The 288,358-nt window shown below is 34.0% G+C and overlaps 14 protein-coding genes, 9 long non-coding RNA genes and 2 other non-coding genes across 38 annotated transcripts in view; 7 read left to right on the forward strand and 18 right to left on the reverse strand.

Annotated features, from left to right (window-relative positions):
• Window positions 1-1,486: 1,486 nt before the first annotated feature.
• LOC135267144 (uncharacterized) lies at window positions 1,487-3,200 on the forward strand. 4 transcript variants are annotated; one of them, XR_010335466.1, is made up of 5 exons: window positions 1,487-1,749; window positions 1,802-1,995; window positions 2,046-2,333; window positions 2,395-2,755; window positions 2,820-3,200. XR_010335466.1 is itself a non-coding variant. In XM_064359000.1 (5 exons), the coding sequence occupies exons 3-5, from the start codon at window positions 1,939-1,941 to the stop codon at window positions 3,181-3,183; spliced, it is 1,131 nt and encodes a 376-aa protein (XP_064215070.1). In that variant the 5' UTR covers window positions 1,487-1,749; window positions 1,802-1,818; window positions 1,871-1,938; the 3' UTR covers window positions 3,184-3,200. The 4 variants fall into 4 exon arrangements, 2 of the variants coding, with proteins under 2 accessions (XP_064215070.1, XP_064215069.1); XR_010335467.1 differs by having other exon boundaries at window positions 2,046-2,153; XM_064359000.1 differs by having other exon boundaries at window positions 1,802-1,818; window positions 1,871-1,995; window positions 2,046-2,755.
• On the reverse strand, window positions 3,145-5,511 carry LOC135265241 (uncharacterized). 4 transcript variants are annotated; one of them, XM_064358998.1, is made up of 7 exons: window positions 5,292-5,511; window positions 4,856-5,233; window positions 4,671-4,803; window positions 4,418-4,609; window positions 3,721-4,364; window positions 3,581-3,657; window positions 3,145-3,525 (listed from the first exon to the last, which is right to left on the reverse strand). In XM_064358998.1, exons 2-7 carry the CDS (start codon window positions 5,193-5,195, stop codon window positions 3,508-3,510), a joined length of 1,404 nt encoding a protein of 467 aa, XP_064215068.1. In that variant the 5' UTR covers window positions 5,196-5,233; window positions 5,292-5,511; the 3' UTR covers window positions 3,145-3,507. The 4 variants fall into 4 exon arrangements, 2 of the variants coding, with proteins under 2 accessions (XP_064215068.1, XP_064215067.1); XM_064358997.1 differs by having other exon boundaries at window positions 3,145-3,657; XR_010335464.1 differs by having other exon boundaries at window positions 3,145-4,364; window positions 4,671-4,800; window positions 5,292-5,505.
• A 12,527-nt stretch (window positions 5,512-18,038) lies between these two features.
• Window positions 18,039-29,425, forward strand: sip1 (septin interacting protein 1). 2 transcript variants are annotated; one of them, XM_008194519.3, is made up of 10 exons: window positions 18,039-18,252; window positions 18,329-18,559; window positions 18,605-18,870; window positions 21,673-22,017; window positions 22,070-22,279; window positions 24,888-25,147; window positions 25,321-25,739; window positions 25,792-25,998; window positions 28,846-28,979; window positions 29,029-29,425. In XM_008194519.3, exons 1-10 carry the CDS (start codon window positions 18,150-18,152, stop codon window positions 29,275-29,277), a joined length of 2,424 nt encoding a protein of 807 aa, XP_008192741.2. In that variant the 5' UTR covers window positions 18,039-18,149; the 3' UTR covers window positions 29,278-29,425.
• Window positions 29,275-32,208, reverse strand: GlcAT-I (Glucuronyltransferase I). 2 transcript variants are annotated; one of them, XM_008194659.3, is made up of 6 exons: window positions 32,102-32,208; window positions 31,780-32,040; window positions 31,383-31,729; window positions 31,185-31,331; window positions 29,744-29,831; window positions 29,275-29,690 (listed from the first exon to the last, which is right to left on the reverse strand). In XM_008194659.3, exons 2-6 carry the CDS (start codon window positions 31,883-31,885, stop codon window positions 29,413-29,415), a joined length of 966 nt encoding a protein of 321 aa, XP_008192881.2. In that variant the 5' UTR covers window positions 31,886-32,040; window positions 32,102-32,208; the 3' UTR covers window positions 29,275-29,412. The 2 variants fall into 2 exon arrangements, with proteins under 2 accessions (XP_008192881.2, XP_064215152.1); XM_064359082.1 differs by having other exon boundaries at window positions 31,780-32,169.
• A 915-nt stretch (window positions 32,209-33,123) lies between these two features.
• On the forward strand, window positions 33,124-38,714 carry LOC663529 (double-stranded RNA-specific editase Adar). Of its 2 annotated transcripts, none has more exons than XM_015979542.2 (8): window positions 33,124-33,471; window positions 33,521-33,571; window positions 33,623-34,183; window positions 34,229-34,588; window positions 34,650-34,758; window positions 37,240-37,836; window positions 37,887-38,199; window positions 38,244-38,714. In XM_015979542.2, the coding sequence occupies exons 1-8, from the start codon at window positions 33,279-33,281 to the stop codon at window positions 38,337-38,339; spliced, it is 2,280 nt and encodes a 759-aa protein (XP_015835028.2). In that variant the 5' UTR covers window positions 33,124-33,278; the 3' UTR covers window positions 38,340-38,714. The 2 variants fall into 2 exon arrangements, with proteins under 2 accessions (XP_015835028.2, XP_015835027.2); XM_015979541.2 differs by having other exon boundaries at window positions 33,127-33,471; window positions 33,617-34,183.
• A 195-nt stretch (window positions 38,715-38,909) lies between these two features.
• LOC663545 (phenoloxidase-activating factor 2) lies at window positions 38,910-43,727 on the reverse strand. The gene is made up of 3 exons (XM_008194663.3): window positions 41,744-43,727; window positions 39,496-39,915; window positions 38,910-39,372 (listed from the first exon to the last, which is right to left on the reverse strand). The coding sequence occupies exons 1-3, from the start codon at window positions 41,992-41,994 to the stop codon at window positions 38,916-38,918; spliced, it is 1,128 nt and encodes a 375-aa protein (XP_008192885.2). The 5' UTR covers window positions 41,995-43,727; the 3' UTR covers window positions 38,910-38,915.
• A 10-nt stretch (window positions 43,728-43,737) lies between these two features.
• Ranbp21 lies at window positions 43,738-57,186 on the forward strand. The gene is made up of 11 exons (XM_969603.5): window positions 43,738-43,865; window positions 43,994-44,295; window positions 44,347-44,568; window positions 47,315-47,629; window positions 47,983-48,132; window positions 48,182-49,252; window positions 50,924-51,544; window positions 54,287-54,410; window positions 54,465-54,743; window positions 54,792-55,219; window positions 56,872-57,186. The coding sequence occupies exons 2-11, from the start codon at window positions 44,020-44,022 to the stop codon at window positions 56,998-57,000; spliced, it is 3,615 nt and encodes a 1,204-aa protein (XP_974696.2). The 5' UTR covers window positions 43,738-43,865; window positions 43,994-44,019; the 3' UTR covers window positions 57,001-57,186.
• Window positions 57,187-57,386: 200 nt separating this feature from the next.
• On the forward strand, window positions 57,387-60,899 carry LOC663583 (uncharacterized protein). 2 transcript variants are annotated; one of them, XR_001574866.2, is made up of 6 exons: window positions 57,387-57,555; window positions 57,606-57,881; window positions 60,028-60,421; window positions 60,475-60,588; window positions 60,630-60,726; window positions 60,774-60,899. XR_001574866.2 is itself a non-coding variant. In XM_969623.4 (6 exons), exons 1-6 carry the CDS (start codon window positions 57,449-57,451, stop codon window positions 60,864-60,866), a joined length of 1,068 nt encoding a protein of 355 aa, XP_974716.2. In that variant the 5' UTR covers window positions 57,388-57,448; the 3' UTR covers window positions 60,867-60,899. The 2 variants fall into 2 exon arrangements, 1 of the variants encoding a protein (XP_974716.2); XM_969623.4 differs by having other exon boundaries at window positions 57,388-57,555; window positions 60,643-60,726.
• Window positions 60,900-62,182: 1,283 nt separating this feature from the next.
• Window positions 62,183-106,351, forward strand: LOC103312882 (uncharacterized). Its single transcript, XR_010335404.1, has 4 exons — window positions 62,183-62,431; window positions 105,297-105,474; window positions 105,530-105,891; window positions 105,939-106,351. It is a non-coding gene; the product is annotated as an uncharacterized LOC103312882 (transcript).
• Window positions 75,734-79,584, reverse strand: LOC135267063 (uncharacterized). The gene is made up of 2 exons (XM_064358691.1): window positions 78,919-79,584; window positions 75,734-77,092 (listed from the first exon to the last, which is right to left on the reverse strand). Exon 2 carries the CDS (start codon window positions 77,041-77,043, stop codon window positions 75,766-75,768), a length of 1,278 nt encoding a protein of 425 aa, XP_064214761.1. The 5' UTR covers window positions 77,044-77,092; window positions 78,919-79,584; the 3' UTR covers window positions 75,734-75,765.
• On the reverse strand, window positions 92,794-93,775 carry LOC135267167 (uncharacterized). The gene is made up of 4 exons (XR_010335507.1): window positions 93,569-93,775; window positions 93,306-93,459; window positions 93,126-93,250; window positions 92,794-93,073 (listed from the first exon to the last, which is right to left on the reverse strand). It is a non-coding gene; the product is annotated as an uncharacterized LOC135267167 (long non-coding RNA).
• LOC135267171 (uncharacterized) lies at window positions 93,842-94,554 on the reverse strand. Its single transcript, XR_010335518.1, has 3 exons — window positions 94,265-94,554; window positions 93,979-94,206; window positions 93,842-93,925 (listed from the first exon to the last, which is right to left on the reverse strand). It is a non-coding gene; the product is annotated as an uncharacterized LOC135267171 (long non-coding RNA).
• A 4,445-nt stretch (window positions 106,352-110,796) lies between the features above and the next one.
• On the reverse strand, window positions 110,797-113,026 carry LOC135267145 (piggyBac transposable element-derived protein 4-like). 2 transcript variants are annotated; one of them, XM_064359002.1, is made up of 3 exons: window positions 112,816-113,026; window positions 112,459-112,663; window positions 110,797-112,400 (listed from the first exon to the last, which is right to left on the reverse strand). In XM_064359002.1, exons 2-3 carry the CDS (start codon window positions 112,652-112,654, stop codon window positions 110,812-110,814), a joined length of 1,785 nt encoding a protein of 594 aa, XP_064215072.1. In that variant the 5' UTR covers window positions 112,655-112,663; window positions 112,816-113,026; the 3' UTR covers window positions 110,797-110,811. The 2 variants fall into 2 exon arrangements, with proteins under 2 accessions (XP_064215072.1, XP_064215071.1); XM_064359001.1 differs by having other exon boundaries at window positions 112,459-113,026.
• A 6,713-nt stretch (window positions 113,027-119,739) lies between these two features.
• On the reverse strand, window positions 119,740-121,274 carry LOC135267112 (uncharacterized). Its single transcript, XR_010335405.1, has 2 exons — window positions 120,603-121,274; window positions 119,740-120,548 (listed from the first exon to the last, which is right to left on the reverse strand). It is a non-coding gene; the product is annotated as an uncharacterized LOC135267112 (long non-coding RNA).
• A 33,094-nt stretch (window positions 121,275-154,368) lies between these two features.
• On the reverse strand, window positions 154,369-163,727 carry LOC103312883 (piggyBac transposable element-derived protein 4). The gene is given in 5 exon segments (XM_064358909.1): window positions 154,369-154,796; window positions 155,097-155,741; window positions 155,928-156,135; window positions 163,219-163,319; window positions 163,718-163,727. Coding segments are annotated over 5 exon segments (1,392 nt in total).
• An 8,746-nt stretch (window positions 163,728-172,473) lies between these two features.
• Window positions 172,474-173,566, reverse strand: LOC135267051 (uncharacterized). The gene is made up of 2 exons (XR_010335293.1): window positions 173,380-173,566; window positions 172,474-173,319 (listed from the first exon to the last, which is right to left on the reverse strand). It is a non-coding gene; the product is annotated as an uncharacterized LOC135267051 (long non-coding RNA).
• A 3,376-nt stretch (window positions 173,567-176,942) lies between these two features.
• Window positions 176,943-177,914, reverse strand: LOC135267121 (uncharacterized). Its single transcript, XM_064358910.1, has one exon. The coding sequence runs from the start codon at window positions 177,912-177,914 to the stop codon at window positions 176,943-176,945; it is 972 nt and encodes a 323-aa protein (XP_064214980.1).
• Window positions 177,915-182,761: 4,847 nt separating this feature from the next.
• Window positions 182,762-185,214, reverse strand: LOC103314509 (uncharacterized). The gene is made up of 3 exons (XR_010335292.1): window positions 185,079-185,214; window positions 183,446-184,825; window positions 182,762-183,366 (listed from the first exon to the last, which is right to left on the reverse strand). It is a non-coding gene; the product is annotated as an uncharacterized LOC103314509 (long non-coding RNA).
• A 787-nt stretch (window positions 185,215-186,001) lies between these two features.
• LOC135267050 (uncharacterized) lies at window positions 186,002-187,019 on the reverse strand. The gene is made up of 2 exons (XR_010335290.1): window positions 186,731-187,019; window positions 186,002-186,583 (listed from the first exon to the last, which is right to left on the reverse strand). It is a non-coding gene; the product is annotated as an uncharacterized LOC135267050 (long non-coding RNA).
• A 16,921-nt stretch (window positions 187,020-203,940) lies between these two features.
• LOC103314969 (uncharacterized) lies at window positions 203,941-204,958 on the forward strand. Its single transcript, XR_010335291.1, has 2 exons — window positions 203,941-204,229; window positions 204,377-204,958. It is a non-coding gene; the product is annotated as an uncharacterized LOC103314969 (transcript).
• On the reverse strand, window positions 204,952-205,615 carry LOC135267052 (uncharacterized). The gene is made up of 2 exons (XR_010335294.1): window positions 205,386-205,615; window positions 204,952-205,334 (listed from the first exon to the last, which is right to left on the reverse strand). It is a non-coding gene; the product is annotated as an uncharacterized LOC135267052 (long non-coding RNA).
• Window positions 205,616-210,875: 5,260 nt separating this feature from the next.
• On the reverse strand, window positions 210,876-214,133 carry LOC135267122 (uncharacterized). The gene is made up of 2 exons (XM_064358911.1): window positions 212,294-214,133; window positions 210,876-211,162 (listed from the first exon to the last, which is right to left on the reverse strand). Exons 1-2 carry the CDS (start codon window positions 214,131-214,133, stop codon window positions 210,876-210,878), a joined length of 2,127 nt encoding a protein of 708 aa, XP_064214981.1.
• A 6,684-nt stretch (window positions 214,134-220,817) lies between these two features.
• On the reverse strand, window positions 220,818-224,366 carry LOC107398874 (uncharacterized). The gene is made up of 3 exons (XR_010335471.1): window positions 224,182-224,366; window positions 221,805-223,570; window positions 220,818-221,684 (listed from the first exon to the last, which is right to left on the reverse strand). It is a non-coding gene; the product is annotated as an uncharacterized LOC107398874 (long non-coding RNA).
• Window positions 224,367-237,020: 12,654 nt separating this feature from the next.
• Window positions 237,021-240,529, reverse strand: LOC135267123 (uncharacterized). Its single transcript, XM_064358912.1, has one exon. The coding sequence runs from the start codon at window positions 240,483-240,485 to the stop codon at window positions 237,021-237,023; it is 3,465 nt and encodes a 1,154-aa protein (XP_064214982.1). The 5' UTR covers window positions 240,486-240,529.
• A 45,733-nt stretch (window positions 240,530-286,262) lies between these two features.
• Window positions 286,263-288,358, reverse strand: part of LOC103314524 (uncharacterized) — a 3,113-nt gene continuing 1,017 nt past the window's right edge. Inside the window, exons 2-9 of one of the 3 annotated variants that reach the window (XR_010335425.1) lie at window positions 288,148-288,302; window positions 287,858-287,951; window positions 287,589-287,784; window positions 287,307-287,527; window positions 287,047-287,246; window positions 286,850-286,992; window positions 286,656-286,789; window positions 286,263-286,517 (exon numbers count right to left, since the gene is read on the reverse strand). This is a non-coding gene — a long non-coding RNA (uncharacterized LOC103314524). Of the gene's footprint in view, window positions 286,518-286,655; window positions 286,790-286,849; window positions 286,993-287,046; window positions 287,247-287,306; window positions 287,528-287,588; window positions 287,788-287,857; window positions 287,952-288,147; window positions 288,303-288,358 lie in introns of all 3 variants that reach the window. The other 2 variants (XR_010335424.1, XR_511688.3) reach the window with 2 other exon arrangements.

Consider the following 288,358-nt stretch of genomic DNA (forward strand, 5'->3'; position numbering starts at 1 on the left):
CTTCTATTGATAAAATTTCATTCAGATGGGAATTGTTACCCGCTTTTGTCGCTGCATGTAATAATGCTAGACGTGACACTAATTCATTTATGTCATCCCAGTAAACATATTCTACACGTTTATTAGTGAATAATCCTTCACCAATAAACGGAGATTTAGGAAATGAAGTAAACATTGGTTGCACAATTTGAGTATATTTTACACCTCTATGACCTTTTAGTTGTTTTGTGGGATCATTATTTTTTCTATGTGTATTAGAAATTTCAAGTATTTTTTTGTATGCTGACCGATCCTCTTTTGTAATTTGAGTGTATTTATCTTCAGGGTTTTTAAAAAATATTAGTCTGTATAAACCAGGAGTACCAGGAAATGATTCATTATCTAAAATTAAATCACCATTTTGACTGATTATTAATTCATGTTTACCCATAAATAGTTTATTCTCTTTTGAATTATATCTAGGACCAAATGTCTGATCACTGGTTTTCTCTAAAACTGCTTCTATTGCATTTCTCGCAACTGGAGGATATTGTTCTAAAAATTCATCTAAAATATGTCTGCTATTAATTAAATCATCCATAGTGTCAGATTTGGTTTCTTCATCTTCTTCTTTTATTTCTGGTAATGACTCATATATTTCTTCTGGTTGTCGCAGTGATGTACTAGGTTCATATGTTTCTTCAACTGGTAGTTCAAGTTCTTGTTTAATCTTTTCTTTTTTTGGTAGTTTAAGAAATTGTTTCCTTTGCTTTTGAATATGATGTTTTGGTCTTTTGTGTTGTTTTTGTTGTTGTTGCTGTGGTGGTGGAGATTGCTTCTCCAATTTTATTGAAATTTCTTCTAAAGGATTTATAACAGGCTGAAAAAGCTTTTTAATTGACTCATCCGCTTCACTGCTGTTTAACTTTATGGCTTTATACTTCTTTCGAATTGAATCAGCTGCTTTTAATATATGTCTTTTAAGGTTTTGATCTGGTTTGGTACCCATCATTACCGCTTAATGTTATAAACTAACCGAACAAATCAGAATTATTGTTTATATAACTTCTTATTCGACTGCTATTATAACGGGTCTCAAACTGATATTAACCGATCTCAAACCGATCAGGAACTGCTTTTTAACAGACATTAACCGGTCTGAAACCGATATTAACCGGTCTCTATCCGATAATAACCGCTCTGGAACCGGTATTAACCAATATCACACCGATACTAACCGGTCTGAGACCGATATTAACCGGTCTCTAACCGGTATCTAACCGATACTAACCGCTTTGGAACCGGTATTAACCGATATCGCACCGATACTAACCGCTGTGAAACTGATATTAACCGGTCTGGAAACGTTCGCGCTTGCGTCTGCGGCCGACTGACGCCATTTTCACACATGCGCAGTAGAGGGAGGTGGAGGTGGTTTTTGAACCGGCTATCTCTATCTACTGTTATTTATTAAAAGGCAGTTGCTTATTCTACAGAAACCTTGTTCCTTAATACGCGCTATCAGTCGTGACGTCACCTCCCCACTCTTATTACGGTAGGTCAGTTGCTCAAAGCTAAACAACCAGTCTTTTACATGTGGTGTAATACGTTTTTCGGTTTTTTGGTTGTGTTTGTGCGTTAATAACGTGTCAAATAGCTGCAGCGGGTGTAATTTGTGCCACTAGAGACTTTAATTTAATTTAGAAGTGACTTTTTGTGAAAATACGAACTTTATAAAAGAATACAGGGAACCACGTTGTCGGTGAGAAAGTGAGTAAGCTTTAATTATACTTTGAGAAACTATTATATTTATGCATTTTAGTGGCAGAAAAGCACATTGTTAAGTTTCACTTTATTGCGAAATTTTTTGGGGACGGTAATCGCTTTTTAGTTCGGGGAGAAAATGCTTTTACCAGCGGTCACGTCACCAAATTTAGGTTTGATGGCACAGTACAACCGATGAGAATTTCTGCAGAAGTTCTACCGAGCATGAAAAAGCTAAATTATACTGTGGAGGTTTGTATTTATTTAACTGTTAGACATTTCTTCTACAAAGTGTGTTTTAGATTTCATATGACCTAGAAGAAGGGGTTAAGACGGCACATTGTACCTGCCCAAGGGGCAACGTGGCTTGCCATCATATGGCTGCAGCATTATATTATGCTCATTATAATGTAAGTGCTACTGACATTGAGTGTCAGTGGAGTGCCCCATCAAAAACAACACCACAAACAGAAGTCATTAAGTTAGCTGATGTTTACAAGCCGAAATTATCAAACTATACGGCACTGTCTAGGTCCTCTACTGAGGACGAAATTATTCAGTTCCGTGCCGAAATAGGCGTCACGAATGTGGTGGGCTTCACTTGGCTCCTAAGACCAGAAGCAAGTGAAGAAGCCAGAAAAATTATTGCAGATATCGAAGAAATTCTACAAAGCTTAGAATACGTGCAGGCCATAGACAAACAAAAGTTTCTTTTGGAGAAGTGCAGAATAGATGAGGCACGCATTAAACTGGTTGAGGCGTGCACTCGGGGCCAACATGTTAACGAAAATTGGCATGTAGCAAGGAAACATCGTTTAACGGCCAGCAGGTTTGGCATGGTACTATCTGCTTGCAGTAGACGAAGATTCCCACCCTCTTTATTTAAAAATTTGGCGGAAGGCTATTCGCTTGACAGGGTTGCTGCTGTGCAGTGGGGTAAGACCCACGAGAAGACAGCGCTCAGAGAATTTGAAGAAGCGACGAATCTTAAAGTCCAAGAGACGGGATTTTGGTAGGTCGAAAATAATTAACACGTATAACTTAGATGAATAATGTAATATTACTTTTTTTTGTAGGTTGGAAGAATCAGGCTTTTTGGGAGCAAGTCCTGATGGATTAGTGGAAGAAGATGGGATTCTCGAAATTAAATGCCCATATAAATATAGGGACACTGACAGTTTGTCTGAAGCCCTGAAGGATAAAAAATATTTTTATTGGAGGGATGAAAATGAGGACATTAATCTTAACAGCAATCACAATTATTACCACCAAGTACAGGGGCAAATGCACATCACTGGTCGAAGTATCTGCTACTTTGTCGTGTGGACACCAAAGTGCACAGAGATATTTCAAATTGAAAAAGATCCGGGGTGGTCAGAAAATATCAATATTTTAAAAGAATTTTATCTTGACCAATATATTTCCTTTATTTCACAATAATAAACTGTATATAAATAGATGGTTTTTATTTTACATTATTTTAATCATCACAATCCTGAAACAATTCTGCTACCTCTTTAATTAATGGAAATTGGAGGTTTGTTAAAGCGGCAGTCGCTTTAAAAACAATATCTCCATAGTGGCACAAAGACTCTGGCAAAAAATTTAAAATATGATAACATTTTAATCGGCGTATTGCCCTTTCGACGTGTATTCTTGCACGTGCAATATTTTCGGTACACTTAACTTGCTCTGGTGTAAATTGGACATTTGATAAAAAAGGTGGAATATTCAAAGTGACCCCTGGTGGCAGAATATTTTGGATCAAAAATCCCTTATCGGCTAAAATCATATCTCCAGTTTTTAACATGTCGATTATTCCACAATTTAAAACAACTTTTTGATCAGAAGTTGATCCCACGTATAAATCACTTACAAATGTGATGACACCATTGGGTGCAACTCCAATTAGCCCTTTGAAAGTATTATGATGTTTGTAAGTACTATATGTTAATTTCTGTGTTGACATAGACTTACGTGATACCACAGTGAAAATTTCGGTACAATCTAGAACTGCTCTACAATTAGTAAAATTGCTAAAACATGTTGGCAAGCAAGATTTATTTTTTTCGCGCGAAGGCATTGTCGTCATAAACTGTTTATATAAAATTTCATATATTACATGGACAAATGTTAAAATAATATTAGAAACTGTGCTTTGGGCAACCCCAAAGCGTTGCGCCAAATCAAGTTGAGGGAAATTGAGTCGTAATTTTACTAGGGTTAAAAAGAGTTGGTCAATTCTAGTTAACTTTTGGACTGTCCATTTGTGGTAATATTTTATGTCCAACTTTTCGATTAAGTGAAACAATGCTTCGAAAATCTGGCTATTGGGAAGACCGGTATATAAAACAATGAGTTTGTCATTTCCTTGAACATTTTCATAGCAAAATCGTACTGTCAGATATTGTATTTTTGCTTTAAGTTCAGCATTTTCCTTTTTGAGAAAATACATTTCTGCTTCAAGAGCCGCATGTGACACCAAGGGTGCTTGCACACCCATAGATTCTAACGGAGCATCTTGAATTATATCTGCTGGTGCTGCAACTACGGCTGTAGACGTCGATGGCACTTCCTCTAAATTCATTGTCGATGGTACTGTTTCTTCCGGTATATCAACACTATTCAAATGATCAAATTGTAAATCAATTTAAAACTAGGATTCACTTTTTACCTTAATGATTCAGCGGAACTAGAACAAGAAGGGAGTCCTTGTTTTTTCATCTTTTTTTTTTCTGGAGATTCCACTTGAAAATAGGCTCTTTTTGCGATATTGTGCAAAAATAATTCAGGACCATTTTCCTTTCTTCCATCCCGAAAATGGCAGCTGCAAACGTAGGCTCCTGGTCCGGGTTCTACATCTCTTCTACATTTAACAATGAAACAAGCAATTAAAAATTAATATCAAAACATCTATTAAAAATTACCTCAACAATTTTTTCCATAGTGCTCGTTCTTTTCCCGACTTAGGAAAACTAAAAAAATGGCATTTATCGCGAGTACTATAGTGTTTGCAATCTGGAGCCCAACACATTCCCATAGTTGTGATGTAAAAACCTACTACACATGAACTATCAAAGTATCGCAACAAAATATTATTCACAAATCATACCTAATGATGTACCACAAAAATGAGATAATGTCTTGGAAAAACAGAATTTTAAAAATTCAAGAACACGAAGATATGGAGAACGATCGGAAAAAACACGATAACAAAAGACACTCACGAAAGAAGCACAGAACTCACAACCCGTACTACTTTCAACCATGTATGTGCCTGAACCCTCTACCCTCGTATACCTGCTATTCATCCCTCGTGATGGGGGAGGGGGACAGAAAACAACCCGTTTATTGGGGTTGCGCCGGTTGCACCCCATGAATTCGTCATTCAGAAGAAATCCAATGTCATTAGTGTGGCAAACCATTTTTCCCTCAGTTTTAAAAGGCCACATAATAATTTACATCAATATGATGTCCAAATTAAGAAAAACTGAATTTTGAAGTTTGAAAAAAGTTAGGTTAGAAAAGGATTTATGTGTTCAACTTACAGAAATATTAGCTCAGTTGCTAAAATCTTTAAGAAACGACATTGCATTTTTCATAGCTATCATTTCTCTGTAAAAGTAATGTTCCTACACTTCTAGCATTAAAGAAATACGAAAAACTTTTAAATGCCCATAAGAAAAGCATTGAAAATGGCGATTGTTTAGCTTTAAGGTGCTGACCTACCTCAAATGTCTACGTCACACTGATAGCGCGTATAACTTATCATTTTTCATTTGAAAAAAACGAGGCTTTTAAAACAACCAATATTTGTTAAATAGGTAATAAACAATCAGATTTAATAAATAAAAACTACTTTATCTTAATAAATAACATATAGTATATCAATTCAATTCGTACTTAATTTAATTAGCCCAGTCAGATTAAAAAAAATTCTAGTGTTGGAGTTTTTTTAAAGCTTCCTTTACACTTGGGTAAACATATATCAAAAGTCCCCGAGGTTGGGGAGCGAGCTCAAGAAGGGGGAGGGGGTTAAAGCAGCCTTTTTTTTGTTTTTTTGCTTTTATCTTGGAAAATGTTACTCCTATCAATTTTTATCTTCTTACTAAAATTAAAGCTGATAAAATTTGCTACAAAACGGTTAAATGCCTTTTTCTTGTAGGACTAACCACAAGCGAGTTATAGAGCTGGAAAGAAATAATCATTTAAAAAAAATGTGCTTCAAAAGAAAATGTGTTGTGATTTAAAAACCTGACGATAAACCAATTTTATTGAGTTCAACACTTTATTAGAAGAAAAAGGGGAAGTCATAGGAGTCACAGAAGTCTTCAGAATCGTCTTTGGATGCTGCATTTGCGTCTTCGTCTCAAACACTGAAAACTGAATTTACAGTCTTGTTCAGTAAAATATTAATAAATAGATGATTTAATATAGATGTTTAGAATAAATCTTATAATGAACTGTATGCATTGAGTTCAACAGTTCATTTCATCAAATCTTCTGGGTCTTCCCCACATGCGGAATTGTGGTCTTCAACTGAAGAGCCCGAGGGAAGAAAGTGTTTTTCTCCCTTAGTTGGGAGACGCTTTACACACACTATTTCCATATAAATACTTATGATATACTAATGTTTAGTTATACAGTGTCATGTGGACATCAAACTTCAAAAGCTCGTAGCTCGCTTGAGGTTGGTCCAACAACAATAAGATCAGGACCATTTTGTAGGAAATTTTATCAGCTTTAATTTTAGTAAAAAAATAACAATTGATAGGGGGGCCGTTACCGAGATATAAGCAAAAAAACAAAAATAGACAGCTTTAGCTTTATTTTCTTAAGTCATAGATACTAACCCTCTGCCTCACCTAAAATTATTTTCAAATATACAAGTTTCTGAAATGTGCTGTAAAACAAACTTTTTTGTATTTTTTGATGTAGCTTTTAAAACTAATGATTTTGACTTAAACTTTTATTGGTCAATTTTGCTTGGTTTTTGATAATGTATTTTAATTTTTTTAACAAAAACACTCTCATTTTAAAAATGTATTATCCAAAAACTACGATTTCTAGAATAGTGGAACTTTTACCACTTCAAAGTACAATGTTCAAACTTTAAGATTTTATTTTTTCTTAGCTCACTTCGACCAAGAAAATTAAAAAAACTAAGAAGTTTGTTAAAAGTTAAATAACTTAAAAATTTTAAATAGAACAACCTATTTTTTACTTTTGCATTTAAAAGACCTTTAAATTGTCTATCTAAGAACAATAACAATTAAGTGTTTCTTGCTGATTACTAAAAAATATTTAACTTTAAACATTAAAAAAATCATTAAAAATTATTAAGTTTTGTTTCAGTAGTCTAAAAGTAAAATTTTCAGATAATAATAACTTTAATATTTCACGTAGGTCATTATTCATTTTTTTACAGTAAAATAATTAAAATTTTAATAAATAAATAAATGGCGAATTTTAAAATTCCCGTATAAATTCCATCAAATGATTCACGGTGGAGTTGCTATGGTTATGGGATGGTTTACTATGGTAACGATAATGCTCATGAATAATCTGCATTGTTGCTGTAATTAAATTTTAAACTCAAATATCTTTTTAATTATTAACTTTCGGAATTTGAAACTTTATGGTTTTAGACAGAAAATTTAATAATCTTTGAGAAGCAAAAACAAAAAATAGGGCGTTCCATTTAACTTTTTCAAGTTATTCGACTTCTTAACAAACTTCTTAAATTATTTACGTTCCTCATTGCAATGCGCCAATCAATTGATACAGGATTTAAGTTTGAACTTTCCTCTTTAAAGTGGTGAAAGTCCGACTTTTCTAAGAGTGTTAGTTTCTGAGTTACACATTTTAAAAAAAAGTTTGTTTTGTTAAAAAAAATTAAAATATTTCAGAAACTAAACAAAATCAACCAATAAAAGTTTATGTAAAAATTATTAGTTTTAAAAGCTACATCTAAAAAACGTATGTTTGTATTGTAGCTCATTTTCGAAACATACTGTATATTTAACAATAATTGTAGGTGAGGCAGGGTATTAGTATCTTATTATTATTATCTATTAGGAAGAAAAAGTATTACTTTCTAATATTTAGAGGTGACTAATGGACTTTACCAAGTCACTGGGACACCCTGTATGATGCTTAGCATGTTCGAATTTAGTTGATTTAAACGGACTTAATCTAAAGTTTTGAAGACACTTCTTATAAAAAAAAATAAAGTAATCAAAACGATCATGTCCTACATTAGCAATTAATAGAAATAATTTTTAAAGCTAACAGTTAGCCTGTAAGGCCGCAACAATTTTGCAAAAGATTTCGTCTTTAATATTTTGAAAAAATTTAAACAACAAGAAACAAAAAACAGGAATCTTAGAACAAAAAAAGGTTTCTAACTCGGTTTCTTCTATTCAAGAGCAATATGAATTTCCTGATACACCAGGAAAAAAATTCTCCCATTTTAAAACTACAACTGTACTTTTATGATGTGAATATTTCTATGATATAAGAATAATAAGCATCCCTTTAGGAATACAAATTCAAGTATTTACTACGTTGAAGTGACACTTTTAAGTAAACGCTAATACTCATAAGTGTTTGTTTATAAGTAGATGCAAACTTTTTTGAATCTTACCCTTCGTTGCGAACAAAATGGACAAAAAATTGTTTATTTTCTCATTGTTCGGTTTAATCGGCTCCAAACTGGAAAATGTGCTTACACACACGACGTCCCAGTCCATTAATCTTTTACAAAGATTCGATAATGCTCGTGACCCCATATTTCATTTTCAGATAGTTTTTAATGAAAGTTTTTGTCACATATAATTGTGTTTCATTCCATTTCAGTTATTGCAACACCACCGCCTTTGTATCATTAACTCTCGATTCTCCTCCACAACCTGGCCTTTTGCCAAATGAAAGTCTTGCAAGTTGTTCACCATTTGAAACCTTGCAAGTCGTTCTAATTATGCTAAAACCTCACAATATTGTATCACTATTGCTCCAACGCTTCCTCCACACAAAGAAGAAAACATTTTTTCCGAGCTTTGCCTTGACGACACATGATCCAAGCAATTAAGGATAATTAATTAATATTTGTTGGAGCATCTAGGACAATAAATTTAATTATAACTGAGTCATGAGTTGGAGTTGTTTCTTTAATGATCCATTAGGGCCCAGCGTTGCAAACGTTCGATTCAGTTTGTTTGTGGGAACAAAGTCCATAAAATATCGACTGCAAAGGGCAAGGACCTTCGCTGCGGTCCTAACTTTTTATCTTGTAATAGCCAGAGATGTCGTTTATCAAAAATCCAAACAATCCAAACAAAGGGTTGCAAATATATCAATTGTATTTTGCAAAATGAAAAAACAGTCACAGTGGGAGGTTGTGACCACAGGCAACTTAAAGCGTGCTAATAACTGTACAAATCTCTCAGAAATGTGTTATTTTACAACTCGGAACTATTCAGTCATTTTTGTCAAAATTAATTAAACTGTAAGTTTTTCAACGAGTCTGAAGAGGCACGCTTTAAAAGGGAAAAAGTTTGAAACACTTAAATAATTAAGAAGAAAATTTAAAAGTTTCCCGAAATGTTTGTTCAATGATGCAGGGATAAGTTTGGTGTTAATGAAAAATTCATTGTTCGACTGATCCGGAAGTTATGATTGTAAAACCTGTTTTCACACAAATGCGATAAATGTGAAGTTAATAGCTTTATAATTCCTGAAATGTTTCGGCCAATTTCATTCCGAATAACAAAGTGTTTAGATTTAGGATTATGGCATTCTTCACTGACCAGAAATAAATATCATCCTGTATTTATCACACAATAACGGGATTAATGCTCAACGATGACAATTCTCAATTTCGCGGTATTATCACACAAAAAGTATTAAAATAATCGTTGATAAAAATATTGTTGTTGAGATATTAACGCTAGAGCAATATTTGCGTTCGTACAACATGAATTTTGCTGTAAATTTATTTGAACAGGAGGGGGCTATTTATTAGCGGCAAATAACATTTTATATTACTTCATTCCGATAACTTGATAATGAGATAAAGCGCTGCTTTCATTAAATATTCAATAATATCACCACTTAACTGATAGAAAACGGTTGTGATAAAACTGGCTATCGCTATGGTGACTTTTATCCCAATTTCAAAAATTATGTGGCTTGCATAGAATAAAATTATGTATCACATAAAATTTTTGTAACAAATCTTTTATACAGTGTATCAGAAATACGTGTATTAATTTTAACAGATAACAAAGCTCAACGAATAAAACATTTATCTATTTTTAATTCTTCAATAAATTTTGCAGATTTACTTAAATTAAAAAAACAATAACATATCAAACCGACTTGAGTACAAAAATAAAAATGCTGATAAAAATGGACAATTTAAACAATTTGAAATGAACTGAAAATTGTTACTACGAACATAAAAGTAAAAAAAAATATTATTAAACATTGACCGTTTTGTGGTAAAAATAATAAAAAAGAATTTTCAGTCATTCCACGAGTAATGCAATCTAACACCGAAAATTTTAAAATAATTTTAGTATGTAAAATTTCTTTCAAAACACACGATTCGTTTTATGTATTTTGTGACAGTTTTTTTGTTATACATTCAAAATGTTAGAGAAAAATCATTTTAATTGAATTAACTCATTGGGTTCTAAAATTTACACACATTGCGTTGTAGGCGATAACATAAAATACTACAACGTACTACAACTGTTGAATAATATTTGAAGTGTTTTACTAGTTTCTGGTAATTTAAAAGATGGAAATCGATAAGTAAATTGTTTTAATGTTACTTTTTTATATTAAAACTTTTACAGTCCCGTCCGGCCAAAAACCACCAAAAGACTTTTAATTTCCACTATCTAGTTTTGATATTGTTATTGTCTTTAATAATTAAAACCAGTCGGAATAAATTTTTTAGAGTTATTATCATACAAATCTTTTTTATCCCTTCCAACGTGTTCCGTTCCTTATGTGTAAACAGAAACTGATCAGAAGTCGTTACACAGTGCTTTCTTCTTCGGTTTCGTGGTTTCAATAATTTAACAAGTTCCACCTTTTACTTCAAAAATAATTGTTAGAATTAATGGTAGAATTTTATAATGATTATTCAACGATAAAAATGTGAAGTCATTTTTGTGTCCCGTCCGTCATCATTCATCAATACGTATTTCTTTTTTCTGTTCGTATTTCAAATTTTACAAATATAGCTCCATTTGTAAGTTGCTAATAGTTTGGCTGGTACTAAAGTTCCTATAAAGAAAAATTTACTTATACTGATACATACTGTTCATAAAAACTGAAAATAAAATCTAAAATTTTGGCAGTGTTTCGTCTGGTAAAATGGAATGGCTGTTTTGCAAAATGTTATATATACAAAAGATATTGTACTTGATGAGTTTTATTACGTATTACGTGGTAAAATTAATACACGTATTTCTGATACATTTCTAATACATATATAGATCGTTAATTTTATTTAAAACCATAACTGTAAATTTAATAACTGCGACAATAATAATATTATCTCATTCCGAAACACTAAACTCGTTAAAAAATATATTCAGTTACATATTAGTACCACTTCTTTTGTCATAGTTTTTTATAGTTGATAATTTATGTACAGATATAGAAATCAAATGAATTAAAGTAGCGTAAATGCAATAACCTAACACAAAAATATTGAATTTTGAAAAATAACAAAAACGATATAAAAGTCTCGATGTGATAGCAAAAAAACTGAAAGCAGATATACAATAGTTTCAACACGTATTTGCTGTTTCAAAACTATAAATACGCCAACGTCAGATTCTCTTTAAATTAGATGTTATAAATTATTCACACATTTCAAGGAAATAATAATTGATGCAATTCATATTTTCAATGAGAGATCTAATCATTAATTACTGTTTTACAATTTCATCAATCTTATTTAAGAAAATAATTTGATAATACGCAACGTTGGCCCTTTTATAATTTTGAAACCGCTAATATGTTAATGTCTTCATATTCAAACTAATTTTATTTACAGAAATAACTTACTAACACTTCGCGATTCAAGTAGTACCGAAGCAAATTTTAATAATTTTCACTTAAAAACATTTTATTTTTCGTTTTGATAGATCACAATGTTTAGGATTAGGCTCCTATTAATAATCTACTAGGAATATTTGCATTTACCTGAGGAAAATTGTTAAAATTATTTAAAATCTTCGTCTTGTAAATGTCTTCAAGTGACTAAAAACTAATCCACTGTCAACAATAAACAATTAGTAGAAGAGAAACTAAAAACGTTTATTAACTATTTACTAACGTCGTTAAACAAAATTAATACTAAATCTAGAGCACAACACATTTTGAATTCGTATTTGACAAGACCACAGAACATGACAGGTGCAAAATGGCGGAGCCATGGCGGAGCATTACAAGCGTGGGAACACTACCAACCTAACACTAAGCATTAAATACCCCGCTCATTCGTAGGTCTCAGTGATTTTATTGTCTTCAGGTTATTTAAAAAATTCAATTCAATTGCTGAAAAATTAATATATTGAATGCTGTATCTAATGATTTGTTTTTAATAAGAAACCCCTGTGGCGGTTAGAAAATATTTTTTTTATCAAAAAAAGTAATCAAATTATATTGCTCACTGCTGCTTCAGATATTTTGTAAAAAGTAGAAATCAATAATTTAAATCACTAATTTCGCAAAATATTCAGTTTCGTACGCAAAGAAAAATAGATTTAGCGAAAAAGCCAAAATATTTTTACTTCTCCCAATTTTAAAACCGGCTACTTCTAAACAGTTTAAATTTTTAATTCAGCAACAGTTAAATTACTTTCTGTGTTCAAATATTTGATTTTCGTTAGCTCGTCGGTCCCGTTTTGTTTAAAACACAAACTAAACTGGACGATAAGAAAGTTAACAAAGCTAAAGTTCTCAAAAAGGCACTAATAAAACGAATATTTAACAACCCGAAATGTAGAATTGTTTTCGTCTCCAAAACTATATCAATTAATAAAAATAAGACACCGGAAATTGCAGTCCATAAACAGGCAAGACAAACAATTTTAAGACTTTTGGAAAAGCAGCTGCATAAAAATTTTACGCTCATTTTCAATTATAATCTTTACGAGGGCTCGTATTTAATCGGATAACTCCCCCTTATTGGAGGTTTTATTGCGATTCCGACTGTTTAAAAGATGCTACTTTTCACCGATTTTTTCATGGTTTTTAACCCGAAGAAAATTCCTCTGGAGGCCTCTCAATCAGAGTAGAGTGGACCTGAATCCATCACGCTCCATTCTGACACTAACGACCATTATCAGGTTGTAGAGTGAATTATTGAAAGGAGAAATATAAAAGCGTTTGATCGACACGACTTCTCTGTGACTCGGATAAATATTCCATTACTTACCTTGACTTTTTTGCCGCGTTTTGCGGCGATAGCCCGTGATTTTCTCCGTATTCTATCCAGAGGGAACTCTTGCAAGGACACGACCACTAATTTTTACCCCGACACTTAATTTACTCGTCGTTATTGACTCGGCAAACTCTGAAAATCAACAGCTTTTAGACTAACCAGAAAACTGCTAATGGCAGTTTTAATTTGTTTAATCAAAACAAGTCTTTGACGAGAGTTATCTTCTCTCCAATGACTGCTGAATCGGTGAGTTAATTATTAAAGCCTGTAATTGTCATTGCGGTAATTTAGATGGGTTTACAGTGTTTAGCAGCAACTGGGGGCTGCTGTGACTAAAGGCTTTAAAGCTTTAAGGCCTGGTTGGATAAAGAAGGTAACTAAATCTGTTTATTACCAAAATTCTGTTATTTCACTATAATTTTCCTCCCTAAAGCTAACAAAATTTGGGCGGCAACGTACTGTGTCAATATAAAAGTGAATGAACCATAACATTACGGTGTCGCCCGTCTGCAACGAACGATAATAGTGACAAACAAAGAAAATACACCCAATTTTAACAAAACACTTGCATAGAATTTAACTAACTCCTTTTGTTAATTATTTAATTATCTTCACTTGCAAAATCCCTTCTGGGAATTTGGCGAAACTCGGAGTATAATCTTGCAAATAAAATTCGAAAACAATGTAAATTTAGACTCGTTTTTGTGATGAATAAATCTACCTTTAAATCTTTGTACACTTTACTCAACTCAATTAAACCTGAACTAGATTTTGTGTTTAGGCTCAAATTTTAGAAGAATGTTTGTTAATGAACTGTTTACTCAAAGATTGAGTCACGACAACGTCACATTCAAATTACATTTTTGCAAGAATAAAACCGGCGCCTCCACCATTTTTCTCAATTGGAAAAAATCCGATTGAGTTTTGTGGTTTGGATTTTGATCAATTTTACTTACAAATTGTTTAAATAAGAGTTGGTTTAAACACGCGCACTACCGCTCCTCGATGTGCAAACATGCATCCACGGACGACGGATGCCGGTTACTGACGCCGAGCGTCGCTGATAATCCTCTAGACGCCGAGCAAACGGCGCTTTAAGAGTCCAGACGCAAAGCGTCCATTACACCGGGTGTTATGTCCAACTAATGCGCTTCAATAAGAACTTTTTCTACCCTCATACTTTAATCATTATTGCTATAGAAATTTTTTGTTATTTTTCCCGTTCTTTTTCGCGCTTTTGCATAGATATTCATGTAGCAATTCCAGATTGCTCACGTTCGCGTCCCTAAGGTGGCGTATTTCTTGCAAATCGATACTAAATTTTGATAACTGATCGCAGTTTGCTCTTTTAGAATAAACAGTTGTTTGTTGAGTCACTTTTCCTGACTGTAATTATTCCCAACATTCATCTTTGTGCCAGTTCAATCCTACTTAATTATGCAGAAAGGGTTGTTTCTGAACGCATTCATTTCAGTCTTTGTTTCGTCCGATGGAGCCTTCATGGGTAACTAATTACGCTTCTTTCGTGTCGTCTTCTCTAAAGCTCTTATTTATGAGATAGTGTCGAGTGTGAGATTTGTATATTTTGCTCTCATTTATTCAGGTAGGTACTCAAACAAAACACGCGTGGGGAAAAATATTTTTTTTTTCATCATCAAATATGACGAAAAATTTAAAATCAAAAACCTAATATAAACAATAACTATGAAAATACAACAATAAGATAAGGTATAAAGCAGTGACTCAAACCAAAAAAGTTCTTTCCTACATAACCTACAAACATATTAATTTAGTTTTAATAATTACCTTAAATAAATAGACTGCATTTTCGGTACAAATTAAATACACAGTATTTTATTTAACCGAGAAGTATTTTTGATCCGTAAAAATAATAAATGTACACTAAAAATAATAAATGCAAAGTAAAAATATTAAATGCACAGTAAAAATAATAAATGCACAATAAAAATAATAATTGCACAGCAAAAATAATAAATGCGCAGTAAAAATAATAATTGCACAGTAAAAATAATAAATTCACAGTAAATAATAGCATCTCAAAATTAGAGAGTGTAGAATTTTACATTTCGAGTTTTAGGTTTTCGAGTTTAATCATTCAAGGAGTATGTTTCCTTCTAGTTCACTGGGGCGAAGCCCCAGCATGCAAGCTAGGTACTGAGCGTTTATTATTTAAACTGTGCTAACTCAAACTAGATACTGTGCTTATACGATTTTTTTACTTGGAAAAATTTTAATAAAATACTGTACGTGGTTTACTTGTCATTTAAATTTTTTACTGTGCAAAAATGAATTAAATACTGATTATTTATTATTTTTTACTGTTAAAAATCGAATTTATTAAGGATCGCTTTATTACTACCCATTTCAATTTCAAAAATCCGAAAACTAGAACCCTTCTTGTAAAACACTATTAGTGCAAAAGATGGCGTCGGTTTTGTTGGAAGAAATTTTGATAAAAATTTACATAAGATTCCAGTTTTAAACATTCAAAAAATGCAAAAACGTAAACTACAGATTACTATAGCTTAGGATACGAAACGACGTACTAATAAAATGTCCTCAACCACGATAGTTTCGATAATGTCGCAAGAGAGCGCAGTTGTTCCGTTCCAAGTTTTCAGAGCAAAGAATTTAAAAAATGTCGTTATTTAAATAACGGCAAACAAAAAAATAAAAACGTTGTGATTATTGTTTTAGATGCAAGAAAAATGTCATCTGATGGATAAGTTATCAAATAACTTTTTGGAAAAAAGATTTCCGTTATCAGGGTTTTGTTAAGTCTTTTAATTATAATAATAATAATAATAAATCATAATGATAATAATAATAATTATTATTATTATTATTTATTTATTTTCAACAGGTGAATCATCTAATTACATCTAAAATAAACGTGTTGTCTTAAAACTAAAACTAAAAAACTAAAAAGTAGAAACAATACAATAAGGGAAAAAATGCAAGAAAACTAACATTAAACTTTAAATTTTGCCTTCCTATTAAATTAAACATAAGCCCAAAAACTGAAAAACAAGATTTTTTTATGAAATTAAAAGAACAAAAATGAATACTGTTAATTTTGTTAAAACCTGGGTTAAAACTGTTGCACATTACATCCAACGCCGATTTTAAAAGAACATTAGTATGACAAAAAGGATAAAATAAACAATCATGGAATACCGTGAGTTAATGCTAAGAAAAATTATCTTATTTACTAAATTAATGAATTTTATCTTTCTATTCAGTAATTTATATAATAATGCAATAGTTAAGATAACTAAAGAATTCTAAAGAATTGACATTAAATATCCTTAGCAGCACTAGTTGCTCCATCCCGTTTCAGAGTAAGTTTCTGCCACTTTCATCAAGTTTCTCAGCGACATGTTGAGTGAGTTGTAACAAATTTTCTCTTTTCTCCATGAAATTTTCCTAAGCCGGTGTATTATTTGTTGATGTGTTGATATTTGAGTAAATTCTTCTGTACATCACTTCTGTCTTATTAAAGTTATGCATTAGCCTTGCAAAAAGCAAGGTGAAACTAATGAACCTACTTGCTAATTTAATCAAAAGCAATTTTGAAAAATTCCTCTTATAAGCAGGTTTATTTGGAATGCTTTAACATTGTAGAATATAAAGAAAAATAGACAATTAAATGAACGTCTTATTTTAAAGTCAGACAAATCAGTTAAAGTCGGTAATACAATACAGTTTATAGAAAGCCTTGTTAAAATTTAATTTGTTGTTAAAAGTTAACAACGCGAATCGACCAATCAAATTTGTTCAATTTGATCACATGAACAGTTAATCACGCATTTAATTGCAAATTAACTTAATGACGCTTCCATAAACCCATCCTATAAATATTAAATATTTTATAATAACTACAAGTTTTATTTTGGAGATATAGAAATATTTCAAAGTAGTTCTGGTAGTTCTAAACGAAAGTTAATAGGGCTTAATTTTACAGAAATTATTAAAGTATTGTTCATCTGCAAGAATTGCAAGCTAAAAGTAGAAGTTTTAAATTAAAAACTTAATACATAGGAATAAAGATGATCCAAACAGTTTATCCAAAAAAAATAAAAAAATACTATTACTAGTTTGTGTTTTTATCAAAACGCTACGAATACAGTGGAAAATATAAAAAAATGTAAAGAAAAATGTAAGGGTGTAGAGAATTAAATTTCCTATTTAAGTCCGCACATATTTTCAATGGGTAAATTAAGGTGTAAATTAATTTTCCCCACCTGACCAGTGGTAAAATGAAAAACCGTGCCTTCAGCATCTTTATTCTTTATACTTCTTTAGGGCCTAAGCGGTTAAAAATAGTGATATTGTCCCGACCATTAAAAAAAATAAATTCTCTATACTTTATTCCTAACAATTTTCTTGTACCTTTAACCATGTTCATTGTGTAATGAAAAAAATGGAAGAAAATGTGAAATAAATTCTTTTTCTTGTTTTTTGTATAAATTTTAGTCATCAGTTTTTCTCAATCTATTACGAATGTAAAGCCCTACATTTCCGCATTTTTTCCAAGTAATAAGTGATTTGGTTAAATTAAAATTAATTTAAAACGTTTTGGCGCTTGTATCTATGGCCGAATAACTCTGGAAGCGCCCTCATTTTTCTCTGTCGTACTATATTTTTTGGGTACAGAAAATCGTGCGATTTTCTATCTTGTTTTGTCTCCCGATATAAACTCCTCCGTAACGTAAACATTACAGCTTCATAAACGATTACAAACGTAACGTACCTTAATAATTGTTATTTAAATAATCGTAGTAGAATCCCACTTGTGGGGAGCTTTTTCTCGACAGAGGGCGCTATCGCAAAGCGACCTGACGCAAAACATAACCTCTGCTTTTTTGCCACCCGAAATCGATTAATTTGTTGTAAAAGTGTGAAAAAACGTGTGAAAATGTCGGACGACGAGATGGAAAAGTTCGAAATAACGGATTACGATTTAAACAATGAGTTTTACCGTGGTAGAAAAAAGTTAAGCAAACACCAGCAGATTTATGGTAACAACTTGACTCCACATCTACTATCTACCCATTTAGGTGGAACAAACCCAAATTAACGACTAGTTCCGTGTAGGTATATGGGCAGACGACAGTGATAATGACGAAGAAGAGCGACCTTCGTTTAAATCACGAAAACCTAAAAATTATTCCGCCCCGATTGGTTTTGTTGCGGGGGGTGTCCAACAAGCGGGTAAAAAACCCGAAAATGTTAAAAAAGAAGACGAAAGTGATGAGGAAAAACCAACGACGAGTTTTAAACTTAAGGATAGCTCAAGTGATTCAGAGGATGAACGTCCAAGGCCAGGTGGGGGCACAAAATATCAAACTTTTTCCAATTTGAATATTTCAGGGTTCGGTGGGGTCCAAGAAAGTGGGGACATTGCAGGCCTACGTAACAAAACTCACTCGCAACCTATGCAAGGGGTGGGAAATTGGGAAAAACACACAAAGGGGATTGGGGCAAAGCTTCTATTACAGATGGGTTTTCAACCGGGGAAGGGGCTAGGGAAAGACTTACAAGGGATTTCAGCCCCGGTGGAGGCCCACTTGAGGAAGGGCCGGGGGGCTATTGGGGCCTACGGGCCAGAAAAATCCGCAAGCATTCCAAAGAAAAAGGTAAACAAAAATAATAATTAATAAATTGTTTTTAACTTATTTTTACCCTAAAAGGGCCGATTTCATAAACACATTTAAATCTTGATTTAAATTTAATCGACTTTGTCATAAACTCTGTTTCACAAGGTCTTAGGGCCACTTTCATAAACGAATTTAAAGAAGCATTAAATTAAATGTTTAGTATGTAAAATATACCTATTCTTATCCTTTTATTCGATTTTTATGAACAATTATTTCTTTATCGTTTTTTAAAATCTTTACATTTGGAGATAAGTCTTCTATCACTTTGAATGGTCCATTGATGAAAATTGCACTTAACTTCTCACCTGTTTCGTTTTTTATTAACACTAAATCGTTGGATTAACACTTTTATCATAGTTTATTTTCCTAGATACGAGATTTTTATGAGCGTCATGCAGTTCTTTGCAGTTTATACTTCATTTTTAGCACATAACCATTAAAATTATACAAAGGCACAATCTCATTGGTTAAATGAGGTAAGTTATATTTTTTCCTAAAAACTAATTCAAAGGGAGTGTATTTAGTTTCGGAATAAACTGTTGTATTAAAAGGAAAACCCGAAATGGTATCCAGAAGTTATTAATTGGAACTTTTGTTTTTGGTTAAAATTATTAAAAATGCACCAAGATTTTTATGTTTTTTCTCGATAGCTCCTTAACTCATCATAATAAGCGTAGATTTCAAATGAGTTATGTTTAAAATTTTGCAAACTTTGGTTCTCGTACATGGTAAAAATTCAGTACCTTTATCTGTCCTATTAACTCGAAATGAAATTTTCTACAAAAGCTCTTGCAACAGTTAGTGTGTTTCGTCGGTAAAGCATACGCTTCCACAAATTTTGTAAGTTCGCACTAAATTGCTAAAACGTCGAATTAAAAATTAATGCCCCTTTAAGTTTAAAGCGTGGAGGGAGAAGATTCAAGATTCTCCCTGCATTGTTCAAATCCACAATTTTCGCCTATTAATACAGGGTGTATCAAAAATACGTGTGTGAATTTTACCACATAAAAAAACTCATCAAATAAAACAACTTTTCTATACAGGGTGTAACGAAAAGATGTTCACAACAGTGAACAGTGAACAGTTCACAACAGTGAACCATAGATTCCCTGTCTTAAAATAGAGCGATTTAGGCCAACTTATTTCTATACCAAGTTGCACCGTTTAAAAGTTAGAGGGCGTCAAATTAAAAAAAAATCGTTTTTTTTATTTTAGTAACTTAATTGGAATAATCGAGTTTCATGAAATTTGGTACAAGTAATTTGTCATCGAAAATTGTTGATGCTAATACTAACAGCATGTTTTGAAATAAATGCTCAATAAAAAAAGTATTTGCTTTATTTCATTCACTTTGTTTTGAAAAAAACCTCGACGTCAAAGCAAATACTTGCTAAAAAAGCTTTTACTTCCATTATTACTCAATACTCATACATTTTAGAGCACTTATTTAAACACATTATTTAAACAATTTCTGTTAAAAAACGGCAAAGAGGGGCCAAATTACAAAACAGTATAAAATACTCGTTTCATTTTCATAAGGCCTTGAAGCACTCATTTTTGAAAATTCGTGCTTAAAGACTGGTCTTATGAAACTTGTTTTTTAATATACTATTTCTTTATTTGATATTAATGTTGTCACCCTTTTCATTTCAAGCTGAAAAATTACGAAATTAGACTAGTAATTAAAGAAATGAAATTGACTTCATTTAGCTTATTTTGCTCGATTTTAAATTTTGGCCAAAATTGTTGTTAAACTTAAATTTTTGGCTAGATTTTGCTAGAAAATTTTCGGGTGCTTTTGCACATTTTCCATCCAAAAATGCAATTATTTCGCAAAATTTCGTTAAAGTATACCGTAAAATAACCAAGATTGGCCGAAAATTGTCTTATTGTTGTTTTTTGGGTTTAAGTATGTTTTTTGACGTCAAAACCTAGCTTTTTGGATTAATTTCGATAACACGAAAGTTGGACAAATTTATGTTATTTTTAACTTCATTTTGCAAGATTTTGATAAAGCTTTATTTGATTTGTTTCAAAACTTCAAAAATAAGCTGAAAAACTATCAACTTTGGTTGAGAAATGAGTGATTTTTATATTTTTGAAGTAAGTCAACAATTGTTTGAAGTTAATTCTGAGTTTTTTTTTTGAGAAACAGTGGAAAATCCTTAAATTTAATCGAATAAAACATTCATTTTTGCAGTTAAGGAATTATCTTTCAAAATTTCGTTAATAACAAACCAATAAAATTTCACCAAGTAAGACAGGAATTTGTGTGAATTCTGCGTTTTTCCAATTTTTAAACACGGTTTGCAGATATCAACTAAGTTCTTTAGAAAAATTTCTAGAAAAAGTGAAAATGTCAGTATTTCAATCAGCTTTCAATCACAGATTGTGCAACTTTTAACTTTACAACAATCAACAACCAATTTGGTCAGGTCAGGTCAGGTCAAAAGTAATGTTATTTCTGCTTTTCTTACGTATTGAGGCCCATTTTAAAGCTAAAATCGTAGGTTTTTACAAGATTTTGCTAAAAAAAAACCGAAAAAACATTCCTTTTTTACATTTTTTAAATATTTAATAATCCGCACTTTTCTTCATTAATTAATTCAATGGTATTCTAAACCAAATAAAATAAGAATCCGTGTTTTGTTGTTTGTTAGTTGTACGACAAAATTTTAGTCGCATATTGAAACTTAATTTCCATCAACCAATAATGAATTAAATTTGCAAACAAACTAACAAATTTATTTACCTTTTATTATTTATTAACATGATTTGTAGGAAGTCAAGGAGGAAATTGAAGATGAGGCCGACCACAAGTGGAAGAAAAACGATTCGTCAAAGAAAAAAACGCGCTATTATTACCGGAGCGTTGATGATGTGATAGAAAAGGGCAAAAGACCGGGGGCTTTCCGGACCACGATTGGAAGCGAGTTGAGCAAAGTCAAAGTGATCGATATGACGGGGCCCCAACAGAGGGTCTTAAGCGGGTATCACGCTTTAAGTGGGCTCAAAGCGCCCCCAGGTGTTGAACATTTCGAAGATGTTGTGCATAAAAAATGTTCCAATTTTACATTACCCGAAATTCAACATAATCTCGATGTTTTGGTTGATATGTGTGAACAGGTTTTTTGTGCAATTATTTATTTGTGTATTTTGTCTGATTATTTTTTTCTAGGATATTATTAGAATAGACAGAAATACGAGGTTTAATCAGGATAAAATTGTGGCTCTTAAACAGGAACAAGAAACTTTGAAAAGTCAAGTACAAAGGGAGAGTGAAGTTGTTGGTAGCTTGAAAGACGTCATTGAGATTGTCGATAAGTTGTTGAACCCCGATTTAGGGCTGTCTTTGCTGCAGGTCGCACAAATTTTTAAGAACTTATTGGTAAGGTTTTTTAAAAGGTTTTTTTTTACATACTTTTGTCCAAAAAATGTGTTTCATTGGTTTATTATTTAACAAGAGGCAGGTGAAATTTTTTGCCCTAAAATCAAAGAAAAGTGTACAAATTGTTTTGATTTTGGAAAAAAATTATGAAAATTAGTTTTTTATATTTTGAAGGTAAGTAAATGTAAATCGTATAGTAATCGACCTTATTGCAAAAATTTTTCAACTAAAATGTTTTTTTTTGACACCTACATTAAAATGCTTTACGATGAGCTGTTTTGCAAAAAAGTGCAATTAAAGTAGTTTTAGTGGAGCAATTCTTTTGAAAAACTAAGTCTTCGCATCAACAGACTATTTTTATCTAAGAGCGATAGTTTTTGACATAGGATCTTTTTATTATAAAATCGGAAATTCGTTCATTTTCTAAGTGACATGTCGCATATGCAAACACTTTTTAAACGACGATTACAACGAAACCACAAAAACTAGAACAAAAAGTCCGGCTCCAACGTAATCAGCGCGTCAACAATATTTTTTAAAATTAATTTAATTTAAGAATTTATGACTCGTAAGGCAATACTCTTAGTTGTTGCGTCTCATTTAGGGTTGTTTTTGCTGCAAATCACTCAAGTTTTCATTTTTTTTTTTGTAATAATGGATTTTTTCTCACTTCATAATAGGATTTTTTTTTATTACTTTTGTCCATAATAGATTGTTTTTGATAAGTTAAACTTTTCTGAAATCGCTTGTAAAGTGATAAAAATAGTCCATGAGAAGTATTGTAATTTTTTGATAAACTAAAAATGTTTCTGTTTCCGGAACCATAACACGCAACGCCTTCAGATTTTCACCGTTCTGTACATGCACAACATTAGACTGATGAATTTTTAACTTTTGTCCTGAGTCTCAAAGACTTCGAGAAATTTTCACTTTCAAAAGCCGATTACAACGATACTATTTATTACAACTAGAGCAAAAAGAGCGGTACCATCATAATTGGGTGTAGTAAAAAAGCCACAAAATGTTGTTAATTTCAAGGTTACATTTCACAAATCCAAACCTTCAGTGAAGACTGAAAACTTAAGTGACTTCAATGTCTCCTCCTTTCTTCTCTGATAAAGTGTTGGACCCAATAAATTTAGTTTATTGTCAGTTTTTCAAATCACAAGACATTTTCTTTTATAGCACATTTTTTTAAATGGTTAATTACTTTCAAACTTATAACTGCGCCATCAGAATTGTGCTGATCTGATGATTTTTTAAAAAGAAAAAAGCAATTTTCTCATTTCAGTGGCCGATTACAACCGCACTTATTATAGCTAGAGCACAAAGTTCGGCACCATCATAATTCCCGGAAAAAAGTTACAAAATTTCAATTTCAAGGTAATTTTTTACATGCCGCTAACAAACAATTTATAAAATCTAGAACAAAAAGTTCGGTACCAATGTAATCGGCGCATTACATGTTCCGTTTTTATTGTTACAAATTTAAAAGGGTGATAGAACATTCAATTTTATGACAAAAATTTTCCATAAAGAAGTATCCAAAAATACTTCGTAAGGGAGCTTTACCCCCTAAAAGGGGTGTTTCTTTTAGTGAGTTTTTCTCAATATTTCAGAAACTATTCTAGATTAAATTACAAAATTTGGTACAGTCAATAATCTTTATGCGCCTAATCAAAGTCGAAAATCAAACGTAAAAATTTTTAATCAGCGGCGTCCCAAACTGGGGGGTGTAGGGTAAAAACTACCCAAAGTATTTTGGCTTTAGTTTTTTGACACTTTCAGCGACAAAATCATAAATTCCATGGTTTTTCATACAAAAATGGTCTCTTGTGTTAGTAAAATTAATTTAAACGTTGTCTAACAGTAGAAAATCAGAGATGAACAGAGACTTTCGAGGTCAGAAACTGTCCTGAAGATGCCTCTTACAAGAACTGACAAAACGTCGATATTTTCTTACAAATTGATGCTGTTTAGCCTCAAAGGCCCCAATTTCAATTTGAAACTGGTTATCCTTCCTGATTTTCATGCGGTTTATGATCTGTAACATAAATTTTAAATCGATTTTACTCAAAAACGGTGAGTTGTATCGAAACAACACAAGAGATCATTTTTGTGAAAAAAACTATGGAATTTACGATTTTGTTGTCGAAAGAGTAAAAACCTAAAGCCAAAATTGATAGGGTATTTTTTACCCTACCCCCTCCAGTTTGGGATGCCCCTGATTAAAATTTTATACATTTAATCCTCGAATTCGATTAGGCGTGTAAAGATTATTATCCGTTCTAAATTTTGTAACTTTATTTCTAATGGTTTTTGAAATATTGAAAAAAACTCTCTAAAAGAAGCATCCCTTTCAGGGGATGTAGCTCCCTTAGGGAGTATTTTTCGATACATGTTTATAAAAAACTTTTCTCTTAAAATTAAATGTTCTATCATCTGTTTAAATTTGTAACAATAAAAACGGAACACCTGTAGGTTCCTTCGCTTAATTTAGCAGTTATTCTGAATTTTTTACGGCTTGCACCGACGTAATCGCCTTTTTTGGTTATTTCACGTCACCACTTTATGGCTGATTTTTTTAATTTTTTGGATACATTTTCAGGAGAACCACTACGAGGAGTTTGTGAGGTACGAATTGGGTGAATTGGCGCCTGGTTTGGTTGGTCCTCTTTTGACATCGGCCCTCGCCAGTTGGTCGCCACTGACCAATCCCAAGCAATACATGGAAATTTTTGCCCGTTGGAAGGACATTCTGGAGAAGCCCAGACAACGTGGGACACTAGAAGGTAATAATATGGGAATTCAGCCATATGATAGTCTCTTATGGCACACTTGGATGCCTGTAATGCGAATTTGTGTTAGGTAAGTTACTTTATTGTTTTCCGACACTCGTTGTCACTTTAGGAAGTTTCTAATGATAACACGAATTTTGTATTATGGTCGTGTGTGCTGTATATTCACCATACTTTGATTAAAAAAAGCAAAACAAGCACACTTGTCGGGAATAAATCTAAGTCGAATCGATTTCGTTACAGTGCTTGGAATCCAAAAGATTGTGATCCTCTGATAACGCTGATTGAAACCTGGATGCCGTTATTGCCGCAGTGGATATTGGACAACATTTACGACCAACTTATCATGCCTCGAATCCAGGCTGAAGTCAATATCTGGAATCCCCTGACAGACACAATCCCAATTCATGTCTGGATACATCCCTGGATACCTTTACTCGATACCAGACTTCAAGCTATTATTTATCCAATAATTCAGGAAAAACTCGGTGTGGCTTTAACAAACTGGCACCCGTCTGATAAATCAGCCAAGCCAATGTTAAAACCGTGGCAAAGAGTGCTACCAGATGGCGTCTTCGTTGCATTCCTGCTCAAACACATTGTACCAAAGCTACAGCTTTGTATGCAAAACTTAGTTATAAACCCACATCAACAACATTTAGGTTGGTGCCGTTCTGTTTTTAGCAACACAAAAAATTAACGAATTAATTTCAGACGCATGGTATTGGGTCATGGATTGGAGTGATATGTTATCAGTCGGGAACATGACACTCATTTTAGATAAATTTTTCTTCCCCAGATGGCGACAAACTCTAGCCATGTGGTTGAATCACAACCCGAATTATGCAGAAGTCACTGATTGGTACACGGGCTGGAAAAATATGCTTTCGGACGAGTTATTAGCACAACCCACCATTAAAGGTTCGATCATTTTTAATTAATTAAGGTAGTAAAACAAATGCAGGCGTTAAATGAATCCGCAAAGAGTTAAAATTGACAAAATCAATGTGGAAGTTGATACCTTTCTTCCCGGGTTGAGGCATTTTTCAATGTCAACAAGGTTTTACAAATGCAAATAAATCGAATTGGAGTTAAAGAGCGAAAGCTGTAAAGATGAAATTTAAAATTTTGTTCTGAGTGATCCTTGTATAGAGTCAACATTAAATTTATGTTGACCCGGTGTCCGAAGATTAAACAAGTAAGAAATTTTATTTTCAATAACTATATTACTTACTTTTTTGTATTTTCAACCATATCTCTGCATTTTCAGAAATATAACATATAACCCGGAACGCAAATTGATAATTGCTTATAATTTTTTACACTAGTAGTCGTACCCTTTTTAACAATTCAATTAGGATTTATCTGTATTTATAGTCTTTTATAATTGAAATGGACGCATTCGTTCCACTCAGGCCCTCCTAAATATACTTTAAAACAAATGCAATAAGCTATAACGTAAAGAAGGTAAAATTAAATTTTATAATTGTATTTTTTACTAAATCTAAAATTTGAATTCTTAAAGTTCAGTTTTTTCCTTGTTTTGTTTGTCAAGTTCATTTAAAATTGTACATAAAAAATACGTTCCAGTTAAAAGAAAAGTCAAATTAGTACTGCTTTAGTAAGATTCTCACCAAAGATTTGACAACCAATTAACAAACTTCAATGGGATCATCAAGGTAACACGTTTTTATTTAGACAGTAATTAGGTAATAGAATATCAACTCTTAAAGTTCCATACTTTGTCCCTGAACAGTCACTTCTTTCGTATAGTATTTTAACTTGGGGCCATTCTTCTTGTCGCCATCGATTGTTCTCATTACAGAGACGAATAATTCTAATAATTAACTTTTCGTTATCATTCGGAAAACCATACTTACAATACTCGTACTAGTAACAAGCTTATCATAAAAGACAGTAGTCTTAAATGAAACCAAACTGGACTAAGATACCATTGCACTAAATTTTATATGTTGACTAGTTTTTGTAATTTATTACCTTTATGTATTTTTACAAGGAAGCTTAAAGAGTTTTTAATTGTGAATTATCTGCTATATATTTTCAGTAAGCTGTAAGTTTTATTTTTAGTATGTTTCTTATTTTATTGACTTGTGTTACGAACTTATGACAGTTTTTAAACACCAACAAGACTACCTACGATAAGTCTTCGAGATGCTGTGCTACTTTTAACTATAGTTACTCCTTTTGTTGTAACTATACAGGCTGTAAATGAATATGAAATACATACATTAATTATTAATCAAAACCAATTTTCCCTAATAACTTTTCTTCAAAACCTTTTAGTTTTTTAATTTAAAATTGTTTTAAAGTCTTACACAATTTTCTTACACGCCACTGAACGCAATGTTATCTAGTCAACAAGATTACCGTTTCCAAGCAAGTTCATGAAAATGAATAAAATATATTATTACTTTTCTTTGTTGGAACATTTCATAAAAGGCTCTTCAATTTGTAAGAGGAAAGATGATTTTAAAAAATGCGATTTTGCAAAAATGGTACATAGAAAAAGTGTTTGTCTTGATGAGTTTTGCCACTCGTTAAAATTAATGTGCTTTCTTCGCTTACACCTTGTATTTAAGAAAGCTAAATCCAATTTGCCAATAAGGTAATAAAAGCATCTAATGGATACTTGAAACAAACTTTTGACAAAAATGAAGATTTCTGTTAACAGGGATTTGTTTTAAAGTTATACAGCCAAATTTTGTTCCAATGTGTAATGTGAAATTAATGTAACTACTACTGATAGTTTAATCAATGGCAATTATTTAAACACGAAAGATTACCTAGCATATCATTATTTTACCTAGTAAATTTTATATCAATACCAAGCATTTCTACCTAGCAAATGGTTATTATTTACCTAGCAGGTCATTAGTATCCATAATTAAAGGCCTGTTAGGACAAAATACATGTAGTTCTAAAATAAAAGCCAGATATTTTCCCAGTTTTCTACGGTACGCAGTGAGGTGGTCAAACTTAAGACCATATCCTTTTGAACTGAGAAAAAAACGCAGTGATATACTTATTTACTAACACTTACTAATAAAGAGCATTTATTGACAAAAAAGTGATTAGCAACTTTAGAGGGACTTATTAGATTGCATTACCATGGACAATAACAAATTAATCGTTTTAAACATCAAAATCCTGCCGGTGAGGATTAGTTCAGGTGGAATGCTTCGATTAAAACAAGTGGTTGTTGGTTTTTTGATTCTTTCATACTGATAGGCCATGTTACATATGTCTGTAAATTATTATTCGCAACTTTGCATATTTATTGAAATATTGAAATAAAATAAATGCTCTAGTACATGATAGTTTCTACAATGTTTACTTTTCAAATCTATAAACTAAATGGCTTTAATGTCTTCAATGCTGTGTTTTTCAGTAAGGACTAAATTCTCAGATATTTCCTTGCCGACACAAATCGTGATTCTACTACGTTACAGTGAATACCATTTACGACACACAATCGAAAATTCGTTTCGATAACCGAAATTTGCAAAAATGTATGATCAACAGTAAAAAAAGCCGCCTCAATCCACAGTAAAGGTTGCGTAATTTATTAATCTCTAACATTGCTAATTTAAACCATAATACTATTGAAATAAGAATAACTAAGGCAGATTTCGAAAAACGGTTTTGTTCAGTTTTTTCTAACACATTAATTTATTCAAATCAGACTTAACCTGATATGGTCCCAACGACCTAACAATACCTTTAAAAATGAAAACACTTTTCTTGCAGAAAATTTCCACACGGCGCTTGAGATTATGAACAGAGCGGTAAATATCGGCCAACAACCAGGAGCCAAGGAATCGATTTCGTACCTGAGTATGGAAAATAACGCACCGCCACCTCCACCACCTCCTCGAGTTGAGGTAATGATTAAACTTAGTTTTGGTGATTTTATTGTTTTTTTTTTTGCAGAGTTTCGCTGAGACTGTGAGGACAGTTTCAAAAATTCCCCCGCTTTACAAAGACCTAGTCGCGAAACGATGCGAAGAACGTGGGATTTTGTTTGTCCCTATACCGAACAAATATTACGAAGCGAAACAAGTGTATAGGATAGGGTCTAATGGACTTCAGTGTTACATTGATAGGAATGTGGTTTTTTCGTCACAAAATAACACAAACTGGGTTCCCACTTCATTGAACAGACTGTTAGACATGGCGTAATATTTTTTTGTTTACTTCAAGCTGTAAAAACTGACAGGAAGTACAATTGTCTATCACAGATTTGTATATTTTACGTTGGATGCTGCGCATAAAATAAAAACAAACGTTTAAAATGTATAAAGAGGTAATAAATTATTAAACTTCTAAACCTGGCACTATTCCATTTACAACCGGTTTTTCTGTCCTTGTATGCCACACATAAACTTTAGTACAATTATCAGCTAAAGGCTCCAACTGCTCTTTGGTCGTAAAATAACTAAGAAACTCGCTTTCTTGATAACCTTTTTCCATTTTATAGGAAAACACAGCGTCCGTCCTAGATAAAATTAAGTCTAGATTTATGGCAAAACCAGCCATGTCTATAGCAAAGGGCCTATCAGGCCTCCAACCACTTCTATACCCCATGACTTTCCCTGCAACAAGCAATTAACAAAAAAATTGAAATAAAACACATTAAGTGAAATACCAGTTTTTTTATCGAGGACTGGAGTCTCGGCGTTTAAGCCTCCAACAAGGCCAACAGGCCATACCCCAACCGTTTTTATTTTATTCATCTGAAAAGAAATAAATTACAAAAATTCAAATAGTATTGGGAAAACCTGATGAATTTGTCCGAACAAACCGTTTTGCTTTAGACCTTTTAGTTTTCGAGTTATGAAGTTTTTTGTGAAAAAATGTGTAAAATTTAGGCAAAAAAATTCAAAATTCAACTGCTGTAAAAAACTAGTATAGTACGTAAAATGAACTGCAGAATTCGGTGGAATAAACCATTTTGTTCTAGGACTTTGTCGCAAAAAAACCTCTTAAAAGTTTTACTTTTTTCATTTTCCAAGCAAAACTAAAGAACTAAGAGACAAAGTCTTATCTATAAATCTTAGACAAAAGGAACGTTTTTTTATTATCACAACCCTAGTGCAGATTCTAATACAATCGGGGTTATTTGCCAAAAAGTTGAAGTGTTTTGAAAGAAAAAACTTCTTGGTGAAAAATTGATAGATGTATTTAATACATATTTAATACATTTAATTATAAATGTCGAGAGATTTTAGGACTGACTATGACAAACGTAACAAATCGTAATATACCAAAAAACAGCACGTCCAGATTACTAATGGATTACGTAACTTTGAGTAACCCAAATGCTGAGAATTGGTTTTGATCACTTTTTGGAGAACTATAAAACTCAACACAAAAACGATACCCATGTTCGACTTTTAATCATAAAGTCATTTTACGTACACATAATGAGTTATTAGCAAATAACTTCAAATGTGAAAGGAATTACAACAGACTTGATGTTCTAACAAAAAAAAATTGTTATTAAATTCCGCATCGATTAGCATAAAAAACATTGTCGGAACCATCTTCGATTTTTAGTCATTAAATTTGTTATGAATTTTTTAGTGGAAAACTAAAATGTTTTTGTAAGCGAAACTGGAGATATTAGCTATTTCAAAACCGAATTATTTTGTTAAATCAGGTTGATAAAAATGTAAAATAGTTATTAATCGTTAGATATTTCATTGAAACTAAATTACATTAGCTATTATACAAAGTGTTTATAAATGAATGTAGGATCGTAGTAAGTATTAAAAGTTTGCTGCTTCTTTCAGCAAACAACGAACAATGTTAGTATATGAAGAAAATTGGTTTTATTAAATAATCAAATGTGGCAAATTCAAATTCCAGAACCACCTGAGATCCCACACTCTTTTATGATTTTACTTATAATTATAACCGTCGTCTAGGTTATAACTAACTTTTCGAGAAAATGCAACGTTGGCATTTCTATAGTTTCGAAACAACTAATAGATAATTTCAAGAGTAATTTCCATATTAGTTTTTGGATCGATGTGTATCGATCTGAGAACGCGTAACTCCTATAATATATAAATTATTATCTTTACCTCTTGAAAAACTCTGACGTTGTACGTGTTATCATCATCCATAAAATACACAACTCCTTTATCTTTCCCGAGCTTCAAATTTTCCCGTAACCACTTCAAAGCGGTGTTTCTTTGTTCCACGCCTCTATGACGCTTCCATCTCGGATCCTATAAATATCATGTATTTTTATTTACTGAAAAACTGCAACAATCAGCCACCTTATCTTTCAACTTCTCAAAAGGTGGCGTTTTTGCATTCAAATGAGTATAAATCAAGTCAGATTCAGTCAACAAGTTTCTCACTAGATCAGTTTTAAAATCTGAATCTTCAACCACAATCCAGTGCACATTTGGCACTAATTGCAACGTTTGTGATATTCTAGTGAGCTCGGCCTTTTGTACGTGCCTCCAATACGTGGGGGTTACGGCATAGATGACTGGATAATTTCGGAAATAGTTGGTCTTTTTGTGTATTTGTTCAAATATCATTAACTGTCTCTGAGTTAACTCGAGCTGGTCTTTATGGAGGTCGAGGGCTTGAGGAAGAGTTTTTAGATTACTAACGCCTAAAAATAGTGATGAGTACGCACTGATGATTCGTAGTGGAGCAAAATACTTGACTCTAGCACAGACAGCTTCCAAATTACAACAATTACACCTAAACCTACGAATAAATATGCGAACCGTTTGTATTTCATTTCACAATTTCCCACACGATCCATATGTCTTTACTTTTGCACTACCACTATTTTAAGTACCACATTACAATTTATTTTGGCCTTTTATTGGATAAATTGCACAGCAGATTTCAAACATCATTTTACGCTGACAGAATGACAGATGCGGTGATTCCGGTGACATTGTTGTTATGACCAGCCTTGAAGATAAAAACACCCACTTTCGATTTTTGATTTGTATTTAATTTGACAAATGATTACCGGCACAAAAAAGCCAAAACAGTTTTTAGAGTAAACCTAATTACGTCAAACCTTACATTATTCGGAGCATAGAATAAGAGAGGATTCTGAGCTACAATTTTTTTGTGTAATATTATGTATGTTTAGTTGCATAACTACAGCGCCAACGTGGTTTATGACATCACTTAATAGTAATAAGAAAAAACACCAATTTTATTATTCCATATAAACAACAATAGTTTAAAATTAAATTTTAAAATTCTAAAGTTTATCATCGTCAGTTAACATTTTGCCTGAGACTGGAAAAATTTCAAAATCGCTAACGCAAATAAACTATTAACGGTTTCATGACATCATAATCCAAAAATAGCAATCACATTTGGGGATTCCCATAACTTGAGGTGGGATTTTCTAAAAATTGGCGTATGAGCAGATGAAGTGAATTAGAATTGGCACAGCTTATCTGCTCTCTCATCGCAAAAACTAAAACTTGTGTTTATCCGTTAGAATCCACGTACATCGAAAAATTTTTTGTAAAAAAATAAGCTTCTAGCGTTATCTAGAAGAAAGATATAACACGCAATTTAACCGATTTCAAGTTTTTCAAAAAGTTCTACAGAAACGTCTTATTTATGATGAACGCAATTCTAAACAGAAAATTAAACTTCAGATTCGAAATCAGCAGAAAATTTTGGATAAGAATCAGTTTAGAAAAGTGTGTCCTCCAACCCGGATGGACAAATAAATTATTAACTATTGCGGGCTACTGATGGACCCTCTCCTGGCCAGTTAACGTAGAGTACCTACATAAAATATGCTTTAGAAAATAACTTGTGAACAGTTATCTTGGAAACAGAAGAAGTCTACCCCTGAAGTTTATTATTAAAGTATGTTGCTTAACGTCTACCCTAAGTATTATTATCAATTGTGTATTTATAGCTAATGATTTTTTTCTTGAAGTTTTTTCCGGTTTCTCCAAAGAAAAATTATTTGATCAAAAACCTCCAATTTTTAATACTATGTTGGCAGCAATGAAAATTGTGGGGAGAGACTTGCTATAAGTTACAAGATAATGAAAGTTTGGTCTAAGTCTTTATCTGCAACCGTTATCGTAATCAGTTACACGAGAACACAAAGGTTTTCATTTTTTATCGTAACAGAGTAATTCCCCTAAAATACGTTGTGTGGCTGTGAAAAAATGGAATCAAAAATAGTAAATATACTTGAGACGGTTTTGAGAGAAATTGACGAGATTAAGCAAAAACTGAATCAAGTGCAAAATCAATTGGAAGACCAACAATCTGTTGAGAAAGCTTTCGGAGCCCTTCATCGACACTTTGCAAAAAAATCCAAATCACAGAACGGAATCCCCGAAAATAATGAAAAAACAGGTAAATAATAAAATTATGATTGTTATTGATTGTCATGAAAAAAACTTAGAGACGCAAAATGGCATTTTACACGAAGAGATTGAAAATGAACAGAAAACAGGTATGCAATTCTTTTCCTCTTTTTGTTAAAATTATTTGGTCAAAGTTTTAGAAACTCCACAACAAAAAGAAGAAATTGAAAATATAATAGACTTGGCTTTAATCGAAAGTCGAAAAATTACGTTCGATGATTTGAAATCTTCATTAAAACACGAATTGGTCCATGAAACGCACTTTCCCTCAACTAGATTCAAAGTTTTGGTAAAAATAAATGGCAGAGTCTATTTCGGAGAAGGTGGCACTCTAGAGAAAGCCAAGGATAGTGCAACTAGATTATTTTTACAAACATTAGATTACAATTACTTCAAACACACAGTTAAGGTGTCTTCAACTGTGTTAATGAATGAGGAGTTTGCTAATGTTAATATAGACGCACAGTTAATCGAAAACTACCAAAATTGTTTGGAATATGTGGACTCAATGCTTAAATACACCCTTGTGGAAAAAACAGGACCTGACCACAAACCTACATTCAAAATGGCGGCGAAAGTGAATGAAAAAACTTATTTCGGTTTGGGTGGTTCCAAGGCAAAAGCCAGAATGAATGTTGTTGAGCAGGTTTTAGAAAATTTGAAAAATCAGTTAAATGAACACAAATCTAAATTGGAGGATGGTAAAAGTTAAAATCAAATCAAATTTGTTTTATTAATTTTTCCAGAACCTGAAAATATCTGGATTGATGTAATTTCATTAAAAAATAAACAAATTGTTCCAAACTATTTAAAACCACTTCTTAAATACAAACTGGTCCAAGATGCACCTAACAATTACCAAATGGCGGTCAAAGTGAATGAAAAAATCTACTACGGCCAAGGTGAATCAAAGACAAAAGCTCGGCATAATGTCACCGAGAAGGTTTTACGATTTTTATTGGACCAATCACATTGTCCCAAACCTTCGTTTTTACTTAACAAATTGCACCCCAACGCAACGTATCGATGCACACAACTCAAAAATGGCTCTCAGCTTGAATTTAAAGTCACTATCACAATTGGAAAGTCACTTTTTGTGGGAATTGGTATGCTATGAAGCTATACGATTTATTGTTGATGCACTCGGCTTCGACTCGTGTGTTACAGGTCCGAGCAAGAAATCCGCTAAGAAGGTGGCAGCGCTTTCGGCATTAAGTGGGATTCAGAACTGTTCAAAATCGCTCGGAAACGTGTCAAAACCCGACATTTTCCGAAAGTAAGTTAGTTTATACTATTTTTTCGCGTAGAACGCTTGAATTTTTTTACGATCAAAATTAGAAATCTTATTTGGTTTGATTGTTTTTTGAAAAACACAGTTAAAAACTTTCGCAAATCGTCGACAATTGGTAACTCTTTAGGAATTAAGAAAAATCTTTGAATTGGCTTCAACTTCTCCAAAAATTCTTCAAATAATTGACTTAAGTTGTGGAAAATAATAATTATAAAATAATTCATTGGTGACTTTACGTTTACGAATTTTCTTATTAAAAAAATCTCATTTGGTTAGATTTCTGAATTTTTAATTATTCCAGTTTTGAAATAGTGAAAAAGACAATTTTAGCTCTAAAGCCTTAAAAAAATATTACCATGACTTTAGGATGGTCCCAATTGTTTAATTTGTTTGTATTTCTTGCTCAGAAATAAGAAATTTTGTAATTTTAGAGAGAATTTCATACAATAAGCGCAAAATCAAACGCACAAACGTCAAAATAATGTTGTTTCGTTGTTTTCAATCTTTGGTGTTATTTTTTGTGTGTCCTGTGAGTTTATGCGAAATCAATGAATTTTTAATTGAAAAACCTTTTCAAAATGGTTGATGAGGTAACATTTTTGAATCTTCTGTGGTAATTTTTAGATAATTTAATTGAAATTTAATTTCGGGAAAGTTCTTAATGCTAAATTTTGATTGAAATTTTGCAAGAATAGAACTTTTGCAAAATAAATGAGTTCTTTACTCAAAAACAAAATGAAACTAATAAAAAATAAAAATAAGCAATAATTTTTTGGAGTCTAAAATGCTAAAATGCTTTAAAAAGTAGAATTTACTAAGTAGTATCTTAGATGGTAATTTTAAGGCTGATTTGAGCAGAAAAATGTCAGTTTTTTAATTAAAAAATGTATGTGCTTTGCTTTTGAAAAAGGCAAAGAAGAGTGTTGATGGGAATTTGGCAGAAAAAATATGGAACGAGTTAAATCTAGAAAAACTGCGTGGAAGAAAAGTCAGTTTTTAATTAATAACAATTTAATTAATATAAAAAAGCAAAATTTATTTTTGATTATACTAGGTACAGGGTGAATCTGCTAAAAGTCTTTATTATTATGTGTCAAAAATAATTAATCACACTGAAATCTGCGTTTGCTGTTAATTAGTTTATTAAAACGGCATTAAAACAAACAAAAAACCTTTAAGTATGTTGTTTTTGTTTTTTAGTTTTTTTTTGGTTTTTTAAGTTCTATTGAGCATATGCGAAGTTTTAAACACAAAAACATTCAAAAAGGGTTCAAACAAACAAAAATATATTGTCATTTGCGATTTTCTGTGGTAGACTTTTCGGTCTGTTTGTGCAAAATTTTGCGGGAAAAATCAGTTTGTAATTAAAATTGTTCGAAAAAGGCAAAAAAAATGGAGAAGTTTTTGCAAAAAAGTTGTTTCTCATCGCACTAGTCTAATGAGTTAAATCCAAATAAACTCTAAATTTCGCTAAATAAGTGAGTTTATTAATTAAAAACAAGATAAAACAAACAAAAAACATATGGTGCGTTATTACGTCGCACACTTCTAACGTTATTGTTAGTTTTTATCTAGTATGTTGCTATTCTGTTTATCTGCAAGTAGATCTCTGAAGTAAGACATCTAGTAGATGTGAACAAACGTAACAAACTTTGCAGCTTTCTTAAACAAATAGCCATTTATTTAAACCTAAAAAATTCAGAACTTTAATAGAGAGGACACTATTTTCGATGGTCCGCCGACATCACACCTCTTAATAAGCGCCACGGTGGATGGAAATCTACTGCTGTCCGGAAGAATATACTAATGAATCAGTCACCAATACAATGCAAATTGCAGATAAAATTTTAAATGCGATTCATCAAAATCTTTTTCAATAAATGGCTTTTCTTCAGTGTCGTAGGAAAAATAGTGTAAAACAACTCCCTAGAAATTGTGAGCTTTCTTACTCGGACAATATCACTCAATTTCAACACTCGTTATGTAACATACTGTTAATATTAACGTTATTAATATGCAACTTAATACACAGAGTGTATCAGAAACACGTGTGTTAATTTTAACGAGTAACAGAGCTCAACAAATAAAACATTTTTTCTATTTGTAATTTTTCAATAAAGGTTTCGCAAATTTAGTTAAAATTTGTAAAAGAAAACATATCGAAATATGTATCCGCCTATGGGTATAAAAATAAGAGTGCCGAACTATTTTCGTTGTGATAGAAACCGCCAACTTAAACAATTGAAAACAACAATGAAAATTGTTGCTATTTATATAAAACAATTATTAAACACTGACTGGCTAGTTTGCACAAAAGGAAGGAGAAAAACAGCGACAGTAATAAATAAGAATTTTACAAAATGTTATATAGAAAAGTTGTTGTACTTAATGAGTTTTATTACGTGGTAAAATTAACACATGTATTTCTGAGACACCCTGTATAATTCGTTTCCTATTTGCATTTAGATTAATCGAGGACAAAATTTGCTCATTGTTGGATGACAAACCCGAAAATTCCAATTACAAAGTCATCGCTGGGATTGTGATGACTCGAAACGAGACATTTTTAGATGTCGTCGCAGTTTCGGCAGGCACTAAATGCATCTCGCGGGCAAAAATCACCAAAAATGGTGTCAACCTGAACGATATGCATGCCGAGATTTTATCACGTCGGTGTTTGATTGGCTACTTTTATAACCAATTGGAATTAAGTGTTGCCAGCAAAGATTCAATTTTTGTTCCAAGTGGACAGAAATTCAAACTTAAGGATGGAATCGAATTCCACCTTTACATAAATATCGCACCGTGTGGTGACGCTCGAATTTTTTGTCCTCAAACAACCTCCAAACGAGTTTTGAGGCTCAAAGTGGAAGCGCGTGGAGGAACATATTCTATTAAAAACGAGTTTCTCCGAAATAATTTCATATTAATGTCTTGTTCGGATAAAATTTGCCGATGGAACGTTGTAGGGCTCCAGGGGGCGCTTTTGTCACAATTTTTGGACCCGGTTTACCTCAAGTCCATTGTTTTAGGAAATGTGATTCACGAATCGCATTTACAGAGGTGCCAATATCATAATTTTAAACATTTTTACCGACAAAAAAACATTTTAGAGCGGTTTATGGACGTGTCAAAGACACTCTTCCCAAACTCCCTTCTTCTTTTCGTCTAAATCTCCCTTCATTATTTTTCCTCCCTTCGACCGATCCTAGATTTACTTCCGGTCCAAGTTTTGCAATCACGTGGTCGAAAGATGAGCAAAATTGTGAAATAATTAATGCCAGGACAGGACAAACCGATTTTGGGCCCTCGAAATACTCAAAACGGGAGTTTTTTAAACGGTACGTTCATCTGTGTCGGAAAATTCCAGGACAAAGGAAAGGAAATGTATACAAGGAGGCGAAATCTGCATCGTTGGACTATAATGTAATAAAAATAATCAAGAATAAAACAATTAAAAAAAATTTTAGGTGGCCAAAAACTGTCTTAACACAGCGTTTGAGAAGGCGGGGCTGGGAAATTGGATTACGCATTCAATGGAACATGACATGTTTGCACTAAATTAATTTTATATATTTTTTATGCCAGTCGGTTTTTTTTCGAGCAATTCTTTTTATCTGTAATTTCATCTATTATCTATTATGTAATTAATTAATTATACCTCAAAAACTAGAGCTCTAAAATTATATTCTTTATTTAAAGAAACGCTAACTTGAGTTACCTATATCTCAAAAACTAAAGTTAATATAAGAAATCTGTTTGCAGTTTTGAAAACAGCGTCCAACAACAGCAAAAAAAATTGAAGCAACAGATATACTGTAAACTACAATAGTGTAATTTAACTCAGACATGTTCAAAGAGTTTCAAAGATTTTATTCAATTCATATTGTAAATTTTGTTCCAATTGCGACTCTTTTTGAATACATTTTTTTTAAACTGGATGGAATCACAACACATGGTTGAGTGTCCTACGCTCAAAAAAATTTTTTCTCTGTTTTATCGAGAACCACTTGGACCAATTAAACGTAAATCTCGGAAAATTTATGGTTACGGAGAGGTAGTTAAAACCAAATCACATTATAAAAAAATACTTCCAGTGTTTTTCCAATGTTTATTTTAATTATTATACAATTAAATAACAATCAGAACTGATACACACTAACATCCAAATTCTTCTTTTTAAGTTTCTCGTCGATCCATTGCCTAAAGAATGGCACATTTGTGTAAACCCCCGGAACTCCCAAAGCCCCACACCCAACCCCCCATGAAACCACCCCAATTTGGAAAAATCGTTCCGTTTCTTTCTCAATCGGACAAACTAAAGGACTTCCTCCATCTCCTTTACACGTATCCTTCCCTGCCTCCCCTCCAGCACAAACAAAACTTTTATCCAACTTAAACATCTCCCCTAATCGAGTTTTTCTCAAACCTTCTTCACATTTTTGCCTCGAAACCATCGGCAATTCAATTTTAGTCAAAACACCTTCCCTCCCGAAAGTCTCCTTCCTCCAACCGTTCACAATACATCGGTTTTCCTCGACCACAGCCGAAGCAGGGGGGAGACAAATGACGTCAATGTGGTCGTCCAAATAAACAGCGCTTTAGAACAAAATTAATAAAATATCTAGAGAACCTTGTTTTATTTAAACAATTGTCATTATTAATTAATTGATGAAATTAAGTCGATAATAACACGAAAAAATCTAAATTTTATATCTCTACCTTTTCAAAAAGAGTAGCGCAATGTCATTTGCCAAAGTTATGGGGTTATATTGCGCATGGATTGTCACCGAAGTGACATCTCGTTCCTGATGTGGTAACCTCTCGTTTTCATCGTGGGAATCCCACTCTCCTGCACGTATTTTCAATTTACGGGCATTTTTGAGGCAATGAGCCGCTGTCATAACTACTTTTGGGTGGATTAGAGAGCCGCTGCAAATGTACAACTCATTTGACAAGATGGCGACCACCCAGGGGAATTCCCCGAATTCGGCCGAACCGTCGCTCGGGTTTGTTCGAGAGTTCGGATTGCTGTAACCGCAACCTTTCGGCTTGAGCTCCGCTTCGGGGAAGAACGGTTCACTTAAATCCTCATCGTCGCAGCATTTTAGCAAATAGTGGGCACATTCGGATTTTTTTATTCTTTTGCATGGAAGAAATAATAAGATTAAAATTGTACAATAGTACAGACTGATCCAGATATACTAAGTCTGTTGGCAACACTGGATTTAAATTTTTGAGGATACCAAGGAAGGACGCTTCCAGTTAACGACAATTAAACAATCTTGTGGGGTTGTACGTCAAATAATTGTCAAGAAAAATCGAATTCGGTTGCAATGTTGCGAATTACGAGCACAAATATTTTCAAATCTGTTGCCAACATACTCAGTATTTCTGGATCAATTTTATCAAGTTTTATAAGGCTTGTTTAAGAAGCGATTATCGCATCATATTTTTTACAGTCGGAGGTCCTTTTAATAAGCTTTAAGTTTTGTAACAAAATAATATTCGTTTTCAATAAATTAATTTTTATAATTAATTATTAATTTTCAATATTTTAGTTATAACGATTGACAATAATTTATGATTTACAAAAACAGTGAAGCATCAAGTCGAGAAAACATTCGAAGGAATTATACAGCGTTCGTCAAGTTTTACACTCAGGCACTTTACACCTCTTAGAAGAGGGAAAAAAATATGAAATAAATATTTTCCACTGCACTGATATCCAATCTCGCTAGGTAAAAAAAACTTTCTATTAATTCATTTGACCAATAAAAAAGAAAAACCATTTGACCAAAAAATCACATTGGCTGTTTTTTACATCAATGGGGCGAAAATGGGAAATAAAATTATTCTGTAAGAATTTGACTTAAAAAAAATTGTTAGAATTTGATTAAAAGCAATTTTGATATTATTCATTGGGAATTTCAGTCTAATTTAGAGGGACAAGATTGAGTAGTAATAAATATCCGCTACAAAAGGACCCACTACCTACCCCAATAACAGTAATGATTGCAGAAATTTTACAACTAGCGGCACATCCCATCGGGCGGTTTTAAAGCCAGGACCGGAATAAGCACACTAACGTGTTAAAAATGTTTTTTTAAATAATTACATCTATGTTCAAATTGATGACTATTTTGGTCTAAGCACAAACGAATTCTTTGTTTACAATTCGCATGAACCCCTGCCGCAAGATTTAAAGATTAACATTCCATTTGCAGTAAACAAATAAAATAAATGGGAATCCGGGCCTGAAAAATTCTTACCAGTTGCTTCAACCTTCAGATCCAACAATGATTGCGTGCCAATTTTACGACAAATGCAATAAATTTTTGAAAACCACCATCCTCATGGAGATCTTTTGTGGAAGTGATGAATTTTACCAAATTTCATGACAAAAAAACTGCCTCAATATCAAAACGCAAATTAAAAATCAACGACATATTTCTTGGAAAATTTAATTAGGCACTTTGATGCACTACCTCAAAATACACCTACAGACAAAAATCGTTGACATTAGACTACAGTTAACTAAGCGAAAATGAAAAAACAAACCATTCAAGTAAACATTTTAAAAATTGGTCAAAACGTTCTTCTATACAATAAAATCGCATACGATTTTTTTTAGAATGTTATATAGATTTTAAAGAGGTATAAAGTGCCTGAGTGTAAAACTTGCCTCAGCTGGTACATATTTGTTGAAATTGAAATGAGGTGTCATTTTTTACGCGCGTGACTGTAGGTTACTAGGTTTAAGTGGAATCTGATTATGGACTTAAATTACATAATTAGAATTAATCACATAACAAAATTTGCTGATTTTAAGTGCAAAAACTTTTTTGTTTGAGTATACAAGAAAAACAGGCACAATCTAATCCAATGCGGTCCAAAGTTGAATTTAGATCGAATTGAATTTGATTCAGAATTATTTTAGGGTCCAGATTCGCATAAATTTTGTCCTTACCTTACATTTATTGATTCTGCACCATTATTTGTTACCTTCAATTCTTTCTTTCTATCACACAAATAATAAGGCACACATTCACATTCTTGTGCGATGGTGTAATTATCCGACATTCTAGGTGCTAATGTGGTCATTTGGTTGTTGTCTTCTTCCTCTTTATTTCCCCATAAATCATCAATTTCCTCATCTAGGTTTTGACAGGAAATTACATAAAATACGCTAAATAAAACGGTTAATAATTTTGATTTCATTCCGCAATAGAAATTTAGTTCAACACGACTAGATGCTCACAGTTAGAAAAGCTAAAATGCGACTGGTTTCTTAATGAAAATGGTATGGCTTGATGTCATTGTGTGCCGTAATGATGATTTGAGTGGTTTGTAAAAATTTAAAAACACTTTTATGGTCGTAACTTTCCCAAACAAAATATTTGTGTTCGTTGTTTTTTTTTCAACGCCGGTGTCAGAAAATTATTTTCTGAAAAATTTCGAACTGAGAAGTAAAATGTATTACGCGAAAAAATTTAATTTATTATATTATTTCTAATTTATTATACAAAATGCCTCATCCTCCATCATTTCACTTAAGTTTACATTTCCTCCTTATACAGTCTGTTAGGAAATGGTTTAGCAAAAAGTGAAGGTAGATAGAGAATGACAAAACGAATCTATTAAGTAACATTTTAATATATCGACAATGCATAGTTTTTCAAAAAAATCGTTTTAATCTTAAGGTTCCAAAGTTTGAGAACCGCTGAACAAGAATGATAAAAATTAGCGTGCACTTTAAAATTATTGATAAAACGGCAGAGGTAAATTAACTTCTTGCTCCATTTCGTAATTCTTTTATTTCAATTTGTGTTTTGTTAATAAATTTTACAAAATAAATACAAAAAGAATTTCATGCCAGAACTGGGGTTCCAACCTCCCACGCAAATCAACATGCTAGCCACAATCTTGAAAAATTCTTATTAATTATTATTATGTTTAAGGAAAAAATTAACTACCCTAAACCACACAGTGGCTCTCAACAGTCTCGACAGTTGGCCAACTTTTTTTTTCAAAAAACAAAAGTTGGTCAAACTGTAAACAAATTACAGTTATCAAAAACTAAAGTGTTACTTTTTTAAAAAACGCATTGTTCACTGTTTTCTTCATTGTTTTTTCAGTTTGTATGTGGCAGAGAAATGTTTACAGATAAAGGTAGAAATACTAAATACTGTATTAAAGTTATGGATAAAAAATAACGAATTTTAAATAAATGATATGCAACATTGTCTAACAATCGCGATCGCAATAAAATTAGATCAACAGTAAAAATGTGTTATTTTTAAACAGTTTTCTAAAAAATAGTACCCAGTGCTGGATACTGATGATCTTGATTTTCTGATAATTTTAAATTTTTCTAAATTCAAATATTAATAATAAATTAAAAAAATAATCATTCCTCATTGTGTTGGAGAACTATTATTTAGTGTGAACCAGAATAATAATAAAAAGTAAAGAAATAATCAAAATAAGTTTATAAATGTTATTTTAAGAATCGGTTTAAGATTTCTTTTCCGTAATCTACACATATTTTTCAACAACTTATCACAATGTTGGTGTTCCAGTGTTTGAGGACTCTGTAAAAACTAAAGTTAAAATGTTAAAAGTTCAAAAACAAATAATAGAATTTTTATTTTACAATTTGTATGCTATAAGCTTAATTCTGTAGGTTTATTATAAATTCAAAATTGTTAGACCTTTAAATTTTATAATCAAAGAATATTGGAGTTTGAACAATTTTTTTAGTTAAAATTTCGACAAAATCAGTAAACTATATACACTGTTGTAATGTTGGTTGCATAAACTTTAAATATAAACATATGAAAAAACATTCTTAATAAAAAAATAAAATGCTTCTCGGCCCTTATCTAATTCTTTACATTTATAGCGTAATTTTCAATATTAGTGAATTGGTGCTAAAAAACTGTAAATATTTTGGTTCAAGTTTGTGGAAAACTCCACCAGATGCCGCACACGCCGGCAATGGCCGGCAACCGTCAATGAGCAAATTATTAGTGAAACATCATTTGTTCGAAAATCGTGTCATGGACTAGAAATAACTCAAAAAAATCAACGTAAGTCTTAAAACCACTTAATTTTCGGTCTCGCCTTAATCACTTCTCACACAATCACCCGTTAAATCCCCCTTTTCCTTCCTCGAACCAAAAGCATGCTGTTTTGCACCATGTGATTGTTCTTGTAGTTTTTTCTCCGAATTTTTCGAAAACGATGGCTGGACCAGACGTTGCGGCTCTTGCTGCGGATTTAGCAAGAGCCGTTGAACTCACAATGAGCACCGGAGCTTCGCAAACCGACCGACTCAAAGCATACAACGCGTGCGAAAGCTTTAAAGAGACTTCACCTCTGTGTGCCGAAGCTGGGCTCTATTTGGCCGCAGGGACGCAACATTCCTTGATTTCGAGGCATTTCGGCTTGCAGTTGATGGAGCATACGGTCAAGTATCGCTGGACGCAAATTTCCCAACAGGAGAAGATCTTCATCAAGGTGCGATTGCTTCATATTGCATCAGATGGAGTTTAATGATTGTTGTTTCAGGAAAATGCAATGAAGTTGCTTGCTGCTGGAGGGATTAGTGACGAACCACACATGAAGGATGCTTTAAGTCGAGTTATTGTGGAAATGGTGAAGAGAGAATGGCCACAACAATGGCCAGGTTTGCTCTCAGAGCTGTCGGAAGCTTGTTCTTGTGGGGAGATTCAAACTGAATTGGTTTTGTTGGTGTTTCTACGATTAGTTGAGGATGTTGCTTTACTGCAGGTGAGTTGGGGTTTTGCGGCTAGGATTTTAGAAACTAAGTTGACAACATTGGAAAAACCGAGCCCACATGATTTTGGAGTCATAGTTTGTTTATAAATTTGTTTTATTTTATTTATACATTTTTCTACCAATTTTACCTATTAATTGTCGATTTTTTTTATAATCAACTATTTAAGAGCCGCCGGGTTGGCATTATCATAAATAGTAATTTTTTTGAATTAAGGTTGGTGTAATATTTTACCTGGCAAATTCAATTTCCAAATTTTTCAAGTTGTCTCTACTTTAAAACACGTACAACACATTTAGTTATTTTTTAGACCATCTTTAGACTAACGAATTAATGATTAACACTAACGTCCAATTTTCAAAAATGTCAAATCTGGTGTTCAAAATGTCAAATACGGAATACAGCCAATTTTAAAAGTGGTTGGACATGCACTGTTAGGGTGATATAGTCTGGTCTTTATCTGATATTTGACACTGACAGTATTTATATAAAAAAAATTAATTATAAATTGTTTGCGTGTTTGTATTGTTATATTTTTTTAAAATGCACAAGCGACCGTAGCGAGTGAAATGTTCGTTTCATTTTATAATAGATCTACTTTTGCATATTTAAATATTTAGTTATGGTCTGACCTTCGCAAAATTGTATTTTTTTGTGCATATTTTGTGCTGCTTCGTTTCTTTGTCGTTATTTACTTGATTTTCTTAATTAAAGATTAAATTATTGACCGTTAAATTGTATTATTAATTTGTCATAATTTCCAAATAAATCTAATAATTCAGTGTTGTCAACTGAATTTCCTAGTCACAGGTCACTTTAATCACAGTTTTGAAGGCCACACAGTTATCGATTCGGGCGACATCTACACCATCAAAGTGACAATATGTTGGCAAACTTAAAAATTAGTTACTTTTGAAAGCCATTTTTTAATTGTATTTACCTTGCTGTTTATTTTAAAAATCTTCGAAAGATTGTTTTGACAACAATAATTGTTACATTACTACGGTTGGAATTTTGATAAAAAAATGTAGTTTCGCAATTTTCATTCCTATTACCATGCTCACTAACATAATAATTATGCATTAACTGGTTGCTAAATTTTCTATGCAGTTTGAGCAAAAGTTTTTTGTTTGTGTTAATGTCGTGATAATTTTTTGTTTTATTTTTTCAATTGTAAGTTTTATTTGTTGTTATTCATATGCATAGAGGAAATACAAAAAAAAATGATAAAATAATTAATATTACATAATTATTATTAAAATATTAAAGTCGAACTTACGAGCGTAAACTACAAGACCTTAGCATAATTTACAAAAGTGTGTTTGAGAAAACGAAAAACTTTATTTTGCGGAACCTGAAAAGTTCAATGTGAAAAAGTTTGTTCGCGCGCAATAGGTTCCAGGTTTAATCCTTTCCATACAGAAAGGTTTTTGAAGAGCGGCAGCGCTATAAAAGTTTTATTTATGGTTTTTTACAAAAAAAAGATGGTTTTTAATTTATAACCTGATGCTTTTAATTTTTATTTCTAAATGTCACATTATTTTATGCTATATTTATATAAATTATTTTAAATATTACTTTTTTTGTTACAAACATGTGCATATTATTACTTTTACTAAAAATTATTGCAGAAAAATATTAAATTTGAAAAAAAAACATTAAATCTAGTTGTATCGTATCAAATAAGACAGCAACTATTATTGTTGTTCTAAAAAGCAACAAATAAAAACAATATTGCCAATATTTTATGAAATATACTTACAATTTGTAAAAGGATTTTCCTGCAACAAGATTATTTTTAACGTCAACATTTTTTATTAACACCATATTACAAAGAGTTTTTATTAACTTTTGTTATTTTTTTTAATTTAATATTTTTTTATATCGCAATTTTTGGTAAAAGTAAACATATTAGCATATTACACATGTTTGAATCAGAAGACTAATATCTTTCAAATTATGAAAAGCAAAATTTGGTTGTCAGTTTACAATAAGAAAGCTGAATATGGCTCGAAATAAGTTATGACATTTAGAAAAATGTTAAAAACAACAAGCTTGTACTATATTAATTATTTTTTGCACGAGTTGATAATAAATGGGAATAAATGAAGTCTCTAGGGGATTCCATATTAATTTGTGACTCTTATCTCGAACGAGAACCCCGGTCCCGGGAATTACTTTTGGGAGCCGCTTGAGGGGGAACAAAGACAATACGTGATGGATAACAAAACTATATTAATATAACAAAAGTGCAAAAAAGAGATTAATTCATACAAACAACACGGAATACTACAAATTGGTCAATAAGGGCTAAACATCCAATTCTCTAGGAATTTTTTACACCGATTTATCTAATTTGACAGGGTTAAGCATACTATCAAAAACAGTAATGTCGGTTGCTTTAAAAAAATAAAAAAGACATAATTTTACAAAAACCTGGATTTTTTTGAAAAATAACTGACAACAAAAATATTAATTTTATGCATTACCACGCATTACTTTAAACTTACTCTATGTTCTAGATATTATTATTAATATTATTACCAAATAATTTTGTACTTAAATTTTACCATCTTTCTTATTTTACTTAAAAATGGAAAATGTACTCTGAACTATTTAATGGAAAAATTTTAACTAAGGTTTAACGATTACATTAAACATTTTAGTCATTTTTTAACCAACTAAAAAATTAATGATGAGGTATTGTTCGTCTTTAATTTGTTTTTAATTCTTTTACAGACGCTGGAATCAAATCAGCGAAGAAAAGACATCTATCATGCCCTCACCGCCAATATGGCGGTCATCTTTGATTTTTTTCTTCGTCTAATCGAATTACACGTGAACCAATTTCGTATATGTGGTGAAACAAATAACACACCGAAATCTACCGCTCATGGTAGAGTCGTTCAAGTTGTTTTACTGACTTTGACTGGTTTTGTTGAATGGGTCTCTATGTCACACATTATGGCTCAAAATGGAAGACTCCTACACATTCTGTGTCTGTTATTGAACGACTTGGCGTTTCAGTATCCGGCGGCTGAATGTTTATCACAGGTTAGTACTATTTTTATAAAAAAAACCAAAAAATTTGCGTAAAATCTTCCGTCAAATAATGGTTATTATGACATCATCACATTTGATGACGTTGCGTGCTTTAAGATGTCCCTTAAAGCATCAAAATGGGGCAAATTACAAAAATATAAGACGAAGCCAATTATTTTCAAATTATGTTTGGGTTCCGGAATTTTTTTGAGCTTTTTTTTGTAATTTATTTACTTTTGGCCAATTTTTCTTACTTTCTTGTGGTTAATGACTTTTTTTTAATATTTTAATACCTAAAGTTTTATTGAATTCGCTGTGACACTCAGTTTATAAAATAATTTCAATTGCACCTACCTCTTTTTCAGATTGTAAATAGAAAAGGTAAAGTTGACGAACGAAAACCACTCTTGCTCCTCTTCAACGACGAACCAATCCAATGTTTAGTTTCGGCGTCAAAAAATCCCGGTGCCATTCTCGACGAACAACACTATTTATTTAAGAAGAAACTTGTACAGGTATGTAGCGCAAACTCTCGTTATGATGTTTGACTTATTCCAAATTTAGGTTTTAGGCGGTTTAACAACTCAACTTGTTGTCTTATGGGGTAAAGATTCTATTTCACGTCCCAACAACTTTTCGGCTTTTTTGGAAGCAATTCTTGCATTTAGTAGCCATCAAAGTCTCACATTATCACATATGGCCAACCCTCTGTGGAACAGTATGCTCAAACACGAACACATTTCACGTGATCCTGTTTTTCTCTCGTATATTCCTCAGTGGGTTCAATGTACGGCCCCAAAAATCGTCAAGTTCAATTATCCCGCATCGAAAGTGCAAAATACGGACACTGGAGGCGCTGCTGCGTATGCTAAAATTGATTTTGATAGTGAGGAGGAATTTTCAACTTATTTCTATCGATGTCGGAGCGATTTTCTTGATTCATTTCGTCAAGCCACCGTTGTGGCGCCACTTGTCACTTTTAATTACGTCGAACAGTGGCTTATGAAATGTTTGCAAGTTCCTAACGTCACTTCTGGGCTGGTTTTGTCCGATCCGCTGTTTCATGAATGGGAGGCTTTGTCCACCTTTCTGGAGAGTATTTTAAGTCGTGTTCTTCAGGCACAAGAACGGCCTTCAATAGCATCGGGTTTGAGATTATTACAATTATGTTTGGTTTATCAGCCTGTCGATCCGTTAATACTTTCGACTTTGTTGACTTGTATTTCGGCTCTATTTGTTTTTTTGAGTATGTCGACTGGTCAAATGGCACCGACGGCCAATTCGGTGGCGGCGTCCGGGGCGGCCCTTTTACCACAAGTTTTGGATAAGATTTTTTCGACTTTGGTGTATGCGCCCCCTGATGAACAGAGTAAAGATACAAGATCGAGGGCTGTGAAAAACGTACGAAGACATGCAGCTTCGCTGATGGTTAAAATCGGGAATAAATATCCGCTTTTGTTGTTGCCTGTTTTCGATCAGATTCGTGCAACTGTGGAGAATTTGTCGAGATCGGATAGTGTGGCTGGGTTGAGTACGTTGGAGAAAGTGACGTTGCAGGAGGCGCTGCTTTTGATTTCTAATCATTTTTGTGATTATGACCGGCAGAGTAATTTCGTGAGGGAGGTGCTAGCTGAGGTGAGTGGATTTCTCTGTGTTGTATTCGTAATTTGTTTGCAGCACTCTGTGCGCTTGTGCTATAAACAAGTTGCGAATGTTTGTTAATTTTTTTTGCACGATCGAGTTCTATTTGATTGTTTATCAATTATCACATCTGTTTCTAAGACAGTACGTGGTGTTTGCTAGTTGCTACGTCTAAGGCGTCGGTAAGTAATTTTCTAGACGCCTTGGAAGTAGCAACCGGTAAATGTAACCTGCTGTATTGACAATTATTTTGACATTATTTAATAAATCTTAAAAAAATCTAAGGATCGTCCAAAAAACGTCATAAGCATCAGGAACGTTAAGGAATATCGATCTCTGACAATAATTGTCTTCGATCGGTAAAATCTCTACCGTTCTTGATACTTAATATACTATTTTGTAATAACCTAATAACTCAGAAAAAGTTATACGACAATTTTTTTATAATTTTGTTTTTTTTGCTGTGTTGGCAAATGTAGTGTACTCGGATTATTAAATTTACCTTTTCCTACGACCGCCATGCTAAAATCTATTTACAAGGATGCTTGTAGCTGAGAAAAGAACACGTTTTTGTTGTTAAGACAAGACTCGAAGGAAAAGGAAAATGTCAGCGTGAAATGTTAAAATGTCAGTTTGAAAAGAAATTGCATCATGGGTTGCCTAACCAACAATTTATTGAATTAGTTTATTAAAGTGTAATTTTCTAAAGAGTCGTAGGCAAAACATTGTGTTTTACGCGTTAGAAAAGCTTTTTTCATACTCGTGTTAATGCACATTCGGCCTGGCGATCTCGTGCGCAAAACAAATAACTATTGTGTATCGTAAAAAAATCATCGTTTTTATGTGTCAAGTTTTCATCTATACATGTATTTATTAGCTGTTTCAAAACTATAAAATCGCTAACGTTACATTTTCTTTCAAAATGAGTTGTTTAGCTAATGTAATTTATGGTTTCAATGAGAGATCTAATGATTAATAACTCTTTAACAATTTAAAAAAAAATAATTCGGTAAAATGCGACATTGGCGTTTTTATAGTTTTGAAACGGTTAATAGCTGTTTTCGAAATATTTAGGTTTCTTTTGAAGATTTTTGGATTTTTACCTTTCATTTCAAAAATCGGTACACTTGTATTTTTTAAATATCTCGAGATCTTATCTGGAAATTTAAAATATCGTAAAAAATCATCGTTTTTATGTGAAGTTTCAAGTTTTTATCAGCTCTCCCTATACTTGAATTCAGAATTCAGATGTTTTCGAAATATTTACGAATTTTGAAATTTTTTGTATTTTTACTTTTTATTTCTATAATCGGTTTATTTGTTATTTTTGTTGAGTTTTCAAATTAAGAAAAAAAACAAACACTAGAGCTGTTGAGATGTTGGGCTACAAAAGACAGTTGGGGAGACCGGGAGAGCAGTGAAAAAAACACTCAAAGGAATACTATTATAGTTATTTATTGTATAAGTGTTTTAGAAAGCATTTTATTCCCACAAGACTTAAGTGGATAAAATGCGACTAATACACAAATGCAATACAAAGTTTTATCTACAATCACCAGATTAACGTGTTGAGTAGCAAAAGAAACATTATTTTAAAATTTTTGTCAACAAAAAATTTTAAGAAAGCAATGTTATTGTCCTAAACTGTTTAATTATTATTTTCAGGCGAACGCCCAATGGCGTCTTATCGTGGCGTCTGGCGCGTTCGAAAGCGCCTCGAAATTCATCTCATTTGTCGGTCTTGACACACCCCCTGTAGCCCCACACGCTGACAATCCTCACGGCCATAACCGCAGCAGTATCGTCTTCTGCATCAATCTTCTCTTAGGTGCCATTAAACGTTGCTCGTGGCCGGAAGATCCCGAACGTGCGACTCGTGGCGGTTTCGTTGTAGCTCTCACCGAATCGGGGAATCCTGTTTGTCGAAATCCAGCTGCTCCACACGTTGTACCTCTTCTACCAGACATTCTTTCCCTCATTCGCGTTTTCAACGAATTGTTTACGTGCGAAGCTCAGAATTTGATTCATGAGAGCTATAAAGGATGTCTCGGGATGCTCGAGACAGAGAAATCGAATCTTCTGGGTTTGATTGGACATTCGGTGGGTGATTTGGGCGAATTACAAGCGGTACAAAGTCCGATGGAGAGGATGCAGAGGTTTTTGTTTGGATTGCACGAGAGTTGTTATCATATGATTGGTTCGATGGGGCCTTCGTTGGGCAGGGATTTGTATACTTTGCCCGATATTGGTTTAGCAATAATTAACAGCGTCTTGGCATGTTTACAGGTGAGTTTTTAAATTTTTTTTATCAAATTTTTCTCCACGAATAAGTTGGCAACAATAAATTATTGACAGTTGACTAAAATTATTGTGAGTTAGTACAAAACATGTGGAAATAAAATTAACTAGACGCTCTCTGGTGATGACTTTTGAACTATGAAAACAGTAACGACTTTTTAGTAATTCCACATTTAATTGACATTTAATGAATTGTTTAAGAATTTTGCGTGTATAATGTTAATTACTTACATTAGAGAGAATCACTTTAAAAGTATGTGGTGGTAAATACTAGCTTTGACTTTGGTTCTGGTTTTTTTTGTGGTATAAAGTGTTTACTGTTGGAATTTGAAAGTGGATAAAAAGTGAAAAAGATTTAAATTTTGATTACAAAGTGTTACTAAACAGTTTTGTAATTAAAGTCTATAAGTAATGGATCACATCAAACACTGTTGGGCTCAAGAAACCAATAACTTAGTGAAGTGTCTGAATTTTTGGTTAGAATTTTTCCACTGAAAAAATCATAAAACACTTCGGTAAATTTACAAAACTACAATTAAGATTAACAACTGCTGATACATTTAAGCGTAAATTGTTCCAAAAGGTGGGCTTTTTAATGTCTTTGTAATAATTTTCCAATAAAGAAAGTGAACCAAACAGTCATTCATTATACTTGTTTTCTTCGTCATCTCTAATTTATCAACATTCGTTTCTTGCACCAAATATACAATAGTCATTCCGCATAGACAGTAATTATGAAGCTTCAAAATTCGTACAACGCTCAAAATATCCGAATAAACAAATTCCGCCATTTATGGTTACTATTTTCGACCTATCTCAGTGCCGCCCCCAACGGTAATTTTACTTCGGAATTGAAAAACAAATTGGAAATATTAAAAAAAATCTATTGGCAACATTGAATATTGAACAAGGCAAAAAATCCATTGCTATTTCTCGAATTAAACGGAATTGGACGATAGGATCTTCCGTTTTTTTCTTTTAAGAGTGTCGGGAATGATTCCTAAGTTAATTTACATTAACAGAAAAGCAAGCAATACAATTGTATCCAAAGATTTTTTACAAATACGAAGTGAAATGTGATGGTTTAATAAATGAAATGCAGAGTTAACTTCCAAGGCAGTAAGTAAATTAACCAAAAAAATCTCTTAAACGACGTTTCGGATTTTGCTTTGAAAAGTAAGAACTGATTCAATAAAAGACAACACAGTTTACTAGAACCAAAAAACGTGTGGAAAGCAGTGAAAAGGAAAAAAATATGAATGCAGGGAGATTCAAAAGTGTCAAATGGTAATAAAAGATGTTAGTTAATCATAAAAATTAAATTAGATTTAAGGTAGATTCAACTTCTTAAATTTGTTTTCTTTAGCAGTGGTATTAATTGTTGCTCTTTTGTTTCCCATGAAGTCAAATTTAATTTAGGGTCGAATTTCCGAGAGAAATATTGTAAGAGATTTTAGAACATGTTGGAATATTTACAAGTAAAAACTAAGATACTATGGTTTAATACAGATTCAAATTACATATCATTGTTTGAAGATGAGAAGGACCGTTCCCGAAACTTTACCTCATGAATAAATCGCAAATCTGTGTCTTACATTTTTAGTAATTCATAAATTTCACGAAAACTTTTACTGAAAAACATTATAAGTATAACGAGTGGATGAGCGTGATTTGTCCGGATTCACATATGTTCTTGAGTTTCCAAAAAAAATACAGCTTTTTTGGACAAAAAGCGTAAAACAAATTGATTTGTATTTTTTGTGGAATTGTAAAATTATTATCCTCAACAGTCGTTTTTTTAAATAATTATTTAACAGTGTAAATTATACCTAAAGTTGCAGAACGTTGTCAAAGGAGGCTACGAGGGCTCTGTTGACATAAATGATTTCATAACTTTGTAGCTCAATTTCGGCTTTAGTCCAATTTCAAGCCCATTCAGTTTAAATTTTTTGTTGTAACTTGTAAGTTTTTTGTAAAGTGTACTGTTTTCGCGTAAAATGATAAAATGTACTAAGATGCAGTCGATATCAGTCCAGATAGTTTTATTTTAACGTTTCTAGCAAAAAAAATATTTGTCAATTTATTTTTTAAAATAAAAAGAATTTAATTTAATTATTTTGAAATGATTCCTGGCCTTGTTAGTTGGTTCCACTTTAAAACAAATGAAGGGAGTTGGATCACCATACCTTCTAACATTACCGCTGAAATATTTGCACTTGTTTGCGAGAGCCTGTATAATAGTTGGTAATCGGTTTGAATCACAATAAAGAAATAGTTTTAGTTACCGGGATTTATTTAATTCCTTACTAAATTGAAGTTATTTATAAAATAACGTTGTAAACTTTAAAATGGGTTGTTTTCATCAATGTATACCTTTTTGTATCAAATTTTTTCGAATCTCATTTATAACTTTGTGATAATTTTTGGTGGCTTGTTAGTTTTTAAACATTTATTGTATACTTGATAACGATAAATTATCGTTCGCGGTGATCGAAAATCCGTAACTGATTCTGAACCGTACATTAGCTTTAAATAAATCTTGGACTAGTTCAGGATATAGTCTTAAATATCCTCCGAACAAAGCTATTATCTTTAGTCCTAATTTGTTACGAGAAAACTAAAATCTACCCAACGAGAGTCTTCTAAAAAACTTTAGTCATTGTTGCCAAATGAAGATTTCAATTGCCAACTTAATTGTTATATCTTACAATAATGTTGTTTCCATTTTAGTGTATCCCAGATTATCGAATGCGACCCATAATTCGTGTTTTCTTAAAACCCTTTATCTATTCTTGTCCTACGCCATTCTACGAAGCTGTACTTTTGCCCATCGTTGCACACATAGCACCTCTAAGTACGATCAAATAGTGTTATGTAGCAAATCAGAATTATACAACCAACGTTTTAGTGTTATCACGTTTACACGCAAAATGGTTACAAGTGAACGAATTTCGCAATCGCGAAGGACAAGAAGATAACGCTGACACTCAAGAAGTTCTTGAAGATATTTTAACACGAGCTCTAACTCGTGAATATTTGGACGTACTAAAGGTGGCTTTAGTAGGCGGTGGACTCACACCTGAAACAAATACTGAAAATATGGAAACTGAAGATCTGAGTATGGATTCCCCAACACCGCCTCCTCCAACACGATCGAATATGACCACGGAGGTTATATCTGATTTAGGTTTGTGACAATATAAATAATCAAATTTTGGCTAATTTCATGTTCAAGGTTTGGTACTCTTGCGTAGCGAGAAAACTTGTCAGTCGATTGTGTTGGCAGTACTGGGTGCGTTGTCATGGATTGACAGTAACGCATCGTTAAAAGCAACTTTTTTGACTGGACCTATAGTTAGACAATTGGTTTCTGATAGTTCTTTAAACGGAGAGATGGCAGCACATATAATGGCGTCCGTTTTGAACGCTTTGATGTTACATGGGCAACATGAAGCCAATCAAGGGTCTTTATTGACCTTAGGTGCACAAATGTATGAAATGTTACGGCCTACTTTTCTCGAAGTACTCGGTGTGATGCAACAAATTCCCGGAGTGAACCCAGTTGATTTGCAAAAGTTGGATGAAAGAATTTCAGGCAGTACAAGTAAAGGAAATAAGGTCGAGAAGGTGAAGAAGGATTTGTTTCGGAAAATAACGGGAAATGTAAGTTTTTCGTCTATTCTTTGCTCAAGGGCTCTCTGGTGTACGATATAGAATCACAACTTTTTTCCCAAATTAAAGCAACCTTGCAGAAATTTAATTTTCTTAGAAGAACATACTTTTTTGATCAGAAGAAATTCGGCACTGTGATTTTTTTTGAGTTTCAATAATTTTTTATAAAGTTACTTGGGGCTCAATTACTTGATAATCCACTGTTCAAAGATGGTTCTTTATCAAAAAGTCGACTATGGTCTTAAATTCAGTGTGCCGTTTCGTTCAGATAACTACCGTAGTTTTTAAGAAAAGTCATCGCGGTGTCATCGCTATCAAATTTTTGCTTATTTGTTTTATCATTTTTATGCATTTTTCGGCAATATTGTTTCAACTTTCAATTGTAGGGTGTGTCTTGATTTGTGTTTTAAATTCTGGTGCTTACTTAAGTAGTTAGTCTGAGCTGTCGTTTTTCTGTTTGAAGCGTTTTTGCTTCTTTTGAGGGATTTATCACTTTTGCCAGAATTCACTATTTTGTCACGTTTAAAATTTATAGGTGTCTTTTATAATAATAAATTTGTTCTGCTGTTCTGATAAATCTTGTTCTGGGTCATGTAAATAAAAATACTGAAAACTAACAAAAAATTACACAGTCGAATTCTTAGTCAAAATATCTTTTATTTGAGGTATCACAAAGGGCATGTTGCCATTTAAAATTTTGTAAGGGTTGTTTGTGTTACAAGGGGGGTTGGCGCTACAACTTTTATACATTAGGTGTCCCCCTTTTAATAAAAATTGACTTGTTTTGGAATCTTTTAATTTTTTGCTTATTTTCGTAGATACTTAGGGTGGCTCAATAGAAAAACAAAAACAAAAATGGTGTTTTTGAACTATGTTCACTTTTTGTTTTTGAGATTTTTTTAAAAGTGACCGAAAATGCTAAGGTTATTCGGAACGCATTTTTATTTTTATTTTTTTATTAGTCAAATAGTCAAATTAGTCAAATGCGAAATTTGATCGAAATTAATATATATTTTTTGTTTGTTTCATCCAGTTTAAGTTAAAAATCAATGAATTATTTAAAAATAGTGGTTTTGCTTTGAAAAATTACTAAAGACTTTTGGAAATATATTTTTTTCTTGTGTTTTAATATGTTTGTCAGTTGGGAATACAATTGTTTTGTAAAAATTTATTGAATACGGTTCGCAAAAAAATCATATTTAGCCAAAAATTGTTGATTTTTGTTTTACAATATCGCCAAACAAACAAAAAACTTGAAAATGGTGCCCTTAATTAAATCATTAGTTTTGGTTGAGATTTTTTGCTACAACCATCGAATAATGATCAAAGTAAGATAAGAGTTACATTATTTTTGCTCTTTTGGGATATATGCCGAACTTCTTTTTATTTGTTTTTTTAAAAACAAGTTTTTGTAGCAAAAATTTTTTTTTGAAATATATTACTAAATTTTTTATACTATTTGTTACTTTAATTTTTTACTAAATTGTGTCAATATTAATTAGTTTATGTGATTTTATTTAAAACGTATTTCTTTAAATGCTACAAGTGAATGTCGTGATATCGGAATTGACTACCAGAGAGCGCAAACAGTTCTAACTTGGGTTATAGAATTTGAGTTATATCGTAACTTGATTTTTTTTCAGTTGATTGGACGAAGTATGGGCCAGCTTTTTAAAAAAGAGGTCAAAATTCATGACCTACCCAGCTTAGCATTTTCGAAGAAACCTCAACCGAAAGAAGTGACACCTGACTTGCAAAATGTGTTTAGTTAATATTGCCTGAAATATTATCTAATTGTTATTTATTTAATTTATTGTACAACATTCCTTGTTGTTCAATTGGTCAAGACCAACTTTATCATGATCAATCAATGCATTCTTTTGTAATATATTGTTGTAATTTAATATTATTTACAATCTTATCTCTTGGTCTCTAATAAATAGTAATTTTTCAAACGATTTTTTCAATTTTTTTTGACATTGAAACAAACAAACCTCAAGCAGTGAAGCGGTTACCAGAAAACATTCCATAAAATCTAATTTAATTTAATTTATAAATTTACAATCTTTGTCGCTTATAGTTAGATAATCACTAATTTTTGGAATGGTTTTTACTACTGTTTTACTAAAATTTCTGTGCGCCATCTGTGAAGCGGTAGCATCAACATTCGTCGTTTGACAACTTAACCTCAAATAAAACGCGCCAAATATTTACGCAAAAATGCAGGCCTTTCTCAAGTCGGGAAAGTTAGATAATAGTGATAAATCAGTGCCTTCAAGCTCGAAAACATCAAAAAAGTCGAAAGCCGTCCCGTGGGTTGAAAAATAGTACGTAAAATTATTAGTATATTTGTTTGTTTGAAATAGGTTGTTTGCAGCCGTCCTAGGACAGTCTCGGACGTTGTGGAACAGAGCGAGGCTGTTTCAGTGTTACAGCAATGTATTTCAGGGGCGGATCTCCCAAACTTGTTGTTTTATGGTCCTCCTGGGACAGGCAAAACCAGCACAATTCTGGCAGCTGCAAGACAGCTTTTTGGTGACTATTACAGAGACAGAATTCTTGAACTGAATGCGTCCGATGAACGAGGAATTCAAGTTATTCGAGACAAGGTCAAGACTTTTGCACAACTAACTGCTAGCGGTACAAGGCCTGAGTAAGCTTTGCGAATTATTTTTTGTTAAAAACCTGGTCAACAGTGATGTGTACAGGGTGCTGCATTATGGATGTCCAAACAGGGGATCTCCGAAACTAAGAGATTTAGAGAAAAACGAGTGACGCATTTCCGGGTCCATTTTTTTTTAAATAATTTTGGTCAAAACCGCATCCTGTTATCGTCTTTTGTTTTCGACTTATAAACAAAAGTTCACATTTTAGTGAAATCTTAAAAAGTTCACATCTTTCTTATTATAAAAGATACACATTTGAAACAAAGACATTATGCAGGCACTTTTTACAGAGAATTTAATAATGCTATCAGCGATTTTTTAACCATTCGTTTAGCTGGAATAACATAAAGTTTTGTTTTTTTTAATAGGAATCATAGGCGGCTGGGATATTTTTCAAAAGCTTATTTTTTCTGATTAGATACGTCTAAATGTGTAATACATTATTTTTAAATATTTAAGAAAAACAAAACATTTTGCTTTTTCTCTATAGTAGGCCATGGAAAAATTTTGGATTTTCAATTAAAACTATGAGAACTGTATTACTCAACAAGTATTTATAATGTAATGATTTTTTAAATTCTAATTAATTTAAAAACAGCGTAATAAATAATTATTAGATCAAATATTTGTGATTAATAAAAATTATTTGTTTTTAGATTTAAAATGGCAAGCTTACATTGTCATTCTATTTTCTAATTAAACATGAAATATCGGAATAAAGAAAAATGTTATTAATTGTATGATTGCTTGTCAATAAAATTTTATTTTACAGAAAAATGTCAATCCAAACACCAAAATTAAATCCCATCTGCGGTAAAAAAAATACATAACATTAACAACGTCCCCCGACCAACATTGCACTTCACTAAATTATAAAAAAAGTGTCATCAAATGGTAGTGACACAAGGTTTTCACTTTTCTGCACTTTTTTATGTAATTAAAATCTGCGATAATCGTATATTTGTTCGATTGAAAATAACTTTAACATAGCTTATTTTGATAATTTACCTTTTATGTGAAATAGTTTTACCATGGCCAACTACTTTCAAATATTTTAAATATATTTTTTATCAAAAATATACCAGATATCAAACTATATTTATATTGTTTTCAGTTCAGAAAAAAATAAGCTTTTCGAAAATGTCATAGCAAACTATGATTCTCCTTTAAAAAAATACAACTTTATGTTATTAGTTATTACAGCTAAACGAATGATTAAAAAAAACGCTGATAACATTATTAAATTCTCTGTAAAAAAGTGCCGGCATAATGTCTTTGTTTATCTTTTATAAAAAGAAAGATATGAATTTTTTTAGATTCCGCTAAAATGTCAACTTTTGTTTATAAGTCGAAAACAAAAGACGATAGCGGGATGCGGTTTTGATGAAAATTATTTTCTCAAAAAACGGACCCGAGCTCGTTTTTCTCTAAACCTCTTAGTTTCGGAGATCGCCTATTCCGACATCCAAAATGCAGCAACCTGCACAATTCTTGGTTTTAATTCTTTTTGATGAAGAAGTATTAGCTCTTTCAAAACTATAAAAATGCTAACGTCACATTTTCTCTTAAAATTAGCTGTTATGATTGTAATGAATTATTCATGCACTTCAAAAAAATAATTGGTAATGTAATTTATAGTTTCAATGAGAGATCTAATGATTTATAACTATTTTACATTTTATCAATCTTATTTAATAAAATAATTCGTTAAAATGCGACGTTGTCATTTATAGTTTTGAAACAGCTGATATGTACCCCATTTCAGTTCATAGTTAAATTGCAACAGCGCATTTGAATTTTTCGGAGCGAGAAATAAAGCACAAACTGAGAGTTTCCGTAAAAGTAAATCCCACCAGAAACCTTCAATTTGTGCTCCATTTCACTCCAAAAAATTCAAATGCGCTGTTGCAACATTCTACTATGAACTGACATGGGATATAAAACAGAAATTTCGAATTAATTATAAAATCGTTTGAATTCAATAAAGAACAAACTTACCTGACAATGTTAATTTTGTCATTTTTAGTTGCGCAAATTTTAGTTGTTTCTTTTGGCTTGTTATATTTTTTTGCAATACCTTTTTGACCACACTTTTATTTGGAATAATGAATACTTATACAATGTTTTTTTAAGTGGTAAACCGTGCCCTCCGTTCAAAATCGTCATTTTGGATGAAGCGGACTCGATGACACACGCAGCTCAGGCTGCCTTACGTCGAACGATGGAAAAAGAGTCTCGATCAACCAGATTTTGTCTAATTTGTAACTACGTGTCACGGATTATCGAACCGTTGACATCACGATGTACGAAATTTCGATTTAAACCACTGAACGAAGCTATGATCCTTGAACGGTTGAGTTTCATATGTGGGAAAGAAAATGTCGAATGTAGCGATGAAACTTTAGCTACCTTGGTTGAGACAAGTGGGGGCGATATGAGGAGAGCCATTACTTCATTACAGAGTTGTGCGAAATTGAAAGGAAGTGGGGTTCCTATAAGTATTGATGACGTGTTGGAAGTGACCGGTGTATGTTCTCATTTTTTTTAATATTGTTTTTGGTTTAATAGAAATTGTAATAGGTTGTGCCAGAACGTTGGTTAAAGAAGTTTTTAGATGTTTGTAAAACCAAAGATCAAAACAAACTTCAAGCGTTTTTGAAAGAAATGATGTTTGAAGCATATGCCGCCTCACAGGTTAATCAGTGTTGCAACTTAATTTCACTCACTTTGATCAGAAATTTGTTTTAGATTTTGGAACAGCTCAATCAGTACATTGTTAATTTTGAGGGGTTCACTGACCAACAAAAGGCGATTATTGGTCAGAAACTGGGGGTAATTATCTATTCCGTGTTTTGCGTGAGATGTATTAAATTTTGTAGGTTGTGAGTTTTAAACTGCAAGATGGTGGTTCGGAATTTATTCAACTGTTGGATTTGGGGTGTTCTATAATTCGAGCATTTTGTAATGTGTAAGTCTCATTAAATTAAATTTTCCCAAAATACAAACGTTTTATTTCGAGTTGAAATTAAAAATTAGTTTGTTTTCAAAAATATAAGGTGGAACGCAAATTGCTAATTCTAAGCGATAATTTTTTGGGCACCGTCGCCTACTTATTAAAACGCTGCGAATATGGTTGAAGATACAAAAAAATGTAAGGAACGATGTTGTAGAGAATTAAATTTGCTACAAAAAAGTCGCTTGAGCATCTTTGAACGTCTTTTAAAGTCTAAACCGTTGTAGGTAAAGATATGGGCTCGCTGACTGTTTTAAAGAAATTTAATTCTCTACAACTTTTTTTTGGACATTTTTCTTGTATCTTTAACCGCATTTTGAAGCATATTGAAAAATACGGGAAAAAGCGCAAATTTTAAATTTCAAATAATTTTTTTCTCATGTTTCTCATGAAAATTTTTGTCCTCCGTTTTTCTCAGTCTGTTGAGAATGCAAAGCTTAATATTAAAATATTAATATTAAATAAAATATTTCGGCATATTTTTTTCAAGTAATTAGTGAATTGGTTGAATTTAAAACGATTTCACACCGAGTGACATCGAGACGGTATTACGCTCGAAGCGTTGTTTCTGCTAGTGCATTAATTTAAAACTCAATTTTCAAGCAAAATAATAAACTAAATCGTTTTTTTACATTTGGATGTAGTTCCTAGGTTAACGTATTATGTACCTCATAGACCATTTCTTATCTCGATTTAAATATTTGTACCCAAGTTATAACGGGGTAAACAGCGTAATAATCTTAATATTTTTATGGAAAAACTTAAGTTCAAATAGCATGAAAAAAATAGTGTTATATACACGACCCATACAAAAAATTATCAAAAAACATGTTACTATTTTTAAATAAAAAAATAAAACGACTAAAAATTGAACATTTTTTAAAATTTATGTATTAATGTTGCTAAGTTACCGTATTTTTTTCATGCCATTTTTTTAATAGAACAATAAATTAAATCGACTTTTAATCCGTTTAAACTCGGTTATAAATACTTAAAATAAGATACCAACTGACCTGTGAGGTAGTGACTGAATTTAGGAACAAGGTGCAGTTGTAAAGAAAGCAATTTGTTTATTACTTTTCGCGCGCTTACTTGAATAACTCCTCTTCAAACGTTCTGAGTATAGTTTTGATTCTGAACAACGTTGTCTTCAAACATCAAGGAGGCTATGGTCTTTCGTAAACTGTGGTATAAATTAGACAACCAAAAATACATACAATGGCTTCATGATCAGGTGCTGCCCTCTGTGTAGTCCGTTGATTCTTAATATTTTTCTTCAGCGCTCAGCAGGTTTAGTGGCATATATAATCAGCGGTTTTGTGTTTTGTGCTCAGCATAAAATACTAGAAGTGTCTTGAAAGACGAATTTGCAAATATGTAGTGTTGCTGAAACGTGATTTTCTTTTACGTAAACGTTTTGTTGTTAAAATACTGTGTGACCGGTTGGACCTGGAGATTTCAAGACTTCCTTTAGGTTTGATAGTTTGCACGTGGGTTCGACCGGCTATACCTTCCCCAGTTTAGGTAAGTACTTGAAGTTTCTGATTAATTTGATGCGTTTTTCATGTAAAAACTGTAAAAAAGTTGGTTATTTGACAAATATTCGAGCAGTTAAAGGGAAACGAACGTGTTACGGATTGAGGTTTTTAGTTATTAGGGGTTGTACTGGTTGTAGATATAGACTAAATTAAAATGCAAACCACATGTATCTCTATCAATAGTATTGTCAGGTAATTGTATTGACCACCATGTAACCGCATAAAAAAAGTATCTAAACTCAAAACAAACTCATGCGAATTTCTGGTCAAAAATACCTTTCATTTGGGGTACCAGAAAGGGGGTTGGTACAACAACTGTTAAAGGTACACTAAAAGATGACTCCCTGAAAATAAAAATTGATCTGTCTCAGGACCAGTGTGAGGAAATTTTATGGGCGAAGGTTAGTGCATAGGCGCGCGCTTGCAGTCAGATAAACCTTTAAATCGAAATGTTGTGGAACAGCTTGCATTGTTGATATAAGTTAGGAAAGAGTATTAAAAAATGTTTAGACAAAGAATTCTTTGTTTCAACCCTCGCGAAGGGGCTAAAAAGACGTTTTAGCTAAAAATTTGCAAACACCTAAAATTGGACACATTTTGCGTTTACATACTAATATCTTCCTTCTGGATAAAGCTAGAAACTCCGTTTTTTTTGCAAACAAATTTTCAATAAATGCAGATTTATACGTAGTTTAAGAAGGTTGAGTTTTGATAAAGGGAAACCAAAAAAATTACATTTTCTTGTAATCTTGCATAATTGTGTAGTGAAATTTTCGAGATGCGAGAAAGTTTTTTAATTTAAAAGATCGAGACGAAATAAAGCTAATACTTGAAATAAATTTTTGGTGCAAGAATCATTTCGTTATCTGTAAGACTCACCAAGTTATTGCAATTTAAAATTACTGCAAAATGCGCCTGAGGTGAAACCGAACCGTATTTCCCTCTGAAGCGTGTTCATCGCCTTTGATCATTTCGAGAGCTAAAAATCGTAATTCGTAAATAATTAAAAAATAATTAATGTCACTTATCTATTAATATTATTCCTTTACTTTTAACCGCCCTAACTCTCTGTTAATTTTAATAATATCTAAAAAGTCAAAAGAACATTTTTATCTCATGTACTTATTTAAAAAGCATAAAAGTGACCAAGTAGAACTAAATTGCGAAATTGTAATTCGTTTCAAAGTATTCTTTGGTGTGACATTAATATTTTTTTAATTATTTACCATTTTTAGTCCTTGAAATGTTTTCAACCACACGTTTCAAAGGGAAATACGCTGTGATTTCACCTCGAGCACATTTTGTAGATAACTAAATAATCCTTCTTTAAAGTCCTTTTTAAAAAAATATACAAATCGTAACGTTTCTGACGAATCAACCGGTAACATTAATTGTATAAACCCCTAGTAAACTACGCCAATGCACGCGCTATAACGGACCATTTCATCGATAAATATGAACATCGCGAGAGCGCTACGACGAGTCAGCTGATCGGTTGTGGCCTCATGGCCACCCCATAAAATTTCCTCACACTACTCAGGACACAGATTAAAAGGATCAGGATTTTCTATCACGTGATCGCAACCTCTTCCTTTCTGAAAAACCCAACTTAAACCGTACAACAAGTTTTCATCTTCTGAACAATAACTAATAAAAAATAGTTAGATTATAAAAAAGCGTAAAAATGCAAGGGTGGTATGACTTGTTCGAGTTAATTTAGAAGAATTGAAATTTTAGCACTTGCTTTTTCTGAGGCATCGTAACCTTTTTTTTACTTTAGCTACTTCTGGATTTTTGAAAAATTTTTTTTGCATTTCGCTTTCAAAAAGCCTCTAGATCAAATGCCCCGTTTTCGAAAAAATTCGACCTTGAATGACCTTGATCTAGACCTTTTTTAAATTGTGCCGATTGAAAATATGACCTTGAGAGAATTTTAATTGTGTTGCCATTTGGTCATACATAAAATGGGGTTGAATTATACACCTGATAGTTAAAAAATTTACACTAAAATTTCGTTAACACTCGCTAATAAATGATATTAACCCTAAATGCAACTATAAATGAGGCACGGCGCCTACAGATGATAGCCCGCAGGCTGGGGCTTCGCTCCAGCGAACTAAAAATAAACATACCCCACGAACGATTAAACTCGAAAATGTAGAACGCGAAACGTGGAATACTGATTTTTATGGAGCTGCGGCGCGTACAGGTCGTAGGGTACAGGCCAGCGAACTAAAAATGTACATACCCCACGAATGATTGAACTCGAAACGTGGAATAATGGTTTTCATTGAATCTTTATCAAATGTGCAGTATGAATTTCTTCACGACCCCATGAAATGTATGTCTAGTGAGACCACGAAGAGGCGGCAACGCTCTCACCGGGGAGGGAAAGGTCTAGGTATGTTATTATTGGTAGGTATGTTAGTAGGGAACACTAAAAAAGTATAATAAAAGATATGCCAAAGACCAAAATGAAATACAGTCTCAAAAACTGAAAATAATCGGTACAAATGGCTTGCCCCAAGTGTAAAATGTGGTAAAAAAAAATGAAAAAATTTAACAATGGGGAATTCCGGGGTAAAGCTGTGATGCCGCGGTCCAGAAATGATGTAGACGCTCTCGATGATCTGAGTAAGTCCACAGGAAAAGTGCTTCGGCCAAGTAGCCTTCGTAATGATCTTTGCTGCGGTCTGCCCGCGGCATTTTTCTTCGCACTTCCACCCTACATCTTTCGATGTTTTGAGTGTGTGCACCGGGTCAACGAAATTGAGGGAATGGTTGACTATGAGGTGGTAATAATGTTCTTGAGACAGACAATCATAAGCTGTCCAACAATCACTTATAATTGTCGTCCTAGGGAGAATTCTTTCCTTGATGATGGAAAGGAGAGTTTCTGATGTGCGATCTGGAATTGCCACAAAGAAAGCGTTTCGTTTCACACTCAATTCCGCCAAACACCCATTGGCCATCCAGGTATCGGCCCCTGTTGTATTTTCGCTTGCCAATTTCGGCTTCGTCAATCTCAACAGTTTTACCTTCACCACCAAGATCTTCAGAATGTTGAACAGACCAGAAAATGAAAACTTCCCTAATAAAAGAAAACCAGTCAACCAATGTTCGAGAACTAATTTCCATTTCATTTGAAATGAAACGACACCTTGGATTGTTTTGAAACAAAAACAAGTGCACCAGTTTTGCTACTTGTGGTAAAGTTAAATGAGAATGTTCGAAAAAGGTGTCTTTGAAAACCGAAGAAAAAAAATTGCATTTCCGTTTGCTTTTTTTTGAATTCTTGGCACCTGAAAACGAAATCGTGCATTTCCAAACGTGAGTTGCACTTGGGGCACTGAATGTGGCAAGGAAAAACATGGTGACGAATGAAAAAATTCAAAAGGCGTTGTTGGTCCGCCATGATGTTAAAAAATGTATCAACTTTTAAAGAACAAGTTATACAATGATTCGCATACTCATACTCACAAGCCGCTGCCTCTGTATCCATTTTTTTCGAATTGAAAACTGAAAATTGTAAATTTCTTAAATAACAAATAAAAACAATTGAACTGTCACAAAAACTACCTTCTTCACCATCAGCAAGTAAAATAGTGATCAGAGAATAGGGAAGGTAAGAAATGCAAAGTCCCTAGTTATTGGTTGGAAACAAATTTTTAGCGCTCCAAGCAGAAAAGTGGCAAACTAAAGCAATGGCGGGTGATTTAAATGAAAAAACAGACGCGTCTTTCTATTGATGTTTAAATTTTATATTTACTTAGAGTCAAACAGGAATGAAATTCGGTTTTACAAATCAGATAAATCATTCATTTATCTAATTTGTAAAAACCAAATCTTATTCCTGTTTGATTCCGTTAAGGAAATTTCTACACACATTACAATAAAAAACATTTTATATAATAAATAATGCAGTATATTTTTAAAAATATAACAAAAATAAAAATCAGTTTGCCGCTAATAAATAAAATAATTTATTAATAAAATAAAACTAAAAATTTACCCCTGAAAATAAAAAGTATATATTCTGAAAAATCAACAAAATAATGAATTCTTTAAAAATAAAACAACACTCTGAAAATACTATAAATATAAAACAAAATAAACACAACAACTATTCTATATCACAACAAAATTAATTAACTTAGCCTCTTCATCTTGGTGCGATGTCCGTCAGAGATGGTTTTGTCTTTGCCTGTCCCTGCAAAATTTAAAAATTAGAAAAGGTATGGCATTTTCTAAAATTAAATCATAGCAAGGATCTCTGTGCAATGACTTTCTGCAAAATCAAGATGTTGTTTAAATGAAATTTTAAATGTGTCTTCCAGATTTCTCTGAAAACCACTTGATGTTAAAAATTCATTTAAATAGTCATGCAAGTTTTGGACCAAAGACGTTACGACATCACTAGCATATGTTAATCGTTGGACGTCGTCCCTTTCTCGGAAAGAAGTAAGAATGTGGCGATTGGTAATCTCTCCAGAGTATAACGTACTCCTACAATGCTCACAATCAGGGACATTAATACTTTTTAACACCCAACCTGCAACATAGGCTAGAGCTTGCGTGTCTTCTTCTGGAAGATCACTAAGTTCTGAGGGGTTAAAAGATATTGCTTGTTCATGCTGTGGCATTTGTAGATCTTCTTCTTCCCGAGAAACAGAGGAATCATCTGCAAATTTCATCCAACGGTTGACATGTGTCGTTTTCACAGTTCTTGTCGACATTTGATGGTGTAACCAACTTGTTGATTACGACCGTTTGCAAAGCGGCAGTGAACTGATGACACGTCGGATTGGTGTTCGCAGAACCATGCTGACGAATTGATGAAAAAAGATTTTCCAAAGGGTCCTGATTCAGTCCTCGTAAATTCAAATAACTAAATCCGTCCACATCTTTCAGATTGTTCCAAAGGAAACGGACTGACTTAATCGTCGTTTGCCAACCTTTGACGAATGAATACCGCTTTGTTAGATCGGCTCCATTTTGTAAGGCAATCAGTTTCCATTGATCCAACTCTGTCAACAATTTCGACCAGAGCTCCAAATGAGGGGAATTTTGTGACAAAGCACATCGAAATGGCTTATTCCCAGACATTGCAAAATTTGACCCGTTCAAAGAGTCAAACATGTTGTCGACCTTCTGCACAAATTCAGCCGTATGAATGGCTTCAGACGGCAGAATATGTGCAAAAGAGACGAAGGTTTTGATAGCAGCAGCCACAGAGCTGCTAAGCTGTGCAGCGGCTACCTTCACCTTCATTTTCATGTAAGAGTCTTTGAAATTAAAATACTCCTTCTTTAATTTGGGCAACGATTTAAAAGTTTTTTGTTGGTCAAAATTGAAAACAGATTCAATGTGTTCGAATTTAGCATATTTGTGAGGAACAAATTGAATTTTGCATTTCAATAATGCATCTCGTGTATTTTTTAAAAGATGCGGCACGTCGAAAATTGTAACAATCGGCTGATTATTAATGAAGAAATAATATGAACCTTGCCTGGGATGTTGTTTGGCACAAAGCTGATTCGACGCGGAAACATTTGTAGTGCCCTGATCACAAACAGTAGCGACTACCGTTAAACCGATGTTCTGAAGTTGTGAACTTATTTCTTCAATAAAAAACTTTAGATTGTTCGCGCTAACTGTATTTGCCGTAAAGTAATAAGCAATTACTTGTTTCCACTGGAGTCTTAACCCTCGGATCATAAAAACAAGAGCATGGTTGGCTGCTTTGTTAGTGCGACCCAAGGAGCCCATGTCCTCGTAACCACTGATGTACTGTTTAGCTCGTTTATAATGAAATCCTTGACAAACCGACATCTCATCAAACAATAACGAACAATAACGATCTGCACGTTTCATTTTTGAGACCTGATTTTTCAGGTGTTCCAAAATACCTAGTGAGTGAAAATAAAAATTGTTTTTCTAATGTTATTTTCAATTTGCGCAAGAAAATAAAATAATAAATAAAATCATAGTATACGGTCATTGGGGCACTCAGAGGAATCGTTTGGCGTAAGTTTCAGCTTGAAAATCCAGAAGTAGTTAAAGTAAAAAATTACCATACCTTTTATTTGGGGTACTACGATTGTTAAAGGTACTGTAGTGAGACCGTGATTGATGATGGTTGATCGATGTTTAAATGATTTACAACTTATTTTAATTGATTTATTTAATTAATCTTGAATTTTACTTTTGTTTTCTTTTTTCGAAATGGTTTGGCTCGTCTAGTTAATTGATACGCTACATGATCATTTCACTTACCTACGTTGTGTTGTTTTGATGTACGAAGTCACTCTTATAATGATATCGTAATTTGATCTTAATTCTTATCAGAAAGGGTTCCGGATTTATCCGTAACGCAAGTCCGGATTCAAAGTAGTGTCAAAACGCATGGGAGAAGAAATTTAAACCACAAGTTTCCTCCAAAGTTATTTATTACAAGAATAATGAATATTCCGTTGGATGGATTACAATAATCAATGGTTATGAAAGTTTGATCAAATTTGGCCAATTGTTATTTGTTTTTGTATAGTAATGTCGTCAAAACATATCTCAGAGTCGTAACCACAATTCGTTTGAAATTCCAAGTAAATAGTTTCGAAGTTGCTGAGTGATACGAAAAAGTTTTATTGATATGATATGACGTTAATATTTAACATGAATTAATTTAATTCGATAATGTCCAAATAAATTAACCTACGTTTCAGATGATATTGTTCGAACTCATAGGATCTAGGCAATTGACAACGCGTTTCTAAATTACTTGTACCAAAGGCGGATTATAACATGCTCGCGGAATCTTTGATACGTGCATCGCATTGAATTTTGCGCCCTAGTGCCGAAATTCCGTCTCCGGTAAAAGTCAGGTGATCAACACCTAGAATGAATTTCGAATAAAACCCGGACATACAAGCTTTTACAAATCAATCTGAATAAATGTAGAAGTAATTTCTCTCTAAAGTTTTCCGTCCACGAGCTTTGACAAAGACTTGTGCAGAACTTTGCCATGTCGCGATATCAGTTTATTACAGATAATCACGGATGATTATGTCTGCTCGATCGTCCGTAGTAGCCTGCAAGTACGTGGAAGTACTTGCCGTTGGGACGGGAATTACAACGTCCATTCTAAGTACAACGGGCGGAAACTACGACCTGCCACCGCGTCTTAGACCTTGTTAAAGTTGGGGAAGAGCGTCCCCGGGGACTACGACTCTTCCCATGAAGATGGCCAACTCACGAGCCTGTAATTTCTGATCTGGACGCAAAAGAGAAACACTCTTTTGCTTTATCGCCTAACGCGTTGCGGAAGAGAAATCGTTCTACTCTAAACCTATCCTTAACTAGCAACAAATCCTTCTATTTCGTAATATTTTGGTGTATGCAACCTTAAATTATCTGTGTACAACAGTTTGAATAGCACCGTGGGTTTTGGATTTAGACTTTTGTTGTAGTTGAATATTTGTTTGATGCCGTTTCACTCAAATTTGTCGTAACAGATTTAGAAGTTAGAAGCAAAGAATATAAAGAACTTTTAATATTGTAATTTAAAGGTGGGATGGTTGAATTGAAAAATATGAAATTGGTTGTTGCGAGTTATTTTAAGTTGAAAATGATTTATTTAAAATTTATATAGCTGACGTAAGACGAAGCACAAGAATTTAAATAATTACTGGTCTTTTCGGCATTTCCGATGCTTAATAACTTGGTGGTTACGAGAGAATTTATGAAATGAATGATAATGATCACTATTTCGAAATGACTTAAATGATTTAATATTATAATATTAAATGAATAAAAAATTAATTAATCCTTTTGAGGGCCTACCTAGAAATTTTAATCCTCCTAACGCAGGGGGTTAGCTGCTTCCCAGGTGTTGTAGTTCGCAGCACTACCTAATCGAACGAACACTAAACTTGTCTCGTTTTTAACTTACTCACTAATCACTAACGCTATCACTTAATTCAAGAATTTAAATTAATTTAATTTAAAATTACGCTTAAATGCACTTAGTACAATTTAGACGCACTAAAAGGTAAACGAAGATGTTTTTTAAATTTATAAAAATTTAAAAGGATAACACGACAATCGACTACCTCGAAAGACCGTCAAAAATCGAATCCTTCCTAAAGTCAAGGGCTCATCTTGCGTAAGCTACACTAACTCGCTTACCCCACTACCCTTGTTAAGTAGTTTCCACATATGCGAAATTTTGCAAATTTGACTCTTATGATGTCTTGGCATTTGATCAAACCTTGTTTAACTTTCTAAATATTATTATTAATTAACAGCTGGGGTGTTTTCCGATTAACAATTTCATTATAATTAAACATTAAATTTGGTAATCGTCGATCTGAACTGAATACAATACAAGAACGCTATGGAATTTCCCCAAATATCCTGAAAGAGAAATTAAACTCCAAAATTGGTTGTTGTCAGGTCTGAAGTTGTTTTTGGGAACACAATGAAATGAATTTTGTGTAACAACAAATTTTGTTTGTTTTAAATAACACAGAAAATATAAGGAAGAACCCCGTGAGGAAACTGTAATTTTGGTCGTACTACCCCTTGTTAGATGTCGCCCCCAGTACTACACCGGTACTATTTTAACATTTCCGCGTTTTTCTCCAATTTCCTTAGGGATTTTCCTGTCTACTTTCCTCTTAGGATTATGTTAGTAACGGGCAGCAATCGTGTCATGCAATTTTTTTGCTTACAATAATTTAATTAAATAGAATGATTTATACATCCGAATTTCGACGGCTGCGCCTTAAATATTAGGGTTAAATTTTACATCAAAATGTTCAGAAAAATTTCGCGTGTTTTTCTAAACTACTGGTTTCGTGATCTGACGTTGATTTAACAAAGAAAACGTTAATTTCGCTGCAATTTCTTATAAGGAATGCACATGTGTGCTTGTAATTTGATATTCTTTTAAAAAGCTCTGTTCTGTAACGAATTTGTCAACACCCCCTATTCAAGCGGCACTTGACCAACGTCGTTTTGGCTATACTAATCTAGTTAACAGACATGAATTTCAATCGACCAATTCGTTCTTGAAGTTTTGCAACAATTTGTTAACAATTACGCCGAATAAAATAAATTATTCAATTTTATTTGATGACTGGAGTACACTGCATAAAGACTCAACTTTTTGGTACGAAACGTTACGGGAATTTTTGAATAGGATGAAATTTTGATTCTTTCTCGAGTTGTTTACTGATCATCAACGTGCCTTAAATTGGCTCATAAATTCCTTTCTTTTTGAAACGTGACTAGTTAATTTCTAAACAAAATTTTGGATTTAATTTTAGGTTTATCAATAAATTTTGGCTATTTTAAACGAAAGTAAATTAATTATGCTTTTGTGAGAACATCATTGGATTAGCTGGGCGACTGTGGTGCAGAGCCAGGCCGTCGCCAACCCCCATATCTTTGCATATCCACTTGTTAAAACACATGGCCTTTCGACCACCCAATTTGGCGATTTATAACGTTTTTAACAGTTCTTGGAAAGTTTCGTGGGAACGATAATTTTCTAAACATTTTAATGCTAACAAAGGAATAAATAAGTTAAATTAAAATTTGTTGCAACTTTTGAATTGAAGTTGAATTAATATTGTCAAAGAACTAAACGTTTAAACTGACTCCGAATATTTTGCGCTGGTTAATAAAATAAAATTTTAAATACCGCGATCATCACATTCGCCCCCTGTCTTGCGTTGCTTCGTAGATGCAGCGTAAGACACCGCGTGTAGGTTTGCTGTCCTCTGGTTGGTGGTCGGAATGGTGGAATCACCAGATGGTGGATGCGCCCATAATGTCAGAAACGCTCGAATTGGTAGATACGCCTCGAGATTGGCCCTCATGAACTTCTTGCGGTTTTATTTTAGTCGTCTCGTCGGTGGTAGAATTTCAAATTTGTCATGTTGTATACACCTTTAATTTCGTTCGTCACTGGGTCGGCGATTTGGTATGTGTTTGGATGAGGCTTGGCGATTATTTTGTACGGACCACTGTACAAAGGCATGAACTTGGCGAATTGGTGGGTTCTGGTATCGGAAGTCACTTTGTTCTTCAGTAGGACCCAATCTTCAATTTCCAGTACGGTAACTTCACCCTTTTGGTTTTTCTGCCGTAAGTTCGCATGATGTCTCAAGTATTCGCGAGCCTTTTCATGAATTTCTTCTCTCGTGAGTGGCGGACGTACAGGCAGTAAACCCGATGTGACTGCATCTAGTGGGTTTGGTGGTGTTCTGCCGTACAGGATTTCATATGGAGAAAATCCGGTACTGATGTGTGGCACGTAGTTCAAACAATCTTCGATGTTGCTCAAATGGTTGACCCAACTGGTGTGGTTTTCTCTACAATACGCTCGGAAAATTCTCCCCAGCTCCCGCATTACGCGCTCGCTAGGGTTCGATTCTGGGTGACGAATCGACGAGAGCGTTGGTTGAATGTCGGCAGCTCTCAAACTATTCTGCCAAGTGTTCGAAATAAATTGTGTCCCGTGGTCGCTTAACACACATTTGGGTTTGATGTACCCAGAGAAATCCTCTATGAGACGTTTGGCAGCGATTTTGGCGGTGGCTTTTCTCAGTGGGTAAAGTTTGAGAAACTTGCTGAAGACGTCAATGACCACAAATACATAGGACGCCCCCAATCGTCCTGTTGGTAAAGGCCCATAGAAATCGACGCAAACTAGGTCTCCAATGTGGTCGTAAAGGATTGGCGTTAATGGACCCTGATGTGGACGGTTGGAACTTTTTGTCTTCTGACAAAGGTCACAACTTCGTAGACGTTTCTTAATTGTACGATACATGTTCGGCCAGTAGTACTCGCGCTTCATGGAATTGTACACTTTGGTTGCCCCGAAATGGCCCAGGAGTTGGTGATGGTAATCCACGAGCTTAATTACCAAACTCTCAGGTATGGCCAGGCAAACGTCGTTTGAATTTTGAGATCTGTGAACTAACACATTATTTGTGAAATTATATTGGGACCAAACCCGTTGAGTTCTCGCATCTGGAGCAGCTGCACCGGATTGTTTGTTGGCAATTATTTGACTCAAAACAGGATCATCTGATTGGTGTTGTTTGAGATCGGACATCAGTTGGAGAATTTCAGGTGTGTTGTTGACTTCAAACATTGCAACTATTGGTTGTTCACGTGGATATTCATAACTGGCTTCACCGTCGGACGGGTATCGTGACAGGATGTCGGCAACTACATTATCCTTTCCTTTTACCAACTCGATTTCGTAGTCGTACTGTCCTAGTATCAAAGTCCATCGAGTTAGGCGTTCACTGAGCAAACGACAACGGCTCAGAAATTTCAAAGCTTGGTGGTCGGTTCGGATGATGATTTTTGTGACTTGGATGTAGATTCGAAATTTGTGTAAGGCAAAAATGACGCCGAGTAATTCCTTTTCTGTAGTCGTGTAGTTGAGTTCGGGTCCTTTCAAAGAGCGACTTGCAAAAGCGATCACACCTCGCGAACCGTCTTCCTGAATTTGATACAATTCCGCCCCCAATCCGTAACCAGAACTGTCAGTTTGGACGTAGAATATTTTATTCAGGTCGGGGTAACGTAACAACACAGCTTCGAGGAACAGATCTTTCACACGATCGAAAGCTTCTTGTTCATTTCGTCCCCATCTCCATTTTTCACCCTTTCGAAGTAGTTTGTTTAAGTCTTGTGTGGCTGCACTGTATCGAGCACAAAATTTTCGATAAAAATTACAAAGTCCCAGGAAGGCTCGAACGTGTTTAGTTTTCTGGGGAACCGGAAAATTTCGGATGGCGCTGATTTTTTCCGGGTCGGCTTTGATACCGTTGATTGTGAGAATGTGCCCCAGAAATTTCACTTCCTTTTGTATGAAATTGGATTTTTCGAGATTTATCGTCATTCTAGCTTGCTTCAATTTTTCGAAAACTTGTCGGAGATGTTCCAAATGTTCGTTTAGCGTTTCGGAAGCCACTAACAAATCGTCGATATAATTCACGACGAATTCGCGAACTTCTGTTCCTAACACTACGTCCATTGCACGACTGAATGAACCCACAGCAGTTTTTAACCCGAAAGGTAGGACTTGGTATGTGTAACTGCGACCGTTGTACAGAAAGGCGGTGTACTGTCTGCTTTCTGGCGAAAGTGGGATTTGCCAGTACGACGATCTCAAATCAATGGTGGACATGTAGCGAATTCCGTGAAATCGACGTAATAATTCGTCAGCAGCGGGTGGTGACTCACAATCGGCGATCATTTTGGAATTGATCATTCGGGCGTCGAGGCAAATTCTCACCGTTCCATCTTTCTTTTTCACTACCGTCATGGGACTTGCGTAAGGTGACGCCTCACGTTTTATTACCCCCAAGTCTAACATTTCCTGAATTGTGGCGTCGACGGCAGGACGTAGAGCAAAAGGTACTGGGTACGGTCGTTTCAAGAAGGGAGTCTTGTCGTGTAGTTTTATTTCGTGAGTGTATTTGTGTGTTAGCCCTGGACGCGAACTAAAGATACATCTGTACTCTTGCAGCAGGTGTATTAATTTCCGTTTCTCGGCCTCAGGAATTTTTAATGGGTCCACCTTGGCTTGTAGGGCACTGGGTGACTCTAAGTGTTGCTTTTTGTTACAAGTCGTGATCGGCGCCGAATGATTGACTTCGATGTGACCAACAAGATCTTCCACATAATCCTCCGGTTCCGGTGGTATCTCCGTGGTTTTTCTAAACGGAAAACTGTGGTGCTTCTCCCCGTTTCTCAAAAGGCTTTCGTTGTTATCGAAATCGATGACCGCGCGTTGTTCATTTAGCCAGTCTGCTCCCAAAATGGTTGGCTTGATTAAATTTTTAACGACAAGCGCCACGACGGGGTAGAGATGTTCGTCGATTTTGATTTCCAGGTAACACTGAATAACAACCTGGCAACTTCGCTGGCCGATGGCTCCACGAAGATGGATTGAGGTAACCGGTAATGTGGGCGGTTTGTTTCCGGTCTCGATCAACTTGGACCAAACTTCTTCGGAAATACAGCTGACTTCACTTCCGGTGTCCAAAAGCGCGGTGACTGATTGTTGTTGAGAGATTTGGATCTTAATCTCCGGCACGACCCTTTGTATGTTGTTGTTACCTGCGGCAGCGGATTTAATTATAGAAAAAACATTTAACTTAACCTGGGATGCTCGCGGTCGAGCATCGTTTTCCCCTTCTGTTGACTGTGACGAAGTTGAACGTTTACGTTTCTCTCCCGTCCTCAATTGTTGGTTCCTGCTGTCGCTTTGTGGGCCGTGCTGCTGGCCGGAGTACTTTAGGCCCCGTCCTGTACTCCGCCCCCGTTTCCCGAATTCTTGGAGTTTCGTGATGTTTCACCCTGCGCTCTCGAACTTGTGTTGTTGCGGTTGTCGTTGGGGTTGTTTTTGCGCCAGTGATTGTTGCTGTTGTTTCCGTTGTTATTGTGCCAACGGTTGTTGCTGGTGCTGGGTTGGTTGTTGCGCCATTGTTGTTCGTCACTTGAGCGTTTTGGGAAACCATTTCCACGATTTGCAGGAGCCGCAGGACGAGTTACTTCGTGGCGGTCAATGTTTGGCCGCGGGCGCTTTGGCTCGTTACGCCGCTGGTGGTCTGTTGCGCGGGGTCGTTCCCTGGGAGCGATGTTGGTTTTCTCTCCCGGATTTTGTCCCGGAATTTCTTGAGCTGCCAGGAATTCGGCGGCATCCGTGGTGGTACAGATTTTCTCTAATACCCACAACGACTGTATTCTTTCGGGGAAGTGACGCAGTAATTCATCCAGCAACACTTCCTCCGATAAAGGTGTTGTTAACATGTTCGCCATGTCGACGTAATAAGCAAAATGCGACAGCATCGTGCCCCTGGTTTCGTCATAGCGGCCTGTAGCGATTTGAAATCTGATGTCCCGTTGACGCTTGGCCGACCAGTAGGTCCGGAGAAAGTCCCGTCGAAAGTCCTCGTAACCACGCCACTTCTTCTGGAATATTCCCGTCCAATGTTTGGCATTGCCTTTCAAGCAATCCATGGCGACTCCCAAAAGACGCTGCGAGTCGAGCCCGAAAAAACGTCCATATTCTTCAATGGCTCGTAAGAATTTCACCGGATTTTGCCTTTTCAGGCCTTCGAAAGATGGTCGTTCAGGAGCTGGAAGTGGGCGATCCAGCAAGCTCCGGAGTACTCCGGAAATTGCGGCCACATTGTCTGTTGTGATTGGCATAGGTGGTGAGGCCATCACTGCTCCCGAAGTCGCTGATGTGGTCGAACTTCCCGGCTCTTGCACAAGAGGGCTCGCAAGAGGGGCTGGTTCCGGAGCTACCGGAATTTCCGGGTCGGGTTCTGGCGAAGTCGTCCCGTCGCTAGGTAGTGGAGTGACTTGCCAACCATCGACATCAGCGGCGGCGCTGGTACTTGGACGTACCTGAAGGATGGCTTGCGGTCTTTGAACCGCTGTCGACGTCGATGGCGCCGCGAAGTTTGGCACATTCCTTGGTTGTTGGGAGTTTAACCAACGAACGAACCACGTCGGCATTTCTTGCGGTGGGGCTCCGGCGTTTCCGGTGTTCCTGTTGTTTTCCATGTCGACAACCTTCAATCTCGGGTATCGAACGATCAAATAAATTGGAGTCCTAGAAATTTTAATAACACAGCAGTATCTTATTTACGGCAATTTTCCCCTCGGAAATGACACTTTATGACTTTGAATCCTGGTCACGGCACCAATAAAAATGTAGTGAGACCGTGATTGATGATGGTTGATCGATGTTTAAATGATTTACAACTTATTTTAATTGATTTATTTAATTAATCTTGAATTTTACTTTTGTTTTCTTTTTTCGAAATGGTTTGGCTCGTCTAGTTAATTGATACGCTACATGATCATTTCACTTACCTACGTTGTGTTGTTTTGATGTACGAAGTCACTCTTATAATGATATCGTAATTTGATCTTAATTCTTATCAGAAAGGGTTCCGGATTTATCCGTAACGCAAGTCCGGATTCAAAGTAGTGTCAAAACGCATGGGAGAAGAAATTTAAACCACAAGTTTCCTCCAAAGTTATTTATTACAAGAATAATGAATATTCCGTTGGATGGATTACAATAATCAATGGTTATGAAAGTTTGATCAAATTTGGCCAATTGTTATTTGTTTTTGTATAGTAATGTCGTCAAAACATATCTCAGAGTCGTAACCACAATTCGTTTGAAATTCCAAGTAAATAGTTTCGAAGTTGCTGAGTGATACGAAAAAGTTTTATTGATATGATATGACGTTAATATTTAACATGAATTAATTTAATTCGATAATGTCCAAATAAATTAACCTACGTTTCAGATGATATTGTTCGAACTCATAGGATCTAGGCAATTGACAACGCGTTTCTAAATTACTTGTACCAAAGGCGGATTATAACATGCTCGCGGAATCTTTGATACGTGCATCGCATTGAATTTTGCGCCCTAGTGCCGAAATTCCGTCTCCGGTAAAAGTCAGGTGATCAACACCTAGAATGAATTTCGAATAAAACCCGGACATACAAGCTTTTACAAATCAATCTGAATAAATGTAGAAGTAATTTCTCTCTAAAGTTTTCCGTCCACGAGCTTTGACAAAGACTTGTGCAGAACTTTGCCATGTCGCGATATCAGTTTATTACAGATAATCACGGATGATTATGTCTGCTCGATCGTCCGTAGTAGCCTGCAAGTACGTGGAAGTACTTGCCGTTGGGACGGGAATTACAACGTCCATTCTAAGTACAACGGGCGGAAACTACGACCTGCCACCGCGTCTTAGACCTTGTTAAAGTTGGGGAAGAGCGTCCCCGGGGACTACGACTCTTCCCATGAAGATGGCCAACTCACGAGCCTGTAATTTCTGATCTGGACGCAAAAGAGAAACACTCTTTTGCTTTATCGCCTAACGCGTTGCGGAAGAGAAATCGTTCTACTCTAAACCTATCCTTAACTAGCAACAAATCCTTCTATTTCGTAATATTTTGGTGTATGCAACCTTAAATTATCTGTGTACAACAGTTTGAATAGCACCGTGGGTTTTGGATTTAGACTTTTGTTGTAGTTGAATATTTGTTTGATGCCGTTTCACTCAAATTTGTCGTAACAGATTTAGAAGTTAGAAGCAAAGAATATAAAGAACTTTTAATATTGTAATTTAAAGGTGGGATGGTTGAATTGAAAAATATGAAATTGGTTGTTGCGAGTTATTTTAAGTTGAAAATGATTTATTTAAAATTTATATAGCTGACGTAAGACGAAGCACAAGAATTTAAATAATTACTGGTCTTTTCGGCATTTCCGATGCTTAATAACTTGGTGGTTACGAGAGAATTTATGAAATGAATGATAATGATCACTATTTCGAAATGACTTAAATGATTTAATATTATAATATTAAATGAATAAAAAATTAATTAATCCTTTTGAGGGCCTACCTAGAAATTTTAATCCTCCTAACGCAGGGGGTTAGCTGCTTCCCAGGTGTTGTAGTTCGCAGCACTACCTAATCGAACGAACACTAAACTTGTCTCGTTTTTAACTTACTCACTAATCACTAACGCTATCACTTAATTCAAGAATTTAAATTAATTTAATTTAAAATTACGCTTAAATGCACTTAGTACAATTTAGACGCACTAAAAGGTAAACGAAGATGTTTTTTAAATTTATAAAAATTTAAAAGGATAACACGACAATCGACTACCTCGAAAGACCGTCAAAAATCGAATCCTTCCTAAAGTCAAGGGCTCATCTTGCGTAAGCTACACTAACTCGCTTACCCCACTACCCTTGTTAAGTAGTTTCCACATATGCGAAATTTTGCAAATTTGACTCTTATGATGTCTTGGCATTTGATCAAACCTTGTTTAACTTTCTAAATATTATTATTAATTAACAGCTGGGGTGTTTTCCGATTAACAATTTCATTATAATTAAACATTAAATTTGGTAATCGTCGATCTGAACTGAATACAATACAAGAACGCTATGGAATTTCCCCAAATATCCTGAAAGAGAAATTAAACTCCAAAATTGGTTGTTGTCAGGTCTGAAGTTGTTTTTGGGAACACAATGAAATGAATTTTGTGTAACAACAAATTTTGTTTGTTTTAAATAACACAGAAAATATAAGGAAGAACCCCGTGAGGAAACTGTAATTTTGGTCGTACTACCCCTTGTTAGATGTCGCCCCCAGTACTACACCGGTACTATTTTAACATTTCCGCGTTTTTCTCCAATTTCCTTAGGGATTTTCCTGTCTACTTTCCTCTTAGGATTATGTTAGTAACGGGCAGCAATCGTGTCATGCAATTTTTTTGCTTACAATAATTTAATTAAATAGAATGATTTATACATCCGAATTTCGACGGCTGCGCCTTAAATATTAGGGTTAAATTTTACATCAAAATGTTCAGAAAAATTTCGCGTGTTTTTCTAAACTACTGGTTTCGTGATCTGACGTTGATTTAACAAAGAAAACGTTAATTTCGCTGCAATTTCTTATAAGGAATGCACATGTGTGCTTGTAATTTGATATTCTTTTAAAAAGCTCTGTTCTGTAACGAATTTGTCAACACCCCCTATTCAAGCGGCACTTGACCAACGTCGTTTTGGCTATACTAATCTAGTTAACAGACATGAATTTCAATCGACCAATTCGTTCTTGAAGTTTTGCAACAATTTGTTAACAATTACGCCGAATAAAATAAATTATTCAATTTTATTTGATGACTGGAGTACACTGCATAAAGACTCAACTTTTTGGTACGAAACGTTACGGGAATTTTTGAATAGGATGAAATTTTGATTCTTTCTCGAGTTGTTTACTGATCATCAACGTGCCTTAAATTGGCTCATAAATTCCTTTCTTTTTGAAACGTGACTAGTTAATTTCTAAACAAAATTTTGGATTTAATTTTAGGTTTATCAATAAATTTTGGCTATTTTAAACGAAAGTAAATTAATTATGCTTTTGTGAGAACATCATTGGATTAGCTGGGCGACTGTGGTGCAGAGCCAGGCCGTCGCCAACCCCCATATCTTTGCATATCCACTTGTTAAAACACATGGCCTTTCGACCACCCAATTTGGCGATTTATAACGTTTTTAACAGTTCTTGGAAAGTTTCGTGGGAACGATAATTTTCTAAACATTTTAATGCTAACAAAGGAATAAATAAGTTAAATTAAAATTTGTTGCAACTTTTGAATTGAAGTTGAATTAATATTGTCAAAGAACTAAACGTTTAAACTGACTCCGAATATTTTGCGCTGGTTAATAAAATAAAATTTTAAATACCGCGATCATCACAGTACACTAAAAGACTCCCTGAAAATAAAAATTGATCTGTCTCAGGATTTTCTATCACGTGATCTCAATCCTTTCTTTTCCGAAAAACTCAACTCAAACCTTACAATAATTACATTATAAAAAAGTGAAAAAAATGCAAGGGTGGTATGATTTGTTCCAGTTATTTTTGAGGAATCGAAATTTTAGCATTTGCTTTTTCTGAGGAATCATGAACCTCACTTTCTTTTTCTGGACTTAAAGAACGTTTAGGGTTGGAAAAAAACAAAAAAGTTTACTAAAAAATGCCATACGGCAATATCTTAAATTGTTCAAGAACACAGTTTTGCAATTTTAGTTGGCATGTGGCATGATTGGATTAAAAAAGTTAATAAAGATCAAACAATTTATATTCACAAAAAAAATTTGTTTACATTATTCACTCTCATCTGATGAGTCTGAAGAGTCGTTCCCCAAATTATCATCAACTCTTCCACTTGGACCTCCATACCTACATCGAGATGCCACATTTTCCCCTGTACCCCATTCACATGTCGAATGGCATTTTGCCAATTTTGGGGAGTAACATGCTTCATTAAAAAGATTTTGTTTTTGTTCTCAGTATGGCCTGCATTGATCCATGTTTCGTTTAAGTAATAAATCTTCTTACCTTCTTCTTTAAGTTTTTTAATCTGCCCCAGATACCGTCTTCGCCATGCAATGATTTCATTTTTTTCTATTTCTATTCTATTTCTATTTCTTCTTTTAAAGCTCGAATTAAATTAATAAAAATTAAATAACAATATGGTAAATAAAAGATAACACCAAAAATTCAGTTCCTTTAATAATTTACCCATTGTGTTTTTTTTTAATTCGGAAGTTCTTCTTGTCCATTGACGCAGTTTAGTTTTTTTTTACAGTTGGTGGTTCATTTCTTAAGAAAAACGAATGAACAGATTTTCTTATTTCATTCTTGTTCCATTTACTGAAGTTATCCAAAACAGATCTTGCGCGATGGTACAACTTCGGTTTTATGTTATAACATAGGGTCATACGTTAACAAATTACAATACTTGAATAATACCTGCAGCTTTGCTGGTAAATTCCAATTTCTGTACCTTTGATACACCAGGGTTTTCCTCATGGAAGGTCTTAAAAATATTGTAGATTATTTGTTTTTCTTTTACAGAAAAATGCCGCCTGGTTCGTTTTTTAGGTGGTGACGCTTCAATATTGTTTATGTTTATGTTTATTAATGTTTATTAACGGCCACGCCAAGTACAAGTGATATATAAAATACAAAGATAAATACAAACACAGATAGGTACAATACAGTTAATATAAAATAAAGTGTTAATTATTAAAAGAGCTAAGTTCACTATGTTCAATAACAGTTTTTAAATCCTTTAGAAATCTATTTTTAGGTAAACCTATAAAATCTAATTTACCAGAAAGTACGTTGCATGTTTTAGACAGCCTAGAAGATACAGAATTTTTCCCATAATTGGTACGGTGGTAAGGCACTACAAGCATTCTAGGCTCTCTAACGTTACAAACGGGTATATTTATTGAAAATAGCGGAAGAATAGGATTACAATTTACATTACCAGACAATATACGATATACGAACGACGCGTCATAAAATATTCTACGAGAAGATAGTAAGGATAGTCCTAAATAACTTAAAATTTTTATATAATTATTTTTGTCATAAAATATGTTAAATTTGTAACATACAAATTTAACAAATTTTTTCTGAACATTTTCAATTCGATTAATATGAACATTATAACAAGGTTGCCAAATAATTGTGCAGTATTCCAAAATTGGACGAACATAACAATTATATAATAACATTACAACACGCAAACTTGAAAAATCAGAGCACTGTCTTATTATAAATCCTAATGTTTTGTTTGGTTTTGACAAAATGTGGTTAACGTGATAGTCAAAACTTAACTGGCTGTCTACAATAACTCCTAAATCGCGAATATAAGTGACACATTCAAGTTGATTGCCTGATATAAAGTACGATGGTAGATTGTAATATAATTTTCTAGAAAATCTTAGTGATTTACATTTATTTATGTTCAGTTCTAAAAAATTTTTTTTACACCACATACAAAAACTATTTAAATCACGTTGTAATATATCACAGTCGTTTGGATTTATAATAACTTTAAAAATCTTTACATCGTCGGCAAAAAGAAGGATTTCAGAGCTTTCGATCGCTGTTTTGACATCATTTATATATAGAGAAAAAAGAATAGGGCCTAGATGTGACCCATGAGGCACACCTGTGGATGGGTGAATTGCGCGAGACTTAACACCATTTATAGTTACATACTGTACACGATTAGATAAAAAAGAATAAATCCAACTAAGGACTGGATCCCCAAAACCTAAATTATCTAATTTTGATATTAATAACTCAATGGAAATGCGATCAAAAGCTTTTGACATATCAGTATATATACAATCAATTTGGAATCCATGATATAATGTCAGCCATAATGGAGTCAAAAACTTTTGATATATACGATGGGGTACATATCGGTCTATAGTTGGAAATATTTACACGACTACCATTTTTAAAGACAGGTCTGATATATGAGATTTTCCAAATATCCGGAAATTGAGTTAACAATATTGTTAATATTGTTGTCATCCATTCCCAAATATGAAACACACGAATGAAAAATCTAACCTAGAAAAAACACATGATTAACGTAAACATTTTGATACTGTTTATCGGTAGACTTACAATTTTGTCTTTAATTAGAAACAGAGGGGCTGATTTCAAGTTTGGTCGCAAAGTTGCGCGGGTCGCAGTTGCATAGCAGCAACGAATGACATTGCTAGATTTGCGCCGTTGATATAACAATACCGATTTGCGCCGCACAGTAAAAAAAGTAGTGTAAATAATGAACTCTAGACAACTCTATTTCTAGTTTATACAGGTCCATCTATTTAGAGTAATATTTTTTACTCTACATGTAGTGTTAAATATCAGAGTGATAATAATCTAGAGTAGAGTAATTTTGATCTCTAAAATAAAACACTATTTGCTGTGTTCATTAACTCTACAATACACTACAAGTGTAAATTTTACGTCTATATTTTAGAGTGAAGCAAATCTAGATTGCTTTATAAACTCTGTGAAGAGCACTACTGTTTTGGTGGGAAATTTAAATATAACTCTACGTAGTGTATGGTATCAAGAGTTTTCGAACTCTGAGGGTTGGAGGTAAATTTGAATAAAACTCTATTTAGTTTTTTAAATAAATTGTTTATTATTATTACTTACAACATAGTAGAAGTAACAGAAACTCATTTAACGAATTTACATACTCTAAAAAATAAATTTGTATTTCGGAACGAGTAACCATTCGTTAGAGGAAAATGATTGTGATATATTATATGGTTCCTTATATAAAAGAAAACTAAATTCTATAATGTCAAAAGTTGGACTAATATCTGTATCTTTTAATTTATAAGAATGAAGTCTTTCGACAAAAGATTCAGTTTTCCATTTTTTTGTTACAAAAAATATCTGTTTTTCCGAGGCATCAGTATCTATTGAACATATATCAATTATTTCATCAAACTGTGGAAGCTGAGAGTTTAGGTAATAATCTGTTAGAAGACTTTTTCGAAATAACTTTATTTTCAAGAAAGTTTTAAATACAAAGTAAAAGCACACAACCACCGTGTCGCCGTTGATTCGACACTCCTGCCGCGCCGTCTCACCGCTCATCGCCTGGTTGTTGTGTCTATCGCGCCGCCTCGATTCCCGCCGTGTCCTTAATCAGCGCCTGGCTGATTTTGGTCGTAACATTCGGCCTTCCTGCAAAATTAATGTCCTCATTAATTCGTAGCCTAATTCTCAAGGAGATCGATCAGATCTAACCGATCAATTTCCTCGCCACTGTCGCTTTCCTCGCCATCCGCCTTGTCATTCGCCTCCTGAGCAGTACTGCAATAGCGCCGGAGTGAATCCACCGCCACAACCGCCTTAAAACGTTTGTACCCTCTCATACCTTTAATCGCCTCGATCTGGTACCTGTCGTTACCAAGCCGACGTGACACTCTATATGGTCCGTCGTACTTATTCGCCAACTTTCTATTAGTACCTGGATCCAAACAACCAGTCGCCGACTGACGCCACAAGACCAAATCGCCTACTTTATACAGGGTTGCAACCTTTCGCCTTTTATCGAACCTAGATTTCATTTGTAGTGCAGTCCTTTTCAGATTCCTTTCCGCCTCGGCCCTATTTGCCTGTAGCTCTTCACTGAGTGCTTCAGCAAGAACTGGGTACCCCGAGTCGTCACTCGAAGGTCCCGCATGCTGACTAAGCCCTGCTCCGCCCTGAGCATTCGCACTGCACCCGGTACCAAGTGTTGTGCTCGCCTCGCCGTGTGGTACCGCCTCGCCGTGTTTTACTAGGTTCGCGCCGGTTTCGCCGTTTTCGATCGAATTTAATGTCGCCTGTACCACATTATCCGCCAAATTAGCTACAACGCCCCGCCTGTGGGAGAACATCAACTGGGCCGGAGAAAATCGAGTACTCGCATTAACTGTATTGTTCAAACCCCAAACTATCTCCGGTAACCCATCGTCCCACCGATTTTCGGAATCTGCACTGCACGTCAACGCCTCTTCAATGGTTCGGTTGGGTCTTTCAACCTGACCATTCGCCCTAGGGGTAGCAATCGCATTTTGAATATGCTGAATCCCTTTTTCCGCCATGAAATCACCAAACGCCTTGCTCTGAAACGCCAATCCACGATCTGTGATTACCCTTCGCGGATACCCAAACACCCCAAAAATATCTCTCAATTTTTCAATCGCCTCTGTAGATCTCAGTGTTCGAGTTGGTTTCGCCCAGACAAATTTTGTAAATCCGTCTATCGCCATTAGCAAGTAACTGTTGCCCTTGCTACTTCTCATGAAAGGACCTAAATGATCTACATGTACTGTATCCAAAGGAATGGGTAACCTTTTTATTGGATGCAGTCGCCCTTCCGCCTTACCATAATCACCTTTGCCATAGGCACATCGCAAACAGGATCGTACATATTTCAACATGAATCGCGCCATTTTAGGAAACCAATATGTTTCTTTCATCAATGTTAACGCCCTATTGTAACCAGGATGCCCTATTTCATCGTGGTGTTTGTGAGCCAAAGTAAACCTCGCCGTGGCTGGCACATAAAGTCTGTCGCCGTTTGGTGTTATTCTATACAGACGCCCATTTTTCACTTTGTACACCGCCTTTACATCTCGCGGTGTTACGCCGGTTGTCAATACAGTGACCAGCTCCTGCGCTTTGGGATCTTGTAATTGAACTGTAAGAAACCAATCCGCCTCATCTGCATGAACGATAGAAATCTGAACAGGATTTCGACTTAAAGCATCAACGTGCTGCATCCGTACGCCCGGCCTATATTCTACTGTCATGCCATACTCTTGGATTGCTAGCCACCACCGAGCTATTCGAGGGACCAAGTCTTTCTTTAAGAAAGTTGCTCTTACCGCTGAACAATCAGTTACAACTTTAAATTGTGTACCCAGCAAATACACCCGAAAACGTTTAATTGACTCTACCACCGCCAAGGTTTCTAACTCATAGCTATGATATACCTGCTCCTGAGGTGTGGTAGTTCTACTGAAGTAGAAAACTGGCTTTAGCTCACCATCTGGTTGTCTCTGTAGCAGAATTCCTCCCACGCCAATTTTGCTTGCATCTGTATGCAACTCTGTCGAAAAACTGCTGTTGTAAGCTGCCAAAACCGGTCTCTCAGACAACAAGTGACGAAGTCTCTGGAAAGCGTCCTGCTGCTCTTCTCCCCATCGCCACTCCACGTCCTTTTTCGTGAGATTTGTCAAAGGTTTCGCCAACAGGGCAAAATTCCGAATGAATTTTCTGAAGTAACTAGCTAAACCCATAAACTGTCTAACACTATGTACGTCTGAGGGTTCTGGGAACTTTAGAACTGCATCCACTTTGCGTTGACCAGGTCGTATGCCTTCAACGCTGATCTCATGGCCTAAATAATCGATCTTCTCTTGACGGAAACTGCATTTCGCCAATTTCAATTTCACGCCTGCATCTCTAATTAGTTCCAACACCTTTCGAAGTAGCTCTAACCCCGTCGCTACATCTACTGAAGGTATCAGAAGATCATCCATGTACGCCAAGACCTGATCATGTCGCATGTTGCCCAACATTTGGTTGATAATTCTCTGAAATACCGCCGGAGAATTTGCCAACCCAAATGGAACTCGCAAGTATTCATAATGTCCATCAGGTGTTACAAAAGCCGTTTTGTGAATTGAATCAGAATGCATTGGTACCTGATGATATCCTTGCGCCAAGTCCAAGGATGTAAAGTATCGGTTTCCCGCCAACCGATCCAACTGATCCGCAATCAGTGGCAAAGGGTACCTATCTTTCACCGTAATTGCATTTAGTGCCCTATAATCAACACGGAGACGCATTTCGCCTGTTTTCTTAGGGACCAACAAAATAGGACTCGCATAGTTTGAATTAGATTCTCTGATGACATCGCCGTCAAGCAGACTCTGCACCTTTTGTCGAACCACCGCTCGTTCTGAATGTGACAATCTGTATGGACGATAATACACAGGAATGTCTGACGTTAGATTTATCGACATGGACCCTAACTGAGTTAAACCTAGATCCTCATCATTCGCCGAAAAACAACACGACATAGAACGCAATAAGTCAAATAGCTGTTGTTTATAATAATCACCTATTTCGCCTACAGTGACACTAGATAAGTCAAAACATGCGCTCACCTGCTGAATGTTCATGACTTTTGTCACCGGAACTCCTTCTTTGCACCTCTCCGCCTTTGTCACTAATCGTCCAGCCTTCCAAACCAGTGTTCTGGGTGCAAGATTTGTGATGAGGATTTTGTTGTCGTCTCGGCATTTTAACACGCCACCGGGTATCGCCACCATGTCGTCCTTGCTTTGAAACGTCACAGGAGCCATTGAAACTATTTCGCCTATTTCACAATCAGTTATTGTAACGCCCATTTGGAGTGACAGCCCCGCCGGGATAACTGTATCCTCCTTCACGAGGATTCGTGGCCTTGGTCGGTCCGTCTCCAAGGTTAAGTTCTTAAAAACTTCGAAAAGATCTTCGTCCCTGATAACGCATGCTTTATCGCCTCTCACTACAAGTGCTACGCCGGAGGTACTAATTGCTGGTTGACCCAAGATGAGCTCGATTCGCCCGAGATCACACTTGGTTATCAACGCCGTGATACTCAATGTTACCTCATCAACCTTAATGTCAAATGTCGCCTCGCCAATCGCTACACCTTGCCCGCCTGCAAACCCCTGTAGTATCCATTCGCCTGGTTTTATGTTTAAATTACGCCCTTGCGCCCAAGACCACGCCAAAATGTTGTGCTCACTCCCGGTGTCAATATAAACACGAATTTGCGCGCCGCATGCCGTACCCATCTTTTTATAAGTGTTCTCTAGCCCTAATTGTAAAATTCTCACCTGTGGGTTCGCGCCTTTCACCGCCGTGGAGTCTGCTTGGGGGTTACAGGTTGACGCCTCATGTCCTGGTCTCCCACATTTTCGACATCTCTCCCTCCTCTCGTAAGGACACTCTCGACTCTTGTGGGTACCGTATCGCTGACAGTTGAAACAGCGAATTAATGCGGACTTCGCCTTTGTTGTTGCCACTGGTTGGTCCGATCGCCGTTTCATCGCCTGGCCGGAGGAGGTTGACTCACGCCGTGTCACCCCTTCAGCCTTTGCCGTCGCCCCACGATATTCATAAAACTCCAGTCCCACAAGAAAGTTGTTATACAGCGCCTCTGGGGTGGTACTTCTAGTCGCGTATGCATTTGCACGAAGCTCCTTTGGCAGCCCCCTTATGATCACAGCGACAGCATTCTCGCCAGAAATGCCGACTCTGTCACATAGCGCCAACTTCTCGTGATAGTACTTCGTCATTACCTCGCCTGGTAACTTTTGACGCTGTACCAATTCTTCGAGAGTAATGGCAAAGTCCTGTCGCCGAGGAAACGCCATTCGGAGTCTCGCCTTCCAAGAATCCCAGGTCAAATTGTATTCGCCTAAATGATTAAACCATGCTTTCGCCGCCCCCATCAATCGTGATTGCATAATGCCCGCCTTTTCCAATTCTGACCACCCGTGAACTTGCCCCAGCTGGTCAATTTTTGCGAGCCACCTCTCGATATTGCAATCAGCATCATCTGGGTCAAAATAGTCGACAATTTCGGCTCCAATTTTCCAGCTCCGCACTGTAGAACAATCAGAGCCTGTCGCCGGCGATTGCTGTGCCGACGCGCCCATCTCAGCTATCCTATTGCGTAAGGTTACCTCCGCCCCCTCTGTACCCGCCGCCTGGGTATCAGTAATTTCGCCTAAAATTAGTGCCGCCTGCCTTTTTACCGCCTTTTCGATTTGGGATTTTAACTCCGATCCCAATAATTGCTCCAGGGTACGCGCAATTGTGTTATCCAAGGTCTCTGACGTCACCTGGGTTGTCGCCGAAATCGTCCTTGGGGCCGCCTCCTCCAAGTCGATGTCTTCGTCCATCGTCAAAGTAATTCCCTCTTCGTCGCCTCTTTGCTCCTCAGACATTTTTAGAACACTTTTCGCCGAAATTCGTCTTGCCACACCCAAAGTAACAGTCGACTTTTCTTATCGCCGTTTTTGCGCTGACGTTTTTCACCCGAGCAAGTCCTTGAAGCTAATTTCGCCGCACTTTCAATTACGCCACTCAAGTTTCACCAACTAGCACGTGAAATAATCCCACTTCTGATTTGTTAGAAGACTTTTTCGAAATAACTTTATTTTCAAGAAAGTTTTAAATACAAAGTAAAAGCACACAACCACCGTGTCGCCGTTGATTCGACACTCCTGCCGCGCCGTCTCACCCCTAGAATAGTCTCACCGCTCACTAGCGGCTAGGTCCCGCCGGTCTACAAATATTCCCTCTGTCGAAATGTTGCGAGCGAGGTCGGAACAGTACGAAGAGACCATAACGGACTTCCATTTCAGCTGGGCTGGTTAAGTCTAACGAGTTTTCTGAGTACTTCAAAAATAATTACATTAACAATCGGCATTGCTGGGCATATTGGAATAGTGGTTTTTATGGAAATATGTTGCGCGTGGCTGGGGCTTCGCCCCAGTTAACTAAAAGGAAACAAACCCCACGACCAATTAAACTCGAAAACGTGGAACTCGAAACGTGGAATAGTGTTTTTTTTATGGAGCTACTAGGGTGGCGTACAGTTCATAACCGGTGGACAGACAGAGCTCAATATTCGGGCTGTTCCGACTCCACTCGCAACATTTCGACAGCGGGAATATTTGTAGACCGGCGGGACCTAGCCGCTTTTTCACCGCTCATCGCCTGGTTGTTGTGTCTATCGCGCCGCCTCGATTCCCGCCGTGTCCTTAATCAGCGCCTGGCTGATTTTGGTCGTAACAAATCTTTTCCTACACATATAAACATTTTTTTTTGTAAAGGTATCCACATTTGAACCATTTATATTGAGATACGGTTGAATCGTTTTCAATTTCATCCTCATCTACAGAAATTAAATGTGAAAATCTATAATCTTTAATTAAACATGATACAGAAGGACCAAATTGTTCACATATCTCAAATAAACTATTAGGATGAGAAGTTCCTGACATTTGTTGACAACGAAGTGCAAGAGTTTTTGTTAAATTTTTATAATTTCTAAATTTTGACGCAAAATATTTTATCATTGCATGTTTAGATTCATAACGCATGCACCAGAGGTTTAGCAATGGACCCATTGTTTTAATTACTGTTGGATAATGAAGCATAAAATGTTGTTTGGGAATAATAGGACTATCAAAGACCAATTTGAAAAGTTGATGATGAGTTTCAATTAACGTTTCAAGTTCTGTTACCATTTTAGTACAAATTCTAGGTGCAAAGACAATAGACATAATTTTTAACAATAATAGTATTACTTGAAATTTTGTGTCTACTTCGGTTGTGACATCATCAATTATTAAAGGTAAATATCTAATCAGACACCACGCTTGCACTGCTTTTTGTTTGATATTATTATTATTATTGTCCAGAACAACTGGGCTAGGTCTATTGGAGCTATTTGTTGTACCAAAATCATATAAATGTATCCTTTCATTTATTTGGACAAGTGTTAATAATTTCGCATTCACAATTTCTAAAAGAAAAAGTTTTAATTCGTACTGAACAGTCCCTTCCAAAATATCGTGCATTATATCTACAGAAGATGTATCGCAAAGTTTAAAAAAATTAAGATCATTTAAGATGCTTCGAAATTTGATGCCAAAATGGTGATTATTGTTTCTTTCCGCTATACTGCTGTGTTGTTCGTACAGTTCACTTGTTCTTAAAGTACAATCTCTTGCTGAAAACATATTCTGCATCTCATGTTTGTGAGATAAACAAAACCGACAAAAATAATTAGCCTGAAAGGATTCAACCATTCCATGCAAAGAATTTGCAGCTAGATTATCATGAGAAAGAGATGAAATCGTGCCAAAAATTGTTTCAGAAACGCCATCTACTAAAATACCCTCAGTTTCCAATTTTTTTAAATCTGCAATGATGGGAGATAATATTTTATTTAGTGTAATGTCTTCACCTATGCAACTAGACTTCAAATCAGACGTAAAAAATAAAGCTAAAAGGTGTATGTTTTTTAAATTTGAGTTAAATGCATAGGGTAAATTTTGAATTGTAAAATATAACGCACCGATTTTGTGAGCTCCTGTCTTACTACCTAAAGGATTAACAGTTTCGAAGTCGTCGTAATATAACTGCAATTTTACAAAATATTTTTTTTGTAAAAATAATTCATTATTTTCAAGGTATGTGCCACTTGTAATTAATTCCTTTTCATGAGTAGTACACTTGAATGTTGATATATAGTCCAATATTATTTTGTTATTATTTATCAACCACTGTAGTGTTTCTAGAATAGGTACGTATTGAAATGTTCTGGGGATATTTACTTCTATTCTTGTGTTCGTACTTTTGTCGAATATGGAATCATTACGTATACCTAAATATATTTCCTTTGGCAAAACAATTTTTGAATTAATAACTTTATTTCTTTTATATGTGCTGCTATATTTATTCATTTCTATTTTAACTTTATCTCTAACACTATTTAAGATAGAAAAAAAAAAGATTTTCATTAACACTGTTATTTAACATATACTCGAACAAATTTAAAAGTAATTCATCAACCGCTTCATATACAGCTTGAAATTGTGAGTGTGGTAAACTCAGTGGCATAATTTGTTGAAAAAATATATGGAACAGTACCTCAATATCAAATGATTCATTCTGGATTTTAGTAAAAGAACCATCTTCTAATGTATTAAAATCACGATTATTATCATCTTCGACACAAACAACACGCTCATCAACACTATTAACTGGAGAGTTAGTAGTGAGAGAGCTAAGAGAAGTTATTGCAACATTATTGTCATCTTCAACACAAACACCACACTCATCAACAATATCAACTTGAGAATTAATAGTGAGAGAGCTAAGAGGAGTTACTGCAGCATTATTACTAGTGCTCTGTAAAAACTCTGTAGACCCAACCAAATTCTCATTATTTCTTAATAATTGTTTACCTAAATTCTCAGTTTCATGAATCAACATATGTTTTCTAAATCCATTAAATGTTTTAAAATTTGAATAACAAAACTGAAAACAACATCTTAAATTAAGTTTCGGATTATCAAATAATCCATGAATTGTTCTTAAATGCTTGACAACCAAATAAGTTTTTAATAATTTCTTATTACATAAGGAACACACAAACATTGTAAATAATTACTCACTCGTATAACAAAAAACTCGTATAAAAAACTAACAAAAAGAACTCTAACAAGTATACAAAATCGAAAACAATGTTATCATTAATCATTTAAGAGTCTAGTTCTCACTAGACACATATGTGGAGTGTACAATATACCTTCGGTTTCAATGTCAAAATAATAGGTTTGTATGAATTCCCAAAAAAATTTTAGTTTGTGATCGTACCTTATGTTGAACACATAATGAGTCATAAACAGCAACTGGAAAGCCTCCGCACTGGAACAGTGGTCAGGGCAAGGGATGAGCTGTCTGTCCACCACTATGTGGTACTTCGTAATTGCCCCCTTATTACTATGCCCTTGTGCCAACAGAAATGGTTGTTTTCTTTGAAGTGAAGATAATATTTCTGCGACCGGTTGATTTAGCTAAAAAAATATTGTACCTACTTAAATGCTGAAAAAATGTAAGATGGCAAACCTTTTTAAAAACGATTAACCTTTCAAAGTAGGAATATCCATTTAAATCACTCACTTGTTTTGAGTTAACCCTCCATTGAAGAAGTTTGGCTAGGGCTAACAAAGATCGTGTAACTTTGTCAAATTCTAAAAAATAATAAAATTACTTTGGTAACATAAATTTGCTAAAACTTTTACTTACTGTCACTTGAACCTTCCGTCGAACCTAATATTTCTGTGGCAGGTGTGGCTACTTCACTATCATATATACTTAGAATTTTCTCTGCATCATTGTTTATTTTGGCAATAAAACTGAGTTCTTTATCAGGAAAAAGTAATCGAAAATCGTGTTCAATCTGAAACATATGAGGTATGAAAGTACGTTACGTGCATAACACGCATTATTTGTTTTCTGGAAGGCAACATTCTCAGCTCATACACGAAATATTAAAAAAATATTCTTACAAGATATGGAGTGTCCAGAAATCTCGGAAAGATTGATAAAACATTAACATCCAAGGACCGCCTATAAGTGAACGTTTTTTTCATTCTGTCCAAGATTGCTTCTTGGTCTGTTTGAGGAGAAGCGTTTCTCAGAAATTCCACACAATCAGAAATTTCTGGAGTGATAGTTATTACGTTTTTATATGTATTTCTACAATCTTCTTTTTTTTCCCTCACTTCATCGGACGCGTTTTCAACAGCTTTGCGCTTCCTTCTGCGTACCGGCCCTAATGTCTTCATCTTTGGAATTTTTCGCGATAAAGCGTAACCTATAACTAATAAAACCTTCCCCCCATTGTCGTTTTTATAAAAGGCTTCCTAAAATTAAAATCAATTAATTTTAAGATTTAACGAAAAGTAAGCATTCATACGTAGCCCGTTGGGCCACACGGGTTTCTCAATTTAGGAAATATTGAAATAATAGCCTGTCCCAAATTTCTTTTGGCGAATTCAGGAACTGATATTCCATACATACGCACTAATTCAGAAGTCGTTGCATTGACTAATTGAATACGTAATGATTTTTTCAGAAAACCATTTCGACTGTAAAACTCAAAAATCTCATCACCCATTCTATTTCTTATAAATTTTTTCCACCCCTGCAAAAAGAAAAGTAAATGATTGGGAATAAAATAAAAAAGACATAAAAAGCCACACCTCAACAGACATTTCTTTGTAACCCATAGGTTTTTTAAATGTTTCCTCTTTCTGAATATTAGGATCTATTCTTTTATCACTTGGTACGACTGAAATGTTTTCACTAATTTCATCCTTACTGGTAGTACTTTCGTCAGTGTCTTGGTACTCCGTACTTATAATAGAGACAGTACTTGCTGATGCAAAATTTACTACAATAAACAAATAGAACGTAATTATGTAGAAATTGTTCAAAAATTACAGAAAAACTCACATTCATCAGCAGTAGCTCTTATTTTACATACGATTAGTAAAATCGATTCGCTCGAATTTACTTTTAAGAAGTCAAGAATAACGTCTTCTTCCAAAATTGTTCCATCTTTATCATGGAAATAAATTTGTTCGTCAGCGAGCTCCGGGAATTTTAATTTTGCTGAAGTTGAATAAGCATATAAAATGATTTTTCGTTTCAATTGTATACTGGCTGTTCGTTTTTCGAGCTCCACTATGGGGATCTCAGATATTATAAGAGATACGAGGTCAGTTAAATTAGGGCAAAGTTGCGCATTATTATGCTGAACAATTACCTGAAAGAAAATTTGATGTATCGTTTTTAGTTTTTGAATTATGGAACAAAATCAAATTTTTTTAATTTTTGTTTTTATTTTTTTAAGCGAAAACTAAGAGAACTAGACGTTTTTAAATAAGACACTCTTGAGGCACTTTTTTACAAGAAATCTAAATCTGTCATCGCCTTTTCCAAGGCGTTCTTGATGTCATAGTTACAACACTCAACTTTGGTTTTTCTTATGGACGCCATATTTAATACTTGTATTTTTGAAAAGTCTGTTTGTTCCTGATTACAACGATGTATCACATGATATGTTCGAATCTGACATGCAGATTAAAATTAAGAAAAAAGCGTTTTTGCAAAGAGTGCTTTAGATAAAAACGCCAAAAATTTTGTTTAACTTACTAACTTTTGACAGTTCTATTAAATATTCGAGCAGAATTTTTATAACTTTGTCTTGTTTTGTTTTGCAAAAAATAAACTTCTAACTTATCATGTCGTTTAATTATTAAATAAGTAAGCTCGGTGGAAACGGGAACCTCCCAGATCCATATTCAATTAAACTTCCAAAATCTAGCTTGTTTAAAAACAAAAGTGTTGGCGTATTTTCCAAAGCACTCTTCGCAAAAATGCTTTTTTCGATTTTGGTCAGTAAGTAAGACTCGATCATATCATGTGATACATTGTTGTAATCAGAAATAAAAACACTTTTCAAAAATACAAAAATTGAATATGGCGTCCATAAGAAAAACCAAAGTTGGGTGTTGTAACTCTGACATCAAGAACGCCTTGGAAAATACAATAACAGATTTAGATTCCTTGTAAAAAAGTACCTGAAGAACGTCCTCCCAAAAAACGGCTAGTTCCTTTGGTTTTCGCTTGAAAAAATAAAATAATTCAAAAACTACAAATCACACCTCAACTTTTCTTGCAGATAATTGTTCAGCATAAAAATGCGCAACTTTGCCCCAATTTAACCGATCTCGTATCTCTTATAATAACTGAGATCCCCATGGTGGAGCTCGAAAAACGGACACGCTGTATACATATGTATACTAACCAATGTTTACTAAATCCTCATAAGTCGCCGAACTGATGTCGATTTTCGCCAGTTTTGTTAAATGAATGTGTTTAATTTTAATAAACATAGTGACGAGAAATGAGCAATTTTTTTCTGAAAAATGAGATAATTAGGCTAAGGTTTTGCTGGCCCTATACCGAAAATGATTTTAATTTCTTTAGTTTGTTTAAAAGGGTGTATAAAAAAGTGTAAAAACATTAATAAAAAAACTTGAAATGCGAAGCATCGAATTTTTTAACTGATGCCCTTGAGGCCTTTTTCCTACAGTATTAAATCAAACGATCCAATGAATTGTGAATAAATAAACCGATTTACACGAATACGAGTTGAATACAATACTTTATTCTTCAAATTGGACTCAACAAGGCTTAAAATTACTTTAAATATATTAAAAATAATCTGACGTTTTGTACTGAGAAATGCGAAACAGTTGTGCAAACTTTCTTACACAGAAGAAAAACCGTAAATTTTGGAGGTGCCGATAAATATGTTTTTAAGTGATTTATGTTTAATAGCAAAAGCTATTGGGTCAATAACGTTCTTAAAAAAATAAAATTTCGATCCCACAAATAACTTTTTCAGTTCAAGAAGACCTACGGCTTCAGTTCCAGTGCCAAGACTAATTACAAATTCACTGGATATTTATTATTTATTACTTATTACAATCGGAGAAGCCTTTTGTATTTGCGAATAAACAATATTGCGCAATTTACAACAATTAAATAGAAATTAGGAAATTAATTTTTATAAGTATATTTGCTTACCTGAAAATATTACCTGTCCAGAAAATACATAAAAAAAATAATCAACAATAAATATATAAATATATATACTTACTTAAAAAGAAACATAAGAACAGTCACACACTTATGGACCTATGTGCCAACATGTGCAATCGCATTATTCTTAGGCATGCGCATTAGAGACGTTGGCTGTAATTTTAGTGTAAATTAACACTATATAGAGCGATTTGCACCTAATAGTGTTGAAAACCCCTAAAAACTTTTGGCGCTAAATTTACAGAGTAATTTAGAGTTGATAAACACTGACAGATTTTTAGAGTAGTTTTCTAGAGTAATTTCACTTTTATTTAACTACTCTAATTGATGGACACTAGGATAGTGTATGTTTAGATTTATACATTTTTTACTGTGCGGTCGTAAGTCAACTTGAAATTAGGCCCAGAGTCTTGATAAAGACTGATTTTAAGAAAATAACAAAAACGCGAAACTCAAAAAAAATATAGAAGAATCCAAAGCACAGAGGCAAACGGAATGAGACGAAACACGAATAGCCGAATTTCGGTCGGTCGGTAAGGTTGGCTAATGTGAAACGGGGTTGAGGCAGATCTTCGGTTGCGAAGAACCAATAAGAAAGCTGCGTTTAAAAATCACGTGAAATATTACGCGTTTTTATTACTCCATCTCTTGGGTGATCCAAGTGTAGTAAGAAAGTAAATGAATAGATAGAAGGCTTACGTCCCCAGCTGCGATACACCACAATATTTCGGGCTGTTCTTAGCGTTCCCCATGTCCATGGTTCTAGAAACTGAGCCCTTGTGGACAACCGATATCCACAGTCTCAGAGACTGAGCCCTTGTGGACATGAAGGTACTGGGCTCCTTCACCACGTCCAGGTACCAGCCATTAGAGGGGGAGTGTCGCGATAATCTAGATCAATTAACTGCAATCCGAATTATCAAAGTTTAGTTTAGACTAGTTTAAATTAAGTTTCAGATTTGAACCTAATAAGTGCAGTTGATTAATAAGAAATACCTTCCTTATTATGTAGATTTATTATTACATAACATTATTTAATTTAAACGAAAAAAAATCAGTGATTTTGCTCTGCCGACTCTTTCTTTGTTGTTTTTAGGACTAGGCACACTTCTTATGGGAATTTAAGGACCACTCAAATTGAGTAATTTTTATATCAATCGATGCGTAATAAAAAACTGAACAAATTGCGCCATTGCGCCAAACGTGTAGCTTAATAAGGAACGCGGGAAATTGCATTCAAAGTAAAGATTTGTTCCATAAGAAAAGCATTGGGGCGGCTTTTCGGTGAATACAAAGAGCTTGTAAATCTTCGAGATTTACAACACTGCGGTATTACTACAATTACTGGATTGGGGGTCAGCTATAGGGAACAGACACTTATGGAAATAGGGATTTAAGCGGACAGAAGTTAATATCTCCAACAATAGGAATAATTTAAATTCAATCGCGATTTCTGGCGTTCCTAATCAAGCTACACGTTTAGCGCAATGATATGATTCGATCAGCTTCTTGAGATGCATCGACGTATGTAAAAATTATCCAATTTGAGTGATCCTTAAATTCCCATAAGAAGTGTGCCTAGTCCGCAAAGGATCTGCTAATGGCACATCATTTTCCGTTGTTTCGCTATGTTCAACAATAACAACGATTCAATAATATTATTCATGTTATAAAAACCATCCAAATCGATTAATTCTTTCTAATCAGCTTTCCTAGTCCTAAACGGTTAATATTTAGTTTAGGCGCATATGTCAGGTATCAATCGTAATTCAATACAATTGTTTCCACATAAATTAACAAAGAAACTTAATGATACAAGGGCATAGATCCATAAGTTAACGTTTCTGTTTTTCGTTCGTTGCATCAAGAAAGCATGAAACGAAGCGTTTTTATCGTTATTTTTTATTGTATCAAAATATGCACTTCTAATCGAGTAAGTCTTTAAACCGCATCGCTTCTTTTCTCACAATTCGAGTAAAGCTACGATCTTTAGTAAAGTCTTTTTTCTCTATCGCAACCGCCAACTCAACCACGAGCAGTTTTTCTCTCCCTTCGATTAGAAAATCATCTATTTCGTCGAAAAAGGATTGAGATTTCTCAAGAAAACCAGTAAGCGAACATCTGTGATCCCAGAAGCTCTCAGACCTTCTAGCGCTTTACGCGCTTTGGGAATACGTTCAAACTTTTCACGGCCTCTTTTTTAATTTTAATTAAAACTTAATTTTTATTTTAATCGAAGGAGTGATTTCACTTTCATCCTCTGATTCATCATCTATGTTTTCTAAGCTGTCTAAACTCGAAGTTTCAATAACTTTGGTATCGCTGTTTATCCAGTTGACAATTTCTGTGGCAGTTATTTTACTCCTCAATTCACTCAATGGAATTGTACCTTCAGAATCATCTTCCTTCTCCGCGAAATTATCGTTGGTTCGAAGAATATTTTTCCAGCACTTTTTTAAAGTTTGAGATGGTACTTTTTCCCAACCATTATGAAGCAAGCAAACAACTGTCTAATTCAATTGTTTTAAATATTTAACCAAATCGTTCTTGTTGTTGCTTAAAATTTCGGCCAGAAGGCTGAGGGCTGTCATGTTGGCGGGCAAAAATTTTACCAAAAAATCATCATTATTTATATCGGGTGATTCAAAAATGTATGGCATAATTTTAACCACGAATACCTATCTACAAATGAAAATAGATAGGATAATATTTACTGGCCCACCCCAAAAAATAGAAAAATTACAGCTTTCCAAAAATTTGTATGGAAAAAAAAGTTTTTTTTTTGAAATCTTTTTGTTATAGCTTATCCGATAATTATGAAATTTCGCATGTCAAGAAACTCGAAGACGCTCTTTAATATGGTGTAATGATAAATCTTGTAAAAGCTATTCATTTTCGGAGACAAGGGGGCTCTTTCTTGGGTCATAACTCAATTTTTCGGCATACTAACACGTATTTTTTATGCCAAAAATCAAAAGCTCAATCATTGTTTAATAACAAAGGTACTATTGCTTCATATCGCCAAAATGTACCGTTCTCAAGTTATTTGGGTGTAAACTAAACTCCACACCGCACTGCAAAATCATAAATTATGAATTTTGAGCATACCATTACCTTGAAAACAGTCCACTACGAATGACACAGCGGTCAATGCTGTCAATTTCATTTAATCCAAAGTCAAATGTGATATTTCGTGATAATAATAGTAAAAGACACGATACACAGTTATTTTTGTTCCACAGGTTGTTGAAAAAGATTTACCGCACTGTTTAAAGTTTATTTACATTATTATAAATTACAACAACGTCAAGAAGAATCACAACTAGCACAATTGCAACAAATGCCGCTAGATGGCGTTTGTGCTGTTTTTCGTAAAGCGCTGGCGGTGTTTGGTACAGCGCGAAAAACAATAAAAATTTGAATAATAAAATTACTACGTCTAAAAAATATTGATCATACTTATTTTTACCGTCTTATTTAAATGATTTAATTACATGTCTACCGGTTATAATTCATATTATGCTCTTTGGTTTTAGAAAAGATTGTAGAACAATTAAAAAATGTTTAAGTATGTTTATACTCAAAAATGGTGAAACTTTCTCATTATATTGAAATTTTTTATAGCTTTGAAAAGAGCATTTGAACTAAACAAACAACAACTATATTCGGTTCACTTTCATAAAAACCATTGTGGTGCAAATGGCCTACTCTTGGCATTAGCTTTAATATGAGTTGTCATAGTAACAGCTTAGTCATTTACCACAATGGTTTTTATCAAAGTGAACCGAAAATAAATGAAGATAGCCACCATTAGCTTCTAAACATGCTCGAACTCTTTTCAAAAAGTTTCGGTGAACCTGTTCCAATGTAGCAGGTGAATTTTTCATTTCGATTGTTATTCTATTAATACGCACCATCAGATCTTCGAGGTTTTCTACTGAAGTTTTTGTACACCTCCTGTTTGATCGTTCCCCACACGTATAAATTCAAAGGATTTAAATCGGGACTTCTTGGGGACCAGAAATGCGGAGCCTCATTTCCTCTTCCGATCCATCTTCCAGCACAGTTTTTCTGCAACCACTGGCGAACTTCAATAGCAAAATATGGTGGTGCACCATCCTGCATAAACTACATATCAACTCTATCGGCGAGAGGCACATCTTCAATGGGCAGGTGATTTTCCAAAAAAATTAGATATTTTTGCCCAGTGAGGATATCGGGCAATCTTCATGGACCTAATAAATGGTTTCCAAGAAAACCCATCCAATAGTTAATTCGAAAATTGTGCTGAGTGTGATTTATAAACACAGCGTGCGGATTTGCATTTGCCCAGACGTGCATGTTCCTCATATTTAGTACGCCTTTTCTATGAAAACACAAATCGTTTGTAAACAAAATGCGGGAGAAAAACGAAGGATCTTGCTGATGGTTTTTCAAGATCCATCGACAAAAAATTCTTCTTTTCTCCAGATCTTCGGGAAGAAGTTCTTGTACTTTAACTCGATGAAAAGGATGCAAATTTTGTTCATGAAGAATTCTCCATAAAGTGGCCTGGGAAACATTTTCTGCTCGGCTTAATTCGCGTGTACTAAGTGTTAGATTTTCTTCCACCTGATTTAAAACGCGTTCTTCTAATTGCGGTGTTCTAGCCGCTTTGGGTCTTCCACCATTTCTATTTCTTGGGCGAAACGATCCACTATCTCGCAGTCTTTGATGTATGCTAAGAATAAACCCTCAAAACGGTGCTCTTCTGTTAGGGTAAAGTTCGATGTAACGCCTTCTGGTGGCAGCCGCATTGCCATTACAGCTTCCATAAAGATAATGGAAATCGGCTATTTTGGCATTACTAAATTTTCAGTTCATTGTTACAAATAAAGTTGAAATAAAAAAAACTACTTTATTATCCAAATTTTTATTGTTTTTCGCGCTGTAGGAAACACCGCCAGCCCTTTACGAAAATCAGCACATTGAGATTGAGAAGTTCGGCACATGCTGATTCGTAACTGGCCTCGCTAATTGGAAGGGAAGATGCTGAATCACCCTTTTTGCTTCATCTTTTAGATGTGTTTCGGTTGGAAACTTAACATCGAAATTTGTAGAAATTGTGGTTCCACTACTTTTCTCAACTAACTGATGCAGAATAGGAGTATACTTTGTTTTATGGAATGAAACATGTTCTTTTGGAAGTAAGGGTCCGTGAATAGAGTTTCATGGACTTCAAGTTGTATATCTATGTTGCTGACCATCTCGAATCGTCTTCGAGATGATGCCATTGCAATCGACATTTCTTCCATTTCTATGCCGATTAGGTAAAGGTATTTGAATAAACCAGCCATTCGTATTTTCTGCTCCTTGATTAACAGTTTACTTCCACGGCCACGGTTTAAAGGTTCAGGAGACCTTAAGATACTCGAAGGACTATGTTCAGCGAAGCAGGATGCAGGCGGAGTAAAAAAATATTCTCAAGTCGCGGATGTACCCGATATAAAAAAACTCGTTTATTATAAAAATAATTTTGTTATATACAAATTGAAACTACAAACTAAAACATTAAATATAAAACAATGGTTATCCTAATGTGAAATTTGTAATCAAAAGTTAAAAGTAATTATGAAGTCGTTTGGTTGTCGCAGGCATTCTGACCCAATTTAAGGCATTTTGCTGATCGTGCTGACCGCGCGGAAGTGTTTGCCTGGGTCACCATTGCGACAACCGTGCTAGAAAATCTGTAATTTTGTTGTAGAAAAAAAGAAAATTCTTCGTTTGAGCAGAAAGCAGTACCATATGCTACTACAAATGGTTGTTAAGGTTTTAGTTTATAATTTGTTACAGCTGAGGTTATCTTCTCGGTCTGAACGTTTTAACGTTTCATTTGGTTTGTAGTTTTATAATGCAAGTATTGAAGTACGAAGAACAAACAACAATTTGGATGGAAAATCGTTTTCAGTGTGAAAAGGACTAGGCACACTTCATATGTGAATTTAAGGACCACTCAAATTGGTTAATTTTTATATCAATCGATGCATCTCAAATAGCTGATCAAATCATATCATTGCGCCAAACGTGTAGCTTGATTAGGAACGCCAGAAATCGCGATTGAATTTAAATTATTCCAATTGTTGGAGATATTAACTTCTGTCCGCTTAAATCCCTATTTCCATAAAAGTGTCTGTTCCCTATAGCTGACCCCCAATCCAGTAATTGTAGTAATACCGCAGTGTTGTAAATCTCGAAGATTTACAAGCTCTTTGTACTCACCGAAAAGCCGCCCCAATGCTTTTCTTATGGGACAAATCTTCACTTTGATTGCAATTTCCCGCGTTCCTTATTAAGCTACACGTTTGGCGCAATGGCGCAATTTGTTCAGTTTTTTATGACGCATCGATTGATATAAAAATTACTCAATTTGAGTGGTCCTTTCCCATAAGAATTGTGCCTAGTCCTTTGTGGTGTGGTTTCGGATCAATTCTTGATACCGGGATGGCTAACGGAAGCTCATGTAATGTTTCTTCCAACACATAATCGTGCCTTTTATTCTCTCCCAAGCGAAATAGTGAAGATTGACTAAAGTAATATTTCATGACAACAATGCAATGGGGACAGAAAATAATTAGTCTGTAGTAAAATGCAAATTAGGGTTTCTTTGGGTAAAGAATTTTGTTAATAGTATAAAAAAAATATATGTGTAAAAATTTTTTAATAATGTGTAATCAAGGGTCTAGGAAGTAATAGTTTTCATAGTAATGTAATTGATAATTAGTTTATTAATTGGTCTGGTTTTGTTCTCAGATATATCAATCGTTATTCTAAGTACGAGTTATCTTAACGTAGAGTTGGGGCGCATTTGGTTGTCTGCAACCCACCCTGTCAACGCTGCGCTTATCAGTGTTAGTTAACATGATTTTTAACTTAGTGGTGTGCATTTTTGTGGGAAAGTTTAGGAATTATCAGTTTTGTATGGGAATGTGGAGTTAGTCTTAGCCTGGCCCTTGCCAAAGAAAGACCAAATAAAAATCTGTGGTGAAATCCGAGTATTATTTCTCCGAATTAACGAACCGATTTTAACAATTTTATTGCTCACTTTGTCATACTTTTCAAAACAGATGTTGCCACGAGCCTAAGCCGAAGCAAGCCCGAAGAAACCTTAATTTGCATTTTACTGCAGACCAGACTAACCATTTTCTGTCTCCAACTATAAAATATTACTTTAGTCAGTCTTCACTATTTCGCTTGGAAGAGAATACTATTATGATCGCGAAATAATCACATTGTACTTTGGATTAAATGAAATTGACAGCATTCATAGCTGTGTCATTCTTAGTGGACTGTTTCCAAGGGAATGGTACGCTAAAAATTCATACTTTTTGATTTTGCAGTGCGGTGTAGAGTCTAAATAACTTGAGAACGGTACATTTTGGCGATATAAAGCAAGAGTATCTTTTTTTATTAAACAATGATTGGGCTTTTGATTTTTGGCATAAAAAATACGTGTTAATAGGTCGGTAATTGAGTTATGACCCAAAAAATGGAAGGGCCTCCTGGTCTCCGAAAATGTATAGCTTTTACAAGATTCATCTTTACACCATATCAAAGAGCGTCTTCGAGTCTCTTGCCATGCGATATTTCATAATTATCGGATAAACGTTAACAAAAACATTAAAAAAACATCTTCCATTCAAATTTGTGGTAAGTTGTAATTTTTCTATTTTTTGGGGTGGGCCAGTAAATACTATCCTATCTATTTTCATTTGTAGATGGGTATTTGTGGTTAAAATTATGCCACACATTTTTGAATCACCTGATATTTATTTATTTATTTATATTAATTCATACTTAATGTTGTACCACAAAAATGCCACAGAACATGTTTAGACTGAACGTAAGTAATAATTATTAATTAACTATTACTTTATTTTCAATAAACTGTCATTTCATCTCATACGTCTTGATTACCAACTCAAAATATCAAAAGTTACTGGATCATTGTTGAATTCATTTAAACAAAGAAATAAAATAAATAAAAGTGAAATAGAAAAAATAGCATATTACACTCGTTATACAAGACCTCTTGTCAAACTCGTTCTCTTGTTCGACAGTAGATTGCCTTCTACAACTCGTATGACTATTTATTTGTTGAGCTTTTTTACCTATTAAAATTAACACACATATTTCGTATACACCCTCTATATCTATTTCAGTTCATAGTAGCATTTTGCAATAGCGCATTTGCATTTTTTTTGAATGAAATGGAGCACAAATTGAGAGTTTCTGCTAGGCTATCTTAGATCAAAGTGTGTCGCTGGGATTTAGTTTAACACAAAATTATTTTCTTATACAGAAACTCAATTTTTTTATTTTTTCACTCCAAAATACTCAAATGCGTTGTTGCAATTTTATTATGAACTGAAATGGGATATACAGTTCAAATGCTCTAAACGATCAAAAAAGGTTTATAGAAAAACACAACTGGTATTATTTTTATTGTTTGTGTAGATTTTCTGAATTTCTAACTAATATATCCCTAATTTTTTTCGAAAGAATCTGATAATGGTTTGAAGATGATGTAACATTCTAACACCACCGGTTTGACATATTTCGAATATTTAGTGTAGAATTTTTTAGGCCACTTTTTTATCCCTAAAACAAGAAAATATAATTAGTAATGGAAAAGAAGGACCATTTGAAGTGTAGGATTTGTTTAATTAAAATTGAACCAGGAGTTTTCAGTGGAAATATCTTTGAGCAAACTCGTGTAGGACTGTCGATATGTGAGTTGTTGACAAATTTAACATCCATTCAGGTAATTAGGATATGAATAGGTTTTTTTCCAAATTTTACATACAACATACCTCTAGTTTCATCAAGGCGATCCTTTACCAAATGTAATTTGTGGAATCTGCGAGGGAAAAGTAAATGTTGTTTTAGACCTTTATTCAACTATTGTAGCTTCTGACCAAGAGCTAAAAAAACATTTTCAAGCAAAAGCTACTTTCACTCATCAAATAAAAACAGAACCGTCTATTGATGTTGCTGAAAAAAAGGTTGTGAATGAGAAACCGTCGAAAGATATAGTTTCAAAACAACGTAGATATGGTTGTGATCTTTGTTCCAAGAAATTTAGTCTAGAATCGGCTTTAAAAGATCATAAGAGGAGTCACATATCTAAAAAATCGCGTAAAAAACCCTTCAAATGTCATCATTGCAACAGAAGATTTAAGTGAGTAGGTCTTTGACTATGTCCAATTTTTGTAACTTACCTTCAAGGAAACGGTTAGGTTTGTTCGCTCACATGGGAACACATAATCCACAATATTATAAGATTGATGAAAAGTTTGATACCAATGTCATACCTCACACTATTAAAAAACTGTTTTTGTGTGAGGTTTGTGGCAAAAGATGCAGCACTAAGATGGGTCTAAAACAGCATTCAAATATTCACAAGCCGAAGAGATGCAAATTTTGTAACGCTGCGTTTTCATCTACGAAACTTATGAGGACTCACGTATACAATGGGTGCACTTACAACGAAACAAGAATTAGTAAATAATTTAGAATTGAAAGTTTTTTAAGTTTTTAGAATCGTTTGCTAATTTTAAAAATCAAGTTAAATTTGAAATGAGCTATTTATTTTGTTATATTATGAAACTAATTTGGGCCTAATAAATTACTAACGAACATTTATCTTTTATTTCTTTAAAACCCAGTTCTGACCAACTGACGTTCATACGGTGCATGTTAATGATGGAATGTACAGAGCTTTGTCCTGCTGGAAGCGCTTCTATAAGTACTTTTGTACAGAGACACTAGTCCTGCCAGCAGGACATGTTCCCGCAGATAAGTTTAGCCTGCATGCAGAACCCAGCGTCCTTCTCGCAGTACAAGTGCAAAATGGGAAATAACATACAGGCTGACCCAGGGGTGCGGGATCGGTCTATAACTTTTTTGATATTGAAAATATTGCGATGCCGTTTTTATTATGCGATAGATCAACTTAAAGTCCATAAACTAAAAATATTTATATTTTACTCAGGATGTTGTTATACAGGGTGATCAACCAAAGTTATGTTTTTTTAATGGAACACTCTATATATTTTTGCATAATTAGATTCTACGTAAAAAATAATGGTACTTTGTATAAACTATTACAGGCCTATCTTTTTTTGTTTCGGAATTATTCAACTTTTTGTGCTAAAAACAACACACATTTAAAAAATCACTTTTCCTTCGTTATAATCTGATGCTGAATTTCTTTAGACTTCATCTTATTAGGTTCAACTTTGTCCTCTTCTGGAGCAACTTTATTGTTATTTATAGTATTAGTGTTTTCTTCAAGGGCGTTTAATTTAGCGAAATATGTTTCGTTGTTAATAACTAGAACCATTGGGGGAAGGGCATATAGAATTATTTCGTGATCATGACAGAACTGACTGAGCTCTATAGACAAATGAGATTTATGCCCACCGACTCAAAGTAGCACGGGTCTTACAACGTTTTTGTCGTCAAGCCATTTATTTAGTTCATTTGATATATACTTATAAAAGGTATCACTTCTCATCCATCCACTTTCTGATCTTCCTAAGAACCAACTCGAAGGAATACTGTCAACTATAGCTTTGTTGGAAAAACCACCATTGGAGTTAATGTTCTCCCATCTGCAGAAAAAACTAGAAGAACTGTAATTGTTTCTTCATTCCCTTTTTTGACTTCATAAATATTTTTGTACTCTTTCGGTGCTAAAACTTTGCCTGATTTTGGACACATGCTAAAGCTCGTTTCATCTCCATTGAAGATTCTTGAGGGGTCTTTCAAAATGTTTAAAGCATGAAATTTTTCAAGATATTGTTCTAATTCGCGGAACCATTTCTTTATTGATTCTTCAGTTATTATGCTTCGTGCTTTTGTAAGTCCCTCTGTTTCACGTAAAGTTAGCTTAGGATGTCTTTTGATAAAATCCTGATACCATTTTTGTCCAGGTCTGTTTTGCTTGAAAGGAGTTTGTCTGTTATTTCCTGAGACAATTTTGTGAACGCTATTAAGAAGATCGTTTTTTTTTTTTTTTGAGGAAATCCACATTTTGCTAAAGCCATTTTTCCAATTAGTTTCCTTCTTTTTTTGAAAGAATTGTACCTGGACCCATTTTGCGTGGTCCTTCTTTGACGCGGCCATGAAGTCGGTCTTGTATAGTTCCTCGTGGCACTCCATACTTCCTACTAGCTTCTCGAATTCCTAAGTGGTTTTCACGGATTGCTTGTAAAGCTCTAGCGACCCATTGGCCCAGACACCTGTAGATGCCAAAAATAATAGCCTTTTAAAGATGGCCGAGTAGGGGATGTATAATGTCCTATAGGCAACCAGCTACAAACTCTTTTAGTTTTAGGCGGCTGACTACTGGTATAACAAGATGAGTCGGCTGTTTCTTGCATATCAAAGTTGTATAGAGAATCAGCTTTAATCTCATTGTAAATATGGTTTATAATCGAATCTTCAGCGAATTCCCAATGGTCAGTCATGTGGCTGACAATAGAATTTTTACATGTTGAATTAACCAATTCTGAGCCACCACTAATATACACTATAGTGTACGATTTTAACCTCAAAAATTAATGTGAAAAGCTGGCCTTTTAAATATTTGAATGAGAAAAAACTTACCTTTGTTATAATGACTGGTGTAACGCCTTCTTTACTTATTATAGCAAACTCTGAACTGAAGCAAAATTTTAGATTTTTCTTGCTAAATCTCAGCCACGGTAAAGTACTACACTTTGCCTACTTGGACGAAACAAGATTTATAGGTTAGAACACCTAAAATTTGACATTTTAGGCGGGAAAGGTGGCTGAGCACCGGAAGAGGGACTACAAAACATAAATAGGACTTATATTCTTATTATACCATATTTTGTTTTAAAGTGGCTGACTACTAGATCCGGCTGGAAGTGGGAACATCTACCCTAGTACGCAACTATCACCTTTCAGTTACTGAACCTGTGATGTGAAAATAAAAGGCAGATATACTAACGACTATTTATCATAAAAATTAATTAAAAAACATTTAAACTAAAAATACATACAAAAAAAATATTTACAATAATAATAATAATAATAATAATAATAATAATAATAATAATTCCGCCTCTTTTTCGTCGAGGTTTCTCAAAAGGTCCTCCCCGAAACTGCGGTTTCTTTTGAGCGCTTCAACTTTGTGTCAATTATTTTTCTTTTGCGGGCCCGAATTTCCTCTTCCATACGTGCCCCGTTAAATGAGGTTGCAACTTCTTCCACCATTTGTTGCAAGCTCATTTCAGACTGGGTGGCTTGGGTGGCTTCCTCCGCTTCTTCCTCGGAAACGTCCTCAATGAAGGATTCCCTCATGAGATTGAGGTCCTTTACCCCTCTTGACCTGCTTATTGGTGTAATAAGCTTATTGGAAATTATATTAATTCTCATGTTTTGTACCATGTTCTGATCTGTGTTCTGCTCCGTGTCCTCGCTGACAAGGGACACTTGATCTAATTCCAGCTGGCTATTCTAGTCACCCCAGCATCCAGAATTAAAAAATTCTTCTAATTCTGGAATATTTGCTGGTGTGTTTTGCGGGTAAGCTGGTGTTACCAAGTTGATGGTAATTAAACCTTGCAAAAAATAAAAAAAAATAAAAGTATATCCATAAGAGTTATCAGCATTAAATGTTTTTGTTAGTTTATAAAATTAAAAAAAATATCATTAATAAATCAAATCTTATTCTGTATCTTCCATTAATAACATCGCTATCTTCATCTATCACAAAAAAACCATAATTATTAATTATAAATTATATGAAATTATTAATTGTATAAGTAAAATGAAAACGTTTTTAACGTCTCATAGTAAAATATGCTTTCATAAGATCTTGCTTATCGCATACTACATCATCAAATATAAATATAGAATTTGCTTCATGCGGCTGCGGAAGATTGTTTTTTAAAAATACACTAAATGCAAAAGATCCCAAACCTTTTATGGGTTTTATAAGCTTTTCCAAATACTGATACTTGGGTTGATATAAAGACTTTGAATAAATGTATAAATTTTCAAATCTATGGGTGGATTTAAATTCTTGTTTTAAAGGAAGAAAACGTTGATCGGGTTGATTTGTTAAATTTAAGTTATAAGTGACTTAAAATTCTTCAATAATTTGTTATTTCCTGTCATTAAAACGATCAAACCGTAGCTGCGACCTCGAGTTGAAGTCTCCACAAACAATAATCCTTCTAAAACCTGCTACAAGTTCCATTATTTTGTGCAGTTGTTCAAAATTGGCAACGGACTCTCACTGGGAGATAAATAAACACTCAAACAATAGCTTTGTACATTATTTATCAAACTAGAAAGTAATGCCAAGAATTTTTTTGAAAGTTGCAGGTAAAATAGAAGGTTTAAATTAGGGTCAAAACACAGAATTGCCGTTTGAAATTTCGGATCGTTAGTTGCAATGCTGTTAATTGCGGTCGAGATTCTTAACAATTTGTAATTTTGCCCGTATTTAACCCTATGCGGCTCTTGTAAAAATGCCAATTGGAATTTATTATCAAGTGCAAACTGTATCAATTATATCGTTGCCAATTTCGCGCTGTTGCAATTTAATTCTTTGTTGCACAGCACATTTTTGGGAAAAAACACCCTACTTGCACAAGAAATTTTTTGTTTCAATTCGAAATAAAAAAAACATGAATCTAAGTTCAAAATGCTGTCAAAACTTGGGAAATATTAATAAATAATATTTTTTTTATTTAAACAATTAAAAATTGTTGGTACATTGTGGTACCACCATGCAACTTAACATCGCAAATAAAATAATGAAATAAGTAGGAATGATGTTCCAAATTAATAGCAAACATTGGGAAAATTGTTTATTTACTAGAGTGATATGAAATAAAACAATTTTTGTTTTCTTTTAACCCTTTAAAGCACACATTTCCAGAAAGTGAGGTATGAACATTTTTAATAGCATTTTTCTTTAGTTGTTAGATAGCAAAAAACAGTGCTTGCCAAAAAAAATTTTTTTTTCAAAATTTTGAATTTTTTTGAGGGGTGGTTTACCGTAAAAACCACTATGCAACGAAAAGGAAATTAATTAATTAGCAAAAAATCTAAATATTATTTATTTTGTATGAAATCCAAGAAAACAGTTCCTGTTATCAGAGAGGCATAGGGCAACTTTGCATACGGAGCAAGCCCATTTTGTCCTATGAACTTCTGCTACTGTGGAACAATGTCCACATCTTCGAGATGTTGTTCTGACAGGCAAATGTTCCGACTTGTTGTATCTTACTTCTTGTGAGACGTAAGTTTTAAAATGGTGAACAGGGGTTGATGATTTACGTCCAACTTTTTCTCTCTGTGGAATGCCGATAAGAGATATTGCAATAGCAAGGCGCAATTGCTTGAGTGTAAGCTTTTTTCCTTCCGTAAGTTGTGAGTAGATGATAAATGTATTTACCACCGTCGTGTCCAACATGTGGAAAAATATACGGTGCCACCATTTGCGCGACTTTCTATCAATACAATATATTGTTTTTAACATGTCTGCTTTGTCCACACAACCCATGTGTTTGTTGTAGTCCTGAACAACTGCTGGACAAGCGATTTGTTTCGTTGAACCGTCGTGTTCTTTTCTCCTCACTGAAGTTTCTGTCAATGGACTGTGCATGTTTGAAAGAAAATGTATTCCTTTTCTGTCTTTCCATTTTGTAGCCGTTATACCAGTACGTGTTGATCTCCAAGCAAAATTGCCACGAATCATTTCTTTGTCAGTTGGAAAATCTTTTGGAAAATTCTTTCTATTTGGTCTGGTAGTAGCAGCTGCATTGATTTTATTTTGTTGGAGATAAATAAGTAGTTCTACTGAACTGAAAAAATTATCGAAATATACTGAGTAATTTTTGCCAACTAAGTCTATTGTCAATTCTTTGACTACTCGAAGTCCAAGATTTTTTTCTACGATATCTTTTCTTTTTCCTTCGTAAATTTGAAATTGTACAACGTAACCATAACTATCTGCACGTACCCACACCTTATAACCTCGCTTAGTGGGTTTATCGGGCATATATTGTTTGAGACAGCTTCTGCCCTTGAACGGAATCATCGATTCATCTATTGCCTGAAATTCACTTGGAGCGTAGCAGGTTTTGTACGTCTCTGTTAACTTTTCTAACAGGGGTCTGACTTTGTATAATTTATCGTAATTTGGAGAGTCTCTGGTTGGCATTTTAGAATTGTCATTTATATGCAAGTTTGAAAGAAGCCAACCAAATCTGTTCACAGACATAGTAGATGCTATGTAAGAATCTCTAAGTTCCAATGACGACGACCAGTAATCCCGATAAGAGGGTAATTTTTTTATTCCCATAAGGATATTAACTCCTAAGAACTTTTTTATTTCTTCCTTGTTTGTAGGATTAGTAATTATGCCACCATTATTCTGCGTGTTATAAAGATTAGTTTCATAAACCAGTGTATCTATAAGTTCCTCAGTAAATAGTGACAGAAATACATCAATAGGTTCTTCTGCTTCTATGTTTGGACCTGTATGTTCCCTAAACTCATTTTTTCTTGCTATGTTTGGATAATCATCAGACCAAGTAATTCCTTTCCTGTAAAGTCTAACAGCAATGGGAGTATCGTCGTCAGAAACGTCGTGATCATCATTCTGAGACTGGTTGTCATCATTTTCTTCAATGCCATTAATGTCTAATCAGTAATCATCATTTGGCTTAGTATACAAAAAATCAGAGCAATATAAACTCACCTGGAACATGTTCTTCTGGTTGCAAAATGTTATCTACACGCTGTAATACATTGTCTGTACCAATTACATACGTGCCTTCAATATCTTCATCCACGTCATCTTCTTCTTCATCAATAGACTCTGGGTCGGATGGTATTTCATCTAGAACGTCAACAAGTCTTTGAAGACGAGCTTGCTCTTCCTCAAAGAAAGGCATTACTCATGTCTGTAAAAAATAAAACATTTACTGCATAGTGGTATCACTGTACAACCACCTGCATATTACTATTTACCTCAAAATGTAAACAAAAATTGAACATGCGCCTGTCGTTACAACAAGTAAAATATTTATAGCAACAATTTACAGAATTTACTTACCCTTATTTAACTGTGAATAAACGATAATAATAATAAAATGAGTCACTATCACGACACTGATACAGCAGGAGCAAGTCCCAATACAAACATCGACACAACTTTAATTTCGAGGTTGAAAAAAGTATAAGTTAGGCAATTTCTAAAACAGGCATCTTAGTACGCATGCCTTATGTGGTTTCAGCGAGATACCAGAATGCTGAATAGGAGTAAAATAAATTTAAAAAGGTGGTTTTACTGAGTAACCACTGTGCTTCAAAGGGTTAAACAAAGTGGCACTTTACAGAGAGTACATACACATCCACCTAGTTCGGACTTGTTCCGTTTTTGTACTGTAGTATCCACTTCTCCTAGTTGTAGTGATGGGTAAATGGGAAGCTCCTCTTTGTCGAATATCTTCAGAAACATATGGTTTGTGTTGTTTTATAGTTACTACAGTATCAATCTTCCGTTTTTTGTTATTAACCGTCATTAATGTTTCACATAGAAGATGTTCGATCATCTTTCGTCTGAAATTCTTCATGCTCATTTTGGAAATACGCTGTGTTAGTAATAATTTTTTGGTTTGATGTGGTACATGCCAAACATGCATTTTTGTATGAATTTTTTATTGTTTTATATTGCTTTAAAAAAATGGTTGAAGCCTTATTCTCAATTACCAATGATTATCATAAACTCGTATTTATTTAATTTAATTTAATTTTAATTTAATTAATTCCAAGAAAGAAAGTGATGCAAAACTTTTGAAATTTTAAACTTCTGCACGTGTCAGATCAGCGACATAAGATGTCGCACAACTACGCAAATCACTTGTTTCTCATTCTCTCCTCTAGGAGCATAGTCGGCATAGACCTTCGACCATATATCATATAGACTCGCCGTAAAGCGAGTTTGTAGGCAGGTTGTTTGAAGCCAACATGTTTCCAGATTTAGGTTAACACCTGTATTTTCTTACTTACGGATGACATTACCGATGAATACCCCTTGTGAATACTTTCTCCTGTATATTTCGACGCAAGAACCAGATTTTACCCATTCACAAGTAAATTTAAGCCCAAAATTCACAATTTTTCCCTTTAATCACAATCGTGCAGCACGAAGTTTGACGAATATTAACGATACACTTGGAAATATTTTGAATGGACCAATCAGAGATGGGGTACCTAAGAGTCAAATTCGCGTACCAAGCCCTATTTCCCCTTGCCCCACCTGCACATGTTGGCTTCAAAACAAATCTCACCTTGCCCAGTCTATATGATATATGGTCGAAGGCATAGACAAAGTAAGGGAGAGAGACAGGTTATTCCTGTAGTGGAAGTTAGAAGCAAACTGTGGCGCCGCTCTTGGCAACATTCCACACTAGTTACTCATCTACTGCTCCAGTTGGCTGGAAAATTAAAAATCGTTTGAATTTTAGATTCATTTATTTGAAACAAAAAAAAACAAAATTTAAACATTTTATAAAAAACAATAAAATAAAACCATATATATCTTCCAAATTTAACAAGCTCGATTCAATATTAGTAGTGTTAGAAGACTTTTTCGAAATAACTTTATTTTCAAGAAAGTTTTAAATACAAAGTAAAAGCACACAACCACCGTGTCGCCGTTGATTCGACACTGCTGCCGCGCCGTCTCACCGCTCATCGCCACTAGCGGCTAGCCCCTGCCGGTCTACAAATGTTCGCTCAGTCGAAATGTTGCGAGCGAGGTCGGAACAGTACGAACGGAGACCATAACGGACTTCTCATTTCAGCTGGGCATATTGGAATAGTGGTTTTTATGGAAATATGTTGCGCGTGGCTGGGGCTTCGCCCCAGTTAACTAAAAGGAAACAAACCCCACGACCAATTAAACTCGAAAACGTGGAACTCGAAACGTGGAATAGTGTTTATGTTTATGAACTAACTGTACGCCACCCTAGCTCCATAAAAAAACACTATTCCACGTTTCGAGTTCCACGTTTTCGAGTTTAATTGGTCGTGGGGTTTGTTTCCTTTTAGTTAACTGGGGCGAAGCCCCAGCCACGCGCAACATATTTCCATAAAAACCACTATTCCAATATGCCCAGCTGAAATGAGAAGTCCGTTATGGTCTCCGTTCGTACTGTTCCGACCTCGCTCGCAACATTTCGACTGAGCGAACATTTGTAGACCGGCAGGGGCTAGCCGCTAGTCTCATCGCCTGGTTGTTGTGTCTATCGCGCCGCTTCGATTCCCGCCGTGTCCTTAATCAGCGCCTGACTGATTTTGGTCGTAACAGTAGAATGTTCGTAACAAGTAAACCATGAAAAATTGAGTTGCCTTTTTAGAGCAATTTTAATTTTTTGAAAAATGTGCTCCGATTCTCCATTGTTATTTAGAAAATTATAAATTGCGTCATGCAGATTTGCAATAAAAATTAGAAGATTTTCAGTAACATATGTCAGCCTTTGTTTTTCATCATTTTCTTTAAAACTGGTGAAAGTATGGTGCGGTTCTAAATTTTCGGACAGTAATAGACTTCGGCACATGGGACAACCTAAATTATTTAGTTTTTTAACAAAAAACCCACAAACGTAAGCTAATGCTTGTGTATCCAGTATGTCGTCAATTTGTTCTACTGAAGGTGTATTAACTTTTAAAAATTCATTGTCGGCTTCCCTAAGTAAAGCTATGGTAACAGTGTGCTGGGAATCTAAAAACTCTTCTAAATTGTCTAAAATGAGGGAATCATCAATTTCGCAATTTTTAGATTGTCCAAAAGAACCAACAAGGTTATTTAAAACACTGGTTTTTAAAGCACTTATAAAGTGATAACAGCTTGGAAACGTATTTGCGGCTCCATGTTGTCTTATTAAACTAAATAAATTTTCCAAACAATCTTGATTGACAGCGCGTGTATGCAAATATCTAAATCCTTCTGATCTGCACATCTTCCACAATTCCTTAAATGCTCGAATGTTATTGATCCATCCCTCCTGAAACTTTATATTCACATTTGCAATGGCACCAGTTTTGCGGCATTCAAACTGCCAAGATGCAATTTGAGTCAACCTTTTATTCCAAAATCTTTCTTGCTCCGAATTTTGTTTGATTGCACATTGAAGTTTCATGCCTTTGGTGGGAAATGGCTGATTGCTGTTTATGCTATTAAACAAATCATTTACGTCACTAATAAATGTTGCCGTATGCATGGCTTCATTTGGGACATTGCCATTGTATGACTTAGCGTATTGGCTAATTATTAATATCAAGGTAGCACTCGCGAATTTTGTACAACATTCGGAACCGCTTCTGTTGTTCTACTTTGTAGGCCTCTGTTAAGTGGTCCCACTTAGCGACATAATTATAAAATTAAACGAACTTACCCAAGTGAAGTTCAATTTTAATTATATGAAGCGCCTCGTCCGAATAGATCACTATGTAGTATACCCATTTCCGTTAGATGGTAGCACACACTTCAAAGCAAATAAATTTGCGCGCCCTGTCACCTGATACTCGCTCTCGCGGCGCATTGTCATTATTTCAAAGCTGTCGGTGATGTTGCAACACTGAATAGATCACGGGAAAAAGATGGGTCTGTATGGATCGGGAGGGAGTGATCTATTCGGACGAGGCGCTTCATATAATTAAAATTGAACTTCACTTGGGTAAGTTCGTTTAATTTTATAATTATATTTCGCGCCTCGTCCTCTAGATCACTATGTAGATGTTTAAAGCTGTTGCAACAAGCACACCTCGTTTTCTCAATAATTTTCTATATAGTTACAAAGAAATTACAAGATTGGTAAAGGTAGCATTACAACAAAAAGAACAATCCTTAAGTATAGAACGTAAAAGAATATTCATAGGGTTCACGTGAGAACTGCATTGGCGAAAATCTCTTTATGAATGAAAGGCTTATTATAAAATGTCGCAAAAACTCTCGAGGTTGCTGACCACCCGGCTGTTTTCCTAATTAAATCTAGGCTTATCCCTTTTCGCGCAGCAGCTGAAGTGGCTGCGTGTCTGGTGCTGTGCGCCGTGTATATTGAGGTATCCACTCCACTTTCTGCTAGCACCATTTTAATCCATCGACTCAGAGACTGCGTTGATGCTGGATGAAATGGCTTCCGGTGGGTCAAAAACAGTCGAGTCTCACCAGACGACCGGAACAACTCGGTTCTTTCGAGATAACATGAAAGAGTACTAACGACACAGAGCAGCGGTTTTTCCTTAAATTTTGGGAGGCTTAGCAGTGGTTGAAATTTATGGGGATCAGATGTTTTAATAACATCAGGAATTCTAATTTCTGCTCCCTCCGCAGAGAAAAGGATATTACTAATTCTGATAGCAGCCAATGTTTGTACTCGGTGGGCAGTGACAAGTGTCATAAGAGTAGCCAATTTCCGTGTTATGAGGTCCAAACTCAACTCCTGGTTGGTCCCCAAGCGTTCGAAATAATCTAAGACCACTGCGGGGTCCCACGTTACGTCATATTTGGGTTTCGAGGGTTTTATTCTGTAGACCCCTCTCAGAAAACGCTTTATACAATGATCCTTCCCCACTTCGGGTGATAACAGCAAGGCTAGTGCAGAGCGGCACGTGTTTAGCGTATTGTACGAAACTCCTTGATTAAAACGACTGGATAGGAACGTTAAAATGTTGTCAATAGTGAAGTCCAAGCAGTTGTGACCATTCCTTTGGCAGAACTCCCACCATAACTTTAGCTCGCAGGTGTATTGTTTCAGAGAGCCTTTGGCGAGGGAAGACAGGGTTACCTTCGTAGCTTCGCGAGGGACGCCTTGTTTCCTTAAACCTTTTTCGATAAGAGTCCTGCCACCAGGGAAAGCTTCTGATGCAGAGGGTGAGGTACTCTGTGTGAAGTAAGGAGTAAGTTAGTATCGGGTTCAAAGAAAATTGGCTCTTTTCTGAGAAGTGATGTAAAAATTAGAAACCAAGGCTGTGTTGGCCAGTATGGCACCACTAGAATGCCTTGTGCTCGGTCAGAAACAATTTTTTGTAGACATTGAGCTACCAAGGAGAAGGGGGGAAAAGCATAAAATTTTATTGAGTCTTTCCGGTGTTGATCTTTGCTTTAGGTATCTTCAATTCCTCGGATGTCTTTTCGAGGGCGCGAGTCGTTTTCATACGCTCGCTAAGGTTATCACCGAAAAGCCACCCGTCGACCGGTGTTTCCGTCAGTGTTAATTTAAAGGTTTTATTAATGCCTGCTGAAGCCAGGATTCTACGGGATTGGGACTCAGCAAAGTGGACGGAGGCCAGGAGTTTCCCCGCGTCACCCAGTAACTCGATTAGCTGTGAGGTGGTCCCTCCTTCTTGAAGACAGAAAGTAAGGGCAGTACCAACCGCCCCCATTGCGGCGCCCAATTGAGCTTGCACGTGGGCAAGTCTCTCGTCCCGTTCGGAATGCTGCTGCGTTATGGCCCTTTTCACTTCCGCATTCAATTTTGGGGCTTGGACCAACTTACAATTTGCGATTGGAGGATATTTTTGTAACAAATCTTTGATTTCTTCCGTGTTCAGGCCTTTCTGCAAGGTTTGCTCAAAAACTCGTTGAGTGTGATGTGATTCCATTCTGTAGGTTACTCAAAACTCGTTGAGTTACGTAATGAGAAGTCGTGCAACAGGGCACTGTAACCTTCGAAATAATTTCTGAGACTCACCCTGCACTGATTTCTCCGAGTCCAGAGATGTGGAACGTTCCCCCTCGCTGCTTGAGGAGCGATTTGAGCTGGTATCGCTTCCACGTTGTTGATTACGTGTACTATAATGGCGGCGATTTTCTTTCAACCTTTTCTTACCGGTAAGGCGTTTGACGTCTTTTAGGGCCTTCTTGAGTTGTTTGCGAATGACGACCAAGTCAGGGCCCTCCGACGAGTCCGATGAGCTCGAAGACGAACTGCGTTTCCGTTTTTTACTACCCATTTTCAGAAAACGATGTGCACCATCCGACACACAAATCACACAAATGAGTAATGACAATGCGCCGCGAGAGCGAGTATCAGGTGACAGGGCGCGCAAATTTATTTGCTTTGAAGTGTGTGCTACCATCTAACGGAAATGGGTATACTACATAGTGATCTAGAGGACGAGGCGCGAAATATAAGCTTTGTTGTACCGATGTTATATTTTGCGAGTGCATTCCTTGTATTTTTCAACAGATGCGGCGTGTCAAAAAAGTAACGATTTTGTGACTATTGACAAAAAAATATGGACTTTGTTTCTCGTCTACACATGTCTCGGTTTGTAATTTTTTTATGGCTGATACATTTGTAGATCCTTGGTCGCAAACGGTTGAAACAACTTTAAAATCGAGTTTTAATAGCTCTTTAATAAGTTCTACAATTATTGGTTTTAAATATCTGGCTTTCACCGACGTTTTGACAAAATAAAATGCCACTGGCTGTTTCCATTTTTCATGAAGCCCTTGTAACATAAAAACCAAGCCATTTTTTGCCCTCTCTTTCGTTCGGCCAAAAGAACCTAAATCCTCAAACCCAATAATTAAATCCGAAACAGGGCAATATGTTAAACCAGCTGATAAAGAAACTTCATCAAAGCTTAGCGTACAGAACCTATTTAGCCTACTTTTACTGCGCACACTTTTCGCTAATCTGTCTAATAAGTCTGAATTAATTCCACGATAAAGAGGAATTTTTTGAAACATTTCCTATAAAGTTGATTTGGAAGGCAATTTCAGACATTTTGCCAGCAACTTATAACACCGAGGACCCGACCCCTTTTATATAAAGATAAGGCAATAGTATATTATTACACGAGCAAGTAAAGAAGGTTTTTATCCACAAAAATGAAGTTTGCTGCACGAGCCGAAGGCGGGTGCATGTAATCATTTGAGTGGATAAAAACCTTTACTTGCGAGTATAATACTATACTTTATCTACGATCAAATAACCAAAAAAAAAAAAACACGAATTAAAATAAATTCTTAGTTGATCAATTTTAATTCTTTTGAACATTAAACTATAATTTTATCTACGATTAAATAACCAAAAAGAAAAATACATTTTTAGTTGGTTAATTTTAATACTTTTGGATATGAATATATTAGTTAGTTACATTGTCATTTTTATTATAAATGTTAATGGTAAAGTTAGAACAATTATTGAAAGTAAAAGGAGGATCCTTGCCAAGATTAATTTCGCAATTATTCTTGGTTACAGCTGTGGTACTGTCAACTTTTGTAGTTGTACATTGAACATTACTTACAGATGTGCTTGTACACGGTCTGTTAACTTCTCTTAAAATTGTATTATCTATTTGAAGTTTATTGTTTAAGTTGTTATCTATGTACCCCTCAGCCACGCTTGTTGACCGCCATGCCCCATGTCGCTTGAGGGTGGTAATATCAGCACCTCCATCAACCAAAAGTGTGGCAGATGATCTCCGTAGGCAATGACCTGTATATAACTGAGGATTTTGAAGATTCAAAAAAGTAGCAACACTCTTCGGCATGGCAGCTAGCTTGTTAATACCTATTTTTTGCGATGTACACTTATTATTTTGAAAATTCAAGAAAAAAGATGAACATTGTATATTGGTTGGACGAAGATTCATATATTTTTTGCAAATATAGTAATATTCTCCCGTTACTGTAAAACTCCTAGAAACTTTTGTTTTGGTATCGGGAATTTTGACAAGCAAAGCTCGATCTAAATCTTCGATGTGCTCTAGTTTCATTGCATGCAATTCTTGAGATCTGCAGGCACCCATTATACCCATTATTACAGCCACCTTGAAGAAATGCAGGTATTTAATAATTTGTATATAACAGTTTGTGTTTTTCACCTTCGTTACAAGATATTTTTCATCTGGTGCTTTCTCGATAAACTCCTTTATACTTTCAGAAGATAAAGTTTTCGATTTTTTAGGTTTGTATGTCTCAGATTTGCGCTTCAAAAATGCTTGAAGTTTTTTATAGTTCTCAATATGTATATCGTGACGAATGACTAACGTACTTTTAAGCATTGAGTAGTAACTCCAAAGAGAAGAAGATGAATACTTTTCTGCAAGCATCACAAAATAACTTAATATAATATTTTCAGAAAAAGAAGTTGTATTTTTTTCTGCGCGCCATTTTAAAAACCTTTCATAAACACACTCATATTTGTGCCGCGATTTTTGTGGTAGAAGATTTTCTATTGCACTCGTTGCGATATTGCGAATGTCAGGTGGCGTGCAGGTCATTTCATTCTCTTCTTCCAACATTTTAAATAACTTTCTGTCACAAAAAACTGCTTGAACAATCACAGATTTCACTACTAGTTCCGACTAAATAATTAGCTGTTTGTTTTTGTTGTCAGCTGATTTGGCTTGTTTGGTTATATTGCTGCGGTTACGGCACACAATTGCCAACATAAAAGTGGTGGAAAAGATAAAATTCCAATATTTTCAATTTTGATTGGTCCCAATCCCAATGGATAAAAAATTCTGTCAATTTTACCCATGGGTGAAAACCAATCAGAGACTTCTTTAAATTTGTCGATGGATAAAATGAAAATTTACAGTGGAACTTTCACAACAGTAATGGTTATATTATTTGATGATCGTAGATAAAAGCTTTATTTGCGCGTGTCCAGATGGGTTTCTTTTTTTTTGCAATTTGTTAGCTGTGATGTAATAAAATTCACCCCTGCTTTATCTAAGTGTTTCTCTAGATCCTTAAACCATGGACTTTGCGAAAAACGTGACAACGCCTTCACCTGATTTTTGGCTTTACACAAAACATTTTTAAGTTTATATAATTGAATTTTTTGTTTTTTATTTAAATAATACATTTTCTTCATTCGGGGCGTTGAATCAGAAACTCGTTTGCAATTCATTTCTTCTAAAATAGAAAATCGTTTTTTCTTTACATTTCTAACGGGCGTTGTCGGAGAAGCCGATTGTTTTGGAGCATTACTAAATTTGAGATTGATTGAGATTCAGAAGCATTATGGTCTACTCCAGGATGAATTAAAATATTCTCTAATATTTTTACTTTAGTTGTTTTACAACTGAAAATTGTAGGAACCGCAAATTTGCTAAGGCGCTTTTTTTCGGAACTTGTAAAATATTTATCGTCAAAATGAGACTGGCAAATAAACTTTCTACTTGGACAATCTATGTTAAATTTTTCTATTTCCTGTGAATTAATAGAGTCAAACCAGGCTTTCCTCTTTTCATATGGCGGATTTGGGATTGCAAACAAACGAATTTTTGGTTTCACTCCTTTTACAGGTTTATTTTTGTTCGGACAGTTAGAAACAATGCAATAAGCCATGACTGGTAAAATTTAGAACCACATCATATCATATACCTACATTCGTGATTCTTGTGATCCGTAAGTAGATAGGTAACTTAGTAACAGTACATTACCAGGAGTTAAAAAATAGTAATGCACAGTGATGTTAAGGTATCTAATCTACATATTACAAACCTAGCAACAATTTTTAACATTTAGACCAATGTTATAAAAATTTGTGAAAATAAGATTTACCTTCTGATGTTACTAAACCCATTACAAAATACAGCACTACGCCAACTATTTTTGGACTTTTTGCTAAGCGTGTGAATGTTTGGTTATGGTTCTATTTGTGACAGCTGATTACTGATTGGTTAAAAAAATTCAATTTTTAGTTCTACAAAATTCGAAATGTAAACAAACGCGCAGCTTTGTGCGTTGGAGGTCGCTAGTAGTCAACCTTCTCGTTGGCGCTATTGCAATAATTCGTCTCTCCCTTACTTTGTCTATGATAGTCGGAGATACTAGTTACTGCGCAGAAGACGAAGCAAACGAAATTGTATTCAAGGTCTTAGAGTCGGTGATGTTAGTGAGGTGGTTCAGCTTTTAATTTCCGTTATCCATCGAAGTTAGTCGATTTTAAATTTTCCATAAATTTTGTGCTCTGTTTTCAGTGAATTAGAGAAATAATTTTTAATAATAATTTTATTGACCGGTAATGAATCAGTGACCACTTAGAAGAAACAGAATCCAACCAGTTCAATGGGAAGATTTAAAATATCAAGGTAGGACCCCAATAATTATTTATGTAACAAGTCCGCAAAATAGAGTTTTAGCGGACGAATCGGATTAAGGACAAGGCGACCAAGGAGCCGAGTCCTTAATGAGGTGAGTCCGCTAAAATTATTTTACGGAAGTGTTGCATACAAACTTTTTTGGTACTAGCTTTCTAAAGGCCGTATGACACGGTGCGAAATTTTATACAAAATTTATTGCAAATTTTTGTACCAAATTGACTATAAAATTGTGTTCACTTAATTTTGCTTAAATTTACATTGCGTATATGACACAGTGACAAATTTTATATATTTTTTGTTAACAAACCTGCGCAGTTGGTGGTTGTGTTAGTAAATTTGTGTGTGAGTGGCATCTCTGGTTTAGTGTTTTCTGAATTATGGAAGTAAGTAATGGATGATAACAACATGGACATTTTAATACTTGTAAGCTGTATTTTGTTAATTAAATGTGTGCTAAAAAAACGCAAACGAAGTAAGATAAAATTGTGGAGCAGAGAGTGGTTACAAAGAAGAAACGAAGGAAGAGGGGTAGTACATATGCTCAATACAGAACTAAGAACAGAAGATCCAGCCAGTTATAGAAATTTCCTTCGGATGACAAGTATTCAGTTTGATCATGTACTTGATTTAATTTCGTCATTAATAGAAAGGCAAGATACCTGTATGCGCGAATGTATCTCATCTAGGAATAAGTACATAGGTAGTTATGTCCTATTTATATTTACATAACAGTAATGTTTTTGTAGATTAGAAACAACTCTTAGATTTTTGGCGACAGGAGAATCGTTTAGGTCACTTATGTATTCGACAAGAATTCATGAGAGTACAATTTCAAAATTTGTTCCCGAAGTCTTGGTGATGCGAAATAGATTTTTAAATATGTCAATATAGGGGTCAATGGTCGTATTAGTGATGGAGGTGTTTTTGGACAAAGTGAGTTTGTGAGGGCCTTGAACTCACCAAATCTTTAAATTGCCCGCAAGCTAGTCAATTACCAGGACAAACAGCAAACACCTCCTATGTGATTGTTGCTGACGATGCGTTTTCACTATCTGAATATTTAATGAAACCTTTTCCTGATTGAAATCTGGCCAATGACAAACGCATTTTTAATTATAGATTATCCAGAGCTCGAAGAGTTGTAGAAAACTCATTTGGGATATTGGCAAATCGTTTCAGAATTTTGCTAAACCCAATTTCTCGCGCTGTTGATAAAGTTGAACTGATAACATTAACATGTGTTTTACTGCATAACTATTTAGCTACAGAAAATGGAAACATCTACACTGATATTCCAGAAGATTACCAAGAATTGCCAAAAGTTTCATGGCATGAAGAAGCAATCAGTAGATACAATCATTAAATAATTTTTGTTTTTTAAAGATCTTTATTTATTACCCTCTCCTTAGCGATACCCTTAAACAAAACATTGCTAATTTCCGTATCTGTGTCTAATCTAACATTAATATCTTTAGTTTGGTTGAGTTTACTAACTATATATTTTGCAAGAATTTCGTCCTCATTATTGGGTGGTGGTGCAACATTTCTGCGCAAGTTTTGCATATTGGTGGCGATGGTGCTCAGCACATTTGTAGCCTCGAGCAAAATCAAGTCATCTTCGCGCTTCCTCTTTTTTGGTGCTTTTGTGTTATAGTGGGATGTAGAAGGTGCTGTTGAGGGCGAGGAGACGGGACTGAGGATCCCTTCGTCCGTAACCTCAAATTCACCAATAACATCCTGCGAAACAATCATTTCGGGTTCTTGTTTTTGTAATTTGCAGATTTCACTGCATATAAGCAAGGGTTTTTTTGGTATTCATCTATGAGTACTTCAACCTGATCTCTTGACCACGACATTTATGTTTAACTAAGCAAAGAACCATTGTAAAGAACAAAATTACAGAATCAAACAATTCAAACAAACTTTTGAGAATGTGAGATCATAGATGTGAGGTTAAAACTTAAAAGTTTGACAATCCTTGGACAAGAACGACAAGTGACAAGTTGGGGAGTGCGGCGCACGGGTTTCACTGCGCAGATTTTATATAAAATTTGTCAGTTTCTCAAACATGTTTAATAAAATTTATTACGAAAAGTTTTTTCACACAATTTTTGTAATAAAATGTGTGTGACACGATATAAAATTATATATAAATAGTTTGTACAAAAATTTGCAATAAATTTTCTATAAAATTTTGCAAACAACAAAAACAAATAGTTTGTACAAAAATTTGCAATAAATTTTCTATAAAATTTTGCACCGTGTCATACGGCCTTAAAACAACAAAATTGTAAAATGCTTTACACTTCCAATTCACCCTCATCACAAGTGCAGTCGACCCATAGTCATAGCAACGACTGATTTATTGAAACAATAATTATTATTTCGTCAAATAATAAATAAATTAGAGCTCGCAAAATGAAGTGTTGCTATGACGACTTTAAGTACTTTTCTACTTCTACGCACTTTTTTATACCAAAAAATTTAATTTCGAAATTTGGAAAATTTTGTGACAGTTCACAACATTTGCGCGCAGACAGTTAAATGAAATTAATAATTTGGATCGTCTTCAGTTTATTCGCACAAATGTATTCTCAAGGTGTCCAAGATGTTTTGCAATGTTTTCCTTAACAAATACGGGCTTTTGTGGCAAATACGTGGAATTTGAAAATTGGCCAAAGGATAATGAGATCTCAAATTACTTACTTGCACTGTCTTTTGAAGTTATGTTTGTACATTACTCGAAAGGTGTTAGAAGGGGCTACATGTTAGGAATGGTACAAAAGTCTCTAAAGGTTCGTATTTGATTAATTTGATTAAATTGATTAAATTATGCACTTGAAATAGTTGCCGAATGACGCTGACAGTTCTCTCAGATAATTGTCAAAAATCTAGGTTGTGAACATTATCCAACTAAATTACCCTGGTTTTTAGTGTAATTATTATAGATAGCACTCTGTCGGATATTACGATACGGAAATAGCGTATCGTAATGACCTCAGTACGAAACCGAAGTTTAAAAAGATTTTGTACAGCAGGGTGATTTGAAAATGTCATGCCAATAAACCCCGGTTGAGGTACAATGTACTCAGACCGCAACCATCTGGGCCAATAAATCATTTTGTCGTGTACTTGGAAACACGAAATAATTTTACTTTTCAACTGCTTAAAATTTGATTTGACTTTATAATGATTTTAGTAATTGAAGTCACCGCTATTTTTAATTCCAGTTTCAATTGCCATTTAATTCGCATTGTGAAACAAAATTAATTTTGAATTTTCAATTTGATTGCCACTAAAGGCATATTTGAGTATGGTAAATTTTAGGGTTTCTATATTTTTATGTTTAGGTCAATAAATTTAATTAAAAAAATTAATGGGATTCAGTAAAAAATTATAACACATTATCAGAACAAACTAAGTCAAAATTAAGTTGCCACTTAACACTGCATTGACAAATGTCAAGTTAATCGCAAATTCGTATAGGAATGCAATTAAAATTAAATGCATCATTATGAATTAATTAATTATAATCAAACGTCTGATTAACTGATGACGTTATCAAATTGAAGCCATCTGATTCATTTTTTAGTCGCGAATTAATTTAACAATGAATTAAAATTTAATTCGGGATAAAGCTAATTCGAATTAAGTTGCCATTTTTTGTATTGACAAACGTCAAGTTAACCGCGAATTAAACCTGTCCATATCAGGTCTTTTAAACATTGAGTAAACCGGCTCTTAAAGTCACCACTAATTATTTTTGTTTTGTCATTTAATTCGCTTTGTGAAACAAAATTAATCTCGAATCTAAATTTGATTGCCACTAAAGGCATATTTGAAAATAGTGCATAAAAAAGGATTATTATACCTTTTGACGTTTCATTCAATGAATATTAATAAAAGAAATTTATTTGGTTCTGTCAAATAAAATTAAAAAAAAATTCCAAAGCTAAATTTTTATAGAAAAAAAAATCTAAACAAATTACGAATAAATATTTATTTATACAAAGTTTAATATTTGGTATAATAGCCATTATCATCTATGCATTTCTGCATTCTTCGTCTCGTACTGCCAACCAAGTTTTGACAAATATCCGTTCTTCTTAATCGATTCCATACATTCTGAATTCCACTATCCTTACGTGCGCTTCTTCCTGGGCAATTGTGTGCCATTCCCTCACCATGACCCCCCCCCCCCCCCCATGAATTTTCAATCGGATTTAAATCCGGTGACCGTGCAGGTCAACGTAATAACTGGAATTGAGGTTGGTCGGCAAACCAGTCTTCTATTATGATTGCTCTATGTAAGGGGTAATTGTCTTGAACAAAGACAATTGGTTCATCCATTTCTTCAACTGGATATAATGCAGTTAGCGATGGCAACATTACATCTTTCAACAAATTCAAGTATTCCCTTGAATTAAAATTTTGCGGGGTAATTTGAACTATCTCACCGGGTCCCGCGTTGGACATCCACCCCCAGAATTCGGCGCTCATCCTCCCACTTCTTCTGTTTTCGCGAACATGTTCTGGTGCGTATCGCGTCTCATCCCCTCTCCATAACACCAACGGTGCATCTTGACTTAACGAAAATGTTTTTTCGTTAGTAAATATGACATTAGTCCAATCGCGATTTAAATTTTCTGTGCAAAATTCAAGCCTCTGTGCTGCGAGTGCAGGAGTTATTAAAGGCTTTTTAGAAAGTCATATGATTAAAATAAGAATAATTATGTGTTATAATTATGAATAAATGATGCTGTTAATAATTAAAAAAGTAAAAAAATTATAAGTGTAGATTTAAAAATATTTTTACTTATTGATAAATTCACTTGCGCAGCAATTTCTCTTCGGGAAATTTCTGCAGCAGCCATTCCCCTAATTTTGCCCCTTATTTCCAAAGAGGACTCTTGTTGCTCTAAGTGCCTCGGTATTTTATAAACACAACACAAAATAACGCGAATAACAGTTTATTCAACGAGCTTCTGGCAGTAACTGAAACTTTTTTGCATTTTGAACATTAAAATAATTTTCTGAAACTTGTGGGATGAGTAATTTTGTGGAAATATTATGGGGGTCCCAATAAAATTACTATTATTTAAACTAGCATTGGGAAAATCCAAGGGTTGCATCCTGTTGTGCTTTTATTGCTTATTTCCTGAACCAAAGTATTAAAAGAAAGGATGGGTCCAGGTTATAAGCTATGTATTCTTATTTGCATACTTTTGCCGGAAATTCCATTATCAATTAGATCTTTAAGGGCACTCAAATTTTAATTTGAGATCAATTTTATCTTACAATAAGAATTAAATAAGATCTTCATGAGATCACCTTCTTAGAGCCGGTTTACAGAAAATTTTAATTTCAATCAAATGTACATTAGGTGCTTTATAGAAATTTTTATGTTGTGTTGTTAATACAATTGAGGACGCACACGCAAACGACCTGACTGCCACTATAGCAATATCGCGTTGCGCTTAAAATACGTGTCGTCAAATCAGTCTTTTTTACACACAGGCAATACCATAAAAGCTACACTGAGAAAAATGTATAATATTAGTAATGGTCAAAACTTCTCTTTTATCTCTCCACTTACAAAGAACCACAGATTCATTTCGGCACCATGCCACCTCACCTTTTTTCTGTTTTTTTTGCCAGATCTTTCGAATTTCCCTTTCTGTTAGATCTGAGAGTTCCACATATATACGTTTTTCTAGTCGTGAGTGCCTTAGTCAGCGCGACAGAGTTATAAAAGTTATCTGTAAAGAGCATATACTCTTTATCCAAGTAGTCTTCCATCAATTCGAAAACTACATCAGCTCCATGGCCCATTTCTGTAGATGTTTCAGACTTGCCGCAATATATTTTGATTCTCAGAATCATTCCATTTGATTCACACAATTCGTAAAATTTCACACCGTACTTGTGCTTTTTATTTTTTATGTATTGGCGGAAGAACAATCTTCCACGCCATAATACCATGGATTTGTCTAGACTTAGACTTCGCTCCGGAATATAATTTTCCCGCATGGTTTTGTTGAAATGGTTTAACACTGGTTTTATTTTGTAGAGTCTATCATCGCTATCTAGAGAATTATCGCAAAGTGGAGGAAACGTAAAATCAGTTGAAATCGGTTGCGGCTTATATTTGAACTCCAGAAGGTGGTCTTATAAAGAAGATCGGTACTACAGTAATATTCAATACTTCGTAGTGTGCATGGCCCCATGTGTAGTATCACACCAAGAAAAATTTTCATTTCTGCAGCGTCAACTTCTTTCCAGTAGGTAAATCGGGAAGACCTTCTAATTGGACCCACCTTTCCGATTTCTTGATTAGCATAGAGATTAGTTTGCGCTACAAGCAGATCCAAGAATTCTTGAGTGAAGAACAAGTCTACGAGACTTTCTATTGTCAAATTTCGGGAGTCGAATTGCAAACCACTATTTTCTCGAAAATTGAATTGAGGTGGATTTTGCTCAGTTTCACACCAGGAAATGTGTTGAGTATGAGCTGGACATTGCTGCTGAACGTCCATGTCGTCAACACTGATTTCGGCATTCTCTTTATTTTTGCCGTACTCGTTTTCCGAACTACTGCAATCACTTGCATCTGATGAGAGCTCATAGCTTTGGTCGTCCTCTGAATTATCTTCCAAAAATTCTTCCCACTCCGATTCACTCAAATTTGCAAATTGTTCTAATTTATCTCTGGTAAGACCTCTTTTTCGCGCCATATTGGTGCATACAGTACATATAAACGATAAATCAACAAGTACCTGGTTTAGACGTCGGAACGGGCTAAAACACTGCTTGTGTGCAAAATAGCGATGGGAGGGATGACACGAGATAATTCGTAGTTGGCGTATGGGTGTATCAAATTTGTCCAAGAAGCCAACTACGAGATAATTCGCTCAAGTGTTTTATTACAAAAATATCTTATTTTGGGCATAAAAAGTAGTAAAATTGACTATTTTAAAAAAAATTATTTGCGCAAAGTAGTTTACATTGCTTGGCGTAGACCACTGTATTTAATGATTTTACTGTGGCAGTCAACGTGTTAAACTTGTGAAACAATTGTAACAATTTTTATAACAAATTGTTCCTAGAACGGGGACAGGAACAAATTGTATAAAAAAATACTTAACTTTTGTTGCATTTGTTTAAACAAATTATCAAATGATTTCACATAACCGGTTATGCAAATTATTGGACAATTTGTTATAATATATTGATTTAATTGTTGATAAAAATTAAATCTTTGTCGCAGTTTTCTGAATTAAACCAGTAGATATGCTGTGCCGGTTCAAATTCACTTCGTCTGCGCATGCGCCATTTCCCCCGACGCAAAATATGGGAATCCCCTGATGTTGTAGCTATTTTTAGATCATGATGTCATGACTATTTTTGGATCATGACGTCAGGATAAGAACTGCGCATGCGTCACTTTGGGGAATCCCACATTGAAAATTATGTGAATCCCCTGATGTTGTAGCTACTTTTAGATCATGATGTCATGGCTATTTTTGGATCATGACGTCAGGATAAGAACTGCGCATGCGACACTTTGGGGAATCCCACATTGAAAATGATGTGAATCCCCTGATGTTGTAGCTATTTTTAGATCATGATGTCATAGCTATTTTTGGATCATGACGTCAGGATAAGAACTGCGCATGCGACACTTTGGGGAATCCCACATTAAAAATTATGTGAATCCCCTGATGTTGTAGCTATTTTTAGATTATGATGTCATGGCTATTTTTGGATCATGACGTCAGGATAAGAATCTCCTGGGAAATCCCACATTGAAAATTATGGGAATCCCTGCGGTCATTGTTATATTTAGATATTTATGCCAGGGTGGGATATGGTTGCTTTAGGGTTTTGTAGTGTATTCAAATTAATAAAAATGCATTTATTTTGTACAGACATATTTATTAATTATTATAACAGTTACACTTAAACAAACGTATGTACATATATATTTATTATTTATATTTTTGTTCTAACATCTTCATATAACTTTTTACTTCACAATGCATGCAGTTTCGTTCTTGAATCTCGGTTTCACCTTTGCATTTGGGGCATAAAAATTTGGTTGGAATGGGCATAGTGTTGAGGAAGTCAAAAGCTGTTTCTTCCTGCTTCTTGTTGCTATTGTAGTTAAATTGTGATTGGGAATGAATGAATGAATTTACATATTTATTTCTTGTAATAACAAACCGGTAAATCCCCTACCACAAATATTGGGAATCCCCTAATTCCATTGCTGTTTTTAGTTCATAACGTCATGGTTATTTTTAGATCATAATGTAATAATTCTAAGTAAAACAACCCCTCACTCTTCACACCTCTTTCCCTCATTTCTTCTATATAAACGATGTAATAAGCTTAAAATTTAATTCAGTTTAATCACATCTCCCGTACTAGTTACATCAGTACGAATTAAATAACAAATTATTATTTTGTGAAGAAAACGAAAGTATTCAAGATGAGCAGTGTTGAATTTAAAAATTTAAACAAAGATGTAGAAATGGAGTCTTTTGTTAGCACTAAAAGTATTAAAGTTGATGAAAAGTTTTGTGTAAAGGCGTTTAAAAAACTCGCAACAAAATTTGGAACGAAAGTTATGGTTGACTGCGAGGGATTTTCAACCATATTACCACATCGATTCACTGACCGTCTCAACGACGAACAAATTGGATACTGGAATGAAAAAATTAAAAGTGGAAATATTAAATTATTTATGGTTAGTAAAGGTCCAATGGGTAATACAACGAAAATAGAATTTTTTGAGGAATAATTTTTTATTTAGTAAAGGTATATTGTTTTAGTCTATTTCATGTATATGTATAATAATGTATTGAAATGTATAATGAGTTATATTTTAAATAAACTTCGTAATATTTATTCATGCATTTTCTTAACCTTTCCCAACCCATATTATCAACAACTCTTTACGTTTCCTCCTCGAATACATGTGTAGCGTGTAGGCGACGATATCAGATTTCGTGGGATGTAGACTTTCACGTGTTAATATCTACGTAACTTAAGAAAATTTGCTGACACCATGTCTCGAGGATTTAAATTTAACACATATGATGGAATAAAACTCATTAAGTATTTATACAAGAATTTATTACTGAGGAATAAGTTTTGTACATAACCATTCATAAATACATTTTGCATTATTTAACGAACACATAAAATCATAATTATCTAGATTATGAAATTCACATCTTCTTGTTTTACATAACTTGGGTGATTCGTCGATTTTTTCTAAGTTGACTATTCGAACACATGAGTCGAGTAAAATTTTTCGTAGGAAATCTTCTTTTACGTATCCTTTTACGTAGATGATGATATCAGATTCACTGTTTTTCAATTCATTCAAATGAAGAAATTTTCGAATAATCCCAACGACGTTCTTCTGTGCTTCTTCTTCTTCAAGTCCATCGTTATAGCGTAGTAAATGATGATATCTTTCCAGATATTTCACCTGTTTTCTATAAAATAAATCTATATCTTCATATGGTTTAGAAGGTTTAAAGAGATTATGTTGAATTGATTGAGCATCCATTACAGTTAATTCTTTAACAACAAATTCTGGTATACAAAACCCTTGAATATCACATACATACAAATGCATGTTGTTTTAAGCAATACTATTCTTTTCAATCCAACTATTGTGTTTATCGCTAAAACCTAACCACTTCACATACAATTTATTTCCACGTTTTTTAATAATTTTTTCAATCAAGTAGACGTTGGGATGTTTTACTTTCTGAAGCTCCATCTCATAAAATCCGCCTGATATATCTTCTCCCTTCTCATCACACAACAAATTGGTTAATTTAATTTCCTTAATTGTGAAAATTTCATTTGACCAATTGGGAGTATATCCTTTATCAAAAGCATTTCTAAACTTGCTTATTCTGACGTGATCACCAATTTTAAATTTATTATTTTTATGAGCTAATTTTATATGAGTAAATGCTTGATTTAAAATTTTCTTTTCATTATTTTCGTTCACATCTGATGGTTTCATTTGAATGGTGCGATGAAATGTGTTGTTATACAATTTTACCACATCATCTAACAGATGTATCCATTTATAATGACCTTGAAGACTGAATCGTTTCCACATTATATTTTTAAAGTGCGATTAACCCTTTCAACGATAGAAGCTTTTTTGGTACTAAAAACACTGTAATGGTGAATTCCATAATCTTTCATTAAATTTTGAAAATCTGAATTATAAAATTCTTTTCCATGATCGGTTTGTAAATTTTTTGGTGGTTTTGATAATTTTTCCAGAATGTTTTTCATTGCTTTAGTTACATCCGTTGCATTTTTGGATTTTACTTTTTCACAGAATACATATTTCGAAAAACAATTAATAACAACAAGAATGTATTTGAAACCTTGATTTTCCTTAGCAAAAGGAATCATTTCCACAAGATCAGCTTGATAGAGGTCATTAATACCTTTTATTATGACTCTACGTCTATTAAAATTACGTCTGGCAGGCTTGTGAAGTTCATTGACTACATCTTTTTTTATTGATGATTCTTGAAGGTGATAAGAAACTCGACGTCTACGTTTCATTTCTCAGACACAAGCTTATCAATCAGTAGTATGCACCACCTGCACGTATTGTACATTAACGACTAAATATTTTATAATTTGAATCACTTATTGTATTAAGCTATAATATTGAATTCACGTAATTCCTCAATTATGGAAACAATTTCATTTGAATGATTTGTATTACCAGCTGCTTGAGATGCTATTAACAAACGAAGTCGTTCAACAAGTTCATTAGGGTCATCCCAATGTACATAATCTATTTTATCTCTATTTACTTCTTTAATCATACCCCGACCCGTTTTGGGGGTTGACGTCGAAATTGTTGTTTTTTTACGTAATAATGGAGCAATAATTTGTTTATATTTTTTTGATCTTGTGCCAACATTTCGATCTTGCGGATCAAAGTTTCTCTTATATGCGTAGGTTGTGTGTAGTATATCACTGTAGTCATTTAAATCATTATTTGTATAAATTTTATTAGGTTGTTTTCTAAATAACAATTCATATAATCCAGGTGTTGCTTTATACACTTTATCCTTTATAATAATATTTGAATCATCGAAATCCACTTGCTCTGATCCAACAAAAAACTTGTCTTTACGCTTATCATATCTTACACCGAACGTCTTGTCAAACTGAGTATTTTCTTTGCCATGCAACATTTATTCAATGTAATGTTCTTGCAATTTAGTATCATGATTCCGATTACTAATTTCAGGTTTATTACTCACATCAAAAACATTAGCAAAATTACTGTTTTCGAGTGTTGATGTTTGCTGATGTGACAGATTCGAAACTTTATCTTCTCCAATTGAAAATGGTAATGAATCATTTGTATCGATAAAAGGATGAAATTTCGGTTTAGAATAACTTTCAACTTTTGATTCTAATAATTTTTCTGTTTTTAAATTATTCTCATCATGTCCTTCATCTTTATCTAATTTCTTCGCTATTGTTTTAAGCTCTGTAGTAATTGGTATGGAAAATGATGTCTTCACAATAAGAAGTTCAAATTATAACTAAAATGCAGTAAAACAGTGTATTGAGTTTTTATTTGATTTGGGGATCAATAAACGAATCAAATCCTATTCTGTATCTTCCATTATTAATATCGCTATCCTTATCTATCACTAAAAAACCATAATTATTCTTCCAACACATTGAGCACATTTCTTTGAGTTCATCGAATGAAACATCAGTATTTACATGATCATCATATACATGTCGTAAGTTTAGGTTGTCCTGCTTGAATAGAGCTATTAAATTTGCATTATCACGAATTAGATGCTTTGGTACATGTGAATATGTTTGACATAAGTAAAATGAATCAATACATTTATGTCGTCCCATAGTAAAATATGCTTTCATAAGATCTTGTTTATCGCATGCTACATCATCAAATATAAATATAGAATTTGGTTTTGCTTCAGGCGGGTGCGGAAGATTGTTTTCTAATCCGCTAAATGCAAAATATCCCAAACCTTTTATGGGTTTTACAAGCTTTTCCAAATACTGATACTTTGGTTGATATAATGATTTTGAATAAATGTATAAATTTTCAAATTTGACTCCATTCATCTGTTCAATAAGATTAATAATTAAGTTAGTTTTACCGCAATTGCTTGGACCTACAATTAAACATCGAATAGATGAGGGTAATAAATCACCATGTCTTCGATTCTGGTTCGTTAAAATATCAGAATCACTGATATTTATTGGAAGCTTAGTTTTTTGTTTTATTACTCGCATGATGATGAACAACCGCAACTAAAGCGTATTGTAAAGGTTTTTAATTTTTATACGTATTGTAAGTCTCTGTTTGTGAACGCTTCTGAATGCAACGATCTGAGTTTCAATAACCTCTTGTAGTACGCAACCATATCACCTTTCAGTCACTGAACCTGTAATGTGAAAATAAAAGGCAGATATGCTAACTACTATTTATTATACAACTAATTAAAAACATATAAACAAAAATATATACAAAAAAATATTTACAAAAATAATTATAAAAATTAAACTAAAATATTTTTCAGAAATCTATTGCATTCGTCCTCTTCTTTTTTTTGGGTGTCTAAAATTTTTTGAATGTTTTGACGCCTTCTCTTCACCACTGAAATTTGACGCTCCATATTCGACCGAATTTCCGTCTCTTCTGCGTCGAGGTTCCTCAAAAGGTCCTCCCCGAAGCTTCGGGTCCTTTTGAGCGCTTCCGCTTTATCAAAAAAATTTTTTTTAAGGACCCGAATTTCTTCTTCAATCCGTTCCGCATTAAATGAGGTTGCAACTTCCTCCACCATTTGTTGCAACCTCATTTCAGGTTGAGTGGCTTGGGTGGCTTGGGTGGCTAGGGTGGCTTCCTCCGCTTCTTCCTCAGAACTGTTTTCGATAAAGGATTCCCTCAGTAGATTGAGGTCCTTTACGCCTCTTGACCTACTTATCGGTCTGATCAGTTTATTTGAAGTTATGTTAATTCTCGGTTCGGCCTTAGGTTCACAGTTTTGTTCTATGTCCTTGCTTACAATGGACACTTCATCTAACTCCAGTTGACTATTCCAGTCACTCCAGCATCCAGAATTAAAAAATTCCTCAAATTCTGCCTGATTTGCTGGAGTGTCCTGGGGGTAAACAGGCGTTAACAAATTGATGGTAATTATATCCTGCAAATAAGATAAAAAATTAAAAATATATCCATAAGAGTTATCAGTAAACTTTTACTAAAAATTAAATAAAATATAATCAATAAGATTAATAATTAAGTTAGTTTTACCGCAATTGCTTGGACCTACAATTAAACATCGAATAGATGAGGGTAATAAATCACCATGTCTTCGATTCTGGTTCGTTAAAATATTAGAATCACTGATATTTATTGGAAGCTTAGTTTTTTGTTTTATTACTCGCATGATGATGAACAACCAGCAACTAAAGCGTAATGTAAAGGTTTTTAATTTTTATACGTATTGTAAGTCTCTGTTTGTGAACGCTTCTGAATGCAATGATCTGAGTTTCAACAACCTCTTGTAGTACGCAACTATATCACCTTTCAGTCACTGAACCTGTGATGTGAAAATAAAAGGCAGATATACTAACTATTATTTATTAAATAAATTAAAAAATTAATAGTAATACCTAATACCTAATAAATAAAAACTAAACTAACAAAAATATATACCTATTTACAAATTTACAATTTACTAACTAAAAATATTTACAAACTATAACTAATAATATATACAAGAAATTTACAAATTTTTTAAAATATTTTGGTAATATTCTTCTTCTTGTTTTTGTTTTTCTAAAATTGAGGTTACCTCCTCTTTTGTTTTATTCATTTTTTCAATTTTTGATTCAATATTGTTGATTATTTTCTTGCCGAATTTGCGGTTGCGTTTTAAGTGCAAGAGTTTTTTCGAAATTTTCACCTTAAGGGCTCTAATTTCTTCGCGTATCCCGCCTGACGCCTCTTCAAACTGCGATCTCAGAATGTCAATTTTCCCTGATTCCGCCACGGGCCCAGCCTCCTCCTCCATGTCGGAGAAATGTTCTTCCTCCTGACTCCTTAGGAGGCTAAGGTTTTTGCGACCCGTGGCCGCAACCGGTTTAATTAATTTGTCGGAGAGGACCACAATTTTGGGGTGACTGTCCACTTCTTCTTCTCCAAATTTAAAGAGCTCCTCCCAGTCTTCCCCTACAGCTAGGAGAAGCTCTTCAAATTCCTCCTGCCCCGCAGGTGTGCCTACGTAGGCAGGAGTTACCAGGTCAATAATTTGCTGCAAGAAATATAAAAAATCAAAAAATATTCATTAAAGTTAAAAGAAAAATAATAATATTAAACAAAAATAGTTCTCGATAACTGTATCTTTCAAAATTAATTATAGATAATTTAAAAAAACTTACACTCTCTTGCGGTGGTGGTGGAGACTCCTTTGTTTGCACATTTATTTTCATCTATAAAAAATTAAAAAATATTCAATAAAGTTAAAAGGAAAATAATATTAAAAAAAAAACAATTCATATTAATTACATTTCTTAAAATTAATTAAAGGTAATTTTAAAAACTTACGTTTTTTCGTAGTGGTGGTGGAGGTTGGTTTTTTTTGAGTGATAATAAATTTTTCCTCTTTAGCTGTAAAATATAAAAAAATATTAGACTAAAGTAAAAAATAATAAATATTTTATTGAAGTAAATTTGATTTAAAAAAATGTTAAAAAATTGTTAAAAGTAATTAAAATCAATTTCAAAAACTTACTTTATTTTCAGAAGTGGTGGCATTTGCCGAAGTAGAGGCTTCAAAATAATTCATATTGAAAAACACACACAGACACGATGAAGCTTTACTGTTAACTTTGAGTGCCCCTAAAGCTTTTATAAGGCCTTAAGGAAAACAAATCCGCCATTTTGGGGGTAAAATAGAGTGGAGAATGCTGATTATACAAACAAAAAATTTTTGCTGACATCAACAAAAATTGTAATCTGATATCAAAAAAAATTGCTGAATTAGCAAAAATTTTGCTGACATCAGCAAAAAATGTAATCTGATATTAAAAAAAATTTGCTGAATTTGCAAAAATTTTGTTGACATCAGCAAAAAATGTAATCTGATACCAAAATTTGCTGAATTTGCAAAAATTTAAATAGCCATGACATCATGATCTAAAAATAGCTACAACATCAGGGGATTCCCATATTTTGCGTCGGGGGAATCCCTGAAATGGCGCATGCGCAGACGAAGTGAATTTGAACCGACACAGCATATCTACTTAAACCTTATGACTATTTTCAAGCGTTATGTAAATCTTGTGGACAATACTGGTAACAATATTCAACAAAATGTCATAAATACTGGTTTTCGTTGTTTAATAAGATAGCACAACTTTTTATAATTTATATCACAGCATACACCAAATTAAGTATATTACTCATACAAACTGTGTAGTATTGGACGCAACAATCGTGTGAAATTGTTAAATTGTTATACACAGTTGAATAACTAATGCGAAGGGGTGGAGGGTTGCTAGATATAAAATAATACTCCTAACCACCATGAATTTAACCTGTATTTACAATAATTAGAATTACAATCATAAACATTATATTGCATGGCGAATTGTATCAAAAGTTAATCATGTGAAATAACTTAATAGACAAGGTATATGAGAATGTAATACTTTAAAAGCATAAAAATCCCTACAAAATAAAATGGTTTCTATAATCTTACACATAAAAAATATACAACCTCGTACAAAACAATTGTTTTGATTATACCAAAAGTATAATCACTTTTACAATAAATGTTTAACATTACATCAAACTTGTCTAATTATTTCAAATAATCACATTAACACAATCAGCTTTAAGAAATATCAGCTGTGCTGTGTTGTATTCTTACACTATTGTAATAAACTATAATACAAGAGTAAGTACAACAATATTGTGCAAAATTCTCTGTTTCCATTTTTCTCTGTGTATGGTAGCGCTGTTCTGTACATAGTAAATTAATATTTTAGTAATAGAATAAGATGGTTGCACGTCATTTCAAAACAGTATATTCGCGGGAATTTCGTTTAACAAATTCACGGATTTGTCCCTATTGCTCTCCACCCCATTGGGGTACCGCTAGGGATGATGCAAAATAGATAATTCGTACACGACCGTCGAAGAGTGACCACCTCGGAGTACTCGGTGCTAGTAGACTTCGTGATACGGACATTTTCGCTTACATTGGTCTTAGTGACCATCTCCTGCTGTCCTCAAAAGACTATTCAGATCTGATCGTTGTGGAAGACAGTCTTGTCTTCAAGAGGTACCTTCCTGACGGACGATCTATCTCCCTCCTTGCCGAGATCAAAATTGGGGTCATTTTAGGCCTAATTTGTGAATCTTGCTTCGCTCCGCCGACCACATAAGGAGTAGGAAATTTTATCAGCTTTAATTTTGGTAAGAAGATAAAAATTAATAGGAGTAGCCGTTTCCGAGATTTTTAATTATTTCCTGGACTTCTATCATAATAGTTATTGTTGCAAGAAGTCCGCAAAATACAGTTTTAGCGGACGAATCGGATTAAGGACGAGGCGACGAAGGAGCCGAGTTCTTAATGAGATGAGTCCTCTAAAACTAATTTGCGGATGCGTTGCATACAAACTTTTTTGGTACTTGCTCCCTAAAACAACAAAATTGTAAAATTCTTTACATTTCCAATCCACCCTCATCGTAAGTGCAGTCGATCCATCGATAGTCATAGCAACGGCTGATTATTTGAAACAATATTATTTATTTTGTGAAATAATAAACAAATCAAAGTCCGCAAAATAAATTAAGAGTCTGTAAAGTTTTTCTATGACGACTTTAACTTGTCTTTTAAAATGATATTTTCCGGACTCTGATTTGTAACCATTTTAGAGAGTGTGTAGCAAAAATACATTTTTGGTTTTTCATTTAAATATGGCAAGCACAAGCAAATTCTCAAATAACCGATGCAGTCTCCAATTAATTATGGACTTACCTGAGGTGTTTTGTGTCGCATATATGCGTGGCCAATACTTATTAGTTGGTTTTTTAAAACGCCTACAGGAGTAAATGGCATTATCGCTTAAGGGGGATACGACCAAAAAGTAACGGTAAACTCCAAAAATGAGACTGACGTGAAGTAAAAATCATGATGAATGGAGTTATGATGTAGCAGGCAAAATATTTTTCTACCACCCGAGACCTTCAATGAATGACTGGTCGTAAAATGGTACCTACTCGATTCTGGTCTACGCGACAGAAAGATATTGAAATTTACTGAAAAAAGAATGTACCTACACACTTTTGCGTGATTTTTTTATATTTCAAAGAAGAGTAAATCCATTTAGCTTTTATCAAAGGAGTTTAGGACAAGTTATAAATTAATTTAATATCTTAAAATCTTATTAGACATAAAAAAGTTTATAATAAATGTTTTATGGAAAACAATATTACATTCACATTTATATTTACTATTTAAACATAAATAGTTATTTATTCGACGAGTTTGAGTGTAAATCGGACGTTTTATTTCACGAGTGGTCTTTTAAACCTCGAGTGATAACGAGAGGTTTACCATCCACGAGGTGAAATAAATGAACCGATTTACACGAAAACAAGTTGAATACAACATTTTATTCTTCGAATTAGACTCAACAAGGCTTAATATTGCTTAAAATCTCTTAAAAATAATCTGACGTTTCGTATTGAGAAATGCCAAACAGTTGTCAAAACTGTCTTTCACAGGAGAAAAATCCGAAATTTTGACAGTGTCGAAGAATAAAGTTATAATAGTTATAGGATAATAATAGGTAAACATAATATAATATTATACTATTATATAATATTATGTCCCAGCTAAGACTTTCGAGCCTGATATCTCAGATATTTGTCAACGGATTTTTATGAAATTTAAAACGCAGATATTTTAGAAGATAAAGATTAAAATCCAATTAATGCAACAACTTAAGTCTTAAAAACGTAATTTTTACATGCCTTTTTAAAATGTTAAGCCTTTTAACACTTATATTAAAAAATTTATCGTCAGTGATGAATGCTGTCAGAAAAACTCGTTCGTGGAAGACGTATGTTTCGCGAGAAAAATGAGAAACAAACTGTTAAGCGTGGGTACCATGGAGGTAAGATAAAGAGGAGACAGCATCGCAGCACTTTCACTGTAGCGTGTTGTGAAGCCGATTAACGCCGGGAGAGGGGAATGCGGGACCAAGAGGGGACAATGTTTTCCTCCATCGCAGGTGCAAAAGGCAGTGGCGTAGCATATTTAATTGCCAAAAGGGGTTCATACTTCATAGAGTATTTTAGTGGGAAAAATTTTATGAAGTTAAAAGAAAACAAACATAAAACTGTAATTATTTTATTCTTGTAAAAAAGACATGTATAATCCATACATACAGAGTGTTATTTTAAACGAGCAATTACGAGTATCCCAGCAAATAAACAAAAAATTGTAAAATCCCAAAATCGATAGTAAGTTAGAAACAATTGACTTAAAAGACACAAATCCGTGCAGTTGACTCGGAATAATAAGCTGAGGATCTAGGAAATTTATCATTTGATCGTAGAATAGGTTTTCCATGATCTTAAGAACCAGTGAAGTTTAAGTGACAGGAGAATGGGATTTTTATGCGCTAATAATGTTAATAAAATAATAAATAACTTAGAATATAGAATAATAATAATTTAGAACAGGGAACAACAGAATAAATTTTCACGATTACAATAAAGTAAAACTAATTGATTTAAATGTTCCATCGTTAAACGTCGATGCTTATCCGTAAGTATATTTTTTTGTTTATTTATGAGATATCCACGGTGGCCCGTTAAAAAATACCCTGTAAAAAATTGTCCCTACTAACTGAGTCAGGTTTAAGCACCTTCTAATAGAAAATCAATGAAAATAAGATAAAAAACAAGTGTGATGGTCCGGTGATGGGAAAGAGAAACTCCAGCACTTTACTTCTAACTACTACTATAATTTATTAAAATTTGGAATTTGGAATTGACATTAGGTCGTACAGTAACAACTAACTTATTCTGACTGCCCTATAACATAAAAATGATTTCTTATATATAGAGGGATGAAAGGCGATAAGCGGAAGAATGTACAAATAAAAGTGGACTCGAGATAGTAAAGTAATTAGGTACAAAGTTGAACATGCCGGATGTAGATGATACAAATTAAATTTAAGACGTTTGCTAATGATAATGAAAGATGTTTACTAATGATAATGATAATTATAACGTTAAAGGGATATTTATAATGGGTACATTACACCTCCCTCCGTAAAAGAAAATTAAGAATACGATTTATCGGTTCTTAATTTTGGTAGTGATGACGATGTATTTGGCGCAACCGGACTTATATCTACTGCTGATGAATGAGATTCTGAATGTGAGCCTGCTGAACTATCATAATTCCATTATAATATTTAGCATCTGCTTCATCAAGTGTACCAAAAGCAGTTTTTAGAGCATCGCCAACGATATTTAACCAAGCGCGTTTAGTTCTCTTATTATTAATAAGATTTTTGAGATCTACTTCTGATTTATGCAAATAAGGTACTATATGTTTTAATAGTTTTAACGATGATTGACATAACGCCATTAATGAATGTTGATTACTTTGGCAAAGATGCAAAGTTTGATTATAAGCATGATCAATGAACGATAACTTATCTTCTAATGAACTTATATCGAGGTAGGATACTATTTGCCAATGTGTCTCTTGAAATTTCACATTATTTATGTGTTCAAAATATATACCAGAGAAATGGTTAATCGGTGTTACGGTGTACTGTTGTTGATCGGTGATTTGTGCGTATTCAAGTGTTGCTAATAAGCTGATAGACAGAATGAGTTGCCTGGAATAATAAAGGAAAATTAGTGATAAAAATTGATAAGTAAAAATAGTATAAAAATGCCTTAAATATAAGCAAGTTTTAATTTATTACTATGAACTTTATGTTTTTTATTTTTAATCAAAATAGTGTAATTTACTGGTGAATTAATTTCTGTAATTTCATAAGGACCTGAATAATTTGGAGAAAGTTTCCTTGACCTATTTAATTTTGATTGTTCGTTTAATAGAAATACTTTGTCACCAATTTTAAAATTTTGGTTTTGACAGTTCTTATCATAATATTTTTTAGATTGTTCTTTTGAATCTAAGATGTGCTTTCTCGCAATTTCGTGAGATTTTTGCAGTTTTAAAGTTAAGTTATCCATGTAGTCATCGTAAGTGTACTTAAATTCAGGAGATTTTGTTATGCTTGTAGGCAAATTTGCTTTAGTTCCGAAAATTAATTCAAAAGGTGTATATTTGGTTGAAGTATGAACTGTTGTGTTGTAGGAAAACATTGCAAAATCTAACCATTCATCCCAGTCTGTTTGGTTTTCTCTAATGTAGTGTTTTAAATAATCAGCTAAAGTGTGATGACTTCTTTCCAATGCACCATTAGATTGGGGATGGTATGCCGTACAGTTTATCTGTTTAATTTTAAACAGTTTTGCAATTTGTTTTAATAAATTTGAGGTAAAATCTTTTCCTTGATCAGTTACAATTGTTGAAGGTATACCGTGTTTGCAAATAAAGTCGTGAACTAATTTTTTAGCAATTGTTCCTGCTTCATGATTTGGAATTGCATAAGCTTGAGAATATTTAGAAAGATCATCCTGCAATGTCAAAATAAATTTATTACCATTTTCTGATAACGGTAGCGGTCCTACTATGTCCAAAAATATGCGTTCAAAAGGAGTTTCACTTGTTGTTGTAATCACCATTGGTTCTTTACTTTTCTTTCGAACCAATTTATTTTTTTGACATGACTCACACGTTTTTATAAAATTCTTGATATCAGATTTCATTCGTGGCCATTTATAATATTGTTTGATTCGATTATAGGTTCTATGAAAGCCCGAATGTCCAGCACAAGGATTTGAATGATATTCCGTTAAAATCTTCTTAATTTCTTCTTGAGTGTTCGGAATTACGATTTCATTTGAAAGTATGTAAATTTTAATGTTAGTTTTTCTAAAAATGTATCTTATCATTGAACGAATTTTGTGAAAATGGAGTTTATCAAAGGAAGAGTTTAATTTAGGTAAGCTTATGGATTTTACGTTATCAGCAATTAATCGGTTTTTTAATTTTTGTAAAATATTAAACAAATCTTCGTATGATATAGATTCCCAATAATGTTCTTTTGTTATCATATAGTAAATATTTTTGTTATTTGCTGAATTTATTGGTATTTTGATTACTTCGTTGACGTTTAAAGTTTCTGTTTGTAACATTTGATAGCTGTTAGTAAATTTCTCTTTTATTTGTATTTGGACTAATTCCTTACATTCGAGATCCTTTGAAATGCATAAACAGATGTTATCGGTTGAGTCGATAATATTACCATTAACTTCTTCAATATTATCATTGGTGATAAGAGTTGTTCTTATTTTTTTTAAGAAATTCGCATATGATTCATCGTCGTCCTCAGTTCGGAAATGATTGACACACAGATTATCTAGAGGAATTCGGCTGAGGGCATCTGCATTTTTATTTAATTTACCTGGTTTATAGAGAATTTCGTAATCATACTCCTCTAATGCTAGTCGCCAACGTATTAATCTAGAACCCGGATCTTTCACATTAAATAACCACGTTAATGGACGATGATCAGTTATGATTTTAAATTTTCTACCATATAGGTACGGTCGAAAATGTTTTACACTCCAAACAATAGCAAGAAGTTCTTTTTCCGTCGTTGAATAGTTTGATTCGGCCCTATTCAAAGTTCTACTAGCGTAAGCTATTGGTAAATCATTAGGAGGTTCACCTTGCGACAAAACTGACCCGATAGCAAAATTACTTGCGTCCGTTGTCAAATAAAATGTTTGTGTAAAATCTGGATACTGCAATAAAGGTTCATTGGTTAATATTGATTTTAAATTTTCAAATGCGCGTTGTTGTTCACTAGTCCAAATAAATTCTGCGTTTTTTCTTAATAATTTGGTTAACGGTTGTGTTAAAAAAGAAAAATTTGGAATAAACCTTCTGTAATATCCGATTAATCCAAGGAATGTTTTGACATGCTTTTGTGATTTTAGAATAGGATACTCTGAAATAGCTTTAACTTTATTGGGATCAGGTTTAACACCTTGATCAGTGATTTTATGTCCTAAATACATTACTTCGTGACGTAGAAATTCGCATTTGTTTGGTTGAATTTTTAAATTGTGTTCTGATAGTCTTTGAAATACCTCTCTTAATTTTTTATTATGATTTTCTAAAGTATCTGCATGAATTACTATGTCATCTAAATAAACAAAACAACGGTTATTTTGAATTCCAGATAAAACATTATTCATTAATCGTTGAAATGTCGCTGGTGCATTTTTTAATCCAAATGGCATACGATTAAATTGATAGTGACCTGTGTGAGTAGAAAAAGCAGTTTTAGGAGCATCTTCTGTAGACATTTTTATCTGATGAAAACCTGATGTTAGATCTATTGTTGAAAAATATTTTGAATGTCCTAACTGGTCCAAAATTTCAGAGATATTAGGAAGCGGATATGAGTCACCGACAGTTATATCATTGAGCTTACGATAATCGACAACTATTCGCCATTTTTTCATTCCGGAAGAGTCTGATTTTTTAGGTACAACCCATATAGGAGAATTCCATGGTGAATTAGATGGTTCGATAATATTTTCATCGAGCATTTGATTAATTTGCTTATTGACTTCTTCTTTATGAACTTCTGGAAATCGGTATGTTTTAGCGTTAATTGGTACTTTCGATGATGTAGGAATATTATGCGCGATTGTATCTGTAAATGTTAGTTTGTCACCATCGATATAAAAGATATGATTAAATTCATGACAAATTTGTAGTAAAGATTGTTTTTCTTCTGAATTTAGATGATCAGTTCGTAATAAATTTGAAATTTTTTCTAAACGTTCTGATTTGAAATTATTATCAGAGGTACTCGTACGTAATGAGGAAATATTCGCACTATTTTCACTATAATCGATTGGATCTAATGTGACTTCGATATTTTTAATATTAACGATTTTTTCGGTAGTGTTTAAAATTGAGGTTATTATGTTGCTATCTTTGTCAACCTTTACAAAACTTGGACAGAGATAAACGCCTTCAAGTATATCAATATTTGGACAAATGCCTTCTTTTATTTCTCCGTTTATGGCTTTAATTTTTACAATTGTTTCTGTTCTAGGAGCTAGTTGAAATTTTACATTTGAATCAGTTTGATTGTTTTTTATTTTATTTGAAGAAAATTTTTCATTGTAAGCAGGAATGTTCTGATTTAATGGAGGATTAGAATTAGATTGTGAAAATTTTGATTTGTAATCGCGTTGAATTTGCGCACGTATGGGATATTCTAAATGGAATATATCTAGATGTTTATCATTTATAAATAGTTTATCATTTTGATAATCAATTAGGCAGTTGAACGATTTTAAAAAGTCGTTACCTAAAAGACCGTCGAAAGGAATCGGGAAATTATCGGGAACTGCATGAAAAATATGTGTAAATTTCTGATTGCCGATATAGAAATCTAAATAAGTATAGCACAATGTTTTCGTATGCTGAGTCACGTTTATATCAATACCCTTCAGAGTGATAAGATTGTCTTCATAACAATGAGTTTGACCTTTAAGATGAGAAATTTTTACAAGCGAAATGTCAGCACCGGTATCTAAAAGGAATTTACCTGGATGATTTTTTAATTGAGCAATATTTAATGGAATATAACTTGTTACAGCAGCAATGTTTAATGTTGCAATTCGGCGGAAATTTGGTGGGCAGTCCTCGAGTTCTCCGCCAACGTCGAAGAGCCCGGGCAGTTTAAATTACTGCCGTTTGAATTTTGTAGGGACTGTGATGAAGATCTAATGCGGGAATTATTATTTTGTTCCTTTCGCGACTGGTTATATTGTAATTTACGACACTCGTTAATTAAATGACCATTGTTCTTGCAGTAATTACAGAATTTTCTTTGAAAATCATTGTTAGATCTTGGCTGGATTTTAGAGGAAGAATTATTATTATGGAAATTGTTACGATTAAATTTTGAGGAATTACTGGTACTTGGAGAATTGATATGTGTGTGATTCTGAATTCGGTGAACATTATTAAAATTTTTGTTCTGGTTGTGTTGTTGATTTTTGTTCCGACAATTAAATGAATTATGACCCGATTTGTTACAATAATTACAAAATCTACTTGACGAATTATTATTTACGTTTTGATATTTATGAATTTCGTATTTGGATTTAAGTTCCTGTTCCTCGTTAATCGCGATCGAGATTGCTTTTTCTAATGTATCCGGTTTTTGAGCTTTAACTAAAATTGACAAATCTTTATTTAATCCCGTGATAAAAACGTTCAAAGCTTCATTTTGCAGTAAATCAATGTTTCCGTTGCGTACTTCTTCAGTTAAATTGTCACTTAACGAATTTATTAATTTTACGTAGCATGTTTCTACACGATTTGAAAAAGAAACGACACTTTCATTGTGATTTTGCCGACAGGAATTTAACTCCAATTGCCATTGACCAACTGTACGTTTATCTGAATACAAATCTAGTAAATGTTTCTTTAATTGTTTCCAATTTGCAAATTCTCTATTACGTGTTAAAGTTCTCGCGTTATGCGTTAATTTGGTTTTAATAATTGAAAGTAAAAGTGGTTGATTTGCAACTCCAACAAGATTATGAGCTTGATCACAATTATCTATAAATTCGAACAACATTGATTTGGTTCCATCAAACTTAATTAACATTTTTTCTGCTAACTCTAGTGAAATCGACATGTTGGTGAGATTTAAGTTAGGGTTAATTAAATTACTAGATGATTGAATACTTAAATTATTGAGGCTACTTTGATCCGAATTGGGCGTAACGGAATCAATCGTGTTAGTTTCTTCTGAACCGATTGAATGTGGATTAGACGCGGTAGCTCCTTCTAAATTCGTCGTAGCTTCCTTTTTGTGTTTTGACATAGATCTCGTTGTTGGCATCAAACAAATAAATTCACTTACACAAGGGAAGATAACTGCTGGAATCCCATTATGTTACACTGGACCACACGATTTTCGAAAATCTTCACGTCTGGGGTTGAATATCGCCGTTTGTCACCTATGGTAGCGACGATGCAGCAGGTAGCACGAATACACGAACCTTGAAGACCTGGATGTTGCACCACTGGATGATGGACGATAGCCCAAATCGAAGTTTCCCAAACTTGCTGATTGAAATTTCAAATTGAATTTGAAATAAATTTTCCAACCGCACTATTACGATCCCACTTCTGACACCAATTTTGTGATGGTCCGGTGATGGGAAAGAGAAACTCCAGCACTTTACTTCTAACTACTACTATAATTTATTAAAATTTGGAATTTGGAATTGACATTAGGTCGTACAGTAACAACTAACTTATTCTGACTGCCCTATAACATAAAAATGATTTCTTATATATAGAGGGATGAAAGGCGATAAGCGGAAGAATGTACAAATAAAAGTGGACTCGAGATAGTAAAGTAATTAGGTACAAAGTTGAACATGCCGGATGTAGATGATACAAATTAAATTTAAGACGTTTGCTAATGATAATGAAAGATGTTTACTAATGATAATGATAATTATAACGTTAAAGGGATATTTATAATGGGTACATTACACAAGCATTGTTTACTGGTTTTTAAACAGAATTGTCTTATTAAGACTGGTTCTTATTCTATCTATTTTATCAACACTTTTTCTAGCTTCGTGATGAATACGTAATTTAAAATAACCTTTTAATATTAATTTTACTAATTTATGGAAGTGGTTATCCAAAGGATCGTCATCATATAAATGATCTCCGAAGACATCCATGACCGACGACGGTAGATTACGCATAGTATTAACAATTAAGATTTGAGGTAAATTTTCAATATTTTTGTTAAAAATCCCAGTTGTTTTGTGAAAATATCGGAAATATTTTTCCGCATTTTGGCAAACGCTGACTACCATTTGCGACGCCCTGTAAAGATGTCGGTACTCTTTCTGCTGCTGCAGTTTAGAAAATGTCCTATCACCTTCCAACAACCGCAGACACTGCATACAAGTTACAGATTTGTTAAGAGACTTTACAACAAATCCGGAGATATACGACACCACATCTAAAACATAATCCGTTAAATCCCAAGACGAAGATTGGGATTGGAAATCAAATTCGTCCATATATTTTAACTCTTCTTCAAATGAAACAATGTTTTCTTCCCCACTTGCATTTGTGGTAACACCTCTACTACTGCAGTTTAAAATTGTTGTTGAATCTAAATTTATGACGTTGCCCGTGTCGCCACTTTTAATTTCGTGATGGACAATTAATCGTTTATATGCGGCCTCAAATTGTCTAGCAGTGGGATTATTGTTAAACCCTCCTTTACTGCGGATAGCCCCAAAAAATAATTCCAAGTGGTCTTGTGACAGCTTGTAGGTTGAAATATATTTCAAAAAGCCTTTTTCTTCTACATAGTGTTCATAATACTGGATAAGACTTTCTATACAAATCATAAAGCCTAAAAAACCTGTCTTCCGACCAGAATTTAAAATTGCTCTGTTATTTATTTTTAACTGCTTTATATATTCCTTAATCTCAATTAAATACCTAAAAAACTCGTTTTTGGTAACAGGTGAAAGCGGCTTTTTATAAAAATATTTAGCTAGTCTATTTTTTGAGTTAAACATATCAAATAAATCATTAAAAATTTTAATAAACTTCGCTGTTGCAGCTGCACCTATAAAATCAGTTTTCCCGCTTTCTTTTAAAAATAATAAAGCATCAGACACACTCTTGCTCAAGGTTTGGGCAGCAAGTCTCACTTTCATTTTTTCTTTTGCGAATTTAATGTGACGAGTTCTTATTTTTGTCCCGGCATGTAAACCTTCTTCACACTGTAACTCAACAAGTTTTTCCAGAAATTTCCATTCAATTTTACCACCATCGCCATCAGTAATTAATGAATATGTTGCCAAACAATTTCTTACAAGCTTCAGCATATGACAAGCATCTGGAAATATGAAAATTAAATCATCTGTGATAGGATGTTGAAACGACGTTTTAAGTGAATTGAATTCCGCAAAATCTGCTCCCAAAATTTGAACCATCTGAAAATTCGCTGGGGCTCCATCAAACGTAACTGATAATACAGTAACGCCACTTTCATGTACAAACTGAAGACATGACTTGACAAGCGAAGCTTTTTCACTGGCACATAAACCATTTAGAAGAAAATATCCAATGGGTATTTTCCATGTCCCATTTACGTTTACAAGCATAAAAACCAGAACTTCTTTTGCTTCTGGAAGTGTATCAGCACTAATATTTGTACCAATATCAACATATCCCGTAAATTTTTTTCCAGTCCATTCTATTTGTTTTCTGATCGACATTTCGTCGAGCACAAGGTTACAGACTATTTTATTGTTCTTACATTCGACATCTTTCGTTTTTATTTTTAAAGCATTTAACGCTTCTTTTGTCCACCCTGGGGATCCATCCACTGACTGATACCACTTTGAGATAGTGTTAAGATGCGGTAAAGATCGATTAAAAGTCTGTCGAACAAAGTTGTATGCTTTCGGTGAATAAAAGCTAAGCGTAAGAGCAAAGGATCTTAACGCTGGTGTATATTTCTGTTTTGTAGGCCCTTTCAACATTCGTCTAAAAATATCCGCAGCAGTTGAAGGCAACGATGACATAATAGTAGATTCAGCGTTTTCAGTAATCAAGCGTTTTTCCTTTAAAACATCTACAAGCGATTTTAAGGAATTTACTCGTAACCGTAATCTTCGCACAGACTGTTGCAACACTTTAACTTTTTTATTTTGACATTGCAATTTACTTTTCATTATTCGAAAATGTCGTTTTGCTTTTCTTGGTGTTGAAAAATCTGAGCTACTCAGAAATCCCACACTAAATCTTCTTCTTTTTTTGGTTTCACTTGTCGTAACGACACGTACTTGCTTAGTAAGTAATCTTTCAGTCTCAGAAGCTGTTAAAGTTGAAGAGGAAGGAAGAGACCGTACCCCCAAGGATTCACTTGAATCCTTTTGTTGAGAAAGATCAGAGTCTTTATGTACCTCCTGACTAACTAATCGTTTAGTCTCAGAAGCTGTTAATGTTCCAGAGGAAGGAAGAGACCGTACCCCCAAAGATTCACTTGAATTCTTATGTTGAAGGAGATTAGATTCTTTACGGAGTTCGTCCTCAGCTTCACTTGCGGTCAGGGTGCTGCTGCTAGATGACTTGAGAGTTGAAAGACCAGCTTCATCGTAACTTCTTTTATGTGATTTAGGAGATGTTACTGACGTTTCTACGCTTGTCGAATCAGAACTACTTAAATCTTTGTCAGTGGTATCAATTGGAATTGCTCCCTTTTTCAATACTTTCTTTTTAGTGACGCCCAGATACTCAAAATCTGTCTCTAGAAAATGATTTGCGCAAATTAACGCGTGTTTAGGAGCAGTTTCCTCAGCATTAAAAGGTAAACCAACACTCGAGAACCAGATTCTTCTAATACTTGGGTCAACTGGTATCCTATAAATAAATTTTTTTGTACATTGTTATTTCAGTAACAGTAACTAAATATTTTTGTTTAAAAATTTTGAGAATGGATATTAGTGGCATTACTAATCATTAAAAAACTAAAAAAAAAATTATTCTTACTAAGATGCAGCAGCTCGTAAACTTTGCAAAAAACGCATACATTAATATATGTTTGTAAGAAAAGCAAACCCGTTAACTTTGTTTTAAAGATATGTTTTAATATTTACATGATTTATTATTCAGTTGTTCAAAAAGAGTTGTAGGAAAACATTTTCTTTGAGACAAGAAAACCCACCATTTCAAAGAGAAAATTAATTCTGAAAATTGATATTTGTTGCTAAAGGTTTGAAACGGACCATACATGTTAAACTGTAGCTTTTAGACAAATTTTGTATAGAACGACTAATTTGTCAAATTGAATAGCCCTTTATAAAACAAATACCTACACCACTGACCTACAAGTACTCACCTGTGGAATGATAAATTCAAACTCGTGTTACTAACTATTTTACAAACGAAACACTGCCGTGGCATTGTTCTGTTACAATCAGTATATATTTTTTAGTCACTATAAACTCACTTTCACCACAAATTACGCTCAAATTCGCCTACTTCACTATTGTAAACAAACGGCCGCCATTATCCTTCACTGGATGTTCACTGGCAATATTGGTAATGCAGCGTTGTCGGATTGTTACTTAGTGCATCGCATATCCGGAAATCCACGAACACTCTTACCGCTTCAGCTCACTATGCAGTAACATACCAACATGTAAACATAGCCGATATGGCAACGTCAATGTTTATGTACATTAGAATGTGAAGTCTCGCGGACTTCACTTCCAAATACACATTGCGGAGCCTTGGTGGGTACAGATGCATAAGCGTAGATCTCTATGAGATAAATGAGCACTACCATTGAATTTTGGTCAATCCTACTCGCAGAAACGTAACTGTCACGCAAAGAACATTTCACAATTATCTCTCACTCATACAAAGTTAAAAAACAATATTTTTGACTTACTTTTAGTACTGGATGCTTTAATTCTTTCAAAAAGGACTGAAAGACTGAACAACAAGTGAAAAATTCTAGACCCTTGAACATTCAGGACTTTAGAAATGTTTCGTACACTGCTGATTGGATTCTCTTTAAAAGCTTAAATTACAGCCCCAACTGTTGCTTCGTTTCCAGTGACGTGTTTTGTTCTCATTCGATTTAGTTCAGGTACGTTTCCTGTGTCTTCAAATTATTGACGATTCTTTGAACTTTAAATTTCATAAATAACATTTCACAAAAAGTCCAACGACACTTTCCATAGGCGAATATTGATTCCTTTTTAAACAACACAGAAATTTCAGCCACTCTTGTTGGTTTTTAAAGTAATTTCACCAAATTAAAACAATTTTCCTTTTCTGACAGCACGCACACTTTTGACCGTTTTTTTCAGTGGTACACAAAATGCCGCATAGAAATGCTTCTTCAATTGTCTCAAAAGGTGACTGCCCAAATTACTATCAAAATTTGGATTCTGTTTTTAACAACAAAATTTAATTTTTTTCTTGGATCAGCCGAGCGATTTGGTTAATTTTTTGTGTGGCCATTTATTTTTCGGGGTTTAATGATGCAACGGTAATTTGGCTTAATTTTAAATAAAAGAAATGTGTTTTAAAATTTCATTTTTTAACTTGAGGTCATTTTTTTGCCCCTAATTAAAAGACCACCTCCTAAAATATGTGCCTTCTAAATTTCATAACAATCAGTTGACAATTAACTGAGACACCCTGTATATAACAAAAATCTTATAGTTTTTGTTTTTATTAGAAACATTCTTTAAAAGCTAGATGAATTCTACGCACCATTTTTAAAAATGTCGTGTGTTCTGATTTCATCATTTCCACTACTGCACAAATAGAATTTTTTTTTTCAAATGCAAAACATAATAATAATAATATACTTTTTATTGGAAGCTGGTGGTGGGGATAATTATTTAAACAAAATTGTTCTTCACTGAAAATGTAAACGGTTAGTGGTTCAAAGACCCGATAAATGTAATTTGAATTGTCTCATTTTGACCAAACCAAAAAAATCGTGGCTCTCGCGGTCTAATTTTGATAATTCTTTCCTGATGTTGTTTTTCTCTCCTGATCATCATGGTTAAAATCTAAGGAAGTGCTAAAACATAACCTACTACGGTTTATATTTTTATACTTCGATAGCAATTTTTCTGATTCACACGTCTACCAACATAAAGTATGGTGCCAATCAAAGGAATCATTTTATTATTTTTATAAGTTAATAATTTATCATAAGCAAGGGTTTGAAAAAAAATTGATTTGACATTTATAATGATTTTAGTAATAGAAGCTACTGCTATTTTTTATAGGATTATACCATTTGACGTTTCATTCAATCAATATTAACCTTTTGGCTGCTGAATTAACAATTCTCTTGTAGCAGTGCTGTGCTGAATTAGATTTGGCCAAAACGGATTTTTACGTAAGTCGCAAGGTAAAATCACGCACGTACGTTAACGTGATCAGCACCAAAGACTTGATTCATAGCAAGTACATATACGTCTGCAGCACTGAATCTGTGTTATTGTTATACGTAAGCAGCAAAGAAAAATTTGCCATTTTTGGAAAATCATGAATTATGAAGAATTCATATACAAAATTTATTTCAAAAAAAGTAAAATTCAAAAATAAACATTCATTTTTAAAACATTATCACAGATTACATAAATTGTGACATTGTTGAACATAAAATAAAATTATGCATTCATAAAAAACATGTAAAATTAGAAAATTTTTTTGGTATGGTAAACTTCGAAGCAGGGAATGAGGCATAAAGCTTTGTCACATTCGGCACATTGGTAAGATGTGTCTCGTTGAGTATGTTTACATACAAAACATATTCTTTGGCATGTTTTCTTTCCTCCTGGAACCGGTGGGATTTTTTGAGGAAAGTGTCTACCGATTAGTCGAAGAGGATTGTCTCCAGAAGATGGACTGCCTTTTTTCGGAGTTTTTTGAATTTTTGCATATTTCTCCACAATTTGTCGAATTGCTTCTAACTGAAAATGTGCCAGTGTTGTACGGTTTCCGGTATACACCTTGTACATTGCATGGGCATTTATCATGCACAGAACTACCAAATGAAAAAAGATTTTCTTGTACTATTTAATGGTTTTTCGTAGACATTCTACTGAGCTCAGAAGCATATCCACTTTATCAACTAATCCCATATTTGCGTTATAATCCACAATACATGTAGGTTTTTTTACTTCTTCCTTAGATGTTCTGTTCACTTTTCCAGTACTGCTAAATCCATCATCACGTAAAGTACTCAACGTGGAAACTATTCTTCTGTCCTTCGATTTCAATGTCATCATTTCGGCGGTATGCTGACTTTCAATATCACCTTTTACTTTAGGGTCTGGCAACTTCGGCATATGGCGGCGATTGGTCCTGACAGTTCCGCATACATTTGTCTTGTGTTGATAAAGATGGAGTGCAAGTTCTGGACTAGAGTACCAATTGTCAATGTATAAATTATGCCCTTTGTCAAGGTAGTCCTCGAGAAGTGTTAGAACTATTGATCCCGATATGCTCAGATCGGAGGGTTTGATTTTCGTTTCTGAGCCAGTGTAAACAATGAATCCAAGAATGTAATCTGTCTCAACATCGCAAAGCACAAACATTTTTACGCCAAATCGATGTCTCTTAGATTTTATATACTGCTTGAAGGATAAGCGTCCTTTCCAGAGTACTGGCGACTCGTCTATACATAAATTTTCGAATGGCGTAAATAAAACCTTAAAACGGTTTGACAAAAAAGACATTACTAGGTCAATTTTGAAAGTACGTTCTCCTTTTTTTTGCTTTGTATTGTCGCAAAAATGTAATAATCGCAGCAATAATAAATAACGATCCCTCGGCATAACTTTAGAGAAAATAGGAGTATGTAACATGGGGTCAGTCGACCAACATTCGTTTACCTTTAGTTTTTTGTTGCGTGATATGAGCATTGTTACACCAAGAAATAAATATATCTCATTGGAATTCGTTTCAACCCATTGGTTCAGACGTGACTTATTCGGAAAATTACCTTGAGTGTCTTTCAGGTAAGTAAAATAGCGATTATTTTCTGTTGCAATTTGGACGGCAAGCTCTTCAGTAAAATAACATTCAAAAAAGTCAAGTTCTTTTGGGTGTTCTAGAAAACTTGATGGTTGGTGGAATCCACAAGTTTCATTTTCGAATTTATATACAGTTGGACAAAAACGTCCAGACTTCCACGAAAACACATCGTTTCGTGATCGCTTTTTAGGTATTTCTACACCTATAGATAAATCACTAGAGTCACTATCTTCGTCTGTGGTTATATCTTGATCACTTTTATCACTAACGTTTTCCAGTTCAGTTTCGATGTCAGAATCTTCTTCAGATTCGGCTGTAGTTATCAGCTCTTTCAAAGCAGAAACTTCCTCCTTGGACAAACCGACATAATTGTCGTTTTCGGCCATATGGCATGTACTGGAAAGACGTTGGTAGTGTCCATAGTCCTTCGAAAAAAAAAAAATTGTCTGTCTGGTGACGCGCTTGCAAGCACAGCACGTATAAATCCGTAGGCGGCAGGCGTTTTTAAATGTGCGGTACGTAAATATACGGGAGTAGCATGTAGATTTCGCTTTTTCAGAACGTATATGTACGTGTGCAGCAGTGAAAGAGTTAATAAAAAAAATGTATTTGGTTCTGTCAAATAAAAAAAAATTCCAGAGCTAAAGTTTTATTGAAAAAAAAAATAATCAAATCAAGAATAAATATTTATTTATACAAGGTTTAATATTTAGTATAATAGAATAGCCATTATTATCTATGCATTTCTGCATTCTTCTTCTCATACTGCCAACTAAGTTTTGATAAATATCCGTTCTTCTTAATTTGATTCTATACATTCAGAACGTTTGCTCTCAATAATTCCATTGTCCTTACGTGCGCTTCTTCCTGGGCAATCGTGTGCCATTCTCTCACCATGGTCTCCCATAAATTTTCAATTGGATTTAGATCCGGTGACCGTGCAGGCCAACGTAATAACTGGAATTGAAGGTGGTCGGCAAACTAGTCTTCTGTTATGTTTGCCCTATGTAAGGGGCAATTGTCTTGAACAAAGACAATTGGGTCCATCCATTTCTTTAACTGGATATAACGCAGTTACCGATGGCAACATTATATCTTCCAACAAATTCAAGTATTCCCTTGAATTAAAATTTGACGGGGTAATTTGCACTATCTCGCCGGGTCCCGCGTTGGACATCCACCCTCAGAATCCGGCACTCATCCTCCCACTTCTTCTATTTTCGTGAACATGTTCTGGTGCGTATCGCGTCCCATCCCTTCTCCATAACACCAACGGTGCATCTTGACTTAACGAAAATGTTTTCTCGTCCGTAAATATAACATTAGTCCAATCGCGATTTAAATTTTCTGTGCAAAATTCAAGCCTCTGTGCTGCTAGTGCAGGAGTTAATAAAGGCTTTTTGGCAGGGCGCCGACATTTAAAATCTTCGTTCCTTAATCGGTAACGAATAGTATAAACGCTCATTCTTAAGCCTAGCGTTTCCTGAATTTTTACCGACGTGGTAAATGGATTTTGATTTACTTTCTGAATAATTGCCTCGTCTTCTTGAGGTGTAGTCACTTTTTGGCGTCCTGGATGAATGGTGCGTAAAGATCGATCGCCAACTTGATTGCCCCTTGCGATCCATCGCTGGACTTGACGAATCTATAAAATTAGCAAAATTTTATTTATCCTTGCAGAATTTTTTGAGAATATTGAACCAACAACTATGGTTAATTCCTAAACAAGTATAATTTTAATAAATATATTTAATTATTAATCATTAACTATTTAGTAATGTTTTCTCCTCTAATGAAGTGTTGGACACAATAAATTCAATTTATTGTCAGTTTTGTAAATCACAAGACATTCTGTTTTAAAGCTCATTTTTTTAAATGATTATTTCTTTCCAGACCTATAACTCGCTTATGGTTAGTCCTACAAGAAAAGTGCCTATAAGTATTTTGTAGGAAATTTTATCAGTTTTAATTTAAGAAGATAAAAACTGATAGGGGTAACCGTTTCCGAGATATAAGCAAAAAAACAAAAAAGACTGCTATAACCTCCTCCCCCTTCTCGAGCTCGCCCCCACCCTCGGGGACCTTTGATATATGTCTACCCAAGTGTAAAGGAAGCTTATAAAAAAGATTCCAACTCTAGGAATTTTTTCCCCCGATTTGTCTAATTTGACTAGGCTAACATAGGAAGTTCCAAAGGGTGAAAATTGCATGAGTGTGACATCTAATATCAACAGAATGTCTTTGTAATTTACCCATTTTTTCCTATGAGTAGTAAGTACAGTGATTGAAACTATTTCTAAGTACACAGTAAAAAATATTGTTACACTATTCAACACTAAACGACTCTAAAAAAAGCGTATACAGGTCCACACAATTTAGAGTTAAAAATTAACTCTAGCTGTAGAGTATATTGCACTGTCGTTTTTACTCTAAACTAGTGTTAATTTCTGTTACACTAATATTGTCTTGACAGAGTATTCGGAACTGGTGTACTTTTTAGGGAGTATTATGTATTATCTATCTAAAGTGATTCATTGTAGTAACTCTACATAGAGCTACATTTTTTCTCTTAAAAAGGTAAAATCTAAAAAAAAACAATATTATTTGAACTACTATATATTTTATAAACTTAGTATAACAACCAAAATTTCGGAACAAAACACCATGCGCCATTTGGTCCGTGGTGGTGTATATTAAAAGTCTCTTTACATTTTAAAAAACAAAGATCAATAATATTAAATGTGTCTAAAAAAGATAAATGGAAAGCAGACAAATCCGAATTGAAAGTAACAGTTTCTAGTTTTTGAGTTACCAAAAAATAGTGATTGTCTATCACAACAATTTCTCGAATTATTTCAAATTGCGGCATATTGTGCAAATTACCAGTCCACTCATCCAAATCTTTCTTATACATATAACCTAATTTAAACCATTTTACAGTAGATACTTCATAATCATCATCAAAATTTTCTATCATTTCTGTGAACATCTCTCTAAAACGTAAAAGTTTAAACATAGTTTTTTTAATAGGACCGGTAGAAGTGGCCCTACTGTTATCCATTACTGAAGTTTGTTCTTTATAACTCATAGCCAATGTTTTGGCAATATTTTTGAAATTTCGAAACTGCACGACCATTTTTTTTAAGATGGCATGTTTCCCTTCGTGTCTCATTGCCCACAAATTAATCAATGGTCCCATTCTTCTGATTACGTTTGGATAATGAATCATAAAGTGCATTTTTTGTGTCAGATGTTGTTTGAAAACTGTTTGAAATAATTGATGATGATCAGCAATTTTTATTTCTAATTTATTTAATAAAACATCTGGTATTTTTGGACTAAATATAATACGCATAATTTCAAGAAGTTGATTAATAAGAGTCCTCGTATTTTTTATAAGAGCTAATAAATCGTAAAATATTAGGGGGAAAATATAGCCAGGCACCATGATTGGGAAGCTCTTTGATGGAAGCTCTTTGATTTAGATTGCTTTTTTCTAAGACAATTGCACTAGGTTTATTTGACTCATTTAGGTAAACGAAATTATAACATCTTATTCTTTCATTAATTTGCTCAAGAGATATTAATTTAAATTTGATTAACTGGTTAATAATTATTTTAATATCAATATGAACAACTCCTTCCAAAACGTCATGCATAATATCTACGCTAACAGAATCACATAACTTAAAATATTTCAAATCGTTTAGAATATTGCGATATTTAATTCCATTAACAATACCCTGAGTGTCTAATAATCCACAATCTCGTTCATAAATTTCGCTGGTTCGCCAGAGTTCTGCAGAATCATAACATGTTGTTTTCGTTCGTTCCTTAGGCATGAGACAAATTCTCCAAAAAATTTTTGCCTGAAAAGACAACACCATTCCGTGCAAAGCGTTAGCTCCTAAGTTATGAGCCAATGATGTGATAGTTCCATAAACAGGCTCTTCAAAATATTGTGAATGAATACCTGTTGTCTCTAATACTTTTATGTTGTCTATAATGGGAGTTAAAATAGCATTTAAATAATTAATTTCATTAGAATTTGGATCATGCTTAAGATCGTTTGTATAAAAGAGTGCCAAAAGGTTACTCAGGTGAGAATTATAAAATGGTGACAAATTTTGAATTGTAAAATAAAAGGCTCCTAACTTATGACATGTAGCTTTACTACCTATTGGATTTGTAGTTTCAAAATCATCGTAGTATATTTGAAGTTGTAGATAATATTTTTTATTTTTATGTAAATAATTGTTTTGTAAATATGTACCATTGTTATTTCCTTAATTGGATCCGTCTTGAAGAACTTGTCGAAGCCAGGAATTTTTGTCAGTAAGAAATTTTATTGTTTCCAAAATAGAGATATATTGAAACGTTTTGGGTACCATTTTTTCAATTCTAGTATTATGCTGTGTGTCTAATATCATTTCGGATCTCATTCCAATAACTATTTCACAGGGGCGCACGACACAAGAACCAATAAAATTACGGCGTTTGTATATCGAATTGTATTTAGAAAATTCACTTTGAAATTTCTTTAAATTATTATCAATATAAATTGTGGTAACGTCATGAGTGCAATTTTTTTTTAAATTTTCCAAAACATTTTGCATAAAATCTGTAGTAAAATCAAAAATATTTTGTATACTGGAATTTGGTAATTCCATTGACTGCAGTTGACGTACATAAATGCGAAATAAATCTTGCAGTGACTCGACTGATGGGTCATCAATGTCATCATCTTCCACGAGTTCTACGTTTTCTATATCAGTAACAGTTTCGAACTTATCGTGCGAATTTTATCAATGGTGACAAATAACGGTCAAACTGAAACTAAAAGAACCGAAATTACTATTTCGTCTTTAACAAATAACACATTTGTTACAATAATAAAGTATTTTTGAGAGAGTATGTAATAATCGATTTTGGATTGAGTTACAGTGCCGAATTTCTTGTTCTCGACCAGGTAAAGAGAGGTAGCCGATAATTGGGATTAAATAGTGCGAACTATACTCAGAACGTTCGAAGAGGAGAGGTGTTCAAGCAAGCGCGTGAACGCAAAATTTGAAATTGGATTTTAAAAAAAAGTAATTAACAAAATGCTTTCTTTACAATTGTATGTTGTTCTTAAATTCAGTCACTACTTCACAGGTCAGTTTGTATTTCATCTTAAGTATTGGTAACCGAGTTTAAACGGGTTAAAAAGTCGATTTAATTTGTTGTTCGATTAATAAAACTGTAAGTTCAAATTGCTTGAAAAAAATATGGTGACTTTCTAAGGACCTTACCAATAATATACATTTTGAAAAAATTTGTTAGTGTCATTTAAAAATAAAATGGGATAAATCTCAATTTTTAGCCATTTGATTTTTTTCTTTAAAAAATGGTACTATGTTTTTTGATAATTGTTTTATATTGTATATGACTTAATTGTAATACTTAATTTTTTTCATGCTATTTGGACTCTAGGTTTTTCCATAAAAACATTAAGATTATTACGCTGTTTACCCCGTTATCACTTGGTTACAAATATTTAAATCGACATAAGAACTGATCTGTGAGGTAATAAGTGAACCTAGGAACATCATCCAATTGTAAAAAAACGGTTTTGTGTATTATTTTTCTTAAAAATTCACTTTCAAATTAATGCATTCGCACGCCCACCTGGACGGTGAGCCCAGTATAATTCAACCTTAAGCCCACCCATTTCATTGAAGCACCAAATTAATTGTTCTATGAAAAGAGTACACAACTGAAAAATAATCCTGTTCCAGGAATAATTAGACCTGGCGATTTTATCAATGAAAGATGTAGTAGGAAAGGTGAAAAATAATCTATTTGGCAAATGATTAGACTTGTTGGTGTTTCATTATATTGTTCAGAAAAATACTTTATTTAGTGAACCATAGTTCACAGACGATATTAGAAAATGTAAATAAAATATACTAGATTAAATATGAAAAATGGTTGCAATATGTCCTATAATTGTGGTATTTTGTTATCAATTGAATCCAACTTTAAGTGAATCAAAACAAAATATTTTTTTTATTAATCATATTTTTTAAATCTTTAAAATTTCTCATGCATTGTCAGTGATTGAGAACAATTATCAAAAGTAAATTTTTGTTTTTATTCAATTAGTACTTACGTACGTAACATAATTAAATAAATTTTCATTCAACAAATTTTTATCTGTTGGAAATTTGACCTTACTAATGTAAGAATCACTAAACTAAAATTAAAGCCAGAGGCCTAAAATATCAGTTTATTCGGAATAATAATTAACAACTTGTTTCGTCATATGACAACCCGACTGAACTTTATGGTATTTCTTCCAAGACGGTACAGCCGCCCTTAAATGGTTCCCAAACCCCTCAGGTTTCGTCTACCCTCTTGCCTGTACAGTGTCACACGTCGCATACCGTTATGGACGGATTTATGATTATGCCTAGCTTGGCGGGGTTGGGTGCCGCTAACACTCGGCCATCCTGAAACGGTGGAGCCCCTGTGTGCGGGGGCTGTCGGTTGTTCTTGTTGGTACATGAAAATTTCAAATTCTAGTACACAAAAAAAACTTTTGTACTTGGACCTCAGTCTGGTACGAAAAAGCATCCCACTACTTTTTCTCAAACCCAGACCCGTCACTTGGTCAGTTTAAGATACACATAAAATATGGATTTTTTTGTACAACTCCCTAATAACCAAATTATACCAACACAAGCAAAGCGAGCATTAATAGTCCATAACGGTTGGACCAGTCAGTATTTAATTAACATTCAACCACGTCAAACTACTTCTGGGATCAAAAAGATGTGCAGTCGCATCACTTTTCTACCAGAAGAAGGCTGGAAGAAATTAATACTACATTTGACGTGCATTTCTACTAATTCAAATCTGCAACGGAAATGTAATTCCCGCTCATTTCCTTGCAACAGAGTCGAACCACATTCATTAACGAATTCTGCAACGGAAAAGCAATTCCCGCTAATTTCCTTACATCAGATTCGAACAACCCTTATTAACGAAATGTGAAGGGTCAAATTAACACTTCATTGTTTTGTCATTAATAAGGACACAAGTGTCCAACCAAGTCGAATCACCAGCATTCCAAACTCAAAGTTCATGCCCCCATTGAAAAGAGATCATCTGCGGTACGTTTACGTAAATTAGCGTAGCGGTGCGTAGTCAGGCAAAAGCAGATCAAATTTTTTTTTGCATTGAACTTAAAAGGCACTTTCTAGTCAAAAAAGCTTGTAATACATTAGCAACTTGCTTTAGTTACTCATTAGAAAGACGATATCAAAGTAAGTCAAAAGAAAACCACCAGATAGTATAAAAAAAAATATTTCATATAATAACAACCGACAGTAACCTTCCTACGGTCGCCATACGTCGATTTCAGAACCTGTAGCCGTCCCATCGTACGCGGCGGCTAGGTCCCCCAACCGGAAGATATCCATGGGGGTGTGGGGTCAGATCTTAGTTACATATTCAAAGGTTCCTACCGGGACCTCGGACAGCAACCTGTCTACTATGTCATCCGGAACAGGCCCATGCACCTTGACAAGTTTGGGGTTATAATCCCTCCAATATCCAGCTGGCTCAACTATAACACAAGAAAAATTCAGTAGAATCAATGTTAAACAAATAGCGGAAAAAGAGAAGTTAAATGAATTAAGGATGAACAGAAGAAAAAGATATAATTGTTTTTACATGTTTGCAATTATGTAAAGGCATATTGGGCGAAGAAACTGATGATGAGGTGTTCAATATTTCAATAATAGTGATAATTTTTTTTGTGTTTGAACCGAATTGACCGAAGTATAAAATTTAATGTGGAGTTACTAACTTTGTTTGATGAAGCAATAGACTCAAAATTTAAATAATAGCTACAAAGATCCTACTTAAATGAAAAATTACGAAAATATGAGGAAAGTTAAATTATCCGAAAAATAAAATACAGATGTAAATCAAAGAAAATAAAAAAAAAGTTTGGGTACTTACTTGATGACATGTTGAAAAGGAAAAATCGAAAATAAAAATAATCACACAATTGGGTGGGCAATGTGGAAATGAAATACAAATTGCGAAAAGGCGCACGTAAACTTTCAAAATCAAATGTCGTAGGGGGGACGAAGTCAAATCAGCCAATTAGAAACTACAACTTAGCACAAGTCAATTGTAGAGGGGAGGAATCCTTAATGTGTTGCTGTAGACTAATTAGAGAGAGAGAGAGAGATAGAGAGAGAGAGAAAAGAATAATATGCTCAAACTGTGAATTTTTATTTGCTAACGATAAATTGATGCCCGACTCAATGAAACGCATCTTAAATAGTCATTTTTTATTACGATAATATAACTGCCAAAATCCAAAACACTAAATTACGTTAACCACACAAACACTTGGGGCCCCACGTCCAGTTCATTCCAATACATGGTCATATTGCCCCATCCCCCATCTATATGTACGGCCGGGTGATTTGAAAATGTCATGCCAATAAACCCCAGCACTTGCGGTACTCCAACCGCAACTATCGGTGACAATAAACTATATTTAGTCGTAAACGTGAGAACACGAAATAATTTTAGTTTTCAACTTGAAACAATTACTTAAAATAAGATTTCATTTCATGTTTTTAGTAAATTTCAAAGTCATTATGTTGACGAAATCCGTAATCGATGCAACTAATAATAAAGCTGATTCCCATTACAATTGTCATTTAATTCGTATTGAGAACGATACCTTCACTAGAATTGGAAAAGAGAATAGAGTTATTGGATTAATGGGTTTATTAACATAGTGATTTTTAAAATTACTACGAACATTATAAAATTAAATCTAATTTTAAGCAGTTGGAAAAGTAAAATTATTTCTTGTACCCAAGTTTAGTTTATTGCCACAGATGTTTGCGGTCCGAGTACCTACCGATCCCAAACTGGGGTTTATTGGCATGACATTTTCAGATCACCCTACTGTACATTTGGACGCCCAACTGCAGGCGGTTCGCCAAACCCTAGGTCTAAGAAAAAAAGCCCTCCCACGGCGAGGTGCACGGGTAGGCAATGAAGAACTAAGGGCAATAACAGCGGCGAAATTTCTTATATAATTACGTGACGTCGACCCTCTGAAACAAATAAAACAATATGTCACAGTACTTTCAAAAATTTAATATTGAATAAGTCGGACAGTAATAACGCTACTAATAACGCAGGATCTTTCCCAAAAATTAGGAAACCACTAAGTACAGAGTCACGTGAAATCGGGTGAAATCGCGAAATTATAGTGCCGGTCGCAAAATCAAAATTTATCGATAGGTACTGAGCAAGGCATGCGAATATTTACAGCTCTAAAAGAATTATTGAAAATATTAGGTACAATAAGTTTCATCGGAAAATCTTAATGTGTTTACAAAAATCGAGGAAGTGATTAATTAGTACTGTTTCCTTCCCGTATAAGTACCGTAATTAAACGGTCGTAAAACTAAATATAAAGGTAAAAGTGAGAAGGGAAGGTTTGCTAAGTTATCTAGGTGAGAAAAAGAATCCAAACATCGAAGGGTTGGTCGTCAAGCGAGAACCAACTTCTTGGAACAGTATCACATTACCTACACGCGCCAAGTGTGGGCTAAATTCGGTAACACCTCATTTAAAGCAATTAGCAACATCAAAATTGAATTGTATCGCTTACGATAAACATGGCAAACCCAAATAATCTAGAACTAGGACAGAGGAAAACCCACCTCTCCCACCACCAAGAGGAAACGCATTAGAGTTATAGACTGCAGCGACGCAATTAATACCCCATTACTCAAGAGAAGGTTCTGTACGTATCTTTTTAAGTTACGGTCGGGTGATTTGAAAATGTCATGCCAATAAACCCCAGCACTTGGGATCGGTAGGTACTCTAACCGCAACCATCGGTGGCAATAAACTATATTTAGTCGTAAACTTGAGGACACGAAATAATTTTAGTTTTCAACTTGAATACAATTACTTACAATAAGATTTCATTTGATGTTTTTAGTAAATTTCAAAGTCATCATATTGACGAAATTCGTAATCAATGCAACTAATAATAAAGCTGATTCCAATTCCAATTATCCTCTAATTTTATTAATTGTCATTTAATTCGTATTGAGAATAAAATTAATCAAAAATGAAAATTTTATTATTTGTTGATTCCAACAGTTGACTCGAATATAATTGCCTTAAAAGATCTGACGTTTCTAGTAAATTTAACCGTCGAAACCTTTGGCCGATGAAACCAAGTTCAATAAAGATGTTGTTTAATTCGCGTTGCTAAATAAATTTGTTCTCCCTATGATATTCAGCGAAAACTAATTGCATCCCTTTTTGTAACAAAAATCCAAACACGATTACCAAAGTGACAAACTGTAAACAAATTTTTGGTAAAAATTTACAAAAAAAACATAGTTTTGTTTTTAACTGGAGCTATCTTTTCTTTTCTATATCTTTTTCTTTTCTATATTCTATTTCTTGTTAAAGAAATTGTAATAATCATTGAACAAGTATCAAAATAGGTAGAATTTTTAAAACGCATAATTCACAAATAGGCCTTTAGAGGCAATCAATTTTTTTTTAATTCATTAATTAATTTTTTTTATTTCGAAATTAATTTTATTTCACATTGAGAATTAAACGACACCTTCATTAGAATCGGAAAAGGGAATAGAATTATTGGAATAACGAGTTTATATGGTCGAAAATTATTTAGTTTTTTGTTGATAAAGTGTCTTCAACAGTGATTTTTGCTTTTTCTTTGCTTCTACGTGTTAAAACCACGTGAATCGTCATCTATATTTATTGTTTATCGTGTAAGCAGAGTACAATTTTAATTTATTTTAATTTTAATTAATTGAAAACTGACAAAGCTTGCCTAAATGTATTTTAGTTTTCACCACAAAGAAAATGAATTTGTCAAAACCAAAGCAAATTATTCAAAATGTTTTCTCACTTACTACCTGCCGACTCTTTACTCCTAAAATGTTAAGCTGGGTTCGGAGAATTTGTCCAAAGCTGAGATAACAATGAAAAAAACAGTGAACAATACGTTTTTGAAAATAGTAATACCTGAGTTCATGATACCAGTAATTTATTTGACCAATTCTTGTTTTTTGGAGGAAAAAGTTAACACAAAAAAACTGACTACGTTAGAAGCTTTGGCATAAGATGGCATCTCATCTTTTGTATTACGCCTTCGGTCTTAATATAAGTAGTTCTATATTAGTTCCGGTCATCGAACATTTTCTTGCAGAAGTTGTTCCAAAAAACTGTTTAGGAATTTTTCAACAAGGAATCAACAAAACACTCAATGATATTTATTGTACACCCCAAACAGGCTGGATAGAAGGACCAATTTATTTATCCTAAGTATTTTAAATTTTAATTTGTGTATTAAAGTCTACTATGAGTTTTTTTTTAATTAATTTAAGGCAAAAGTTATACAAAAAAAAAATATAAGAATGGTTACATAAGCGCAATATAAAGGTTAGATCACGAAACATAACCGAAATGAAAGCGAGATGTAACGGAAATTATATCGGGTTCGTCAAGTTTTACACTCAGGCACTTTACACCTCTTAGAAATGAGAAAAAAAATATGAAATAAATATTTTCCACTGCACTGATATCCTATCTCGCTAGGGGGGAAAAACTTTTTTTCTATTAATTTATTTTTCAATAAAAAAGAAAAAAACATGTGACCAAAAAATCACATTGGCTATTTTTTACATCAATGGATCGAAATGCGAAATAAAATTATTCTAGAAAAATTTGACTTGAAAAATATCGTTAGAATTTGATTAAAAGCCATTTTGATCTTATTCATCGGGAGTTTCAGTCTAATTTATGATGGACAAGATTGAGTAGTAATAAATATCCGCTAAAAAAGGACCCACTACCTACCCCATAACAGTAATGACTGCAGAAATTTTACAACTAGCGGCACGGTCCCCTCGGGCAGTTTTAAAGCCAGGACCGGAACACTTAACACTAACGTGTTAAAAATGTTTTTATTAAAATATTACTTCAGATGTTTAAATTGATGACTATTTTGGTCTAAGCACAAACGAATTCTTCGTTTACAATTCGCATGAACTCTTGCCGCAAGATTTAAAGATTAACATTCCACTTGCAATAAATAGATAAAATAAATGGGAATCCGGGCCTGAAAAATTCTTACCAGCTGCCTCAACCTTCAAATCCAACAATGATCGCGTGCCAATTTTACGACAAATGAAATAAATTTTTGAATACCACCATCCTGATGGAGACCTTTTGTGAAAGTGATTTACAATTTTACCAAACTTCATGGGAAAAAAGCTGCCCCAATATCAAAACGCAAATTAAAAATCAACGACATATTTTTTAGAAAATTTAATTAGACACTTTGATGCACTACCTCAAAATACAACTATAGACAAAAAATCGTTGACATTAGACTATGGTTAACTAAGCGAAAGTGAAAAACACACCATACAAGTAAACATTTTAAAAATTGATCAAAACGTTCTTCTATACAATAAAATCACATGTGAATTTTAGATACATAATAAAGAGGTATAAAGTGCTTGAGTGTAAAACTTGACGAACCCGGTATAACCGAAATATAACCACGCGTAAAATATAACGGAGATATATAACGGCAACACAACCGCGCGTAGATAACGGTTATATAATGTGGTTAACTAACAGTTAGCTTATAAAAGCGTCACATTTGTGAACTGGCGGCTATATTGGAAAGTTACATCTCGGTTATATAAGTGTGCTACTAGAGCATGATCGGGGAAACGGTGTGGAACCCAACAATGTTGACAGAATGCGACAAATACGCTGTATTATTTTAAGGAAAAGGCCATTTTATAAAACAGGTAGACATTCCGGATGCGCCAAAATACCTAGTCGTGGAACAGTAAGATAAGGTATTTGCAATTTTGCTAATCAAACATCACGCTATATGTCATATGCGCGTTTGGCAAACAGAACACCCGAAATTAATGGTAACAGAATCAGAAGTTAATGACTTAAACAAGCGAAGAAAAATCATACAAAAAAACATCGATTAAAACTGCATATATAAACTCAATTTTTTTATATATGGAGCAATCCCTTAAAACAACAGTTGACCCAGCTTATGTTTACACAATTCACCGAAGATGCCTTTTGAGAAGAGAAATACTGAAGAACAGATTAGCGTTAGCACCGCTGGCATCTAATGTGGTCAGCACACTAGAGAAAGGTCAGTTGGGTTTCATTGGGAAAGTAGCAGGCGAAGTATTGTGCATTCTGCAATGCGTACCCCGAATTGTGGAAATCCGACGAGAAAATGAATGCTTTATGGAATTACCAGTCAGAGTAGAAAATGAAACATATTTCATGTTACCCGTAACACGTATTTTGCAAAGATATACGGAACAAATAGAATGCAGCATGACAACTCACATAAAAGTTAATGCCAAGAGTACCCAATTTCCACCACAATGGTTTTTCTGAAAGTGAACCTCATGTAAATAATGGGGTATATGTCGAATTTCGATAGTAGCGTCCTCTCTAGAGTTATAATTATTATTGTTGCCCTGTCAAGGTCCGTGTCGCTACTTTAAGTATACATGTCGCAGCCACTTGGCGAAATCAGACATTTCATGGAATGTCTAGAGAATTTTCATGAAATGCTGTAGACATTTCATGAAATGGCTAGTGACACTTCATGAAAAGTCTAGACATTTCATGAAATGTCTGATTTCGCTAAGCAGCTGCGATATATCCAATGGCTTTGCTTACCACTAGCCCAAAATCTTAAATTCCAGTAGATGACGCGTGGAAAGGAAATTGTAATTCTTGCAATTTGAAAATTTAGGGAAAATTAATGTCACAGTTGTTAACATAATTGACAAAATGTTGATCTAACGCACAAATAATCCATTTTTCAACTTAATAATCATTGTTTCACATTTCATGTTGAATTATTAAAATACCAAGTTTCCGAAATTGTTAAGTTCCAAACTGAGAACAAGGTAAGAACAATGAAATTACCTACTTTAATCCAAATTCAAACGCATAAGGAAAAATGTACGTAACAACTGAGGATATACTCTGTAATTTGAGAAAACGTTTAAAAAATAACGAGCAGGAAATGGTACCAAATCCTGTGCCATTCTTGCTGCCAAATTCTAAAACGATTGCTCGTTTCAGATCATTTTTGTCATTTCGATTAATTCGGTAAGTAAGGCGCCCATACTTTTGGTGTCTATGGGACGTTTGTAGTTTTACTTATGTTTATTATAGAAAGTTTAGTTCGTCCCATCTGTAGCAGACTCTAAACCTTTATGGAACAGTTTTGAACAAAAATAAAAAAATGCATTTCACATTGGGGAACACAAACGTATCTCACTTTTCCTTAAAATTTGTAAGATAACTTACGGTATACGTCTTATTGTCTTGGACATAAAAACTTTGCAACAGATACTTTATTATTTTTTTTTGTGTCTTCATTGTACATGAAGGACAATCTACAATAAGCATACAGCGTTAGGCAAAAGTATGGAATCGAGCGTTTTGTGCCTAAACTATGTTTCTTACAAAAATTAATTAGTACAACACTAACTACTTTAAAAATATGATCATGTTCTCGTGGTCGGTCAATGTTGATCAGAGTTCTATCAGACTATGGTAGAGACAATGGTAGGAAACATATGGTCGATAATCGTGTTTATCACTTTGTTAATCGTACGAAAAACTGTAGATTTTCGAATACCATACATGTTTGCTACCTATTTCCTAAACAATGTAGTGTTAGAAGAAGTTGCTGTTCTGCGATTAGAGCCCTATTTCTTCTGTTATTAGGTTGTCGATACTGCCCAACACTTTGCAATATAAATTGAATTTGCCTTCTAGTCAGTCTAAACGATTCTTTGTAGTCAAAATTATTTTCAACTATAAAATTAATTCTTTCTTTATATTCTTTCTTCCATAGTTTTCCTCGTTATCACTAGAATCTTCACTAGAAAATAGTTGTTCTAACATCTTACAGCTTTGAATAAGTGGTATGAAAAGCGACAAACTTACTCTGTTAGTAATTCACTTGTCATTTAGTTTACAATGGTGGAACACAATAATAAAATATTATGTCACTTTTCAATTAACTTTTCATTTGCAAAATAAATTATTATTGGGAGAGTTGGGACACTGAACGTCAAACCGAGCCAATTTTGTATTATGTGGATAAGGTATATACTTCTATCCTTTTTTATTAAAATTTTTGTTACATAGTAACTTATGTCAGAGGTTTATGTCGAAAATAATTTCAAGGTTATTTTTGTCAAATGCATAAAATGACATAATTTTACGTCAAAAACCAGGGACGTAGAAAACGTAGAAATTTTGGGATTACTATTTAAAAAAAGAAAATAATTGAATACCTACAAATATTAATGTTCACATTTCTGAAATTTTTCGATATTTATTTTAATATTAAATACTTAACTTAAAACATACTTCAATGCTAAAAATGCTTTTCTTTCAGTCACAATTTTTAGTTAAACATCTCGTCCCAAAAATTGGGACAATTTCTCTCTCTTTCATCGCTGATTACCATTTCTTAAAGTTAAGGAAAAAATGTTTATGATGAAGAGTTTAGACGTAAAATTCTTGTACTTACAAAGAAATATCTTTTAAAATTTGAAGTTCATATAAAAAACAGTGAATTGACGACGACTGCCAGTATAAAGCATTTCTAACGCAGTTAGTCGACGAAAAATGGAAAAAAATTTTGACAAATTTATTTGACTTTTCGCTAAATTTCAAGTGTAACACCACTGATTTCTATCCCAATTTGTTTTTTTACACATTCCAACCGACGTAAATGAAACAATATTTCGAAAATTGACATTCAGTGTCCCAAGGAACTCTTCCGGTACTCTAAGACATAGTATATCTATGTTTTTTGAGATTAAATATTCTTGCAGTACATCCACTTTTTTCACTATAGAATATAGGAACTCTAGATGTGCCAACACTGGAAATTATTTCCTAGGAAACCTTTTCAAAAATAATTTATTTTTATTGTTGCTCAAACTCTATGGCGATCATGACTATTAGACAACGTTGCCACATATTATTTATCTAAAATCCGTTATTTATCAATTACTTTAATACAAAGAATTTTTTTACTATTTTTATCTTTATATGTAACCAGTTCTCCACCACGCACCATTGAGTTCCCTAGTAGCACCGAATATTTGTAAAACATTTGAAATAAATATTCCATCCATGTTTTTTTGACAGATGCTTAAATAAGAATAATATATTTCTTTGAAATATTTATAAAAAATATTTATAAAATATATCTTTAAAATAATTCAATTATATTTGTTGGAAATGTCTATACAAGGTTTGGCGCTATTTTCAAAATAAATAAATTTGAGGCTTTATTCACGTAGCACTTTGGAACTGGTTCCGAACCGGTTCAGAACTGATCTTGAATGCATGCACAGTGTGTTGTTGCTTACAATTTTATTCAACGCAAACCAAAAAAAAAATCGAGACTTGAAACCTCAATAAATTATTGTGGTTGCAATTTGCAATTAATTTAAGCCTCGATTTTTTATCCCCCCACGTTGAATAAAAAGCTGAAGCAGTAATGCACCGTGTAGATCAATCCTGAACTAGTCCGAAATAAATTCCAAAGTGCTGCGTGAAAAAAGCTAATATAAATTTTGGGATAGGTTTACAACAACAATATAAATGCTAAACTGTATATTATGTTTATTACAGTTTTGTAAACTAAAAATAAACAATTCAAAAATATACTGGGTAAGTCCTTCATCTAGGCATGCTTGATAAGACCTACACCGTCAATGATATCGAAATGAGTCAAAGGGCACTGCAATTGGGAGGTCAAAGTGCATTTTATAAAAGTATTTTGCTCTAAACAGGGTGCTCCATTTGTACAGTGCAGCCTATAACATAGTTTTTTTAAATGGCACCCCCTGTATGTTTTTACATATTTCAATTTGCACTTTTTTAGGCTTTAAAAATCCGTTTAGTTTTTTCAATTTGCTTTAACTGTTCAGAAGTTATTTAATGTTTTCTACAATTTAGTGCGTCTGCAGGCAATTGTAGAAAAAAAATAAATACCTTCTGGATAGTTAAAGTAAATTGAAAAAACTAAACGGGTTTTTAAAGCTTAAAGAATTGCAAATTGAAATATGTACAAATATACAGAGTGCCATTAAAAAAAAAACTATGTTATACGCTGCACTGTAAAAATGGAAGACCCTGTATAGAGCAAAATAATTTTAGAAGATGCACTTTCGCCTACCATGTGCAGTGCCTTTTGACTCATTTCGATATCATTGACAGTGTAGGTGTAATCGAGCACGCCTATATCAATGACTCACCCAGTATGTAAACTTCTTAAAGTATTACAAAACAAATAAATATTAAAACAAAAAACAAAACAAAAATATTACATATTAATATTACATATTAATTCTTATTCAACCTGGATTTGGCTGATGCCAAATATACACCAATTGATTTTTTAATGTCGGTGTCCAGCACAGAGGGAAATCTCTTACGCAATGCGGCTACAATAGACATAATTACAATAACATTTAAAATTAAATACTAAGAAAGAAGTGACTTACCACTTATTGCATCAAAAATGCTTTTCAACGAAAAAAATGCCAACTTCTTTTGTTTTCCACAGCCGGAATATTTAAGGGCCAGATCTTTAGTAATTAATTTATTAAGCATTGCGAATACCGCCTTGTGAGAATCCTCCCCACCAAGAAGGAAAAGTCCGTGCACCTAAAAAAAATATCTAAATAATGAAATGACTACACCAAACATTTTAACTTACAAGTTCATTAAATAGTTTGATATTATGGAGGTTTAAGAGGTACTTAAAATACGTTTCTCTTTTACACAAGGTTTATTCACACACGGTATTCGTACAACCATATAAAATAACAAATGGAGGCTGATTACGCGACACGCGGTTTTGTTTTTGCGGGACTTGAGAACTGACGTCCCCTCCCCAGAGGGCGCCACATCACTCCCCCTCCAGTGGCTACATTACACTAGGTGCATGGACGCTGTCAATGCGGAATGTAGTCGCGAAATCTAATCGGAGGTCGGGTCGATCTCTTATCCTCCCTGGAGGCGCGGCTGGCCGAAAAAGGGACGGTTTGTGGAGGTTGGGGTTCAGCGACGTCCTGTGCCAAGAATGCTGGTTTGAGGCGATCCAGGTGAACTAGGACTGCCTTGCCGTTGACGTCAATTTTGACGTTATTTTCTCGCCTTTCAAGGACTTCGTAGGGGCCTGTGTACGGCTGCTGTAAGGGTCGTTTCACGGCGTCTTCCCTTAAGAAGACATGGCTACATCTCTGCAACTCCTGGTGCACGAACACTTTTCGCTTGTCGTGGGCTGTTGCGGGTACCGGCTGCAACTTTCTCATGTGCTCTTTTAGTAGTCCGACGAATGTTGCTGGGTCTTCGTACCCGTCGTCGGTCTGCGCGCTAAAGAAGAATTCGCCAGGGATTCTCAGCTGCGAGCCGTATGTCATCTCGGCAGGCGAACATTGCAGATCTTGTTTGAGCGCCGTTCTTAGCCCTAGCAGAATTGTCGGTAAGATGGTTAGCCAGTTGGGGTTTTCGTGGCACATGATGGCGGCTTTGATGGTACGGTGCCAGCGCTCTATGATTCCGTTGCACTGGGGCCTGTAGGCCGTGGTTCTGCAGCGTTTTATGCCGAAAAGATTGCTCACAGCTGTCATGAGGTGGGACTCAAACTGACGGCCCTGATCGGTGGTTATTCGGAGAGGACATCCGAATCGTGCAATCCACGTGGAGTAGAAAGTTCGGGCGACAGTTTCGGCGGACATGTCGCGCATGGGGGTGACTTCGGGCCAACGGGTGAACCTGTCTGTCATAGTCAGGCAATATCGGTGTCCCTCTGCTTCGGGCAAAGGCCCCACGATGTCGATGTGTACATGCTCAAAGCGAGTCCCTGTAACGTTGAACTTTTTTAGCTCGGTTCGGGTGTGTTTTGTTACCTTGCTGCGTTGACAAGGTATGCAAACTCGAGTCCATCTCTTCACATCGTCGTCCATTCTAGGCCAAACGAATTTTTGTCTTATAGCCCGACTGGTAGCTCGAACTCCTGAGTGCGCGGGCTCGTGGAAGAGTTTGAACGCTGCTTTTCTCAGGCGAAAAGGGACGTAAGGCCTGACAAATTGGGTCGACGTATCACAGTAAAATGATGCAGTCGTTCCCACTGGCGTACACTTTTTTAATCTCAGTGAGGTTGTGGTAGACTTGAGCAAGTCCTTCAGCTCGGGGTCTGTCTCTTGCTCTGCTTGCAACTCCTCAGGCGAGAGGGCTGTCGGGGTTACAATCTCGTCGATACGTGACAACGCGTCGGCGACGGCGTTACTTTCCCCCGCGATGTGCACGACTTCGGTCGAAAATTGACCGATGAAGTCCAGGTGCCTCAACTGCCTCGGGGACGCTTTATCCGGTTTTTGCTGAAAAGCGTAAATCAAAGGTTTGTGATCCGTTCTGATCACGAACTGTCGACCTTCCACCATGTATCTGAAATGTTTTATGGCTTCATAAATGGCGAGGAGCTCGCGGTCGTACGTGCTGTAGTTCCTCTGAGCTTGGTTCAGCTTCTTTGAAAAGAAGCCCAGAGGCTGCCATGTGCCTTCGGTCTTCTGCTCGAGAACGGCACCTACGGCGTTGTCCGAGGCATCTGTTGTCAACGTGAGCGCGCCAGCCTCCATTGGGTGAGCGAGGAGGGCTGCGTTTGCCAGCTCCAATTTGCACAGTGAGAAAGCAGCTTCTGCTTGCGGGGTCCATTCGATTTTCCTCTTGTCGTTTTTGGTGGAATTTTTGAGGTACTCGAGTAACGGGGTTTGTATTTGGGCCGCGTTTTTCACAAAACGTCTATAAAAATTTATCATACCCAAAAACTGCCGCAGTTCCTTCACCGTATTAGGTTTGGGGAAATTGGTGACGGCTTCAACTTTTTTGGGCAGTGGTTGACAGCCTGAGGGGGTGATTCGGTGGCCCAGGTATTCCACTTCCTCCACACCGAACACGCACTTGGCAGGATTTACCACCAAGTTATGCTGCCTCAGCCGTTCGAATACTTCCTTCAGGTGCTGTTTATGTTCCTCCGGGGACTCCGAGGCTATCAAAATATCGTCGATGTATGCGTGGCAAAAGTCCAGGTCACCGAGCACTGCGTTAACATGACGCTGAAAAGTCTGAGCCGCGTTTCGGAGACCGAAGCACATCACTGTAAATTCGAACAGACCGAATGGGGTGCACACTGCGGTTTTGGGAATGTCCTCGTCCGCGACCGCGATTTGTTGGTACGCACGCACTAGGTCTATTGTCGAAAACACTTTTTTTCCTTGCAATTTGTATGCAAAGTTTTGTACGTGGGGGATTGGGTATCTGTCCGGGACAGTGATGCTGTTGAGTTTCCGGTAATCGCCACATGCACGCCACTGTCCGGGAACTTTCTTGGGCACCAGGTGAAGCGGGCTTGCCCACGGGCTGTTTGAAGGTCGGCACCACCCTTGCTCGCTCATAAATTCGAACTCTGCTCGCGCGACTTTCATTTTCTCCGGCGATAACCTCCGGGGGGTTTCTGCCACTGGGGGGCCCTGGGTGAAGATGTGGTGTCGCACGGTGCTCTGGCTTTTGGGCTTGGGGGTATGTGGTCTGGTAATTTCTGGGTAAGCGGCCAGAAGTTCGTGGTATGGGGTTGTTCTCGCCACCGTGGTGATTACCTCACTTTGTCCTGCGGCGACGACCCCACGTGTGTGTAGCTGCGTGGTAGCGTCCACTAGCTTCCGGTTCCGGAGATCTGGCAATAAGTTGTGGAAGTTGAGGAAATCTGCCCCTAGGATTGGCTTGGCAATTCCGGCGACTACAAATTCCCATCTAAAAGCCCGGCGGAGCCCTAAACTTAAGGTCAGGCGTCGGGTGCCGTATGTTCGAATAGGGGTGTTGTTGGCGGCGAATAGGACGTTTTCCCCTGGTGTTGCCGAGTTTGTAGCGAAACATTTGGGCAGCACTGACACCTCGGCGCCGGTGTCGATGAGGAAGCGAATGTTTGACGGCGGGTCGGTGATAAAGAGGCGATGTGTCCGGTGTTCGAGACCGTCGCCCATTGCCTCGATTGGGGACGGTGCAATTAGTTTCCCTGCGGGAAACTGCAAGGGTGCCGACATTTCCTGGCTTCAGCACCAAATTTATTGTGGTAGAAACAGACATTGTCGCCATTTTGTTGCTGTTGAAGAGGGTTGCGGCTTCGTGATTGAGAACGGCTACGCTGCCGCCATTTTGTCGCAGAAAGTTTGTCGAGCTTGGCCGATAATTCAGTTACCTGTTTTTGTAGAGACGCAAGCGCGTTGGTGGCGCCAGCGTTTAAAGTTGCTGCCGCTTGATGCGCGGATGCGCTGTGAGAGGTGCGCACGGCGCAGATGCCGTTGGCGTCGCTGGCGTCGGCGCCTACCGCCATTACATTCGCCATTGGAATTTCCGTAAGTTTGTCTGCTACGGAGGCCAATTTCTCTCCATCCATCCCGTCCATAGTGGAAAGGACCAACTGGATGTGTGGGGGCAGCCTTTGGAGCCACAGCGTCCTCACCACCTCGCTGCTCACCTGCTCCCTGGCAAGCGCTCTCATCTCGCAAAGGAGGCGTGATGGCTTTTTGTCCCCCAGCTCAATTTCTTTTAACAATTTGCGGAGCTGCTGTTCCTGGGACTCCGTAAACGTCGTTATGAGCTTGGCCTTCAGCCGTTCGTACTTGTCAGCTTGCGGCGGGTTCCGCAGGAAGTCCTCTATCGCCTGCAGGGTGTAAGAGTCCAGCGCTGCGACCACGTTACAGTACTTGGTTAGATCTGCTTTGACCCGGCTGGCGTGAAAATGGGCCTCTACTTGCACAAACCACAGGCTTGGATTTTTGTGCCAAAATGGCGGCAGTTTTGGGGTACTATTGATTTCCTCCACTTCAGGCCTGGGTGTCCCTGACGCTGGGGGATCACCCTGTGCGGCGTCAGGTGGATTTGCGTTTGCTCCCCGCTCTGTTAAAAGTCTTTGGGCGTCCGCTAACTGCTGTTGTAGCAATTGAATAGTCGCGGCTTGCTCTTCGACGGTCGCCATGTTGCACGGTTTTTTCTTTTTGTTTTGTGTTCTTGAACTATCGTCGGGGTCACCAGTTATGGAGGTTTAAGAGGTACTTAAAATACGTTTCTCTTTTACACAAGGTTTATTCACACACGGTATTCGTACAACCATATAAAATAACAAATGGAGGCTGATTACGCGACACGCGGTTTTGTTTTTGCGGGACTTGAGAACTGACGTCCCCTCCCCAGAGGGCGCCACAATATCATTCTTTATTGTATCATTTAGGTTATCTAAGTCCTGTGTGCTTCCTACAGGTAGAGAGAATGGGTTAACACTGTTGTTGTTGTTGTTAAAAGTTGAAGTTCCGCATGAAGCCTGCCCAAGAACAATATTTTCTAGGTTATTTAATTTCTTGTTGACTTCTTCCATAAAATAGAGAATTTTTGTAAATCTCTTATCTGCCCCCATACTCTCTTCTGAACGTATGTCTATAATCATAATTTTGTACAAGATATGAATCCTTGGTAAAACTAATCATACCATTAGTGTGGTCAATAATATTAGGTGATACCACGGTCGAGGTCGAGGTCATTGTCAGTGTGGATCGAGAATCATTGAAAACTGATGACTGTGAGATTGGACGTGGTGCTAAAAACGATGAAAACTGTTATACTGGACCATTTTAGTAGATAGCAATATACTGTACCTATTTTATTGGAGCAGGGGACTTGAAAATTTTTTTTTCCTTGTGAAGCGGAAATATTTTCATTATCTCTGTGACAGTTTTTTTTTACTTGGCAGATCTTCATCATTACTGCTACTGTCTTCGATAAATCACTTATTCGGTTTACGTTTCCTAACCGTGCAATTATCTTCATCCTCATCACTACTTTCCAAGTTTGATGTTTCTTCTCCTTTTCTACAGAGATTCTTCGCCTTTTTTAAAATACTTATCTGCGTCTTTTTAATTTTGGCGTTGCACCAGATGTAATTTTTTGTTAAATCTTTGCATTCATAAATGAACTGTCGTTTTGTGTGATCTGACATACCACATGGGTACTTATATGCCGTTCCATCTTTATTTTTCCAAATGGAAGGAACAAAATCTATTGCATTTTCGCTAGTCCAAACAATGATATCCCAAGATAGCATTTTGTTCTATGAAATAAACAACTACACATAGAAACGCAAGGTAAAGTAAAACATATAAATAGGTTTAATTTTTTTATTAAAAAAAATAATATAAATGAGTACTATTTCCATTTTATTTGATACAATAACAAGGTGTAGTTATACGAATAAAATGGGACTGACTAAAAATAACAAAAGAAAATGACTTACATGTGCGATTCAATTTTTCAAATGCAGTAATTCCATTGCAACGTAATATTTTTCAGTTTTGCAAACAAAACACTTTGCTAAAATATCTCGCAAATTTACTTTAACTAGAGATATGTTGAAATTTTGAAATTTATAAACACCAACATGATTAGAAGGGCTAGGATATGTGTAAAAATTTTGCAACAAAGTAGATAAACTACCAACAATATGGTCTTCATTAACAATTTCCAAAATTTTCAATATCTTGTGATTTTTTAACAAAACGAAACAGTTTTTTTCATCATTTGCAGTAACTATAAAATTAGAAAAAACAATTTTATTTTTTTTTATTGAACAAGTTTTACTTATTTCTTCAACTGTGGACAAAAAATTTGATTCCGATAATCGTTTACAAATTTGAGCACAAGGACGATTGGGTCGTCTTATCATTGATTTTAAAAAACCAAGATAATTTTCAAAAGGAAAGCAACTTAATTCATCTAAAGTTGCTTTAAAATATTGGACATCATCAGCTAAATGACATAGATTATGAATATTATAAATACACGATTCTTGTCCATAAAGTTCCGCACATCTTTCTACAAAATGAACCAACAATTCCCTTGCGGTATTTATCCATTCAGTATCAATAAATTTTGGTGTTAATAATATTCTGAGGGCGACATGAAATAAAAGAAAGTGTTCATATAGTTCACTGGATAAAATATTTACTAGAACTATTGGGCCAAAATATAACAGAAAAAATCGAAACTCGGTAGCTTTATATCGATCTAATTCCGTAAGAGGCCTTGGTTTTCGACTAAAGTCATTTGTAACGTATTTAGCATAGACCATAATTAAATTTGAAAGCCTAAGTCTTAAACTGACTGATAATCTAACAGCTTCCATATTACCTCCTTTATACCAGTAATTTAATAATTTTCGCATAACACCGAGACAGCATAAATGCATGTAATCTAAAGTCACCTGTTTTATAAGATCTATGTTCAACATATTTTTTAATGGTGTATCAATCAAAAAGGTGGTGTGCTGGATACTCTTTACTCACAAAATTTTGATGAGTTCGTGGATGAGAGTTTGTTTCAATATAAATAATCCTTCTGTTCAAATTAACACCCTTCTGAATGCATCTTTCACAACCAAAATAAGCATTATGACCTTTAATACCTTTAACATAGGAACGGGCAAGAGCATCACATGTTATACACATAACCCTAATTTCAAATCTAAATTCATTAATTTGTAAACTTTCTGAGGTAAGTTGATTAATTTCTTTTATAAATTCATTCAAATATTCAAATATGCTAAAAGGCTTGGAGTCACCATAAAACAATGCAACTGGAAAAGGTTTAATTTTTACTTGATTTAAATGTACTCTACATAAAATTGGCCAAAACTGTTTATTTGAACTATTAAATAATGGGATGCCGTCAATATTAAAAGAAACTTGCAGGATATTATTTTGAAGAGAGATGCACTCTTTTACTAAATTGTGTTGTAAATATAATGATAAGGTTGGAGTAATGCCAAAGTAAACAAACTCTCCATTTGTACCTTTGGCACTTTTCATACCAATGATGTTAAATTTTCTTTGTGTCCCTAAAAGAGTTCAGCCATCATTTGGTATGTTCAGTTCAGTGAATATATTTGAAAGCCCTTTTAACAGAATGTTTAACTGTAACAAGTTAATTTTACTTTCTACAGCCCAATTTCTTAAAAATGTGAGCAACTTTTCATTACGATCTGCAGAATGAGTTGTTGCTGTAGCTGTCTCAACTTGAACATTATTGATATTCGGAAGTAAAATTACCGTTGGGGGCGCCACTGAGCTAGGTTGAAAACAGTAACCATAAATGGCGGGAAAATGTTTATTCGGATATTTTGAGCGTTGTACGAATTTTGGGGCTTCACAATTATTACATTGCCTATGCGGAATGATTATTGCACCTTTGATGCAAGAAACTTATGTTGACAAATGAGAGATGACGAGGAAAACACGAATAACGAATGACTGTTTGGTTCACTTTCTTTATTGGAAAATTATTACAAAGACATTGAAAAGCCTACCTTTTGGCATAATTTACGTTTAAATGTATCAGCAGTTGTTAATCTTTATTGTAGTTTTGTAGATTTACCGCAGCATTTCATGATTTTTTCAGTGGAAAATTCTAACCTAAAATTCATAACACTTCACTAATTTATTGGTTTCTTGAGCCAAACTTTGTGTTCGCTGTGATCCATTACTTATAATCTTTAATTAGACAACTGTTTGATAACACTTTGTAATCAAAATTTAAATCTTTTTCACTTTTTATCCACTTTCAAGTTCCAACAATAAACACTTTATACCACGAAAAACTACAGAACCAAAGTCAACGCTAATATTTACCACCACGTACTTTTAAAGTAATTCTTTCTGTTGTAAGTAATTAACACTATACACGCAAAATTGTTGAACAATTCATTAAATGTCAGTTAAATGTGGCATTACGAAAATTTCTTTACTGTTTTCGACATAGTTCAAAAGTCATCACCAGAGGGCGTCTAGTTAATTTTATTTCCGAATTGCAAATGTTATTGGGAATGTCTATTTCTTCTACGTAACTTCGTGACGTTGTGACTTCGGCATGATCGTAACCTATGTCGTAGCCACGGGGGTGTCGCTTGCATAGAAAAAGAGGAAACATGATTTAAATTTCGCGCTATCTGCTCACCCTGGACTGTCAACAATGTCAACCCATATAAGGCATAAAGCACAATTAGCATGCGCAGTTTTGTAAAACGGTTGACATTGACGGTTTATTTAAAATAATGTTTTTGTGTGTCATGTGTGGTCGTGAGCATGTTGTCGTTTAGGTTGGTTCTTGTGTGAAAATCGCGTTTGCCTCATCACGGAACGCAATTATTCAAGAATGGAAAGAAGTCAGAGTGTATATGCCTTCAAATTTCCCCTGTACCTTCGTAAAGTGCACTTTGAATGTTATGTGAGACTGGAAGTGTTTTATAAAACGGAAAAGTAAAGTGCTAGTTTTGTGGACTGTTAAAATTAAGTTGTGCATGAGAAAATTACACAATATGTTTTACTTTAGAATCTATTTTGCACTACTATAATTAATAAAACCGTTTTTTTTTAAATAGTGTAAATTTGTTAGTCCCGTGTTTAGTGATAATAATTTTACAGGTTGTATATACAAACTTTGGGTATATTTATTCAATTTTTGTATAAAACCAGTAATGCAAACTAGTAAGGGTACATACATAAAATACGCAATATTCAAATTGCGCGCGGTTTTTCAATTTCCAATATGGTGGATTTAGTTTCTCACCCGACCGCACGTAGCGCTATCAGCATTAATTTGTTTCCTCAAAATAACACGGCGCTGTCACTTCTTAACCTTTATATTCTTTGGTCGTAGCTAGTGTTGCCAGGTCCGATTTGTTTTAAATCGGGGCAGAAGGTAAAACAAATCGGGATTTAGGGTTGTAGATTGGGATAAACAAAAAAACATTTTTTAAATAAAAGTTTTATTTATTGAGTTTCGCAACTAACATTAAGTAGGCCTATGTCAGAATTTAATCCTGCATAATAATAGTCAGACTTGTTGGACTAGTAGAAATTTAAAACTAGGTAAGTATTGCAATAAAATCTTAGTCTAAGTATTAGTTAATTATTGACTTTAATAGAAATTTAAATAATTTATTTTTTATTAAAATTATATTTTTCGTTAGATTTTGCTGCCTTTAACATCGCCTTGTTTTTTATAACGTAGTTATAGAATTCACTACAAGCCATATTAAAGTTGGTTTTAATTTGAATCTCGGCTTTGACATGCTCGAGTGTTAAACGGTTTCGCGTCTCAGACCAAATTATATTAGCCTGGGAAAATACCCTTTCCGTTGCCGCGTTTGATACCGGTATTGAAGCCATAAAAGAAAATAACTTTTGAAGATTTGCAAAGTCTTGATTGTCTTTAAAAATGTTGTGCCACTTTTGTAACGCCGTCAAGTCTTTGTTTTGCACTGCTGCTTTCACTACTTCTTTGACTTTACACACTTCTTCGTAAAGTTGATCCATGTCGAAGAACGAATCAATTTTGAAGTTTTCAATAATTTTGACCATTGACGCGTAAGAGAATGAGTCGTCCTGGAGAGAAAATGGTTTAAATAATCCTTGAGTTCGTATTTAGTTTCTATGTAATCTAGAACATTTTTGTACCACGTACAACACTCGTTTTTTATTTTGGAAACTTCATCAGCAGGCAACTTTTTAAATAAGTTGCTGCACGTGAATCCTACAAATTCATCTTCGATCCGCTGCCTCAATTTTTTACTCAGTTCAACCATTATTTCGTGACCTTCGAAGCACAGCAATGTTTCGTTTTCAAGACGTAATACTGCATCCTGTAAGACTTTCAGTGCATTTTGGTAAAATGCCAGATAAGGTTCTGTTTTGTCAGAATTAAAGAATTGCCACAGCGCAGTTGGACATTCGTCTTCTTCCAATGATATAAAATAATCTTTCAGTATATGGAAAGATTTGGTAGCACGTTCCACAGCAGGAAGAAGTGACAACCATCTTGTTTTAACATGCCGCAAGACAGGAGCAAATTCAGCTTCGCGCATCTCATAGAAATCTTTTAACGCGGCAACCCGTTTTGCATAGTATGAAAAATGGTTATGGTTTCTAAATCAAACTTACTCTTACCCAGGCTATACTTTACACTGTTGTGCAAGATGTGTGCAGGACAACCGACTGATAAAATGTTGTCATTATCGTGATGCAATAACTGAAAAACTGAATTACGACACCCAAAGTTCACATTTGCATTATCTGCACAGTAACTGGTAAGATGTTTAGTGTCAATATTGTGCTCTCTCAGTCGTGTTACTAAATTCTTATGAATGGCTGATGCAGTTTCATTTGCGTCTTCATAAAAGTCAAGCACACACGTTTTTAAATTTGTATTTGGGCTGTAAAACCTCACCATCAGCGGAAACATTTTTGTGGCACCGTGATTGGAGGCGTCAGTAGCAACACTATAAAATGTATCATTTTGCAAAGTTTCGACAGCCTCTTGAGTCGATGCTGGACCTAAAACGTTATGTGCAATGGCACTGGCCTTAGTTCGTCCAAGTGTCAGTTTTTCAGCAATTTTTGAATCACCATACAAAGTATGATCGAGTTTTGTATCACATTCAAGTGAATTGAATGATAAGCTATGCTTGACCGAATGGTACGTCTTTGTGACTTCAGCAGCTATCACTTTTTCTTCTTGAGTGCTCATTTGTTCAGTTTTTAAAAATATTTTCAGCGATGTAGATAGACTAGCACTTTTTTCTCTTTTTTGGTGTTCATTACATTTTTGATGTTTTTCTATATCATTCTTGCCACCATGAGATATGCTAAACTGTTTTTGGCACAATGTGCAAAGTGCTCTTAACTTATTATTTGGAACGGATTTGATGAACGAGTAACTTTTCATCCAAACATCGAGAAAATAACACATTCTTTTTTGTTTCTTCTTTTTCGGAGTCGAAGTCGAAGCATCGGTTTTTACCTCGGATTCGGAAACAGTTTCTGGATCACTCATTTCAAAAGAAATCTGAAAATAAAAGAAATCCAATAGCAGCAACCAACACCACATTTATTTACCTCTCCCGGCACTTTGCACAAACCCTCATGTCAAAAATTTTCTATCATATTTATCATGAAACCAATAAAAACCAACTGCCTAACATAACCTAAAATTCGCCAACACGAATTAGAATCTTAGAAAGAACTAAATATGAGAAAATTGTTAAAAGTATTTGCGTAAACATTTAAATAATGTTTAATTAAACAATTTGAATGCTTACCTGCAAAGAATCTCCTAAATGTGCTGATAAAATTGCAAAACACATACGAACGAACGAAGACCGATTGATTGAGTGAAGCCAAAGTGAAGTATGTACCTACCTCCTACACATTGTGAAGCGGTATTTTACTTTGTGGTAGCGTCTCTGAGCAAGAGAGAAAACAAAACTAAGCTATACTTATAGCGTTAGTAATGACTAATGGGATGCGTGCTATTTTAAACGCATTGTCGCACTCGATATAGTGATGTGATGCGTAATTTTCATTATTCTAGTAATAACGGGTTTTTAATAAATTAATAATTTAGCGTCCCGATCAGGTGCAAATCGGGACGCGTCCTCAGACCCTGAAAATCGGGACGTCCCGCGCAAATCGGGACACCTGGCAACTCTAGTCGTAGCTAATAAATGGGTAGTTTGGAGGCAGTAACTCTTCATTTTGACGGGTACTGCTTTTATTTACTGTCTTAATATTTTTTTTAATAAAACGGTATTTAGAACAATATTTGGCGTTAGAAGACATCACGGCCAATGCTTCTAGAATAAGACAGACACGTTTAATCCATATTATTAGGGAAAAATATCGGTACAACTTACAACTTTACTACTAGTAGGGCCCCTTCAGCACACAACCATTTTTTAAGGAAAATTCCCGGATTTTCAAGGGTAAACAGAAAAGCAGAAGAAATTGTGAAAACACCCCCGTTTTTAAGGTTTATTTTAAAATTAACATTTTCAAAGATTTTACGTTTTTCTGTTGGGCTACTGTAACACACATTGGAATACGATTCCGGCCAAACAAATTCAAGTATTTAAAATTAAAAATCAAATATTGTCACAGATTGAACAAATGAATTATATTAGAATTAACTAAAATTGCAGTTATCAAAAAGGATTTGTGTTCTTGACATAAATAAACCTATGAATAATTTATTTATTATTTTATTGATGATACACCTTTATTAATAGAAAAATATAAGAGTTAGCTGAATAAGTTGCCATGAAAATAATAAAAATATGAAAAACTTGAGTGATTTGCTTTTTAACAAACTTAAATTTCACCCGGTAACGTGAGCATAGTTTCGTCTGTGGTTGAAACTGATGTTTGGGACCCCTCTGGCGAAGTAGACCCATTGGATTCTTCACTCGAGCTTGAGGATGATGAATCATTTTCAGCTAGATCTCCGAGCGTTCTCTTAAAGGCGTCTAAACTAGCAGCACTTCTGAATCTTATTCTTATAAACAGAGCAACGCTCATCACTATTTCAACAGTTGTGTCATCAATTCTATCAATCTCCTGAACCGGCGGGCGACAATTCTGTATGAGATCAACGGTTATTCGCTTGTGGGAAGCCGTCACCATCATTTCGGTCTCTCCACCATTATTGAAAGACACAAAGGCCAATTGTTGAAACATTGCTCTTTTCCTTCTCTTTAACTGTAGAACTTTTAATTCGTCAATCAATCGACTATCAACACCATATCGTTTTTCTTGTACCATTGTTTTTCTGTAACAGATAAAGAAATGCATAAAAAGTTGTGTACCTAGCGTATTCAGCCACATAAAATAGGAAAGCCTCTTCCATGAGTTTTGAATTAATGAACCACAGAAGGAACCATCGAAATACACAAAAATTAATAACAATTCTCCTTACCTTATTTTGTGTTCTTCAATAAACGCAAGAAAAGTCACCGAAGAAAAGATGAAAGTGATTTGTTGTTGATAATATTTTGACGTAGTGATTTTGACATTTGACTTTGCCGGTTGCCCCATCTTTCGGTGTACTAGTGCAACATATAATGACAATTGACTTTCCGAAGTAGGCAACTCAGTTAACGTTTCTGCATACAATTTATCTATTTTTGAAAATTCAAAATTGTATTTCTAATAAATAAATCAGACCTTTAGATGCAGATTTTTCAACATCCGCGGTTGCAGATGCGGATTTTAAGAATTTTTTGGCGTAGAGGTGCAGAAATAAAATAGTAAGATAATAATAGGTGGTGGTGATATTTTTTGACCTTGTTTTCAAAGGTATGTTTAAGAAAAGCAAAACTATATGGGCTTGTTCGGCACACACCATTTTTTATCAGATCTACCCCGTTTTTCAAGGTACCTTTGTTAAAAGTTAAAATTCGCTTTTTGCCCTGTTTTTCTATTGTGCCCCTATAGTACACAGCCACTTTTAAGGTAAAACACCCCGATTTTCAAGGTAGTTAAAAAAGTAAAAATATTAAGCAAATTAGCCCCGGTGTTCAAGGTAATCTAAAAAAACTAATAAGGCCCCATAGCACACAGCTATTTTTTAAGTAAAACACCCCTGATTTTCAAGGCAAACAGAAAAGCAGAAAAATCATGAGCCACTTGAGCACACTGCTACTTTTTTAAGGAAATCACCCTGTTTTTCAACATGTCTTTTATATTTTAAAATCGCTGTGCACACAGCTACTTTTTAAAGAAAAACACCCCGATTTTCAAGGATAAACTGAAAAGCGTTACCCTTCAGGACACAACTACTTTCAACAAATTTTAAGAATTCATACATATGTTTATGTGCTACTTCTGGTCTGGGGCTAATTTTGAGAGTATAATATCATTAATTTTTAGATGTAGTTCAAGTTCTTCGTTTTCTGTTAGATCAATTTTAGTTTCTTTGCCGTTTACTTGACAACAAAGATAAGGTTTACCGTTCTCTTTTAAAATTAAAGTTATTTTGTTATCCATTTATATTGAAAATTATTTAAGTTTATTTAGTAAAATCATAATTTTATCTATAATACTACATTTAATTCCAAAAATAGATAAATCAAATTTATACGATTTTGTCGTTTGCAAAAATTCATGATACTCGTAGTAATTATTGTCTTTAAAGAAATAAATTTGTCCATTAATATATCTAAAAGCTTTGTCAACATTAGAAGGAATACTAGAAAACAATTCAACTATCATTCCATGTTTCTTAGGTCTAAACAGGCATTCATCAAATTCTATAAACATTGTGTTGTCATAAAATATATATGTTTGACCAGAATAAGTACTAAATATTGCATTAATTTTCTTTCCACTAGGAACACCCAAACTTGTGATAGATCTTCCATTAAAACCATTTTTAACAACGAAACTAGGAAAATCAATAATATAATATAAGTTGTTTGTTGTTAACAAAATAGTTCCATCTGGTCTCTGATAAATTTGTGATATTTCTTGAAAATTATCTGGTAAAAAAGTTAAATAATCTGTAATTAATTTTGGTTTATTATCATAGCTCATGTCTTTTAAATTAACAATCCAGACATATTTCTTGTAGAAAATATATAATTTATGATTTGCTATTAAAAATGTGTTAATAGTTTCACTTAAGCTGCATAAATCAGGTAATGAATCAGTCTTTCTAGGAGTCAAAGTAATAGGTTTTTTAGTTGTGGTAGATGTAGTAGTTGTGGTAGTTGTAGTTGGTATTGATTCATATTTTGACCGTTCAGGTATTCCATATAAATATTGAATTGCCCAAACATCATCTTGCGTTAATTTATCACCAACTCCTTTATAATAAGCATACATAATTGCTTTATCATTGGCAGAATGTTCAATACCTAAAGTATGTCCAATCTCATGCAATAATACCGTATAAAAATTTGTTTGTCCGTCAGGGGTATTACCTAGTTCTCCAAAATACCAGTTTTCTGATTTATCAAAATGAATTCCTAGACATTCATCGTTATTTGGAAAGAATCCATGTGCTAAAATATTACCTTTCCCATCGAAACTGTTAGAACATACTCCTTTTTGACACCGGGAATTATGATTATGTTGAAACGGCATATTAGCAAATGAAATAAGTATATCTGGTTTATTACTATTAAACTCAAATTTTAATTTTGAAACCGATTCCCATTGATCAAATGCTTTTTGTGCTAATTCTTTCATTTCGTTTGTTGCCAACGAAAAATACCATTTAAGATTTGTTTTAGACCATTTGTTAGTGTGAACTCTATAAGCAGTTGGATTATCTCTAACACCACATCTAGGAGTATTAATCAAAGCAAGTGTTTCTTGATTTAATGTTCCATCAGCAGGTAAATTATAGAATTCTTGAAACTTTATTAATGCCTCATTGGTATGCGAAGCACTAGTCAAAGACGTTTCAGCTATTAATGGTCCATTACTATCTAGTCGCAGACCTGAGTCTGCTTCAGCTGACGCTAAATATCCAAATTTTTCTAAATAATTATTAATATTAACATCGCCCTCGGTTCTGGGATGGCCGTGCCAGTCACCATCTGAACTTTTTACAGCAGTGAAAAATAGGAAAAGAACCATATATTTCATTTAATAGTGTAAATTTAAATTAAATCTTCAAAAATAATTATACTATAAGAAATCATCAATTTCCGTTTAAGCGGACTTTTTCTAGGTATTTCTCTCTAGGAAAATAGTTAAAATTACTGACAAATTCCTCTTCACGTAAATTTATTTCTTTTTCATTTATTTTATCAGCCTTATATAAATGCAATAACTGTCTATAAAATTTATAAACTAACTTATATTCTTCAATTCTTTCTGATATTTTTAATCTCTTATCTAAGATTTCTATTACCCCCGCACCAAGAGATAAACAAACTAGTGGAGGTAGGGCCAACGAAGATAATCCCGATGCACTAAATAATAATTTACTGATAGATAATCCGATTCCAATTTTATAAAAATAAATGTAACTTTTTCTGTATACATACAACCGTTTTTTTAAATATTCGACTATGTCCTCGTCTTCGACTCCGGGCGGACCTTGCCTGTCTTCCTGATGAATTTGTAATTCAGAAAATTTTTCCATTTATAACATATAGATAATACATAATTAGAGCGAAGCCCTCATGAGCGAAGGGAATTTTTAACTTCGGTCAATCTTTTTCTCATTTAAACTGCACGGAATCTGTTTAAAAGAATATAATATATCATAAAAATCTTTGCCTCTGTTTACATTGATTATTACATATATACAGTAATGACCACATAAAACAGAAGAATTCATTTGTAACTGCGTGCTATTCCACGCAATATTTTTTCCGCTACTTAATAAATATTTTTTAATTTTTTCTGGTGGAGATATTCCAAAACTGTCAAAATATAAAATATTTCTTAAATATGGTTTGTTTATGTAACATACCCAGTGTGAGCCATAACAATTAGAGGGTTGAAAATTAATTATACCTGATTCATCTTTTCTAATTTTTTTTGGTAACATGTCAATTGCAAAAACACCTCGAAAATTTCGCGTAGCTTCCTGAGGCAAACCCGAATTTTTCTCATTTTTCATAATATCAGATATTTCTATATTACTTAACCCCTTTTTCCTATCAATTTTATTCCTTGTCCATATGTCTTCGTCTTTTTTGTGTTTTTTTTATCCTTTTTTATACCATCTCCAAAGGCTTTTTGTGCTAATTTAGTACCAGCATAACCAGCAGCACCTAACCCCAATGCTTTGGCTACAGCTAACGCTGCAGGAATTAAAGCAGGTAAAAATCCACCTATCTGTGTAGGAGAAAATTTGATATTACAATATTTTTTCTTCTCTTTTTTACACTTTTTAATTTCATCAATCTGATTTTCTCTTAATTTAATAGTATTATTAGGTCTTTCTGTTAAATCGAATCTTATATTACAATCTATTCTTTTTTCTTTACAACTTTGGAGTTTCTTTATTTGATTGGGTGATAAATATACTTTATAATCATTCATTTATTTAATTAAATAAAACCTCGTTTACTTCATTTCCAAATAAATCTTTTCATCTATGATATTCATATTTGCAATTCTTTGAGATTCAACTACGGCATACATATAGTAATTAACATTTTGATAATCTTTTAATGTCCAATTAACTTCTAGTTCAGATGATTTTGTTTTACTAAATAAATTTTCATCATTTTCTTTTGTTACGTCAAAAGCAACAACTAAATAGAGGTTACAAAAATCTTTATAGCTAACGCACGTACCTTCATCCAAATCTTTTTTATAATTACAAGAGAGGAAAGCGGCATACAAGCGTTGTAAATCCTCATTATTCACCTGATATTCATAAGTAGGATGTTGGGTACCGTTGATTTTAATATTTATTCTTTCTAAATTCATATTATCAAAAATCATCATTGACTTGGTAAAATTATCGTTTCGTTCAGCTTTAGAAAAAACTATAAAAACTCTAGATATTTTATTTTGATTATTTACAACGCGCCAGTTTCCACTTCCAGAAGACCACAAATTACTACGGTAACAGTTAAGCGCATTCCATCCACAAAGAAAGTTAGATTTGCTAACTAATAATGAAGATAACATTTTTTCAGTTTCTAATGAGGGCTTAACTATTGGGATCCACAAACTAATATCAGATATTTCATAGTCATAATTTCCATCAACTTTAGCGTGTAATATATTTTTTACCCTATTTTTACGTAATTCGATACGAATTTTTCCATTCAAAACTTTGTTACAGTCTCGTACAAACCGGAAAATTTTAGATAAAGGTATAAATTTTGTAATAGTTTTTTCATCTTTTGTTAACAACCATCTCTCTAAATATCCTTTATTGAATGCAGAATTATTTGTGATTTTTGAAATAATAGTTTTTATATCAACGTCTAAATCTTTAAATTTTACCGATTTATCTTGCGCCTCATATTTGTATTGAGACGTATCTGCTGAATCTGCTGTGTCTGGATACCAACACAATTGTGATGCTGAAGTATCAGAAACATCTCCAGAAAATTCAATCAGATTTGAAATTAACGTAGCAACACCCACATAATTTGTTTCTTCTATTAATACCTCTTCATAGAATAGCCTCACATAGTCAAAATCATTTATCCCATTGTTTGATATAGTTGCATAATTATTTGGATTGTTTTTAATTTTAGATTTGACAAAAATATAAGCACCTGATAAATGTTTCCATCCACTTATATTAGTTTCGAGCGTATACTGTTCAAGTTCTTTCACATTGATATTACTTTCTCTTATTTCATTGTAAGTATAACTTTTTGTTGATTCATCGGTTACAGGCATTTCATCAATACGCCATAAATTGTCCACAACGCTTTCCATTTATTTAAATAAAAAGAAGTCTGATGAAATCAGCCCCAGAGCGTCCCTGAAAGGGACTACGGCTCCGCAGGCCAAAGGCGAAGTCTTTTAAGAAACTTAAGCATTCAACAGATTTTTAATGATATCCTTTGATTTTTTAGTTAATCGATTAGCTTTCCCTTTTTTTAATCCGTCGCCTCGTAAATGTTCATTCCACGATTTTTCTTTCATTTTGTTTAGAATAGGATTTATAATTTCTTCTTTATAAGTAGAAAAGGGCGGCGATTTTACGTATGTAGACGCTATATTTTTAAGCCCTGAAGTTACACCTTGAATGATATCTTCTTTATTATTTTTCCAAAAAGGTTTTAATATATTGCGATATAAAAAACCCAATGCTGGTATACCAAATTTTTTTATAGATTGAAAAATATTTCCACCTCTAATATCTCTGTGATATTTAAGACCAAACCCATATTGCTTAGGAAATAATTGTTTTCTATGAACAACAAGTACCATTTATTCTACAAGAAAGAATAGCAATGACAATTACTGAATATCTAGAACAAAATTTAAACACTCTCCATTAAAATTTATCAATTGATTTAGCTGATTTGTAACGGAAATGCGAATATTAAATATATAATCCGTACGATTAATTGGTAAATATTTCGGATGCGTCGGTTCAATATTAATTAAAGATCTAGGTGAAATATTTGGGGTAAAAGCGTATATAACATCACTTTTGAGATTATTTTGATAACTAGATGAAACTAGGGAGCAGTGAATCAAGATTTGATCAATATCTTTGGTGATGTTACCAATTTTTGTTGCATAGTTTATTTCTTCTTTATATATTTTTTTATCAAATCCTAAAAGCTCATGTATCTTACCGTGGGAAAAGTCAATTTCATAGTCTTTGTCGCGTATAATTAGCATAAAACGATTAGTTGCATAATTTACATCAAAATAAAACGGGGGTGTTTCAAACGTTCCAAAATATTCTTGGATATAATTATTTAATTCATTTTCATCGTACAAACCGTTTGGTAATTTTAATATTTTCCACTCCGATTCATCTCTAATGCCTTCTTTCTTAATTTCGTTTTTGAGTTCGGCTGCGGAGCCGTAGTCCCTTTCAGGGACGGTACGTCGGCCATGAGGGCTTCGCCTGAATTTTATTTCGTTATTTTTATACTCTTCAGTAATGTTATCCCAACTATACCAGAGACTTGCTGTTTTTAAAGCTATTTTACCTTTTAATCCGGATAAATTAATAGGATTTTCAGAATAACTTATTTCAAAATCATTTTCTTTAGATCTAATGTGTATTAGACTCATTTATTCAATTTAAAAAGCAAGCTTCGAGAATATTCTTTTGTGATCTGACTTTTTTATGAGATTCATTTTAAACAACTTATCAAGTATTTCTACGCATTCATTATATATTTCAGTTGAATCATTTCCAGCATTTTTTGACGCAATTAATAGATCAAGACGTTCTACCATTTCATTCGGATCTGAAAAAATCTGGCATGGCCAGCGTCCACAAAGTGGACTAGTGCCTCGCATGCTGAAGACCGAAGGTCGAATCCCGCTTCCTTTTTCATAGAAGGGAATTTTTCGAATATCTTCTAAAACACTTTTATATTTTTTCAACTGTGAATACACATATTGTAAATTATCAATTTTTTCTTGTTCTTGTGATTTCTTTGCGTTTGTAATGTGTGCATTTAATGATTTTAATTTAGTTGATATTTCGGGTATCGTTGTATCAATTTTTGCGTTTCGATTTTTAATGTCTAACGATAATAAATGTGAAGGTTTTTCAAATTTAAATTGTTTTTCAATAATATCAAAATTTAAATCTTTATTAGGATCTAAACTTATTGAGGAAGGTGATTTTGGTAATGGTAATAAATTCGCTGCGCTCATGAGGACTTTGTCCGAATTATCCGATTCGTTTACATCATCTTCCTCAATTGCTAAAACATTTTTTGGATTCGTTTCGCTCATAAGAATTTGTTGCGTAAATTCAGTAATATTATCAAGTTTGTCAGTTATAGGTTTTTGTAGTTTTTTAATTTCTTCCTTCGTTAAATGTTCTTTAAATTGTTTTAAATGAATCCTATTCTTAATTATTTCACGATTTTTTAAAATAGCGTCAATTATTTCAGTTTTACTATCAGTGTTATTAGTCATTTATATATTATGAAAGACCGAAGTCTGATCCAGCTGCCATCTAGTAAGGAATAGTAATAGTAATTAACAGTACTTTGCATACTGAAGTAGATTCCTGTCTGCATAAGGCCCTTCAAATTTTTTTTGAATTTTTGGATTCGTTTTGAATTTTTAGATTCGTTTTGAAATTTTATTTTACAACTTGAAACTTTTATTTTTGTTTTTATTTTTGACGTCATCAGGATTCGAACACGCAGCAAATGAATGCTCATGTTGGGAGTGCGACGCTTTAACTTCTGTGCTATCGCGGTTTAGCGATAAGCGTGCGTATTTGTGTTAAATAAATGAATACGTCTTTGCCTATTCATTTTATTAAAACCGATGAAAAAGAACATTACAACATTAATAAATTAGCGCCAAAATGGCCATTTATATTGATAATTATAGGACGAAGTGGTTCTGGTAAAACAAATACTGTTATCAATCTTTTAAAATATTTATTTTTTGATACTTTTTATTTGTATGCGAAAGATTTAGAAGAAACTTATTATCAATTATTACAAAATGTATTTGATGATGAAACGATTCAAAATATAATTGAATCGGATTTTTCGTCAGATATAGAAGACATAGTCAATGTAGACGAATTAGATAGAGATAAACAAAATTTGATTATTGTTGATGATTTCGTAACGGAAAAAGATCAAAAGAAACTGATAGATTTAGCTATACGAGGAAGAAAAATGAATGCTTCGATGATCTATATAACGCAGGATTGGTATAGAGTACCAAAATCAATTCGTTTACAATGTAATTATCTTTCAATATTTCCATCATGTGATGGTAATGATATAAGCTTGATATTTAGAGAAAAAGGATTGGATAAGAAAATCAAGGAATATTATGAAAATAACATTAATAATTTTGATTGCTTAACTATTGATTTTAAAACTCCTGAAATGAAATATAGAAAGAATTTTACACCAATAAATGACTGGCAGGACCAGTCCAAAGGCGATGACAACGTCTTTGACTAGTGCTTCGCATGCTGAATATATTCTTAGAAAAAATAGAAAAAAAGGGGGTAAGTCAACAAGAGGACCACCTGGTATAGGATTTAATCTAACAGAAAACGGTGATTATGATATCGCAGGTCACAAATTAGTTAATGTAAAACAACCAGAAAATCCTGGCGATGCTGTTAATTTACAATATTTAGAGTCAGCGTCCACAAAGCTGACAGAGTCAGTCGAGGCGAAGTGGACTAATGCTATGGATAATATGATTAAAAAACATGATTCAGAAACTATTATAAATTTGGTTAAACCTGCATTGAATAATATGATTAAAAAAAATGATTCAGAAAGCGTTTTAAAAATTGTTAAACCTGAACTGAATAATATGATTAAAAAAGATGATTCAGAAAGCGTTTTAAAAATTGTTAAACCTGAACTCAGTAATATGATCAAAAAAGATGATTCAGAAACTATTATAAATTTGGTTAAACCTGAACTGAATAATATGATCAAAAAAGATTCGCTGAATCTAACTACTACAAAACGATATATTGATATTGGTAATAGAAGATTAGTTAAAACTGCCGATGCAATTGATAAGCATGATGTTGTCAATAAAAAACAACTAGATATTTACGGAGAAAGGTTAATTAACTTGGAAACTGAATTCATGAAAAAAATTCATTATTCTTTTTTACAATTTGTAGGAAAAATTTGTTTTGTTAAAGAAGTTCATGGACAAAAGGCTGTTACTTTGCTTGACTTTTCTTTTGATGGTGAACTATTTCTTAGAATACCAATGAATGTGGAAGTTATAAAATTCTACTCAACGGCTAATTTGAAAGATTTGGATATTAGTACTAATAAAGAAACAATAGATCTTTCAAAACCCTTTACTGTTAAAGAATTTGATCTTCTATCTTTTAGAATAAAAAAAGAAAAGGTAAACACAGATGAAAATCTCGGTGGTTATAACCATAATAAACCTTATCTATTAAGAATTCCAATTTTTTTTTATATGCTAGTTAAGTTTTCTGTATAATTATCAGTCTTTGACCTTCATGCTCATTGTGCGTTTACAAAAGTAATGGTATCTCTACTGTTTGTTGTACAGTAAATGGATTATTGTAAAATATGCAAAACAAAAACTAAATCCACTGGAGAACCAGAATTTATTGTAAAATATAAACGCTGGAGAAGAATATCAACATGCAAAATTTGTCAATCAGTAAAAAATAATATTTCTAAATCACCTAAAGATATTTTAATTTTTGAATTATTTAAACCCGCTAGGAAAAAATACCCAACACGTCGCTTTCAACATAGAGGTATTGATGATACTTGGCAAATAGATATTTATGTTTTTTATAGACCAAAAGGAAAAGCAGAAGATCCAAGCTATTCTTTAAGAACAAAGACAGAGTCGAAGACGAAGCCGAATGATTTTAATAAATTTAAAAAGATCAATAACGGTTTTATCTATATTCTAGTCGCTGAAGACACCTTTTCTAAATTTGTATGGGTAGAACCTTTAAAAACTAAATCAGGATTAGAAGTAGCTAACGCGTTTTTAAAAATCATACAACAAGCGATTAAAGATAAACACAATCCACCGAAAAATTTACATGCTGATAGAGGAAAAGAGTTTTATAATAAAGATATGAGAATCGTTTTAAATAAGTACAATATCAATCTTTATAGTACTGGAACAAAAAATAAAGCTTTCTTTGTTGAGAGGTTCAACCGTACTTTAGGAAATAAATTCAAGCCAATATTGTATGACAGTTTTAATTGGCTTTCGTTACTTCCAAAAATTATAAAATCTTATAACAATTGTTATCATTCTACGATTAAAATGAAACCAAAAGATGTTAATAAAGAAAATGAAAGGCAGTTATTAGAAACCGTATATATGATTACATTAACAAATAAAAAACCAAAATTTGAAGTTGGTGATAGAATTAGATTGTCTAATATGGTTGATATTTTTCGTAACAAATTAAAAACAAACTGGACTGAAGAAATATTCACAGTTGTAGAAAAACGCGTATATAATGTTTGGATTTATTTTGTTTCTGATCTTAACGGCGAAAAAATTAAAGAGGGGATATACGAAGAAGAAATGCAATTAACATTATTATAAGAATTATTGAAATAATACAAATAAAAATAAATATAATTTTTTTCTTTTCTTTTTTTAATTCCACAATCTTTAAGTTTGCCTTGATTAATAAATTCGCTGTGTTCATCGTCGTCTTCGACACTGGACTGGCCTTGCCAGTCATTTATTAACTAGAGAAAGAGTATTTGCTAATCGTCTTTTTGCTCGTTCTTTATTGTTATATCTAATAACAGGATTTTTGTTCAGTAACGCGTTTATTTTTTCTTCATCATAAATATTTACCTCTTTTAATTCTTGTTCCAACACATTAATTTTATTATCTTTGTACTCAATTTCTTCATCCATTTTTTCTATTGTTTCAACCGCAGCATTTCCTAATTCTTTTAAAATTCTGTTTTCCATATACAGCTGATTAGATGCTTTAACTTTATTACCAACAGATAAACTATTAAACTCAATACAGTCTTTTTTTATTCTATTTTGAATAATTTTTATCTGATTTTTATCTGCAACATCAATTAGTGCCATTATTTATTAGATAGGGAATTCATAGTTTTATCAAACATTTTATCAAATTCTTCTTCGGGTTTTGTACTGCCAGCAGTATGCTGAGAATTAGCTTTGTAATCTGATTGAGATGTGTTTGATTTGTGTTTAGATTTAATTTGTTTCTGTTTTTTGTTATATTGTTCTATGTTGTTTGATTTTGTGTTATGTTTAATTAGTGTTTCACCAGTGAGAAATTTTATTTGATTCCTAATTGTGTTTTCACCAATTTTATTCTGTTTAGCAAACTCTTTTAAAGTAATATTTTTAGAAGTAGGATCTCCTTTTTGTGCTAAAAAATTTAACGCTAATTGTCTTGATCGCATATTATTTAAATTCTTAACTGATGGAATACTAGACTCTGTTAAGGTATAATCTTTTTTAATTATTATATTTATCTTTTGTTTAGCTGACTGTTCCCTTTTGGTATGAGCCATTTATTATGAAATAATATCTTTCTAATAAATGGGGAATAAAGATTGTCAGATTGATCATGAACAAACATCTCCGAATAATGAGTCGTTATTAAGAAAATGTTCCATTTGTCAAACCATAAAATCTCATTCAAATTTTGTTAAAAGTAAAAATCAGAAATATGGAATCGGATACGTGTGTTATGATTGTAAAAAAAGACGAAATGATAAATTTACTTGTAATATATGTTTTATGGATGTTCCGATACGATATAAAAAAAGACATTTCAAAAAAATATGGCATGAAAAATTAGAAAAATATATTAACGACTTAAAAGGATAATCTCATTCATAAATTTTTTTGAATAATTTTTTCCCTAATAAATGGGGCTCTCGAAAGATGAGCTTCGTAAAATGACACTTGAGGAAATTATAAAACTTACTAAAGGTGATTTAAAAAAAGTGGGTGACATAATTGAACAAATTAGTGAAGGCAATTCGTCATCGAGTTCAGATAAGAGTTCACCTTTGACACATGAGTCGTCCTCGATGGATAAATATTTTTTAACACCACAATCAAATAATGAGATTGTGCTAAATAAACTAAGTTTAAAAAAAATAAAAGCCATCGCAAAAAAGATGGGGTTAAAAAACTATTCGCAATATAACTCAAAGACTAAATTAGATCTTATAAAATTAATTCTAAAAGAAGAGCTCATCAATGCAGGCGATTGGTTTAATAAATTAAATAGACTCAATATTAAAAAATTAAAATCAATTGCTGAAAAACTAGGTCTAAAGATAAAGCAAAATAGTAAAAAGACAGATCTAGTGAATCAAATTTCAGACAATGCCCTGATGAGCGAAGCGAATTTAAATACTGTTCTTAAAGAAATCGGGTCGCAAAGTTTAGAGGAATTATTAGAGGAAACCATGTCAAAAAACGAATCAACTCAGAATACAACGATAAAAGAATTAAGAAAAATTGCTAAAGAAAAGAATATCAAAGGTTACTCTAAAATGAAGAAGGCAGAATTATTACAAAAAATTAACGACCAACCGTTCGCTTTTGAAGATAGTTATTTTACAGAGTTTTCGAAAAAATCTAAAATTAAAATAATAGAAACAAATGCTGAATACACCAAAAGATGGAGGAAACATAAAGTTTACTATAAAGTTATATTATTGAAAGAGGAAGAATCATCCGAGCCTGATCTTTCAGGCTTAATTATGAAAAAAATTACTGTCATTAGAGAGGGATTAAATGAAATGATTAAAATAGTAAAAGAGAAAACAAATTTCAAAGAAGGAGATTTATTAAATATAGTAGTTAATCACAATGATCTTTGGTCCCCTATTTCCACAGGGTTATCAAGAACTTCTGATATTGACAATTTATTAAACAAAATTCAGAGTATCTTAACTTCAAATCAAGATTTAGATATATACGGTTGTACATTTTATACTGAAGTAGTTAATATGCCTAGAGGTGCTACTAATGCGAAAAGATTGCTAAATATAGCAGAAGACTCACGAACAAAAAAAAGCATAACACCGATAAAAAACAAAGATAATTTATGTTGCCCAAGAGCTGTTATTGTTGGATTAACTTATCATACAAATATTATACTTGGTAGAGAATATGATCATAATGATATAAGATACATAAGAATGGGAAGAAATTTACAAACTACTTTAGCTCAAGAACTATGTAATCAACTTGGGGAATATAATAGAAATTATTTTACTTTAGATGATATTGCAAATATAGAAAGATTATTAAATATTCAAATAAAAATCGTAGCAGCCGAATGTTTTAATTCTATAATATATTCAGGACCTGAAAAAGATGTGAAAGTTTATTTATATAAAAATGGAAATCATTTCGATACAATCAATAGTATGACAGGTTTCTACGGTCAGTCTTATTATTGTAAAAAATGTGATAAACCATATCAAATCAAAGACGACCATAAATGCAAAAAAGAAAAGAAAATGTGCCTAATGTGTTTTAACCCCAAACACGAAGAAGACTCTAGAATATATTGTGAAAAATGCAATAGATACTGTTTTAATCAAGAATGTTTAGAAAATCATTCAGAAGTTTGTGAAAGATTTCATAAATGCTTAAAGTGTAATAAAATACTCAAAAGAGGTGATAAAATGGTTGACGAAGGTAAAAAAATGATTGAACAAGGAAATAAAATGATTGAAGAAGGAAATAACAAGAAGGGTAATCAAATAATTGAAAAAGGTAACAAAATGATAGAAGAGGGTTGTAAAGAACACAGATGTGGATGGGAAAAATGTCGAAATTGTTGTAAAGAAGTTGAAATATTAAAACATAAATGTTATATGCAATGGAAACGACAAAAAGGTGGAATCTGCCAAACAAAAATAAAAGAAAATGACAAGGAATACACAGTAAAAGGTTGTAAAAATTGTAACGAAAAAGGGTGTACTATAATATACTCTAAGGAAAAAATTGAAAACAAAAACTATTGGGTTTATCAATGCTGTGATTGCAAAAATTGTAATAAAAAACCACTGAATGATAGGAAACCGTTTAAATGTGTTAACTGTGGTTCTACAAAGCATACAAATCATTGTACCTATACAAAAAAATATTTATTCTTTGATTATGAAGCGATGCAAGAAACAGGCAAACACATCGCTAATTTAATTATATCTCACGATTTTAGCGGAAATGTTAATTCTTTTAAGAGTAACGAAGATTTTTGCAAATGGTTAATTTCTAGAGATGATAAAGGATATACAGCTATCGCACATTATTCTAAAGGTTATGATTCTTACTTTATTTTAAAACATTGCGTTGAAAACGGTATTAAACCTTTCTGCGTATATAACGGATCTAAAATAATGTTAATGGAAATAAAATCAATTAATTTAAGAATTATTGATAGTAGTAATTTTGTTCAAGGACCTTTAAAAAATTTCCCTAAAACATTCGGTCTAAAAGAACTTAAAAAAGGTTATTTTCCACATTTCTTCAATACAACGGAAAATCAGAACTATATTGGAAAAATACCTGATACAAAATACTATGGTGTTAATTCTATGAAACCAAAAGAAAGGGAAGAGTTTTTAGAATGGCATAAACAAAAAAGAAAAGAAAATTATTTGTTTGATTTTAAAAAAGAACTTTATGATTATTGTAATTCTGATGTTGATATATTAAGAAGAGGATGTCTTGAATTAAGAAATCAGTTTCTAGAAATTGCTAATATAGATCCTTTTAGATATATTACTATTGCAGGTGTTTGCTTGGCGATATATAGATCAAAATATATTAAGAAAGATACAATAGCTGTTGTTGATAATCTAAAAAAAGATCAATATTCTCAACAGTCTATTTCATGGTTAAATAGTTTTCATAATCCAAATATAAAACACGCTTTGAACAATGGTGAAGTGAAAATATGTGGATCAAAAGTTGACGGGTTTGATGAAAAATCCAATACTGTTTACCAATATCACGGTTGTTTTTGGCACGGTTGTACAACATGTTATAGTTCAGATTTTATTAATAATAAGAATAAAACAACTATGGAAGATCTTTATGAGAAAACAATAGAAAGAAGCGAGCAATTAAAAAAAGCTGGTTATAACTTAATAGAAATGTGGGAATGTGAGTGGACGAAGTCAAAAGAATATAAGAAAGAAATGAAACAAATTGAAGAAGAAATTAAGGAATTGGAAGAACTTAATCCTAGAAACGCATTCTTTGGAGGAAGAACGAATGCAACAAAATTGCGCGTTAAGGGGAAGAAAATGAAATATATAGATATTTGCAGTTTATATCCAACAGTACAATGTTACGATGATTATCCAGTTGGACATCCTACTAAAATATTCAAACCTCGTACGTATAATACAGATTGGTATGGTTTAATAAAATGTGCAATTTTACCGCCAAGAGGATTGTATCACCCCGTTTTACCTGTTAAGAATAAAACCAAATCTGGTGATGAAAAGCTAACATTTCCATTATGTCAATTGTGCGCAAAATTAAATAATCAAAAAGATAAATGTTCTCATACGGAATCTCAAAGAATTATCAGAGGAACCTGGTGTACCAACGAAGTAGAAAAAGCAATTGAAAAAGGCTATAAAATAATAAGTATTGATGAAGTTTGGCATTTTGAAAAAAAATCGAGTTATTTGTTTAAAGGATATGTAAAAGCATTTATGAAAATAAAGTTAGAGACAAGTGAATGGAGAAATGATTTTGAATCAGAAGAAGAATATAGAAAAGCTGTAAAAGAAATTCTAGGTATTGAATTGGGTAAAATAGAAAATAATCCTGGAAAGAGGGCTGTTGCGAAAATATGCTTAAATTCCTTATGGGGTAAATTTGGGCAAAGACAAAATATGGGCGCAACAGAATATGTTACAGATGTTAAAAGATTTTATGAAATTTTATTAAATGACAGACTTGATAATATACATATCAATGAAATAAATGAAAATATGTTACAAATTGATTACAAGTATAAAGATTGCTATGTAGAAAATAATTTCAATACCAATATATTCATAGCTGCTTTTACAACTGCAAATGCTAGACTAAGATTGTACGAAATGTTAGATATATTAGGAGAAAGTGTAGTATATTATGATACAGATAGCATTGTATATATAGATGATGGAAAAAACACTGTTAAAACAGGCTGTCTATTGGGAGATTGGACAGACGAATTAGGTAAGGATGTATGGATTGTTGACTGGTTATCAACAGGTCCTAAAAGTTATTGTTATAAAACAAACACAGGTAAAGTTGTTTGTAAAATAAAAGGATTTACGTTAAATTATGAAACGTCCAAAAAGATTAATTCCGATAGTATAAATAATATTTTAGAAAAGAAAGACAAAAAAATCAGTACACAATATAATCGAATTACCAGAGATACTAAAACTAAAGAACTTTTAAATAAAATAGAAACAAAAGAATTTGGTTTTATTTATGACAAGAGAATTATTCTAGAAAACTTTGATACATTACCATTTGGATATTAATCCTTGAAAATCGGGGTGTTTTTCTTTAAAAAGTAGCTGTGTGCTCAAGTGGCTCATGATTTTTCTGCTTTTCTGTTTGCCTTGAAAATCAGGGGTGTTTTACTTAAAAAATAGCTGTGTGCTATGGGGCCTTATTAGTTTTTTTAGATTACCTTGAACACCGGGGCTAATTTGCTTAATATTTTTACTTTTTTAACTACCTTGAAAATCGGGGTGTTTTACCTTAAAAGTGGCTGTGTACTATAGGGGCACAATAGAAAAACAGGGCAAAAAGCGAATTTTAACTTTTAACAAAGGTACCTTGAAAAACGGGGTAGATCTGATAAAAAATGGTGTGTGCCGAACAAGCCCATATAGTTTTGCTTTTCTTAAACATACCTTTGAAAACAAGGTCAAAAAATATCACCACCACCTATTATTATCTTACTATTTTATTTCTGCACCTCTACGCCAAAAAATTCTTAAAATCCGCATCTGCAACCGCGGATGTTGAAAAATCTGCATCTAAAGGTCTGATTTATTTATTAGAAATACAATTTTGAATTTTCAAAAATAGATAAATTGTATGCAGAAACGTTAACTGAGTTGCCTACTTCGGAAAGTCAATTGTCATTATATGTTGCACTAGTACACCGAAAGATGGGGCAACCGGCAAAGTCAAATGTCAAAATCACTACGTCAAAATATTATCAACAACAAATCACTTTCATCTTTTCTTCGGTGACTTTTCTTGCGTTTATTGAAGAACACAAAATAAGGTAAGGAGAATTGTTATTAATTTTTGTGTATTTCGATGGTTCCTTCTGTGGTTCATTAATTCAAAACTCATGGAAGAGGCTTTCCTATTTTATGTGGCTGAATACGCTAGGTACACAACTTTTTATGCATTTCTTTATCTGTTACAGAAAAACAATGGTACAAGAAAAACGATATGGTGTTGATAGTCGATTGATTGACGAATTAAAAGTTCTACAGTTAAAGAGAAGGAAAAGAGCAATGTTTCAACAATTGGCCTTTGTGTCTTTCAATAATGGTGGAGAGACCGAAATGATGGTGACGGCTTCCCACAAGCGAATAACCGTTGATCTCATACAGAATTGTCGCCCGCCGGTTCAGGAGATTGATAGAATTGATGACACAACTGTTGAAATAGTGATGAGCGTTGCTCTGTTTATAAGAATAAGATTCAGAAGTGCTGCTAGTTTAGACGCCTTTAAGAGAACGCTCGGAGATCTAGCTGAAAATGATTCATCATCCTCAAGCTCGAGTGAAGAATCCAATGGGTCTACTTCGCCAGAGGGGTCCCAAACATCAGTTTCAACCACAGACGAAACTATGCTCACGTTACCGGGTGAAATTTAAGTTTGTTAAAAAGCAAATCACTCAAGTTTTTCATATTTTTATTATTTTCATGGCAACTTATTCAGCTAACTCTTATATTTTTCTATTAATAAAGGTGTATCATCAATAAAATAATAAATAAATTATTCATAGGTTTATTTATGTCAAGAACACAAATCCTTTTTGATAACTGCAATTTTAGTTAATTCTAATATAATTCATTTGTTCAATCTGTGACAATATTTGATTTTTAATTTTAAATACTTGAATTTGTTTGGCCGGAATCGTATTCCAATGTGTGTTACAGTAGCCCAACAGAAAAACGTAAAATCTTTGAAAATGTTAATTTTAAAATAAACCTTAAAAACGGGGGTGTTTTCACAATTTCTTCTGCTTTTCTGTTTACCCTTGAAAATCCGGGAATTTTCCTTAAAAAATGGTTGTGTGCTGAAGGGGCCCTACTAGTAGTAACTTTGATTTTGAGGTTAGGTTAAGCACACAAAAATTTTCTTTTGTCACCCGCTATTATAACTGAGGCATTTACAAAGTAAACAGAATAAATGGATAACTTACCTGGTAAAAACACACTAACAACAGCAATCAAAAACTTTACAAACAATTTTCTATTATGTCTTGCGGAAAGCGTGTGAACAATTGGCGGGAATGCGGGAAGGTGCAAGCGCCGCCGCCGCCGAACTAAACACTTCTTTTAGAGGTGTGCTTATTGATCAAATCGACAAAAGACTTTACCCTAATCGATGGTTACAAAGATTTTAATTTAAAATAATCGATTTGACTACATTTCCTAGAGATATGATGAAGGTGATGATTTAGCTGCAACTTTTATGAATCGATAAATCGAATCGGTCGGTATATGCGCACATCTCGAGTTTGGGATTCTGGATATGTAAGGACTAAATTAAATCTATGTAAATAAAAATCAGGTAAAAGATTTTACTTGATTTTTATTCACACTGCACACTGCTTGTTATCAAGTTACACATTTGCTAGAAATTTCTCATTTGTTGTTATTACAAAACATTTTAAATTTTTTTAATAATTAATTAAAATTTTTAATTGGTTATAAAGATTGATTATTCTAGCAAAATATAATATAAATGTTTTAAAATTATTTCTTGTAAATATATTTTTTAAATATTCACGAAATATTTTTTAAATCCTAATAATATTTAACAAAGATATAATATTTTATAAATATTTTATCCATATTTTACAAATATTTGGTGGAAATTATGTTATTAATTTCGCTGTTTGGGGAAATTTGATCTGATGGGGTAGGTGGATTTATGGTGTTAAAAGTTTTGATAATTTTATTGGTCTTGGTTCCGGTTTCTTGGTCTCCTCGGTAGGGTAGATTACAGGATCCACTTCCATGTCCGAAGGCCTGGCAGCGGTAACATTGAGCAATTAAGTTCCTCTTGTAGTATTGGCTCCCATTTTTTGTCAATGTGGTCCAATTTTTTAATTTTTTGTATTTTGTCTAGGTCTTCTTTTCATTGGGTAGAGATTAGGAATGATTGGGAATAATCATTGCACGATTTCAACTTGATGCATGTTGTGTCGTAGACTTCGTGTTCCCCTAGTGTGGTTTCAATTTCTTCAATGGTCGTGAATGGGGCTGCTTTCAGGACTATCTTGTAAATCTTTTCATCTTTCGGAGTGAATGTGTAGAAGTTAATTTTTGAATGAGTAAGCTGATTGATGATGAGGTTTCTGGCTTCTTTTTCTTCGGTATAGATTTTCGTTTCGTTTTTGAGGTATAGAATCTTAAATTGAGTGTTTAGCGGTTTAGTGATTGCAGACTTGATAATTATAGGTGGTTGTTTAGGTTTTCTTGTATGGGTTGGGGTTGATTTGACTCTTTTTGGGTTTTGTCTTATTTCGGTCGCTTCTTGTGATTCTAACTGTGGAATCATCTCGCTTGTGGGGTCAAGTTCAGTTATATTCAGATCCTCTGCAACCTCAGGTGTTTCAGTTGTTTCTGCTTGGGCAAATAAAAAAAAAAGTTCTTTCACTTACCTACGTTTTGTCTATTGTGCCGAAATATCGTCTCCGGTAAAAGTCACTTAATCAACACCTAGAATAAATTCTGAACATAACCCGGACTCACAAGCTTTTAGAAATCAATCTGAATAAATGTAGAAGTAATATCTCTCTACGGGTTTCACGTACACAAGCTTTGACAAAGACTTGTTCAGAACTTTTTACCATTTCGCGATATCAGTTTATTACCGATATTTTGGTTTCTTGGTTATATCTCAAAAACAGTTACTCCTATCAATTTTTATCTTTTTACTAAAATTAAAGCTGATAAAATTTCAAACAAAATTGTTATTTGCATTTTTCATGTAGGACTAACTATAAGCGAGATATAAGCTTAAAAATAATTAATATTTAAAAAAAGTGCTTTAACAGAAAATGACTTGTGATTTAAAAAACACTTAATTTATTAGGTCCAACACTTTTATAGAGGAAAAAGGAGGAGACATAAAAGTCACTGAAGCTTTCAGAGTCGTTTTTAAATACTGCATTTTCGTCTTCGTCTCAAACATTGAAAACTGAATTACATTTTTGTTCAGTAACAGTTACAGTTTTCTTATTGGTTTTTTGCTTATATCTCGAAAACAGTTACTCCTATCAATTTTTATGTTTCTTCCAAAATTAAAGCTGATAAAATTTCCTACAAAATAGTCATTTGCATTTTTTTTGTAGGACCAATCATAAGCGAGTTATAGAGTTGGATATAAATAATCTTTAACAAAAATTTGCTTTAAAATAAAATGTTTGAAAAACTGAAATTAAACTAAATTAATTGGGTCTAACACTTTAGTAGAGAAAAAAGGAGGAGACATAAAAGTCACCAAAGTCTTCAGAGTCGTCTTTAGTCGTCATATTAATAACAATAACATTAATAATAATACTAATAGTACTAAATTTGCTTATATGCAAGCGCTTAATTAAAGTAACAGTTTTTTGGTTTCTTGCTTATATCTCGAAAACAGTTACTCCTATCAATTTTTATCTTTTTACTAAAATTAAAACTGATAAAATTTCCAACAAAATAGTTATTTGCATTTTTCATGTAGGACTAACTATAAGCGAGATATAAGTTTAAAAATAATTAATATTTAAAAATAAAGTGCTTTAACAGAAAATGTCTTGTGATTTAAAATACACTTAATTTATTAGGTCCAACACTTTTATAGAGGAAAAAGGAGCAGACATAAAAGTCACTGAAGCTTTCAAAGTCGTTTTTAAATACTGCATTTTCGTCTTCGTCTCAAACATTGAAAACTGAATTACATTTTTGTTCAGTAACAGTTACAGTTTTCTTATTGGTTTTTTGCTTATATCTCGAAAACAGTTACTCCTATCAATTTTTATGTTTCTTCCAAAATTAAAGCTGATAAAATTTCCTACAAAATAGTTATTTGCATTTTAATTGCAGGGCCAACCATAAGCGAGTTATAGAGTTGGATATAAATAATCTTTAACAAAAATTTGCTTTAAAATAAAATGTTTGAAAAACTGAAATTAAACTAAATTAATTGGGTCTAACACTTTAGTAGAGGAAAAAGGAGGAGACATAAAAGTCACTAAAAGTCTTCAGAGTCGTCTTTAGTCGTCATATTAATAACAATAACATTAATAATAATAATACTAATAGTACTAAATTTGCTTATATGCAAGCGCTTAATTAAGGTAACAGTTTTTTGGTTTTTTGCTTATATCTCGAAAACGGTTACTCCTATCAATTTTTATTTTTTCACCAAAATTAAAGCTGATAAAATTTCATACAAAATAGTTATACTACTTATCAAAAAAAGCGGAACACCCAGAAATAATGCGTTGAATTTAATGAAATTGAAAATATAAAATGGTGGTAAAGTAAACAATAAATGATGAAAAAAGTGTAATTGAAAAATAGAAATTTTAACAAAAAAAACTTAATAATGGGTTGGCCCTCCACGTGCATGTATACACTCTGCAACCCTCCGTGGCATACTTCGAATTAAATGATTAATTTCGTCTTGGGGCAGGGCCTCCCAAGCAGTCAAAATTTCTCGTCGCAGGTCCGCTAGCGTTTGTGGAGGCTGGGGTAAATTCGTCACTCGCCGACCTATTGAATCCCATATGTGCTCGATCGGCGAGAGGTCAGGCGATCGAGGCGGCCAAGGAAGAACTTGCACCTGAACTTCTTCTAAGTACCTCAACGTAAAGCGTGCTGAGTGTGGCGTGGCGTTATCCTGTTGAAACGACGCGTTTTCAACAGTTTGCACATATGGTACTGCGACAGGTTCCAGAACCTCCTGTACATAGCGCTGGGCAGTCATGGATCCCTCAATAAAAACAAGGGGTGACCTACTACCATAGGCTATCGCGCCCCAAATCATGACACCCACAGTTCGAGCTACAGGGCGTTCCACAGAAAAGGCCACGTTTCGCCGTTCCCCACGTACCCTTCTAACTCTTTGTCGACCATCATGCATGCCCAAACAAAACCGCGATTCATCCGAAAAGACCACCGAATTCCATTCTAGATCCCAATTCTCTCGCGCGCGACACCAGTCAAGTCGATGTTGTTGTTGTTGAGGAGTTAAGGGGAGCACCAAATGCGGACGATAAGAGTGAAGCCCGAAAGATCTGATTCGTCTATATACAGTTGCCATTGTAACTGGTCGACCCTCTGCAGCATACCACTGATCACCAATCTGCCGTGTGGAGACATGCCGGTCTCGAAAGGCTAAAAAGTGGAGGTACCGATCCTGGCGTGCGGTAGTACCTCGTGGCCGTCCAGAACCTCTCGCTCGATGTTCTCTCCCTTCTTCCTCCCATGCCCGTATACATCGCAGGACAGTAGCCACTCCACGATTCACACGAGCTGCAATTTCCCGAACCGACATGCCACCTTCACGTAGCCCGACAATTCGCCCCCGCTCAAAAGGGGTTAACTGCTGGTAACGTGGTTGTCTTCGTACGGGAGGCATACTGTTAGTGCCCAATATACACAGAAAACAAAGTTTTCCATAGTTATCGCCAACAGAAAAAGCATATCAGTGAACCCCAGAAAGACTAGAAAAACCTTCTTAAAGGGGTTGTTTTTTGAGGAATGGCTAAGAAACCGTTAACAATTTATTTTTGAGTGGGTAACAACATTTTCACAAAGTTTCAGTTCTTTACCTACACAATTTCTATGTGTTCCGCTTTTTTTGATAACTAGTATATTTACATTTTTCATGTAGAACTAACCATAAGCGAGATATAAGTTTGAAAACAATTAATAATTAAAAAAAAATGTGTGTAAGCGGCTAAATTCGTATGGGCAGTTCAAGTTACAAGAGAAAAAAAAATGAGAGCGGCGAGCTTGGGGTGGTTCTTACCTTTTGGCGTCTTTGGAAAATTCTTCGCCGGCCGGCTTGTTCTTTTTTGGTGAGAACCCACGAAGCGGAACGAAACTACCTGATGCGTTTTTCAAACCAAGAACTCAACACCTCTTCAAGGTCACACGCGCGCTACTACTTAAAACTAAAAAACCACCCTTTGCGAATCGCGCATGACTGCGGGAGAAATTCAAAATAAAACAAACAAAAATTCTCTGAGCCCAAAAACTAAATTAAACTAAATTCTAACATACCGCCCACCTAAAAGGCTCCGCGTTTTACGAAACCGTAGGAACAGGTAAAGGGCAAAGCTTTACCACTGGGCGCTTGAGCGTACCCTGGGAGGTACGTACTGTGGCAACTCTGACGACCCCATCTGCACCAGGATGCACCGCGACGATTCTTCCTAACTGCCATCGTAAAGGAGATAGGCATTCATTTTTAACAATCACTAAAGTATCAGGAACGATTGGTTTTGAAGAAGTATTCCACTTACTTCGTTGCTGAAGAGTGTGTAAATATTCCTGATGCCATCGTGACCAGAAATCTTGGTGCAGACGTTGGACTAATTGCCAGCGCGTTAATCGATTTATTTTCAATGACGATAAGTCTGAATCAGGAGGTGCGCTAAGAGGTTCTAACGTCAAGAAATGGCCAGGGGTTAAAACTGAGAGGTCGTTAGGATCGGCGCTAACCGGGCAAAGAGGACGCGAATTAAGTACTGCTCAATTTGAGTTAGAACCGTATACAATTCTTCGAATGTGAGGATTTGCTCTCCTATAAGACGATGTAAATGGGTTTTGACCGACTTAATGCCGGCCTCCCAAATCCCTCCAAAGTGAGGGGCTGATGGGGGGTTAAAATGCCACCGAAGACGTTCACGTTCTGCGGCTGATTTCATATGACGATTAAGCTCGCGATAGCCACCAACGAAATTAGTACCGCAATCTGAATAAATATAAGAACAACGTCCTCGACGAGCCACGAATCGCCGTAAAGCGGCCAAAAACGCTTCTGTGGATAAATCCGACACTAATTCGATATGAATAGCTTTAGTACTAAAGCATAGAAATACACAAATATAGGCCTTCTGCGACTTTGAGCCTCGAGTTCTACCTAAAGTGATCTTAAAAGGACCACCATAATCCACTCCAACACACGAAAAAGGCTTGATTTGAGAAATACGCAGCGACGGTAAATCTCCCATTGGAGGTTGAGGAGAACGAGGGTTCAAACGCCAACAGCGTAAACAACGAGAAATTATTTTCGAAATAAGTTTTTTTAACCCCCAATATCCAAAATCTCTGAGACAATAGGAAATGGAGGGTTTGAGTGCCGGGGTGAAAATACCGAATGTGCATATCCTCAACAATTAGCTCGATGTCCACGAGGAAGTAACATCGGATGTTTAGCATCGAAAGAAAAACCAGAGTGTTTGAGGCGACCACCTACACGTAAAATCCCTTGAGGATCTACAAAGGGCGCCAATTTTCTGAAGGGTTTGGAACAAGATTCCAGATTTTTAACTTCCGAGGCGAATACTTGTTGTTGGACATGTTTAACGAGCAGGGTCAATGCGTAGTTTATTTCATCCTCACTTAAGGCCTCAAAATTTCGAGTTTTAGTTTTAAGATTTTTGACAAACCGTAGCCACACTGCGATAATGCGTAATATTTTTCGAAGAGAAGAGAAGGTACTCAATATGCGATCAAAAAAAACTTTCTTCTGTTTTGTAATGTCCTTTTTCCGGGCGGCTTTGTCGGAGATCGGGTTGCGGTTGGGCCTTTTGGAAAGCCTCAAGAGAGAGAGAAAACGGGTTTCTAACTCAAACCAATTATTTATTCTATCAAACTGTACAAATAAAAATAACAAATCCCCAAGATAAATAAAAGTAATAATAATAACTATCCCTAACTATATACACTATTTCCACGGTTGTCCTCGGTCGTAATTTCCCTACCAAGCCCCAGGTCGGTCTGGGCGGTGGAGATGGTGTGCTGGTTTGATGCGCAGCAAGCACCACTCGTCGGAGAAGGTTTTGCCGGTTTGATGCACGGCTCGACCCCCAGAGTTACTCACCGGTTTGATGCACAGTGAGCAACTGCTGGAGAACGCTCGGTTTCGCCCTTTTATTGGCGACACGGTGTAAACAAACCGAGCGCCGGTGGTGGTGGAACTGACTTGAGCGCATGACTCCTACGTCACCATAGAATCGTCCGGAATCCGGATGCTTCATTACAGTTTGAAGAATTAAGACAACCTTGCGTTGTTCTTCTACCATTATCGAGTCATTTTTCAAATCTGGTATCTCCGATTTACCTACGACCAAATCAAAATTGCGTAACCAAGTGGGTCCCGCCCACCATAGCGGGTACTGCAGGAGATGCATTGGATTTAAACCACGAGACGCGCAATCGGCGGGGTTGTCATCCGACGAAACGTGATGCCAAGTAGCAGTGGGTGCTAACGATTGAATGAGAGCAACCCTATTGCTAACAAATACCTTCCAAAGGTGAGGAGACGATTGAATCCACGAAAGGGCTATGGTAGAGTCGGACCACGCGTAAACTTGTTCAATCTCTATGACACCTTTAAACGTGGTAAGGGTGTAATCTATTAACTTGGCCAATAAAACTGCCGCACATAACTCTAGACGCGGAATGGAAATTTTCTTCAACGGCGCTACCTTTGACTTTGCACAAATGAGACGAATTTCTATTGCATGGGTAACTGAGACGCTTCGTAAATAGACCACTGCGGCGTAACCAGACTCACTAGCGTCGCAGAAACCATGAAGGGTACACAACCGAACTTTTTCTACGATAATTTTTCGGGGAATTTGCAAAGTCGCTAATTGGGGAAGTTCCCAACAAAATTGCGTCCAACTCGAAATAATGTCGTCAGGAGGCGAGTCATCCCAAGACAACTTCAAAGTCCATAGATACTGAATTAAACGTTTTGCGTAAAAAGTTAAAGGAGCCAAAAACCCAATAGGGTCGAATATGCGAGCCAATTCAGACAAAAGCGATCGTTTTACGCACGGACGATTGAACGGTTGAATACTATAAGAAAAACTATCGTTACGCGGGTTCCATTGCAGTCCCAAAACTTTAACGAAAAACTCTGATTCACTATTGAACGCAAGAGCTTGATCTAATTGATGTGAAAGAGGAATTTTGTTTAAAATGCTAGGGTCATTGCTAGACCACTTTCTTAATTCGAAACCTGCAGTACTGAGCAAGTCAATTAGTTCATCCCGCAAATTATGAGCTTCAGCAATCGAAGAGCAACCTGTAATAATGTCATCGATATAAACATCGTTAACCAGGACTTCGGAAGCGAGAGGAAATCGAGTTTTTTCCAGAGATGCAAGTTCGCCTAATGTGCGAATTGCCAAAAAGGGAGAAGACGACACTCCGTAGGTAACGGTATTTAACTGATATTCCTGAACGGGTTCCTGTGGGGAGTTTCTCCACAAAATTTTCTGAAATTTGCGATGTTCAGGAAGAATCAAAATTTGACGATACATCTGTCGTATATCTGCGGTGAACACGATGGGATGAACTCTAAAGCGTGAAAGAATAGTCAAAATGTCCTTTTGAAGTTTTGGACCTACAAATAAACTATCATTGAGAGATTTGCCTTCTGACGAAGGACAGGAGGCATCGAAAACTACGCGAAGTTTTGTGCTAGGACTATCAGCCTTTATAACACAGTGGTGGGGAATATAATATCCATCCGACGAATTTCCATTTGTAAGGAGCTGCATGTGGCCAAGATCTAAATATTCGTTCATAAAAGCCTTATAGTCTTCGTAAAGCAAGGGGTTTTTAATGAGACGACGCTCGATTGACTGAAGTCTCCGAAATGCGTTAGCGAACGAACCGGGAAACATAGGATCGTCTTCTTTAAACAACATGGGAACGACAAATCGACCAGAATTATTTCGATAAATTAGCGACGCAAAGTTATTTTCTGCTAATTTATCTTCGGGTGGCAAAGTAACATCCAAAGGTAAATTAGGCTCTTCAATTTCCCAAAATTGTTTGACGATGTTTTCGAGAGGTATTGTTTCGAATGATTCGATTGTTGCGCAAAAACTATGAAGGTGTGGTGAAGAACTGTGCTTCCTATGCGTATTTGACCGAAATTGACCTATAAGAATCCAACCAAATTTTGTGTTCATAGCGGTGGGAACGTCCGAATTTCCGAGAAGGCGACCAGATTCTAAGATAAGAGGAAAAATATCCGCTCCCAATAACATGTCAATACCACGAGAAAGATTAAATTGACTGTCCGCTAATGTCAAATTCATTAGGTTGGTCCAACCGGAAGTTGAGAATGATACGCTTGGCATATCATCGCAAATTTTGTCAAGAAGAATTGCGTTAATTGATAAACGAATAGATGGCTCATTTTTCGATCGAAGAGTGCATGAAACCTCTTTTGAGGCCTTATCATTCATGCCTCCCAAGCCTTTAATTATAAAGGTCGATGTTTTGCGTGATAATCCTAAGCGCTCTGCACAATTTTTTGTAATGAAATTCGCTTGACTAGCGCTATCTACGAGGATGCGAACTTCTTGGAACTGTCCTAACGAATCCTGGACTTCAACTACAGCGATAGACAACAATACAGACTGCGACGGAATCAAATTAGTGAGCGAATTAATGCGAGTAGGCGAATCTAGCGATTTAGGGGTAGTATCTATTGGAGCGATTGGATTTTCCGAAATTGTTGCGGGTTTGGACTGAGTTGAGAGCGTATTCGAACTAACAAAATGCAAAAGAGAGTGATGGCGTTGATGACAGTCTCGACAAGTCGACAACGAGTTGCAATTGCGCAATAAATGTTTAGCACCAAGACAATTAAGACACCATTGTTTGGACTTTACTATTTCATAACGAGATTGTGGTGATTTTGCGAGAAATGTGGGACATTTATAGATGAGATGATCGCGATTGCATAAGGCACATTTGGAGTTTTCCGAATTTACAAGGAATACCGAACCTTGTCGAGGTTTAACAGGAGAAGAAACAATTTTTGGAACCTTTTGCGTTAATTTCGACGTATTTGGAGTGACATTTTGAGAAACATTGTCCGAGGCTTGCGACATTAAAAGCAAAAATTCACTTAGCGATTTAAAAGTTGGGACAGCGGTTGGCGAATCTTGACCGAGTTCGAAACGACTTACTAACGACGAGCAAAGCCTATTCAACAACATATTAAATAACACAAAATCCCAACTTTCGACTGGAAATTGTAACATTTTTAATGCCGCCAAATTTTCCTCAAATGTGGACAACAATGTTCTAAGTTGCGACGATGTATAATTCTCTGTCAACGAAGGGACATTTTCGATTTGGTTCCAATAGTGCGTCGCAAGCAATCTCTTGTTGTCGTATCTTTTAACGAGAGCATCGTATGCAATTTGATAATTAGTGCCTACCATAGGAATACGACTAACAATTGATAGTGGCTCCTCACTAAGAGACGAAATTAAATAACTGAATTTTTCCACGTCTGACAACGACCCATTCTTATGAATTGTTGAGTTGAACATGTCCAAAAATGTTTTTCACGTTTTTAATTCTCCGCTAAATTTATACAACTCCAACCGAGGCAATTGAATGTGATCTTTATTAGTGGTTTCAGACTGATTTGACTGCGAGCGTTCAAAGGTTGGCTTTGATTTAAAAACGCGCTCGAACACCATATGAACAAAATAATAATCATTATCAAATGCAGCCTGAATTTCTTTTTCTTGGTTTAACTCCTCATCACTGTTTGCCAACGTACCAATTATTGTGTTATGATATTGATAAAAATCCCCGTATATGCGTTCAATAAATTTATAGCGAGCTTTAAATTCAGGATAAGAACTTTCGTAAAGCGCTTCTTGACGATCAGCCACCTCCGCTACCTTTTTTAACTCGTTCATTTGCGTAATAGCGGTCTCCCGAAGAGCACTACATTTTTTTATGGATTTAGGGGCCATATTCAAATCCTGGATTTCAAATACGAAATAAAAATAAATCGATTTAACAATTCGAAACTACAACGAAAAGAGCGAGAAAAAGCGATAACCCGAAAGCAAAAACCCAGTGATAAAGCGAGATAACCAATACCTGTTCTAGGACGCGACAAATTGAACCGAAAAACTGTAATTATGAAACGACGAAACAAGCTCAGAGAATTTACCCATACGAATTTGCGAATTGAAACAAATTTAAACTAACAACAATGGTTCCGAATACACTTTGCATTGGGGTTCGAAGGACCAAAAAAAATGTAAGCGGCTAAATTCGTATGGGCAGTTCAAGTTACAAGAGAAAAAAAAATGAGAGCGGCGAGCTTGGGGTGGTTCTTACCTTTTGGCGTCTTTGGAAAATTCTTCGCCGGCCGGCTTGTTCTTTTTTGGTGAGAACCCACGAAGCGGAACGAAACTACCTGATGCGTTTTTCAAACCAAGAACTCAACACCTCTTCAAGGTCACACGCGCGCTACTACTTAAAACTAAAAAACCACCCTTTGCGAATCGCGCATGACCGCGGGAGAAATTCAAAATAAAACAAACAAAAATTCTCTGAGCCCAAAAACTAAATTAAACTAAATTCTAACAATGTGCTTTAACAGAAAATGTCTTGTGATTTAAAATACACTTAATTTATTGGGTCCATCACTTTATTAGAGGAAAAAGGAGGAGACATAAAAGTCACTAAAGTCTTCAAAGTCGGTTTTAAATGCTGCATTTTCGTCTTCGTCTCAAACATTGAAAACTGAATTACATTTTTTTTTTTTTATTTAACGGAAGAAGAGTGCTTCAGCTGCTAGGCTATTAGCACCCGGTACAGTAATTTGGAATTCTATATACAAAGTTTCTTAAATAATTCAATGGTTAAATTTTGGATATCAGATTTGTTCTTTTAAGGAAGATTAGTATTTTATCTTCGTTTTTCGGGCTGAGAATATCTTCCATACGGAAGGGGAAAATTGGCTTCGTTTCGAATGTCATGGTATTTTGGGCATTCGAGTAGGATGTGCCGAACTGTTAACCTTTCTTCGCAATAGCAGCATGTGGGGGGATCAACTTTCTTCAGGTGATACTCCTGAGTTAGACGCGTATGTCCTAGTCTGAGTCGATTTATGGTGACTTCTTCTCCTCTTTTCAGATTACTTGGAGCCCACTTTTTAATATCAGGATAAGCTTCTCGTAGCTTCGCTGTCGATTGGTTCCAGTGTTGTTGAAACAGGTTTGCATGTTTGGTTCTTATTGTCTGCTGGACGTCCGTGTACACTGGATAGAGACGCTCAGGTTCTTGATCTTCCGGAACTTGTTTAGCTATTTGATCTGCGTGTTCGTTTTCTTCTATTCCGTAGTGTGCTGGTACCCAGATGAGATGTACTGCCTTTTCTGCAGTTTGTAGTTTTTGAATTTCTTCTTGGATTTTGATCACAATTGGATTTGTAGGGTAAAGTTTCTGGATGTTGAGAATGCTGCTAATGGAGTCTGTGCAAATGGCCAGGCTTTTGTTTGACTCGTGATGTGTTTCGGCGGATTGCAGGGCTCTTAGTATAGCGTAGAGTTCTTTATTTAAGTCAAAGAAAATTGCTAATGCGTGCTTTGAGTCAGAGAAGGCTTCGTTTATGTTGCTTTCAAGTGCAAGGATATTGTCAGTTGTAGATCGTAGTTGGCGAAAACCGTTTTGAGCTGGATTTATAAGGTTAATGCTTTCCAGATACCAATTTAGTCGTTTGTTTAGAATACTTTTCATTACTTTACATAAGCAACATGTTAATGATATGGGTCTATAAGATGCAGCTTCGTTTTTGGACTTGTTTGGTTTTAGAATTGGTATTATGATTGCTTTACTCCAGATTTCTGGAAAAGCTCCTGACTCAAAGATAGCGTTGAAACAGTTTAACAGTAATTGTTTTAACAGTGGAGGCAATTTTTTCAAAAATATGGGAGGGATGTCATCAGGTCCAGCGGCGCAGTTTTTACTATTATCTATAGCATCCTCTAATTCTACGTATGTAATTGCTTCATTTAGGGGGTGTTTTGCTTGAAGGTTTATTTCGATGTTTTCTTTTTCTTTCTGATTTTTGTGTTCAAGGAAGTTTTTGGTGTAGTTATTGTTTGACGATGCGTTTTCGAATTCTTCGGCTAATATTTCAACGATGTCATCACTTTTATCGTAAACTGTGCCATTTTTATTTATAAAGGTGATTTGTGAGTTGTGAGCTGGTTTTCCTTTGATTCTTCTAATTTTGGTCCAAATTTCGGGAATCGGGGTGTCTGCTCTTATTGTAGAAACATAGTTTTGCCAACTTTCTTTTTTACTTTTTTTAATAGTGTATTTAGCTTTTGCTTTTAGACGCTTAAATTGAAATAGGTTTTCTTGGGTGTTTTGACGTTTGAATTTGTTGTACGCCTTCTTACTATCTCGAATCGCCTTCTCGCATTCATTATTCCACCAAGGGACAGGGAAATGATTAGCTATTGGTTTGGTTTTTCCAACTGCTACGTTGGCAGCTTCTATTATTACGTCACTTAGGTGTTGTATCATGTGGATTGGGTCATCAGGAGTTTCTTTATTGTTTATTAGATTAGTAAGGATATTTTCGAATAGGATCCAATTGGCTGATGTTGTTTTCCACTTAGGTTTAAAACTTTGAGTTGATAGATGCTGTGTTTTATGGTGTTCAATCACGACTGGAAAATGGTCGCTGTTGTGTTGATATGTTTTGACATTCCAGTTCAAGCTAGGGAGTAAGGATGGATCGCAGAAGGTTAGATCTAGAGTAGAAAACTGACCTGAAAATGCGTCAAGTCTGGTCGGCTGCTCAGTGTTTAATAAAAGTAGATCAACATCGTTTATCGCTTTTTCTAAGATACGCCCTTTTCTGTTGGTTGTGTGTGCACCCCATAATTGGCTGTGAGCGTTGAAGTCTCCTAGTATTATTCTAGGAGTTGGGAGTTGTTCTAAAATTTGACTAAATTCATCGAATGACATATCTTTGTTTGGAGGAATGTAGAAGTTACACACTGTTATTGGTTCTGGGAAATAAATTCTCGCTGCAATTACTTCTTGCTCTGTGTTTGGTAACGGTATTTCTTCAGATTTAAATTTTTCGTCAATATATATTGCAACCCCTCCAGAAGCGATGTTTTGATTTTTCCTGTTTTTAAAATACTTTTTATAATGTTTCAAGTTGTGAACGTTATTTTCTTTGAAATGTGTTTCTTGTAGGCACAAAATTATCGGATTTGTTTCTGATATTAAGATTTCTAAGTTTGGTAGGTGAGAGTAATATCCGTTAATGTTCCATTGCAGGAGAAATGTGAATTTTACTAGTAAGTGCTTAGCCTCGAGCTGGTGCTCTCGGCTTCGGAGTCATGATTTTCCTCTTGAAGTTGTGACAATACTTTATTCTTAATTTTTGTGAATTTTATCTTCATTCTGCGATCTTCAAGTGAGTTGTATAAAGTAGTTATCATGTTTATGAAGTTGTCAGTGTCGTCTGTGTACTCTTTTGTTAGAGAAAGTAAATCAGATGTATGTTTTGTGTTAGTGATGAAATCACAAAGCTGTTCGAAATCAAGGGGGTATGGACTGTTTGGACTTTCTAACGTACTTTTAATTGGTTGCAACAATTCTTCTATGCCATTGATATTTAGATTGTCTAGTGACTCTTGCGATAAATGAATTATTTTTGCCTTCTTCCTCAGATTTGTTGGAGGTGGTCTGGGTTTGTTAAAGATATCTTGTTTGTTTTCAGTTTTGTTTGTTTGAAATTTCTCGGGTGTTGTTGGTTTTTCTTCACTTGTGGTGCTTGCTGAACGTTTTTGGCTTATTGGTTTATTTTTGTTTTTATGGGGTTTTGTTGGTGTTTCATGTTGCGCTTCCAAGTCTGCATTTCTTGGTTCTTCTTCATCTTCATTGTCATCATCTGTTGTTTCGTTATTTGGAACGGATGCAGATTGAGAATTGGCAGTAGTATTTGTTGGACACCTGTTAGTAAAATGACCTTGTTGTTTACAGATGAAGCAGGTAATCTCCTCAAAACTTAGGAAGAGTCTAAAGGTTGTGTCTTCAAAATTAATTACAATTGACTGAGGTAATTCAAAATTGTCTTCAGGGGGAGTGACAAAAATTTGTCTTCGGAAACTTTCAACGTGACTGTACGCGTCGTCAAGTATTCCTGCTCGTAATGTAACAGAAGAAACAGCTCTAAGTCCTATTTTGGCGATTTCATTTTCTATTATGGAATGAGGGATAGAAGTGCATACGTTTCCTATTACTAATCGCTGTGCAGGTGTGATTAATTTGCGAATTTTAAACTCCTTATCTTCAATTCTTATCGTTTTTTTGTCGTTTACCAGCTGATTGACTAGTTCCGTTGATGTGAGATAGATACATATTCGGTTGTTGGAGATTCTTGACGCGGATTTTATGAATTTTGGACCAATTATCGTGCCAATAGCGACTACGTAATCAGTTAATTTGAAATCATCTAGTGTATCAATGATGATTGCATGGCTTCTGGGTAAAAATTGGTTTTGGGTTTGTTTTGAGATGCTTGCGTAAGCAAGGGCGGATCCAGGTTTGGCGCCAGGGGGGGGGGTCACATAGTCATGGTCAAGTCACAAGAAGTTATAATTTAATTTTGATAATATATTTAAATTACAAAATCAATTTTTCTTTTACGTCTTCTCCCAAAACGCGTTATCACTTCATCTGCTTCAATGGGTATGTTTTTATGGACGTGGAGAAGTGCCAGTCCGGTTAGACGTTCTTCAACCATTGCAGCTCTTAGCCATGATTTGATTCTTCGTAATGTAGAGAAAGATCTTTCCGCTGTCGCTATACTAACAGGTAGTGTAGCCATAATACATAAAAATTTTCTTATATTAGGATACATTTCAATATCGCAATTTAAAATAAGGTCAGAAATCGACTGCGGCATGTCCTGACTCCGCTGCCACTTCACCATCCACAGTCGATATTCGTTTACAACGACAGAAACTGGAGTATTATCTAGTAACAATGTATAATCGGTTGCTAGTTGTTTCACAGTTTCAATGTCTTGATTACTGTATTCGCTTTTTGGCATGAAAACGCTGAGCTGAAACAAATTAAGTACTTCAAGAGACATACGGTCCTCTAGGTCATTTATTATTGAATCTAGAAGAGGGATGTATATAGCTCTGCGGAAATACTCTTCAGCAGATTGGGCAGGTTGGTTATTGGCCCTATGTATTTGTCTTGACACTATTCTGGGACATTTAATTTCTACATCTAGCTGCCCAGCCACTTCTTTAGCCTCTTCAAAAAGCTGTCGGTAAATAACGTCCGCATTTTCTCTTTTATTTTGTAGAACACTTATAGTATCATTAATAGCGTCCGCAGCTTTTTTAAATCAATTGAGTTCGATTGCAGTATTCTGCTTAAAGATACAGTAGCGCCTGAAAAATAAAAAGTTAGTGACTGTCTGTGAGTATGAGTGAATAAACTAAGGATACATGACTTAATATAAACGGTAGCTTAAATTGTTTATTTTAAAACACAAAAACACAAGTACCCACCTAATACATCACTTAAACAGATGGAGGATATAATAAAGTCAGAACTGCGCAATGTTTGCAGCAAGCAATGGGCATCATTAGCAGTTTTACTGTCTTGCCAAGTAGAAATCTTCTCCAGAGCGCTACAAATTTTGACAAAGTTGTCTCCTTGAAATTGAAGATGCCCATCATGCCTCTCTACCCAACGTGTCTCACAGATACCTTGCATGGCAACTCCAAGTTCTTTTTTAAAAATTTCATGCCTCTTAGCGGATGCATTGGCAAATGCTCCAACTTTTCTCATTGTGCCAGATGTATTGCGACAAGAAACTACTTTGGATGATCTAGCCAACGAGTTATTAAGTACATGGTTGTTGCACGGGCATCGTTTGGCGTGAATGGCTATTTTAGTCAATTCTTGCACTGCACCTTTCGTTTCTGATGCCATAACCGAGCAGCTGTCAGTTCCAATACCCACACACCAAGTTATATCTACGTTAAATTTGGTACACAGATTTGCAACGATTTTCGCCAATGATACACCTGTCAATCGAGGCTCTATATCACCTGAATTGTTTTCTTCACGTCGAAGAGCATCGTAAGTATCACAGAAAGTTACAAAATGTTCCTTTATAATACCATTATGAAAATATCGAAATGATAGGCTCAGATGTGAGATATGTGATATATCTGTTGTTTCATCGAACAAAATTGAAAAAAATTTAGCTTCCCGTATATTCTGTAAAATATTTTCCTGAATAATTTCTGCGCAAACATCTATCAACTCATTTTGTACAGTCTTGCTGATGTACGTGGCGTTGGACTTTGAAGATTCTAAATGTTGCTGCAATGCAGTATCGCCAGAATCTATACGGAATTTTAAAAGGGCTCTAAAATTTCCTTCATCGGCTACCACGCTGTCATAGCTCAACAATTTACCATCGTCGCGATGGCCACGTAACGATATATTTTGACGACCACAAAATATTATAGTTTTTACGATTGGTCGCAAACGTTCTCTATTTTCATTTATTTGTGTCAGTCTTTGACTACTTACTTGGTTCATTATATTAATTTCTGGTTTGTGAAAAGTCAACAAAAAGTTCTTCCCTGCTTCGACAGCTAATTCGTGGTATTTGTTTCGCTGGTGTGTCAACAGAACACCATTTTCACCAAGCAAATTATCAAAAGCTTTTAAGGGCTCTTTTACGAGTCGACATAAAGGTGTTTTTGTCTGTATACCACCTCCAGGAGCTATGGCAAACAAAGCACAGTACTTGCAGTAAAGACCCTGGCCTTTATGCGACAAAACAAGCCAGTGAAACTTGTCAAGGTGGGACTTCTGAGCATATTTTTTTGTTTGTTTCCCTTTTTTATTAACAACACAGTGCGGGAAAGTGTAATTAGGGGGAGGCTGCCAATGCTTTTCAAGCAACATAGCTTTAGATGAATCATCTATATTGTTCCCTGTATAACATGCAATATCAGAAGCAAATTCTGATTGAGAAACTGAAGTCTTTATCTGATCAGAATCTGAAGTCGACGTAGATAATATAGGCTGAATATCGTTAATAACGGAAGAACATGATTTTTCTTCATCTAAGGTAAATGTAGGCAATGTAGCTGTAGAAGCAGAAGCATGGGTAGTAGTTGTAGGTAAATTTTTCGACTGAGCAATCTCAAGCCTTGGTTTCTTTATGAAATATGAATCTATTTTTTTTTAATGAACTGCCACCTGTATTACGTTTCAACCCACCACTACCATCTCCTTTTCCCTTAGAGTCACCCTGCAAGCAAAGCCATGCAAATTTCACACCCCACACCACAACAGACAACAGACTAAAAAACACCCAGACTCAAACCAAAACAAATATCCCGTAAATATTAGCCATGTAGGTACGGACGGGGCTTGAACCCGCGATTCATAGGTTAATTACCAGAAATTTCACCACTAAATCACAGGACCAGAGCAGTAATTTTTAATTATTAGTAGTCTCAGCAATTGGCACGTTTAAACAAAAAAAAAGTAGTAAAGTGAATTGTTATTAGGTACATTAAATAATACGTTAGGTATAGTGTTTGCTTCTTTAATATTTTATAGTTTTTAAAAATCTATAATATATAAATAAAGTAAATAGTTAAGATCACTAAGTATTTACACTATTTGTAAACGCCTGTTAATAAAGCCCAATGATTTTGTGTCGTGCAGTAGTTTTGCATCGTTTTCGCTAGGTCGCTAAGTGCTTTTTAAAACTTCAACGAAGATTATTTTTATATGCTTTCATTCCTACTTATCTACCTACGAAGTACTATAAGAACATTAACAACAATAACATTTGAGTTTGAACACACACACACACACACAGTGGCATAATGAAGAAACTTATTACTTACTTACCATTTCTTGTAATGAATTTGCACCAACCACTTTTAAGAACGCTATTACTTATAATGAAATTTTAAAGTTTTTTAACTTAGTACTGTATTAACTATTATGAGAATAAAACAGTTGATTGAGGTAAGTTTAAGTCGTTCCGATTGAGGTTAGGTCTACCTAGACGTTAGTCAAAAATAAAACACGCACAATTGTCACACGAAATATGACATCGGATGAAAGATGGCGGTGGCGCTGTAAAATTCAAATTTTCGATGCGTTCGTTTCCGAATAATACGTTTGCCATCATACAAAGTATTCTATTAAATTAATTAAATATTGAAGATACTTACATAAAATCTATATTGTGACAAAAAAATATATAAAAACATTATGTTCAACAATTTTAATTAGTGATCCACCTAGGTCCAGGACCAAGCCCAGGGGGGGGGGTCATGACCCCCATGACCCCCCCCCTCTGGATCCGCTCTTGTGCGTAAGTTTGTTTCGTCATGTTGGAGTTTGTGGATTGTTGTTGATTAATTAATTGTGGAGTATCATTGGGTGGATTTTGCATTGTTTAGTTTGACTTGTACCTGGTACTACGTCGGAACGTAGACTCCAGGTACATCGAGGTTAATTGTAAAAGACAATTGATTTTTGTGATAGAGAAAGGCAAAATAATGGGAAGGGTGTAGTTAAGACAAAGGTGAGAGTATAAGAATCACAGCTTACTAGTTGTAGGATGTCACCAGGGAACAATGCTCGCACTGTAGTGGTTCACACCGAACTCCAATTACATTTTTGTTCAGTAACAGTTACAGTTTTTATTTCGGTTTTTTGCTTATATCTCGAAAACAGTTACTCCTATCAATTTTTATCTTTCTTTCAAAATTAAAGCCGATAAAATTTCCTATAAAATAGTTATTTGCATTTTTCTTGTAGTACTAACCATAAGCGAGTTATAGAGTTGGATACAAATAATCTTTAAAAAAAAATTTGCTTTAAAATAAAATGTTGGAAAAACTGAAATTAAACTAAATTAATTGGGCATAACACTTTAGTAGAGGAAAAAAAAGGAGACATAAAAGTCACTAAAGTTTTCAGAGTCGTCTTTAGTCGTCATATTAATAGCAATAACAATAATAATAATAATACTAATAGTACTAATTTTGCTTATATACAAGCGCTTAATTAAGGTAACAGTTTTTTGGTTTTTTGCTTATATCTCGAAAACAGTTACTCCTATCAATTTTTATCTTTTTTTCAAAATTAAAGCTGATAAAATTTCCTACAAAATAGTTATTTACATTTTTCTTGTAGGACCAACCATAAGCGAGTTATAGAGTTGGATATAAATAATCTTTAACAAAAATTTGCTTTAAAATAAAATGTTTGAAAAACTGAAATTACACTAAATTAATAATAATAATAATAATGTTTATTAATGTTTAAAGACTACACTGGTCATAACACAAGTCAATAGGAGGGCTTACCAAGAACATAAATGACATAAAATACAATCATCATACATAATATATATATCAGGCAACGCATTAAAAAATTTTATTCCTAGGTTTCCGGTGCCGTTTTCGGAGCTTTTTAAGCGAATACTGTGTAGGCAAATTTTATCTCTGTGACGTGTACTATATTCGTGAATGTTACTATGTGATTTAAAATTCTCTGTTAGATTTTATATAATTTAAACACTGATAAATATACATACAAGGAACAGTAAGTATATTAAAATTCCTGAAAACATATTTGCAGTCTTCTCTATATTTTAGACCTCCTACTATACGGATTGCTCGACGTTGTAATCTGAAAATTGTAGAAATGGAAGCAGAATGACCCCATACTAATAGTCCATAACTGATGTGACACTGGCATAATGAATAAAATGCAGTTTTTAGAGTTTCAGGAGGAACTTGATCTTTTAAATTGCGAAGTGCAAAAATACCACTACAAAGTAATTTTGCAACCTTTTCTGAATGTGTATTAAACCTCAATGAGGAGTCAAGAAAGATTCCTAAAAATTTTGTAGATCCTTCCACAAAATCTATTTTTTTCTTTAATGAAAAAACCAATGTATTTGTTTTATATTTGTTTAATGTTAATTTATTGGATTCGAACCAAGACAAAGCCTTTGACTGTGCATCATCTACGATTTTTAACGCTGTAGACAGATTTTCGTTTTTTTCCATTAGAGTTGTATCATCTGCAAAATGTATACTTTTATTTTCCATATATGAAGAAAAATCATTTATATAAATAATAAAAAGAAGTGGCCCAAGTACAGAGCCTTGGGGCACTCTTAATTAAAACACGATTTTTGCCTAAGTCAATTCCTTTGTGTCTTACAAGCTGTGATCTGTTGCTTAAAAATGATGCTATCATTTTACAACTACTAGGTAGCAAGTTATAAAAATATAATTTTCGTAATAAAATGTGGTGATGAACGCAGTCAAAAGCCTTGGAGAGGTCAAGAAAAGTTCCTATACCATAGCTTCCTTCTTCCAAACAATCTGTCATATATTTTACAAATTTGGTAACTGCACTAATTGTATTTCGGCCCTGTCTAAATCCAAATTGACTGTCTGTGAATAGATTTTGACTTCAAAATGATGAACTAATTGCAAGTATAAGACTTTTTCAAGTACTTTGGAAAAAATTGGAAGTAAAGGTATTGGTCTATAGTTATTAACAACGTTAACGTCCCCTTGTTTCAAGAGTGGTATTACCACAGCTATTTTTAGACAGTCTGGAAAAATAGAAGTTGTAATACAAAAATTAATTAAACGAGTTAAAGAAGACACTATAAGATCTTTAATATACTTAATAATACGAGTGTTTAAGTTATATATATCCATAGAGTTACTAAATTTCATGTTATTTATAATATCGCGAACTGTAGCGCAGGAAACCTCAGAGAATGCAAAATTTACTCTAGAATCTAAATCTGAACAATCAAACATCATTATATTTATGGGATCTATTGCTTTATCTGGTAGTCCCTTTGCCAGTTCTGAAGCAATAGAAGAAAAAAAGTCGTCAAAAGCGTCGCTACTAATGTTGCTGTCTTTACTATTCTCGTCAACATGTTTCCTTGACGCACAAGAATTATTTATAATATTCCAAGCTGCTTTGGATTTATTACTAGATTTATCAATATATTTTTTAGAATAGAATATCCGTTTTAATTTAATTTGTTCTCTATATAGTTTACGAAGCTTATTTCTTGCCTCCCTGGAAATATTTGACTGATCAATTTTATGTATGTCATCTAAAATCCATAATTTATTTTTTAAAAGTAGTAAATCTGTGTCAAACCAATTCACAACCATACTGTTTTTAGATTTATATTTCACCTTAATTTCCGGGAAGGCACGATCACACTTCTCACTTATAACATCAATAAATTTTTTAGACTTACAATTTATATCTAAAGAAGCGTCATGAATAAAATCCCAGTCAGCAAATTCCAGCAATGAGAATAATATTCCTTTACCATTATCATTCATTCATCTCACTGTTGTGCAAATTTAAGTGAAAATGAGTGATAATCAAAAAGTGATAATTCAAAGTTAAAGAAATAGGAGAGATATTAGACTTAAAGTGAAAAGTCAGCAACCCCAAAAAGTCAACACAACAACAACAACAATTATGAAGTCAGTAAAAAAGAAGACTTCCAACGTGATAAAGGATAGGAACTATAACAACTTAAAAAAATGTATAGTGATCGGTTCAAGTTATATTTATTAAATCTAAAAAGATTAAAAGAAGATTTAGAAATGTATCAAGTACTTATAAATTTAAAAAAAGTTGCAGTCAAGTAAAATAAAGTGTGCTGCATAGTGTTACTCTCCATCAGCAAACAAATATATATACCCAATAAACACATACACGTAGAAAAAACGTTAAAAAACATAGGGTAACCATAGGTTGATTTGAAGTTATCGAACGACGTTGAAAACATAGTTGACATGTCGCTCGAAAAAACGTTGTGTAAAACCAGTCTTAGAAACGTTAACTTAACGTAACAATCAACGTTACATAAATGTTACCACATCACGTTTGAAATACCTATAAATAAACTAATAAAATAACGTATAAAAATTATTAATTTCTACGTGATTACAACGATATAAATTTTACGTTAAGTTTACGTATTTCGCATTTTTTATTTTTAAAAATCGGTAAAAAAACCTTTATTTCATAACACTTTATTAGAAAAAATGAACATTAAATCAAGCGAACATAAAAAACAGTTAAAAATAAAAACAAATCATTCTGTAAATCAAAGAAAACATATTTTTATGATTTTTTCTTGTTTAGTCTACTTTTCGAAAATTTCAACCATTCCTTGACGGTTTTTTCGATTCTGGCGTCATTCTTGTCAGTCTGTTGAAAGTTAATCTTGCCAGCATCTTTGAAATATAAATGACGACTTTAAAAATGTATTTGATAACAAAATAATTCAGTAACTTACCATACATAATTTCCATTAGTTTTGTATCCTTAAAGGCCAGTTTATCTTTGCCTCTCCAATTATATAGTACTCCAAGCTGATTAGCTATCAAGAAACGCATTATTCGTCTAGTAAGGGATTCCGGATCCGAACCTCCCAAAGCTGCTAATCTTCTAATCTATAAATTAGTTTACTAATTATGATTTATAAAATCTTGTAATTTAAAGGTGATGCGAGGATAAAAAAGTTTGTAGTTTCGTCTAGAAGATATTAAGCCTGTTTCTATAAATAAATTATGCAACGCATCTTTAATTCATTTTGTAATATATAATGGGCCGATTTCAAGTTGAATTAGGCCATTGCATCTTAGTTTCCAGTTGCACCGCCGTAACTTTAACTTGAGATTGACCCCTAATAAGGATTTAATTTTCTATTTCCATACATTATTGCCAGAATAAATATTTTATGTAAACTGAAAAAAAATGGTTCAAAGTTGCTATTCCTTTTGCATGTGCAAACCCAATCGTCGACATTTTTTCAAATAATTCAAAAAAAAGATAAAGTGTAACTTTTGATCCGCGTATTTTCAAACCTAGAAGAAAAATTTTCCTCTGGTTGTTGTACCGTTACTAAATAGCGTAACTTTGGGTAGATCTTCACCTTATGACACAAGCTGTATATCAAATTATAATAAAATACGGTAGCAGCTAATATTAAATAAAAATATAATTTGAATAGGCAATTCTAATAATAATTACCATATACTGACGCACAGAAGTATCACTTTGAAGCAATGTTTCAAACCGTTGAAACTCTTCAATGTTTTTTAGTGGAAATTGTGGTAAGTTTTCAGGAGCTATTAATTTTGCGACCATAACATTTTTATTAAATGAAACTAGCTCATTTAATATAATCGATTGTTGTTCTATATCTGTCTGCATTTTGGTTAATATTTTTAGAATATTATTTTCTAAATCTGTAAGAGACCACTAAAATAAATGAAGCAATTGTTTTAATAAATTAACTGAATCAGCTTTAGTAGAAGAAAAAGAAGACGTACATGGGGATGCTGTAGCAGTAGTAAGTGAGGCAAAAGAGCGAGAAGAACCGGGAACAGTAACAACAAACGGTTCTGTCTGAGATGGTGGCACAACAGTTGATGTTAATGTTAAAACGTTGTCGCTTTTTGTGTTGGTGGAACACCTAGTACCAGGTCCATTATTACAAATTCGCTTAATCTGAGGTTCAAGATCCGAGTCAGAACCTTCACTACTTGATGGGCAACTATCTATTGGCTGTTTCTGACTTAGCAAGCTGCGGTTACTCTGATCTGTAGAATTTTCTTCAGAGTTATTAATAAGTAGTTTTAAATGAAGTTCAGCTTCTTCGTAAGATGCTAAGAAAATGTAAAATATTAAAATCAACACTTATTGAAAATAATACTCATCACCTACCTGTTTTAAAATGAACTTCATAAATTTTCTACAAAGGCCACGACCTTTTAAACGGAGTTTGTATTTTTACAAAAGTTTCAAATGCTATATTGTTTGTTTTAATGGGCCAGTAGCAATTTGGTATCGTTTTTTTGCAACCATATCAATGGCACAATTGAGATTTCATGAGAGGAATCCCCATTTGTACCCATAAACTCCACCACGGCGAACATATTTGTTTTTACTAATGCTTGACTTATGAAACTAAAATTGGTAGTATTTAAAAAAAAATGGATTCAGTCAACAAATCAAATTGTTTAACGGAAAAGCGGCAAATCCATTTTTAAAAGGAAATAATATACATTTATGGAGAATGTCATTTCTATTAAAAGTAATGGCGTTATTCGTTGACATTTTGCGAACATGAAAGATATGTAATTTTGAAGAAGCAATCGGGGATTTGTACAGATCATCGTAATATCGAAAAGGTACACCTTCAAATAAGTAAGTTTCTTCAATAAAATGTATGGTTTTAACTAATACAACTTGTTTCTTTTTGGTAAACACACAATTATCTGGATGAAAAACTGATATTACAAAATTAGGCATCTTTAGTTTCTTACATTGAAACGATATTCTGTGTCCACTACAAGCAAATTCTTCTGAATAGATATGAATTGGCTTAAATATTTCCGATTTACTTGGTACTTTACAATTCAAAAGTTCCGCCTCATGTATTCTCCTGGGAATTTGTTGTAAAGCATGTTTCTTTGAATGAATTTTGGATTTTAAAGAATTTAAATAATTTTCAAAAGGAAAACATGAAAATTGGTTTATTGTGCCATATTTTTTTACATCGTCAATTAGATGCAATAAACTGTGAACGTTAAAAACTATAAAATCAGCATCAAATATGTTTAAAGATAAATTTACAAATTTTCGTAGACAGTTTTCTGCTATTGATAAATAATTTTTAATAAAGTACTCATTAGATAAAATAAACGTGGCACAATGTAATAAAATAAAATGGAAATAATATGTATCGTGAATAATATTCCACAAGATAATGGGTCCTGTATACATGACAAAAAGTCTAAATTCTGTAGCTTTCCATCGTTTTATATCTTTAAATGACCTAGGTTTTCTGGCAAATTCGGAAGGTATAAATTCCTTAATTTTTAAAATGGTTTCATTAATTTCTCTTATATTTTTTTGGGATAGACTATATGGAGCTTTTCCTTCTAAATAGTAGTTAATTAGCAGGCGTTTAGCAACTCCTAAATATATCAAATGCATAGGATCTATTGGAAATTGACTTACAAGACCAATATTTAATTGTAATAAGGGGGAGTAGTTTTTAATATATTCCTTGCGTTCATTCAGATAGAAATCCGAATCTAATTTTTTAGGATAATTGTTAATGGGATTATCTGCAAAATTAATTCGATTGTTTAAGCGTTTTCCAATAATACTGCAACGTTCGCATCCTAAAGTGCTAGTGTGCCCAAAAGTTTGTTTTAAGAAGGCTCTGGCTGGAGCGTCACATATAAAAAAATTAATATCAAAACTATAGTTTTTTCCTTCATGGCTTATACATTTTAGTCTAAGCGATTTTACTTCAGCAATAAAATCTTCTAAATATTTTTCCAACGGATCTGGTTTACTGCGACCACAAAATATAGCTATAGTAAATGGTGTTTCATCAATAAATTCTTTGCACAGTCCAAGAATTGGATAAAATTCTAACAAACTGTTTTCAAAGATTGGTAAACCGTCAATGTTAACTTGCAACAGAATTTTAGAAACATTTGATTTTAAACCGCGTTGAAGCTTGGATATAATTTTTTCTTCAATTCCAAAGTAATACATTTCGCCATTGTTTAATTTAGTTGTATCTGTGTTACGTGGAGTTGCCATCAGAGTTCTTACATCTAACGGTAATGTATTGATGTGAGGATTTAGTATTTTTAGCAAAACTGAACAAGAATTATTAGTAATATTATAATCACTTTTCCATTGACGAAGTTGATTCCTCAAATCTCCGAATTTTTCAAAGTTATCATTTTCTTCATCACTAATACTTATTATTGGAAAGCACCGAACTTATATTGTTTTCATTTACCACACGTTCATCACAATTTTCTAAACTATCGTTGGTTTCAACTACAAAACTTGGATTTGAGGAATTGTTGTCAACACATCTATTTAAGCAATTATTATTAATACATGGTGCTGTTAAAAGAGATTGTTTTAAAAGATTGAATTTTTTTTTAGCTCTACGTTGAAGCTGTCGCTTCCCCACAATTTGATTTTTCAACATTTTCAGTATTTAAAAAATAATAATTCAATTTTAGTTTCACTTTTGTTATTAGTTATTTTACCTAGGCGGCAGTAAGAGTAAGATGCCTAAAACAAAAAAACAAAAACCACGTGTAGTAAATAATCGATCGGGTAGGTAAACGTTGAAATTAGATATATTTTTAACGTAGGAACTACTGAGTCAAGGTTATTAGGAAAACTTTGTTCTACAAGTTTTTGCATAAAAAGAAAAAAAATAGCGTACGTAAATAAGTAGTAGCTATACGAATACCACTAGATATTGTTATGATTAACTCCAATTACAACTTTTGTAGCAATTCAGTTCTCTTAATAACATGCAGTATGTTAACTTGCGCCACACAATACGACAATATAAAAAAGTGTAATGGGATACTTAAATGTGTTAACTGTAATTATACTTACCTACATTTTACAATAATCACACACAGAAATGAAAAGCATAGCAATATGTACAGAGAAGTCGGCCATCAGACACACAAAATGGCAAATTTTACTTTAATCACCACGCAAACGCGTACACTCGCGCTACCCTTACTAACCGACTATTCCACAATATGTGGACTATTCCATATATGCTCGTTGGTAATAAAAGCAACGTAAAAGTAACGTTGCATTTACAATATAAAGTTATTAATAAAGTATAATAAACTGTTTCATATATGTAATTGTCTTTTGAGTACCTTTATGTTATAGACTTTTATTAACGAGTTTAATTTTAAATAATTTATTAAATTAATAAATGAGCATTATTATTACATACTCAACACTAACTTAATACAAAAATCTACGTGTTTTAACGTTGCTTGTAATTTAAACGACTTTAAATCAACGTGAAAAAAAATAAGAAATTGTATGTAAAGTTACGTATCATCCAAAATATAAGATTTAGATATGAATTTTTACGTTTTCTATACGTTAAATATTTGTGAGCGTTTTTTATTATTCCATCTTATAAAACACGTAATATTTAAAGTTAAAGTGTATTTTTTAGTTTACGTTGATCTAGATCTACTTTTTTCAACTAATTTTAAACCGTTGAATTTTCAACTGGTAACGACATTTCAACTAATCCAACGTCATACAAACGTTGAATATACGTATGTGTGTTTATTGGGTATATATATAATATATATATATAGCAAACAAAATCTTACTAAAAATGGTGTGCTCTTAGAAGGTGTTTTGTAGTGTTTATTTAGGTATACTACACTATCCTAACTTAAATAATTAGTTGAAAAAAGACTTATAACCCAATCTAACCCGATTTTGTTACTCAAAACTCAAAATGAAAAATTTAAAACAAGTAAGATTCAATGAAGGTGTTACTCTTTATGTTTTGAATGATGTTTATGAAGATAGGAAAGGCTATTGGGTAAGAGATAGGATGTGGTTTCAGAAACGAATTCGCGATGTAGAAATGATTCTTAAACCATTTCTTGAATTGAAAATTATCATCAATGAAAGAGAGAAAACGAGAGAAAAAAGTATAAATACTCCTTCTTTAACTATTTAACTTAGTAGTTAAATCTTCTGCAATCATACAACATTGTTTTGGGTTTGTAGAATATTCCACATTCTTAGACAGTAAAAAGTATAAATGATCAAGAAAAGATCAAAACTTATCAGTCATAATAAAGCTTTCCAAAGAAAGATACGAAATCAAACTGCAGTTGTTGGTTCAGGAATTGTAAATTCTGTTATTAATAAACTACCATTCGAATTACACATACCTGGTTATCAATTCTGTGGTCCAGGAACCAAACTTGAAAAACGACTAGAGCGCGGAGATCGTGGTATTAATAAATTAGACGAAGCGTGCAGAAAACACGATATCGCTTATAACGAACATCAAGATTTAGAAAATAGACATAAAGCTGATCGTATTCTACTCGAACGCGCGAAAGAGAGAAGACGTGCCCCTGACGCTTCTATTGGTGAGAAATTTGCTGCTTTAGGAGTTTCAACAGCAATGAGTGCCAAATTAAAACTTGGAATGGGATGTCCTAATAATAAAATGCAAAAACATAGAAGACGAATTGGCAAAGTGAAGAAATCAGGAAAAGGATTAATTAAATTTAGTGATTTAATAAGTAAAGCGAAAAACACATTGAATAATGGAAAATTTGATGATATGAAGAGTGCCATAGGTGCAGCAATAAAAGCTGTAAAACAGCTTCGGGGAAAAAAAAGGTACATCCAAAGAGAGTGATTTCAGTACCGAAGACAGGTGGTGCACTGCCTCTTATTCCAATATTTGCTGCTTTGGGGACTCTCGGGTCTTTGGATGGTGGTGCAGCAGCCGTTGCCAAAGCAGTCAACCAGGCGAAGGTTGCTAATGAACAACTTAAAGAAAATAAACGACATAATCAGGCAATGGAAGCGGTTGCATTAGGAAAGAACAAAGATGGAAATGGTCTTTATTTGAAACCATATAAAACAGGTCTCGGTCTTTTTTTAGATCATTCAAAATTTCCAAAAAAATACCGATAAAGCTTCCTAAACGTCCTCTTACTGATGTAGATCTGTGTAAATATTGTAAAATGTTAAAATTTCAAAATTTTAGAGGTGTTTTTATGAGAGATTTGTTACTTAAAAATGTACGAATCAATGAATGTGGTATATTAAATTTAGATGATGAAAGTGGTAGGGGTACTCATTGGACAGCTTACGTAAAACGTAGGCGAGAAGCTACATATTTTGATAGTTATGGTAATCTTCAACCACTACGAGAACTAGTTAAATATTTAGAAAGCAATGGACCATGTAAAATCCTGTACAATCATGAGCAAATTCAAAAATATGGTACGGTTAATTGTGGACTTCTATGCCTTCAATTCTTGTACAATAATAACAACTACAAATGCAAGTGATTCTTTGATTACATTTCGTTCTCATATTACTCTGCAAGGTGAAACGTAGTTGTAACTTGCTGTATAATCTAAAACCTTGCAACGCTCACAACCACCTTTCAAAAAATGTGCGTATCAACGTAACAAACCATCGGTTGTAAACGGAGTATTTAAAGACGTAAAATTATCAGAGACACTCAGTGATAGTATTCATTACCTTGTGATCAGCAAGGTTGTTTAATACGTGCTATATCTTATATTATATAAGATATATATATATCAAGTTTATAATCGGAAGTATCAAAGCGATGAATATCTTCCTTAATATTTTTATAAATATCTTCTGTCTTAAAATGATATATTAAACTATCGGTGTCTGTGTACAACAATTTTGCATTATTACCAAACTTATTTTTAATATAGTCATAATGAAATTCGTAAATAAATATTTTTGAAATATCTAAAATACAAAAACCTACATAAATTGGTTTATTTAGCACCACATTTAATTTATTCATTTCAACTATCGACATGTCTTCTTCAAATATAACAGAACTATGAAAATTGGGTTTTGTAACAGTATTGGTGGGAGCGGGAAATATACTCCAAACGAGTTTGGTTTTTGTTAAAACGTTTATTTGTATAACATTAAGCGAACAAGGCCAAAGAAAATCCTAGATAGGCGCAAGTTGTTTTCAGTTGGACCCCGAAGGATGCTCGACTGAATCTGTTGGGTCCAGGGTAGAGGTCGTCCTTTTATTGGGTTTGCGGAAGGCGGTGCCTGCGCAAAGGGCTAGTTGGGGTAGTGGGGCTGCGGCCGCTGGTGCAAGTGGCGCTACCAAAAGGGTATTGGTGGAGCGCTTATGAACTACCCGTACTAATTATTGCTACAGTTCTCCCCCTCAGAACCATGTGAAGCGTCCCGATCACTGGTTCTGGACGTTATGTTTTCGGGGTCGTCCCCGCCGGCGAATAGGCACAACAGGGGGTGGCACTTCCTTTTCCAGGCCGCGGTATGGTGTGAGTTGAGAGCTGTGGTATGTCCCTAGTGCTTGACTTGGTTGATCCTGGGCTGCAATTTCATAACTAGTGGGGCCATGCCGTCGTAGGATTACGTAGGGACCATCCCGTTTTGGGGCCAGTTTCGAACTAAATTCTTTGGCGCTACTGCTGAGAGTATGGAGTTGGACCAAAACCAAATCTCCGGGTTGAAACTCGGGGGCTGTTCGTCGGGTGCGATCAGCGGCTTCCTTCCGATGATCTTGTTTGTCTTCATGTGTTTCTCTAGCCTTTTTCCACGTATCGCTCAACAGTAAAAGTTTCGGTGTGGCTTCGGTCACAAAGGTCTCACTTTCAACTATGTGTCGTAAATCATTAGTGACGTCGTCGATGGTTCGTAATTCTCGTCCAAACATCAGGAATGCAGGAGTGACACTAGTGCTGGAACAGGGCGTTGTATTCATAGCAAAGCGTATGGTCGGAAGCTTTTCTGGCCAATTGGAGTGTGGATTGTCGCCTATTTGGATAGCGAGTTGCGTTTTAAGGTCCCGATTTTTCCGTTCTACTGGGTTAGCCTCCGGATGATAAACTGGAGTGAAGGATTGGCTTATTCCTAAGCAGAAGGTGAGTTTCTGCATTATGGCGCTCACAAATTGTGATCCGTTGTCACTGATTATGCGTCGAGGTAGGCCATATCGAAAGCACACGTCATTAAGAAGAGTCCAAGCGCACATCTCGGCAGTTGCATCAACAAGAGGGAATAGTTCCACCCACCTAGTGCATGTATCTTCCACTATGAAAATCCATTTTTCTCCGCAATTGGAAGGGGGTAGAGGCAATACAAGTGCGCAGGTAGTCGGAAACATCTCTTCTCATACCAGGCCAGTAATAGCGGCAGGCAATCTTACTGTAGGTTTTGTCAACGCCGTAATGGCCGCCGGTAGGGGAGTCATGGTGTTGTTTCATAATATGGAGACGTTCATGATGTGGTACTACGAGTTGGGCCTCTTCATAATCATCGGCTTGGGAGTAGCGGTACAACACACCTCGATTCGTGACGTATCCACGAGAAGACCAGGGCTGAGCGATTTCAGGATTTGAGGACATTAATTCGTCGAGAATCTTCTTTACTTCTGGGTCCTTTAATTGTTCGTTGCGAATGTCGGCGTCCGAGCGAGCCGGTAAATCAATTTGGACTGTGCAGATCATACTAGATTCTTCAGTTGCTGGTCGTGACAAAAAGTCGGCAATAGTATTTGCTTTTCCCGGTGTATATTCGATTTCCAGATTGTATGGCTGGAGCTGAAGAGCCCATCGAGCAAGCCGTCCCGTAGGAGTTTTTAGCGACATGAGCCATCGCAGAGGTTGATGATCGGTGATTACGGTTGTTGAGTTTTCCCCCACATATCCTCTGAATTTGCTAATGGCCCATACGATGGCGAGGGCTTCCCGTTCCGTGGTTGAATAGTTGCGTTCCGATGAAGTTAACAAGCGGCTAGCGTATTCAACGGGTCTCTCGTCGGGGCCCTCCCCCTGGAGAAGAGCCGCACCGAGTGCATAAGCACTGCTATCGGTTCGTAAGATAAACGGTTGGGTTGGATCGGCTGCTCGTAATATAGGAGCTGTTGTCAACTTTTCCTTTAAAGTGGTGAATGCCTCGTCTTGTGCGTTTCCCCATTTCCAAGAAGCGTTCTTTTTGGTTAGTTCACTTAGTGGACGTGCCACGGATGCGAACTGATCAATAAATCGGCGAAACCAAGAGCAGGTTTGTAAGAAGGACTGCAGCTGCTTCAGGTTTCGTGGAGGTGGTATTTGTTTAATAGCTTCCACCTTCTTTTCATCTGGGGCGATGCCAGAGGGAGAGATACGATGTCCAAGATATCGTACCTCCGAACATCCGATCAAGCACTTGTTCCTGTTTATGCGTAGTTGAAAGCGTCGTAACTGGTCAAAAGTACTTCTCAAGTGGCGAATATGTGTATGACCATCGGGGGAGATTATAATGAGATCATCCAGGTATGCCAGTATGGGAACGTCGGGAATGCCGGTTTTAAATTTGTCCATTAAACGTTGGAACGAAGCCGGTGCATTGCGTAGACCGAATGGCATCCGTGTGAAGCGATATAGTCCAAAAGGGCAGATAAAAGATGTTTTATCCCTATCTCCCGGTTCCACCTGGATCTGCCAATAGCCGGCCTGTAGGTCCAACGTTGTAATACAACCAATCTTTCCAGTTGCGTGTAACAGATCGTCCAGTCTAGGAAGTGGATAGACATCTGGTTTTGTTACAGCATTTAGTTTACGGTAATCCACACATAGCCTAATGGTCCCATTGGCTTTGGGTACCATTACCACGGGAGACGCCCACGCACTATCACATTCTTCGATGATACCCTGTTGAAGGAGTCGCTCTATTTCCATTTGGAGGACCTTTCGTTTCTCACATGTCAGGCGATATGGAGGTACTGCTACAGGGAGGCTGTCACCGGTATTAATTCGATGGGTGGCGTATGGGGTTGGTGGACCAAATTCCGCAAATAAGTCTCTGTATTCCTTCACTAACCGGTTGATTTCATGCTTCTCCGTGGTGGTTAAAAACTGACCTTCTGTAGGGCGAAGCTCCAATGAACAAATTTCCGTTTTGTAAGGGATCGTCGCAAATAGATCGGTCTGGTATTCATCGTGATACTGGTCGTAATGCATCAGCATCTCGTTTGCATCTTGTAGCATGTAGTCGGCGCCACCGGGAGCTTGATAAATGTTCCACGTACCTCCGGGAGTAATTACGGACGGTATCATACTTGAATTATCGGGTGGTGGAGGGCCGTATCCATTAGCAATATATTCGGGGTCCAAGGGTGACAGAAATTCTACCTTTGTTGCTTGGAACACGGTACGAATGTCTTCATCGGTGGGAGTGGCGCAATCGTTAGCGAAGGCAACCTTTTCATTTGGATTTTGTTCGAAGTAAAACTGCTGATGCTTTAGGTCGATGATCACTCCACTGTCTTCAATAAAGTCGGCTCCCAACAAAGTTTTTGTATCCTCTGAGGTTGAGAGCACGATAAAAGTGGTTTTTGTGATTTTGCCTGCCAGCTTTACATTAGTTGTTACAGTGGGGACTTCCATCAGGCGGGTTCCACCATCCGCAAGAGTTGCTTCCACTTTTTCTTTACGTGGAGTACAACCTTGTCGGAGGAGGTGTTGATACAGGCTTATGCTTGCCACACTATTGCCGGCGGCGGTGTCCAACAATGCGGTTCCCGTGATGCCCAAGATTTCTATATTAACCGTTGGCCGACGCCGAGGTTGAATGCTTGTGTTTATTGCACAGAATCCAGTTGGATCCGTGGTTGGAGCACTTACTGGAGCAGTAGGTGGATTGCAATCCGGACAATTGCGTCGGAACACCCCCGGCCTTTGGCATCCGTAACACCGAATGTCCACTCGCGGCACTATTGCATTTGGTGCAGAAGGTGGTCCGGAAGTGGTGTTGGTCTTTAGTTTTCTACATTCACCAACATCATGTCCAAATGCTCTACAGAAACTACACCGTGCGCGATTTTTCCCGCCGTTTGCTTTAACGGTCGTGGTCCCATTCGTTTTTTGGGATTTTACCGGGCCCGCGGCCGATTCTTTTTCGTTTTCTTCGATTGCTCGCGCGCGATTCAAAAGTTCGTTAAATGATCCAATATCACTGCGCGGAATTTTGTCGCGAATTTTATGTCTTAGTAGGCCGTACACAACGTCAATTTGCCATTCTTCGTCAAGATGGCGTGTCATCTGTGCGAGGCGGTCCCGTTGGATCGTCACATATCTGTCCGTGGGCATTCCTTCTGGTTGGGGTTCACCGAAGATTTCCAGAAATAGTCGATAGTTTGGGCGACGAGGGGCGAAGGCGTTCCGGATTAGCTGCATGGCGGCATCCCAAGTGTCGACGTTATTCTTTACACCACTCCACCATTGATTGGCTTCTTTCATCAGAAGCAGAGGAAGACCTGCAAGTGCTTCGGCATCTTCTATGCCTTCCACTTCTTTGAATATGGTGGCCGCTGTGATGAATTCCTCAACTGCTGCGTGCGACCTGGTGCCATCGAATCTTGCCACACATTGTGTGAAATGCCTGGGGTTAGCGCGAGGTGCCCCAGGTGCTGGTGCAGGTGCTGGTGCTTGTGCCGCCATTCCTTGGATTTGCAGCAGCAATTGTTGAAATTGCTCCTGCGTCATCTGGATCGCCATCTCGTTCAAACGTGGACTTCGCCGTGGAGGTGCTTCTACTCTTTGACGTCGTCGTGGAATGTTGAAACTTCGGGCCCAGACGTTGGGCGTCAATTTGTAACAGTATTGGTGGGAGCGGGAAATATACTCCAAACGAGTTTGGTTTTTGTTAAAACGTTTATTTGTATAACATTAAGCGAACAAGGCCAAAGAAAATCCTAGATAGGCGCAAGTTGTTTTCAGTTGGACCCCGAAGGATGCTCGACTGAATCTCTTGGGTCCAGGGTAGAGGTCGTCCTTTTATTGGGTTTGCGGAAGGCGGTGCCTGCGCAAAGGGCTAATTGGGGTAGTGGGGCTGCGGCCGCTGGTGCAAGTGGCGCTACCAAAAGGGTATTGGTGGAGCGCTTATGAACTACCCGTACTAATTATTGCTACAGTTTTGAAATTAAATCGCGCATACCGTACCTACCATCCCACCTAGTTACAATTCTAATGTCTTTATGTTTACGTACATTTTCCATGCACTTACCATATATAGCATTGATCATTAGTTTAAAAAAATCTTTTTCAAATTCGTTTTGTGACTGCTGTCTTAAGCGTGTATTTAAATCTATATATTCCAGCCATGGACTCTGATTAAATGTTAGGACGCGATGTACTTTAGTAATTTTTAAACCAAGTCTTAAATACATTTTTAAATTGCGATAATGGACTATATAATTAATTTTTGGAAACAATGTTAAAAGCAATTTTTCTAATTTTGATTTGGAATTTGGTGGTTTTAAATGTTGTGGTGCTAAAGGTAGGTCACTGTGTAAATCATGTAAAGGAGTTGGATATTCTAAATCACATTCAATTATATAACCATCATTGGAAGTATCTGATGTATTTAAAATTTCTGTAATGTTAAAGTCTTCTAAAAATCTAAAGTTACCATAAGGTAAATATTGTGACATTGTGGCGCCATAGAGATTGTTGACATCAAAATACATGAGATATGAAAGTTCTTCATTTGAATTATATCCATCTTTCATGTAATGATTATTGGCTTTTGCGTATCTATTACTACACTGTGAAACACCTCCTCTAATACCCCGTTCAATAAACATTATCATATCTATATCACTTAATAGCTCTAAACATATTCCAGTAGATTTCAGCATTGCATCGAAAGTTAATCCTTGAAGAGTGAAGTAATGAAGTGGATCTAATTTATAAATATTTAAACATGTTTCTCGAAAAGTTTCGAAAACATCAGCCAACAAAATAACATCAGTACGTAGATATAGATCACTATATTCTCCCAATGTTTGAATTTTAAATGTCTGCCACACAGTTTCTGCATGTTTATAACTATCTCCAGATATATTAGATTCATGCATTGTACTATAAAAATCTTTTTTTGATGGTAATATTGTTTCATTGAGTTTATCCCAGCTGTCAACATAGTCATATGGAAATACCCCTTTTTTTATTAATAAATTAAATTCTTCATTTGTTTTACAGAATTTTCGTGTTATTATTTTTTGTTCAGCTTTTAAGTTTGATGAAAGTTGATCAAGACTCTTAGACATAAAACGAAACGAATCTATAAATCGAAAAGTGACATCAGTACCTCCCACAGATTTGGAAAATGATATATATTTTTCTTTATTTATTGGTAGTAATTTAATATTACCGGCAAAAGCTGTTGACAGTTCTTTAATAATAAAATGAGCGTCATATCCACTCAAATTATGGAACACAACAGGAATGGTATATGAATCTTGATAATTTAAACTACATCGTTGATGAGCCGGTCCTCTAAATTTTCCCGTTAAATGATTATGATCTCGAACTTTAATTTGATCTGATTCAATAGTTTTATTACAAATGTGACAAATATTGGACTCTTTATATGAACGTTCTTGATCGTAGCTAAGTTTTTCCATGGGTAATTTATTTTTAAATATTTTATCACATTGTTCGGCAATGTCTTTTAGTTCCGTAACAAACCACTGAATACAATCTTGATTACGATATAATTGAAATTTTGAAAGCGAGTCATCATATGAACACTTTAAGTAATAAGCTATACTACAAGCAATATGTTTTTGGTAAGGTATAGTTTTACTGTGAATATTATTATCAATTTGAGAACATTTTACCAAAATACTTTCGAGATCAGCATAAATTACAAATGGCACTTTTTCCTTATAAAGATGATTTTTAAATTTCAAAGATGTATCGCGTGGTAATGACACTGAATACTGATTAAGCTTTTGACAGTGAATTTTATGTTTGGTTAGAATGTCTTCGGTTGTAAAATAATTTAAACATCGTTCACAAATAAATGTTTTATGTTCATGAGTAGACAACTGATGTGATAAAAGGCGAGATAAATGTTTAATCCATACAAAATGGTAATATAATTTTTTATTATGATGCGATTCTTCTTCATCCATATTAATTTGTTGGTAGCATGAGTAAATTGATTGTAGGAATATTCTTATCATTATTTTTATTATAAGTGCTTAAACGTGTCGGAAATATTTTATTTTTTTCTTCAATACAATATAAATTAATTGATAAATTGTTCATTATTTCAAATTTTCAAATATTTTTCAAATTTTTCAATATCTCTAATTGTTATTGGAAAACTTATATTATCATACCTTAAAACGTTTTCAAAATTTGGATATGATGATGTTCTGTGGGGATTATTTTTCACAGGATATAATGCAGACACAACTGACCAAAGAAAACAAAATTGATCATTATTCTGTACATTTATTATACAACGTTTTTTTTTAATAAAGTTCGGTACTTCCACAAAACTTGAATTATTTCCAAATTTTATTGGATCATATTGATTAATATTTACCTTTAATCCCAAAATTTCATATAACGCCCAACCACTATCTTTTTCAGCAAATGATTCTAATTTATTTAATATTACACTAACTACATTTTCATGATACCATTCTCTAATATTAGTTGTTGAATCTATGTGATTATTTCTAGTTGCAAATGTTTTTAAATCTATTTCCAACGTAGATGGTTGTATGAAGTTACCTGAAAACACAACATTTACTTTAAGCATTGACTTTGCTAATTCTTTTTTAATTTTTAATACAAAACTTTTATATGCTCGTGTTAAAAATATTGCTGGATCTTTTATATGAATATTTGAAATAAAACCTGAACGAATTCTTCCATTAAAACAAGAATTTAAATCCTCCCATAAAACCTTTTGACCAAATGCTTTTTTCGATACATTTGATAATCCCTGACCAACTTTACTGCTTTTATTGTGGAGTAAGTCTTTTTTAATTTTTTTTAATTTGAGTCGATAGTATTTCAAATGAGCAAGACTGGCTTCCAAAGAATGTGGATTTTCATGAATGTTTGTTTCATGAATTTTATTGATCAAAGCTTTACTAACTATTTTAACACTCCTATTAATATATTTCGAAAACGAATTAATTTCATCCAAAGTTTTAATTTTACTAATGTATTCACGAATTAAATTTATAGAACGTTTAGCTAAAGAGCTCACTGTGCCAGACATACCTACGTTTTTTCACTTTTGTCACAATAATTATACCTATGAATTATCCACAACTTGTATTTTTACTATACGAGGAAGCACAAAAACTGTTAACAATAATTATATGAATTAATCACAACTTGTATTTTCACTGTATGAAGATTGTCTGAAGACTGTTAAAATTCACGCTTTCACCCTCATATTTATACTGATTAAATATTGCATCATGATCTAAAAATAACAGTGACCTCATGAACTTAAAATAACCATGACATCATGAACTAAAAATAGCAATGAAATTAGGGGATTCCCAATATTTCCGATAGGGGACTTACCCTGTTGTGATATTAAATGAAATAAAGATATGAGCATTCGTCTTTTGTAACACTATACACATTTCCGCTGATAAAGGGATACAAAATCAAATATACCTACGTTTGTTCGCACAGGCATCAGATTACACTTGCTGCAAATTTGCAAAATTTTTGCAAAATCAGCATTTTTTTGATATCGGATTACATTTTGTGCAAAGTCAGCATTTTTGGTATCAGATTACATTTTGTGCAAAATCAGCATTTTTTGGTATTAGATTACATTTTTTGCTGATGTCGACAAAATTTTTGCAAATTCAGCAAATTTTGGTATCAGATTACATTTTTTGCTGATGTCAACAAAATTTTTGCAAATTCAGCAAATTTTGGTATCAGATTACATTTTTTGCTGATGTCAACAAAATTTTTGCGAATTCAGCAAATTTTTTTTAATATCAGATTACATTTTTTGCTGATGTCAGCAAAATTTTTGCTAATTCAGCAATTTTTTTTGATATCAGATTACAATTTTTGCTGATGTCAGCAAAATTTTTTTTTTGTATAATCAGCATTCTCCACTCTATTTTACCCCCAAAATGGCGGATTTGTTTTCCTTAAGGCCTTATAAAAGCTTTAGGGGTACTCAAAGTTAACAGTAAAGCTTCATCGTTTCTGTGTGTGTTTTTCAATATGAATTATTTTGAAGCCTCTACTTCGGCAAATGCCACCACTTCTGAAAATAAAGTAAGTTTTTGAAATTGATTTTAATTACTTTTAACAATTTTTTAACATTTTTTTAAATCAAATTTACTTCAATAAAATATTTATTATTTTTTACTTTAGTCTAATATTTTTTTATATTTTACAGCTAAAGAGGAAAAATTTATTATCACTCAAAAAAAACCAACCTCCACCACCACTACGAAAAAATGTAAGTTTTTAAAATTACCTTTAATTAATTTTAAGAAATGTAATTAATATGAATTGTTTTTTTTTAATGTTATTTTCCTTTTAACTTTATTGAATATTTTTTAATTTTTTATAGATGAAAATAAATGTGCAAACAAACGAGTCTCCACCACCACCGCAAGAGAGTGTAAGTTTTTTTAAATTATCTATAATTAATTTTGAAAGATACAATTATTGAAAACTATTTTTGTTTAATATTATTATTTTTCTTTTAACTTTAATGAATATTTTTTAATTTTTTATATTTCTTGTAGCAAATTATTGACCTGGTAACTCCTGCCTACGTTAGGCACACCTGCGGGGCAGGAGGAATTTGAAGAGCTCCTCCTAGCTGTAGGGGGAGACTGGGAGGAGCTCTTTAAATTTGGAGAAGAAGAAGTGGACAGTCACCCCAAAATTGTGGTCCTCTCCGACAAATTAATTAAACCGGTTGCGGCCACGGGTCGCAAAAACCTTAGCCTCCTAAGGAGTCAGGAGGAAGAAAATTTCTCCGACATGGAGGAGGAGGCTGGGCCCGTGGCGGAATCAGGGAAAATTGACATTCTGAGATCGCAGTTTGAAGAGGCGTCAGGGGGGATACGCGAAGAAATTAGAGCCCTTAAGGTGAAAATTTCGGAAAAACTCTTGCACTTAAAACGCAACCGCAAATTCGGCAAGAAAATAATCAACAATATTGAATCAAAAATTGAAAAAATGAATAAAACAAAAGAGGAGGTAACCTCAATTTTAGAAAAACAAAAACAAGAAGAAGAATATTACCAAAATATTTTAAAAAATTTGTAAATTTCTTGTATATATTATTAGTTATAGTTTGTAAATATTTTTAGTTAGTAAATTGTAAATTTGTAAATAGGTATATATTTTTGTTAGTTTAGTTTTTATTTATTAGGTATTAGGTATTACTATCAATTTTTTAATTTATTTAATAAATAATAGTTAGTATATCTGCCTTTTATTTTCACATCACAGGTTCAGTGACTGAAAGGTGATATAGTTGCGTACTACAAGAGGTTGTTGAAACTCAGATCGTTGCATTCAGAAGCGTTCACAAACAGAGACTTACAATACGTATAAAAATTAAAAACCTTTACATTACGCTTTAGTTGCTGGTTGTTCATCATCATGCGAGTAATAAAACAAAAAACTAAGCTTCCAATAAATATCAGTGATTCTAATATTTTAACGAACCAGAATCGAAGACATGGTGATTTATTACCCTCATCTATTCGATGTTTAATTGTAGGTCCAAGCAATTGCGGTAAAACTAACTTAATTATTAATCTTATTGATTATATTTTATTTAATTTTTAGTAAAAGTTTACTGATAACTCTTATGGATATATTTTTAATTTTTTATCTTATTTGCAGGATATAATTACCATCAATTTGTTAACGCCTGTTTACCCCCAGGACACTCCAGCAAATCAGGCAGAATTTGAGGAATTTTTTAATTCTGGATGCTGGAGTGACTGGAATAGTCAACTGGAGTTAGATGAAGTGTCCATTGTAAGCAAGGACATAGAACAAAACTGTGAACCTAAGGCCGAACCGAGAATTAACATAACTTCAAATAAACTGATCAGACCGATAAGTAGGTCAAGAGGCGTAAAGGACCTCAATCTTCTGAGGGAATCCTTTATCGAAAACAGTTCTGAGGAAGAAGCGGAGGAAGCCACCCTAGCCACCCAAGCCACCCAACCTGAAATGAGGTTGCAACAAATGGTGGAGGAAGTTGCAACCTCATTTAATGCGGAACGGATTGAAGAAGAAATTCGGGTCCTTAAAAAAATTTTTTTTGATAAAGCGGAAGCGCTCAAAAGGACCCGAAGCTTCGGGGAGGACCTTTTGAGGAACCTCGACGCAGAAGAGACGGAAATTCGGTCGAATATGGAGCGTCAAATTTCAGTGGTGAAGAGAAGGCGTCAAAACATTCAAAAAATTTTAGACACCCAAAAAAAAGAAGAGGACGAATGCAATAGATTTCTGAAAAATATTTTAGTTTAATTTTTATAATTATTTTTGTAAATATTTTTTTGTATATATTTTTGTTTATATGTTTTTAATTAGTTGTATAATAAATAGTAGTTAGCATATCTGCCTTTTATTTTCACATTACAGGTTCAGTGACTGAAAGGTGATATGGTTGCGTACTACAAGAGGTTATTGAAACTCAGATCGTTGCATTCAGAAGCGTTCACAAACAGAGACTTACAATACGTATAAAAATTAAAAACCTTTACAATACGCTTTAGTTGCTGGTTGTTCATCATCATGCGAGTAATAAAACAAAAAACTAAGCTTCCAATAAATATCAGTGATTCTGATATTTTAACGAACCAGAATCGAAGACATGGTGATTTATTACCCTCATCTATTCGATGTTTAATTGTAGGTCCAAGCAATTGCGGTAAAACTAACTTAATTATTAATCTTATTGAACAGATAAATGGAGTCAAATTTGAAAATTTATACATTTATTCAAAATCATTATATCAACCAAAGTATCAGTATTTGGAAAAGCTTGTAAAACCCATAAAAGGTTTGGGATATTTTGCATTTAGCGGATTAGAAAACAATCTTCCGCACCCGCCTGAAGCAAAACCAAATTCTATATTTATATTTGATGATGTAGCATGCGATAAACGAGATCTTATGAAAGCATATTTTACTATGGGACGACATAAATGTATTGATTCATTTTACTTATGTCAAACATATTCACATGTACCAAAGCATCTAATTCGTGATAATGCAAATTTAATCGCTCTATTCAAGCAGGACAACCTAAACTTACGACATGTATATGATGATCATGTAAATACTGATGTTTCATTCGATGAACTCAAAGAAATGTGCTCAATGTGTTGGAAGAATAATTATGGTTTTTTAGTGATAGATAAGCTTAGCGATATTAATAATGGAAGTTACAGAATAGGATTTGATTCGTTTATTGATCCCCAAATCAAATAAAAACTCAATACACTGTTTTACTGCATTTTAGTTATAATTTGAACTTCTTATTGTGAAGACATCATTTTCCATACCAATTACTACGGAGCTTAAAACAATAGCGAAGACATTAGATAAAGATGAAGGACATGATGAGAATAATTTAAAAACAGAAAAATTATTAGAATCAAAAGTTGAAAGTTATTCTAAACCGAAATTTCATCCTTTTATCGATACAAATGATTCATTACCATTTTCAATTGGAGAAGATAAAGTTTCGAATCTGTCACATCAGCAAACATCAACACTCGAAAACAGTAATTTTGCTAATGTTTTTGATGTGAGTAATAAACCTGAAATTAGTAATCGGAATCATGATACTAAATTGCAAGAACATTACATTGAAGAAATGTTGCATGGCAAAGAAAATACTCAGTTTGACAAGACGTTCGGTGTAAGATATGATAAGCGTAAAGACAAGTTTTTTGTTGGATCAGAGCAAGTGGATTTCGATGATTCAAATATTATTATAAAGGATAAAGTGTATAAAGCAACACCTGGATTATATGAATTGTTATTTAGAAAACAACCTAATAAAATTTATACAAATAATGATTTAAATGACTACAGCGATATACTACACACAACCTACGCATATAAGAGAAACTTTGATCCGCAAGATCGAAATGTTGGCACAAGATCAAAAAAATATAAACAAATTATTGCTCCATTATTACGTAGGTTTTTCCCGCAATTCTGCGAGAAACCCTTCGATACGAATTGTCGCTCCACCCACACTCACCCCTTGTGAGCTCATTGGATGTTGGCTAAGGGTTGTTTAGCATAAAACGAGCCACCCTTAGCCACATCAATCAGTATTCAATCAGTCTCCAACCAGTATTCAATCAGTATCCAATCAGTCTCCATTGAGTATTCATTGAGTATTCATTCCCTTCTTAAACCTCGCTGGTCTCTGCGATGGGCGCTATCGACCCTCCACCAGCTCTCCAATTTCTCCCCTGTCTCACTTAACACCGAACTCAGTCGTTTTATTCCAACAAAACCCCGAACTTTTCAGTTCGTAACTACAAATGAAGCTTCGTACAATTAAACGACCATTGTTACCGCTGCTACGCTGAGCTGCGCCACAAGGGCCAAAAGCTTCGCGGTAACAATATATCTTTCGCGCATCCAACTCTACTGCGCGAAGACGCATTTATTTAAATGCGATAAGCGAACAAAAGCCCGCCGTTGAAGTTTCTTATCGAAAGGAATGGAAGGAAAGAGCGTGGGGTTTCAATAAAACATACAATCATTCGAGCGTGGGCGTACGCCACCTCCGCGTTTATTTGTTTGCTGATGGAGAGTAACACTATGCAGCACACTTTACTTTACTTGACTGCAACTTTTTTTAAATTTATAAGTACTTGATACATTTCTAAATCTTCTTTTAATCTTTTTAGATTTAATAAATATTACTTGAACCGATCACTATACATTTTTTTTAAGTCGTTATAGTTATAGTTATAGTTCCTATCCTTTATCACGTTGGAAGTCTTCTTTTTTACTGACTTCATAATTGTTGTTGTTGTTGTGTTGACTTTTTGGGGTTGCTGATTTTTCACTTTAAGTCTAATATCTCTCCTAGTTCTTTCACTTTGAATTATCACTTTTTGATTATCACTCATTTTCACTTAAATTTGCACAACAGTGAGATGAATGAATAATCTATGCATACAGCAAGTTCGCAGTTTTATAGGTACATCATTATGAGATCTAAGGGGACTGAGGCGTCAGGGTTTCACTTAATGAGTCACAATCTAAAAATAGCAATGACTTATCGATTCAATAATAACTATGACATCATAATCTAAACTTAGTCATGATGTCATGTTCCAAAAATAGCAATGACCGCAGGGATTCCCATAATTTTCAATGTGGGATTTCCCAGGAGATTCTTATCCTGACGTCCTGATTAAAAAATAGCCATGACATCATGATCTAAAAATAGCTACAACATCAGGGGATTCACATAATTTTTAATGTGGGATTCCCCAAAGTGTCGCATGCGCAGTTCTTATCCTGACGTCATGATCCAAAAATAGCCATGACATCATGATCTAAAAATAGCTACAACATCAGGGGATTCACATAATTTTGAATGTGGGATTCCCCAAAGTGTCGCATGCGCAGTTCTTATCCTGACGTCATGATCCAAAAATAGCCATGACATCATGATCTAGAAATAGCTACAACATCAGGGGATTCACATAATTTTCAATGTGTGATTCCCCAAAGTGACGCATGCGCAGTTCTTATCCTGACGTCATGATCCAAAAATAGTCATGACATCATGATCTAAAAATAGCTACAACATCAGGGGATTCCCATATTTTGCGTCGGGGGAATCCCTGAAATGGCGCATGCGCAGACGAAGTGAATTTGAACCGGCACAGCATATCTACTGGTATAGAATCTTAAATTGAGTGTTTAGCGGTTTAGTGATTGCAGACTTGATAATTATAGGTGGTTGTTTAGGTTTTCTTGTTTGGGTTGGGGTTGATTTGACTCTTTTTGGGTTTTGTCTTATTTCGGTCGCTTCTTGTGATTGTAACTGTGGAATCATCTCGCTTGTGGGGTCAAGTTCAGTTATATTCAGATCCTCTGCAACCTCAGGTGTTTCAGTTGTTTCTGCTTGGGCAAATAAAAAAAAAGTTCTTTCACTTACCTACGTTTTGTCTATTGTGCCGAAATACCGTCTCCGGTAAAAGTCAGTTAATCAACACCTAGAATAAATTCGGAACAAAACCCGGACTCACAAGCTTTTAGAAATCAATCTGAATAAATGTAGAAGTAATATCTCTCTACGGGTTTCACGTACACAAGCTTTGACAAAGACTTGTTCAGAACTTTTTGCCATTTCGCGATATCAGTTTATTACAGATATTTTGGTTTCTTGGTTATATCTCAGAAACAGTTACTCCTATTTTTATTTAATTTTTATCTTTTTACTAAAATTAAAGCTGATAAAATTTCAAACAAAATTGTTATTTGCATTTTTCATGTAGGACTAACTATAAGCGAGATATAAGTTTAAAAATAATTAATATTTAAAAAAAAAGTGCTTTAACAGAAAATGACTTGTGATTTAAAATACACTTAATTTATTAGGTCCAACACTTTTATAGAGGAAAAAGGAGGAGACATAAAAGTCACTGAAGCTTTCAGAGTCGTTTTTAAATACTGCATTTTCGTCTTCGTCTCAAACATTGAAAACTGAATTACATTTTTTTCAGTAACAGTTACAGTTTTCTTATTGGTTTTTTGCTTATATTTAGAAAACAGTTACTCCTATCAATTTTTATGTTTCTTCCAAAATTAAAGCTGATAAAATTTCCAACAAAATAGTTATTTGCATTTTTCTTGTAGAACCAACCTTAAGCGAGTTATAGAGTTGGATATAAGTAATCTTTAACAAAAATTTGCTTTAAAATAAAATGTTTGAAAAACTGAAATTAAACTAAATTAATTGGGTCTAACACTTTAGTAGAGGAAAAAGGAGGAGATATAAAAGTCACCAAAGTCTTCAAGAGTCGTCTTTAGTCGTCATATTAATAACAATAACATTAATAATAATAATACTAATAGTACTAAATTTGCTTATATGCAAGCGCTTAATTTAAGTAACAGTTTTTTGGTTTTTTGCTTATATCTCGAAAACAGTTACTCCTATCAATTTTTATCTTTTTACCAAAATTAAAGCTGATAAAATTTCCTACAAAATATTGTATTTTTCATGTAGGACTAACCATAAGCGAGATATAAGTTTAAAAATAATTAATAATTAAAAAAAATGTGCTTTAACAGAAAATGTCTTGTGATTTAAAATACACTTAATTTATTGGGTCCAATACTTTATTAGAAGAAAAAGGAAGTGACATAAAAGTTACTGAAGTCTTCAGAGTCGTTTTTAAATGCTGCATTTTCGTCTTCATCTCAAACATTGAAAACTGAATTATATTTTTGTTCAGTAACAGTTACAGTTTTTATTTCGCTTAAAAACACAGATCACAGATGATCTTTTGCATAGAAATGTGAAAACGCTTATATAACACACAAAATAAGCTTCATTTTTGCTTAGAAAACTAAGCTTAGATTGAGAAGGAAATTGATTATTAAAAGTATTGTTATTATTATTATTATTATTATTATTATTATTATTATTAATTATATTATTATTATTGTTACTATTAATAATATTATTACTATTATTATTATTATTATTATTATTAAAACCGATTATAACTATTTTATAATAAATGTTTTTATACCAGTCTTAAAGTGAGTTATTAATTTTAGACAATTTCTTGCCTAAAAACACAGATCACAGATGATCTCTTGCGTAGAAATGAGAAAACGCTCATATAAGACAAAATAAGCTTCATATTTGCTTAGAAAAACTTAGCTTTGATTTAGAAAAAAATTCAGTATTAAAAGTATTATTATTATTATTACTTTTATTACTATTATTATTATAATTTTTATTATTATTATTATTATTATTATTATTATTATTAAAAACCGATTATAACTTTTGTATAGTAAATGTTTTTATACCAGTTTTAAAATGAGTTATTAATTTTAGACAATTTCTTGCCTAAAAACTATAAAATGGCTTAGATTACCAAAAAACACTAATCACAGATGATCTTTTGCATAGAAATGAGAAAACGCTCATATAACACACAAAATAAGCGTCATTTTTGCTGAGAAAACTATGCTTATATTTAGAAGGAAATTTATTATTAAAAGTATTATTATTATTATTATTATTATTTTTATTATTCTTATTCTTATTATTATTATTATTATTATTATTATTATTATTATTATTATTATTATTATTATTATTATTATTAAAAACTTATATTAAACAGACAGAAAACGTCGTATTCTGTCACAAATGAGCTAATTATGTATCACTTTAAATAGAAGCAGTTTATCCTGTTTGTTTCTTTGCTTACATAAGAGCAAACTTTTATAAAGCTTAACTAAAACCACATATTCTGACGCAAAAAAACGAATTACGTTATAGACTTGACGAGAACGGCGTATCTCGGACTCTTATAGGGCTCTTATAGGAACAAAAAGTATCAGTTTGGATTAAAACAAATTATTTTTGTTGACTCTCAGTCCGAATTGTTCATCAGTTCAAACAAAAACGGCTTATTTTAGACGATCTTTTGCTTTGAACAAGAAAACTTACATCGAACAGACTAAAAACGTATAACTCTGGCATAAAAGAGCAATTTATGTATCACTTTGGATAAAGGCAGCTAATCCTATTCGTTTCATAGCTTAAAATAGACTAAATTGTTAATAAACCTAACAAAAACGCTGTATTTTGTTTTTGTTTCGTCTCAAAGAAATAATTTACGTTATAGTGTTGACCAGAACTGTTAATTTCAAACGATTTTATGCCCCCAAACGAATAAACTTTCACTAAACAGATGCCAAACGTCTTAGTTCGTTTTATAAAAATGACTTATGTTACAGTTTAAACAAAAACAAATTATTTTCGTTGTTGTTGTGGCAAAATAATTTATTTCGAATGATTCAATAGAGCGAAACGTGTAAACTATTATAGGACAGATGCAAAACACCATATTACCACATAAATCGTTATTTTAAAGCAAAGTATTACCTTTTGCACTTGTTCAATTAAAGTTTGCTTACTTCGAAGTATGTAATCGTCCGAAATATTTTTTTTTGTCAAAACTATAACGTAATTTGTTCTTTTGTGCTTGAATATAAAGTTTTCATTACGTTTTATAGTATTTTACTCTACTCTAAGCATAGAATCAAACAGAGTAATCCGCTTTTGTTAAAACTGATACATAATTTGCTCTTATTTTCGAGAATAAGACGATTTCAATATGTTTGATAAATTTTTTTTTGTTTATAGCACGGAATCGTTTAAAATAAGCTGTATTTGCCTAAACTGATACGTAATTTGATATTTTCTTTTGGATACGAAGTTTTCAGTTTCTTTGACGTGAAATTTCTTGTTGCAAAAGGTAATACTTCGCTTTAAAACAACGATTTATGTGATAATATTTGATTTTGCATCGGCCCCATAAAAGTTCACTCGTCTCGAAGCATAAAATCGTTTAAAATTAACAGTGCTGGTTAAAACTATAACGTAAATTAATTCTTTGAGACGAAATTTAAAGTTTTCATTCAGTTTTATACAAGTTTACTCTATTCTAAGCAAAGGAGTAATCAGGATAAACTGCTTTTATCCAGAGTAATATATAATTTGCAGTTTTCAGCCAGAATAAAACGTTTTTAATCTTTTTAATGTAAGTTTTCGTGTTCAAAACAAAGAATCGTATAAAATAAGCAGTTTTTGTCCAGACTGAAACGTAATTCGAATTTCTGTGCCTGAATAAGGGGTTTTCAGTTTCTTTGATGCAAGGTATCTTGTTTGTAACAATGAATGAACGAAAATAATTGGTTTTAATCCAAACTGTGACATAAATCGTTTTTAAAAGGCGAAATAAGACGTTTTTCCTTTGTTCTGTGAAAGTTTACTCGTTTCAAAGCATAGAATCGTTTGAAATTAACAGTTCTCGTTAAGACTATAACGCAAATCTTTTGTTTTGTGCTAAAATAAAACGTTTTTAGTCTGTTCGATATACGTTTTTTGTTCAAAGCAAAATATTGTCGAAAATTTTTGTCTAAAACTAATACAAAGTTCGTTGGTTTGTGTCCGAATACAAAGTTTTCAGATTCTTTAATGTTAGGTTTGCTGCTTCTAACAAATAATCAACGAAAATATTTTGTTTTAATAAAAACTGCAATATAAAATGTCTTTATATTACAAAACGTGGCATCTGTTTAATAAAAATTTACTCGTTTGGAAGCATAGAATCATTCCAAATAAGGTATTCTCGTCAAAACTATAATATAATTAGTATTTTGTGCCAGAATACAGCGTTTTTGTTAGATTTATTAACAATTTAGTCTATTTTAAGCAATGAAACGAATAGGATTAGCTGCCTTTATCCAAAGTGATACATAAATTGCTCTTTTATGCCAGAATTATACGTTTTTAGTCTGTTCGAAGTAAGTTTTCTTGTTCAAAGCAAAAGATCGTCTAAAATAAGTCGGTTTTGTTTGAACTGTTAAAGAATTCGTACTGAGAGTCAACAAAAATAATTTGTTTTATTCCAAACTGATACTTTTTGTTCCTATAAGACAAAATATAAGGTTTTGCATCCGTTCAATAAAAATATATTTGTGTCGAAGCATTGAATCGTCCGAGATACGCCGTTCTCGTCAAGTCTATAACGTTATTCGTTTTTTTGTGTCAGAATATGTGGTTTTAGTTACGCTTTATAAAAGTTTGCTCTTATAAAAGCAAAGAAACAAACAGGATAAACTGCTTCTATTTAAAGTGACACATAATTAGCTCATTTGTGACAGAATACCACGTTTTCTGTCTGTTTAATATAAGTTTTTAATAATAAAAATTATAATAATAATAATAATAATAATAATAATAATAATAATAATAGTAATAAAAATAATAGTAATAATAATAATACTTTTAATAATGAATTTCCTTCTAAATCTAAGCTTAGTTTTCTAAGCAAAAATAAAGCTTATTTTGTGTGTTATATGAGCGTTTTCTCATTTCTATGCAAAAAATCATCTGTGATCTGTGTTTTTAGGCAATGTAAGCCATTTTATAGTTTTTAGGCAAGAAATTGTCTAAAATTAATCACTCATTTTAAGACTGGCATAAAAACATTTATTATACATTATAATCGGTTTTAATTATAATAATAGTAGTAATAATAATATTAATAATAACAATAATATTAATATAAATAATAATAATAATAATAATAATAATAATAATAATAATAATAATAATAATAATAATTTTAATAATGAATTTTCTTCTAAATCAAGGCTTAGTTTTTCTAAGCAAAAATAAAGCTTATTTTGTGTTAATTAAGCGTTTTCTCATTTCTATACAAGAGTCATCTGTGATCTGTGTTTTTAGACAATGTAAGCCATTTTATAGTTTTTAGGCAAGACATTGTCTAAAATTAATCACTCATTTTAAAACTGGTATAAAAACATTTATTATACAAAAGTTATAATCGGTTTTTAATAATAATAATAATATTAATAATAACAATAAACTGACAATAAACTAAATTAATTGAGTCTAACACTATATTAGAGAAGAAAGAAAGAGATAAAAGTCGCTAAAGTCTTCAGAGCTGTCTTTAGATGCTGCATTATCGTCTTTGTCTCAAATATTTTTTACCAAAATTAAATTATAATAATAATAATAATAATAATAATAATAATAATAATAATAATAATAATAATAATAATAATAATAATAATAATAATAATAATAATAATAATAATAATAACAATAATAATAATAATAATAATAATAATACTTTTAATAATGAATTTCCTTCTAAATCAAAGCTTAGTTTTTCTAATCAATAATGAAGCTTATTTTGTGTTATATGAGCGTTTTCTCATTTCTATGCAAGAGATAATCTATGATCTTTGTTTTTAGACAACGTAAGTCATTTTATAGTTTTTAGGTAAGAAACACTTTTCTCTAAACTGGTATATAAACATTCAGTGTTGGAATGCAATGATTGGATTATAGTATATTTTTGTTTAGTCAAATATTAATATATAATTAATTTAATATACATATTTTAAAGACATTTTTTAATAAACTGTATGCATTGAGTCCAACATTTCATTCTATCATATCATCGAGGAAAGAAAGTTTTTCTTTCATATTTTGCACACTTTTTTAATTGAGAGATGCTTTACACGCACTATTGCCATATAAATACTTTTGGTATACTAATGTTTAATTATATAGTGTAATGAAGACACTAAACTTTAAAAGCTAGTAACTCGCTTACGGTTAGTCCTACAACAATGAGGCTAGAACTTTTTTCTAAGAAGTTTTATCAACTTTAGTTTTGGTAAAAATTGTTTGCGACAAAGACGAAAATGCAGCTTCTAAAGACAGCTTTGAAGTCTTTAGCAACTTTTATGTTTCCTCTTTTCTCCTCTACTAAAGTGTTAGACCCAATTAATTTAGTTCAATATCAGTTTTTCAAACATTTTATTTTAAAGCAAATTTTTTTTAAAGATTATTTATATCCAACCCTATAACTCGCTTATGGTTATTCCTACAAGAAAAATGCAAATAACTATTTTGTAGAAAATTTTATCAGCTTTAATTTTGGTAAGCGCTTGCATATAAGCAAATTTAGTACTATTAGTATTATTATTAGTAATGTTATTGTTATTAATATGACGACTAAAGACGACTCTAAAGACTTTAGTGACTTTTATGTCTCCTCCTTTCTTCTCTACTAAAGTGTAGGACCCAATAAATTTAGTTTAATTTCAGTTTTTCAAACATTTTATTTTAAAGCAAAGTTTTTTATAGATTATTATATCCAACCCTATAACTCGCTTATGGTTGGTCCTACAAGAAGAATGCAAATAACTATTTTGTAGAAAATTTTATCTGTTTTAATTTTGGTAGAAAGATAAAAATCGATTGGAGTAACTGTTTTCGAGATATAAGCAAAAAACCAATAAGAAGACTGTAACTGTTACTAAACAAAAATGTAATTCAGGTTTCATTGTTTGAGACGAAGACGAAAATGCAGCATCTAAAAACGACTCTAAAGACTTCAGTGACTTCTATGTCTCCTCCTTTTTTCTCTAATAAAGTGTTGAACCCAATAAATTTAGTGTATTTTAAATCACAAGACATTTTCTGTTAAAGCACATTTTTTTTAAATTATTAATTATTTTCAAACTTATATCTCGCTTATGGTTAGTCCTACATAAAAAATGCAAATAACTATTTTGTAGAAAATTTTATTAGTTTTAATTTTGGTGGAAAGACAAAAATTGATTGGAGTAATAGTTTTCGAGATATAAGCAAAAACCCATAGAAAACTTCTTTAAGCTATTCTCCTCTTCGAGCTTGCCCTCCAGCCTCAGGAAATTTTGATATACGTCTACCCAAGTGTAAAGAAATGTTTAAAAAAAACCTCCAACTTTCTATAAAATTTTTTGAACGATTTGTCTAATTTGACTGGGGTAATAATCATATTAATAACATATCTGTTCACAAATGAACCCTTGCTTATAAATAAGAAAACACTCATAAAACACATAAAAAGCTATTGTAGCTTAGAAAAATTAAGCGCTTGCATATAAGCAAATTTAGTACTATTAGTATTATTATTATTAATGTTATTGTTATTAATATGATAATTATTATTATTATTATTATTATTATTATTATTAGATGGTCGATGGAGCAGAGGGTTATACCCTGTATTGCCCGCGCTACGTTAATGATGGTATTACAAGTGGGAATGAGCAATAACTGATTAAACGTTTAACTCAATTACCGTTCCTCTTAACAGAGAGCTTTGCAGTTTAACCATGTTTCAGTAAGGAAGATCAATTGAGGAGCCTCTTGTTGATTAACAAAAGCGACAAGTTCGTCATACTTGGCAGGAAGAGACGCTATATTGGTATAAGCAAAATATTTGACCCTTTTGGCAAGCATTATGATCGATGAAAGTCACTAGAAGAACCGAATAGTACGTTATTTGCGAGAAGGTACGCCGTAGGCTTTTTTGATTCTTCTCCGGATTTTACCGCATCTGTTCTTAATACTTTTATGTAGGAGTAGTGGAAACATCATAAAGCTGATCCAAAAGACCAGAGATATCCGAAGTAAACGTTTGAACTAGAACTGCAATGTCGTGTTCTCGGGAAGATCTATTAAAAAAATCTACCATTTGCGAAAAGAACAGTGGATAGGACTCGCAATTATCAAGTAAGTCTTTTGACGGAGATAACAAGTTGGAAACATCAGACAGTACACTTTCCATAGAATTTGTTTTTTGTCGCTTAAAGTCATGAATGTTTTCTCTCTGGCTAGTGCCAGAATCGGTCTCAAACATGCTAGATAGTGAAAGATTTAAAGGATTGTCCTCGTCATTGTCTTCGGAGAGTTGTCATTTGTTGTGTCACCTGTGGGGGAGTAGCCTGTACCGAAGTTACCAGAATAGCAGTCGGTAGAGGGGTTTGTTGGATATTAGCGCTGTCATTAACCTGAGGATTTTTATTTGGGCATTCAGCAGCGTGATGCCCAGTCTCCTTGCATTTATAGCATACGCCATCGTAACTTAAGAATACTTTGTAATTGACATTTTTAAATTTAAGGAAGACATATGGGGACAAATCAATGTTGTCATTTGGATTGACATATATTTGTCTCCTGTAACTTAAGACATGACTATACTCGTCATCCTGAATCCCGGCTCTAAGACATGACATTTTGGAGGCTAAGGTAAAACCCATAGTCTGAATCAAATTTTCCAATACAGAGTGGGGCACCGCAGGACAAACATTTGAGATGATAATTCGTTTTGCCGGATTTATTAGGCGTCGAATGCTAACTACAGTGTCGTTTATCAGGACGGTAGAGTGTTCGCTTACAATTTTATCAACTAGAGGTACTTCCTTTAAATAGATACAAATCCTGTGATTAGCTATACGAGATGCAAAAATAATATTTTTTGGTTGAACAGTGCCACCAATTGCTTTAACATAGTCTATTAACTTCAAACCTTCCACAGCCAAAAGGACAATTGCTTGTTCTTGATCTGGGAAGGATGCTGACGACGGCGACGCCGCCATTGCCGCAACGGTAATTTTGCGTACCGCGGCGAAACACCGCAGTACTCGCCTCAAAGACAAAAACTACTGTGAATATAGATAGCAGCCAAAAACGTTGATATGATGGAGATTCGAAAAATTAATTAAACCTCTTCCCTTGCGTAAGCTTTGTGGCTACTCACTCAGTACCAGGGGTAGGGATAACTAAAAATCAGCGTCCTCAGGGTGTCAAAAATTACACATATGCAACAAAACTTTACTAAGTTAAAGGCGAAAACACAGAGCTCACTGTAAACACGTGCAGCACTTTTGAATTCTCTTCTTGAAATTAATCTGAATATCATTGACGATTCTAGCAAGTTGTTGTGTTGTGTTATGTTTCGGTCTAAATTCAAACTGGCAATCGTTGATTGTTTTATTTTTCTGAAGAATTGTGCTAAGTCTAAAATGAATCACCTTTTCGAAAATTTTGGAAATGCAAGAAAGTAAGCTAATCGGTCTGTAATTACTCGGTAATTTTTTTACCTGGTTTGAAAATGGGTACTACTTTTGCGATTTTGAAAGATTGGGGATAATGATTTAATTTGAACATTGCATTAATTAAATTTGTTAACTGTACTAAAGCTTTACGTGAAAAATTTTTAATTACTTTATTTTCGATTTCGTCTAGCCCCGGGGCTTTGTTATTGGGGAATTTTTTAATTATTTCTGCAATTTCAGTTGGGTCTGTTAAAATTCGTGATAGATATTGATGTGAATTTATGTTCTCGCGATTTTGGTTGATAAAGTCTTCAACTAGCCTTTTGATTTCATTTTGATCGTTAGTAAAATTTTGATCTGCTCTATGTACTGATTCGTATTGTGCCGCCAGTGCCTCCGCCTTTTGTTCCGTTGTTTCTGCTGGGGTGCCGTTCGCGATAAGTATCGGTATATCATAAGATTTACGTTTCAATAATTTTGTCATTTTCCAAAGTGAGTTATCATTAGAATTAAGTGAAGCTAATTTTGTTTGCCAAATGTTATTTTTATGTTCGCGTATTAAATTCTTGATTTGACTATTTAATGCAGTAATTTGGGGTTTAATTGTTGTGTCACCGGTGACTTGCATTCGTTTCTTAGTGCGATTACGAGTTTTAATTAAATTAACAATCTTATCCGGTATTTTGTCTTTTCTTAAGGAAGTTACTATTCGCGTTGTTGAATGTTTTTTCCTAATTTTTTGAACTGATTTTGTGAATTGATTAATTCGCGTTCTAATTGTTCGGTGGTTGAAATATTATGATTAATTTGGATTTCATTATCTAAATCTCGACGAAAGTTGTGCCAGTTGGTATTTTTGAAGGAGGTTATTTGTCGGTTGTCGTTATCTTTACGGAGATTAGAAATTTCGAAAATTGCCGGATTATGGTCGGAATTTAGTTCTGAAAGAGACTGAGGGTCGTTTTCCAATAAGAAATTCTTCCTAAGGATTATGTCTATTACTGTCGGGGTGGAATTATTGGAGGGAAAGTGAGTAGGTGACCGCGGGTGGTTTATGATAATATTGTTACTAATGCTAAAATTGTATATGGAATTTCCGCTTGTATTATTTCGATGGCATCCCCAGGTATTGTGAGTCGCATTAAAATCCCCAGCTATAATTACTTTATTACCGATGTTATTTAGATTTTCTAAATCTCGTTGTGAAATGTTGTAACACGGACGGTTATAAATTGCAATAAAATGAATTTGGTTTATTAATTCAATTCCGACGGCTTCTATTGTGGTTCCCGGTAACGTTAATTTTGAAAACGAAATACCTTTTTTGACTAAAATCGCGACGCCACCCGCCGCATTAGTACCATCAACTCGGTCCTGCCTAATTATGTTGTAATTTTGAATAAAAAATCTATCGTTAGGAGTTAATTTAGTTTCGCTGATGGCCAAAATATCTACATTGTTAGAATGTAAAAAAGCAATTAATTCGTCAATTTTTTGTTTGACACTATTAGCATTCCATATTACACAAATGGCTTTAAAATCCATAAGTGTGAAGATTTTTGGTGAATTCAAAAACTGTCATGAATTTGGAGGTAGGATCTGTACACCCTTCCAGCAGGGTGGTGAGATCAGCTACCGCCTTGAGCATTTTAGATAAGTCAACTAACTGGTCTAACCTTTTGCACGCCTGCGAGAGCTGTGCGAGGGTCTCGGCCGTTGTTGTCGTCCCTTGGGGTTGGGGGGGCTCCTGGGGCTGTGGTGCTCTCGGGGGCTCCTGTTGTTGGTAGGCTTGGCGCTGGCTCAGCGCTGGCCAGTGGGATGCAGCCGTGGGGGGCATGGGCTGCGATTGCGTCGTGGGGGCCCTCGTCCATGCGTTGGTTTTTGGGGCCGTGGCTGGGATGTAGCGGGTGGATTTGCGGCCCGCTTTTTCGTCTTCTTGTGCGACTCTCTCGTTGATGTATTGCACCCGCTTTCGGTAAACGGGGCAATCGAGATTGTTTGCGGTGTGGCACATTTTGGTGTGGCATCATCGCTGATTCCACACTCCCTCGTCCAGTATCCTCCGGAACATTTCAAACATTTTGGTTTGACGCGACAGTTGCTTGTCGCGTGGCCCCATTCTTGGCATCTGTGGCACTGTGTGATGCGAGTTTTTTTGATGTACCGGTGAAAGCTCACACGGATGTGGCTTAGTGCCGGGCATTTCTTAGAGATGCTGTTCAGCGTCTCATATTTCCCCATGATGACGAGGAACAGGGGTCTTTGGGTGTTTTTCATCTCATAGATGTTTATGAGATCAACACCTTTCTCCTTCATCTCGGCTTTGAGGTCTCCGATCTCGGGTCCTTTGTCGAGGCCGTGGCGCACGAATGCGTGCGTTTTGTCTTCTCTGGAGGTGTACGTGTGGTACTCCAGCTCATCTTGTTCCATTTTATCTTTAATTGCGTTGAATTTTTTCCTCGTTTTCGTGGAGATGATGGTTCTCTCCCGGGTGTATTTAATTGTGAAGTCTTCTCCAGCTTGCCTCTTGCAGAACTGGAGAAGTGTACCGTGGTCTTTTGCCTTTCCGTGGATAACGATCGGCGGTGGGGGTCTCTCTGGGGGGCTTCTCCTTGGTTGTGACTCCTTGGAGTTTTTATCTGTTGGAAATTTGACCTTACTAATGTAAGAATCACTAAACTAAAATTAAAGCCAGAGGCCTAAAATATCAGTTTATTCCGAATAATAATTAACAACTTGTTTCGTCATATGACAACCCGACTGAACTTTATGTTTTTTCTTCCAAGACGGTACAGCCGCCCTTAAATGGTTCCCAAACCCCTCAGGTTTCGTCTACCCTCTTGCCTGTACAGTGTCACACGTCGCATACCGTTATGGACGGATTTATGATTATGCCTAACTTGACGGGGTTGGGTGTCGCTAACACTCGGCCATCCTGAAACGGTGGAACCCCTGTGGTGCGGGGGCTGTCGGTTGTTCTTGTTGGTACATGAAAATTTCAAATTCTAGTACACAAAAAAAACTTTTGTACTTGGACCTCAGTCTGGTACGAAAAAGCATCCCACTACTTTGTCTCAAACCCAGACCAGTCACTTGGTCAGTTTAAGATACACATAAAATATGGATTTTTTTGTACAACTCCCTAATAACCAAATTGTACCAAAACAAGCAAAGCGAGCATTAATAGTCCATAACGGTTGGAGCAGTCAGTATTTAATTAACATTCCAGCTACGTTAAACTACTTCTGGGACCAAAAAGATGTGCAGTCGCACCACTTTTCTACCAGAAGAAGGCTGTACAACACTACACTGCTAATACTACATTTGACGTGCATCTCTACTAATTCAAATCTGCAACGGAAATGTAATTCCCGCTTATTTCCTTACATCAGATTCGAACAACCGTTATTCACGAAATGTGAAGAGTCAAATTAACACTTCATTGGACGCAAGTATCCAACCAAGTCAAATCACAAGCACTCCAAACTCAAAGTTCATGCCCCCATTGAAAAGAGATCATTTGTGGTACGTTTACGTAAACCAGCGTAGCGGTGCGTAGTCAGGCAAAAGCAGATCAAATTTTTTTTTGCATTGAACTTGGAAGGCACGTCCTAGTCAAAAGAGCTTGTAATACATTAGCAACTTGCTTTAGTTACTTATTAGAAAGACGATATCAAAGTAAGTCAAAAGAAAACCACCAGATAGTATAAAAAAATTATTTCATATAATAAAACCGACAGTAACCTCCTACGGTCGCCATACGTCGATTTCGAGACGCATCGTACGCAGCGGCTAGGTCCTCCAACCGGAAGATATCCATGGAGTTGGCGTCAGATTTTAGTTACATATTCAAAGGTTCCTACCGGGACCTCGGACAGCAACCTGTCCACTATGTCATCCGGAACAGACCTATGCACCTTGACAAGTTGGGGGTTAAAATCCCTCCAATATTCAGCAGGAGCAACTATAACGCAAGAAAAATTCAGTAGAATCAATGTTAAACAAACGGCGGAAAAAGAGAAGTTAAATTAATTAAGGATGAACAGAAGAAAAAGATATAATTTTTTTAATATGTTTGCAATTATGTAAAGGCATATTGGGCGAAGAAACGGGACGAGTCGAATTGGTTCCCAAATTCTGTAATCCTCTCTAATTATAGTCGAATTGGTTCCCGGGGATGGTCGAATTGGTTCCTATCGGTCAGGTAGGTCAGGTAAACAGATTAAAGTATTATGATAACAGAAATGGCGTTTGTAAGTGTATGAACAAATTTACAAGTTCCAAAACGTTCAAAAACAAATCGTATTTTAACAATTTAAAGGCTATGGATAAATATTTCTTCGAGTATTCAAGTACTTCCAAAACGATGAAGAAGTCGCATAGAACTTAATGGGTACTATGTCGAAAAATGTTAAAATTATTTTTGTAATTTGTCTCTATTTTGATGCTTTATTAGTATTAATAGACATATTAACGAACGCAACGTCATCATGTGAGATGTCTTAATAGTCATTACTAGACGAAACATTTTACGAAATTTACAGGAGAGCATTGGGCTTAAAAAATTACATTCTCCTTTTTTTAAGTAACCAGTTAGCCATGAATACATGAAATTTGTTGTTGGATTTTGTGCCAAGAAAATAATTATTCGAACATTTCTACAAGCTTTAAATCTAAAATATTAACATATATTTGGCTTAATCCTTTTTACCTACCTGCTCATGCGGGAGCCAATTCGACCATTACCTTTTACAGAATTATACTTATAGAGATTATTAGGAACCAATTCGACCACGACCGAAGAAACGGATGATGAGGTGTTCAATAAATATTTCAATAATAGTGTTAATTTTTTTGTGTGTAAACGTAATTGACGGAAGTATAAAATTTAATGTAGAGTTACTATTTGATCGAAGTAATTTGTTTGATGAAGCAATAGACTCAAAATTTAAATAATAGCTACAAAGATCCTACTTAAATGAAAAATTACGAAAATATGTGGAATGTTAAATTAGCCGAAAAATAAAATACAGAGATAAATCAAAGAAAATAAAAAAAAGTTTGGGTACTTACTTGATGACATGTTGAAAAGGAAAAATCGAAAAAAAAACTGGGTGGTCAATGTGGAAATGAAATACGAATTGCGAAAAGGCGCACGTAAACTTTCAAAATCACATGTCGTAGGAGAGACGAAATCAAATCAGCCAATTAGAAACTACAACTTAGCACAAGTCAATTGTAAAGGGGAGGAATCCTTAATGTGTTGCTGTAGACCATTTAGAGAGAGAGAGAAAAGAATAGTATGCTCAAACTGTGAATTTTTATTTCCTAAAGATAAATTGATGCCCGACTCAATAAAACGCATCTTAAATAGTCATTTTTTATTAGGATAATATAACTGCCAAAATCCAAAACACTAAATTACGTTAACCACACAAACACTTGGGGCCCCACGTCCAGTTCATTCCAATACATGGTCATATTGCCCCATCCCCCATCTATATGTACGGCCGGGTGATTTGAAAATGTCATGCCAATAAACCCCAGCACTTGCGGTACTCCAACCGCAACTATCGGTGACAATAAACTATATTTAGTCGTAAACTTGAGAACACGAAATAATTTTAGTTTTCAACTTGAAACAATTACTTAAAATAAGATTTCATTTGATGTTTTTAGTAAATTTCAAAGTCATTATGTTGACGAAATCCGTAATCGATGCAACTAATAATAAAGCTGATTCCCATTACAATTGTCATTTAATTCGTATTGAGAATGACACCTTCATTAGAATCGGAAAAGAGAATAGAATTATTGGATTAATGGGTTTATTAACATAGTGATTTTTAAAATTACTAAGAACATTATAAAATTAAATCTAATTTTAAGCAGTTGGAAAAGTAAAATTATTTCTTGTATCCAAGTTTAGTTTATTGCCACAGATGTTTGCGGTCCGAGTACCTACCGATCCCATACTGGGGTTTATTGGCATGACATTTTCAGATCACCCTACTGTACATTTGGACGCCCAAGTGCAGGCGGCTCGCCAAACCCTAGGTCTAAGAAAAAAAGCCCTCCCACGGCGAGGTGCACGGGTAGTCAATGAAGAACTAAGGGCAATAACAGCGGCGAAATTTCTGATATAATTACGTGACATCGACCCTCTGAAACAAATAAAACAATATATCACAGTACTTTCAAAAATTTAATATTGAATAATGGTCATTTGAAAGAGGAACATATAAGGAAATAAGATATAGTTCGGTACTTGGTACCCATTGCTTGCTCTTGTGTATCACAATGTACTCAATTTTTGTTTAAAAAGCTTTTCTTGTTAATGTAACTGGCTGCAAAGTCGGACAGCTACTAATAACGCAGGATCTTTCCCAAAAATTAGGAAACCACTAAGTACAGAGTCACGTGACTCAGAATCGTTTTGATAGTGTACCAACCCAAGAAAAAGGGTGGTGACATTATCTCACATTTGTCCTATGAGCTGAAAGAGTTAACCACAAAAACTTTAAACCTCTTCAATAAGAGCAAGGGAGATAGAAAGAAACAATAACTCAAAATCGTGTGAAATCGCGAAATTATGGTGCAGGTCGCAAAATCAAAATTTATCGATAGGTACTGAGTAAGGCATGCGAATTTTTACAGCTCTAAAAGAATTAATGAAAATATTAGGTACAATAAGTTTCATCGGAAAATCTTAATGCGTTTACAACAATCGAGGAAGCGATTAATTAGTACTGTTTCCTTCCCTTATATCCTTATATATTATAAAGGTAAAAGTGAGAAGGGAAGGTTTGCTAAGTTATCTAGGTGAGAAAAAGCATCCAAACACCGAAGGGTTGGTCGTCAAGCGAGAACCAACCTCTTGAAAAAGTATCACATTACCTACACGCGCCAAGTGTAGGCTAAATTCGGTAACACCTTATTTAAAGCAATTAACAACATCAAAATTGAATTGTATCGCTTACGGTAAACATGGTAAACCCACATAATCTAGAACTAGGACAGAGGAAAAACCAACTCCCCCACCACCAAGAGGAAACACATTAGGGTTATAGACTGCAGCGACGCAATTAATACCCAATTACTCAGGAGAAGGTTCTGTAGGTACCTTTTTCAGTTACGTCGAAGATGTCATAGAATTGAAAATGTGGAAGACGGAGCTTGCGTAGGAACTAGTTATTCGGAAAATGGAAGAAAATGGAATAACATAATAGTAATTTGCATCAGTAAAAGTAACTACAAGATTATATATAATCCATACTCAAAGTTGGATCAAGTTATAGCTTATATAACGGTTATCTCACTATGGTTATGTTTAGCGTTTACAGCAAAGGTTATATAACTGTTATTTAAGTGATGCAATATACAGTATTATAGATTCAGTTTATATATCGATGATCTTCGCATGGTTATGTTACAGTTATATTTAATATTCACCGGCATTTTATAATAATAATTACAAAGCAAAATTAGTGATCTAAGAAGTTTTTGATTATATGGTTGAAAATTATTTAGTTTGTTGGTGATAGAGTGTCTTCAACAGTGATTTTTGCTTTTTCTTTGCTTCTACATGTCAAAACCACGTGAATCGTCATCTATATTTATTGTTTATCGTGTAAGCAGAGTACAGTTTTAATTTATTTTAATTTTAATTAATTAAAAACTAACAAAGCTTGCCTAAATGTACCGGGTTCGTCAAGTTTTACACTCAGGCACTTTTCACCTCTTTGTAATTTATCTAAAATTCTAAAAAAAATCGTATGTGATTTTATTGTATAGAAGAACGATTTGACCAATTTTTAAAATGATTACTTGTATGGTGTGTTTTTTCACTTTCGCTTAGTTAACTATAGTCTAATGTTAACGATCTTTGGTCCATAGATGTATTTTGAGGAAGTGCATCGAAGTGCCTAATTAAATTTTTGAGAAAATGTGTCGTTGATTTTTAATTTCTGTTTTGATATTGGGGCAGCTTTTTTCCCATGAATTTTGGTAAAATTATAAATCACTTCCACAGGGTGGTGGTTTTCAAAAATTTATTCCATTTGTCGTAAAATTGGCACGCAATCATTGTTGGGTGTGAAGGTTGAGGCAGCTGGTAAGAATTTTTCAGGCCCGGATTACCATTTATTTTATCTGTTTACTGTAAATGGAATGTTAATCTTTAAATCTCACGGCAAGGGTTCATGCGAATTGTAAACGAAGAATTCGTTTGTGCTTAGACCAAAATAGTCATCAATTTGAACTTCTGATGTAATTTTTTAATAAAAACATTTTTAACACGTTAGTGTGCTTATTCCGGTCCTGCCTTTGAAACCGCCCGATGGGACCGTGCCGCTAGTTGTAAAATTTCTGCAGTCATTACTGTTACTGGGGTAGGTAGTGGGTTTTGTAGCGGAAATTTATTACTACTCAATCTTGTCCCTCATAAATTATACTGAAATTTCCGATGAATAATATCAAAATGGCTTTTAATCCAATTCTAACGATTTTTTTCAAGTCAAAATTTTGCAGAATAATTTTATTTCGTATTTCCGATCCGTTGATGTAAAAAACAGATAATGTGATTTTTTGGTCAAATGGTTTTTTCTTTTTTATTGGACAAATAAATCAATAGAAAAAAAAATTTTTTTCTTAGCGAGATTGGATATCAGTGCAGTGGAATATATTTATTTCATATTTTTTTTCTCTCTTCTAAGAGGTGTAAAGTGCCTGAGTGTAAAACTTGACGAACCCGGTATTTTAGTTTTCACCACAAAGAAAATGAATTTGTCAAAACCAAAGCAAATTATCCAAGAATAAATGTTTTCTCACTTTCTACCTGCCGACCCTTTACTCCTACAATGTTAAGCTGGGTTCGGAGAATTTGTCCAAAGCTGAGAAAACAATGACAAAAACAGTGAACGATACGTTTTTAGTAATACCTGAGTTCATGATACGAGTAATTTGTTTGACCAACTCTTGTTTTTTGGAGGAAAAAGTTAACACATAAAAACTGACTACGTTAAAAGCTTTGGCATAAGATGGCATCTCATCTTTTGTATTACGCCGTCGGTCTTAATATAAGTAGTTCTATGTTGGTTCCGGTCATCGAACATTTTCTTGCAGAAGTTGTTCCAAAAAACTGTTTAGGAATTTTTCAACAAGGAATCAACAAAACACTGAATGACATTTATTGTACACCCCAAACAGGCTGGATAGAAGGACCAATTTATTTATCCTAAATATTTTAAATTTTAATTTGTGTATTAAAATCTACTATGAGTTTTTTAAATTTATTTAAGGCAAAAGTTATACAAAAAAATAAGAATGGTTACATAAGCGCAATATAAAGGTTAAGATCACGAAACATAACCGAAATGTAAAGAAAATTATATAACCGAAATATAACCACGCGTATAATATAACCGAGATATATAACCGCAACACAACCTCACGTAGATAACGGTTAGTTTAGTTCGTCTCATCTGTAGCAGACTCTAAACATTTATGGAACAGTTTTGAACAAAAATAAAAAAAATGCATTCCTCAGTTGCTTCTTTTACATTAAAAATGTTATTATTTCTAAGGCATTGCAGTACGGATGGGACGGTGTGTAAGAACGAACAAAAAACGTATTGTAAATATTTTTAATTAAAGAAACTTGTAAAATAATACTGAAAAAATAAACACAAATTCTTAAAAAAATAAAAAAAATAATTCTAAACAAAAAAAAATACTAAGCAAAAAACTCAAACAAAAAATTATAAAACATTGCATTCGAATGTATGCTTTCCGCGGTATATAACAGGTTCGGAAAACTTAAATTTAAAAACTTTGCAACAGATTTTTTATTTTCTTGTTTTTTTTGTGTCTTCATTGTACATGAAGGACACTACAATCTACAATAAGCATACAGCATTAGGCAAAAGTATGGAACCGAGCGTTTTGTGCCTAAACTATGTTTCTTACAAAAAATTAATTAGTACATCACCAACTGCTTTAAAAATGTGATCATGTTCTCGTGGTCGGTCAATGTTGATCAGAGTTCCATCAACACAGTCACAAACGCATGGAAACCCTCCACCTCTCAGGAGGTCAACAGCTATATTTTGAGTGAAATTCTAGCAAGAGACAATGGTAGGAAATATATTGTCGATAAAAAAATATAAGTGCAAAGTCGATGTTGGAACAGGGCCATGGTGTCTAAAATTCTGGCAAGTTGAATGGTTGTGTTGTGCATAGCTTTGAAACCAAATTGTTCAGGTATTATTATATTGTTAGTTTTTAGGAAGCGATTGAGTCTATTAAAGATTAATTTTATCAGAACTTTCGAGAGGATATGGAGTAGGCTGATAGGCCGATAATTGGAGGGGAGAGAATGGTTTTTGTTGGGTTTTTTAATTGGGATAATTAGAGCGTTTTTCCAGTTTTTGGGAATGTGTTGTAGTGTGATAGATGCTATAAGTATTGTATAGATGCTGTTGAGGGTTGCTTTATGGAGGTTTTCTATCACTCCACCATGAATTTTGTCTTGGCCTGAGGTTTTGGATGTTTTGATTTTGGAAATTATGTTATTAATTTTGCTGTTTGGGGAAATTTTATCTGATGGAGTAGGTGGATTTATGGTGTTAAAAGTTTTGATAATTTTATTGGTCTTGGTTCCGGTTTCTTGGTCTCCTTGGTGGGGTAGATTACAGGATCCGCTTCCATGTTCGAACGCCTGGCAGCGGTAACATTGAGCAATTAAGTTCTTCTTGTAGCATTGGCTCCCATTTTATGTTAATGTGGTCCAGTTTTTTTTATTTTTTGTATTTTGTCTACGTCTTCTTTTCATTGGGTAGAGATTAGGAATGATTGGGAATAATCATTGCACGATTTCAATTTGATGCATGTTGTGTCGTAGACTTCGTGTTCCCCTAGTGTGGTTTCAATTTCTTCAATGGTCGTGAATGGGGCTGCTTTCAGGACTATCTTGTAAATCTTTTCATCTTTCGGAGTGAATGTGTAGAAGTTAATTTTTGAATGAGTAAGCTGATTGATGATGAGGTTTCTGGCTTCTTTTTCTTCGGTATAGATTTTCGTTTCGTTTTTGAGGTATAGAATCTTAAATTGAGTATTTAGCGGTTTAGTGATTGCAAACTTGATAATTATAGGTGGTTGTTTAGGTTTTCTTGTTTGGGTTGGGGTTGATTTGACTCTTTTTGGGTTATGTCTTATTTCGGTCGCTTCTTGTGATTGTAACTGTGGAATCATCTCGCTTGTGGGGTCAAGTTCAGTTATATTCAGATCCTCTGCAACCTCAGGTGTTTCAGTTGTTTTTGCTTGGGCAAATAAAAAAAAAGTTCATTCACTTACCTACGTTTTGTCTATTGTGCCGAAATACCGTCTCCGGTAAAAGTCAATTAATCAACACCTAGAATAAATTCTGAACAAAACCCGGACTCACAAGCTTTTAGAAATCAATCTGAATTAATGTAGAAGTAATTTTTCTCTACGGGTTTCACGTACACAAGCTTTGACAAAGACTTGTTTAGAACTTTTTGCCATTTCGCGATATTAGTTTATTACAGATAACCACGGATGGTTATGTCTGCTCGATCGTCCGTACTAACCTAAAAGTACGTGAAAATATTTGCTGTTGGGACGGGAATTACAACGTCCATTCTAAGTACAACGGGCGAAAACTACGACCTGCCTCCATGTCTTAAACCTTGTTAAAGTTGGAGAAGAGCGGCCCCGAGGACTACGACCCTTCCCATGATGATGGCCAACTCACGAACCTGTAATTTCTGATTTTTGCACAAAAGAAAAATAATCTTTTGCTTCATCACCTAACACGTTGCGAAAGAGAAATCGTTCTACACTAACCCTATCCTTAATTAGCAACAAATCATTCAGTTTCGAAAAATTTTTTAAATATGAAACTTTAAATTATTTGTGTACAACATTTTGAATAAGCACCTTGGTTTTTCTGTCTGATCTTGGTTGTTGTTGAATATTTGTTTGATGCTGTTTCACTCAAATTTGTTGGAACAAATTTATAAGTTTAAAACGAAGAAGATGAACAATTTTTAATGTTGTAATTTAAAGATGTGATCACTGTATTGAAGATGAAATGATAAGTTGACAACGATCTATGTAAAAATCTAAATATCTGATTTTGTACGAAGCACAGGAATTTAATAGTTACTTGTCTTCGGAATTTTCGATAATCAATAACTTTGTGGTTACGAGAAAATTTTTGAAATGAATGATAATGATTTCTATTACGAAATGACTTAAGTGATTTCCTATGTTAATATTAAATGAATAAAATTAATTAACCCTTTTGAGGGCATACCTAGAAATGTTAATCCTCCAAATTCAGGCGTCGTTAGTTGCTCCTAAGTTACGCTAACTCGCTTGTCCCCCTACCCTTGTAAAGTAGTTTTCACATATGCGGAATTATAAAAATTAAAATTTGACTCTTATGATGCATTTGATCAAAGCTCGTTTAACTTTCTTAATGTTACTACTAATTTAACGTTTGGGGTGTTTTTCGCTTGGAAATTTCATTATTATGAAACATTAATTCGGTAATCGTTGATCTAAAATGAATACAATAACGGTATGAAATTACCCCAAATATCCTGAAAGACAAATTGAACTCCAAAATTGGTTGCTGTTAGATTTGAAGTTGTTTTCGAAACTCAATGAAGTGAATTTTGTGTAACAACAAATTTTGTTTGTTTAAATAATACAGAAAATATATGGAGGAACCCCGTGAGGAAACTGCAATTGTGGTCTTACTACCCCTCGTTAGATGTCGCCCCCAGTACTACACCGGTACTATTTTAACATTTTCGCGTTTTTCCTCAATTTCCGTAGGGATTTTTCTGTCTACTTTCCTTCTTGGATTATGTTAGTAACGGAGCAGCAATCGTGTCATGCAATATTTGCTTACAATAATTTATTTAAATAAAATGATTTATACATACGAACTACAACCGCTGCGACATAAATATAGGGTCAAATTTTATATCAAAATGTTCAGAAAAATTTCCCGTGTCTTTCTATAAAGTACCGGTTTTGTCATCTAATTTTGATTTGACAAAAATATCTTCATGTTTTCTGCAATTTCTTTTTAAAGGAATGTACATGTGTCCATGTAATTTGATATTCTTCTAAAAGCTCTGCTCTGTAATGAATTCGTCAACACCCCCGATAAAAGCAACACTTGACCAGCGTCGTTTTTGCATTCCAACCGACCAATTCGTTTTTTGAAGTTTTTTAAGACAATTTGTTAATAATTACTAAAATGTCATGCATTTATAAATTTTATTCGCTGACTGAAGAACACTGCACAAAGTCTCAATGTTTGATAGAAAATGTTATGATAATTCCACTTTTAAATAAAATGAAATTGCTTTTTTCTCACACTCTCTCTCTCTCTCGAGTTTATTTCTTGATCATTATTGTAATTTAAAATGACTAATGAATTAATTTACTTCTTTCAACCGTAACTAGTTATTCGCTAAACAAAAGCATTGGATTTCTTTATAGATTTATCACTAAATTTTGGCTATTTGAACAAACCTAAATTAATGATTATTTTGTGAGAAAATTACTGAATTAGCTGAGCGCCTGGACTGCACCGTCAGGCCGTCACCAACTCCCTTATCTTTGCATGTCCACTTGTTAAACACATGGCTTTTTGACCACCCAGTCTGGTGATTTGTGACGATTTTACGGTTCTTTCGTGGAAACGATAATTTCTAAACATTTTAATGCTAACAAGGACATAAATAAGTTGAATTAAATTTGTTGAAATTAAACGGCGTTGAAAGGAAGCTCAAATTTTAAAATGACTTCTAATAATTTGCGCTGATTAATAAATTAAATTTATAAATACCGCGATCATCACAGTACAAAAAATGCAAACTAGACGCTTACAAAAGCGTCGTTTTCACGAAATTTTTCCAAGAACTTTAAGACCTTTACAAATCGCCATAAACTGAATGGCCATGTTTTACAAGTGGCACAAGTGGTAAGGGGGTGTTTCTGTAAGGATAAATAATTTGATGTTGTTTAAATGCGCGAAATTTGTGTTAAAACAATAAGCATATATCCACAACAACTTGATAAATAATAAATCGCCTAATTTTAAAAATGAATAAATAAATTAAATGTACTAATAATTGTAAACTAAATCCGTTGAAAGGGACAGAAAACTATATATAAAATTCTCGTAACAATTTTAATAACGGTCAAAAGTCGAAGCTTTATCGAGTGTTCTCCATCTGTTGAATAGAATTTAGTTTATATTTTCACAAACCAACTGTTGAACCATTGAAATGTTTGTCTCCTAAAATAAGCTTCTTACAAAAGTTAACGCGACCCCACAAAAGTGCAGATCAGATGAAGCTTTTAAAAAGATATTAAATTACATTTGCAGGTGTGCATTACTTTACAAGAAATTCCATAACATTTTTCTGAACATATTGTAGCAAAATTTATTTTTGCGTCAAATTATTTAACTGAATCACTGTCAACAAACAAAATTTATTGATACGTAAATTGTTTTGGAACTGGATCCTTTGTGCTACTTTGGGTTAATTAGTTTTCTATTCTTTTGTTTGGTTTGGATTTTCAGGAACTCGATTTGAAGTTTTTCTGTTTGTGCAGCTGTTTAAATCCTAATGCATTAAGCCAAGCTCATATTAGTGCAAATTTTCAGTTTGAAATTCATTTTTACGTTTTTTTTAAGTTTTTTATTACGTTTGGTTTTGGTTTTTCAAGAACTTGATTTAAAATCTTTAATTTTTTTATATTACTTACTGAGTTAAGATTCATTGGATTTTTTTATTTCACCCAAAACACACAGATTAAAACAAAATTCCAAAGGGTAGTAATGAAGAATTCGTTAAAAAGTTCGATTTTGATCAGTAAAAAACAATAAATGATCAGTATGTAATTCATTTTTTCACAGTAAATAATAAACGTTCAGTAGCTAGCTTGCAAGCTGGGGCTTCGCCCCAGTGACCTAAAAGAAGACACACTTCGTACGATTAAACTCGAAAACGTAAAACTCGAAATGTGGAATTCTAAACTCTCTAGTTTTGAGATGCTATTATTTTTACTCTGCATTTATTACTTTTACTCTGCATTTATTATTTTTACTGTGCAATTATTATTTTTACTTTTCTACAAGAATAAAATTTGTTTTTTTTATAAGCACGTGGTGGCGTTTTTAAGTTTGTATTGATGCCAGAAAAAGAAATACGCTGTGCTAGTAATGATTTTTTGGTTTGGTGAATGATGTGGTATGTACATGCTAAACATGCACTTTTTTCTATGAATTTTTTTATTCTTTAAAATTGCTTTAAAAGAAAAAAAATGGTTGAAGCATTATTCTCAATTACCTATAATCATCATAAACTCATAGTTTTATTTTTGATATGAATCAATCTAATATCCAAGAAACAAAGTAATGCAAAGCTTTTGAATCTATGTCTGTATAAAATTAAACTACTGCTGATAAAGGCGCAAGATCTCGGACAACTAAGCAAATCATTTGTTTCTCATTCTCTCCACTAGAGCGTTCTTGGAGATACTCTGGGCATGCACTCGGCAAAAGACGAAACAAACGAAACTTTCTTCAGTGTCTATGTCAGTGTGTTAGAGTCGGTGGTGTTGGAAGGGTGTTTCAAATTTCAATTTCCGTTATCCGTCCAAGTTACTCGATTTTAAATTTTCCATTAACTTTGTGCTCTGAACTCTGCTAGTGAATTAGTGAAATAATTTTTAATATTAATTTTATTGACCGTTAATAAATTAGTGACTTCATAATCCAGAACAGAATCCAACCAGTTAAGAGGGAAGATTAAAATGTCCAGGTAGGACCCCAAAAGGGTTTTATTTTATTCTATTTTTATATCCGGGTTCTGTTCGATCTGATTTTTGTTTAAATGTGTATTTTTTACTCTTATGCGTTTCTCACTAACTTTTTTGCAACTAAAGAATTGCAAAAAAAGATTCGCAGAAGATGTAATTTAAAATCTTTACTAGAATCTTTACAAAATATTTATCGCTTTCTTTAAGTTAGCATTAATGATTTCTTCATAAACACAATTATTTTCGCTGTTTCTATACTTTTTAGGCTTGCGTGCTAAAAGTTTTTTTTTTGCCAATCAGGAAATTCAATTTTTATTAAAAATAAAAAAATATTGTTTGACACACTTAGTTTTTTCTACTGTTAAATCAATATGTGATAATATGGAACAGGACGACTCGTAAGGTTTTTGCATAGACACTACTGCTACCATCTGCACAATTTTCAATAATTGTTTCAAATCTGTCTAAATTATTGTGTGCTCCATTCTGCTTGAACTTTTTTGAGAAATATAATTTCTTTAAACAGTGTTGTTTTTTTGACCTTGTTTAAAACATTATTTAAAATAGCAATGATGTTATTTTCTTGGTAAAATATTTTTTAATCAATTTTCGAAGATTTATTTCTTATTTACTCTCCGTTAAATATGTTTCCAGAAACTTTCAGTAAGTTTGAAATGTTAATAAAGATATAGTTAGCCTATTTTAATAATCTTTTAAAAATGCTGTTTGATTTATTTATATTATAAGAATATTTTTTATTATTTGCTGTTTCAAAACTATAAAAACGCCAGCGTCGCATTTTCTTTCAAAATTAGCTTCAAAAAAATAATTGCTAATATAATCTGTACTTTCAATGAGAGAGCTAATCATTAATGTTGTGCGCGAAGGAAAAATATTGGTTGTCGTTTTAAACGTTTTTATTATTAAATAGCTTACACTAATATTACAGGATTATGACGTTAATTCAGCACTAATTTATTGATAGTAAGTTTATATTGAGTTGAGTGTTGAGTTGAGTTGTGTTTTAATGTTCTTATTGCTACTGTGAATGATTCTTATATATGAAAATGGTTATCATGTGAAATGAACAAACAGTACAAAGTGGATTTGTGTACGTGATGAATGCAATGAAGTCGAAAAGTCGCGATCAATATTTAATGAAAATGATAAATGAGTAAAATTAGAATTAAGTATCTTAATTAAGTAAGTCATATTGAATATTTATATAGAACGATATGTAGGTATGACGGTCATAAAAATACAATTTATAAGGTATACAATCGAAAGGGCACAAAAGGCACATAACATTAATAACTATAATAAATTATTACAACTAAGTTTCAAATGAAAATGTTTGAAGAGATTTCCCATAAATTGTCACATCGAGGCTCTTTGTAATTAGAGGTCAGGTTTTAAACATTTTCGGGATACACTTCAGGTGAAACTTGATGGAACATGACTTTAATGAAGTAGAGTACTTCAGAAATATAAACTGATTTTTCATTAGAAATTTTAATTGTTACTCCACTGAATATCTCCAAAATCTCTGTTGACGATGGTGTAAGGAAGACTGCAAAAAAATAAGCTTGATTACGTAGAAATTAGTGTCATTGGATGGACACAGGAGAAATGCAACTAATAAAGTCCTCACAACGTTTCAATACGTTATTGTATCATACACAGAACTACAGAACAGTTCTTCCTTGATTGCTAAAAAAGCGCTTAAGTGTGTCACTTTCGCATATGCTTACATCGTTGACATTGATTTAATAATGTGATCAAGTATTAAATTACAGTAATCTGATAAATCATTAAACTGATACCAGAGAGTGTTGATGGCATTCAAAAAAATCTTGAAATTTTTGTTCTTATTAGAAACATATTTTTTTCTTTCAAATGCAAACACACCGGCGGCATAATAATATACTTTTTTGTTGGAAGGTGGTGGTGGAGAATGAATAACAGAGCAGTGGCATTTAAATGTCTCATTTTGACCAAATCAAAAATTCATGACTGTCTCGGTCTAATTTTGACAATTCTTCGTTTTAATTTATTTATGAGATTTAATGTCTCGATTATTACCACTTATAATTTTCTGCATCTGGGGTAATATTTTCTAGCAAAATATTGTTTTTCTCTCCTGATCATCAAAGTTACAATCTAAGGAAGTGCAAAAACATAACGTACTACGGTTTTTCCTTTTTTTATAAATTGAATTTTTGATTTTTATGAAAACAATAACGGTAAATTGTAAATTTGCTTTTTTCGTTCGATTATACTTCTTAAGAGTATCAAATCTGCTACAGTTAGATACCAGTGGCTATTACCTTCAGTAATAATCAGCTGATGCCGTTAGATATTCTGAATTGCTAAATCAACGTATGTTGATAATCAGAACCACTTTAGTTTTAATTTTTATCTGTCTATTAACGTGATGTACAAAGATATGTCTGTCACACAATTGTCTAACCAGTTAAAATGGGACTTATTTGTTTTATTTTTAAGAATATCAATAGAATGTTGATATTGATAAATATTACCACCATCTTAAATAAGTCCCGCAAAATTTTCAGTATTTGAGGACGGTTTCAAGTACCTTAAGATAATTGTGAACTTTGGAAAATGTTGCTACATTGTCCCGGTTTCGTCAAGTTTTACACTCAGGCACTTTACACCTCTTAGAAAAGAGAAAAAAAATATGAAATAAATATTTTCCACTGCACCGATATTCAATCTCGCTAGGGGAAAAAACTTTTTTCTATTTATTTATTTGTTCAATAAAAAAGAAAAAAACATTGGCCAAAAAATCACATTGGCTGTTTTTACATCAATAGATCGAAAATGCGAAATAAAATTATTCTGGAAAAATTTGACTTGAAAAAAATCGTTAGAATTTGATTAAAAGCCATTTTGATATTATTCATCCGGAATTTCAGTCTAATTTATGAGGGACAAGATTGAGTAGTAATAAATCTCCGCTACAAAAGGTCCCACTACCTACCCCAATAACAGTAATGACTGCAGAAATTTTACAACTAGCGGCACGATCCCATCGGGCGGTTTTAAAGCCAGGATCGGAATAAGCATTTTTGTGGAAGTGATTTACAATTCTACCAAAATTCATGGGAAAAAAGCTGTTCCAATATCAAAACGTAAATTAAAAATCAACGACATAGTTTTAATTAGGCACTTTACCTCAAAATAAACCTATAGACAAAAAAAACGTTAACATTAGAATATAGTTAACTAAGCGAAAGTGAAAAAACACACCATACAAGTAAACATTTTAAAAATTGGTCAATACGTTCTTCTATACAATAAAATTATATTCAATTTTTTTAGAACAACAAACTGTAAACTTAATTTATTTTCCAAAATTGTGCTATCAGTCGATAGCAATGAATGGTTCTGATTCACAAATCTACCAACATACAGTATGCGGTGCCAATCAAAGGAATCATTTTATTAAATAAATAAATAAATTATTTGTTAGAACAAAAATTTGAAATGTTATAAATTAAAGACTGAATTCTCAAAACAAAATTTATTCCCAATTTATTCTGGACAGCTTTTGACACATAAGACGGAAAATCATCGAATGACGCCCTCGAGCTCCAGATTAGTCTTGCTTCTTTCGGTCCCTCTTTTCCCCGTCCATGCCTTCATCACGTATCCACGAACCCCGATCCTAAATCACGTCACCGGGATGAAGTGGGTGATGAGGTCAAAATCGGTACTCATCTTAACATATTAATTAATTAATTTCATTCAAATGTAAAAAATCTTACAATGAAACGTCAAGAGTCGTAGGCTAATTGTAAAATTAAGCGTATTATAAAAAGCCTAGTCATATTGTAAAGGACTGAGCAAATTGTAAATAAATGAATTATAATGTGACTGAAAATTTTGCCTTCAAATTCAGGTTTCCTAAGATCTAGTACTAGCTGCATATTATAGGGATGTGCAGATAATAGACTAATAGACAACATTATTAATAAATAAAAATGCATCATGAAAACAAGGCTTAAAATTGCTTTAAAGGACTAGGCACACTTCTTATGGGAATTTAAGGACCACTCAAATTGGTTAATTTTTATATCAATCGATGCGTCTAAAAAAGCTGATCAAATCATATCATTGCGCCAAACGTTAACTTGATAACTTGGAACGCCAGAAATCGCGATTGAATTTAAATTATTCCTATTGTTGGAGATATTAACTTCTGTCCGCTTAAATCCCTATTTCCATAAAAGTGTCTGTTTCCTATACCTAACCCCCCAATCCAGTAATTGTAGTAATACCGCAGTGTTGTAAATTTCGAAGATTTACAAGTTCTTTGTACTCACCGAAAAGTCGCTTTTCTTATGGGACAAATCTTCATTTTGATTGCAATTTCCCGCGTTCCTAATTAAGCTACACGTTCGGCGCAATGATATGATTTGTTCATTTTTTTATGACGCATCGATTGATGTAAAAATTACTCAATTTGAGTGGTCCTTAAATTTCCATAAGAATTGTGCCTAGTCCGTTATTTTTCCTAGGACAAACTGAAGTCTGGCTGATGCCTGTTGGGTTGTTAGGTAAGCTATCAGAAGAACTTCATTTTTCGAAGTCCAAGCAGTGTGTTTTCTTCTTTTGCCAAGAGACCAATTTTTTCTAATTTTCTTCTCAGGACGTGTAAAAATCATGCCACTAGGATGTTGTCTATGCGGGAAATGTTGGGCAAACAAATTAATTGCAACAACAGCAATTTAGGGTACTGTGCCAGTCTAACGAGACTGGTGCGTGGGTGTATTTTGAGTAAAGATGACGGATTTGAGATTTTGAATGAATTGGTAGCGTGGATTTATTTTCTAGTGGAGTTGGCACCTTATTGGGTTCAGCCGATCCTTGAGGTTGAAATAAAGGTAGGATCGCTTATCTTGGTCGCCGAACCGCCTGAAATAATCCCTCGGGGATCACTTCACGATACACTGAAGGAAACACAAGTTTCAGCGAAACTAGCCGTTTATTTAAAAACACTAACGAGAGAACGAAAGAAAGTGAATAATTGATACAAAAAGAAAATTTAAGAATTCTAGTATCGGATTACACAAACGTGATGGTCACAAGGACTATTTGACTTCGGAATCAAACAAGTACTAACTAAACTACGGAATTTTGAAACTAGGAAAGTTCGCCTTCGGATAGGGGCCAATTCCCTTAATTCGCGTCTAGTAATTCGGTTCCGTGGACTTGATTATCAAAGAGAAACTTTTGAACCGCGATTCTACAAAATGACCACATGTCCCCAATAACCAGATGACGACCGTTTCGGCCATAGAGGCAGTCGTCGGGGGTGGTCGAAGTTTTCTAAAGAAGACGGCACTAATTTTGACAAATTTATGATTTCCCGTACATGAACTTAAATGCCGAAAAAGGCTGATAAAGTGTCAACCTTCCGAGAACGCAATCTGGTCGACACTTTCGAATTTGATCAATGTGACAAATAACGGTCAAACTGAAACTAAAGGAACCGAAATTACTGTTTCGTCTTTAACAAATAACATATTTGTTACAGTCCAATGTGACAATAATGACCAGCACGGATGTCAAAGCCTGTCAAGTATTGTCAGCAACATAAGATAACTTGGATTGCAAATACAAATGGTAATTAAAACTAGAACGTAAATGAAATTTGTTTTTAGGGTTGCATCGCTTGATAGTCAGGCTCTTTATCTTATCTGAATCACCCTGTATAATATAACGTCGGCTACCTGCTCTCGAATTTTTTCGAGACCATATACTGCAGTGCAAAAAGTACAGCGAACAAAACTTATCAAATTTATTTTTTAAGCAACAGGTAGTTGTTTGGCCCCTCACAAATATGGCGGTTGGTAGGCTTCTTGAATGAATTTTGTATTTTCTCGATGAATTTGCTCTGTCTCGTGAATTTTTCAAATACACAATATAATTTGTGTTAGAAAACGCTATTGAATTTAGTGAAAAAAAACCAAGACATTCGGACCAAAGTTTATTTAATTAACTAATCGACATATGTGAACGAGCAAGTCGTTCCGAGCTCCCTCTCTTGGTCTAGACATTTGCGATAATCCTAACTGCCACATCACCGGTGTTAAAAGATTGACCCAAGACTCTCTAGACTACAATCCTGGGAACTATTCTAACATTTGCATTTAACGATATATCCCGTTGAGATTTTCCCTGATGAAATAAATTTTGTGTAATGTAAAAGACGCTAAGATTCCGATGACTGCCTTTAGTAAAAATATCTCTCATCAAATCATCGATAATTATCAGTGTTGGGTGTTCAGAATCAAAATCGCTCATATTATCACGAATACCTTGATGATACTTAATTTGCAAATTTTCTGCTTTAACATTACTTTCATATAAGGGTCGCCATTCATGTAAAGCCAAACAATACGGTGAAACTTTAACATCACACATTAATTCAAGTGTTTCAAAAATCGCGTTACAAAGTGTGATTTACCACAAGCTGTGGGACCAGCCACAATTGTTGTAAACGGTGCTTTGAAGCGTAAGTCCATTGCAATTAATCGTGTTACATCGTTTAATACTAACACAAGAATTATTATACTTGATATTTATTGCACTATTTATAAAGGGAAAAAAGGAAAGCAAGGTTTTTTTGTTTAAATATGTATTTATTATTATTGGTAATTTTACAAACAGTTATAGTCATTGTGGTCTCTATAATAAGCAACACTACGCGGAAAAAAAATGTTGTACAAATTATTACAATTCCATTAAACTTAACAACAATTTATAGGTAAATAAGTGACACCAATACTATAATGTCAACCCAAAGCTAAATTTGTGTTTGGGCGAATGTTGTGTATGTAACCACAACTATTTGTTGATGTATCAATAATATTGTGAATAATATTGGTTGGTTCAAACAGCGAGTAGTTATTAGAATAAGAATATATACTTGTAGCTATTAACAGTATGAAATGCTACCACAAACATATTTAATAGTTAAATTACAATTTTACTATCACTTGTCCAAAAACAATCTTTTGTTAAGGCAAAAATATGTTGTTGATAATCCATATACCATGGATTGTTGATGAATCATCAATATTAGTAAATAGTCTAAATAAATCAGTTTCCCAATGTCTTCAAAAATAAGGTCGCTGATTTCAATACAAAGTCTAATTGTCAGCTTGATATTTTCAACTGGCAAGGAAACTTTGTTCTGAAAACAGCGGCCAGACTTTTGACTACATCGGAAACCAATTGATTTAGACTGTAAAAAAGTGTATTGAAATAAAAAAACATTGCTAAACGTTTTGTTTTATTTATTAACATTAAATACAAAAATAAAATCAACATACATACATAATAAATTAATAATTCAAAACTAAAATGTAATTCTAACGTGGGTAGTAACTAGTAGTTAATATCTAACAGAAACAAAAACCTTTCCATGTAATTTAGACTTTAAACAATAAGCGGGAATCTTTAGTATTATTTTAAAGGACTTTAAATACTCGTTATTCTCATCTACTACTTCAAATGCCTGAAAATGGTCATTAAAATTTAGTACAGTTATTCCGCTTAAAACAAATAAAATTTCTTCTTCAATAACTAGAATTTTTTTAATTGTTTCGAATACAGGACCTTCCTCGTTGTAGTCCGACATTAATGTTACATCTGGCTTGTACAGTGTATCATTAATTTCCAATGATTTTGTTGTCATTATATTACAGTGAATTAAATGTGGTGGTAAAGTGTGATTAAATTGAAATTTAGAAATTTTAGAAAGAAAACCATGTTTTACTTGATCTTCCAAAATGGTCTGTGACAAAATGTAGTGGCATAGTGTTAGTTGATGTTTTATAGATAATGTTTCTAATAAATTTTTTTGCGAACAACATATGTTGGCTGTCATTTTGGACTGACGATGTTTAGACTGAAATCTCATCGACCACAATAAAATTATTGGACCGGACTTTTCAAATATTCTTCCATAATGCAACATATGATGAAATTTAGGTTTTAGTTTTTGTCCAAGTATATTGATGTAATTATAACAGAATTCCGAAATTAGATTATTCATCAACACTTTTGTATTACGATGAAGAATTGGCGAACTAATAACATCCAAAACTTTTAAAAGGGAAAGATAGGTTTGCCAAATTGGATTATTGGTTGGGACCATGTCCCCAATAAATAATCCGAAATATCTTGTAAAACATAACATTTCACATGCAGACATTTTCAGTTTGTTAAATGATTCATTGGTCAAAAATGGTGGCTTATTGCCGTTTTCCCATTCCCGTAATTAAATGAAGACATTCTAAAATTTAATGTCTATGGAAAACATTTTTAATTCAGATACCAATTTTTTTAAAATCGTAGCCATGGTGTAATTACAAACACCCTCCATCACATCATGCATTATATCGACTGTATAATTGTCGATTATATGAAAATTTCTATTTGATTCCAAATACAACGTTCTTTAATACCCGTTTCAGTAACGTTATTAATAATTAGATTTTCTTCATAAGACTGTTTAGTTCTTAATTGATTTAATTTTTCCTCGATAGCTGTACAAGATTCGTATTTTGACATTAGACAAAATCGACAACAATACTCAGCAGAAAAGCTTTCCGTTAAACCCAAAATAGAGTGCAAGCCCAAGTTATCGCCCAATATTAAACCCATGTCAAAATACACATTTTCTTGTTTATTATCTATATTTAACAAAATTCCATTATTTCTTAAAAAAATTATTTCATCAATCAATATTTTAAATATAGCATTATTTCCAAAAAGTTAGAAATATGGTCTTTAACCGAGCCTGAAACTGCGGAGGTATACAAGGAATAGACACATAAACGGCACCTAATTTGTTGTTGCCGCTATGAGATCCTAGTGGGTTTCCTGTTTCGTAATCATCGAAATATATGAATAGCGGCAGTGCAAGTTTTCCATTAAAATGTTTTAATTTGTTCTGCCACAGTTCACCTTGTACAAAATTTGATATAAAAAGCTTTTCTTCGTACAGCTGAGTTACATAATTTTTTATAACATTAAAGTGATTTCCCATAGAAAGAAATTGTTTTAACACTTCTCTAAGTGGTACAAATTTGGCTTTCGCATTTTTAGGTAGTAAAATATCTGCTCCTCCTTCAGATATACTATATTCTCACTGACCAACTATGTAATCCACAGGCTTGATAAAATATTTTGATTTTTCAAATACCTTCATTCGCTTGTAATCAGTATTCAAATTTTGAAATGGATTGCTACACGTCTTTAATATATGAGGTAAATTAGTTTTTATATCCTCAACTTCTATTTCCATCTCAGAGTTGAAATATGAATTAATTTTACTTAGTAAAAATGGCAAATATGCATTTTCCAAAAAAGAACTCATATTGTCAATAAATACCTGAACAATCTTGCGTAGAAGAACAGGATTACTATACAATTTACTAATTAATTTTAAACTTTCTGTATCAATATCTATTTGATTTGTTTCGGTTTTATTGTTTTCTGCACAACGTATACTATTGTCTAAGGCGGTTTCTAAAGAAAAATCTGATTCTTTATCAGATGTGGTTTCTAAAAGAGTCATAAGTCTGAAATTATTTTTATTTACATTGTTTACTAAAGATTCCTGCTCATTATGCTTTAATTTAAGATGTTTTTGAAAAGAATTTAAAGAGCTAAATACACGCGAACATTCCACTTCTACACATTTATAAATGTTGTTTTTTTTTAAACGATGTACAATTTTTAAGTGGTTGTTAAGATGTCGAATTGATTTTAATTTAGTTTTGCACTTAAAACATATTATATTTAGTCGATATTATTTATATATGAAATAAAAGTATTAACGCTAATGTAACTTTGGTCATATAGTGTTTGTATAGTGTAAATGTATTTTTGTAGGAACGTCCAAATATATGCCGATTCGCATGGGTATTTCGCATTAAGAGCATGAAAACATTTAAAACCAACGTCCATTGCTCGCAAAGGAGTTTCTAATTTATAATGTACATCATTTACTATTAAGTAAGATGCAATAATGTTTTCAACTTCCCCAACAATAATTACCATGGGTTGAAACGTCTCATTGAATCTGCTGAGTTTGTTTTTCCGGTTTTCAATCGTCTCTTGCAATTTGTCGATGCTCTGTAACGAATAGCTTGTGTAAACATAAATTACAGATATACGTTAAAAATGTTTTAAAAAAGGAAAATTATATGGACGATATGTGGATATTAAAATTAAAACAACATTCACTGCAAAACAGTTGACGTAACATCTTACCTCTATTAGGCAACAAAAAGACTGTTGAATTTCAATTTTTGAAGGTCTGTATTTGTCACCTGGTTTTTTCGATTTCACGGGACAAGGAGGTATAATTAATGGTAAAATGAGAAAGCCCAAAATCTCTTTTTGCTCTAAAATAACAAGAGTTATTAATATTGTTTACCACATAAATTTATAACTTTAAAACATACTTTCGGAAAAAGATTGATAATTAAATTTTTTAATGTAATTCTTCGCAGTTGTGTTTTCGTTTTCTCTTGTCAGCAGTCATTTGCCATGTATTCATTAATTTATTAGAATATTCAGAGTATTCTTTATCAAAGTCTAACTCTAGCTGCAAATTAAAATTATTACATATTTACATTTATAAAAAAAATGGAATTCCTACTAGTGTGTAACCTGAAGGCTGTCTAAGGGCAGGAAACTCAGCGAAATATTCGGCAATGTTATGAAAATTTTTCCTTGCATTTGTAGAATTTTTCCAGTAGTCCATTACTGTTGACCACGGCATTATATTGTTTCTTAGCCATTGAAGATAGTCTTCTATCAATTCACTATCTGCTGAGGCTGATGCTGATTCACTATGAGCTGTAAGATATATCAGAGTAAATAAAACAAAATTTACTTATCATTTTGTATTTTACTTACAGGTTATTGTAGCTTCCACATTGTTTTTTTCTTTTTTCGAAATTAACCCAATTTTTCGATAATTGCGACGCTTCGCTACATATCTGTCCCACAGTATTCCTTTCGCTGAGCAAATTTTGTCCCCTTGCTTACAATAAGGAATATAATACGATTCGGCAAATCCCCCTGGAAAAGTAAGGGCTACTTGTTGGGCTAATTCTTTAAAACGAGCTGTAGAAATCCTAAAAGTAACATTAATTGAACAGCTACAACTTATGTAACTTAATGTAACAATTTCTTCACCTGTCATCTGGATTTTTGCTTAACTCCGCATCTATTATTATGTCCCTTAGAGTTGTTCGCGAAAATCGCTTCAAAGATGTATATCCTTGAATGATTTCGCGACCTCGAGTATCCTTTTTTATAGTTTCGTACAGTTTGTATTGAGTTTGTAAACCCAACCCAAGGTTTGATAGGGTTGGATAGTACTGAATTAGTACTGCTGCAGTACACATAGATTTTAATTATAATAATTACATAATTAAATAGTAATAAATGCATAGAAAACTTACTGTTGTTAGAATTACTCTCTCATTTACTACTTGATTCTCTTGGATTTTCGCTTATTGTTGTAATAGGCGATTGTATTTCAGTATCACTCAGCGACTGTAATGAAGTAAACAATATTATCTACTGTATTATGAAAAATACAATTTTATCGTAAATCACTTATTACTTCATTACCAACAAAATCATCGTCGTTTAATAATTTAAAACAAAAGCGCATTAAAAAAATTACTGGTTGTAGATATAGTTAGTTCAGTCTATATGTGTTGTACACAAAAGAAAGGAAAAAAATTACCTGCACATTTGATGTGTCGATCGTTAATATTAAATTTTCTTGTTGGAATTGCGTATATCTTTGTTTAAATTTATATCGCAACCTGACTTTTGGTATTAATTCGTTTATCATTTCTTCGCTTAAACTTAGAAAGACTTCGTAATCGACGTCGTTGGCTGTAGAATTATACATAGTGTTTAGGTTCATGATGAAAACACCAATTGTTACGAAT

Source organism: Tribolium castaneum, chromosome 9, assembly GCF_031307605.1.
Source record: "Tribolium castaneum strain GA2 chromosome 9, icTriCast1.1, whole genome shotgun sequence".
Classification (NCBI taxonomy): domain Eukaryota; kingdom Metazoa; phylum Arthropoda; class Insecta; order Coleoptera; family Tenebrionidae; genus Tribolium; species Tribolium castaneum.

What these genes read in the sequence shown, in the direction of transcription:
- LOC135267144 (XM_064358999.1), top strand. An exon ending in AGCTAAATTATACTGTGGAG is followed by an intron (nt 1,996 to 2,045) that starts GTTTGTATTTAT and finishes AGTGTGTTTTAG; the next exon opens with ATTTCATATGACCTAGAAGA. An exon ending in GTCCAAGAGACGGGATTTTG is followed by an intron (nt 2,756 to 2,819) that starts GTAGGTCGAAAA and finishes TTTTTTTTGTAG; the next exon opens with GTTGGAAGAATCAGGCTTTT.
- LOC135265241 (XM_064358997.1), bottom strand. Translation starts at nt 5,195, where the DNA reads ATGTGGCCTTTTAAAACTGAGGGAAAAATGGTTTGCCACACTAATGAC. An exon ending in TTTTTGTGGTACATCATTAG is followed by an intron (nt 4,804 to 4,855) that starts GTATGATTTGTG and finishes GTTCATGTGTAG; the next exon opens with TAGGTTTTTACATCACAACT. An exon ending in AATTTTCACTGTGGTATCAC is followed by an intron (nt 3,658 to 3,720) that starts GTAAGTCTATGT and finishes ATACTTTCAAAG; the next exon opens with GGCTAATTGGAGTTGCACCC.
- sip1 (XM_008194519.3), top strand. Translation starts at nt 18,150, where the DNA reads ATGTCGGACGACGAGATGGAAAAGTTCGAAATAACGGATTACGATTTA. An exon ending in GTAATGCGAATTTGTGTTAG is followed by an intron (nt 25,148 to 25,320) that starts GTAAGTTACTTT and finishes ATTTCGTTACAG; the next exon opens with TGCTTGGAATCCAAAAGATT. An exon ending in AGCACAACCCACCATTAAAG is followed by an intron (nt 25,999 to 28,845) that starts GTTCGATCATTT and finishes CTTTTCTTGCAG; the next exon opens with AAAATTTCCACACGGCGCTT.
- GlcAT-I (XM_008194659.3), bottom strand. Translation starts at nt 31,885, where the DNA reads ATGGATCGTGTGGGAAATTGTGAAATGAAATACAAACGGTTCGCATAT. An exon ending in GCTGTCTGTGCTAGAGTCAA is followed by an intron (nt 31,730 to 31,779) that starts GTATTTTGCTCC and finishes CACTATTTTTAG; the next exon opens with GCGTTAGTAATCTAAAAACT. An exon ending in TTGAGAAGTTGAAAGATAAG is followed by an intron (nt 31,332 to 31,382) that starts GTGGCTGATTGT and finishes TGATATTTATAG; the next exon opens with GATCCGAGATGGAAGCGTCA.
- LOC663529 (XM_015979541.2), top strand. Translation starts at nt 33,279, where the DNA reads ATGGAATCAAAAATAGTAAATATACTTGAGACGGTTTTGAGAGAAATT. An exon ending in TGAAAATGAACAGAAAACAG is followed by an intron (nt 33,572 to 33,616) that starts GTATGCAATTCT and finishes ATTTGGTCAAAG; the next exon opens with TTTTAGAAACTCCACAACAA. An exon ending in CTGCATCGTTGGACTATAAT is followed by an intron (nt 38,200 to 38,243) that starts GTAATAAAAATA and finishes AAAAAATTTTAG; the next exon opens with GTGGCCAAAAACTGTCTTAA.
- LOC663545 (XM_008194663.3), bottom strand. Translation starts at nt 41,994, where the DNA reads ATGAAATCAAAATTATTAACCGTTTTATTTAGCGTATTTTATGTAATT. An exon ending in GCAGAATCAATAAATGTAAG is followed by an intron (nt 39,916 to 41,743) that starts GTAAGGACAAAA and finishes TCCATGCAAAAG; the next exon opens with AATAAAAAAATCCGAATGTG. An exon ending in GCGCTACTCTTTTTGAAAAG is followed by an intron (nt 39,373 to 39,495) that starts GTAGAGATATAA and finishes TTTGTTCTAAAG; the next exon opens with CGCTGTTTATTTGGACGACC.
- Ranbp21 (XM_969603.5), top strand. Translation starts at nt 44,020, where the DNA reads ATGGCTGGACCAGACGTTGCGGCTCTTGCTGCGGATTTAGCAAGAGCC. An exon ending in TTAAGAAGAAACTTGTACAG is followed by an intron (nt 48,133 to 48,181) that starts GTATGTAGCGCA and finishes TTCCAAATTTAG; the next exon opens with GTTTTAGGCGGTTTAACAAC. An exon ending in TGAGGGAGGTGCTAGCTGAG is followed by an intron (nt 49,253 to 50,923) that starts GTGAGTGGATTT and finishes TATTATTTTCAG; the next exon opens with GCGAACGCCCAATGGCGTCT.
- LOC663583 (XM_969623.4), top strand. Translation starts at nt 57,449, where the DNA reads ATGCAGGCCTTTCTCAAGTCGGGAAAGTTAGATAATAGTGATAAATCA. An exon ending in GTCCCGTGGGTTGAAAAATA is followed by an intron (nt 57,556 to 57,605) that starts GTACGTAAAATT and finishes GGTTGTTTGCAG; the next exon opens with CCGTCCTAGGACAGTCTCGG. An exon ending in AAGCATATGCCGCCTCACAG is followed by an intron (nt 60,589 to 60,642) that starts GTTAATCAGTGT and finishes AATTTGTTTTAG; the next exon opens with ATTTTGGAACAGCTCAATCA.
- LOC135267063 (XM_064358691.1), bottom strand. Translation starts at nt 77,043, where the DNA reads ATGGAAAACAACAGGAACACCGGAAACGCCGGAGCCCCACCGCAAGAA.
- LOC135267145 (XM_064359002.1), bottom strand. Translation starts at nt 112,654, where the DNA reads ATGCCTTTCTTTGAGGAAGAGCAAGCTCGTCTTCAAAGACTTGTTGAC. An exon ending in ACCAGAAGAACATGTTCCAG is followed by an intron (nt 112,401 to 112,458) that starts GTGAGTTTATAT and finishes ATTACTGATTAG; the next exon opens with ACATTAATGGCATTGAAGAA.
- LOC135267121 (XM_064358910.1), bottom strand. Translation starts at nt 177,914, where the DNA reads ATGGCGACCGTCGAAGAGCAAGCCGCGACTATTCAATTGCTACAACAG.
- LOC135267122 (XM_064358911.1), bottom strand. Translation starts at nt 214,133, where the DNA reads ATGTTGTTTAAAGAAGACGATCCTATGTTTCCCGGTTCGTTCGCTAAC. An exon ending in GCTCACTGTGCATCAAACCG is followed by an intron (nt 211,163 to 212,293) that starts GTGAGTAACTCT and finishes ATATTTATTCAG; the next exon opens with ATTGCGGTACTAATTTCGTT.
- LOC135267123 (XM_064358912.1), bottom strand. Translation starts at nt 240,485, where the DNA reads ATGGCGATCCAGATGACGCAGGAGCAATTTCAACAATTGCTGCTGCAA.